Genomic DNA, 281022 nt, shown 5'->3' with positions numbered 1-281022 from the left:
GTCTGTGCCCTTTGGCAGCCCTGGCACAGTTCTCAGTAGGACTCGTACCCGCCCTACCAGGAAGTACCAGCTGGCCGGGTCCTGCCTGCCCACGCTCTCTGATAAGGGATGGTGTGACCACGCCCTTTTCTGGATTTCACTTTGTATCCAGATATTTTAGAGAAGCTATCTTTTACCCTTGAAAAACCCACAGATCTCTTTCATTTTCTCAATATGAGTGTGTCACACAGCAATTTATTGAAGTATTTATTGTATAATATTGTCAGGTGGAATATATATATATATATATATATACACACACATATATATATAAACTGACTTTTGAGAATTATTTTATGTGATTATACAAAATTACAGAAACAAAGGGCTGACCTTAAAATATAGAGTCTTAGTCATTTAGGCCAGGCTCACCAAGGACGGAGGAGTGAGCTCTGGGAGGGGAGGCGGAAGGATGTTTCCAGCCCATGGGGGCCCTCAGACCTATGGAGAAGGTGGCAGGGACAGCCCGTCCAGGGAAGACCAGCGCCAAGCCTCTCCCAGCTCTAGGACACTAGCGGTCTGGGGAAGAGGGATACATGGTCAAAGACTGGTGCCTTGTTTGCTGTAAGAAAATGTTTATTGAATAAATTGTCCCACTTCCCAATTCTGAGACGCTGAGGTTCTTTCCTTCCGCGACGCCACACCGCGTCATCCCAGTCCTCAGCAGGAGTGAAACCTGGCTCTTAACACTCTGGGGAAGGGTGTGCTGGAAACGCTCCTGAGGTACTTGTAGGGAGGCCGGTCCCACTGACAGAACTGACGAGGTGATAAGGCCATGTGTGCAAGCTGGGCAGGGCCAGCAAACATGACAAAACAGCTTCAAAAGCAAATTTTCAGAATCTTACATCATCCTGAGGCAGCATTTACACAGACCTAAAAGCTGCTTTACTAAGTAATTACAGCAATACCAATGGCCTGCTTTACATATAAATAAGGGCTTGAAAAGAATTTTAAAGTTTGTTTTTCTGAGTAGGCTCATCATGCATTTGTAACATCTCTGACAGAAGTGTGATCATGACCATCAGCCCCAGCCCAGCACAGAACCAACTGAATGCACGTTCCTAAGACTAAGACGGGAGGCTGGACCCGGCCACAGGGAACAGCAGCTTGACTGCTCAAACCTGGAAAAGTGCGCACTTTGCACCCAGGGGACCCAGACGGGAGACCCAGTAAACCCAGCCCTTCTTAGAGTCCCTCAGCCAGACTGCATCTGTCATCACAGAACTGGAAATAAGCAGAATCCCGTGGTGTTTCTGGAGGGCCCGTTGGGGGCACGCTGCTCCACAGAGTGACCACCTCACCTTGTTCCCCTGGCTGAGCCTGGGATCATGCCGCATAACGTTTTGTAACCTTATTTTTGTATAGAAAGCTGAAAGCAGCCAGAGTGCTCCAGCAGCCCTGGGCTCTAGTCGTGGCCTGTCCAATGCAGTCATTACCTCGATTTCCTCACTGTAAAATGCCACTTCCCCAGGCAGTTATCAGGAGGGTGAAACAGCACAGGAAAGGTGCGCGTAAACCACAGAGCACTGCACAACGAGCAGCTTACTAAGGACGGGCCGTTACCACTGGCCAACCCAAGATGCCTATAAGGGTTTTAACGAGGAGAGACCCAAAGCATGTTCGAAAGCAAACACAACCTCTGAAAGGTCAAGAGTTGCTCAAAATGTAATAAGATAACTCCAAAGTCTAGAAAAAAAAAAACAAAACCTTTATTTACAACCATGGGAATCCCACAGGAGTACACGAAACACATAATGTGCACAACACACAAAATGAACATTGGAAGTCAACACCACGCCGCGCCCCGGCCCGCAGCACCTCAGTGCCCTATCCGCACCACCATCACGGTGACGTTGTCCGCCGAGCCCCGCTGCACCGCCTTGTTGGCCAGCCTGTTGCAGGCGGCTTCGTAGCGGGCGTCCACGGCGGGCTTCCCTTCTCGGCTCTGGATCTTCTCATCCTACCGGGCAGGAAAGGGGCACTGGTGAGTGGGAACCCTGCACCCCATCACTCTCCTGAGACACCACTGCCACAAGGAAGAACTGCTCCCCAGTCCCCATCAGGGCGGGCAGGACAAACTGACCGGTGAATCCCCAGGCTGGAGTTCCCACTCCCAACTACAGGGAACATGGGGGAGGAAGGGGGCTTCGGGACTTCTCCTCTAAAGCCCAAGTGCAGCTAGGACGACTGGCACCCTCTCCCTTGTGAGACTTCTTACCTCAAGGCAGGACAAGATGAAGTTCACGGCTTCTTCTGGGTTAAAGACCTTGAAGAGGCCATCACAGGCCAGCAAAATAAACCTACAACACAGAGAAAAAATATAAATGGGTTTTAGCAGCAAACTTTATTAAATGGCCTGGCAGTGGAGGTAAAAATATTTGTCCAACTACTCAAAGGCTAAACATTTTTTAAAACCAATTTAACTTCTATGAGACAAAGGTTAAAACTACTTAAAAATATTTGTAGGTGAAATGTTATACATCAAAACTGGGACTACTCTCTGTTCACCAAAAATTATGGATTAACCTAAACCCACTTCTTAGACAAACTCTAGGAAAATCACCGAATAAACTCCATCAGGTGTTATGATAAATACATGCTAAATTTCTATCACCACACGCCTCGAGCCATTTCCCAAACATACTGCGTGGGCCAAAAGGTTCGTTCAGTTTTTTTCTGTAAGATGGCTCTAGTAGCTCTCAGTTGTCTTTAACTTCATTCGAAACAATTTTGTTAGATTGTATGTGACAGCTGTCATATCAGCGTACATTTAAAAAAAAGACTTATTGGGCTTCCCTGGTGGCGCAGTGGTTGAGAGTCCGCCTGCCGATGCAGGGGACACGGGTTCGTGCCCCGGTCCGGGAAGATCCCACGTGCCCCGGAGCGGCTGGGCCCGTGAGCCATGGCCACTAAGCCCGCGCGTCCGGAGCCTGTGCTCCGCAACGGGAGAGGCCACAACAGTGAGAGGCCCGCGTACCGCAAAAAAAAAAAAAAAAAAAAGACTTATCAAAATTGGTGAATTTTTGTGTAGCCGTTTTAATATTGAAGATGGGAGAAAAAAAGCAACATTTTCGGCATATTATGATTATTTCAAGAAAGGTAAAAACGCAACTGAAATGCAAAAAAAGATTTGTGCAGTGTATGTGCTGTGACTGATCGAATGTGTCAAGAGTGGTCTGTGAAGTTTTGTGCTGGAGATTTCTCACTGGACGCCACTCCATGGTCAGGTGGACCAGTTGAAGTAGACAGTGATCAAATCGAGACATTAATTGAGAACAGTCACCGTTATACCACGCTGGTGACAGCCGACACACTCGAAATATCCAAATCAAACGCTGAAAATCACCTGCACCAGCTTGGTTATGTTCATCGCTTTGATGTTTCGGTTCCACGTAAGTTAAGCGAAAAAAACTTTCTTGACCACATTTCCGCATGTGATTCTCTACTGAAATGTAATGAAAATGTTCCGTTTTTAAAACAAATCATGATGGGCAATGAAAAGTGACAATAATGTGGAACGGAAGAGATCGTGGGGCAAGCTAAATGAACCACCACCAACCACACCAAAGGCCGGTCTTCATCCAAAGAAGGTGATGTTGTGTATATGGTGGGATTGGAAGGGAGTCCTCTATTATGAGCTCCTTCTGGAAAACCAAACGATTAATTCCAACAAGTACTGCTCCCAATTACACCAACTGAAAGCAGCACTCGACGAAAAGTGTCCAGAATTAGTCAAGAGAAAACGCATCATCTTCTAGCAGGATAACGCAAAACTGCATGTTTCTTTGATGACCAGGCACAAACTGTTACAGCTTGGCTGGGAAGTTTGATTCATCCACCATATTCACCAGACATTGCACCTTCGGATTTCCATTTATTTCAGTCTTTACAAAATTCTCTCAATGGAAAACAATGTCGATTCCCTGGAGGACTGTAAAAGGCCCCTGGAACAATTCTTTGCTCAAAAAGATAAAAAGTTTGGGGAAGATGGGATTGTGAAGTTGGCTGAAAAATGGCAGAAGGTAGTGGAACAAAAGGGTGAATACGTTCTTCAATAAAGTTCTTGGTGAAAATGAAAAATGTGTCTTTTATTTTTACTTAAAAAACCAAAGGCACTTTTTGGCCAACCCAATAAAACTGACAGTTTGTGGACTTAAGGAATGTTCTCAAGCACTCACTCCCCACGTGAAGGGAGAACCACCTTCCACTTTCACCATCTGAGAACAGGACTACCTCCCTTTCAAAGCCCCCTCTAGACTTCCCAAGGAAAGTCTTTCTGAACAATGATGGATGAGACGAGACAGTTCTGGTTCTCCTAGGACAGTTTCCCCACAGATCTAACACCCTTTTCTCCTCATTTTAATACCCAGGTCCTGGTTTTACTCTTTTGACTGGGCATTCATTCAACACGTATCTACCAGGACACAGGTCCAAGCAGGTGCCGGCCCCTTCCACTGACGTGACAGACCCTAAGCAACTGGCCATACAAACACACAACCATGATCCAAAGCAGAGGGAGCTCGAGCAGTACATACGACAGGGGGCCTGGTCTAATGTGGGGACAGACGAGACTCCCCTGAGGCATCATCTAGAAAACCAGGGGAGCTGGTGGAACCGTGTCCCAAGACGCTCACTCAGCAGGCGGGGGGCCGGGGTAAGGCTCCTCCCTCGCAGCACTGGCCTCCCCGGTCTCCTTCCACTGCTGCCTTAGTTCACCTCCCCCATCCCCACCCGCAGCGAGGGCCAATGCATCAGTTCCTAACTGGCCGCTGGGCTCCGTCCTACTCCAGCCTCTAACACTGACTTGCTGAGAGCTTCTGGCACTAGGCATGGTGCCTCACCTTCAAGCAGCTCAGAATTAGGGGCTGGACAATTAAACAAGGGGTCTCTTTCTCAACCTAACTTGACTCTGCTTAAAAACCTCCCAGGATTCTCCACCAATTATGAGCTAAAATTCAAGCTCCTCAGCAAAGAATCCAGGGCCTTTACAATCTGTCCCCAGGTACCCTGCCATCACTTTCCTGACTCCCTATTATGGCATCTGCCTGGCCACATCTTCATCCTGTCCCTGTGTCCGCTCTGCCAAAAAGCCCTTCTCTTTTCTCCAGCAAGGATGCCTCTCTCCCCCCACAGCCAAAGTCTCCCAGAGCACCCCACACTCTTAAGACACACTAGACTGGAACCGCCCATTCACAAGTGCTCCCCCCGGCAGACTGTGGACCCCACGAGAGCAGAAACGGTATTTTATTTATCCCTGCACCTCTAGGGCCTAGCACAGTGCCCGAGACATGGCTGCCCACCCCAGGTTCACTACACAAACTGGAAGAAATCAGAAGAGAAACAAAACCATGTGCGTGCACACCTGTGCCTCTGGGAGGTTTTACCTGTCGTTGGGGGTCAGCTGGCAGCGTCTGATATCTGGCACAGAGGTGACCCCACAGCGCTTGTACTGCCCATCCCCAATGGAGCGGGACACCTCCAGCACACCCAGGACACGCCCGTCCCTAAAATGAGGGGAAAAGCAAATTCAGATTCCATCTGACAGTCACGGGTCACAGTACTCAGAATCCGATCTTAAAAGCAGAAAAATGGGATAGAGTAAAAGATGTAACCTGTGGAATCCGCATCTCTTAGCCTCTAATACATAGCAGCGTCTGAGCATTTCTGTGCTGAGTCTTCTTTGTTCTAGGTCGTTCACACTCCTGCTGCCCCTGGCTCCTCAGCCCAACAGCACACTGATGGGGACAGCGCCCCCTCTAGCTGGCATACGGCAGCCCTGGGCCTAATCCATTGATTTGCCCACAGTCCATGGTCAAACTTGATTGGATGGGGACCTGGCTTTGTTTTTATCGTAAAGCTTCTCACGTGATTCAACCATGTCACCAGAGTTAAGAATAGCTGGAACAGAGGGATATTTTGCATTTCACTCTAATCAGATTCGGAAAATACCTGAAAATGACTATTCCCAGATTTGGAAGCGAGTTTTCTTCACACTGGGTATGAATAAGATTTAATATGACTTAAATACAAATGGCAGTGTTCTGCACAGCATTATACTTCCACCCATTCTATTTTTAGATGAGGGATAGGGAGATGGGAAGGTGACCTATAAAAAGACTCCACATTGTAAGACAGAGTTCTGTCAGCAGGAGAAACAGTCCCTAGCCTGACACTCCCAAGGACAATCCGGGCGGTGTACTTGCTGTGTGACCTCGGGCAGCTGCAACCTCCCAAGCATCTAGACCCTCATGTGTAAAACCAGAACCCACGCTCGACAAGGCGCGTCAGAGCACTCAGCAAACAGCAGCTGTGCGTGCGTGGAGGTGTACTGTCACCACGGGGCTCCCAAACGACAGAACAAGCTCTGGAGATGCTGTGTGATGGACACACATGGCCAGAAGCTGCTCGCCTGGGTCTGGGCTGCCGTCTCATAGAGTCAGAGCTCAGCCTGGCCCCTGGCCCTTCACTGTGCCCACAAAGTCGCCCTCACCCTCGCCCTCACCCAGTGGTCACAGCTGAATCACCAGCAACGAAGACTTCTGCTGGTGTCTGTGAAGAGCTGAGCAGTCTTCTCAAGTGCAAACAGTAACCGCGCAGCAAGAGGGGCCGAAGTGCACAGGGGCCGAGCTGAAGAGTGAAGTGGGGCGGGGGGCGGGATCCCTCAGCCTCAAGAGCGCCTTTGAGGAAGCAGCTCAAAGCACGAGCACCGTGAGAAGCCAACAAAGCGCTCCTTCAGGATCGAGGAACTGGGTGCCTGGCGCGCACCCAACCCCACCCCCAAGTCACAGACCCAGCTTGTTTCGGTGAGATTGTGTGCAGTGGCAGGCCCCAAAGCCCCAGTTACTACCAGCACAACTCAGTACACAAAACGTGGAACAATTCTTGAGTCTAATGAAGAAAAATGTGTGTGCCACAGCACAGAAGCTGCCATTTCCATTCCTGTTTACTCAGCAAAGTTCTACACAGAGTGGAAACCTTACGCTCACTCACCTACTGGAGTGACAGGAGAAAGCAACAACGGACAGAATCGCAGACCCAGGAAAAGCCACTTACACTTCAGAAACGGACACCGCAAGCTGGCTGTCGCTCTGCCTGCACTCAGTGTCACGGGCTATCTAAGACGTGTGTGTGCAAACGCCAGTCAGCTCCAGAGGCCAGTGCCAACTCTAAGGCTGTGCATCACAAGAGCACGAAGCCACACCACCTGCCTTCATGGTCAGTGACAACTGGAACAGGACCACACCCGACGAGGCCTGTCCGGAACCAGCCACGTGGATGTGTGGGCTCGCACTTCCCGGCGCGCTCCAATCCCCCTCAGCACAGCTCCTCCACACGCACCCGATACGATACGCGGCCAGCTTCCTAAACGCACAATAGGAAGCTGCGTGCTCTGCAGCGGGTTCTCCCTCAACAAACGGCTGAAAACCCACTCTCCTCCCGCTACCCTCCAAGTTCTCCCCCAAGACCACCATGCTGAGGAGGGAGTGGGCTTTGAGGTCCACACTCACGACCCACGTGCCTTCCCTCGGTACCAATCGTCCACAGGCCTGGCCTCCCACCCTCAAGCGACTTTTGCTCCACATTGCTTTGTCCCTCATCTCCTTCCCATCTGCCCAGCCGTCAGAGAACTGCTGTTCTATTGGTGGGAAAGTCGTTCAACAGAGTCCCCTGATCGTAGCTCTTTTTGCTGCCATTTTCTGTTCCAGTTCTCCCTTCGCAATCGGAGAGGGAGGCACTGGGACAGCCAATCTGGCTGTGAGGACAAGCCAGACCCTGCTTGGACTTCAGCAACTCTGGCAGGTGAGCAAATGCAGGGACTTGGTGGTCTTGCCAGGCTCGGAAAGCTGAGGCTGGGAGGTGGACGCTCCATCCTCTTCTGACCATCCCAGGATTGCAGATGCCAAGATCCGGTGTATTAATACGATGCGTGCTACAGAGAAGACTGCAGGTATGATTCCAGAAGTGTTTCTTTTTGCCATCAGAGACCTGTACCAGCACAAGTACTGCAAATCTGACACTAAATGCTACATGTGCAAGCTTCCCTTCAGCTGTTCAGTTGCCTTCCTTGTAAAATAAACACAAAACTGTTTTCACCTTCTCCGAGGAAGTCACCTGAAGGAGTGTAACGCACTGCTGCATACAGTATACTACCTTCAGTGTAAGCAAGTAGGAAAATAAAAATACATACGTGGATTTGCTTATTTTTGTAAAAAGAAACACTGAAAAGAATCAGGAAATAAGGGTGAAGGGAAGAGAGACAAAAGCATGTCTAACTGTGCCTTTTATTTAACTTAATTAACCACGTAAATGTGGGGGGGGGTTTCATTTTTAAAATTGTGGTAAAAATACATGTAACATAAAATTTACCATCTTAACTACTTTTTTTTAAAAAAATAAATTTATTTATTTATTTTTGGCTGTGTTGGGTCTTCGTTTCTGTGCGAGGGCTTTCTCTAGTTGCGGTGAGCGTGGGCCTCTCACTATTGCAGCCTCTCTTGTTGTGGAGCACAGGCTCCAGACGCGCAGGCTCAGCGGCCATGGCTCACGGGCCCAGCCGCTCCGCGGCATGTGGGATCTCCCCAGACCGGGGCACGAACCCGCGTCCCCTGCATCGGCAGGCGGGCTCCCAACTGCTGCGCCCCCAGGGACGCCCTTAACTACTTTTACACGTACAGTTGAGTGGCGTTAAGTGCATTCACGTTGTTGTGCAACCATCACCACAATCCATCTCCAGAAACCTTCCCATCTTCCCAAACTGAACTCTGCGGCCATTAAGCACCAACTCCCCCTCCCCCTCCCCCGACAACTCCCACCCTACTTTCTGTCCCGGTGATGATTCTGACCACTCAGGGACCTCATGTAAGTGAAACCATACAGCAGTCACTCTTCTGTGACTAGCTTATTCTAACACTTAGCAAAATGTCCTCAAGGTTCATCCATGCGACAGGATTTCCTTCCTTGTTAAGGCTGAATAGTATTTCCATTGTATGGAGAAACCTTATTTTGTTCACGACTTCATCTATGGATGGACACTTGGGTTGCTTCCACCTTTTGGTTCTTGTGAAAAATGCTGCTATGAACATGGGTGCATGCCTATCTCTTCTAATCCACTGCTTTGAATTTTGGGGGGTATATACCCAGGAGTGGAATTGCTAGATCATATGGTAGATCTATTTATTTTTTATTTTTAAATTTATTTTTCATTGAAGTACACTTGATTTACAATGTTGTGTGATAGATCTATTTTTAATTTGTGAGGAACTGCCAAACTAGTTTCCACAGCAGATGCACCATTTTACATTCCCACCAGCAGGAAAAGCCCTGAAGTTGAAAGCAAAATGAAACTAATGATCATAATAACCAGAGTGTAACAAAACCGCAGTGAAAATAATTATCCCATGTTTACACACAGTACTCCGTACATCCTCAGTGAAGCACAGACTAAGGATAAGAGAACCACAGGAACTCAAATTCATTAATAGTGATACTGTTGATACTATGATTTCCAAGCTATTTTGGCAAATAAATATACTAATGTTGTCAGGAACCAAGATTTTCAGCATAAAAGAAGACACTACAAGTACTGAATCAAAGAATTTAAGAGAAAGCCCTATAAGTGTCCAATATGAATGAGAAATAGCAATCTAAGCTCACAGCTTAAAGAGAGAGAGAGAGAGAGAGAGAGAGAGAGAAAGAGAGAGAGAGAGAGAGTGTGTGTGTGTGTGTGTGTGTTTCCTGGCTCTGTCCTAGAACAGACGCAGAATTGATGACGCTGCAGTTGAAACAAGCATCCCCAGCATATGGAGCTCAGCTTTAAGACAAAGGCAGAAGTGTCTGAAGCAAGCCGAAGCTCCCGCCCACTGGCCACAGATGAGGTCATGTGAGCAGCAAGAGCACCCTGCCTCTACAGCTAGAATCAGCGCCTCCAATACATAAAGCCACCTGCAGTGACTCATGGAGCAAGGAAAAGGGGATGGAGAGAAGCAGAGAAGGGAAAGAAAACACTAGTTTCCACAACTGTGGGTGGCTCTCACTCTGCAAATGGTGATTAAAGAATTCAACATTTACCCTGCTTTCAGGGAGAAACTATGGTTCTTCCCCTATTGATGAAGGAAAGCCTTTCTTTATAGGATGCCTGTCAATACACGTAGAAGGAAGCACAGAAGTAGATGATCATCTTTGCCATCCCTGTGAATTAAATGATTCATGCAAGGCTCACTAAGGGATGCTAAAACCGTCAGCTGAAAAGCTGGTGGGCCACAATGTTCACAAGGTGCTCAAGTGTATCTCCCCGGATCATGGGCTGATAACACGGAAACACGTCCTTTCACTCTGGAGCCATCTGTTGTCACCACATGGTAGCCATGGTAGCCAGCATGGAATCAGTATCACACCAGTGACCTTACATGGCTACTGAAGTGAGGGACTATCAAAAGTACATAGCATCCCCCGTCAAATATTTTTGCTGAAAATGTCTTATCTGAATTTAAAGAAGCCTTTAGACCTAACTTCTAGTTCACAAGAAATACACACAAGCGACTTAAACAATACTATGAAAAAACAGCACTGGTGACCCTATACAAGTGCTGACTAGTGATGATCCAAGCCTAGTACAAGTGGAGATGATTCTACATGGAAAGATGTGAGTCCAAGGTAGATGCGAACACTGACCAGACCCTGGTTTCAAACAGAGACACTGTGGGGACAACTGGGGAAATACGAGTACAGACGGGATATTAGATAACCTAACACAACCTAAGGAATTATTATTTTCTTAGGTGTTATGTCTGCAACTAACTTTTAAATAGTTCAGCCAAACACACACACAAACAGACAAAGCAAAATGGCAAAATGTTAACTACTGAATCTAGGTGGTAGGTATTGAAATGTTTACTCTTTTAAAATGTTTTCTGCATGTTTGAAAATTTTAATAATAAAAGGAGGAGGGGGTGGTGGAAAAGAAAAAGCATGCCACCCCTGGCCTCAGGCAGGAGATGGGCCACAGCCTGGCCCTGCTGCTCAGGAACAGAAAGCCCCTGCTGTCTCTGAGCCTCCCACCCCGTTTCTCTAAATTGAGGGGCTCACCCTAAGCCCACACTGTTCTTAGCAAGTAGGGACTGGGAAACAGGAAGTAAATGCAATGCAGCTAATCTTACTTTCAGCCATAGGACTGCCAATGTCAAAATCTTTTCAAGGAGTTCAGGCAAAAGCAGCATTTTAAAGTTATAATAAAGGGCAGAAAAGGTGATGCTGACACTAACACTGGGGTCACATTCTCGGGCATTAACTTCCACAGCAGTCATGGGGGAGAAGTCAGGCACAGAGCACTGGCCAAGGTCTGAACCCAGCCTGCAGTTCTGTCGACACTCATGTAGCAGCCACAACCAAGACCCAAATCACCTTTGACTAACCCAGGAGTTTTTTTAACCAACCCTAAGAATTCTAACTGCTCTCCAGAGACCTCCCTGCACCCCTGGCTAGAAACAGCCTGAAGCAATAATAAAAACTGCCCCAAATAAACAACAAGAGAAACTACACATCCAAGGACAAATAACTGCACTCTTACACTGATATATTACTTCTCCCTTATCTCCAACAGGAGACAAAATCCTCATGGGGTCAAACTGTAAGATGAACCAGAAAACACCTCTGATCAAATTCATAGTGCAATGTCCTTGAAGTATAATTCTCCTAAAGTGCAGAAAAGACTTAAGCCCTCCTTTAACTACCTGAGAGATGGCAGATGATAAACTAGAGCCGGCACACACCCTTCAAAGGTGTAAAGGGAGATGAACTGGAATTGCCACGGACGCAGCCAGGTAAGAGCGGCCCTCTGGGCTAGATAAGTTGTTCTCCAGGAAGACCAGAGGTGATCAGCACACACTACTGTCTTACATTTACTGTCTTAACCACTTTAGATTTTCTCTCTGGAGAATTTGCCGAAAACTGTAGCTTACCGGGTTGTGACAAATGACAGCTTTTATGAGAGTTACCAGGACCAGAGACAATGCTGCAAACGGTGAACTTGAATTTGAGACAGGTCTCCTGTTGCAAGCGTAGGGAAGCATGTTTCTTGCATACATTTTTTGCTCCCACTTGGACACAGGTGAAATCCTACAACACTCGTTCACCTACTTCGACTTCACCAGGTTAGACCTCATACAGAGTCTCATTACGCTGAAGACTACATGACACAGAACGTTGCACCCTCAGAGGTCTCAAGGCTGCTTTTACGTAAGTGAACCCTCCTTCCCGAGTTCCCGTCACTCCCGGTTACCTGACATTCCCTCCAGCCTTCTGTATTCTCATTCGTTCCTCATACTGGGTTGGATTATGCTCCTTGCTGAGGCTTAAGGCTGCATGTTTTTGACTCTCCTCATTGTAACGACACAGGATTGCCTGGGAAGATGGAGAGTACACTGGCTGTGAAATTTAATGGGCCCAGCACCTAAAGTTGCAGCTGAAGAGAAAGGCTAACAATGGAGTTTCAGATTCAGCCTCCTGCTGACAAACTTGAAGTCAGTGGATCCAGCATCAAAAGTACAAGCAGCAAAGTGGTGTCACAAAAAAAATTCAGGGAGAGAAGCCCCGGGCTTGGGTCTCAACTCTGGTGCAAACTCTGCTGGATGACCACAGCTCACTGCTCACCCTCACTAGGCCATCATCTTCTCATCTGTGACGTGAAAGGGAGGACCTAACAGGTACCAAGGCCCCTTTAGGCGTTACCATTCCAAGAGTTTACAATGGCAAAGACGAGGGCAGTTTGGTGGACTGACCAAGTACCTCTCCGTGGGTTCCCGCCACCATGTTTACTGTGTGGTAACTTCCGGACAAACCTCTTATTCTACAGAGGAGGAAGCCTGAGGCCCAGGGGATAAGCATCGTGCCTAGAGTCAGAGAGCAAGGCCAGGACTCAAACTTGGGCCTGACTCCAAAGTCTCTCTTTTTTTGGCCAATTTTACTCATGTTGTTTTTTTAAGTCCTTTGATCTAAACACCTATGTACAAGAGACAGTCCACTAGACAGACCCACTAAAACATCACCAGAACATGAACTCCACTAGGGCAGGGCTGTCATCTGTGATGCTACAGCTCCTAGCGCTCCATATTTATAGATCACCCTAAAAGCAACAGGAGTGGGAGCAGCTATTTCCACGTCTGAAGGTGCTAGTAAGAGTGGGAAGGTCACTTTGTCCAGTGACTGCTGAACAAGCATGGAGAATGGCTGAAAAGCAAGCAGCAATGGAGGTGAACATCCGCTCCTGGCAGGGGAGGTGGGAGGGACTGCAGAGACCCTGCAGAGCACTGCCCTCCAGCTCTGTCATTCCCCACAACTGGGACTGGGAAACAGGATGTCACCAGTGGGAAATCATCGCGTTTCTCCCTCAGCCAGGTGTACTGGGCTCAACGGATATATGTCACATCATCTAGCACTTTCTAGCTACAGCTTTTGAGTTATTCATTCATTATGGCCTGAGGTCAGAGAAATGAAGATGAATATTTAAGGTACTTGCAGGCCAATTAAATTCCAACTCACAGCTCTGTATCTGACAGACAGGGTATAAGCCTTCTCAGAGAACAAACAGCCTCAAGCTTAGCTGCTGTTCCCTGACCCAGAACTTAAACCCTGCAGCAGAACCCCCTGCAGCAACCCCAATAGAAGATTCCAACCCAGCCATCATCACTGTAATCTTATTCAGCAAGTACTTCTACAGCTCTTCTCCCATGTGACATGCTGTTATCTAAATAGGTGCCTCCAGAGTCACATACCCGACTATCTCCGAGGTTGGCAATATAAAGAATGTTGTCTACAGCCAGAACACAGGTAGCAGTGGACCCATCTTTCCAGGCAGGCTTCCTGGGGGAAAACACATCAGAAATACAGTCACCACCAACATGCTAGCACTTTGAGGCTAATTTCCAGAGTTGAATGGGGAGTCTTATACTTTTTAAATGGATGGTTTGATACGTGCTTTTTTCTGTTCCAGATTTCGTTAAGTTGTGAGAGATTACTTGGTGCTAGGAACTTTGCAGACAGTGAGCATCAGCATTAAACTGCATTAGCAGGCCTGGAATGTGTTTAGGAAAACAACACGCGTGCTCCACTCATGTGTCTTCATGTGGTTATTACACTTACTGGCTTGAAGCTTGCTTCAGGAATTCTTCATCAGTATGCTTGAAAGTGTCCAAGAGGCATCTTTTCACGGTTTTCTCTACACTGATTACATCTCCTATTACAGAAGGAACAAAAGAAAACAAACTCTTAAGGAGGGAAGATTATCCTCCCGCCACGTCATTTTGTTTCTGTATTACGACCAAGAACAGCCTGTACTTCCTCACCTCTAAGTGCCACCTGCATTTGGTTTTAGTAGTCTCCCAAATACAAAGGCAAGACACTCACTTGTACCCAAAGACATTCCGCGAGAGGGGCCAATCACTCAGAGACACGAGAAGTTCCATACTAGGCACACCTGCACGGCCACTGCACCTGCTCAGCTCGGAGCCGCCTCCTCTCAGCCCTGCTCTTTTATTTTTTTTTATTTTTATTTTTTGCGGTACGCGGGCCTCTTACTGTTGTGGCCTCTCCCGTTGTGTAGCACAGGCTCCGGATGCGCAGGCTCAGCGGCCATGGCTCATGGGCCCAGCCGCTCCGCGGCATGTGGGATCTTCCCAGACCGGGGCATGAACCCATGTCCCCTGCATTGGCAGGCGGACTCTCAACCACTGCGCCACCAGGGAAGCCCATCCCTGCTCTTTTAGAGTCACCAAGGACTCTGCTAAAGCCAGTGACATGTCACTGATCAGCACAAACAGCCAACACCAAGATGAGCATGAACTGATTTAGCTCTCAGTCTCACCTTTAGGAAATTTCCTGATTAAGTTCTGATGCAAATTCTGTGCAGCAAATTTTGAGGCTCGAATTCCTCCATGTCCATCGAAAACAGCAAAATATGAAACCCGGGTACTGGAACAATGAACTGAGAGTCAGAGAGATTCTCACAGCAAAGACTACTCCTCTCCATAAAAGCTGTTAACTCTTAGACAGCGAACATTAACATTACCTGAGACAAACATTTAAGTAACTTCCGTGACATTTTTAAATTAAGAATTAAAAACTCACACTTGTTTTTAAAAATCAAGAACTATTAACCCTGATTTTTCACTAAACTAAAATTCAGAACTTTTTTCTATTTAAAGCAGATTTAGTTTCAAACACTAACACACAGATAAACAGTTACTGATCCAAGACGGTCAAAAATATCTGTAAGAGTTACAGCTGCTTCACTTTGCTGTATGGCAGAAACTAACACAATATTGTAAAGCAATTACACTCCAATAAAGACGTTAAAAAATTATTTTAAAAAATCTATGAGAGACAGAATAGGTAATTTCAGGATTCTTGCTCAAACTCCGGCCAATATAGAATTCTTAAAGCCTATCTTACTATAGTCTTATTCCTATTCCCCTTTCAAGTTTTGCCAAAAAACAGAATAAATGTCATTAAAAAACTGTTTCAAGAAGGACAGAACAAAAATGCCTATGAGAAATGACATTTATTCTGCAGAGCTGCTCTTTTTTCAAACATTTTTGAAATTCCTTTTCAATTTGGGACATCACAAGCCATGAAAAAATAAATTTCATGTGGTTGATAACTCAGAATCTTACGGCGTAGTATTTGCTAGTTATGGCTTAGTGTTCCTCAATTAAATCTATCCCGAAAATATCTACCCCCGTGGGGCTCTCCAGAAGCCCCTTTCCTGGGTTCAAAAGCAACTCCAAAGCATATTCCTGCTCTTGGTGAGCAATGGCTTTTCCTCCATGCCTTTTCCTTCATTTTAGTTTGTGCAACTGCAGGAAATCTTCTTGATGCCATTTCTGCTTTTTTGTTCTCTTCCTGGGCCCTCGCTATATGCACTAGCTCTCCCGGTCACCATTCACCTCTGTAACTAGCAGCTTCTACCTCTATCTTCTGGGTCAAAGAATAAGAATACTATCTGTCAGAATCTCTTCAGGTACTGGTGGAAAGCACACACCCCAAGACCCAAAATAGGGAGAGTCATTTCCCAATTAGCAGGGTTTCTCAAGTCCAGCAGGACAATTGTTGTAGGGCTAACCCGTGCACTACAGGATAACATCCTGGCCTCCACTCACCATATGCCAGTAGTACATCCCCCACTGTGACAACCAAAAATGTCCCTGGGGGGCAAAACCAACCCCAGCTGAGAACTACTGATGTTGAACCAAGCAGCTCAAGAAATATGTCTTTCTAATAAACACAAACTGGATACAGCCCAAAGTTCCCATCAGAACAGAGACTTTTATGCCATCAGGCTGCTAGAGCACAGACACTCACATGAGGGAGGAGGGGGGCCTACACTCCTCGGTGATGTCATTCAGGATGACATGGGCGTCCTGCATCTCCTCCCGCTCGCCCTTCCGCTCAGCTACATAGCCTTTCAAACCAAAGATCACCGAAGAGCCTAAGAAAAAGAGAACAAAAAGCCAATACAAAACTGTGCCCTTCTCTCCAGAAGCCCTAGTCCCAGAGCAAATGAGAGGGAACTATGGCTGTTCTACTCAGCAATGCCCTAGCGCTGCAAACAAATAAGCTATACCCCTCAAGGCATCTCCCGGACTGCAAGTCTGTTACAAGATTCAGACCACTGTTGGACAGGGCCGGTCTCTGCAAGGCTGAGCAGTGGAAAGGAGACAGCAGACGACAGCAAGTTAGTACAGAATGGCTTCTCTTGCGAGGGCATTAAGTCAAAGCACCAGAGCAAGGAATGTGCTGTCATCCCACAGAAGTGGGACTTGAACTGGGGCAAGGAATTCTGTGCAAATCTAGTCTGTCAATAATTTAATAAGGACAAAAAAATTTCTAGTTTAGAGGAATGCAAGCAAGTAGAGTTTATCCCTAATACCCTGTTGGATACACTGGAAATATATATTTCCATGCTTGAGGCTGGAAGAATTTGAACAAATGGTAAGATCAGCTGCTTTTACTTTAACTGAGGAAGGAAAGGAAAAAGGAGTTCACTGGAGGCGCAGAAATTTCTCTTTAATGGCTGGTTTAAGCTTTTTCTGACACCTAGATCCATAGAAGTGATAGAATGAGCGCTTTCTGAAGAGTGGCTGGTGGCAGGCACAGTGCTCTCCAGGCTCAAGGCAGTGACAAGCCAAGCTGAGCGCACGTCTTCACAGCAGAGGCGGAGCAGGTCCTCTCACACCTGCACTGCAGCCTACAGCCTCTGCCTTGAGACCACTTATGGCACAAGACAAAGTGGCCAGTGCGATAAGTGAAAATCCACAGTTTTTCTCTTTAGCTGATACTTTTCATTTCTTCCCCACTCACTGTGACATGTTACAAAGCTGACTACAAATTTCAATTGCTTTTTCCAGCCTCAGGCTGTCTCTTGGGACCTGTCTACTGAGCTATTCACAGAATTCCAAGTGCTAACCAACAGGCTGGGGACAAGGAACTGGGGGGCCAATAAGCTAAACACTCACTGCCGAAGGCTAAGTAAGAACTACCTGTGGTTTTTAACCCTTGAAGGACAAATGCAGGTTTCCTATCTGACCAAAGGTAACAGATGTACATGGAGAGCAAGGAGAGAGGAAGCAAAAGTAAACTTGGAAATCCGTTTGCAAATAAGAAACCCTATCCACTTCTTAAATACAGACATTAAAAGGAAGTATTGGGTTGGCCAAAAAGGTCATTCAGTTAATGAATACATTATTCAATGAACTTCTTGGTGAAAATGAAAAATGTCTTTTATTTTTACTTAAAACCGAACGAACTTTTTGGCCAATCCAATATTGTCGGAAAGCTGAGCTTGCTTTTTGCTCTGGGTTGTTTTACAATATGAAGTCTAATACATTTGTTTTCAAACTGTCTGAAAACCTTTACAAACTTTCTTTTCCACAAGCTCTTCACTGCCATTCTTCTCTTCTTCAGAGGTTTTTCTCTTTGCTCCTTTCCCTTCATTCTTTACCACCTGGGATATCGAAGTGTCAAGAGAACCTGGAAATATAAAGTCAAAGCCAGACAGAAACACAGCTGTAGACGATAAGAGTCCCTAGCAGACCAGGCTCCCTCCCAGCCCTCAGAGACAAAAGACATTTGAGAGAGGCCTGGCAGAGAGAGAGGCACAGCAGTCACGGCTATGACTTTGAGGGGTGGGGCAGTGCCTGGGCACCCACAGTGGGAGACCACAAATTAAGATCCAGGCCCTGCTCAGACTGGCATAAGACGACATGCAAGAGAGGCTTCTCAGTGGTAAAAATACACATTCATATCTTGGGGCTATGGCACATATATGATGTTTTACATCCACAAGCCCTTACTTATAAATAAGTTTCCAAAATCTGCAAAGTGAAATGTCCTGAACCAGTTCAAAAGAGTAACAAGTGTAGGGCTTCCCTGGTGGCGCAGTGGTTGAGAGTCCGCCTGCCGATGCAGGGGACACGGGTTCATGCCCCAGTCCGGGAAGATCCCACATGCCGCGGAGCGGCTGGGCCCGTGAGCCATGGCCGCTGAGCCTGCGCATCCGGAGCCTGTGCTCCGCAACAGGAGAGGCCACAACAGTGAGAGGCCCGCGTACCGCAAAAAAAAAAAAAGAGTAACAAGTGCCAAAAAAGGCTTAAAATAAACATCAGGCTTTAAGAACTGTATGTATCCTGAGAGGCAAAATAGGACTGCTGAAGCCATTCCCACTTGCAAAGGGACGAATTTGTATTCAAAGCCAGAGCTAAGAGCACCTGCAGTGTGTATGCATTTTGGAACAACAGAAGTCTAGTTTCAAATCTCAGTTCTGCCACTTCCAAGGGGTGTGCCCTTAAGGCAAGTTACTTAACCTTCCAGCCTCAGTTTCTTCACCCGTAATAGGGCGAATACTGTCCTCTCAGGGGCTTGTTTGAAAACTGCTGGGGAGAAGGTATGTAAAGCATTCATCACAGTGCCTGGTCCATCAAGTATCCAATAAATGGCCCTAAGTGTTCTCTGCATTTAGGTATAAAAGCATGCAACCATTTATTATTTATTCAACTATTCTTTGCCAGACATTTCTGAGTACTGAGAAAAAAAAGGAAAGAAATGTCCCTGCCTGCAACAAGGGTCAATTACTTGCAAAGGACAGATTTCTGCAACAGTATAACACACACATCCCACCCCACATAGTAAGGCAAATTAACTGGGACAATGTCACGGATTTCCCAAAGGTCTCTTCATTAGCCTCCTGTCACTTACTGTTTGTGTTCCAGTTTTCCCAATGTGTATGTAAAAGAATCTTCCTTTCTTTTAAATTGAAAAACAGAGAAATGTTTTAAACTGTTATTGACTTCTAAGTGAATCACATTGTCATCAGAGAATGCGGTCTACGTATGAAGCTGATTCTTTACTGGGACTTACTTTATGGGCTAGAATGCAGTCAATTTTTGTAAATGGCTCTTGCCTGCTTGAGAAGAAAGATATGTCTTCTCAAGAAAGCCTGAATACTGCATACAAGATTGGATTCTATATCCAAAAAAAAAAAAAAAATCAAGCTTGTTAACAATGGGTTGATGTCTTCTAAGTCTCTACTAGTTTATTGCCTTTTGCCCTGTGGATAACTAAGATGTAACTATGCTGAATCTTCCGTTTTTAAATTAAATCTGTTAAGAGCCCTAGTTGCACACATTAACTTTCATTTTAACTAAGTGCACTGTCTTTATTGGGAAGGTTTTAGGGTAAATTGTATGAGAATGCTGTAATTTTTTGGTATGGATACATAGCCTGAAAACCTGAGACTTCTTATGTAAGACGATTGTGATACTTTTTCTAAATATAGGAATGATACCTAATTTAATCCGTACTTTCTAGACTAATTCCAATGAATTTATGGTAAAGAATTAATAATACAAAAAATATACCTGAAAAGCAGCAAGTGTTCTATTTGACAACATAAGGAAGGTTTTTTACACTAGAGGATAAAACTGCACGTGAAAAAGGACAGCCTGCATCCCCACTGTCCCCCACCATTGCCCTACCTTCCCCCTCCCTTTGGGGGAATTCCATGTGAGAAGTTCTCAGTTAGTGGAATAATACATTCGTCATATATGACAACCTAGAAGAATCGGCTCTATTTTCCCCTTCTGTGTAATTGGGACATAAAAGGAAAAGTTAAACATTTACAGGCTCAGGTAGAGCCAATGTTAATAGGCTTGACAAAAATGAAATCAAATCAATAAAAAGAATCTTGAGAACATAAAAGGACTGACTGGAAAATAATTAACTAAGGTCTTGAATTTTAAGAATTCAAATTCCTGCACATGGTCTGTACCAGTCAGTAAAGCAGTGTCATTCTGACTTCATTTTCTTAAAATCAAAATTCTTTTTAATGTAAGTGGCATAAAACAAATGACTTATTTATCAGGAAACTGAAAATATTTTAACTGTACTTCATATATTCAGACACTTCTGCTGGATACATTTGGGCCTGTCAGGAATATAACAAGGCAAAACCAGAATGAAAGACTGAGATTTTCTTTTAAACGTTAATAACAGGGACTTCCCTGGTGGTGCAGTGGTTGAGAATCTGCCTGCTAATACAGGGGACATGGGTTCGAGCTCTGGTCTGGGAAGATCCCACATGCCGCGGAGCAACTAGGCCTGTGAGCCACAACTACTGAGCCTGTGCGTCTGGAGCCTGTGCTCCGCAACAGAGAGGCTGCAATAGTGAGAGGCCTGCGCACCGCGATGAAGAGTGGCCCCCGCTTGCCACAACTAAAGAAAGCCCTTGCACAGAAACGAAGACCCAACACAGCAAAAATAATTAATTAATTAATTAATTAAGAAAAACACGTTAATAACAAAGATCAAAGTAAATTACTGGACTCTTCACTTCTTAAAAGTCAGTTGCAAGAAGTAAAAAATAATCACCAAAAAGTGATGTAGCATTTAAGCGTCTTTTTGCTCCCACCTAATGGTATCTATTTAGGGTTTTTTTTGCGGGAACTTAGTTCCCCAACCAGGGATCAAACCTTGGCCCCAGCAGTGAAAGCACTGAGTCCTAACCACTGGACTGCCAAGAAATTCCAGGTATCTATTCAGTTTTAATAAACCTTATGTTGTATTATGATTTAATATCATCCTAAGGCTTGTTACAAGCTATAAATAAATAAATTTTACGTAAGGGTAAAATAGTGCATATTATTTCCACCAGCACGTTGGACATTTTTCCCTACCACTTACCTGAATCACCACTGCTGGCTGGTGGGAGATCATCAAAAAGCAAAGGTCCCCCCGATCCTGAAACACAGCAGAACACTGAGTGAGCCCACAAAACCAGGAGGAGGCTTAAGTTTCAGAATCCATCCCACCAGGACACCTACACAGGTCATTGAAATAAACTCAAAACTCTTGTGTCAATCCAGTGGCAACTCATACAGTGCTAAATAATGTCTTGAACCTATTTTATTTTAAAGTCCTATCATTTCAAAGGAAACAAAAAAATCTGCCTTAAAGAGTTAAATCTTATTCCAGCTAGTAATATTAAACACTCAAATGAACCAGAGAAAACTGCTCAACACTTTTATGCAGTTTCTCAGGGCTAGCGACTAGCGGATTTTTCTGCCTTACCTGATGCCATGGATTCAAAACTTAAGACAGTCCAACACCTAAAACATCTGTGTGTTGAAAATGGGGGAAAGGGAAAAAGATTGAGACAACTACAATCCCAGGATGACATGTTGACACACACCTGGGAGAGCCTGAAGACTGTACCTGAGTCAGTACTGCTGGCCGGAGGGAGATCATCAAAGAGCAGAGATCCTTTCTGAGCTTCTTTCCCTAGAACACGGAACACCTGCTTAGAGAGCATTTGGTCATTGGCCAGATGGGATTCAAAGGGGGACATCTTTAAGTTTGCCATTAAATTCAAATCTTCTCCCCGCTGCTGGACAAAGCTTATTTTTAAAAAATATTTTCTTGACAGCCATTTAATAGGGACATTTGTTTCCAAAAAGTTACAGTCAACACATAATACAAGCAATGAAAGATGACCCAACAGGCGTTTTAAGGGCTATTGCGTGTTTTGAGGGAAACAAGTATTTTTTTTGATAATTTCACTATTGAACAAATATTTTAAAATCTTTCTTCTATCTTGGTACCTCAATACAGAACTTCAGAAATAAAGGGACTCTTCAAAGATCTACAGGTCTTAAAAATCCTATTTCAGTACCATTCTGAATTAACCACCAGGGAGAATCTTAAACACACGGAGCACAGAGATGGTGAGAGGCCTGAGGGAAGCCAATCTGCCTTAAGAGCACAGTGCCCAATTCAATAAATATCTATGAAGAAAATGAGGGATTTCAGATACTCCAAGGTAAACTCAGGAGAAAGCCAGGAAACTTTCTAAAAACCTAAAGATTGGGCTTCGCTGGTGGCGCAATGGTTGAGAGTCCGCCTGCCGATGTAGGGGACACGGGTTCGTGCCCCAGTCCGGGAAGATCCCACATGCCGAGGAGCGGCTGGGCCCGTGAGCCATGGCCGCTGGGCCTGCGCATCCAGAGCCTGTGCTCCGCAACGGGAGAGGCCACAACAGTGAGAGGCCCGCGTACCGCAAAAAAAAAAAAAAAAAAAAACAAAAAAAACCTAAAGATTTACCTACCAAAAGTACTTATCTGAAATGTTTTATACTCAATTATCCCTTTCCACATAAAATGTAACCATTATTCCTTCTCCAGCTTTCCCCAAAATTTCTATTGAAGCTATGAAATACATGAACTGGCCCACAGGGACGTGGGGGAAACAGAGGGCTAAAGATGAAGGTGTGGACATCCACGTCCTATGAAGTTCAACACATTGATCTTTCTCCTCTGAGTTCAAGTACAGAAATGTACTCATTTAAAAACCAATTCAGAGATACGTTCGGTAGATTACTCCTTTCTGCTCATGGACACCACAGAGTAAGTATCGTTGACATCTCCCCTCCGCCCCTCCACTGCCATCATGTCTATGTCAGAGTCACCCGAAGAGCCCGAACAGCTGCAGAAGCTCTTCATCAGAGGTTTGAGCTTTGAAACAACCGATGACAGTCTGAGGAGCCATCTTGAGCAGTGGGGAGCGCTCACAGACTGTGTGGTAATGAGGGATCCAAACACCAAGCGCTCCAGAGGCTTCGGGTTTGTCACATACGCCACTGTGGAGGAGGTGGGTGCAGCCACGAATGCAAGGCCACACGAGGTAGATGGAAGAGTTGGGGAACCAAAGAGGGCCGTCTCAAGAGAAGATTCTCAAAGACCTGGTGCCCACTTAACTGTGAAAAGGATTTTTGTTGGTGGCATTAAAGAAGACACTGAAGAACATCATCTAAGAGATTATTTTGAACAGTACGGGAAAACTGAAGTGTTTGAAATCATGACTGATCGAGGCAGTGTAAAAAGAGAGGCTCTGCTTTCGTAACCTTTGATGACCATGACTCTGTAGACAAGATTGTCATTAAGAAATACCACACTGTGAATGGCCACAACTGTGAAGTCAGGAAAGCCCTATCTAAGCGAGAGATGGCTAGTGCCTCATCCAGCCAAAGAGGTCGAAGTGGTTCTGGAAACTTTGGTGGTGGTCGTGGAGGTGGTTTTGGTGGGAATGACAGCTTTGGTCGCGGAGGAGACTTCAGTGGTCGAGGTGGCTTTGGTGGCAGCCGCGGTGGTGGTGGATATGGTGGCAGTGGGGATGGCTATAATGGATTTGGTAATGATGGAAGCAATTTTGGAGGTGGTGGAAGCTACAATGATTTTGGCAGTTACAACAATCAATCTTCAAATTTTGGACCCATGAAAGGAGGAAACTTTGGAGGCAGAAGTTCTGGCCCCTAGGGCGGTGGAGGCCAATACTTTGCCAAACCCCGAAACCAAGGTGGCTGTGGTGGTTCCGGCAGCAGCAGTAGCTGTGGCAGTGGCAGAAGGTTTCGATTACTGCCAGGAAACAAAGCTTAGGAGGAGAGGAGAGCCAGAGAAGTGACGGGGAAGCTCCAGGCTACAACAGATTTGTGAGCTCAGCCAAGCACAGTGGTGGCAGGGCCTAGCTGCTACACAGAAGACATGTGTATGGGCAAAAAAACTCGAGGACTGTACTTGTGACTAACTGTATAACAGGTTATTTTAGTTTCTGTTCTGTGGAAAGTGTAAAGCATTCCAACAAAGGGTTTTAATGTAGTTTTTTTTTTTTTTTTTTGCACCCATGCTGTTGATTGCTAAACGTAATAGTCTGATCATGACGCTGAATAAATGTGTCCTTTTTTTAAATGTACTGTGTAAAGTTAGTCTACTCTGAAGCCATTTTGGTAAACTACGCCAACAGTGTGAAGTTAGCATTCCTTCAAGGTGATGCCAGGTTCCATTCAAAATTTACTTACAACCTGCTTTGGTGGAGAAGCTACTGTCTTCCGAAACCTTGGTGTAGTTGAACTGACAGTTACTGCATTGTGACCTGGAGTTCACCGTGAAAAGGGTCACCCAAGCCAAGTCATGGAGTTTTTTGATTATTAATATAAGATTGTTGGCACATCCTATGCAATATATCTAAATTGGATTATGGTACCAGATATAGATGGGAATGAAGCTTGTGAATCATCCATTATCATGTGTAATAAATAAACAATTTAATATCCTCTTAAAAAAAATAAAAGTAAAAACCAATTCAATGTGTACGCTCTAAAAGTTTCATCCATATTGTCTTTTTGCCTAGAAATGAGCTGGGTATCAATTTTACTTTTTTAAAAAAGTAAAAATTTTAATTAAAATTTATAAACTCCAAGAAAGGAAATTTCTTCAGGAGTCTTTAGGTCAGAAGTACATTAAATACCTGGTAATTCCTAATTTAACAAAAAGTAACTCTTCTACTTTATACCCCTAATGCAAATGGGAAATGTCGACTCCATAAATTACATTTTTATCCCTTAGGATTACCCTAAAGACATTAAGTAATTACAAATACTTTCATTTTTCTCACAAGTGACATAAAGACTCTGTGGGGAGTATCCAAAAAAACAGCATTAGGAGGACACTAAGAGGCATTTAGGATAACCATTTACTCACTGTATTAATCCTCCTACAAGAATTGCTAATATTCTAGCAAGCCACTTCCAAGGGAAACTCAAACTGTATTGGTCTAAGCATCAACATGCCCATTCCAACAGACTCAAAACTGAATGCGATGACCCAGAACAATCACACTGGATTCAGCGGGGCCAGAGCACCAGGCATCTTGGGAGAGGGGGACATTATAGGGAGGAGGCCAACCTGAAGACAATCAACCCTTCTACTTACGCAGGGTCCGATTTTAATTTCTGAATTAAACCACCCATCTAAGTCAGGTCTTTCCAAATCCAATGTCCAATGGGGCAAAGTCCTCTTTTACCCAGGTATTAATACATTTTCGGTCCCGGCAAGCATTCCTCATAATAGAGTTTCCAGCTTAGCACTAGCCTGGCCTCTCTCCTTTGGCGACAACTCAGTTTAAGTCAGTTCCTCAAACCTACCACCAGCCCCAGAGAAGGGCTTATCTTCCCATGCTGAACAGAATGAGCCTCTCCTCTCCTCTGTCACTCTGGAATACTGTGAGTGGTATTTCAATTAAACACAATGAGATCATCTCATATTTTTGTTGGCCACAACTGAAAATGGCTTATATAAATGATAATTAACATTCGCTGCCTGCCAGGAACTATTCTAGTGCTCTACAAATTTTAATGGATTTAATCCTTACAATAATCTTATGAGGTGGGTACTATTATTATTGTAACTTACTGATAAGAAAACTGAGGTGCTTAGGTTAAATAACTGTCCAAGAGAGAGCCAGTGAGGAGTGGTGATCCAAACCCAGGCAGCCTGCTTTCCCAGCCCATGCTTCTGGCGACGTGCTACGCTGCCCCCACCCCACACTGTTCTAGGAACTTCACAAGGATCATCTCATTTAACCCTTACACAACCCCACAAGGAGAATCCCGAGGCTCTGTAAGATCTCTGGGACACCTTTTTGCACCATCAAAAGGGTCAGAGTTAGAATAGCTTGCATCTGGATTCTGTAACAACAATCTGTAGGTCACAGATGCTATAAAGGGAACTTCTGGTTAGCCAGAACCTTACATTCTGTTTTGGATAAATAGTAATTCAAAGTATTTGGAGCTGCAATCATTGGACCAAGTGTGACCTTGACCCTAAACTTTGGAAGAGGCCCCTGATCTAAATATAAGAACTCTCATAAAGAAAGAAACAAGACAGAAAACAAGTTTTTCACTATAGATAATCTTATCTAGATTGTTGGTTTTTTTTTTTAAGTTACCTACATTCTGAAGCTAAGTCTACTGAAAGTTACATACTATGCTGAGAAAAATACTCTTGGGCTGATTATATTCAGATTAGCTATAAGTTGCTACACACAGTAAAGCAACAACAAGCTTTTAAATATTTTGCCTAAATTGCTTCTTATACCTAGATTTTCTCTTCAACTACAAATGTGACACAGCTGACCTCCTCATCCGAGGATGTGGAACCTGTGGATGCGGAGGGCCATTGTACTAGGCCATTTCATTGATATATAAGGGACTTGAGCATCCTCGGATTTTGGTATCCGAAGGGGATCCTGGAACCAATCCCCCACAGATACTGAGGGACTACGGTACATGTTTTCCAAATACCACAGACGTATTAGAAAAAGGCCCCGCCTCCCCGCCACCGTAACAGTTTATTGTATACTTTCCACTTTCCTTTATGCTCGTGAACTTGTGTATGTGCATTTTAATTTTTAAAAGGTAGAAGTATACTATATACACAACACTCTACATATATCATTATTCATGTAAGCCATCACACTGGGTCTAACGATTCGCTTCAACAGCCGCACACTATTCTCTATGGAAAGCACTGCCACTCACTTGGTCTGGTTCCCTTACTGATGGGCACGCAGCATGATTCTGGTTTTTTACATGACAAATAATGCCACAATAAACAACCCTAGGCTTATATCCTTATTTTATCTGCTAACTGCTGGTCAAAGGGTAAATTAATAAATCTGACAAATGCCAAAATTTGTTCCAAAAAAAGTTGTGGTAACTTTCACCCCCAACACGCTTTATGAGAATATCCATTTCTCTACACCCTCATTACCATCTTGCCAATTTTTAAATCTGATGGGTGAAAAATATGGCACATCAGTGATCTGCTATTCCTTTCCAGTGACGGAGGAAGCTCTGGTTGATGGGTCATTTGCATTTCTTCCTCTATAAACTGTCAGGACACATCCTTTGACCATTTTTCTAACGGGTCATCTCTTTTTCTTATTAATTTATCTGCGCCTTTCCCTTACTAGGGATAGTAACCTTTAGTATTGTGTACCACAACCACTTTCTCTCAGTCTGTCTTTTGCCTTTGTGCTATTTTGCCTGCAGAAACTTTTTATTTTTACATAGCTAGATCCATTCTAATTTTTATGACTTGAGTTTTTTCTTATTAACCCTGAAGTTTTACAATTAGTCCAAGTTTTTTCTAATATCTTAGCCTTTATTTTATGTTTAGATCTCCAATTTTCTAAAAGGAAATATTTTGAAGATGGCCTGCCAAGCAAATATTTATTTAGTCCCTGACAGCTGACCATCAGCTTTAAAGTGTACTGGTGCAGTGAAAGAACCGCCCTATAAAACTGAAACCAGGTTACTGCCCAAACAACTTTAAACCAGGACACCTTTAACTTGTTTGGACTGCCAAATATAAGCTGTCAATCTTTAAAGACATCAAGTCAGCACTTTTATGAGTATGATGTACCAGAGAAATTCCATTTCTATCTGATAATAACAAACATACTCCCTTTTTTAGGTAAGCTATGTATACTGTATATAAAAAACCTGATTTCACTCAGCAGTCAAAACATGTTAGGGGCTGGTATGAAAACTCCTAATTTAGCACAAAATCTGAAAACATTTAATGCGTTCTTTCCACATTTTTCTTCAGACCATAAAAATTAAGAGGCTTGGGGTAGGAACATTAGATGTAATGTTTAAAACAAAAAATCAAAGAACTAAATAAAATACACTTGATGTGATCTGAGGAGTGTGATACTTCCTCCCTTTGGACACTTAGTGTTTTCACAAAATCCATTTAAGAGTGCATTTTTTTCCCCTTCTGAATGGCTGTGAAAGTTAACTCATAGAATAGCCTCTACCAGGCACTAGCATCTAGTAAGCGCAGACCTCGTGCTCCACCTGTGCTACATGCTGTAGACACAGCGCCCTGTCTAACCTGTGGGCTAACAGGAGGAGGCGACATTCATGTTTCCCAGAAGCAGGAACTGCCACAGAGGACAGCAAGAGCAGAGTTGGGATCAGAAACCACACAGTCTGATAACATGTCTGGAACAACTCTTTTTGGGGACTGTGAAAGTGTCTAGGTCTTTTATTGTTCCCTGAATTAGCTCAGAAATTGGTGTCACCTGCACATCCTTTGTGAGGGTCATGATGGTGCGATTTAGCCTCATCTCTCCATCCACTTCATGAAACCAACTTTATTTTCCTTTCATTCTCTCTACGTTCAATTTTGTCAATCAATATGATCAATTTTTCGGAAACAAAAAGTATGACGTTTTGAATTAAGTTTTCAAAAATCAAAGCATTTCCACAAAATTGTGAAATCAGATTCTGTTCTTGTTCAAATGATTTTGTTTAACCTGTTAAGACTCACCTTGTTGGTCTGAACTAAATGCCTGTCAAGATAACTTTGGGTCCCGATTCTGTCACTCACTTTAGTACTTATCCCTCTCAGCTTTCTGTCAGCTACAAATTCAGAAAGCAGGCCTTCTTTGTTTTCAAGGCTGTTTAAAAACATACACCCAGCCAAGCAGGACCGTGTCAGTGCCCTCCCCACAGGCAGGGAGCAGCTCACGAATCCACGCTTCAGGGAAGGGGGCGTTTAAACTTCACGCAGCACCCCTGCCACCCTGTCGTCTCAGCCAAGGCTGGATACGCCCTCCCAAGCACCAACCTGTAAGAGTTGTCAAGTTTTGTATCGTTTCAAGGGTCCCTTTGCGATTCAAGAAAATGACAGGCCCACAGGCACATCTGCGAGTCCAAACGCTGCCCCAAACATATTCAGATAGAGGTTATACTCCATCAACAGAGTAAGGAACAGTGCATACACAAGCCAGAGTTTTCACCCGTACCTAGAACAATCTAGAAAACAAATCTCAGAAACAATCCACAAGATGAATGTTTGGTAGGGAAAAGTCACGGCACCGTTACTGGGAATAATGGTCCGACAAAGACTGGCCAGCCTGGTGGTCCACGTGTGACAAGCCAGAATCCAGGCCCCATGGAGGGCACAACAACCCCTTCTCTGGGGGCCTTTCTTTTAGGGCCCCATGTCACAGTAGCCCTCCACGCTGGTACGCCCAGGCCAACTAGAGAACGAAACGTTCCCCAAAGAGCACACCGTTCCCTTGCCTAGAGTCTCTGCAAGTCCCAAGTCTACCCATCTTCCGAGAGGCCAGATTCCAGCACCACCTCCTTCCCCGCTCTCTGTCCACGGACTACAAACGTCGCTCCTCTGGACACTCAGCGTTTCCCACAGGCATTAACCTTAGCCATGTTCAATCTTCATCACTTGCGTGCAGAATTAGGCTCCTGGAGAGCAAAGGCTGGCCATCAGTCACCCTCCCCTTCCCCTTCCCCTACGACAACGAGAGCTCCCGAACCAGGCTCTGCAGACCCGCGCCGCGCGGTCCCAAATCGCCCGCGGATCCCCTACCGCAGACGCGGGCCCCCGCCCCCCGCAGGCTTTCAGACTGAGACCCGGCGCTGAGCTGAGCCTGCAGTCTGAATGCGTTTTTAGAGTTTTCCATGTTTTCTGCCACCAAGCTGGGCTCGTAAAGAAAGCCCTAAACCACAGCACCCAGCTGCGTACCTAGCCGTGAACACATTCGCCAGGCCAACCTCAACCTGGCGTGGCCGTCACCCGCTGGACACACAGGACCAACCGTGCGGCCCCCGCGCTGCTGCCGTGGGCGGCTCCAACCCCAGCCTCCAGGAAGGACCTGGCACAGCGGCCGAGGTCGGGGGCCGGCAGGGGAGCGGGCCCTTCCCGGGGCCCCGGAAAGCACAAAAACTACCATGAATCGTTAGATCCAACGAGAGGAGCAGAGAGAATGAATTCTCTCCTCTGGGCCTCACAACCCCAAGGACTGAGTCGGCGATGACTTCCATCTCCGGGGTAGAGACGAAAAACAAAGCCGAAGAAAACGCAGAACTGGGAGCGCGCCCGGAACGACGCGGCCCACACGGCGAGCTGTTCGGACGCAGGCCGGCGACCCGGCGCGCGGCTCCCGTGAGCGGACGGCGGCGGCTGTGCGCGGGCCGCGGCGGCCACACGTGTGGGCCGCACACAAAGGTCCCCGAGCCGCGGTCCCCTCCTCCTGCGCAGCGAACATGGCGGAGACCGCGAACTCCCCGCGCCGGTGTAGGCCGCGCTCACCCTCCCGCGTCCCCGCCGCCGCCTCAGGCGCCGCGGCCTCAAGGCCGCCGCCCGCCCTCCTCCTCACCGTCCGGGCGGCCACCCGCTTACCCGCAGCCGGGCGCGGCGAGCGCTCGGGCTCCGGCAGGTCCCCGAACAGGTCCATGGCGGAGGCTGGGAGGCGGAGGCTGGGAGGCGGAGGCGTCGGCGGCGGCGGCAGCGGCGGCGGCGGCGGCGGCGGCAGACGCGCAGCCCGCGAGCGGCGGCGGGCTCCACACCCTGCGGCTGAGGCGGAGGCGGAGGCAGCGGCGGCGGCGGCTGTTGCGGCGGCTGGGCGGTGGCGGCCCGGGAGCCGTCAATCACCCGAAGGCGGGCCCGGAACGCCACCAATCGGCGCGCGGCGTGGCCCGGCCGCCCCAGCGGCCTGCGCGCCGGCGGGGGGGCGGGGCGGTGAGGGGGGCGGGGCGGAGGCGCGCACGCGCACAGATCTACTCCTCGCCGGCTGCGCGAGCGGATACCTGGGCGCCGCGCCGCGGACTGTGCGATGTTTCTCTCGGACGCCCGTCCCGGGCCCCTCCTGCTCTTCCTGGGCACGGCCGTCCGATACCAAGAAGGCCCTTCCAGATAGACATGTCTGAGCTCGAGGGCAGCTGTAGTGAGCCCTGGTGGCCCGGAAGGCTTTATGGGGTTTTCACATCGGTTCCGTCCCTTCATCCTCACACCGCCACGGTAGGCCTACATCCTTGGCCAATTTGAGATTGAGAAGCCGAAGCCTCATAGAGCGGTCCCTTAAGATGCAGTGTGGAGAGGAGGCATGTCTCGACTGCCGCCATCCGGGCACGTGGCGGGGAGGGGAAAGGGAGCGTCCATGGCAGGTTCCAGAGAGCAGTGACGTTAGGGAGCTGGCCTGGCACACAGCTGGGCCTCGGTGTTATGTTGAATATACACAGGTTCATAAAACGTCGACATCAGGCTCTGATGACTGATCAAGCCAAAACCGAGGCCCCTCTCTTCATGTCTGAACACAGACGAAAAGACGAGCGTTGGCCAAGCCACAAAAGTGACCAAACATCCTTCTGTCTTGGCCAATAAGAGTGACTGCTGCTTCTTTACCAATGACAAGTTTAGGATTTCTCTAGTCTTCCTACCTTTGAGATACGATTTATTAAGACATCCAGTCAAGGAATTGCCTCCTTTTCCTGGCATAATCCAATCCAGAGCAAAGCCCTGCTTCCTTAAATGTTTCCCCAAATCAACTAACACAGACCCAAATGTAAGTCCTCTGCACGTCCCTTTACTGAGGTTGCCCGTGGTAATAGTCTCCCTGGCTGGGATGAGTAATAACCCAATTCCGACGACTGCAGGTGTGTTTCTGGTGATCTCTGGCTGAGGACACTGTGGGGCCCAGTGGGCCTTCATGCCTCTCATCTACTTGCCCGCTCACTCACCACTATTTGAAACCCTCACTGCTCTCTGCTCTCCCTTTAACAGATGAACTGCCTCATCCCTGCAGAAATGCTCTAAAGTAGCAATACCGTCCCATTTCCTCACCTCTCATCCATTTCTCAGCCCACCCCAACCTAGCTTCACCTCATCACTTCCCCAAAACAGTTCCTGCTAAGCTCACCAGTCATTTCCCATTCTGTGGCTAAATGGAGGTGATGTTTTTAGTCATCCCCATACATGAATCCCAGCAGTATGACACGGTCAGTGTCTCTTTCCCTTTGGTTTGTGGAACACATCGCTCTCCTGGTTTGACGCCTGTTCTCTGTCTGCTTTGCAGGCCCACGTCTTCTGCCCGGCGATTAACTGATGGCATTCTTTAAGACTTGATCCTGGGTCCTCCTCATGCCACACTCCCTCCTTCGGCAAATCTCATCCACACTTGGCTTGAATTACCACTCATCTAAACGTGGTTCATTAATTTATGTTTCCTACCAGCTCCAGATCCACATGTTCAAATATCACTCATGTGACATCTATTGGATGTCTCAAAGGTACCTCAAGGGTTTCCCTGGTGGCACAGTGGTTGAGAGTCCGCCTGCCGATGCAGGGGACACGGGTTCGTGCCCCAGTCCGGGAAGATCCCACATGCCGCGGAGCGGCTGGGCCCGTGAGCCATGGCCACTGAGCCTGGGCGTCCCGAGCCTGTGCTCCGCAACGGGAGAGGCCACAACAGTGAGAGGCCCGCGTACAGCAAAAAAAAAAGTACCTCAAACTCAACATGTCCCAACCAAAATCATTTTCTCGACTCCTCACCGTATCCCCTTCGATATCTCCTTCCAGGATTGACACCTCCCTGTGTCCCTACCCCAGAATCCCTCTTGGGAAGATAGCCTCCAAGGTGGCTTCCACAATCCCCGTCTCCTCATATTCAGCTCTTGTGTGGTCACCTTCTTTTGAACGTGGCTGGTGTGACTTGCTCTGGTCAATAGAGTCCAGCAAAAATGTCAGGAGGTATGTGGTTACGTGGATGTAATTCCTTCACACAGGTTAGTGACACCCATCCTGCTAGTGTGACCCAGCAGGATCCTATGAGGCCTTCTCAGAACAGACTCCCACCCATGTCCTCCACCTGCCTTTTGTCTGTAGAAAAACTTTAGTCAAAGAAGTAATTTAATCAGAGAAGTGAGAAAATGCAGAAAGAAAGGAAAACAGTCAAACAGGACAAAATAATAATACTTTAGTCATTAAACAAAGTCAAGGACATTTAGTTCTTCCTCAAGGACTCTAGATAATATTCTGAACCACATCCTTTGAGCTGTTTTGCAGATACTGAAACCCACACCAAGTGGAAGAAGTTAACTGTATGCTGCCCACAAGCACGTAGACCCCAAACCAGTTGGAACCAGAAGGTTGATGATGCTGATTCCCAATTACCTCACCACCAACCAATCAGAAGAATGTCCATGAGCTGACCACGCCCTGTTCCTTGAACTCCATAAGACTCCTCACTCCCCCCTCCAGGGAGGGACACACAGTCTTGAGGGAAGTAGCCCGCTGTGGCCCCCTTCGCCTGGCAAAGCAATAAAGCTATTTCTTTCTATTTCACCCAAAACTGTCTCCGAGATTTAATCCGGCCCCGGTGTACAGAGGCCAAGTTTCAGCAACACTAAGAGGCTCTCTCTTGCTGACTTTGAAGAAGCAAGACACCATGCTGTGAGCTGCAGAATGGAGAGGGCCACAGCGAGGACCCGAGGGTGGCTTCCGGCTGACGGAAGCGGAGGGCTTCAATCCAGGAGCACACAAGGAAATGAGTGCTGCAACAGCCTGTGAGCTTGGAAGCTGGTCCTTCCTAGTCGAGCCTCAGATAGACTCCTGTCCAGGCCCACACCTTGACTGCAGCCTTGCAGAGGACTCTATCGTACCTGGACTCCTGAACCGTGGAAACTGTGCCATAACAGTGGATGTGGTTTTAAGCTGCTCGATCGTGGTAATTCGTTATGCAACATAGATAACAAATACACCCTCCATCACCAAGTCCTATCAGTTTTATCCCGACTGCCTTTTGAATCCACCCCCTGACCCCTGCGCCCACCAAGTCTGTGTCACCGACTCATGGCCTCCTTTCGAGCTTCTCCCTGAGGCCTTTTCTCAACCCCTGTACTAGTTTTTCTCTCTCTGGTCCCGGCATATTTTCTCATGTGGGTCCTTTGGCTTGGGATGTTCTTCTAGGTCCTCCACTCCAGGAAAATTTCATTTGTTCCTCGGATTTCAGTCATCGATTCCTCAGGAAAACCATTCTTGAGTGACCTAAGTACGATCCCCCTTTATGGCTTTTGTCATAGTTGCCGTTTTACAGTTATTTATGTGATTATGTCATTAACGACTGGATCTCCTAACAAAATGTAAGCTGTAGGAGGTCAGGAACTATGTTTGGTTTTGCACATTACTGCATCTGGCACACAGTAGGTGCTCACGTACACTGACTAGATGAATGATGAATGAATGAATGAACGAATGGATGAATGAGTGAATGGATGAATATGTCCATTTTTGATGCTCAAAGTTCATGACACAAGCCTTCCTACCTCAGGAATGTCAGGAAGTTTGGAGCCAATTTCGTGCTTGCTCAGGGCTGCCCAGACTAAGTTCACTGTTGTGCTCTTAGAAAAAGATCATAGATTTCTGATTTTGAGAGCTTAAACTGTCTAGAGATAAGGAAGGTACCGGATGTCCTAGGACATTATCAGCTGCCTGAGTGGCAGACGGTATTTTCCAAAGTTTGCTGCAACAATGTTTCCCATCCCCTGTGCTCTTCTAAATGGGTCCTTGCCACTCCCCCCATCAACAGGTAGGTTCTGAGTCTCCTCCCCTTCAACCTGGGTGAGCTGCGACTACTTGGACGGATAGAGAGTGGAAGATGCGCCATTATGTGACTTCCAAGGCTAGGTCGTAAAAGGCCCCTCAGCTTCTGCCTGGTTCTCTGGAGGTGCTTGCTCTCGAGGAAGTCAGTCACCAAGTAAGAAGTCCAACTACTCTGAGGCTGCCGTGATGGAAAAGCCTCACGTAGGCACTGTATCCAACAACCCTGCCGAGGTGCCAGCCAGCAGCCGGCAGTGAGCGCCAGCCGAGTCGAATGAGTCATCTTGGACATCCATTCCAGGGAAGGAAACACTCAGACTAGGGTTCTGAGCCCCAGCCAGCAGCTGACTGCAACCTCATGAGAGACCCCGAGCAAGGACTGCCCAGCTAAGCCCTTTATGAAATCCTGACCCACAAAACCACAAGCAAAATAAAATAAGGTTTCTTTTTTTAAATGGAAGTATAGTTGATTGACTATATTGTGTTAGTTTCATGTCTACAACAAAGTGATTCAGTTATATATATATATATATATATATATATATATATATATATATTTTTTTTTTTTTTTTTTTTTTTTTTTTGCGGTATGTGGGCCTCTCACTGTTGTGGTCTCTCCCGTTGTGGAGCACAGGCTCCGGATGTGCAGGCTCAGCGGCCATGGCTCACGGGCTTAGCCGCTCCGCGGCATGTGGGATCTTCCTGGACCGGGGCACGAACCCGTGTCCCCTGCATCGGCAGGCGGACTCTCAACCACTGCACCACCAGGGAAGCCCTATATTTTTTTAAAATACATCTTTATTGGAGTATAATTGCTCCACAATACTGTTAGTTTCTGTTGTACACCGAAGTGAATCAGCTATATGCACACATATGTCCCCTTATCCCCTCCCTCTTGAGCCTCCCTCCCACCCTCCCTATCCTACCCCTCTAGGTCATCGCAAAGCACCGAGCTGATCTCCCTGTGCTATGCGGCTGCTTCCCACTAGCTATCTATTTTACATTCTGTAGTGCATATATGTCGATGCTACTCTCACTTCTCCCCAGCTTCCCCCTCCCACCCCGTGTCCTCAAGTCCATTCTCTATGTCTACATCTTTATTCCTGCCCTGCCACTAGGTTCAACAGTACCACTTTTTTTTAGATTCCGTATATATGTGTTAGCATACGGTGTTTGTTTTTCTCTTTCTGACTTACTTCACTCTGTATGACAGACTCTAGGTCCATCCACCTCACTACAAATAACTCGATTTCGTTTCTCTTTATGGCTGAGTAATATTCCATTGTGTGTATGCACCACATCTTCTTTATCCATTTAACTGTCAGTGGACATTTAGGTTGGTTCCATGTCCCGGCTATTGTAAATAGTGCTGCAATGAACATTGTGGTACATGTCTCTTTTTGAATTATGGTTTTCTCAGGGTATATGCCCAGTAGTGGGATTGCTGGGTTATATGGTAGTTCTATTTTTAGTCTTTTAAGGAACCTCCATACTGTTCTCTATAGTGGCTGTATCAATTTACATTCCCACTAATAGTGCACCACACCCTTTCCAGCATTTATTGTTTCTAGATTTTTTGATAATGGCCAATCTCACTGGTGTGAGGTGATACCTCACTGTGGTTTTGATTTGTATTGCTCTAATAATTAGTGATGTTGAGCATCTTTTCCTGTGCCTCTTGGCCATCTGTACGTCTTCCTCGGTGAAATGTCTATTTAGGTATTCCACCCAGTTTTTAACTGGATTGTTTGTTTTTTTGATATTGAGCTCCATGGGCTGTTTGTATATTTTGGAGATTAATCCTTTGTCTGTTGTTTCATTTGCAAATATTTTCTCCCATTCTGAGGGTTGTGTTTTTGTCTTGCTTATGGTTTCCTTTGCTGTGCAAAAGCTTTTAAGTTTAATTATGTCCCATTTTGTTTATTTTTGTTTTTATTTCCGTTACTCTAGGAGGTGGGTCAAAAAAGATCTTGCTGTGGTTTATGTCAAAGGGTGTTTTTTCCTATGTTTTCCTCTAAGAGTTTTGTAGTGTCTGGTCTTACATTTAAGTCTTTAATCCATTTGGAGTTTATTTTTGTGTATGGTGTAGGGTAGTGTTCTAATTTCATTCTTTTACATGTAGCTGTCCAGTTTTCCCAGCACCACTTATTGAAGAGGCTGTCTTTTCTCCATTTTATGTTCTTGCCTCCTTTGTTGTAAATTAGGTGCCCATATGTGCATGGGTTTATCTCTGGGCTTTCTATCCTGTACCGCCGATCTATATTTCTGTTTTTGGGCCAATACCATACTGTCTTGATTAGCTTTGTGGTATAGTTTGAAGTCAGGGAGCCTGATTCCTCCAACTCCGTTTTTCTTTCTCAAGATTGCTTTGGCTATTCGGAGTCTTTTGTGATTCCATACGAATTGTAAAATTTTTTGTTCTAATTCTGTGAAGAATGCTACTGGTAGTTTGATAGGGATTGCATTGAATCTGTAGATTGCTTTGGGTAGTATAGTCATTTTCACAGTGTTGATTCTTCCAATCCAAGAACATGGTATATTTCTCCATCTGTTTATGTCATCTTTGATTTCTTTCATTAGTGTTTTATAGTTTTCTGAGTGCAAGTCTTTCGCCTCCTTAGGCAGGTTTATTCCTAGGCATTTAATTCTTTTTGTTGCAGTGGTAAATGGGAGTGTTTCCTTAATTTCTGATTTTTCATTGTTGGTGTATAAGAATGCCAGAGATTTCTGTGCATTAATGTTGTATCCTGCAACCTTGCCAAATTTATTGATTGGTTCTAGTAGTTTTCTGGTGGCATCTTTAGGATTTTCTATGTATAGTATCATGTCATCTGCAAAGAGCAACAGGTTTACTTCTTCTTTTCCAATTTGTATTCCTTTTATTTCTTTTTCTTCTCTGATTGCCGTGGCTAGAACTTCCAAAACTATGTTGAATAAGAGTTGCGAGAGTGAACATCCTTGTCTTTTTCCTGATCTTAGTGGAAATGCTTTTAGGTTTTCACCATTGAGTATGATGCTTGCTGTGGGTTTGTCACATATGACTTTTATGATGTTGAGGTAGGTTCCCTCTATGCCCATTTTCTGGAGAGTTTTTATCATAAATCGGTGTTGAATTTTGTCAAAAGCTTTTTCTGCATCTATTGAGATGAATCATATGGTTTTTATTCCTTAATTTGTTAATATTCTGTATCACATTGATTGATTTGCTTATATTGAAGAATCCTTGCATCCCTGGGATAAATCCCACTTGATCATGGTGTATGATCCTTTTAATGTGCTGTTGGATTCTGTTTGCTAGTATTTTGTTCAGGGTTTTTGCATCTATGTTCATCAGTGATATTGGTCTATAATTTTCTTTTTTGTGTGTGATATCTTATTCTGGTTTTGGTATCAGGGTGATGGTGGCTTCGTAGAATGAATTTGGGAGTGTTTCTCCCTCTGCAGTTTTTTGGAAGAGTTTCAGAAGCATCAGTATTAGTTCTTCTCTAAATGTTTGATAGAATTCGCCTGTGAAGGCCTCTGGTCCTGGACTTTTGTTTGTTGGAAGATTTTTAATCACAGTTTCAATTTCATTGCTTGTGATAGGTCTGTTTATATTTTCTAATTCTTCCCGGTTCAGCCATGGAAAATTGTACCTTTCCAAGAATTTGTCCATTTCATCATGGTTGTCCATTTTATTGGCATATAGCTGTTTGTAGTAGTCTCTTATAATCCTTTGTATTTCTGCCGTGTCAGTTGTGATTTCTCTTTTTTCCTTTCTAATTTTATTGATTTGCGTCCTCTCCCTTTTTTTCTTGATGCGTCTGGCTAAGGGTTTATCAATTTTGTTTATCTTCTCAAAGAACCAGTTTTTAGTTTTATTGATCGTTGCTACTGTTTTCTTCATTTCTATTTCATTCATTTCTGCTCTGATCTTTATGATTTCTTTCCTTCTGCTGACTTTGGATTTTCTTTGTTCTTCTTTCTCTAGTTGTTTTAAGTGTAGGGTTAGATCGTTTATTTGAGATTTTTCTTGTTGCTTGAGGTGAGATTGAATTGCTATAAACTTCCCTCTTAGAACTGCTTTTGCTGCATCCCATAGGTTTTGGGTCGTCATGTTTTTGCTGTCATTTGTTTCTGTGCATTTTTTTATTTCTTCTCTGATTTCTTCAGCGATCTCTTGGTTATTTAGTAGTGCACTGTTTAGCCTCCATGTATATGTGTTTCTTACAATTTTTTTTGCTGTAATTGATTTCCAATCTCACAATGTTGTGGTCAGAAAACATGCTTGATACGATTTCAATTTTCTTAAATTTTCCATGGCTTGATTTGTGACCCAAGATGTGATCTACCCTGGAGAATGTTCTGTGTGCACTTGAGAAGAAAGTGTACCCTGCCACTTTTTGGTGGAATGGTCTATAAATATCAATTAAATCCATCTGGTCTATTGTGTCACTTAAAGCTTGTGTTTCCTTATTTATTTTCTGGTTGGATGATCTGTCCATTGGTGTAAGTGGGGTGTTAAACTCCCCTACTATTTTTGCGTTACTGTCAATTTCTCCTTTCATGGTTGTTAGCATTTGCCTTATGTATTGAGGTGCTCCTATGTTGGGTGCATAAACATTTATAATTGTTATATCTTCTTCTTGGATTGATCCTTTGATCATTATGTAGTGTCCCTCCTTATCTCTTGTAACAGTCTTTATTTTAAAGTCTATTTTGTCTGATATGAGTATTGCAACTCCAGCTTTCTTTTGATTTCCATTTGCATGGAATATCTTTTTCCATCCCTTCACTTTCAGTCTGTATGTGTCCCTAGGTCTGAAGTGGGTCTCTTGTAGACAGCATATATATGGGTCTTGTTTTTGTATCCATTCAGCCAGTCTGTGTCTTTTGGTTGGGGCATTTAATCCATTTACATTCAAGGTTATTGTCGATATGTATGTTCCTATTACCATTTTCTTAATTGTTTTGGGTTTGTTTTTGTGGGTCTTTTTCTTCTCCTGTGTTTCCCACCTAGAGAAGTTTCTTTAGCATTTGTTGTAAAGCTGGTTTGGTGGTGCTTATTTGTCTTAGGTTTTGCTTGTCTGAAAAGCTTTTGATTTCTCCATTGAATCTGAATGAGATCCTTGCTGGGTAGAGTAATCTTCATTGTAGGTTTTTCTTTTTCATCACTTTAAGCATATCCAGCCACTCCCTTCTGGCCTGCAGTGTTTCTGCTGAAAAATCAGCTGATAATCTTATGAGGATTCCTTTGTATGTTATTTTTTGTTTTTCCCTTGCTGGTTTTTACATTTTTTCTTTGAATTTAATTTTTGTTAGTTTGATTTATATGTGTCTTTGTGTGTTTTTACTAGGGTTTATCCTGTATGGGACTCTCTGTGCTTCCTGGACTTGAGGGACTATTTCTTTTCCCATGTTAGGGAAGTTTTCAACTATAATCTCTTCAAATATCTCCTCAGTCCCTTTCTTTTCCCCTTCTTCTTCTGGGATCCCTATAATTTGAATGTTGGTGCATTTAGTGTTGTCCCAGAGGTCTCTGAGATTGTCTTCTTTTCATTCTTTTTCCTTTATTCTGCTCCTCAGCAGTTATTTCCACCATTTTGTCTTCCAGCTCACTTATTCGTTCTTCTGCCTCAGTTATTCTGTTATTGATTCCTTTTAGTGTATTTTTCATTTCAGTTATTGTGTTACTCACCTCTGTTTGTTTGTTCTTTAGTTCTATAAATTTATTTATTTATTTATTTTTGGCTGCATTGTGTCTTCGTTACTGCACGCGGGGTTTCTCTAGTTGCGGCGAGTGGGGGCTACTCTTCACTGTGGTGTGCAGGCTTCTCATTGCGGTGGCTTCTCTTGTCACGGAGCATGGGCTGTAGGTGCACAGGCTTCAGTAGTTGTGGCTCACAGACTCTAGAGCACAGGCTCAGTAGTTGTGGTACACAGGATTTGTTGCTCCGTGGCATGTGGGATCTTCCTGGACCAGGGCTCAAACCCATGTCTCCTGCATTGGCAGGTGGATTCTTAACCACTGTGCCACTGGGGAAGCCCCGAATTCTTCTAGATCTTTGTTATACATTTCTTGTATTTTCTCAATCCGTGCCTCCATTCTATTTCCGAGATTCCGGATCATCTTTACTGTCATTACTTTTTCAGGTAGATTGACAATTTCCTCTCCATTTATTTGTTCTTGTAGGTTTTTACCTTGCTCCTTCAACTGTGACATATTTTTTTGTTGTCTCATTTAAAAATTCTTTTTATGAGTGGGATTGTGTTCCTGTCTTACTGGTTGTTTGGTCTGAGGCTTCCAACACTGCAGTTTGTAGGCTGTTTGGTAGAGCTGGGTCTTGGTGCTGAGATGAGGACCTCCGTGAGATCTCACTCCAATGGATATTCCCTGGCGTCTGAGGTTCTCTGTTAGTCCAGTGGTTTGGACTTGGAGCTCCCACTGCAGGAGTTTCGCCTGACCCCCGGCTCGTGAAACAAGATCCCCCAAGCCGCGTGGGGTAGCAAAAACAAACAAAGAACAATAACAAAGTAAAGAATAAAATTAGACTAGGAAACTAACAGATATGTGAGAAAGAATATAAAAATAAAAATATAGATGAATCAACAACTGGGATGTACAACAGTACCACAACAGTAAAAAAGAGATTTCCAGGAAAAATGTCGGAAGTGTCAACTGCAACCAAGCAAAGGGTCTGAAGCAAGGAGTGCCAGGCCAAGCACAAATGAAGGCGTTGCTATAAACTGCCAAGTTTTGGGGTCTGTAAAATGCAGCAATAATGATTGAACAACCTGTCATTCAGGCATGTTTTGTGCACTGTGAGAAAGGACTGAAAAAGGAAGAAAATGACAACTGTTCTATTTTCTGTGGCAATGGGGAAAGGAACTTTACAGCAATACTGGTTTGGGGAAATTGGAGTAAATGTCAGAAAATCTCTCACACTGTGCAAAATTAATTGGCGGTGCTATTTTTATTGTGAAACGTGTCCTTTAAGGAAGGGGCAGAGGGGCTTCCCTGGTGGCGCAGTGGTTGAGAGTCCGCCTGCCGATGCAGGGGACACGGGGTCGTGCCCCGGTCCGGGAAGATCCCACGTGCCGCGGAGCAGCTGGGCCCGTGAGCCACGGCCGCTGAGCCTGCGCGTCCGGAGCCTCTGCTCCGCAACGGGAGAGGCCACAACAGTGAGAGGCCCGCGTACCGCAAAAAAAAAAAAAAAAAAAAAAAAAAGTCCTGCACAACATTCCGGAAAAGGCAAAAGTACGGAGACTGGAAAAGATGAGTGATTGTCGGGGGTTGGGAAGGAGGGATGATGGGGGAGCACAGAGGGTTTTGAAGGCAGTGAAACTACTCTGCATGAATGACAATGGTGGCTACATGTTATACATTTGTCCAAATCCATAGTAAGTACCACAGACACCGAGAGTGAACCCTAGTGTAAACTGTAAACTTTGGGTGACGATGACGTGTCACAGCATCTGGCAAGGGATGTTGATGATGGGGGAGGTCATGCACGTGTGGGGCCAGGGACTGTATGGAAACATCTGTATCTTCTGCTCCATGTTTCTGTGAACCTAAAACTGTTCTAACAAATAAAATCTAGGCTAAAACATCCTACACAAAATTATATATAAACCGAGTTCCGCAGGACCTTGATCCCACCATTACCATTGGGGCTCATAAGAAAAACACAAACATTGCTCATTCTCCGTGAATCCCAATCACAAAATACCTCATGTCCATAGGCCAGAGGACGCACACAAGAAAACACGTGATTACCTCAAACGATGCCGAGAGGCAACCCCCCAATTTCATCGCCTTCCCTCAAAAGAAGTTTTAACAGTAGTAAATCAGGGAACTAGGAATGCCCGCTCTGAACAAGACTGTGGAAAACCGCCACCCTCATCTGCCGAAGGTGGGAGTGTAAATCGAGACAGTTTTCAGGGCCGCCATCTGACAAGATTTACACTTTTCAATGACTTACCATTTGCCCAGCCATTTTAATTCCAGAAATTTATACGGTATGTTACAAAGTACCCAGGTTGTTCGCTGAGTATTGATCTTAGCAAAACCTTGGCGGGGGAGGACACCTGCAGGGTTAAGATGCGCGAGGAGGGTCTGCGTGTACAGGTGCGGTGGGCCAGGAGGTCCCGTGAAGGAGGGGCTTCTCCCTCCTCACCCGTGTCCCCAGCACCTAGGACAGTGCTCGGCACACAGCAGATGCACAGTCTACACTGTTGAATAAACGATTCTATTGTTGGGTTAAAAAAACCTGCAGAATGGTATGTACAAATGGGCCCATCTGCATAAGAAGAGAAAGACATTTCTCCTATCCCATTATATGATTCTGGATTTATGGAAAGCCTCGTAAAAGACACCCAGGAAATTGTTAAACCTGGAGACTCCTGGAGAGAGGGATGAAGGTGCAGAATAAGAGGGAAGACCTTGGACCTTCCACTGCAGGCCTTCGTGATGCCCGACTTTTCCTGGGAGTGTGTATTCCTCTTACAACAAAAATCTAGTTGAAGAAAAGGTTACTTGACCTATCTGAGCCTCAGTTTCCTCATTTGTGAAATTAAGAATAGTAATGCCTGCCTTAGAGGGTTACTGTGACATGTAAGGAACTGATAAGGTCACATGAATAGAGCGCTTGACATACTGTCCCTTGGTACCTGGTGCGTGTCAACAAGTACAGAAAACATGAGTATTTTTTAAGAGACTCCGGGACCCAGCAGCACAGTCCCTTGAACAGGCCCTGCGACGTCTTGCCTCCAGGCCTTTGCACTTATTTCCTCTGCCTGGACCACCCCTTCCCAGGACAGCGGCTTGCTTGTTTCCCCATATCATCTGTTTTCCGCTCAGACAAAACCTACAGTCACCTCTATCATCAACCTGCACCCTGCTTCCACACCATCACTCCCTGTCCCCTTGACCTGACTGATTTTTCTTCTTGGCACGTAAACACCGTCTGCCACAGCATGTATTTCTTGTCCCTTTCCCTCATTACAGTATAAGCTTGAGAAGAAACTTTATCTCCAGCAACTAGAATAACGCCTGACAAAGAGGAGGCATGCAAGAAACATTGTGGAATGAATAAATACCCATTGTTTGAAATGTACCATCACGGAAACGCAAGGGAGAAACCTTGGAAGCTACATAAAACCAAGGGGACCAGGAAATGCTTCCCACAGGTGATATCTGAGCCAACCTTGAGGGCAAGCAGTGAGCCAGCAGCGCAGCAAGACGAACACCTGGCAGGGGAATGGGACAGGAGCGGGGCACAGGGGCGGAGCTATGAAGTTCCGAGCCGACCCACGGGAGCTGTGGGCCTACTACACCTGCTAATCTGCGGAGTGCTGGGCTTTTGAAGGACTTAAGTTCAGGAGGTAATACTAGATGTAGAGACTTAATGGCCACTGTCATTCTCCAGGTGAGTGATAAGGACGTGAATCGAGAAGGCAGCAGCAGGAACAGAGGAAAAGGGATAAAAGGTATAAGATGCAAACTCATTCATTCATTCCTTCACTCTGCCCGTTAAAGATGTAGAACTGACATTTCCTGGACGCCGCTCGCAGGGTGGGACTGAAGGAAAACTGGGTGTCTCCCCGAATGTCCGGTTTCTGCCCTGAGTGGCTGATGATGGCCGTGCTGCTCTCAGGGTTCCAGAACATGAAAGAAAGGGCAGGCTTTGCAGGAAAGCCGAGCTCAGGTTTCAGCTGAGTTTGAAGAACCTGTGGGATGTCTGAGAGGTGACAACCCGGGCATTTGGACCAACCCGACTACAGCTCCAGAGAGGACTGGGCTGGAGGTCCTTTTTGGAGTCAGTGACGCAGTAGGTGAAGCCACGGAGATCATACAGGTCATAGTTTAGAGATAACAGGTCCGAGGAAGATGTGGGACATGGTGATATTTACAGGGTGGGCTGAGGAGAAGAGCCCTGTCTCGAACTTGAGAAGGAATGGTTGAAGACGAAGCAAGAAAGCTAGATGGAGAAGCAAGAAGTTACTGACAGTGTCAGATGCTGTAACACTTAGGGAAGATGGAAATGAAGGGTCTACCTGGCAACTAGGTCTTTGCCAGAGACTGCCAGAAGTTTTCAGTAGAATGGTGGGAAATGGAAAATGGTGAAATTTTGTGACGAGCAAGCAGGCAAGGGAATGAAGAAAATAAGAATAGAGACTATTCTCAAGAAACCTGACTGTGAAGGAAACGGCAGGACAGTAACTAGGAGACCCCGATGACGTCTAAACAAGTTTCCTGGGACGGAGGGGATGGAAGGCAGGAGCTTAGGGTTTTGCAGCTAGTTCAGCTGTAAGGGGTGACAAAGCCCGTGGCGTGGTTATTGACTGAGAAGTCTACTGCAGTACATACATTGACTGAGAAGCACCTACACGACTTTCCCAGATTAAGGTGGGGCGGGATCTGGAGGGGAGAGGAAGATGGTGCCCCAAGTGCCACCTGTTGACAGTGGATGGACAGCATGACAACTAGGGGCAGAACAGACACGGACGGCAGGAGTGCGCGATCTTCAGGGCAGGGCAGTTTCTTCTCGTATGCGGGTGGAAGAGCAAAAAGCCTGCGTGCCCCCATGAGGAGCTAGAAGGCCTCTGGGTCACAGGTTTAAAACCTTATCCCTCCTCCTTTCAGATCCATTTAAACCCAAGGACTGTCTTCAATAACCTGATGAGCTCTGGGCTTCTCTGGCTACTCTCCACCAAGCAACGCCTTTGTCTACCTCTGGGCAGTATGTGGGTGGCTTGCGGCTCTCTGTGGGCTCTTGCCCATCTCAAGAGAATGCAAGTTCCTCGACAGCAAAGGTCTGGACACTCTCGTCTCTGTGTTCCCTGCACGTAACAGGTGCTCAAAGCACCTGTAGAATGAATGCTGGACAAAGCCGAGGCTTGGTCTCCCGAAGGGTCAGTAAGGCTTGTGTTCCCTCCTCGAGAAACCTGCTTCCATTGCCACAGCCTGAAACGACTCCCTCTTTCCTCGACACCAGTCGCTGTGAGCTTTGGCTGCACTTTTGAACCATCTGGGGCGCTTTTAATATTCCCGACGTCCAGGCCTCCTGGCGACCGGAGGCGATCAGCGGTCCTGGGCTGGAGCCGCAGGAGGAGGGCCCGAGCTGCGGGGCGCCGGCGCCTCCATCGCTTCCTCTCCTGGTCCCAGGGACGTTGGAGGGACCGCAGCCTAGCCTCTGCCGGCCGCAGAGCCGCTTAGCCGACTGAGCGAGGGCCCCGACCGCCGTTGGCTTCCGCTGGGCTCCCTTGAGCCCCAGGCTCGGAGCTCGAGGCGGCGAAAGGCGGGGCCTCTGAGCCGGAAGGCCTCTGGGAGTCGTAGTTCCGGCTCGGCCTGCAGGGACCTCGGGGAAAGGAAGACGAAAGGGCTGGAACTACACTTCCCAGAAGTCATCGCGGCACCCCCTTGGGCGTGGGGGCGGGAGGGCGCGGCCAAGGCCTCGGCACCTCCAAACACCCCGAGAGCCTCCGAGCGCCTCCCGAATGCCTCCGAGCACCTCCGAGCGCGCTCGAGTGCTGGGCGCCTCCAAACGCCTTTCGGGTGAGAATCAGTTGTGTTTTGGCTGTGGTTTGTGATGCCCGTCTCACATGTCAGTGGAAACACTGAGTAGACAGGAGGATATAGGGAAGCCAACAGAATGGAGATGGACTTTAGCTCGAGGGCACGTGGATGTAACAAACCAAATGGACCAGATGGGCTTCCTGGGCAGGGGTGATAGGGAAGAGCCGGGCACAGAGCCTTGGACGTGCATGCCCACATTCAGAAGTTGGCAGGAGGCCGAGGACGGCCAGTAAGATAGGACAGCCCGGAAAGCGAGTGTTCCTGAGGTTGAGCGGGGAGAGCCTTTGAGGAGGGAGAGAGTGATAACACCTAAGGAGTGCTTCACTGGAAGGTTGAGTAAATTGAAACAGAGATACAGCCACTGGATTTGGAAACATGGACGTCACTGAAGCTCTTGACAAGGGCAGGGTGGGAGCAACAGCCTGACTGGAGAGGAAGAAGACAATGCTTCCAAGGGATTTCGCTTTAAAGCAGAGAAATGAAGCAGAGGTTAATAGGGTACGTCGGGCCCGGGAGGTTTTAGCTCTTCTTTTTCTATTTATTTTTTATTTTATTTTTTTACTTTTTGGCCCTGCCGCGTGGCCTGTGGGATCTTAGTTCCCCGACCAGGGATGGAACCCGCGCCCCCTGCATTGGAAGAGCGAAGTCTTAACCACTGGACCACAAGGAAAGTCCCTCTTCTTTTTCTAGGTGGAGATGTTACAGCTTGTTTGTAGGTCAACGAGAATGACCCAGAAGGAAGGAGAGATTAATGATGCAGTGCAGAGAGCAGGGTCACTGAGCACGTCCGAGGGTGTGGGACCCAAAGCCCGTGCGGAAGGCTGGTACCACACTGCATCACGATGGAAGGCAGAAAGCCTCGGCAGAGGCGCAGGTGGGTGTGGTTGGCAGAACAGGGATCCCCGAAGATGTCCACATCCTCATTTCCACACCCTGCGACTATGTTACCTTACATGGCGAAAGAGGCTTTGCAAGTCTGATTACGGGTTAAGGACCCTGAGGAAGGGAGATTATCCTGGATTATCCAGGTGGCCTCAAAGTAATCACAAGTAGAAAGAAGAGGGAAGAAGTAGGGGAGGGTCAGAAGGAAATGTGACTATGGAACAAAGGTCAGAAAGATGCAACGTTGCTTGCTTTGAAGATGGAGGAAGGGGGCCACCAGCCAAGGCATGTGGACAGCTTCTGCAGTGGGAAAAGGAAGGGAAGTGGATTCACCCTCAAGCCTCCAGAAGGGCATGAAGCCCTGCGTTGGCTTTAGCCTAGTGAATCCCCTGAGACTCCTAGCTTACAGGAGTGCAAGCAAATAAACTTGTGTTGTTTTGAGACACCGAGTTGGTGGCAATGTATGGCATTCAAAGGGGACGAAGACAGGGGGCCAGGGATTGAAGTGGGAAGGAGGGGGTTCACGGGGAATGACGAATCAAGGCTAGCAAATGCCTAGAGCAAGGCTTGCAAGGGTTTGTTGGGTACTTCAGAGAGAGGAGGTGGTGTGAAAGCTGTCTGGAAGAATGGGAAGGAACGCAGGCAGGAAACTGGTGGTCCCAGGCCGCACCATAGGCAAAAGCTGCTCTCACCCCACGGAGGCTGACAGTGGTCTCTGCTCTGGGAGCCACTTATATTTGTGAGAAAGAAAAGACACTGCTCTTGAGGGGGTCCCGAGAAGCTGACTCATAGGTGGGAGGGGGCCCAGGGCCAGAGTTCTGGGTTAGTGGCGTCTGACCTTAGGGGGGTCCTGGTCCCAGCAACATCTTTCCCCCAGGTCAGCCTCCTGCACCTCGAATCCTGTGTCTTGGGCTCCCCTGGGCCCCCTTCTAGGACCCCTTGGGAGGATGTGACAAGTGTGGGTATGAGAGGAAAGAGTGGTTCCTCCTAAACAGTCCTGGCTGATGCTCCCCAGATGGCATCAGAGCTTATCACAGTAGCCTTTGGGTACTGCTGGGAGCTACACGGGACAGACGTCTTACAGGTGGACCTGCTCTCGTGTCCCTGCGGACACATCCTACATCAATCTGACTGGGGCGATGTAGATAATCCCAGGAAAAAGTCTCCGTCTCTCTTGAGCTCTCTTTTATGGACCTGCCTCCCTACCCCAACCCCTCAATAACTCATCCCCAGTGGCTAAAATTAGGCTGCATCTGTTTATAGCCTGGTGGCCGAGGTCTAAGACTAAATCACCGGGGAGCCACAGTGAAAAACCCCTGGTGGCCAGGATCTGCTAGGGGGCTTTTGTAAAAGGGTTCTCGGGAGAGATGTTTTTCAAGCAAAGGCACACACTGGAGAGGAGACCCAGGTGTCAATCCTAAATTGTCACACCTTGACCCGGCCTGGGCACTGCCAACCCAAAGTAAGAACAAGAACAAGCTGCTTTGGGGTCCTGGAGCTGGAGATGCAGGGGCCGGGATACCTGTGGCAGTGACTGCTATCAGCTGACCTCATGCTGTCTGCAGACCCAGGCCAAGAGGGCCATCTCCCTACACCCCAGCTGCCCATCCCATCACCCTCCTTCCAAGGGTTCTGACCTCCTGGGCTCAATTTGGCCTTAAGTCCAAACTGCCTGGGCCGTGAACTGGGTGGGTCTCCATGCCCCCGAGGTCACTGGCAATGGGGAAGCTCTCTCTTCAGTCAAGAAAACTGACCACCTAAGTAGACCGACGTCTGCATCAAACTCATGGACCTTAAAACAGACTTTTGAAAGAAACTTCCAAATCACATGGCTAGTAATCAGGCCTTCGTTTTATTCCTGGAAGCTCACAAACAAGAGAATGGTCCAGGGACAGGCCGTTTCCCTGTTGCTTAGTTACTCTGGAGACAAACTCCATGCAGTGGTTTCCATCGCCAGGATGCACACAATTCCCAGGGAGTGCAGGCCGGGCCCAGGGACCTGAAGGGGAAACCGATCTGGAATGGCCTGGCAGTAGGGAGGTAGAAACACCGTCCAACGTGAGACCACGCCGCGGGGTGTCCCATCTCCACTGCCATTACACTACTTACTTTGCTGACAAAGGGTCAGAAGTTTTAAAACCACTCACAGCATTAGATATGGGAAAAAATGTGCTTGGTTTAGTCTTTGTGCGTTTGACACCTTAATGACACCACAGCATTCAGCAATACTTCAGAAGGGTAACTAACTCTCCAAAACCCTTTACTTAACAGAATTGGAACAACTGAAGGCAACGTAATACGCAAGCTCAGGTGTGCTAAGCACAAGACATACAGAGAGCCATGCGTCCCTCCGGCAGCTCTGGGCAGCGCTGCGGAACGCCCCCCCCGCGTCCTGGCTGCACGGCCAGGGCTGCCAGGACACTCGTGCCCAGCGCTCAGGAGAGGCTCAGCTCCACTCTGTCACCTCTGCCCCCAGGCCCACACAGTGCCTGAGAAGTCTGGGACAGGTGAGAGACCTGGTAGCCCTGCAAGATACTTCCTCCTGCCTGTAGCTCCTTCCCTCCACCCACCAGAGGGCTAGGGGGGCAGGGGGTGGGGGTGGGGATGGTCCATAAACGTTGCTCCCTTAAGAAACAGGGGCCTGGCTGGCCTGGTTATCGGGGACTGCCCTGCAGCACCCACTGGAGGAGGGCAGCAGAACTGGGAGATATCCAGGGCCCTACCCCTGTCCAGATACCTGGACCCCAGGGAGGAGGGACTAGAGCATGGGAAGGCAGGGCCCACCCCTTAGGCCCCAGGCTGCCGTTGGTCACCAAGGTCTCCAGACACTCTGGGCTATGCGGGCAGCGGTCAGGCTGCCCAGGGCTGCGGGCACCAAGTCCGGCCCCTCAGCAGGCGCCCGGCTCAGTTCAGCCTCGGGGACCTCCTCCAGGTCGGAGGACTGGTCGTCCCCGGAGCCCCGGGGGCTGGGCAGTGGGGACCCCAGGGCGCCTCCTACTGGCCAGTTGCTCCGCCCATGGGCTCCCGGTGGGCCGGACAGGGCGTCCCCCAGCAGATCCCGGAAGCTACTGCCCTCGCGCAGCGGCATGGACTCTAGCAGGTGGTTCAGGAGCTCGGCGGCGACGGTGGCGTCGATTGCCTGACACGTCGACACGAACGTGTGCACCTCGTGCATGCACTGGATGTAGCCGGCGGCGAAGCGCTCGCTTGCTTCCGCCTGCAGCTGCTCGCGTTCTGTGTTCAGGGGTGGGAGGGAAGAGGGCCGCGCCCGGTTCGGTGAGCGGCAACTGATTGCTGTGGCCCGGCCCGCCCGGCCCCCGGGGACAAGGCTCACCCAGGAGACGCGCGGGGCGCGCCCTGCTCCAGGAGGGGAAGTCCTCGGTCCCGGGCAGGGGCAGGCCAGGCGAACGCGCCCCCGCCCGCGCGCCCCGCCGCCACTCACCGCGCGCCCGGCCCCGCAGCGCGCCCTGCACGCGCCGCACCGTGAGCTCCAGCACCTCGGCGTTCTCCAGCTTGGCCTGCACCTGCGCCGGCGGGAGCGCCCGGTGGGGAGGGTCGGTGAGGCGAGGCCGGACGGCGACCCCCGCCCGCCCGCTCGCCCGCAGCCCCTGGGCGCCCGCCCGCCGGCCTCACCTCGGCGCCCGCCAGCAGCAGCCGCAGCTCCTGCAAGCTCTCGTTGATCCGCGCGCGCCTCTTCTTCTCCACTAGGGGTTTCCGGGCCTGCGGGAAGCGAGCAACTGAGCCCCGGCGCTGTGCGGCCCCCCGCCCCCCCATCCACGGCTACAGCCAGCACCTTGCGGTCCCCCCGCGCCTCGCAGCCGTCCTCATCCTCCCGGGCCGCACGGTCCCGGCCGAGCGCCAAAAGCGGAGCCATGACCTCCACCTCCCGGAGCGCCGTGCGCCCGCGCCCCTGGCAGCGCAGCGGCCCGCAGCCACAGCCGCCCTCGCCCCCTGGCGTCTTACGCCGCGTCCTCACGCCTGCAGCGGCGCCCGCCCCTTTTATAGCGCCTTATTTGCATCTCAAGGCGCCGATTGCTCGTGAGAGCCAATGGCAGAGGCGTGCTTTGTCTGGCCCCGCCGCCGGGGTCGGCCGGCAGCTGGCGGGGCGTGGCCTGCGGCCGGGGGCTGGGGGGTCCAGCCGGGCCCTCCGCGCCGCCCCGGCATTGTGGGGCACCGGAGGGGGGGCGATGACCCGGAGAGCTGTGGCTCTGGGTGCGCTTGTTTCCCTTCCTACCCCAAGCAAGGCGCCCAGGTCTGCGGCGCGTGCTAGCAGGGGCGCATCCATCTGCCCATTCATTCATTCACGCTTGACTTTGTTCACCCAAGGTGCAACAGGAGAGGAACGCTCCTGCGCAAGTGCCGGGGTCCTGGCGGCCAGAGCCACAGCGAAGGCCGCGGTCTCCGGGCCTGGAGGGAGCTACAGGTCCGGGCTGGGGTGGCTGCAGAGCCCCGGGGAGGTGAGGGCCCCTAGGGCAGCGGGGGTGGGAACGGGCCCTTGGCCCCAGTGCGTTTCTTGCGGACCTGTGGGTCCTGACATCCGAACGTCGACACCGCCTTCAGCCCGCTCAGGGATCCTAGTGGGGCGGGGTCCCCAGGCCCGCCCGCACCGCTCCATCTGTAGGCTCTCCTTCTCGGGTCATCCTCTGTCCCCACAGGCCGTCTGTTCTCTCCTGGTCATCATCGCCCTCACCACCGGAGTTCCCCGCATCTCCTTCTAGTCCCCTTTGCTCCCCGACCCCTCTTTCACTTCCCTTTCCCCCCTCAGCACCCACCGCCGCCCTCCCTTCCCTGCCCGCCCTCCCCCGAACCCACGTTCTCTGATTCCCAACCCGAGCTCGCCCTTCCCTGGTCCCCGCCCTCCCTGCCCAACCACCCTTCCCCGCACCCTTGTTTGTTCGCCCCGGCCCCCCTCCCCGCCTCCTGTCCCCCTCGGCTCCCTTTCCCCCCCAGCCCTCCCGCGCTTCCCGCCCGGCTGGTGGAGGCCGCCGTCTGGTCCCCGTAACTTGATGCCCGTGACAGTTGGCAGCTGCAGCCGCTTCGGGCGGAGAAAAGCGGCAGCCTGGCCAAGAGCGACAGGTGTTGGCCGCGCCTTTGTCTTTGCCGCTTTGTCACTCGGGCGGGAGCGGGCGGTGGATGCGCCTGTGTCCGCCAGACGACCGCCACCCCCACGGCTGGCCGCCCATCTGTTGGCCCAGCCTCCGTGAGGGTGGGGTGCGCGGGCGGTGGGGCAGCTCCCTGGGGACCCCAGCCTGGCCGCAGCCCCACCGGCCTAGGTCCACGGCGTCTCCTGGCACAGCCAGAATAGCAATTTGCCTTCAGACCGTGAAGCCTTTGCACACACACAGCCTTACACCTGGAACACGCTGGGATCTCCCTTCAATGGCCGTTTCCTCACTGTTCAGGTCTCAGCTTCCCTTTACCCAATCCTCTGCTTCCCTCCCGGGACTGGGATTGTCAGGGTCTGGTCTGTGCCCCTCCAGGTTACAAGCATCCCTGGGGGTACAGTCTGACCTAGGACCCCTTATCTACCCCCAGCACAGAGCCTGGCCTAGCAGAAGCACTGGGTAGGTAGGGAAATCGAGAGAGTGTCCCAAACCTAGCTGGAAGGCAGCAGGGGAAAGGAAAATCCAGGGACTGCAGTGTGGTGGGGTGGTAGGACTAGGCCCCAGACACCCACCTGTGCCCCCAGCCATCTGAAGATGGATCTGGAAGCCCTTCAGGTGACTGTTTCACCTCAGCTCCCCACCGAGGGACCTCCGTAGGTAAGACAAGTTTGGTGAGTGGCTTGATGGTTCCCAAAGTCACCTCACTGACCTCTGTAAGTACCTGGGAACCCCTTCTGCTGATTCTTACCTGGCCGTCTCTTTGCTTTTCTGTGAGCAGGGCCCGGGAACTTCCCCAGCCCTGCGCTGTTCACCCAGGTATGAACCCACTCCTTTCCTTCAATCACCCTGTGTCGTCCTCAGTCTCCCCCACAAGCCAGAAAGCTTAGTTCTCTTCCTCCCTTCCTCCCCTGCCTGGTCAGAGACCTGATACCCTTCCCCCTCTACTCCTAGTGGAGGGACTGACAGAGTGGGGGAGGGGCTTGAGTAGTGAACCCCAAGAGAGCCGATAGCTGGCCTGTAACTTTACTTTTCTTCACCATTTAGACATCACCCCAGGGAAGGAGATCCCACCCCCACCCCAAGAAACTACAATTAAGCTTCTACTACTCTGAGGAGCTCAGATATGGAAAAATAAACTCAGTGATATTTCTTGTACTCTGATTCATACCCCTCCCGTTATTGATTATATTGTTTGAATAAGATCAAACAAGTAGTTTAGAACTCTCTCCCTGAAAGGCAGTTTGTATTGGAACAGGATCATCAGGGCTCTGGGGAAGGCCTCTGGGAAAAGACTATTAATCTTTTCCTGATTGGATGGGGAACTGAATGTGGGAGGTGGAGGAAGAATTATAAAGGCAAATGGTGCAAGCGAAAAATGAAAGGCAACTAGGAACTCCGGGAAAAACAAAAAGCTGCTGAAGAAGAGAAGTGTAATCTTAGCACTCACTTGGCCCAGTAGCCAATTCTTTCACAGTCAGAACAATGTAACACTGTTCATAGGGTTTCAACATTTTAGAGTCAATCTATAGAAAAGGCAAGGAAGGCTTAATTATGGTTACAGGATATAAAGTTGCTTTGTAAAAACAAAAGGACAGATGACAGTTGTCAGGAGAAGGGAGGAGGCTGGAGCATGGGCTAGGGACCTCATAACCCTTGTCTTACATGGGGTGGGGGGATTGAGGAATGCTGTCTAGAGTTAAGGAAGGAGAAATTAAGTACTGGGATATGCCTCAGTCTGACCAAGTACCCTTGGGGAAGAAAGTATAGGGATAGAGCAGGGAGTGTGAGGCAGCAAAATCCTTCCTGGTTAGACTGGAAGTTGCCCAAGGCCTCATCTTCGAAGTCAGCCTCCATTTCCTTTAGTGCGCCCATTGGCTGGCTGGCTTGGCCTTTTCCTCCCAGAAGCCTGGCTACTCCGTCTCAGGACCACCACACCCTTTCTTTCTCCTTTGCATGGCCTCGTCTAGCAGGCACACTTCCTGCCATTTGTCCCTTGGACTAATCCCCCTTTCAAAGGTTGCCTGAGTACAGACTTCCTGAGCATTTGGGCTCTTTGATCCCCTCATATCCAAAAACAGAGGCCAACAGAGGCTGGGCAGGGCTGCAGTGGCCACAGGGGAACCAGTTAGCGGCAGGGGTGGTGAGCCATAAATCCCCAGGGAACAAAGACAGTGGCCAGCCTATGGATGTCCAGGCCCCTTGAGGGCAATCAGCCCAGAGGCTTGGAGAAGCTCCTTTTGGTTTAGAAATAGGGGAGCACATGCCCTTGGGGTTATATGGTAGTTAAAAATGTAGTTAAGAGCCCCCGAAGGCACTCAGACGTTCAGTGAAACAGCCACATCTGGCCACTTAGCGCGTTTGCAGAGGCCTCCATGCTCACTGGGAGGACTTTGCCTCCCCAGCCCCCAAGCACCACTTGGATTTAGGCAGCCAGGACAGGAAGCGGCGTCGAGCCCTCCCTTCTGCTCAGGGAGCTTCTGGAAGGCTGGGCACCAGGGCCGGATCCATTCATCTCCCTGCTCCGACACCACAATACGGTCCTGGTGTGAAAAGTGGGGTGGGGGGGGAGCAGGCCTCCACTGTTTGACCAGGCCCTGCATGACTTCATCGCTGTGGAAGGAAGGACTGGGGGGTGGGGTGGGAGGAGGCTGCCATGCTGCCTGTATCACCTCTGATGGAGACGCGAGGTCCTTTAGACCACTCTGCTTTCAGCCCCGTGGCCAGCACACAGGCAGCCAGCCAAGGTGAGACAGACTATCCTGGAGGGGGCAGGAAGAGAATGGAGCAGGTGCCTGGGGTCACCTCAGAGTGGACAGGGGCACCAGGGGCTGAGCTGAGTGGCCCTACTCCCCATCTGTGAGTGAAAAACCATGGGGGAACGGGACTCCAGGATTAGATCTAAATCGTTGGGAGTTCACTGGGGTGGGGCTGCATGTCAGAGAGACACATAGAGACAGGAAGGGACCAGCGAGAGGCACCCTGTGCAGGGGAAGAGGTGAGGGGGGGCCTTTGTGACAGAGGAGTTCCTAATTCAGAATTTCTAGGGTTTTGTTTTTTTTTTTTGCGATACGCGGGCCTCTCACTGCTGTGGCCTCTCCCGTTGCGGAGCACAGGCTCCGGATGTGCAGGCTCAGCGGCCATGGCTCACGGGCCCAGCCGCTCCGCGGCATGTGGGATCTTCCCAGACCGGGGCACGAACCTGTGTCCCCTGCATCGGCAGGCGGACTCTCAACCACCGCGCCACCAGGGAAGCCTGGGTTCTTTTTTTTTAAAAAAGATTTTGATAATCTTTGATCTCTATTCAGCTTCCTGTTCCTCTGTGCTACATTAAAAATACACACAAATAAAAATAAAAATATACTTGCTTTATTTACCAATTTTCTAAAAGGCAAAAAATCATAAAAAGACACAAGCAGTCCAACAAACATATTGCACTGGGTGAAGAAAGTCTGGTTTGCACATAAACAAACCACTTGTCCGGCAAGGCTTAACACGTCGTTACACAGACTCTGAGAGCTTATTTACATATCTTTTTAGGAATATATTAAAAAGAAGGCTCAGTTTAAAATCGAGAAGAAGTTTTTTATAACACCCGTGTAAGCACACACACTAACGAAAATGTAAGACCCGATGCGTGGCACCGTGTAAACAATTTCACAAAATGCTCCTGCTGTCAACTTCTCAGCGCACGTCAAAGCTACGCAGCAGTTAACAATCAATGAATATATATAAATGCTAAGATAATGCTGCCAGTAAACATTGCTAACAGGAGGGAACGTGTTGGCAGTCTTGCGTTTAGGGAAAGTCAATGCAACTTTCGCTCCCATCTAATCCCTTAATGATCTGCCTTTAGTGGCAGGAAGCAGTTTGTAGCATCTAGTCTCCACACAAATGCATAGACTACACCTTGTCTTGGGTATCTGCAGGTGATGTTGCTTTGTAAATTAAAAAAAATAAAAAATTAAACTTTCTGTGTCCGAGTTTATGAAAAATAGGATTGATATTCAGGCATAAAGTGGTCTGACTATGAAAACCAACTGGATTACAAGGAGACGTCACCTGTCCTAGTAGCTGCTTCTCCAGCAAAGAACAGGGGAAGCTGCCCCCTTTTAACTTCCTACAGACGCGATGCAATTGTAAGTCAGTTGTTTCATCACTGGCAGCTTCTCATTCACCCTAGGGACCAATGTAACATTTTTGCAGACAATCTTTGGGATAGACGATGCAGTATGAGGTTTTGCAAAAAGTTGGGCCGTCTGGTCTCACTTTTCCCCGAGTGTCCCATTCACCTGAAAGTGCTAGTGGACATCACCACAGAGACCGGAAATGGCACCAATGAGGTCAGGTTCATGAAAAGAATTAGGGGCCGGTGTCCCAGCCCAGGTGTGGTGAGAGCGGTTAGATCACGGCGCCCTGGAAAACACAGATGCAGCCACCAGCTAAGTCAGGAGAAAGCACTGGCTCAGCTGGGCCAGAGCTGATGTCTCGGAAGTGCCGATCAAAGAATAAGTACGGGTGGGTCCCAAGTGTGGCGATCAAAGCCTGGTTTGCAGAGGGAAGTCACAATAAGGGGATGACCGACAATGTGTTTTTATCTACATATTGGCTATCCCGGTCTGAAAAGGATACGAGAATGATGTCAAAATATACACAAGGGTCTGTGTATTTCTGAGGATGTATATTTCTACGATGGAGTTGGTCACACAAACCACTAGGCATCTTTAGTCCAGAGCGAGCATTTCAACTTCGTTCACCCCAAACTTAAGCTACGTCAGGTGAAATGTTTGCTCTACCACACTTGAAGCTGAAGCTGCTGGTCTGCCATTTAATGCAAAACATGTTGAAAGAAGATTAGCGGAGGCTGTGATCTCCACTTGGTATGTTTTAAAAACATCTAGTCTGACTAAATAATTTAGATAAAAAGCAGCCCCCCAGAGAGGACATAATTTGATCTGATCCAAACACACTCTGGGGAAGCTCCGAAAGGCCGGCCCCTCAGCACGGAGTCACCTGTGGCATCCTAGCTGTGGGTCACAGCCCGGTGCGATGCCCCGGGACCGCCCACGGGGAGCCAGCAGACACTGGTGCTCTGGCTGAGAACACTCAGCCGCTTCCGCGACACAAGGAGGGAAGCAGTCCTTCTCAAGTTAAACAATGATGAAAATCTCCTCCCCTGTCCCCGAAAACTCCATATTTATATTTTAAATACAAAAAGCTACTTCTTCCCAAACTTCTCCTACCCGCCACGGTTTTAAATCACCCCTTCGGAAAACGATGGGTTTTTTCTAGAACAAAAAAAGTCATGTAAGTATATCCGTCCATTTCATTAGAAACACAGGTGAAGACCCTCCCCCTCCTCAGAGCACCACCTAATGTATGCCACCGGCTGTCCCGCTGCGGGGGGTTACGTCTGCCCTTCGTTTCTGTGACTCAGGGAAGGTCCGTTTTCCTCTTCTGTGGTGTCGGTTGTTCCGCTGAGTCCCAGAGTAGGGGTAGCTTCCTCATACCGCATGCAAACGTTGTCTTTTCCCTTGTTTTCACAGCAAACGCATTCCTTAAAAGAAAAAATGCAAATCAGTAATAAAAATGAGATCTTTGGTACGAAAAAGTAGTTCAAGCTGAGAGAGGTGCAGGTGATCAGGTGTCAGCAGTGAGGCTGCTGGAGGGTGAGCAGGTGCCACTGGGCGTGGGACCCCTGCCTGCTCTCCAAGGAGCCAGAGCTCTTCCCAAGAGGTCCCTGCTCCCAGCTCCCCAGGCCCCTCCCTTGTCTTCGAGGTGGCTGTGCATAGCGAGGGGACAGCATCAACCAGAGGCTCTAGTGCCAGCTCCTCCTCTTTCTGCCTGTGGGACCTGGAGTTGCTACCGACCTTCTCTAACCTCAGTTTTCTAATCTGTAGAATGGGACAGCAACAACGCACTGTCTCATTTGTTCATTTCCCATCTGTTAAGCACCTGTCGTGTTCCAGGCACGTTCTAAGCACTGGGAGTCAGCAGTGAACAAAGAGGAAAATCTGTGTCCCAGCGGAGGTGATCTCCTAGTAGCCGAATGAGAAATGCTCCACAGTGTATTAAAAGATGGGAAATGCGGGGCTGACACGGAATGAGGCATGTGAGGACGTCTGTAATTTTACTGACGTTCCACTGAGAGAGTGACTGTAGTGGTTTTAAAATACGCCCACGAATTCTTTGACACCCCTTCCTCAGAAGCGGGAGGCCTGGACTCGGTGACCTGCCACTAACGAAGAGGAGGTGATGCCGGTGACACGTGGGTCGTAACAGGCACTGCAGCCCCTCGGTTCTCTCTGGGGAGGCCGGGATCGTGTCATGAGGACACACAAGCAGCCCGATGGACAGATCCACACGGCAAGGAACTGAGGCCTCCTGCCAACAGCCAGCACCAAGGTGCAGGCACGTGAGGGAGCCTCCTTGGAAGGGGATCTTCCTGTCACCATCCTGTCTTCAGATGGCACGAGCCCCGGCCAACATCTCACCTTCGCCCTCAGGAGAGACCCTGAGCCAGAACCACCCAGCTAAGTTGCTCTTAAATTCCCAACCCAAAGAAACAGTGGGAGATGATAAATGATTATTATTTTAAGCTCCTAAGCTTTGGGGTTATTTGCTAGGTAGTATTAGAGAAATAACACAGCAGCATGTGAAAAAAAAGACTTGAAGGAAGCTGGAGTGAGCCATGTGTCTGTCTGAGGAAAGAGGAGTCCAAGCAGAGGGAAGGGCAGGTGCAAAGGCCCTGAGGCAGAAGCCTGCTCAATGATTTCAGGGAACAACTGGAGAGGAGGGAGTGAGGGGAGATGGGAGCTGTGGGGAGGGGGTGTCATATTTTAACAGCTTTGCAGCAATTTATTCTGATTGAGAAGGGGCACCGCTGGAAGGGCTCAGAGCTGAGGGGTGACGTGATCTCACTGTAGGGGACAAGGGGGAACAGAGTGCAGCGGGGGGGGGGATACTGTGACAATCAGGTGAAGCAGCACTGTGGCGTGGACCAGGGTGGTGATGCTGGAGGTGATGGGAAGGGGCTGGTTTCCAGCCACCTTGAAGGTCAAGCCAGTAGGACCTGCTAGTGGACTGGATGGGGCACGACAGAAAGAGAGTCCAGAGGGCTGTGGACCGAGCAAGAGGGGTGATGGAGTCACCCTTGAGTGGGTGGGAAGACAGTGGGTGGGCTGGCTCTCTCTGAGCATAACCAGGACAGCAGATGAAGTTCGACAGAGGTGGACGCTAGGGAGTCTCGGCACGGAGACACTGCTTTCGGTCAGGAGGAGAGAGCTGACAGCGCCAGAGGGAGTGTAGACAGAAGAGGAAGGTGCAAACCCTGAGCCTGGGCGCATCCACACTGATGGGTACAAGAGCGAGGGGCCAAGGGGCCGGGGCCAAGGGAGGGGTGCTCTCAGAGGAGGGGCCGGCCGTCGCTGAATGCCGCGAGTGGGTCGGTTAGGGTGAGGACGGAGACGTCAGTGGATTCAGCTGCTGGACCTGGAGGCCTTGACGAGAGCAGCCTCCCGGGCAGTGCTGGTATGGGGGTGCTCTGAGGGGAGCGGGGGAGAGGAGCTGGGGTACAGTGACACCTCTGGGACCCTCGGGAAGGAACAGAGACAGGAGGGGCAGGCTGGTGAGAGTGGGAGGGAGGGTGGAGACCTGCTGTCTCCCTGTTACTTAATGGTCTACGTGGATGTTGAGGGTTTATGACAGAGGAAGTGTGTGTGTGGGTGTTTTCACTGGAAACAGAATTGAAAGAAAAAAAATTCAAATTTCAGCATGTGATTGAGACTAGATATTTAGGAGACCTTTTTGGAAACAGTGTTGAAAAGCCATTGGAAGAAAGTTCTTTGAAGGAAACCTAACAGTGTGGTGGTATTTTTTTTTTTTAATGAACTTTTTTTTTTTTTTTTGCGGCACACGGGCCTCTCACCGCTGTGGCCTCTCCCGTTGCGGAGCACAGGCTCCGGACGCGCAGGCTCAGTGGCCGTGGATCACGGGCCCAGCCGCTCCGCGGCATGTGGGATCTTCCCGGACCGGGGCACGAACCCACGTCCCCTGCATCGGCAGGTGGACTCTCAACCACCGGGCCACCAGGGAAGCCCTTTAATGAACTTTTAATCTTAGAAGTTTTAAATGAACAGAACAGTTGCAAAGACAGCACAGAGCTTTCTCATCACAGTGCCTTTTAACGCAAAGTCAGAAAACCCGCTCCAGAGCTCACCGCCACGTCGAAGGCCGCGGGCAGCCCGCCCGACCGCATCCACGGGTGGACGTCCTGCAGCTCCTGCCTCTGCCTGTCTGTGAACCTGGGCTGGAGCCTCTGCAGCACCTTCAGCTTCTCCCTGTCCTCCTGCAGGACCGTTTCTAAATTTCTTCATGAAATATTTAGAAATAGGAAAGCTTTAGAACGTCTCAAGGGCTTTGTTTTTTAAAGAATATACTCGTTTTCTACCAACACTTCCAGTGTTAATCATGTAATTTTAGATGATTTTGTTTAAATTTCCTTTCCATTTAAAATAAATTACCCTACTTAAGGTAACGTCATCTCCCTAGTAGATAGTCTGTAGTTTTTCTATGAAGATGATACACCGAGTTCTGATTTTCATTTCACTTTAGCGCAGCCATGGGAGCCGGGTATCTGCAGACACTTGGTTCTGTGCCCGGGAGGTTCTCACCAGCGAGGTGGTAGGTAGACAAGCCCTCCCCTGCCACCTGCCGACACTGGCCTGCCCGGCAGCAGTCCTGGAGACAGAGCCCTGGGCTCCCCTGGCCCAGAGGCCTGGCTGTTCTGAGCCTCAGGGTTAATCTGTCCTTCCTCCCCCCCATGTCCCTCCACCGAGGGGGCACTGCACAGGGGCATGGACCCTGATAGGTTCCAGGTTCCTTGGAGTGGTCAGAGCTGAGGCACAGACCCAGGTCCCTACAGAGCAGCCAGCAGCCTTGGGCTGGTCATCCACCTTGACTCTTGGTTTCTGCATCTCTAAGACACACACACACACACACACACACACACACACACACACACACACATCACCGGCCACATAGGGTTGCTGGCAACAGAGCAAAAGAGACGACGTTGGCACGAATGCTTTGTAAACGTCTTGTGACACCGTGGCGGGTCCCCAGAGCCCGTCATCCTGGAGGCCTGTAGCAGGTCACTCTGCGGGCTCTGTGTGGCCAGCGGCACCATCTAGAGGAGCCCTGCTTCTATCTGTGCACTCAGCTCAATCTGAGATACGGCTCCCGAGGGAAGGCCTCTGGCCTTGTGGTTCTGGGGAAACCTGCACCCAGCCCTTCACTGTCCCGAGCCGCCGGCGAACGGTTACCGCGAAGGCATCTGGTATGCCATCATGACGCTGTCGTCCGTGTCGGCCCCGAGCAGCCAGACGGGGTCCTGGAGGGCGTCCCTGAGGCGCTCACTCTCCGCCACGTCCACCTTCGCTTTTGCTCTGTGGTTATTCTCTGAGGAGTCGACGCTTCTAAAATACTTGCTGGTGTGACTTGTGTTGCTGCTGCCTTTAAAACACAAAGCATGGCAGGTCAAAACCTGGACTCCTGCGCTGACCTTGACTCCTGCGCTGACCTGGACTCCTGCGCTGACCTTGACTCCTGCGCTGACCTGGACTCCTGCGCTGACCTTGACTCCTGCGCTGACCTGGACTCCTGCGCTGACCTTGACTCCTGCGCTGACCTTGACTCCTGCGCTGACCTGGACTCCTGCTCTGACCTTGACTCCTGCGCTGACCTTGCACGCTGTGCTCGTGTAAAGGAACAGCAGCATTACAGAGCTGAAGGGTTTTGTTTGGTAACTGGTGCCTGGGTTGGTGGACCTTCCCTTCTCTTTCCAATTCTCGAGTTGTCTGGGTAATTTAAAAACAGGATATCAGCTGGTACCATGGAGGTGATTCTCTCCTGGGGAGGCCCCGAGGAGTCCAGGTGGGGCTATATCTTAGAAGCCGTGCTCTTCTCTCCCAGGCTCACTACCTCCGGACTAAGCCAGGCCACAGAGAAGCCGCCCCTGTGAGCGGCAGGCGGCTGTCCCGGAGCGCCTCCCGGCAGGCCTCCCGCAGGGAGAGGGGCCCGCTCACTTCAGGGAAGCGGGGGTCTTACAGTCTGGGGAGAGTGTGTGCTCTTCCCGTGGGGCGGTTCCAGATCACACCTAAACGATCCCGGTCGGTCCACACGCTAGCTTCTCACCAGGGGATCTAACTCAGGAAGGCGAGCCGCTGCCAGCCCTCCCGGCACACCCGGGGAGCCCCAGGGACAGTCCAAGCAGGGCCAGCTAGGGTGGGGGGCCTGCAGTGCCGCTGAGGTCGAGAGCGACGGACAACAGAGGGAAGTGGGGCGGGCCGGGGCTGCCGACCGCGCGGGTGGAGCGGGGTAGGAGGAGCCCAGCTGCCTGTCTGAACGGCTGAGGGCCCCGAGGAGCTGCTCGGGGTGCAGCCGGATGCCTGCATGTCGGGGCCCTGCCCAAGTCAGCCTGCGGCTTTGGGGTGACTGGCTCCCTGGGGGCCGGAGAGTCAAGGACACCCAGGTGTATCACGTGAGAATCTTCCAAACACACCTGCCACCTCCCACCCCGCCCCGACTCCCAGGTGCTCCCAGCACCACCTACATACCGGCCCCACTTGCAGATGCATCGCAGCCCAGCGAGCCGGAGCCCAGGGAGTAGGAGGTGACGGAGGCCCCGCTCCCGGACGGGGCTGAGCCCGTGGCGGAGCAGAGGTCCTCGCGCAGCAGGAGGCGCAGCAGGCCGCTGGGCGTGCACAGGGCGTCGCTGCTCTGGACGTCCTTGGGCTTGTCGCACTTTGGGAACAGGGAGGAGACACCGAGTCAGGTGTCTGGTCTGCACCAGACTCCCAGGGACACAGCGGGTGCGCCCTCCTTGGACCGCTGGCCCTTCCTCCACGTGCCATATGCGCAGACCCCATGGTTACTGGGACCACAGCGGGACTCTTGGTAGTGGGATGGATGCCATCTAATTAAATTTAGTTTGGGGAGAGTCCCACTAAAGACGGCAGCTCTTGGATCCCTGCGGGGGAAGCCTCAGGCTTGCTCCTCCGCCAAGGCGGGCAAGTGTCTCCTGCAGCACCCCAAAGATGCTCCTCGCAGAGGCAGGGCTCTGGCTTCCCGGCTCCTGCGCCCCCAGAGTGGGGACGGGCTTGGACATGAGGGGGGCTTGGCCTGGGAGCGCCCCAACCCTCCAATCCTTGGAACCCAGACTGTAGGCCCGGGAGTCAGCAGCCGTGCTGGGACAACCACCCTGCTCCCACTTGCTCTCCCAGGAGCATGGGCAGGGGAGCCCCGCCCAGCTCCTTCCTCGGAAGGCCCACGGATCACACTGCCTCAGCGGATGCGACCACACACCGAAGCTCTCAGGACACAGAAGCATTAACTGGAAATCAAACTACAATTTCATTAACCGAGTACGAGTACACGCCAACGTCCCTCAAGACGTGGGAGGATGCACACCCACGGCACTGGCTTCCAGCTCCCTCCTGGCCCTGCTCCTTCACCGTGAGCCCCTCTGCTGCCAGCTGCCCTCCAAGGCGCCTCCGTTCTGACCTTTCACCTGACTGTGCTTTATCCCCGAAGCATTCACTGAAAACCTGGAGGCCCGTGACGATGGGTCACGAAATCACCTGTGGCTGTTTGGCGCCTGCGTCCGCCAGCAGACAACCCATCTCCCTTTTCCCCTTCAGGTCCCAAGACAATAAACACCGGCTGCTCTGACAGGGTCTTTTACCCGGAACGTGTTATCTCCTAGCACACGTGTTTATGTCGGAATTGAAATCGTCTGGTAGTAACCTCAGTGCAGGGACCACCTGAGGTGAGGATGTCCGTGACCCGCCCGAGGCGGCCGCGTTCGCCACCTGCCTGCGTTAGACAAAGGGCATCAGGAGATCCTTACGGTTGGCGGTGCCTCGGGCCGCCGGTCCCAGGATGAGCCAGGCTGGCAGTCGGGCCCCGCTCGCACGGTCTCTGTGGGCCCCGTGGGCCCTGCGGCCGCACAGCCGCCCTCGGGGGCCTCCTCCAGCTGCAGCAGGCTGAGCTGCAGGGGCGAGCTCCCACGGGACTGGAAGAGTGGCGGTGAGGTCCTGCCTGCAGACCCCGCGGCCGAGGGCAGGGCGGCCTGGGCGGCCACGCGCGACACGGGCAGCCCGCACTCTGCCAGGGCACACGTGTGCAGGTGTTTGGGGGATGAGGTCCGACCAGGGAACTCAGGCTGCGAGGCAGGAATCACCTCGGACGGCAAGTTCGGCTGGCTGGGGAAGAAAGCTGGGGGCAGGCTCGGGGTCACCGGGGAGAAGGAGCAGCTGGGTAAGACCAAGGCCATGACCGGGGGCAAGGGGCCGGCAGACGGTGGGGGCTGGACCGCCAACTCGCGCTGGGTGTCCACGGGCAGCGCGAGGCCGGCGTGGGGAGTTCCGGGTGCCGCTGCCACGGTCCCTGGAGCTGGCACTATCCCTGGGGCTGGAAACATGGGCAGGGAGTAAGCGGGCACCGGGGTGGGGAAGGGCATCGCGGGGCAGCTGGACTGGGATGTGTCCGACGGTGACCAGGCGGTGGCATTCAGGCCCACCAGCGGCAGCCGCTGGGGCGGGGGCCCCCCGGACCCAGGGCTCCCCGAGGAGTCTCGAGGCTTGACCCGTTTGGACTTAAGTTTTCTGTTCTTCCCCGTTTTTTTCCAAGATGAATCTATTCCAGAGGTATTTCTTAGTCCGGGAGCAGCTAAAATAATGGGAAAACAAGAGTTAAAACGTAAAAATTATGTTATGTTTCCTGTTACGTCAATTTTCAGAGATTTGTAGGACCTCAGAAACCTGAAGGTGACTCCCAGTTCAACAGTGAGTCCCACCCTCCCCATCGCCAGCCTGGGGATCTCGGGGCCACCACCCGGTCTTCCCGGATCCTCAGGAAAGTGAGAAAAATCAGGGCAAAACGTTAGGTTTTCATAAAACTAGATTCAATCCATTTAAAGGACCACCCTTTGTTGCGAGATCACATTCCTTGCTTTCTTCTCATATTAAAATGCCGTTTCTTTCATGAAGCAATAGTGACAAGTGGCATCAAGAAGGTTTTATTTGCCCAGAACAGTAAGAAAGCTGGAAGTCGACGCTAGTCCCCAAGGGCGGTTTGTGACACCTTAGAGGTAGAACCGCTGGTCTCATCTAACCTTATCTGTCAGTGTTATGAGCTTCATCGCTGCTGTTCCTAAAAAGAGATGTTTCCTGCTTAGAAAGCTCGTGGTTCCAGCCCAGGGAAGTCAAAGGGCCGAAGGAACGCTCGCCCTTGGAACCAAGGTCTTCCTCTCTGACGGTGAGCGCTGCTGAGAGGGCCTTTCTCAGGAGACCGGAGGGGCTCCACCCAGTCACATACGGGACCCTGGGCATGTCCCCCCCCACCTCCCCTGGGCACCGGCCGGCGCTGGGAGTACTGTGGGCTCGGGGGTCATGCCGAGCTGGGGGGGGGAGGGTGGGGTGGGCAATGGAACGGGTCCCAGGAACCTCAGCTTCTCCTCTCCTGTCACAGAGGGTAACTCTGGGCTCCTGCAGCAGGTGTGCGAGGACATCCCCTGGCGGCCGTGTCACACGATAAAGGCAAATGGGCCAGCCCAAAGCAGACTGCTAAGCGGGTGGAGGCTTTGCCATTCAGCCTCTCTGCCTGGTGTTCTTCCTACAGGAAATCTGCCCCCTACTGGGACCCGGAGCTACGGCACTGGGCTCCTGGGATGCCACACCAGGGTCTGGGAGGGGCTGCTGTGGACAGCTGTGCAGTCTGTGCACTGCACAAAATGTGTGGCCAAGGGGGCAAGAGGGGGCTGGAACTCTACGGTGGTGTGGACACCGTTTCCTGATTTCCACAGAGGTTCCCGATGTGCTGGCAGTAACCCTGGGTCTGGGGATAAACTCCTTAAGGAGTGTGTCAGCCTCTCACTTCTGGGACATCTGTTTCGGTGTGTCTGCCCAGAGACCAGGGGGAGTTGGGTCCTCATGGTGTGTGTCCCCTGGGCTCACTAGCTCTCAGCTCTGATCCCTGTGTCACGGCCTGGGAGCCCAGGGAAGAGGCGGCATCTCTCATCAGCTTGGCCTTGTCAGGGGGGCCTGGGAAGGTGGCTGGGGGTTGGGAGCCAGGCTCCTGGACCAGAAAAGGGGCAGGGAAGCTCGTCTGTTCCACTTCATCCCTGGCCCGTTGACCACCTGATGGCTCTCAGCCTAAAGGGCAGCTTCACGCACCCCTGGGCTCTGTCGGGCTTGGAGTCCGCAGCCTGGCCCTGAGGCCGATCCGCCAGGAGCGTACGTGCTCTGGGGAGGAGGGCGCCATTCCCTCCTACGGTGTCGTCCGGGGCTAACCTCCTCCCTCAGGGGCTTGACACCGAAGGCCCCGTCAGTGCCATCTCCTTCTCTGGGCAGTGCATTAGCCCAGCTGGTCCGCTGAGGGTCCTGTCTGGGTGGGAAGGTGGGGTAGGGTCTCTTGCCCCTCAAAGTCACCCAGGCAAGAAATGTCTGGCACGGCCGCACTGCAACTGCCCGCCCTGCATTCCACAGGGGGCTGGGCTGGGACTGTCACCACTATTTACAGCACTGCTCCCTTGGGAACACAAAGTGACATCCTTGAGAACATCACTGGTCAAGTTCCAACAGCTTCTTACAAACCCACGTGTCCCAGACTGGGGACGTTTCGCCTTCTGAAAGCAGCGCTAGATTCAGTAATGTTAAGAATAAAGTTAAAAAATAAATCCACTTTTAGCTCAGGTATTACCACTTACCTCTTTCACTCGACTGCCCCTTGCATCTGTCTTGTGAGTAGTAATGGCAGCGAGACTGGAAGACACTGAGCTTTCTTATTTCTCTGAACTTTAGCAGGAAACTCTGCTCCTCCCTCTGGGTGTGGGCGGCCAGCACTTCCTTGGTGAGGCCCAGCTTCCGGAAGGGCCCCTGCTCGTGGCCGAGGCCGCAGGGCAGCACGGAGCCCACCAGGCAGTCCAGAGACCCGGGCCCACTGGCAGCATCTCCCACCGTCTCTGTAACAGAAGACGCACAGCTCTCATCTGCAAGGGCCCTTCCATTTTAAAACGGCTGAAAAAATGCACACTGCACCTATGAAGAACAGAAATCATTCGCACAGAAGATTCCTTCACGATGCCCACAGCATGGGGATAAGATTCCTTCACGATGCCCACAGCATGCCCACAACATGATGTATTTGTTTAGCTTTCTGAGAAAGTTAATGACAAAAGGGGTAGGAAGCCCCATTACCCAGGGGCTCCGGGATCAGTCCTCTAAATTGGGGCACCTCGGGGGGTTTTCAGCCTCTGACGCTGCAGACACTCCAGGCTGTCTTGTGCTTTCAGAGCAAGAGGCTAGGCTGGCGCACAGCCTCATCCTGGCTCAGGATCACGGGCTTGACAGTGTGGCCAGTGGAACTGCGGGTGCAGACAGGATGGGGCGGGTGGGACCACAGACCGTCCTGGAAGGGGTTGGACATTGACTCTCTGATGTGTACTTCTGCCCTCATCACGCCCCCCTTCCAAGCAAAGAACGAATTCAGGATTCGTTTTACTCATGGTATCTGAAGAACAGCTCAGTGTGGCACCCTTGGTTGTCCTGCTATTATGACCCGCACTGGCTCCTGTCCTCACATGGGGAGGGCACGGCTTGTAATCCCATCCAAGGAAGCGGGATGCTGGGCGGGGGCTCGTCCCCAGGCTTCTCTCGGCACCAACGAAGGGGGAGTCCTGGGACCCCTGCTTGGTCCTGGGAGGCCCCTCCGTATCGACACCTGAGCAGACACCTGTCACAGGTGGAGCCAGAGCGCAGCGGGGGCAGGACAGGTGTGGCCACCCCCGCCCGGCATTGCACGGATTTCCTGCACCCCTGTTACTGGGCTGTGTAGCTACCTCCACACTTGGGTAAACCTAAAGAGAATCTGAGGACGGCAGTCGAAGCTTCTCATCTCTATTGTTCAAGTCCGATTCCTCCTGACATCGCCCAAGGAGCAGTAAGCGTTCCTGACATCGCCCAAGGAGCAGTGCGCGTACCGAGCTCAGGCTGCGGCTTCTTGTCGCCCACGTGGACGATGGTGCTGCTGTAGCTGCACTGGCTGGTGAGGGACGCCACGCTCTGTGCCTTGCTGGGCAGCGTCAGCGAGGTCAAGTGCGTGCTCACGTCCGTGTGGCTGTTCACCTTGAAGGGTGACGCGGTCTCTTTATAAGGGAAAATGGAAGCAAGACACAAAAATGTGATAAAAACGAACTGTGGGGATATGCCGCGTGGAGGCCTAGGTGGTGCCCAGTACCGGGGGCAGGGGCGGGGGCAGCTGCGAGTCTGCACACGTCCTGGCAGGTGACACTGTGTCCTCAGGTGTTTATTCACGGGGGATGGCGGAGAGGAGGAGATTCTGAAATGGGAACGCCGCCGCCCTGACCTCCTGAGTCCTTTGGGAGGAGGGAGGCGGCAGGCGGCAGGTGACCGCGGTGCCCTGGGTCAGGGCCTCTGCCGTGGGCCTGCGGGGAGGGCCGCCCGGCAGTCAGGAGCCCGTCTGCTGAGTGCAGGCAGGCAGGTGGCGCTCCCTCCCTGCGGGCTGGGCCAGACTCCACCAGGGCACGGCTGTCCGGTCGCCTCCGTCTACAATGGGAGACCCTACTTCTGATCCTGGTGGCGGCCGCCAGCAACGCCCTCATGTTTGAAGGGCCTGAGGTCTCATCTGACTCGTGGGGTCACTGACCCTCAGAGGCCAGGCCTCCTCTGAGACGCCCAAGAATGACAGCCCGAGAAGCCCTGGCCTCCAGCAGCCCCACAGGATCCTGCCCTCAAAGTCCAGGACCACCTTTATCTCCAGCTCATAAGAAGTTCTGAGCTACTCTGGTCATGTAAAAAATAGCCTATACCCTAATACCGTGTCCCTGAAGCCGCTCAGAATCCACCTGGAAAAAGGGGCTCCAGGACCTCAAATGACGCCTGATCCCACCACAGAGGGTCTAAGTTATCCCGCAGTTAACAGCTCAAACGAACCAGGTACCTGCGGCATGTGGCCCGGGGCCGGCGGTGGCCTCGCGCTTGTCACTGGTCTTCCGCGTGGGGAGGTGTGCCGGGAACTCACACTTCCTCTTCAGGGTGGTGGCCTTGCTGCAGCTCTCCAGGTACCTGTGGGCGGGTGATATAGGGCTTCATGTAACAGAGAGCCCCACAGCGTGAGCAGCTGGGCGGGGAGGGAGGCCAGAGGGCCGCACCTGACGACACTGTCCAGGCAGCTGATCTGCTGGTAGGAGCCCGCGAGCGGGCTCTTGAAGGCCAGCTCCTCAGGAAGGCCGGCCTCGGGCAGGCTGGCCCTGGAGCGGTCCTCTTCCGTGGCTGCAAGAGCTTTCATCTGAGCCGGGGAACTGCTCTGCATTTCTGGAGGAACGACAACATTGTTTTTTCAGTTAATCCTAGTTTTCCCCGGAGTACACTCTATACTTACAAAGCACTTTAATTCTACCTAAAGATAAGGCTGGGGCCTCAGAATACGCTTCATGGACGCAGAGACCCGGAGACAGCCTGCTATGCATGCAGCACTGCTATGCCATCCGCAGGGGGGCCTGGGGGGCGCTCTCTCTGCGGCACTCGGTCCGGCCTGTCCCCGGGGTCAGGGACTCAGCAGTGGGAAAGGTCAGTTCTTCACTTGAACTCCTGAAACTTTCAGGGCCAATAAGATCACAGGCGCCCTATGGTCAGTCGACGCTCCCTGCCTTGGGGAGGGTCGGTCTTTTCAAACATGACTTGGCGGGAATAACAATTGTAACCGTAATTGCCGGCCGTACAGCTTTCCGTCTCCTCGCCTCACCACGCTGAAGTCTCACTAAGGAAATGCTGGATCATTTGTTACCTGCAGCAGACGCGTTCTTTTGTTCTCCAGATTCATCCGGACAAGGGCTTTTGCTTTTGACCTTCTTACCATTTTTACAAATCTCCTGGAAGAAAAACACATCATTCACCCTGGGAGACCCCGCAGCCTTTGCCCCACCCTGGAAAGAGCAAAGCAGGATTAATCCCAGCAACAGCAGCAAGTTCTGAATGAGACCCGAGAGGCAGAACTAGAGACAGCAGAGTTTACGATTCGGAAGAATAGGAAGTAAAGGGAACGGCAGGTTACACTTTCTTCTTTCTAACCCTAACCCTACAGTTAACTCCTCGCTTTTGCTTGATTGGCCTGTTAAATAATTTTCACCTGAACCTCTAGCCAGTCTGTGGCTGCCTCCACCCTTTCGAAGTTACACAACAAGTCCCAGGTGAGCCAAGTTCAGAGCAGCCAGGAGCAGGTGAGGTCGGAAAGGCTCGGCCCCGGCGAGGGCTGTTTCTAAAGTGCTCAGACATGTGAGTCACAGATGACAGACAGAGGGGGACAGAGGGGGACAGAGGGGCACGTACGGCTCTCCCCCGGCAGGGGTCCTCCTGGCCGGTGCATTCGCTGGAGGAGGTCTGGCTCAGGAGGTGTTCGTGGGACCCGCTGCTGCCCAGGCTCCCGTAGCCGCTGGAGCTGCTGTGTGGGACAGGCTGGGGAGACAGCAACAGAAGGACTCTGGACGGGCCGGGGCGCGCCCGCCTTCTCTCAGAGGCGCCGCAACCTGCCCGGGGGCCCTCGGCGGGGGCCAGGTGGGGCCGGGCTTGGACCCAGGGTCAGGCTGCAGTGGGCTCCCAGGCTCCACCCGCGGGGCTGGTCCTGGATCCCAATCCCCAGGAGACTCCACCAACAGGGAGTCCATGGCCACGGGGCTTGGAAACAAAACAAGGTGCCTGACGGTTCCCACAGCCCCCGGAACCGAGAGGCAGGAGGCCACTCCTCGTGGGGCCAACGTGCTTGCAGAAATCTGTCTTGAGTGCTGTGTCCCCAGGGACAGGGAGGGGCGTCCTCAGTTCCCCCTGGGGCCAGCGCGACATCCCGTGTTGCAGGGATGCCCCCCCCTTCCACCCACGGGGGTCACGTGTGGGCTGGCGCCTGGGACGTGGGGACTGGGCTGGGGTGCGCCCTTCAGCCACTTGCCCAGAGCTGTGGTTCAGACACAGATGCCCTGAATGTGCGAGGCGGGGGCAGCCCCCACGCGGGCAAGGCCCACGCGGGTGGGACAGAGACCACCACCATGCGCAGCAGGGCGCAGGGCAGAGCTGGAAGGAGAAGAAGGGCCTGAGAACGGGGGGTGGGGGGCCCCCAGGCCGCAGGGCAGCTCTGGGCTGCCTGCGGGGGCAGGAGGGAGGGCGTGCAGGCAGCACACCCACCTGCAGCAGCAGCCGGTGGATCTGCTCCGTGAGCTCCTGGGTGCCGGGCTGCAGGGCCTTCTCCTCCACGTGCGTCTGAGCCGAGAACACGTCCTCATTCAAAGGCCCCCTGCGTGGTTTTCATTTGTCTCTGTGAGTCGGGGCCCCGCCCTCCTCTCTGCAGACCCCCGGCCCGCCACCTGCCTCCCCCCCCTCACTGCTCTGCCTGAACGAGGCTGGGGCCCCCCAGGGGGCAGGGGGCAGGTCAGCACAAGCACGTGGTGGGAGGTGACCGGGGTCCTGGTCTCCCAGCCCCCCGGGCACTGGGGGCACTCACACCCTGACTCTGTGTCTCCCGATGACGAAGGAGATCTGCCTGCTCCACGGGTTGATGAAGCTGGACCAGCTGGTGTCCAGCGTGACGTACTCCCCGTTCCGGGCACGGAACCGGATGGGGGAATAGTCGAAAGGCTGCCCGCCGGACTGCACGACTAGGAGAGCGAAAACAGAGTTCAGGGAGCGAAGAGATTCAACCGGTGTTCGCGGTACAACAAAAGACACGTGGAGATGCACTTGATTCTGGAATCATCTGAAAACTTAGGAGGTGCCAATACCTCTTCAAAGCCACCACTTTCAATCTCCCATCTTGCTTTAAATTGCGACCGGGGACTGTTTGCGGCAGTGTCCTTACATGTTTTAGGACACACTTCCCTTCGAGCCTCACAGGTCTGCTGCCAGTGGGACGCTCAGTGTCACCTGTGTCGGTGAGGCCTGGGCTTGCTAGGGACATGTGTCGTCCAGCCCCTGGCCTGGGCAGACCACCCCCCAACCCCCCACCGCAGCTGACCCTGTCTCTCCTCCTCCCGCCTGCTGGCGAAGCCAATGGTAAAAGATGAGAGGCCGAGGACTCAGGCCGAGGGCGACTCTCAACCAACCGACAGCGCCGGGACTCAGGCCGGGGGCGGGGCACCCCTTGCCCGCAGCCCACTGGACCCCTCCCGGTGGGTGCTGACCTCGGGAAGACACCCCCAGAGTGCACTAGCTTTGTCCATGCCCCCGGGAAGGACCGTGAGAAGGGGACCTACTCTTTTTGTGGATGGCAAGCATCAGGGGCCTGTCGCTGGGGTGCAGCTGCACGAGCACAGGGGTCTCGATCAGGTCCTGGGGCAGGTGGCCCAGGAGGGGGACCGCCCTGCAAAGCAAGTGCACACAGGGTCACGGCTGCGCTTCAGGACACGAGCCAGAACGCAGCCTCCCAACGGGGCAGCCGACCACCTCCAGGAACGAGTCCGACTCCAAATTCCCCAAAGACCAAAATGTGGGTCTCATGCTAGCAAAGAAACAGTCAGTCTTCTAACTAATTAGCACACAGACAACGGCAGCATCGCCGAGGGTCTGCGATAGGAAATGAGGCCCTACAAGTCCCTGCCCGTTACAGGCTCAGCGCTCTAGCTCTGCGTCTATTTCCTGAATCGATCATGACAATGTTGTTTTCTTCTCCTAAGACCTTTTTCTTGTTTTGTGTCGTTTGTGAGTTTGGCTAGATGTGGCCTGACATGGACTTTTTTTTTTAACAAGTTTGCTGGGACCAGGAAAACCCCGCCCGTGTGCGTCTTTTCCAGCTCAAGGTGTTCTGCTCCAGCTCTAACTGTGGTCGCTGGGTCCGGTCCAATTGACCACGGCTCCCCAGGAGTGGCCACCACTGGCTGGGGACCTTCGCTCTGTGCCCGTCAGGGCTTCCCTGGGAGCTGTTTTGCTTTCTGGGCAATGTCTTGCACTGAACTTCTGTAGTCCCCCTTCCCTCTGTCGTGTCCCGTCCCCTCTGTGTGTCCAGCACCCTCTGCCGTCCCCGCTCAGTTGCTGTCCCCGCTTCTGAGCTGCAGCTCGGCCTTCCTCTTCTCAGGCCCGTCTTCTTTCATCCCAACAGCTGTTTTCCCAAACCCTTCTGTTCTGGTGGAGGATGTCCTCCTGCATCGTTAGAGTGAAGGCTGCCTGTTCTGTGTGGGGTGGAACTTCCTCACGGGCCCGGCGCCATTCTCGGATTCCCTCCTCCTTGTCTGAGGCATGCTCTCTGGGCCTCGTGTCTTCCTTTGCACAGGATGTACAGAATGTCCCTGGCCAAGGCCTGGCCGGAGGAGAGGGGGGAGGCCCGGCCAGCCTGGGCTCGTGGGCTGGGCTGCCCACTGGGCTTTGCTGAGGAAGGCTCTGCAGCCTGCTGGCCTGTAACGACCTGCTCACCAGCCCTCCTGCACACAAATGAGTGGGCACCTGGGGCAGCTGCAGACAGGAGTTCTTAGTCTTTTGGAGGAATAAAAATTATCCTGGGATTGCTACACAAATGCAGCTCCCAGTCCCCCACCTCCAAGATCTTGTTGGGCAGGGCTGGGCGGGGCCTGGGAACCTGCACCCGACGCTGTCCCTCCGGAGATTCTGCCGCAGGTGGCCGGCAGGGCACACCTGAGCAGTCAGGGGCTGGTGGAGGCTGATGGGCCCTGGCTGCCCAAGAGCAGAACTTGTCCAGCAGGCCCCGTGGCCTGCATCCGAGGGGGCACCTCGTGTCCCAGGCCAGGTGCCGGCTGCGAGGAGGTCCTGACCCTCCACGGATGCCACTGCATGAAGCCCAGCGTGTTTCCCGTGTGTCTTCCCAGGAGACTCCTCCCTGATCACGCCGGCAGCCGCGGCATTCTCTGCGTCTTCGTGCGTCTGCCAGGAGCCAGGGGAGTCACACAGGGCCCCTGACCCGATGCCAGAGAACCCAGAGCTCTCTCAGAATGGTCAGTGCTCCCGACTCCAGCGGGGCCATGGGCACCAGCTACAGCACCCTGGGTGCGAGACGCAGGAGGGGAGTCCGAGTGGGCTCCGGGCAGAGGTACGAGGTGGCCCCCTCTCTGTAGCAACCTGTGGCACGCAGGCTGGAGGATGCACTTGTGCTGGGATCCTGCCAAGGGTGTCCTAACACTGCCCCAGGCACACGGTCCCTGGTTGTACCAGCCTTTACTCATGTGCCCAATTTTTGAAACGGGTTTATTAAACAAGGTAATAAAGACAGGCTCAGTTAGAATGATGACCAGCTCCCTAGAATGCCCCATCTACACAGCGTCCATACCTTAGGAGGTTTTCAGTGTAATTCCATAATTATCTCATTGTCTATGTATAATTAAATGTTTTAATTGATTATTACACATAACATGCAGCCTTAGCTTTAGCTAAACAGCTTCAGTGTCAAAAACATGAAAATCGATTGAGCTTTATTTAATTATTAAGTAACTACCACGACAATGCTGAAACACAAAATATCTGGGGAGGGGGGCGGCCGGCTGCAGACGCGATACTGACTCCAAGGCCAGGACCGCGGCAGAGGCGAGCGCTGGCAGGGGGACGGCGCCGCATCGCTTACCTTTCGTCCACGTCCTGGAACAAACAATTTGGCGAATGTGTGGTCGTAAAAATTCTCTTTTCAGGAGGGATTCTAGGGGCTGAAAGAAAAGAATTTTGCACGGATTTCTGATTCTAAGACATACGTACTTTATGTAGTCATACTACAACTACTGGAAAACACCATGTGTTGATAGATTCAGAATGACGGGTAGCTAGAGAAAAACTTAACAGTGGACTCTGAACGACAGAGCACGTACTGAAGGGTGAAGAACAGACCCTACGCTTGGTGACCACCAGCCAGGCTTCTCAACTTCTTATGGACCAGTTTTAGTCTAGAAAGCTAGGGATTGCCATGTTAGCAGAACCACGTGGTGAGGTTTTGGCTTCTTTCAGCAAAATCCTGCTGGAAGGCCGTCTTCATGATGTTTAAGATCCAACGATAGGGAACTGAACAGATTATATTTTTTAAAGGAGTGAAGTATTTGGATTCAAAATTCCCAGCAAACGTCCTTGTATTGGGACTTCACAGTTTCTAAGATGGGCAGAGGTGATAAGAGTAATTTTCATAAAGGAAGTCACATATGCAGAATTTTCCTCAACTACCAAATTCATGGGCAAAACATTCAAAATTCCAAAACTTTTCATTCTTGAAGGAGACGCTGATCATTTTGGGGAATAACGTGCTGAGATCTGAGTAACCCCTCTAAACCTTTACTGAATATTTAGAAGAGAATGTTCTATATGTGGGAATCCAGCAAACATCTGAAAGAAACTCATATACCTAAAACATTTCTATCACTTTTAAGAAATGCCTTTTTAAAAAAGACATCATTAACCACTGAGAGACAATTATAAATACAATTAAACCTGGACTAAACTGGACCCCTGTGGTTCAGGACTTACAGATGGCCCTGCTTCCAGAGAATTTTGAAATCTCGTGACTTGCTGAGTCGCCATGGCGAGGACCTAGGTTCCTGGCCAGGTCTCGTGGCCAGCGCGAGGCCGTGCCACGAGAAAGCCTATGAGAAGGGGCTGCTGGGAGGATACCAGCAGCGTGGCAAAGCGCCTTGGGTCCTTTGGGAGGGGTGGCCTGAGGAGCCAGCAGGTCCAGAAAAGGACACCAGGTGAGGTAAGACTGCTGTGATGACTGGGTTTCTACAGGCAGAGGTGGAGGGGAGGAGCCCTAGGGGAGGAAACAGCAGGACAGAGACTGGGGGTCAGGGGAACGCTGGGCTCTGGAGGCTCCACAGCTGGTCCGCAGAAGCCAGGCCGTACCGGAGGGCGGGACGTCCAGCAGGAGGTGGGATGGACCAAGGTGAGCAGGGAGGAATACCCAGCACTTACTTCTTAGGCGGTGGCTGCTTTGGGGTTCCGCACCTCAGAGGCCGGGGAGTGCGAGGACAGAAGGGACGTGGGCCCTGGACCCATCGAGGCTACGTGGACGGAAGGCCGTGGCCAGGGAAAGGTGAAGGCATCCACGGTCCAGTGATGGGCTGGACCCAGGTGAGAGATGCCAGGGCCCGGAGGCTTTAGCCAACAAGGGGAGGTGGTGTGGATGGGACTACAGGGGGGGCCAGGTGACAAAGGTGGGTGCCAAGCCTTGAGGGAGATGGAGGCCCTGCCCGAGGCTGGGGAGAGGCAGGGGCCGGGAGCCCACCTCACACACAAGTATGTGAACCACGGGAGGAAGTGAGGGAGTGGCCTGGGCCAGCCGTTACCTTCGTAGCCCGAGTGCACCCTCTCTGCCAGCAGCACGCAGCACAGCTGGCTCTCGGTGCCCTGCTGGTCGCGCACCTGGGCCAGGTAGGGCGTCATGCGGAACGGGTGGTAGCGGATTTCGCTCTCGTGGTTTTTGCCGACACTGCAGAGGAGGGCACGACGAGAGGTTTGGGATTACGACCGAAGGAGTCCTCCTTTATTGCTGGTTACCTCGCCCCCAGCGACAGCTGTTACGTCTCAGCAATCCTTTTATTTATTGCATGGACGCCTGCAGAGCAGAGCCAGGCCCCTCACCTGGGGACCCAGGCCGAGCCGCACGTGCTCCCTCGGTCTGTGGTCTGTGCCTCCGTCCCGCCCGAGGGTCTGGAACCCCCAACCCTGCTCCTCTGTCCTCACCCTCAGACGTCCGGTGACAGTGAGGGGTCAATTGGAGAGTCACCGGCCTGAGTCATGGGAGCTTCAGGGGCCCTTCTCTGGAGTAGTTTGCATTTTAATTGGGGAGAGGATGCTGCTCCAACAGGGGGGTCCCAGCCCCAGCTTCCGAGGGTGCCAGTGTCTGGCCAGGGTCACTCCTGATACCGCAGCTGCATGCTCAACTGGTCACGCGACTTGGGGCCAAAAACCTGTTGGGAAAGCTACGGGGCTCTCCCTGAAAAAAGGTACACTCGAACCAAAGGCCACACATGCTTCTGGGGTCCTCGCGGACCACAGGGGTCATGCCTTCCCAGGTGGGGGCTGCCGGCCGGTTTCCTGGGTCACGGACAGCAAGCGGGCTCCCCAGGCCGACACTCCCCCGAGGAGCAGGCAAAGCGCTCCAGCGTTGGCCAGGCTGTCTTAATATCTTGTGCACATTTAAAACTCGGCTTGGGAATTCCCTGGCGGTCCAGTGGCTGGGTCTCGGCGCTTTCACTGCCGGAGACTGGGTTCGATCCCGAGTCAGGGAACTAAGATCCCACAAGCCAAGTGGCACCCCCCCTCCCCAAACAAAACAAATAACTCCGCTTGTGGAAACATGTCTCCACGCGGACTTTCCAGGAACACTCATGCTACGCGGCAGGGATGCTCCTGCAGCACCTCAGCCCCACAGAACGGGGCCTGGGCAGGCTTGTGGCCTCGGCTGGCGGCATGCGGAGGGCACCCCTGCACCTCCTCCGCCTTTGCGAGAGGCCCTCATGATGAAACGTCTGTGCAATGAAATTCAGGAAAACCTGGGCTTACCTGACGCGGCAAAAGAAAGATTTCTCCTCCACGCATTCTTGAGTAAAAGAGTCTAAAAGAAAAGGCCCCAGTCACTCACCCAGTTACACCCTGACCAGGGACAGGGCTCTTACTTCCCACAGACCAGGCAGAGGCAGGAGGATCGAGAGTCAAGGTGGGATGCACGTTTACCTGGCGCTGAGCAGAGCCCTTAGGTCAGAGACCTTGTACCACAGTTCTGACTAAGGAGAAATCTATTGCACGAGCGTGCACTCACCAAATTATGCCCTGCGAAAAGCGCTGCTACAAACACACTAATTAACGACCAACTTAACTGTGGAAGACGTACTGACTGACGTGCAGAATTTTTGCATATAAAGCCCTGGACATTTCAACCTACATATTTTGGGGGATATTTAATTCTAATAGAAGCAATTCAGGGCATTTCACAGCTTACATCAATCCTTTTCCTAAATATTAACTTACTTTAAAATTTAAAATGTCTAGTAAAAACATGAGTTCGACTGGGTGACCTCATCAGAGATGACGGAATGGTGTTTCCACAATAAACGCATTTTAGAAAAAGAAATCTTAGACTCTGGTCTTTCAGGTAAAGCTTCCTCTACTCAAAAGAAATGAGGACAAGTAGATGATTGCTGGTTGGGGAAAATGATATAAAATTTCCGGCCTGAAAAGGCCTTCAAGAAGTCACCTGGTCCTTCTTTTCTATTCAGACAAAAATTCAGTGGCAAGCATCCTGGGGAGATGGTGCTGGCCTGTTCGTGCTGTGAATCCACACGCAGAGCTGCCTCCCTCCACGCAGTGACCCAGCATTGACAGGTCCTAGTAACGTGCACCACAAACTTTAGCGATCTGACCGCACAGCCCTTGGGCTGGGACTTTGGGAGAAAGCAGACAGCTCTACCTCTGAAACGCCAGGCGAGTGTCTCCTTTAATGAGTCAACCCTAAAGCAAACTGCGCTTCTGGCCCCGGGCTGTCTGTTGTCAGGGAGGAACAGCTGCTGAAAGGTGGCTGTGACAGTGACGGCTCCGCTGCCGGCTGCCTGGGAGCACCATGGCGTGGAGGGACCCAAGATCCAGGAGGTGGTGACAGTGGGCTGAGGAGCGTTTCGACGTGAGCAGAGATGCCGACCCAGGAGCCAAGGACGAGATGGGAGTCAGCTTTGGGTGGCGCGGCCAGGGCTGGCTCTTGGTGAAGATCACGACTGAGGCCCAGCTGTTCTGGGGGGACTCCCGGCCCCGTCCGCTTCCTGCTCGTCTCTCGTGGCTTCTCCTCTTTGGGTCCATCTCAGCTCTGAGCAATCGGAGCCCACCGAGGAGCTGATGACAGTCAAGGTGTAGGTGGACGGACGCTGCAGGACCTACGCTGTCGGCCACCTGGTCACTGAAAGGCCTGAGCTGGTGGGGACCCTCTTCTCTCCAGTACCTTCTGCCAGGACCCCGTGCCATGTTTCTGCTGAGACTTGTCTGGTCAACCGGTCCCCGCCTGCACCCACTCATGTGAAGGCCCGTGCTGGTCACGAGAGAGCTTCCATGCCTTCCAGACGCAATGTCTCCCCAACCATGTTGCAGGAGGACAAGGACACACGACACTTGACCGTGAGAGCCCTGTGGCCAGGAACATGGGGGTGGGTGGGGGACCCGAGGTCCAAGGAAGCAGCCACCTGGGCGCAGACTGGAGCCTGAAGCACCTGGAAGGCCGGGGTCTGAGCCCGGGAGGATGGCGCGGCCTCTGGTGGAGGTGAAGAGCCCCCCGCTATGCTGACATCGTTGCACCACCTGCAGAGAGCCTTCCAGATGTACCTCCGTCCTTCCCCCAACCCTGCAGCCTCATGTCCAGACTCCAGCTCCGATCAACTTCCTTTCTAAAATGCCTGACATGTCTTAAAATCTTCTGAAGCAGTTTTCCCTTTCTGAAATTTATGAAAAGACTTTTTTCTCTCTCTTAATGTATTCTGAGCAAACCACCTTTAATCTTGCACCTGGACAGACAGGGCAGCCTCAGGCCCCTCCACGGGGCCTACAGCAGGCCTCCAGCAGAGGGGAGGTGGGCAGCAGCCTCACGTGGGGGGCGGCCCCGCCCGGCCCCTCCCCATGCTGCCTGTGGAGAAGGACTAGGCAGCCCGGCCACAGGGCCCTCACCTGCTCGGTGGCGGACACTCCAGGGCGGCAGCTTGCATGGCGTGGTGCGGCTGTGGAACACGCCCACGTCGTGGGGCGCCAGGAACTCCACAAACTTGGTGTCGTGGAAGGTGCCCCGCTTACAGTGGAAGATGGAGACCACTTGGTCAGAGATGTACAGGATTTTCCCGGTCACCAGGGACACGGCCGCAGCAAACATGTCCTGGAATGGAGAACACGACTCTGGTGAGGCCGGGCTGGAGGGGACTGGACAGGTCACCCTCCCCCGAGGGCAGAGAATCGGGGCTGACAAAGGGGAAGGGAGCAGGACGCGTGAAGGGTCAGAGGAAGCCTCTGGGCCCCTCTCCTCAGCCCTGACGAGGATAACTCTGCCTCCCCTCTTACATATACTGGGGTCCCAGGGGGATATTATCTGAAAAAACACATCAGGGCTCCACCGCCAAAAGGAACCCCAGCTGTGCTGATTCCCTGCAGCTGTCACCTGCTCCGTCTTCTGGGCACGGAGCTCCCTGGCGTCCAGCCTGGGTGATTTGGGAGGGGGAAGGGGGCCCCTTCCTCTCTCTCCCGGGGCTCAGGGCTGCCTGGCAGGCTGGAGGCCTCAGGCCCCCTGGCCCACCACGGGCTCTCCCCACGCCGGCTGGCCCTCTGAGCTCGGGGTGGGGCTCCCTGGGGGTTAAGCTGCAGGGAGGGCATGGGAGGAAAGAGACGGGAAGGGCCGTGCAGTCCCATTCTGCAGGTCATCACTGCTGCGATTCCGCACCTCTGGGTCCCCACTTGCCCTCTGGTTTCCTCTCATTAATTGAGAACTGGGGGTAACTCCCTCCCCTTCCCCAGACTTCCAGGGAGGCCTCACCTTTACGGGTTGCTTAAAAATGCATAAGCACCCGCCCTGCAAGTGAACTGACAGTCACCTAGTGTGTCCCTTCCCCCCACCCCCCCCAGTCAAGGGGGGCTCACTCACACACACTCGGGGTGTGGGGTGCAGTCAGCGCAAGAGGACAGCCTCAGAGAACAGCGCAAGTCGGCAACATGGCTGCCACTTCGGAATCCCTGACTGACTTTCTTTTCTTTTAAGGAAGGAACTCATTTCCTGAAACTCCGCACCCTGCTGCTATGGAACCGAGGTTCAGCCGGCTCCCCTGGGTGAAGACCTCGGCCACCTGAGCTGAGCCTCCCGGGGGAAGACTTCGCTCGTCAGGACACTTACCACGTTTTTCACAATGAACTCGGAGGTGACGCTCTCGATTTCTTCCACCGTGCAGGAGGGCACGTGGGCACTGCAGGGGTGGTCCTCACTGGACATCAGCAGCTGGTAGTACTCCTCACTGGCTGTAGGAGAGACCAAGGGGAGGGCTGAGGGCGGCCCTAAATCATGGCTGGGGCTCTACCTTTCTCATGAGAAAGTGGGCACAGAACACAGAGAAATGTGAAGGCTAGACAAACAGACATCTGGGATTCTCTTCCCTGAAAAATCAGAAGGCCTTTGATTACAGAAATTTTTAAAACGATAAAGACACATTCTTTTCAGTAACACGACCACACGGTTCTGCCTAAGCCTCACTCTCCCCAAAGGCCTGTAACCGCGACACAGCATCAATGTTTCCGCGCAGGGCAGCCGTGGCAGCCCCTGCATCTGCTCCCTCGGGGGTCAGACGCTCCCATCCGGACAGAATCGACTCTTAGAAACACCGGGCATGAGAAACAACCCTGTTTTCAGAATGAACTGCTCAGAACAGAACTGAAGACAAGGACCACTCATCCCGGGACACCCCGTACAGAGTGACAAAGCTATCTCCACCCAGAGGGGAGCCCTCAGGCGAGGGGAAGCCAGGATGCCCGACTTCAACAGCTAAACCGTGCTGAGGTGACCCCCGGCGTGGGTGTCCTGGGCCTGGTCTCCGGGGATGGGCTGTTGGCAGAACAGTGCACTGGAGATGCCGGTGCTCCCTCCACAGCGGTGCGTTCCTTACCTGCCCCGGAGACAGAGGCACCTGCGTTTACCTGAGACCCAGGGAAGGGGCCCCAGCTCAATGGAAGGGCCAGCCACAGGAGCAACTGAAGGAAGACCGCACGCTATTGGAAGTTACGGCAGGGACCTGGAATTTATGCAACGTAAAGCGGCTTGATGACGCAAGTCCTTTGGAATCTGCAGTGTGTGTTGGTGGATTCCTGCACTGCATCTGTGAAGAGTTCTGCACACACATCTCAGGTAAAAGCCTCAGTCGATTCCACTGACCGGCTCTGAAAGCTCTTACGAGTTCTTCCACACAACAGTAAAACCCGAACATACCCCAGAGGTAAGCAGGACTCGGATCACGTGGGTCCTGTCACTGTGTGCCTGTGACGGAAAGGGGGCGCCTGGTCCCGCCTGCCCGCCCTCCTGGTGCAAAGACCACCACGATGGAAATTCACGTATTTTTAGAAAAACGAGAGATGAACTGCCCAAGGTCTTGAATCTGAAGCAGCTCGAAAATACTGTCCTTTAAGGATAAGATCAGGCAATACCCTCCTTGTATCTTCTCCTTTTTTTTTGTTGCTGTTTGTTTCCTTTTCTTCCCCCTCACATTATTTTGTTTTGTTTTGTTTTTCTTCGGTACGCGGGCCTCTCACTGCTGTGGCCTCTCCTGTTGCGGAGCACAGGCTCCGGACACGCAGGCTCAGCGGCCATGGCTCACGGGCCGAGCCGCTCCACGGCATGTGGGATCTTCCCGGACTGGGGCACGAACCCGCGTCCCCTGCATCAGCAGGCGGACTCTCAGCCACTGCGACACCAGGAGAGCCCCCCCCCAACATTATTTTTTAAAGGAGGGGCAAGCCCTCAGCTAAATGCTGGGGGCTATTCACGTCGCCAGCGTACACACACGTCACAACTCTCCAGCCAGAGCCTGGAAGGTGCTGGACATTCCTGAACGTGACCTGACCCCAGCCCCGGGCACGAAAGCTTCATGTTGTAAATAGGTTTCTTTTATCAGCTGGTTTTCTACCTGCTTTTTTTTCCTCTAAAAGTACAACAGAAAACTTCCAATGAACTGAGATTTCCAACCAGCTGAGATTTCATCAGACTTCCCCAACTTCCTTCTGCTACTTCAGGACTGAAATTTAGAAAATCAACACAACTGAAGCTCTAATTTGGGGAGATGTGAAACCGACTTCTACAGGTTGGAACAAACATGTGAGGCGGACGTACCTTTCACCTGCTTCACGCTCCTCAGGGCGTACTTGAGGGTCAACAAGGTGCTGGCCTTCCCCTTGGCCCTCTTGTCCGCAGGGAGGTGGACCTTCAGCTCCTTCAGCGTTTTGATCAGCTCTTTGTGGGCATCTACTTTGGTGGACTGCTCGCTGCTACGGAGTTAAAGAAAAACGTCAGTACCCTAAGTGCCCTTTTCGGAAGAAACGTGCCTCTGGTCCAGTTTCTCCACCAGGGCGCGAGGACACTGTGGTCCACGTGGTCCTGGGTGGGCATGCAGGATGCAGCAGCCCCCAGCAGCTGTGACAACCACGAATGTCTGCAGACATCGCCTCGTGTCTCTCACGGGGAGAGGAACTGCCCGGGAGAACCAGTGTTCTGACCCAGGTGAATGCTGGAGGGTGCCCTCCCCCCTGCTGGTCTACCCACAGCCCGGCCAGCAGGCCCCACTGCTGAACTCTGCCTACCCCCATCTCAGACAGAGAGGGAGACAGCGACGGAGACCCCAGAGGGCAGCACAGTGGCGTCCTGGGGCGAGGACATAAATGACGTGTGAGGCCTTGGAGAGGAAAGGGGGTTTATACGGAGGATCTTCAAACTCAAGGACGTGGGAGGGGCAGGAGGAGGGGCGGGCGGCACTTGCTGGGGGAGACGCGCCTGTTTAGACAGAGGGACGGGGTCAGGCCTCTCGGGTGGTGGAGATGCGCCTGTTTAGACAGAGGGCACCGAGGGAGCGACGGGGTCAGGCCTCTCGGGCGGTGATGGCAAAGGCCCCATATGCCCAGGACAGAGATCAGGATTTTGCTCCAGTGGGGATGTGAATATGAAATTAAGGACACGTTTGTTACAAACACGTAAAAAAAAGTGCGTGTTCCAGATACACGTCCAAGACGCAGACAAGGTCTGCTTAGCGAGAGCTGAGCAGCTACAGGTCTGGGGCAACATCAGGGGCTGTGAGCGGCCCGTGGGGATGGTCGTCTGAAAGGGCGCGGCTGGGCTCACAAGGCAGACAGCTGCTCAGACTAACAGGTTCTAGCAGAAGCCTGAAAAAAGTTGCATCACCCCCAAAACCTTATCTCATGACAAATCTTTCCATCTCTCTAAAGGCTCTAAACTGGGGGGGTTCTAATTGGTCTTACCTGCAGCCACTTGTGGACGGGTGGTGCTCAGACTTCACCATCATCACGTTAAATGTACCTGGACTAAAAGAACAAAAAATAAAGGCCAAACTCAGAAGAGTGTGTCCATCCACTTCTCCCCCCATCCACCCAGCGATGACGGGCTGGATTACACCACAGTAAGTCAATTAGGAAAAAATACGAGCTTAAGAGAAAAAGAACAAGAAACCTCTGGACACTGGAGAAACTAAGTACTGGGGGATATAAACCCAAGACTAGAGGAGAAGTTCGCTTTCTATAAACCACGGGGCGTCGGTTCAGTAGCTGCTCGAGGGGTTCCCTGACTCTTCCGCCTCCCAAGATCTGGTCACCGTGCTATGTGTCTAGCTACTGGCGGTCTGACACCCAAAATCACTGTCATAAGGAAGGACAGACCCTAGCAAATTTTAGTTATTCTGAGTCAATAAGATTTTCAGAAGTCTTAAAAAACTTGGTCATCAAGATTTAAAGACTGCAAAAGTAATCGCAATAGCACGGAATGAGACACTGAGAAAACAAATGCCCAGCCTCGCCTTGGGGGCCTCAGACACACCCACCCCTGGCAGGTGCCGGGCGGCCCCACCAGCATCCCCAGCTCCCGGCCGCTGTCGTCACAGTTGCTGCCCCATGAGTCCCGCCCCGTCGAGCCGTTCTCGTTGGTTTCATTCCTGCTTGTGCCATCGCTCATGTCCACGTCCTCCTGGAGGGGGGCTTGGCTGGGCCAGGGCTCCACAGGCTCCTTGGAAGGGTCACTGGGGCTGGGGGCGTAGTCAGCGCATCCGTTCATGCTGGCTCCTGAGTGATGCTGGCAAACGAGAGAAGGTCATCAGGTTCAGGGGGCAGGGGGTCGTGCGGCCGTCAGGTGAAGCGTCCCGTGGGAATCTCTCTCCACGTTTCGCTGGAGGAGCCGGCAGGAGGTGTGGCCAATCGTGGGTCTTCTGCGCTCGTATCCACAGGGCTCCCACCTGCCATGAACTGCAAAGGCGCATGAATCAGGTGGCCGCTGCCTCAGACACCAAGTTGCTGACGGCCTCCCCAGGCAGTGTGCGGGGGCAGCGGGGTTCAGAAATCTTGGCCATCACAAGTTACAGGAGGCCCTGGAACCAGGCTGTGGGCAGGGGCAGAGCCTGGAACCAGGCTGCGGGCCAGGGAGAAATGTGGCTTCGGGGAGCAGGCGTCACTGCGTGAGGAGGGCAGAGCGGCGGGGGCCCTTACAGCAGCAGGGGGTCTGGGCACAGGGGGGTCCAGCCGAGCGAGAGGGGTGGGGAGGTGGAGGGACCAGTACGAGGCCGGCGTGGAGTTATCTGGGATTGACGAGGAGCCGCTGGAGCACTGGAAGCAGAAATTCCTATAACTTCGCTTGCGTTTGGACAGCAAGTTTAGCTTTGGTGCTTTGGGGGTAGGTGGATGGAGCGGGGCTGAAATGAGAGACCGACCGGCCACAGGCGGGGATGAGTAAAGACAGGGAGTAGCCAGGGCAGGAGGGGTTGACCAGAAGCCTAAGGACGGGAGACTTAGACGTCACAGGGTAAAAGCAGGACCTGGGATGGTGCCCCCCTGCGAGGTCCCGGGAGGAAGCAGGCACTCATGCACACCAGCGGGGAGGTCGAGGAAGGCCCGGCATGAAAGGGCGTGGTCAGGGTTAAGGAAACTACAAATGATGTGCAGCTTGGGGGCAACCGGTTAGGGGGAGGGAGCTGTTACCTTCTCTGGGCCTGGAGGGGCAGGAAGAGGAGGGCTACTGAAACCAGAGGCGCCCAGACAACCTGCAGCCCGTGGGGGGCATCAACCTCCTGAGCTCGGAGGTCAGGAAGCCGGAAGGCAAAGGGACCCACTGACACAGTCTCCAAAGGCCAGCCTCGGTCACCGAGCAGTGGGGGAAGATCTGGAGGCCCAGGCAGCGGCGCCTTCACCGAGGGGGGTCCCCAGAAAGCAGAATGTGCCCCTGCAGCTTCCCTGCGCTCAGGCACCTGGACCAGAGGCCGCAGGGAGGCCTCTGTGGACACTGTGCTGAGGATGTGTAACCCTCATGACCGCCATCCACGGCGCACCAGCATTCCCTTCCAGGGATGGGCAAACAGGCCGGTGAGCTGCCCAAGGCCACATACAGCAGGAGACAGTGCCGGATTCAGGCTCCCTCACCCGCCAAAGATGGGGACCCGCGCAGAACCCAACCACATTACGCTTTGGAAAACAGCAGGTCCGATCAGACCCTGTCTTGTTCACGAACCAGATAAACAGAAAAGAGCCAACATGCAGCTTCTGAAAAGAAGTACAATGAAGACAAGATGCACACAACCTCCACGGCACGAGGAAACAAGCAAATTTAGGACAGCACCAACTCTGTGCCATAAGCGAAAGTCAAAAAATGACGGATTCGATGAAACACGTAATGAAGGATGAGCTAAAGCCGCAGACTGAAGTGGAAATGTCACGTTACAACAGACAATTAGAAAGCTAAAGTTCAGACTCAGCGACGGGAGGATGAGAGTGAGAAACCTTTTAAACACGCCCCGGGAAAGGGCTGATGTTAGAAGCACATTGTTACCTGCAGATAACATCTCTTTCTGAAAAAGACACCATAGCAATGAAACAGAAACTACAGTGAAAGATACACGTGAAGGAAACCATCCTGGAGGCAGAGCTGCAGCTGCGGGACTCCCTGAGGACCAGGCAGAATTATGTGAGGAGTGGCAAAGGCCATCCATGTCCTGATGAAAATGATGCTTTTCAAGAAAAAAGCAAATTCTACCCCCATCCCAACAGGAAAAACAGGTTACCTGCAAGGATGCTAAGTCACACTAGTCTTGGACATCTCTGCTGTAATGTTAAATTTTCAGAAGATAAAGTCTCTACACTCTGAGAGGAGACGGTCACGGCCACAGGCAGGAAGTCTCAGAGGATCTTGCTATGGCTTTAGACGGAAGCTGTTTATTGGTCCCGAATCACAGAGAACCTCAAACGCCAGCTCTTTGCAGTGAAAGTCAGGAACAAAATAAGCAAGTCTACTGCTCGGTCTTCAACATTTCAGGGAAGTTCTAGCTAATTCGATGAAAGAATGAAAGGTGCTAACATCTGGGAACTAACATCTGGGAAGAGAGAGACCAAAGACTAAGGACAGACTGTTCCCACAAAGAGAAACACCAGGTAAGAGCTATAAACCTGGAAGGATGCCCAACCTTTAGACACGAGGAAAACGCAAAGCACGAGGTTTCCAAAATCTAACAGGACCGACAGCATCCTGGGTTGGCCAGGAGCAGGACTCCTGTGCACTGTGTTGGACTAACGAAGTCTTCCTGGGGGGTCTCTGGGCGTGTCTAGCAATGCTTACACCCCAGCCCCTCCCCCTCCCCCCTCCTAGGAAGCTGCTCCGTGGGAATGCTCGTCCATGCACAGAGACATGTGAGCACGGGGTTTGGAGGAAGAAAAACCTGGAAAGAACCACCAGCAAGAAGTCTACCCGCATCCTGTCCAGGGCAACTTCCAAACTGGGCCCCCTGCCTCACCTGACCCCACTGCGGTCCACACGGGGCAAGTGAGCTCCTCTCTCCCCTGGGCACAGAGCTCAGCCCTGCTCTGCACAGGGGTCAACAGCTCAGCGAGGCCTCCAGCTGCCTCCTGGGATCTCCCGTGCAGCCACCCCCTTGGCCCAGGCACTGTGCTCCGACCTCGGGGACCTTGCATTTGCTGCTCCCTGGTGCCCGCAGCACTTGTCCGGCAGATGGCCTGACCGTCCTGCACAAACAGCCCTGCCTTCTGCCTGGCCCTGCCAGCCCTGCATCCCCTTCTCGGCTTTCTCTCCCGTGGCACCGACACTGCCCAACTGCACACTGACGCGGGGGCGCTTTTGCTGACGGCTGTACCCCAGGGCCTGGCACGTGGTGTGAAGGCATAAACTCTGGGACATCTGCACTGTGGAATACTATGTACTCCATCAGAAAGACGGAGACCAGACACACTGATGTGGGAAGACTCTGGGGCATAAACGGACAAGTCACAGAACAGCGGGAGCGACAGTAAGAATGACAGGCAGCACTCGGCAGGGCTCGGCGTGCGCCTGCGCTGCTCCAGGGCTGTTTCTGCTGATCAACTTGCTCTCTGTGCACAGCACCGAGGGCCACCGTGCCGGCAGAGAACGGGACAGCCATCTTTCCTGCCCTCACGGAGCTTACATTCTAGTGGGGAAAACAGACCATCAAGAGGGGAGCGATGCATAGAGCAGATTAGGGTAAGTGCTAAGAGAAAGACGCAGAGCCGGAGTCCAGGAGGCGTGTGGGAGCAGCGGCGTGAATTGGGAAGGGTGGCCAGGGAAGGCCCATGGGTAAGTGATGTCTGGCCTCGCACCCCCATGTGGTGGTGATTCAGAGCCTCTTGGCCTCCCTCTCCCCACGGCCTGCAGCCCCTCACTACCCCCCGGCCACTGCTAGGCACACACCCACGCGGCCCTCCTGGCTCCACACCTGAGGTCATCAGGAGACTCTGGCTCTGCCGGGTTCCTGTGACCTTGGATGAAGCGCCACACCACGGGGTGCGTCCTGCTTCCCCCACTGCTGCCGAAGGGCCGGTGAGGCAGCCGGAACCCAGGGAGACTGTACTCCCTGGGTGAGCTCGGACCACAGCACCCATCCCTTTCCACCCCTCCCTCGAACAGACTGTCCTGGAGCTTTTCCTTGTGTCCTTCCTTCCTTTTTTTTTGATAGTTTTTTGGATGAGGCCCCAAGGGGCTGAGCGGCCAGCTGAGTGTCTGTGAAGCAGGGTGTCAACGCATGTGTGCCTGTGTGTGTGTGTGCGTGTGCGTGTGTCACAGCCTTCTCTTCTGCACTCCCCTCTCCCTCACTCCAGCTGTGCTGGGATTGCACCTCCCAGGGGAGCACTAGCGTTTTGGGGTTTTTTTTGAATTTTCTTTTATTTATTTTTTTATACAGCAGGTTCTTACTAGTCATCCATTTTATACCCATCAGTATACATGTCAATCCCAATCTCCCAATTCATCACACCAGCACCCCCACCTGCCACTGCTTTCCCCCCTTGGTGTCCATACGTTTGTTCTCTACATCTGTGTCTCAATTTCTGCCCTGCAAACCGGTTCATCTGTACCATTTTTCTAGGTTCCACATATATGAGTTAATATGCGATATTTGTTTTTCTCTTTCTTACTTCACTCTGTATGACAGTCTCTAGATTCATCCACTTCTCTACAAATGACCCAATTTCGTTCCTTTTTATGGCTGAGTAATAATATTCCATTGTATATATGTACCACATCTTTTTTATCCATTCATCTGTCCATGGGCATTTAGGTTGCTTCCATGACCTGGCTATTGTAAATAGTGCTGCAATGAACACTGGGGTGCATGTGTCTTTTTGAATTATGGTTTTCTCTGGGTATATACCCAGTAGTGGGATTGCTGGGTCATATGGTAATTCTATTTTTAGTTTTTTAAGGAACCTCCATACTGTTCTCCATAGTGGCTGTATCAATTTACATTCCCACCAAAAGTGCAAGAGGGTTCCCTTTTCTCCACACCCTCTCCAGCATTTGTTGTTTGTAGATTTTCTGATGATGCCCATTCTAACTGGTGTGAGGTGATACCTCATTGCAGTTTTGATTTGCATTTCTCTAATAATTAGTGATGTTGAGCAGCTTTTCATGTGCTTCTTGGCCATCTGTAGGTCTTCTTTGGAGAAATGTCTATTTAGGTCTTCTGCCCATTTTTGGATTGGGTTGTTTTTTTAATATTTAGTTGCATGAGCTGTTTATATATTTTGGACATTAATCCTTTGTCCGTTGATTCGTTTGCAAATATTTTTTACCATTCTGAGGGTTGTCTTTTCATCTTGTTTGTAGTTTCCTTTGCTTTGTAAAAGCTTTTAAGTTTCAATAGGTCCCATTTGTTTATTTTTGTTTTTATTTCCATTACTCTAGGAGGTGGATGAAAAAGATCTTGCTGTGATTTACGTCAGAGTGTTCTGCCTATGTTTTCCTCTAAGAGTTTTACAGTGTCCGGTCTTACATTTAGGTCTCTAATCCATTTTGAGTTTATTTTTGTGTATGGTGTTAGGGAGTGTTCTAATTTCATTCTTTTACATGTAGCTGTCCAGTTTTCCCAGCATCACTTATTGAAGAGACTGTCTTTTCTCCATTGTATATCCTTGCCTCCTCTGTCATAGATTAGTTGACCATAGGTGCATGGGTTTATCTCTGGGCTTTCTATCCTGTTCCATTGACCTATATTTCTGTTTTTGTGCCAGTACCATATTGTCTTGATTACTGTAGCTTTGTAGTATAGTCTGAAGTCAGGGAGTCTAATTCCTCCAGCTCCGTTTTTTTCCCTCAAGACTGCTTTGGCTATTCGGGGTCTTTTGTGTCTCCATACAAATTTGAAGATTTTTTTGTTCTAGTTCTGTAAAAAAATGCCATTGGTAATTTGATAGGGATTGCATTGAGTCTGTAGATTGCTTTGGGTAGTATGGTCATTTTCACAATATTGATTCTTCCAATCCAAGAACATGGTACATCTCTCCATCTGTTAGTATCATCCTTAATTTCTTTCCACAGTCTTATAGTTTTCTGCATACAGGTCTTTTGTCTCCCTAGGTAGGTTTATTCCTAGGTATTTTATCCTTTTTGTTGCAATAGTAAATGGGAGTGTTTCCCTAATTTCTCTTTCAGATTTTTCCTCATTAGTGTGCAGGAACGCAAGAGGTTTCTGTGCATTCATTTTGTATACTGCAACGTTACCAAATTCATTGATTAGCTCTAGTAGTTTTCTGGTGACATCTTTAGGATTTTCCATGTATAGTATCATGTCATCTGCAAACAGTGACAGTTTTACTTCTTCTTTTCCAATTTGTACTCCTTTTATTTCTTTTTCTTCTCTGATTGCCGGAAGCACTAGCCTTTAAGCCTCGGCCCGCACTCTGCTTTTAAGAGAACCCAAACTAAGACAGACTGAAGAGAGTGACAGAATGGGCCAGGAGGGTGCTGGAAGAAGAGTATTCTAGGCAGGAGGACAGCACATGAAAAGGTCCTGAGGCAGATGGGTCTGAGGACAATGGACGAGTCTGGAGCAGAAAGGGCAAGGCAGAAGGTAGGAGCTGATGTGAGGTCAGAGCCAGGTCATGTGGCACCTCGCAGGGCAGAGCCAGGGCCCTGGCTTTTTCTGAGTGAGGTGGGAACTGCTGTAGAGTCCTGTGCAACAAGGTATGACTCATGTGTTAGCAGGGCCACAGGGTAGAGGCAAGGTGGAAGCCAGGACACCTCTAAGGGGGCTCTGGGCCACCCAGGGTGCAGAGGACATTCACTCTGTCCCCTCCACTCCCTGGACACCACCTGTCCCATCCCACAGCCCTCCCCAGACAAGCAGCAGCGCCGGTCTTCTGCTGGGTAAGTTATGAAGGTGACAGGGCAGCTGCAGAGGACTAATGAGCAAACTCTGGACAGCAGGGCCTTTGGCGGGTTCCTCCACTTCCTGGCCGTTACCTTGGGCAAGTTCCTACACGTCCTGGTGCCTCGCTTCCTGATCTGTGAGATGGGGCTGCAGCAGCACCTGCCTCCTACTGGTTGCTCGGAGGGTTAAAGGACAGCAGTGCAGTATCTGGAATGCAGTAAGTGTCCAGCAAAGGCTGGCTTTTACTATCACTGCCAATCACTAGAGGAAAAGAGACAGCGTAACAAAAAGCAAATTAAAAAAAAAAAAAGTTGCTATTTCATTGTCACGAGCGCTGTTTCTGGCCGCCCCAGGCGATGCGGACAACCCTTGGTGGGTGCATCGCGCGCTTTGCTTCCACGCTCGCCCAGGCTTGCCGCTCAGCTCCCCAGAGGGCCTCCTGGTTTTCACCAGTCCCACCCCTGGGAGCCTGTCTGAGTAGGATTCATCGAGCAGGGGTCACAAGATGACCTGCGGTGGAAGGTAAATCTTTTTGCTAAGAGGGTAGGGCAAGCATGGCAGAAACGGGAAACAACAAACCAAACCGTCTGAGCTTCATTATTCCAGAAAAACACGTCACTCGGCACTGACAGCTCTAGCTGACCAACCGCATTTTGCCAAGTCGGCAAAACCAACGTGCCCGTCAAAGCAGACTTTGCCTCCTGCCTTCCACCAACGTCCACTGAGCATCTGCTCGCGCCAGCACTGCCAGGGCCCCAAGGAAGCCCTGGGAAACCTGTGTTTCCACCAGGGCAGTGGGGTGTCCTCGTGAGCCCAGGGGCCCCGCGAAGGAAAGGACAGCCCTGCTGCAAAGGGGCTGTGGGGAAGCTGGGTGTGCCACTGGGCGTGAGCTCGAGCGCCTAATGCTAGAGGCCCATCGCGGCTGCTTCTCAGTCATCCACACATGGGTTCTGCCCCGGAAAATGGTCAGACCGGAGGAAAGGAGCTGAGCTCGCACCCCTGACTCCGGGCCCCCGACCACACCTGCAGCAGTGATGGCTGCCCTGACTGGACAGAGGAACACTTAGAAAGTGCCGTCCACGATGAGATCTTCATCTGGGATGGCTTCACAGTATTTGGGATGGGAAGGAAATGGCAGGGATACAGAAGGAGAAGGGCCAAGACCCGAGCTGGCTTATGGGTCCATTACCCTGTCCTCTCTACTTGCACGTGTACTCATAGTTTCCATAATAAATAGTAAAAAAAAAAAAAAAAGGAGAACAAAAACACAGCCTGGGCCCCAGGGCCACCTTCCACTGCCACCGCCAGGACTGGTAAAGGCTCCCTGCACTCAGTACCCCTGAGTCTAAGGGGGAACGTGCATTTCTCTGTGGAAAGCGGAAAGCGGTGTAGGTTCAATCACTTAAGACGATCAATGATTTGAAATGGAAGATAAGATACTTGAGATGGTAAGGTCTTGCTCCCTGTCCACAAACTGAGCCCCCAGCCCCGGAGGCAGAATGCTGCCAGCCCCCAGGGGCCCCGGGTGGTCCCCCCACCCCTCCCCCTCCCACCCCAGGGCCCCGTGAGCCTGAATTCTCACAGCCTGGTTCATTCTGCCTGTTTCCGAACTTTATGTAACAGGGATGTCACAGCCTGTACTTTGTTTCTGCAAACCTCGGTATTTTACAACCCCCAATATTATAACACGGTTGCTACTTCCTGGTAGGAGCCAATTCCCGGAGGCCAGCCTGCTGTAATCTGGAGAAAATGTTTGTCCTGCTGAATAAACACCCGCAACTCTCCATGGAAACGGCTGGTAACCGAGGAAAATGACTGCAGCTGTCCAAATATGGAAGGGAAGGTGGCTGGGGAGAGGCTTGTCTCCGCCGCACTAAGACCCTTTCAAACACTCTCAGCTCTGCCTTTAAAACCTCACATACGGAGAAGCACAGAATTTAAAACAACAATAATGCAAAGGCGTCAGCTTCCTGGCTTCAGCGTGGGGAGGCCTGGGAATAGCCCAGCTGTTCTGATTGTTCTGTCACCCCAGGGAGAGTGCTAGGATTCTCAAAGCCTTCGGGGCCTGGGGAGGGTCCGGCACTCAGCTGAGAGCCCCACCACCTTCAGAACTGCCCGCCTCTGATAACACAGCGGCCTTGGCCTCGCCCTGACCTGCACTGCTGGGACGCTCACTGCTTCTGATTTGCTCTAGACTTGGAAATACAGTAACAAACTTGTTACCGAGGTGCCTGCAAAGAGCACAGAGCTGAAAAGAAAGGAGGGCTTCACAGAAGAGCTTCCGGGCAGGCCCATCAGAGGCCCTGTCCAGACTTTCTGGTGCTCTGTGAGCTGGCAGGTGGGCCAACTTGTCACTGGGCAGGGGTGCAGAGCATCTGCTGAGACGCCAGGTTATGTCTTTCTAGTTAGTTTTGCCGAATATGGTAGTTTTCAGCGTCACTCTCTCTTTGGACTGCATGCTGAGAGGTCCCGCCAGAGACTGAGTGACCTGCCAGAGCCTGTGATTTGCTGAAGCCCCGTCAGGTTACATCATCATTTAAAAACAGAGGCCTGCCCACCAGCATTTTTCTGAAAGTTAAGTGTGATTGAGAAATAGTACAAATGAGAGGAATTTTTCCTGTTTCCTTCTAAGCCTCACAGGGTAACATTATGTGCCCCAGAGTCAGAAACTTGTGTCTCCTGTGTAGGTGCCTAAGGAAATCACCTGTGGAGTAACAGGAATCCAAAAAGCTAGGGATGGAAACAGACCTCAAAGATCGCCTACCCTGAGCCCCGCTGTACAGACCAGCCCCAGGGTGGAGCTGAGTCAGCCAGCAGCAGCCCTTTGGCTGGTGACAGGCCACCCCGCCTCCTCACCAGCGCCCCAGCCTCCACAGAAAGCCAGGGCTGTGTTGGTTCTGTACCAGTGAATCACACCAAGATGACAGCGACAAGATAACTGCGAACACCCACGGTTCCATCCCTGTTGGCATATCACGTAGCTTCCACTTGAGAAAAAGGAGTCCCTTTCCTCATTTTACTCAGACGCCTTATAAAAAGTGATTAGCCTTGTATTTAGAAGCTCAATTTCCAGTGAAAGCCTTCAGGTAGAGTCCTGTTCCCTCTTCAGCCAAACCAGCCCAGGACCAGAAACCCCGGCTGGGGACAGGGGATGGGCATCTCCCCTTTGCAGGTAGAGAGAAGGCCAGTGGCCTTGCTGCACTGGACGTGGGAGGGGAGAGGTATTCATGGAGGGGCTTCTGCCATGGTGCTAGGGTTCTTAATGTTTGGGGGGCCTGAGGCCCCTCTCCCTAAACTCCAGCTCATTCAAGATTCAGCAGCACCCAACAGAACTTCTGAAGCTCATCCTGACCCAGATCAAGACCTTCAGGACAATGGAAAGACACTGCAGGCACCCTGAGCCTGGGCCTGGCCCTGCCGTGATGTGTGCCCAGCAGGCATCTGGGCCTCAGTTTCCTCATCTGTCAAGCTAAGGGGTTACCCTGGGTGATTTCCAGGGTACCTTCTGGCTCTTTTTTTCTGTGAGAATGAATCAGTTTTCCAAACTGGTTTCTTCTGTATATCAGAAACCCTGGTAACCGAGTTGTCATCCCTTATCCTGGCCTTCCTGGAGGGATAAGCAGGCCACTACCCACCCCCTGGCTCCTGTCCAGGACTTGGCAGCCAAAGTACCCCCCAGAAGGTTAATGGGATTGCTACATCACAAAGTACAACCCTCCCCCTTCTTCCACCCAACCTGGGGAGAGAGAATAAATACAGAGCGGTCCAGGGTGGGCAAAGGGGATGAACAAAGGTGCTCAGGCCTGGCTCGGCCCAGGAATTGTCTTGTCTCTCTACTCACCCACTCCAGGGGACCCATGGGCTGTCCAGGTAGGGCTCCTAGACTAGTGCCCAGCAGTAGCCTTTCCCCAGCCAGAGACTTGACTCTGTGGCCTCAGAGCAGGAAGCTGGCTCCCCAAGGGTCCCTCCATGTTCCCAGGGACTGTCGCACTGACCCTCAGTTGCCTTGGCCTTTCTCAGCCTTCTCCCACGGGGGTGCGGGGGGAGGGAGGGGGTCAGGGAGGGAGAAGAGGAGGGTTCATAAAAGAAAATCGTCTAGAGAAGGACAGTCCGACATATAGCCACTCAGTAGCTCTGTGACCTCAGACATGGGCTTAACCACTCTGGACCTCAGTTTCTTGATCTGCAAAATGGGAATAACAGTCCCCACCCCAGGCCGGTTTCAAGAGATGAGGAGGCTGGTTTCAAGACGAGGAGTAAAAGCGCCCAGGAAACCCTCGGATCGTGCATCCGTGGGCTAGAGGATCCTCTGCCGCCTCCCGCAGCCCGCCCGCCGAGACCCCAGACCGCCAGCCCGAGGCCGGGGCCGGGGCCGGCCTGGAGGCGGTTACGTAACCAGCGGCCGGACGGCAGTCGGCGCCCAGGCTGGCTCGCCCTTCCCGCCGCGCCGCGCACTCACCGGAGCCGCGCCCTCGCCTGTCCGCCAGCCCGTCTGCTAGTCGCCCTCCGACCCCGCCGCCGCAGCCGCCAAAAGCTGAACTGATTCCGCAGGGCCGCCCGCCTCCGTCGCCGCCGGGGACTAGCCGCTGTCACATAGTGGAAAACGTGACCGCTCGCCGCGCCCGCCCCCGGCGCCCGCCATTGGCCGGGGTGCCGCCTCATCTGCATACCAGGGGGGCCGGGCCTGCAAACGCCGCGCGTCCATTGGATGCTGCACCCGTCGCTCTCTTTACATAAGACGCACATGGAATTCCATGTTCACAGATTCGGTTCCTCAATGAAGACGCGGCGCGCTCGTGCCCCCCTCCTTGTCCTCCCGAGTGGGCCCTTCCACTTCCGGCCTTGGTGCCTTCCATTCAAGACAGCTCAGGTCCGCCGGCTCACGGAGTGCGGAGTGGCGCGTACCACCGCGGGGCGGGGGGAGTTGGGCGCGGGACTGGGGCTCCTGTGCACCCGCGCCGGCCCGCCGGGCAGCCGAACCCCCGCTGAAGCCCAGGCCCCCAGAGACTGTCACCTTGAGCAACCGGCCAGAGGCGCGCCCCCCGAAGATATCTTTCATTCACTCATTCACATTCATTCATTTACTCACTCTCATTCATCGCTAGGCGCTGTAGCTGCCCCGGAGACGGGGCGGCCCTGCAGGAGCTCCCGGTGCACGCCCACCCAGGCCACTGAGATTGACACTTGTCCCAGATCTGCCAGGACAGTTAGCCTCCAGGTGGCCTTTCTTATTTTTCAGATCATGTGTCGCAAGGTTTGGTTCAGCAAATAGGGTCCTTGTTACTGGAAGGATGTACAAAAGAAATAAATGATGTTGTCTCTGCCCCCAACCACGTCATTAGGGAGAAAGGACGTCTCATGAAAAGGGAACTTAATCAAATACTAAATTGGGCGGTATGGATCATAAATTAACCGGGGCTAGAGTCATGCCCGAGGCTCCATGGAGGAGGCAGCGCTTGAAGAGTGGGAAAGGCCTTTGGAAAAGGAGGGTTTTCTTTTTTTTTTAATTAATTTATTTATTTTTGGCTGCGTTGGGTCTTCGTTGCTGCGCGTGGGCTTTCTCTAGTTGCAGCGAGCGGGGGGCCCCTCTTGGTTGCTCTGCGCAGGCTTCTCACTGCGGTGGCTTCTCGTTGCAGAGTACAGGCTCTAGGCGCACGGGCTCAGTAGTTGTGGCATGTGGGCTCTAGAGCTCAGGCTCAGTAGTTGTGGCGCAAGGGCTTAGTTGCTCGCGGCATGTGGGATCTTCCTGGACCAGGGCTCGAACCCGTGTCCCCTGCATTGGCAGGCGGATTCTTAACCACTGAAACTGCAGGGTCTGATGGGCGAGGCTGGTTGGGCTCTGAAGGGCTGAAGGGACCTGTAGAATCTCCCTCCATTTGTCCAGTCTTCTTCCTGGGCTTTCCTGGGGACGAGGGATGGGAGGGAGGGAAGAGTTATGATCTGGTGGCCTGCAACAAACCAAGTTGCTTGTTCCCAAAGCCAAATGCACGTTCGGTATTTCCTATGTGCACGTCACTTCCTTCCCTCTCCTGGGCCAGGTGTGTGTGCAGCTTCATCACACACAGATGCAAGGCGGAGCAATGCCAAGTTCATCAGGACAATCCTTCCCACGTAAGTCCTAGCAGGCCTGCTGCGTGCCGCACACTCCTTGGTGAGAGTGGCCCCTCCTGTTTCTCTGACATTGACGTCCTCCCCGTGCCCCTCCCTAAATACACATACACAAACCCAACCAAATCCAGGCTCAGCTGCACCCTGACCACACCCAAAGCCTTTTTTTTTTTTTTTTTTTTTTGCGGTACGCGGGCCTCTCACTGCCGTGGCCTCTCCCGTCGTGGAGCACAGGCTCTGGACAGGCAGGCTCAGCGGCCATGGCTCACGGGTCCAGCCGCTCCGTGGCATGTGGGATCTTCTCGAACCGGGGCATGAACCCACGTCCCCTGCATCGGCAGGCGGACTCTCAACCACTGCGCCACCAGGGAAGCCCCCAAAGACCTTTTGTTTCTTCACATACATTGACATCAATGGTGAGCTCCATTGTTCTGGAAGCGAGAGGAAACAGACAGCTCATTCACATCACACAGAGATTCTCCCCCTGCTCCACTTTTCTTTGGTCTTTTGCTCCATATTCAGCCTTCAGCTATATGTCACATTTCCTCCTTAAATTTAGCCATTTGTATTTCCACCCAAAAATCTGGTAAAAAGTGAAATCCATTATTTTAGAAATTATCAAACATTATGGACCTCGAGAACTCTTTGGAATTGAATCTATTTTCAATGTCTCACAGCTGGTTTCTTTATTCTTGTTTCTGGAAATTTTCATTCACTCCACAAATATTCGTTGACACCTGAGTATTGGGGGGTGTGGAAAAATGCATCTCATTGGATCCTTTGCTTGTAAGGAGTTTGCAACATAGAAGGGGTGATGAGGCAGGTCTGGAGGCAATTTCATCTAAGATGGGTTGTAAGTCCTGGGAGAACTGCATAGACCTGGGTGGAAGTGTCCACTGCAGCTCCAATAGGGCGCAAACTCCTAGTACCAGACCAAGTCCATGATGACATTCTCACTGAACCAAGATGGTGTGTGAGCATGTGTGTGTGTGTGTGTGTGTGTATGAGAGATTGTGTGTGTGTGCACTCAGGGACACACATTAGTGCTTTCAGCTTGGAGGGGCCGGGGGGGATATATCTTTTCCTGGTCAGTTTACGCTGACCTGGAAATGTGTTCAGATTAGCCGTCACCTCTAGTGCAGAGCTCTGGGCAGTGGGGGAGGCATGCTGGCGAGAAGGAAGCCTGGGTGCAGGGGTGTTGAGCCAGGGTCCCCAGGTGCCTGGGGAGTGCTGTCTGTGGAAGGAGCTGGCCTCTGGTCTCAGCCTTCACCCCACCTCCCAGCCAAGCTGCTCTCCCCGGACGCCCAGTCTATTCCCAGCAGCCCGCTTCTTCCAGAGGGCCTGGCCCAGGTCAGCCCTGCCCACTCCTGTGGGGCCCTGCCTGGAGGGCCCCTCTGCACCTGGGCCCCTGTGCCCTTGCCAGGGCACTGGCTCTCTCGTTTGCTCCTGCACTCAGTCGGCCAGCTGTTTACTGGGCAACTACTATGTGACAGGCACGGTGCTGGCCACTGCTTCCTCTCCTCCTGGATCACGTGGGTTGTGAGTTGGCAAGCTGGGGCGTGAGCTGGGGAGGCAAAGGACAGGGGCCGGGAAGAGAATTAGGTCTGTGAACGGGGAGGGGGCTCTCATGTCCTCTCTAAGGAGATGGAGGGGACACTGTGCATCTTTCTGGCTCTAGGGACGTTGGAGATGAGAACACCGGACCCTGACCCTCCCTCTCCAGCCTCCCTCATGCTGGGCACTGGGCACAGAGGCAGCTCCTGTCGGGGACACACCCTCAGCCATCTCCCAGAGGTGGGTCCAAAGGCATGGGCAGCTGTGTCCAGGGTCTGAAGACATGGGTGAGACAAGGCCTACCTGCGCCTCATGGTTGGGAAGTCTCCTGAATCAGGCAGTGACCAGAGGGTTGGTCCTCCTCTATGGCTGTGAGGTGCTCTGGGGACCAGTGTAAAGAAGGTGTCTTTATTGTTCTAGCCACCTACTGAGAAAGTTGTTGTTTTGTTTTTTTAAAACTAAATATAGATGCAGGGAAGTCTGTTCTTTGTTTTGGGGAGCCGTGTGTCTGTGTTGCGTGTGCACGACACACGTGTGTGCGCATGTGTGTGTTCATAGTACTCCCCCGGGAAGTTGTAGACTGAGCCATCGGCAGTGAGTGTGCAGCCAACATCTTTCTTCACCTCACCCCGGATAAGAGACTTTGAAAATGACTGAGCGAGTCTGCACAGCACTACCTGGCCAGGAGTGTTGGCCCCGCGTCCCCATGGCCCCTTTGCAAGCGACATCCCCAGCATCACAGTCCTGATGGCACAGGCTAGGACCTCCAGTACAACGTAGAATAGAAGCGGTGACGGTGGACATCGTGCCCAGTCCCCAACTGGAGAAAAAGTGCTCAGTGTTTCTCCACGAAGTATGATGTGAGCCTTAGGTGTTTAGTTTTTTACACATGTCCTCTGTCACATAGAGAAAGTGTCCTTCTATTATATTATTATTAATATAATCATATTACCTACTATAGTACTAATGTAAATATTATTCTCTATTAGTACAGTTTGCTGAGAGTATTTTTCTTTTCTCTTTTTTTTTTTGGCCACTCTGCGCAGCGGGTGGGATCTTTGTTCCCAGACCAGGGATCGAACCCGGGCCGCTGGCAGCGGCAGTGGGGAGTCCTAACCACTGGACTGCTAGGGAAGTCCCTTTGAGAGTTTTTTTTAAACTCATACATTGGTTCAATGACTTTTAATCCATGGCAATTATTATTATTTTAAAAATCTCCCCCAAATAAATCCAATCTATTGTTTTAGATCTGCAAATAATTTAAGTCACCATAACTTTTTTTTAAAATCACCATACCTTTGTCTTTACTATGCAACACTGTGTATAGACTTGCTTACTTCATGATTGTGTCTTAAAACAAAAAATATTAATGAATAAAAAAATTAGTGCCTAAGACTCTGCCTTTTTCATGTTGTCAGTTTCTTCTTTTTGCTCTCAGAACCCAATGATTAAATGTGTACCCAACAGAATTCTCTTATTATCAATTTTGCAAATAAAAGGCATGGTTTTAGCAGAAGCCAAAAAACTGTTTGTTATTGTGTCACTTGAGAGGGGATTAAAACTTCAAACTTCCTAATCACGAGGCCATTAAAAGGTAACCTGAGGGTTTCGCTGAGGTGAGACCTGTGCCCTTTGGTAAGGGAGAGGGATGTGGCAGTGGGGAGGTTGAGTTTGCTGGTCAGATTTTTGCCTCGCCATGGACATATATACACTACCAAACGTAAGGTAGATAGCTGGTGGGAAGCAGCCGCATAGCACAGGGAGATCAGCTTGGTGCTTTGTGACCGCCTGGAGGGGTGGGATAGGGAGGGTGGGAGGGAGGGAGACGCAAGAGGGAGGGGATATGGGAACATATGTATATGTATAACTGATTCACTTTGTTATAAAGCAGAAACCAACACACCATTGTAAAGCAATTATACTCCAGTAAAGATGTTAAAAAAAAAAAGCTTTTTGCCTCGTGACTTTGATGGCTGATTTCTGGGTCAGATTTTCTGGTCTCTGGAAGCTTGAGCCCCCTTCCTAGAGTTTCTGGGCCACTAATATCCCTCACTCTCCTGGAACAGCCCAAAGAAAGACAGTTTACCAACAAGGCCCGCCATGTCCAAGGTGACCCCCATGTCCGAGGTGCCCCTTTCTTCAGAGGGCAGAAGGTCTCTCACTGGTTGGCATGCCATCCAGCTGGTCTTTGGGGCCATGGACTGGACGAGGCAGTGGAAGGCTGGTAGATCAGGAAGGAGGACTAAGGGGCCCATGGTGAGAGTAGGGAAGGGACCGTTTGTAAGGAAGTGTGTGGACAGGGGTGGGGAGATGGTGAAGGGAGGGTAATGTGAAAACTAGGAAGGGAGGGCAAGAGGAAGCCTGGGGCCGGGGGTTCCCTAGGAGAGAAGAGCCCACCACCCTCACCTCTGGGGTCCACCCTGCAAAGCTCCTACCCCTCTGAAGGACTCGGGAGTGCAGCCGAAGAGCTGGCATGCCGCTTCTGACAACATTGAAACGCATTCCTGAAGGGAAGGCTTGTGGCTGGAGGGTCCACGCAGCCAGACCTGTCCTGCTCGGGCCTCCCTACACCCGGAGTCCTTCAAACCAGAAGATGAGGACCGAGGTCCTGGCCCTCTGCTCCCTTGGGCCTGGGTGGGGATTGAAGACTCTGTGTCATATACACTGGAAAGGGGAAGGATCCTAGGCCTGGGGTCCCAGGTGGAGCCCAGGAAAGGTCACCGTGGTAACTGCTGTCCTGGTGGGACTGTGGAGCCGGCCTTGCACTTCTCCAGTAAGAGGCGGGAGAGGGCCAGCTCACCAGAGCCTCACCCTTCGCCCTCCAGGGGGCAAAAATCCCAGCTGTTCCAGAGAAACTCCTGGGCTGAGCACGTGAACCTGCTGACTGTCTGGTGTGTCTCACGTGGTTCATTGGGGAGCAGAGGTGGCCACGGAAATGCTGCATCTCGCATTTTCCTCCATATTCCTTTGCGCTCACTGCCCTGGGACGGCGCCTCCTGGTAAAGTGTGGGTTCTTAAGCTTTTCCTCGGGCTCTGTTTTCCAGGGAATCTAAACGAAGACACTGGAGACTGAAAATGGTTTTAGAAAGCAGACCCTCAGGGTTTCATTCTGGGAGTGAACTGCCCACTTGTCTTAAAGCCACCGCTTTATCCATTCCTAGGGGGAAGCGGGATTGTAACAACCAGGGTTCGGCCGTGGCTTGTTTTGTATGGTCCTTGAGCTAAGAATGGTTTTTATTTTCTTTCTAATTTTTATTTTATTTTATTTTTTAGTATTTATTTATTTGACTGCGCCGGGTCTTAGTTGTGGCATGCAGGATCTAGTTCTCTGACCAGCGATCGAACCTGGGGCCCCTGCATTGGGAGCGCGGAGTCTTAACCCCTGGACTACCAGGGAAGTCCCAAGAATGGTTTTTATTTTTTAAAGGGAAAGAGGAGGAATAAAAAAGTCAAAGAGGGCTTCCCTGGTGGCGCAGTGGTTGAGAGTCCGCCTGCCGTTGCAGGGGACGTGGGTTCGTGCCCCGGTCCGGGAAGATCCCACATGCCGCGGAGCGGCTGGGCCCGTGAGCCATGGCCGCTGAGCCTGCACGTCCAGAGCCTGTGCTCTGCAACGGGAGAGGCCACAACAGTGAGAGGCCCGTGTACCGCAAAAAAAATAAGAAATAAAAATAATAATAAAAAAAAAGTCAAAGAATATGCTACAGAGATCACACTAGGCCCACAAAGCCTGGATTATTTATTGTCTGGCCATTTACAGAAGAAGTTTGCTGACCGCTGGTAATAACTTACCACGCAGTAGCATTGCAATTCCTTAGGTTTTCACAGGTGGTCGGTTATGATGGGGCACAGGTAGAGAGCAAGGTACTGGGAAGTCAAGCAGAGGCGATACTTCATCAGAGGGGACAATGGTAATGATATTGATCATGGAGAAGGGTGGCTCCTAACGTTGGGGCTGGAGACCTTGGCAAAAGAAAATGGTAGGCTTAGGACAGCTCACTGCCAACTTGACCAAGTCTGTAAGCCTGAGGGCCCCTTTGCAGCCCAGCAGATTCACATCTCCCACGGCCACTGGGTAGACTGGTGGAAATCAGGCCTAGACTCTGATTGTGAGGTTCCCAGAGCTACAAAGGAGACCAAGTCACAGGCTTGACAGGTCCCTTATGTCAAGGTCAGGAGTCAGATAGGGAATGATCCTGGGCCATGGATGAACTGAAATTTTCAAAGCCCCAAGTTCCCAGGAGTCTCCTCGTCGGCAGAAACGATCACTTCCCCCTTCCAGAGAACTGAGTGTCCTTGCTGGTTGCCTCACCTGGAGCAGGTGCCCTGCAAAATGATGCCTGTTCTCCTCAAGACCTACTCTCAGCACGCCTCTTTGATTCCAGGCCTATGAGGGGGATCGGGTTTCAGCATAGCTAGAGCAGGGAAGATAAGCCCTGCCCTGGTAAGAAACAGCCCACACGCCAAAGGAATTGCAAGCCTGGCTGACCTGTACCCACAGGACCTGAAGTACACGTGTGATGGTGTGTCTTCAGAATGCTGCAGTGGGGGCGGGGGGACTACAAGGCTAGGTCGGTGGCTAGAGAAGGATTCACTGGCGTGGGGCACTCTTCTGTGATTTAGAACTTAACGTTTTGGCAAGAACACCGGGAACTTGTTCTAATCATTTCTTGGGGGTGAGTCCAGTGGTGTGCTGGTAGAAGTTTAACAGCTGGGTCTCTGGAGGGAAAAAATGTTTGTCATGGTGTAAATGTCCCCACTGTGGCCAATTTCCAGCTACCAATGTGACTCTCTTAGGAAAGCGGCAATGCCCACCAAGGCCACACCGTGAAGAGAGAAGATCCGCACCGGACTCAGTCCAGTACGGCTGACAGAAGCGTTTCTTTAGAAAATAGAGTGAATTCACTCAGTTGCAAGGAGAAATGGGTCTTCCGAAGTTCAACACCTAGAAGACTCTTTTTCACGACTCTTTGTTTAGGAGATTTAAAAAGAGGCAAGTGTTACCGAATAATCCGAATAAAGTGTTCATTGTACAAACATTTCTCAGGGTTCTTGAGGCCTCTGGCCTCTTGTAGAAGGATTCTGCTGAAGTCAGTTCGCGCTGGGCTTGGAATCATGGCTCCTGAGAAGCTGTTCGGGACAAGGACAGGCCAGTCCACAGCCACAGCGCTCCTGCTCATCACGGCTGTACGATCTCCTGTCGGCACAGAGGAGGCGGCTCAAGGTTCTGTCCTGAATGAGGGCCCAGGTGTCGGTGTAAGTCATTAGGGCTCCAGTGAAGGAGAAGTGGCTGCCAGGCACCCCGTCTCATCCCCTGGGAATGAGCCCTGCCCTCTGGGATGCTTCCTCCCGCCCCTGCCTCTCACATCTGAGCCAGCCCTCAGGGTCAAAGGTCAGGAGGAGGTCACCAGAAAGTCTCAGTGTCCCTGACAGATTGTTCCTCAGTGGCGGGGGGGGGAGCATGGCCAGCAGGGGATGAGCTTTGCCCAAACCCCCCGCCCTTGATGTCGAATGTTGGCCTGAGAGAGCCCGACTTGCACTTTATTGAAAGAGCATGGACTTCCCTTCCAGATGAGGTGCACAGTTAACAGCCTATGTTTTTAGGGGAGTGTGTTTGTGTGAATGTGTACATAGAAGCAAACCAAAAAGGAACGTCAAAACTCTTACAGAGGGCTTCCCTAGTGGCGCAGTGGTTGAGAGTCCGCCTGCCGATGCAGGGGACGCGGGTTCGTGCCCCGGTCCGGGAAGATCCCACATGCCGCGGAGCGGCTGGGCCCGTGAGCCATGGCCGCTGAGCCTGTGCGTCCGGAGCCTGTGCTCCGCAGCGGGAGAGGCCACAGCAGTGAGAGGCCTGCGTACCGCAAAAAAACAAAAACTCTTACAGTGATTTTTCCCTGAGTTGTGGAATATGGGTGGCATTAGTTTTCTTTTTTATACCATACTTTTCAGTGTCTGTCATATATTCTATAATAAGCATTCGTTACATGTTCTATATATTTGTATAAATTCTAGATAATCTACATTTATATAAGAATTTTTATAATTAGAAAAATATAGTTTTAAATGTTATAAACTACTAAATATAAATCAAAAATTAATTTTGAGTTTTTACCATGAATGGATGGTGAATTTTATCTGCTTTTTCTCCATCTATTGAGATGATCATGTGGTGTTTATCTTTTCTTTTGTTGATGTGGTGTATCACATTGATTTGCATATGTTGAGCTAAAAAATTAATTTTGAATAGGGTGCTTAGTATGAGTTTAAAATGGCTGGCTTTGTAACCCCAATAGAGATGAAGAATTGGGACCAGAGCAGTGAAAAGCAAAGACACTGAATTCTTCATATTGTGAAGTTACTACTTTTGTTTGACTTCTCTTCATTTCCCAGTTTTTGTCTTCAATAATTACATAAATATGAGTTTCATGCTGTTTTGAACAACCACTGCTAGAGATTTACCAAGCATATATTTATTGTCCACACCTTTGCAGAAATGATAAACAAATAAAATATTCTACAGAGCCAAAGTCAGATGATAGAACAATAAACAAACCACAGAAAATAATGTGACAGACATAGATCAGGCACAGCCATGAGTGCAGCAAACAAACAATGGAAGTAAGAGCAGTGGGCTTTCAGGTGGGACAGAAAACACCCAATATTGGGGGGCTTTTAAGATGCCAAGACACAAATGCTACAGAAAGGTAAAATAATAAAATAAATAAAATGATGAGCTTGGCTGTATCTGTGAAACCAAAGAATGTAGATGTGGCAACATTGTGGAAAGACAAAGCAAAATTTGTGCTTTTGGGTGTACGTATCTTACATGTACAACCATATGAAGCGTACGTGCCAATGGGGAGTGTGGGGAGGGGAAACGTGAAAGGAATACACTTCTGTCGGGTGGGTGGAGTGGAAGTGGCTTCCTCACTTGTTTTCCAAGCTCGGTTTTGCTTGTACAAACAAACAGGGGATGCTAATTCCTGTGCTTTCTCAGCTAGCTTTTAAACAAAACAAAACAAAACCAAACCTTCTAAGCATGTTTGCTTAAAGACCACGCATCCAGCACAATTTATAATAGCCAAGACATGGACGCAACCTAAGTGTCCATCAACAGACGAATGGATACAGAAGATGTGGTACATATGTACAATGGAATATTACTCAGCCACAAAAAGAATGAAATAATGCCATTTGTAACAACATGGATGGACCTAGAGATTATCATACTAAGTGAAGTATGTCAGACAGAGAAAGACAAATATCCTATGATGTCACTCACATATGGAATCTAAAAAAATGATACAAATGAACTTATTAATAAAACAGAGATAGACAGAGAAAACAAACTTATGGTTACCAAAGGGGAAAGGGGGAAGGGATAAATTAGGAGTTTGGGATTAACAGATACATACTACTATATATAAAATAGATAACCAACAAGGACCTACTGTGTAGCACAGCGAACTACATTCAATATCTTGTAATAACCTTTAATGGAAAAGAAAACTGAAAAAGAATATATATATATATTCAGTTATGCACATATATATAAATATATATATTATATATATATATATATCACTTTGCTGTATGCCTGAAACTAACACGACATTGTAAATCAACTCTACTTCAAAAAAAAAAAAAGACCAGGCATCTCTCAAGAGTGGGATTTTGGGGAGCTAAGGCAGAGATGTGGTAAGAGGCTCTTCCTGGAGCGGTTCAGGGCAGTGCGGGGGAGCCCTGGGGGCGGGCGGGGGGCTCACCCTGCCCCTGCCCGCCACCTGCTTACAGCTGGACCCACGAGGCTTTAGCGCACCTCCAGGTCACTTTTCAGCCCCTTCCTCCTCTGACTCCCTCAGGCTCCGGGTTGGAACACGGGTTGCCTGCTCGTGCTCCTCCGTCCATGAAGACTGGACGAGGCCCTGGGTGTCATCTGGGTGAAGACGTCAGGCCCCAAAACGACAGCGTCGGTCAGCGCTGGGTACGGGCGGATTTGCATCCTGGAAGCCGCCTTGTGCAGAATCTGTCCCTGGCTCTCCCCTTCCGCCGGCCCTGACGCAAGGACACTGCGCATCCATGCCTGCCACCCGTCCCCGACTTCCTCTCCTGTCCTCCTCTCTGTCCTCACCCTCGGGACTCCAGCGTTCTTCTAACACTCGGAACTCCTCATCCAACTGCCGCTTTCGGGAAACATCTGATGGCGTCCCTGCCCGGGATCGTGGAGGCTTTTTTATTCTGAGGGAGTAAGTTCTCGCCACCCTGGGCTCTAGGTTTAAGAGTGCTCTTCTCCAAATCTGTTTGGAACTCACTCTTTTTTCCAAGGACAAGCTTCACCTCATCCTATCCAAATGTTTTTGCCTTTTTAAAAATAATTAATTAATTAATTTTATTTTTGGCTGAGCTGGGTCTTAGCTGCCGAGCCGGGGCTTTCTTTAGTTGCAGCGGGGCGGGGCTACTTTTCGTTGCGGATTTGCGGGCTTCTCATTGCGGTGGCTTCTCTTGTTGCGGAGCACGGGATCTAGGCGCACGGGCTTCAGTAGTTGTGGCACGAGGGCTCAGTAGTTGAGGCACATGGGCTTGGTTGCTCTGCGGCATGTGGGATCTGCCCGGACCAGGGCTCGAACCCATGTCCCCTGCCTTGGCAGGTGGATTCTTAGCCACTGCGCCACCAGGGAAGTCCTTTGCCTTGTTTTTGTTTAACTCTTTTGTCCCCTACCTTTCCCTCAATATTCTCTTCTCTCCCCCTCGTTGTTCAGGTCCCCAAGATTTCAGGCCACATCTGTGTCACTCCAGAGATGAACTCTCCTCTGAGACACCCTTTGCCGGCCAGCAAAGGAGCTCCTGGCATGCTTGTACGTGGAGCTTCTGACTGGGAATTGTCCCTCCAGGTCTTTGGAGGGTGCTCAGGCCAAGGCTGCGTGTGATATCTGGGAGAGCCATGTCTGTCCCTGGGGGCTCTGGGGCTCCGGCTGCATGGCCCAGTTAGGGGTGTTTGTGTGTGTGTGTGTGTGTGTGTGTGCGCGTGTGTGTGTGCGTGTGCGTGCGTGCACGTGTGTGTGCGTGAATGCCTATCACCAGGGACTAGCATCTTTCACCGGCATCAAAAGACCCACTTTCTGCAGCCACCTTCTTGCAGCCGACGAAGCCTTTGTTCAGTTTGTATGGGAGAGCGGAAATGTGTCTCCAGCTGGGCCGGGTTGTTTTTAAGAGAAGTGGTAGCGGCTTAGCAGGTGGGAAGGAAGCCTGGCCGTGGCTCTCCTGTGAAATCTCACCTCCTTTCTTTCTGGAAAATTTGCAAGACTCTGGTTTCCTTTTGCTCAGTCATAATGGAAGCCTCTCTTTAGGCATAAAGTCAACAGGGCGCAATGGAAATACCCTGAAAACATCACCCCCTGTTGGTACCTGGGATTCAGGCCCGTGAAAGCCCCCGTTCCCCGTGGTGATGAACGCCTCACAGGCGCCAGGCTCAGCTCTGGCACACGGCTGAGCCCTGAGTTTGCAGAGAGCTTCAGTGAAGGGCAAGCCGAGTGCACTAAGCATTTGCTGAGAGCCCACTAAGTCCCAGCAAGTGGAATTGGTTTTGGTTTGTTTGTAAAATTTCATTGCACTTACAATAAAACCAATTGCTTTAACTCTTTTTTAAAAAAATGTATTTATCTATTTTTGGCTGTGTTGGGTCTTCGTTTCTGTGCGAGGGCTTTCTCCAGTTGCGGCAAGCGGGGACCACTCTTCATTGCGGTGCGCGGGCCTCTCACTGTTGCAGAGCACAGGCTCCAGACGCGCAGACTCAATAGTTGTGGCTCACGGGCCCAGCTGCTCCGCGGCATGTGGGATCTTCCCAGACCAGGGCTTGAACCTGTGCCCCCTGCATTGGCAGGCAGATTCCCAACCACTGCGCCACCAGGGAAGCCCTGTTTTAACTCTTAAACTATTCCTTGCTCCTCCTGCGTGTGGACCCCCAGGAGTCTCGGGGGGGGCCTGGCCTCACTTAATGGCTCCGTACAATGATGCAGCCCTGCTTTCTTCTAGAAGCTGGCATCATGCCTAGTGTTAGCTGTCCTAAATTTGTAACAATTGCTGGGCACATATAAAGTTCATCTGTTTGGACCACACAGAGTGAATGGGCAAGACTAACATTTAAATTGTTAGCCAAATACTGCCTTTTGAAGAAACACATCACGCCTGGACCTCCGCCTCAGCTTTTTGTTTGCGTACAGTGAACATTGTGGGAATTGATATAAACGTTATTTTCCTGTTTCTCTGGCTTGTGTTATTTTTGTTTTTACAATGTTGATTTGATTTGAAGGCGAGTGCATCAGAGGGAAATGAATGTCAAATCTTGTTCAGAAGGTGGTAAACAGGCTTGTTTGGGGGATCAGAGACCAACTTGATGGACAAAGTAAAGGAAAAGGAGTGGGGTTGGTGGGGAGGAGACAGTGCAGGCCTTGCGGGACGTGGTAGGGGAGGGTCGAAGGACATGTGGGGTCTGACCATCAAAATGATCCCCAGGACATGGCCTGAGAAAGGCGTTGGGTGGATGGGCCCTGGGGACCAGCTGAGGTGGGAGCCGAAGGTCTCACAGGAGATGCAACCTTGGGCATCCTTTGGTTAGTTTTTATTTTTTAATCTTATCCAAAAAAACGTATGTTGTGTATAGTGTGCAGAACAGCGGCTTGGGTTTCATAATTCATGTAGCCGGATTTACAGTTATTTAAAAGATTATTTAAAAATTCAACCACATTCCCATTTGTTTGTGCTTGAGGAGGTCCGACCTTACATTTGTACCCCACCTTCCGGTGGTGACTCCTTTTCCTGCCTGCCGGTCTCTGGGCACAAAGAGCCCGAGTGACTGCTGACAGCCATGACACAGCTCAGTGGCACTCTTACTGGGTACCCTGGTGGAAGTGGTGTCCCTCTGGAGGAGAAGCACAAATTCTCCCAGTGAATGCCTGGAAGCGAAGGAAAGGGCACTGCTTCTAGTTTTACTCCTTGGTTCCCGGACCTATGCATTATATCAATTGCAGACAGCAATTTATAATGATTTAGGGTACATTCCGTGTCCTAAAGGATGGAGTCGCATCCTTATAGGGTATTTTCTCCCACCTGGGACCTCAGCTGAGCCTCCGAGAGGAGCGCTCCGTCACTCACCTGGGCGCGCCGCTTCTGGGTGGAGAGGTAAATGAGAGGCCCTGTGGACCCCGCGCTCATGGGCCTAACGCCACACCCCCTTTGCTGTCAAGTGGGCCCTTTGGTCTGGAGCAGTATTATGTGCTGTTCTATACCTGACGATCGAACATTCGTATAAGCCCCAGAGAGGGACCATAAAGGCAGAAAGAACAAATCCACACTCGGACTATGCGTTGATTCAGCCAGCATGAATCATTGCCCCCTTTAGGGGGGAAAAGTCCAAAGTGATCAACTTTCCACAAAGTAGCCTGTGGGATTCCTCAAGGGGCGGTGCTAGGATGGGGGTAGCTCTGCCTCCTGGTGCTGTCGGGTTGAACTTCAGCAGAGGCCATAACTGGCTCAGCCTCGGTGGGTAGGATCTCATGCTGGGCCCATGCCGCCCTGTTATCCCACCACCACGGCTCATCGCTGAGTGGCCCATGGCTGAGGCATGTTGATTTCAACCAGTTAAACCATTTGCCTGCTTGGTTGGTTATTGCCTGTTCCCTGGTGGGTGTTTTCTGGTGGGTGTCACCATGGAAGACAAAGGTCTTCGCACCACACCCACCCCCAGATCGATCCACACACGTGCCCCTCCACAAAATTCCTGGGGTCCTCAATCTTTGGATCCTTCCAGGCCCAGCCTAGCGGCAGCCAAGCCTTTAGTCACCGTCCATGGGTTTGAATACGTTCAGGTCACATCCCTTTCTACGTAAAACGAATAGCCAAGTGTGCTGCCCAAGGGCGGTGGGCAGAATGATGGCCCCCAAAGATGTTCACGTCCAGATCCCTGGAACCTAGGAATAGGTAACAGTACATGGCTAAAGGGAGTTTGTGGATGTCATCAAGTTGAGGAGTTTTAGATGAGAAGGTGATCTTGGATTATCTGGGCAGGCTCAATTTAACTATAAAAAGGAGGCAGGAGGGTCAGAGTCAGAGGGGGAGATGTGGTGATAGAAGCAGATGTTGAAGTGATGTCATTGCTGGAAAGAAGCCACGAGCCAACGGACTCAGGTGACTTCTAGAAGCTGGAAAAATCAAGGAAGTGGATTCTCCCCAAGAATCTCCAGAAAGAACACAGCCCTGCCATCACCGTGATTTTAGCCCAGGGAGACCCATTTTGGATTTCTGACCTCCAGGATTGTATGATATTAAATGTATATTGTTTTAAACTCCTAAGTTTGTGGAAATTTGTTGTAGCAGCAACAGTGAAACTAACACACCAAGTTTCTCCTCCCTGGGAGCTTGGGAAGATTTTGTTTCACCTCTGCCTTTCAGGGACGCCGAGTGAGGCTGTAGGGTAGCGCTGCTGTTCGTAGGCACACTTTGCGCCCCACCCTGAGCCAACCCATCCACATAGGAAGCTCAGCTCCCTTCTTCCTCTGCCAGCTGGTCATAAGTGCCACCCTAACCCAACACAGCAATAGGTGGAGGTGAGGGACAGGCAACTGGGGCAACAGCAGTCGGTGGTACGAGGGTCTGGGCTTACGAGGTTTGCTTGCGTCCTCTGGCCCTGCGCGTGCCCGATCCTGACGTACGACTTTCTTCTTCCAGTGGGTCGCAGTTGGCTGTGCCTGACCTCGCAACTTGGAGGGTCTGGTGGAACCCAGCTCTAGTGGCGTGGTGACCACTTGGCGTCTCGCGGTCAGGCACTCCTTCTCTAGGACACAGAGGCGTGCCAGCAGCTACGGGTCTTTGCTGCAGGTAGTGTGTGGCCTTGCTCCAGAAACCTAGGGGTCTCCGTTGTGATTCTCCTCCTGGGGCTTGCCATAAAATTACCCCAGGCTTAGTGGTGTAAAGGAATATGGCATCGTTTCCCAGCATAGGCACCTCTAGAACCACAGAATCTTCCAGATCACCTGGTCTAAGTGGCAGGGATGCTTGTACCACAGCCTCTGCACCTGCGAGAGTTCTTTGCTGTTCTGGGACTTTTCCCAGAGCCACTTGGTAAGTGCATCGGGGCATTATTCCCAAGTGTGGCCCACTCTGCCACCAGCATCCGAAGAAGCTACGAGGCGCCGTGGGTCTTTCTTAGTGGTGGGAAGTGCAAAATGCAGTATTTGTCCTCTCCTTTTTTTTTTTTTTTTTTTTTTGTCCTTTCCTTTGGAGCAGGTGTCTGTTATGCTCCAAACCACTGGACTCCTGCAGACCCTGGAGTCTTCATAGGATTTCTCTCCAGCCTCTGCAGCATGTATCTTACTAAAGCCTCTGACGTGTTTTCCTCTTGTTCATCCAGTTTAATTAATATGATACCGTTAATATGCTGGACCAATATGGTGTCACGCAGAGCACCCTCTGTTAGGACAGAGGGAAAAGAGTTAACATGACCCTGGGGCAAGACCGTCAATGTGCCCTCTGTCCATCCTAAATGAGTGTAAACTGCCTCTCGTCCTCCTTTTTAGTAGGGATGGAAGAGAATGTATTGGCTGCCTCCCACGGACTTGAGGCTGTGTTGACCTGCTCTGGAAAACATGCAATAATTGGGGCTACTACTTGTTTGGGTTTGCAGTACTCCACTGTCATTTTCCAGGACCCAGATGAATTTTATAGGAGTTAGACTGATGAATTAAATGGCTATATGATGGGACAAACTATCCATGTTAAGGGCGGGGCAGATCCCGTTCTTATAACTACTGTCATTCTCAGCAGTATTCAGTACCGTTTTGGTTTACGCTCCCGGCGGAGGTGAGCAGGGGCTCCCACACAGGCTCCCCCACTTCTATAGCTCTTATTCCACAGTCCAAGGACCTGGGCAACACGGGGCTAATCCCACCTGCTAAGTATGTCCATTTCAACTGTGCGTTTAAGGGCTTGGGAAATGACCACCAGGTGGGTCCGTACACTCAGGGAACCTAACAAAATCTAAACAAACCTACAGCTAACTGAAGCAAATCTTGGCCAGGACTTTATTTATCACTCGACCCCGAATGCCCTCCCTCTAACAGGGGCCATGATGACGCTTCATGTCCCCAGGACCCTGCGTCCAATATTCCTTGAAATGGTTGTGTATACCCCGCCCCTGTCCTCCCAGTGTAGGGTTACCCGGATGAGTGACCTTAGGTCTCTTTGGAGAAAGACTGGGGGAGATTATGACTGTATACAATGGCAGTGATGTCGGGAATCTGGGCTTTCCTTCAGTCAGTGGGGTCCAGGTCTGAACAGTGAGTAAGGGGTAGAGGCCTTTTATTGGGGGCAGAAACCCTCAGCCTCTGGATTATCTTTGATTTCTTTGGTTAAACCTCACTCACTGCCTGTGCATCTGGCCCCTAGGAACACTGTGTTCTATCCACCACCTTCATGGCTGTCTGCATGCCACCTCCTGCTGGCTACCACGCCAACCTTGCCACTCTTTACTGTAACTGTATCTACCCTGTTTCTGATCATTAGGCACCGCTGCTTGGCCTCTATTATTCTGAGATCCTGTTGTCCCCGTTGTTACCAGGGAGCTCAGACTCACAACAGCATCTCCCTACCATGAGCCCCCGCCGGGCGCACTTCTCACCAGTCACCGCTTTGGTAAAAGAAGTGATCCACCAGGACCCCCCATGGAAGCAAGTCGGCTGGTGGGTTCGCTGGCGTTACATACTGCATCTACTCTAGCAGGACTACTTCTCTGAGCCTTTGACCCTTTTCTCCACCATATCCCGTGGCAGGGACGGCAGTTTTCCTTCATTTAGTGAAGGCCACAGCGTTTTGCAGGCTTTCAAGAACCATACTAACAACTAAGATGATTAGTCCCGTGTCCCTGGGTCCTTGCCAGGGTCGTAAATCCTATACTGTATGGCAGAAGTCCTGCCACACTGACTAACTCTCTCTCATCCAACTTTTCATTCTATCCCCTGCTGATCCAGCACGTGGGGATGCCGTCCCAAATACGGCCTCCAGGCTCTGCTGGGCCCTACAGCTCCTGTGGGTCTACTGCCTTCTTCCCAGCAGGTCATGCCGTGACTTGACCCTGGTGACAACTCTGGGGACAGGAGGGGGCTGATGGGGAGGATCCCGAGAAAGACACGTGCTGTCTTGCATGCAATGACCTCTATATTGTCGTCGAGAAGCCCTTTACGGGGAGGAGTGGACCACTTCTGTAAGCCCAGAAGATTCAGGGGAATGTGGGGATTCTAGATTTTTGAGTACATCAATCCAGATCTCCTGTTCAAATCTCAGTCCCAGGGCTTCCCAGTCACACGTCTCATCTTGGCAGAACAGACTTCCTGGAGTTGAGAAATAAACCTTCTCTGGAGCTCCACTGCCCTTAAAATTAATGTTGAGGCTTCCCTGGTGGCGCAGTGGTTGAGAGTCCGCCCGCCGATGCGGCGGACACGGGTTCGTGCCCCGGTCCGGGAAGATCCCACAGGCCACGGAGCGGCTGGGCCCGTGAGCCATGGCCGCTGAGCCGGCGCATCCGGAGCCTGTGCTCCGCAACGGGAGAGGCCACAACAGTGAGAGACCCGCGTACCGCCAAAAAAAAAAAAAAAAAAAAAAAAAAAAAAATTAATGTTGGACCTGATCCTCAGCTATTTCTGATCTTTGGCTGCAAGAGACAAGGGTTTCTTTACGACCTGCCAAGGAGGTCCTCTGACTCTCAGCCTCGGCCTTCATTGTCTTTATCCACTGCCCTGGCAACCCCACAGCCACCAACTGACCCCATGGTTCTTTCAGATGCTGAAGACAGTGCCCTCTTGCTGGACTCCCATCCCTCCAGCGCTGGGGAGGTTTTTCACAGTTGCATCCCTACTGCACCAGGTGCTCAGTTCTCCCACTCTTATATTAATCATGGGGATTTCAGTTCAGCTGGCCAGTGGGTGATTCCGCTTCAAAGTCTCAGGTTAGAGGCTGCTTCCCCAGACCACTCCTGATAGCAACTATATTAGGTGGAGGTCCCTGAGAAAGTGGGTTCGTAGCCCCAACTCGAATGGGGACTCCCCGGGGGGAAGAGGGGGAGGTAAGCCGCTTTGGTTGAAGTTCCCCAGAGAGGAGCTTAGCTGGGAGCCAACAAGGACCAGTACTCCTTGTGGAGTGGGCTTTGGTCCGAGAAGCATCGGGGTGGCTGTCCACAGCATCCGTGACAGTGGTTTCAGACTTTGGCTCATTTAGCCAAGGTGCACCGTGTGTACCGAGGAGACAGCAGAGCAGGCTCCTGTCTTCCTGGAGCTTGCGTTCTAGCGGGGAGGAGACACTGTACATCCCTTTACACGATTTCTCGTTTAGGTGCAGCCCGGAGGAAGCTGATGGGCGGCCGTGGGCCACCTGGCGAGGCCCCCGGAGGTGCAGGTCAGGGGAAGCTCCCCGAGGAATGACCCACAAGCCTACTGGGCTTGCAGGGGTGGCAGGCTGGCATAGTTTGGGTGGAAAACTGTTTTTACATGATTCAGACAGAAGCTGTGCTCTGAAACTCCGCTCTGAGGCGTGGACGGCGTGTGGCTCACGGTGTGTGGCTCACATGGACGGTGTGTGGTAGGCACTCAGAAGGGAGGGGCTGGGCCCAGCGAGGCGGAGGGGCAGCGCCAGGCAGCGCTGAGGCCTCGGAACCCGCCCGCCTGCCCTCCTGTGACACCTACTCTGGCAGAAAGCGCCAAGTCCACGTGTGTACCTTGTCCTCGTGCTTTCGGGCAAACCCTGACTGACTTTGGACACTCGTTAACCAGGCTTTCCTGGAAAGGGCTTGCTTGGGTCTCTGACGGCAGATGATTCTTGCCCTTTGTTTGAGAAACAGCCCCTCTGTTCAAATAAGAGGAAAGCCGTGGACGCCCCCTCCTCCACTCCAGGAAGGTGCCCTGAACAATTATTCTGTCTGTGTTTTCATGGATGTAAGGGCCCTCCATCAGATCTCTAGGTCCCGGGAGATCCCGGTTTAAGAAAATCCTGGTGGCATCTGGCTCGGCCCAGATTCTTCTGCGGGGCGTTGCTCCAAGGGCTTGTCTTTAGGGATAATTATTGGAGGAGGCGTCTAGCTTATCTAATTCAAATCCCTCGCTTTCCTGGTGAAATAGATGAGGACTAAAAAGGCCAGAATTGACCAAAAAGTCACACAGCTGGTTACAGGTAAAGTGACAGCTGGTCACTGCTAATTTGGGGAACTCACAACAGTACCAGGTAAACTTCAGTCTCCTAAATGATCCTGTTAGATGCAGTTTTATATATATATATTTGTTTTTGTTTTTGTTTTTGGCTGTACGCAGGCCTCTCACTGTTGTGGCCTCTCCTGTTGCAGGGCACAGGCTCCGCACGCGCAGGCTCAGCGGCCATGGCTCACGGGCCCAGCCACTCTGCGGCATGTGGGATCTTCCCGGACCGAGGCACGAACCCGAGTCCCCCGCATCGGCAGGTGGACTCTCAACCACTGCGCCACCAGGGAAGCCCAGATGCAGTTATATTTGAATGGGGTATAAATGGGCACCCAGAACATTCACCAACAAGGCATCAATACTGTGGTTTTTCCAAGTGGGGGCTTCCTCTGACAAACTTTAACTTTTGTTTTTGATTGAAAAGTTATTATTTATTGAGAAATAAATCTAAATTACAATGAGGTATAACGAAGCAGAGAAATATCCCATTATCCCAACTCCAAGATCATCTCTGAAACCTTGGGACTGCTGGACTTATTCACACACTCAAACACACTCACACAAGTACACATTTAACATGACTGAGATCATATTGTCCACATAACATCATAGTTTTTTTCATTTAAAATTGCGGTATAAGTGAACCATGTTACTAAGAGCCCTTAGGAAAGAGCAATTCTACTAACTGCATAAGCTATTCAGCGTTTGGCATATAGGTATTGAGTATCGTATGCATCTGACAATGTTGAAGGTATAGGGGATTCAGAGGTGAGCAAATCAACCTGTACTCATGGAACTCACTTTCTGGGGGGCAACTGGGGTGGGAGAGGAGACAGAAAATGAAAAGGCAGATATGAATTTTAAAAATTACTTCCAGAGAGTGATAAGTACTTTGAAGAAAGTAAAGATAACAGGCTGGAGAGTTCAGATGTGGTTTACTTTTGACATCTCTGAAGATGTCACATGTGATTTGAGACCCAAATAATGGGAAGGATGCAGCCATATGAAGATCTGGGGGACCAGTGTTATTCAGCTGAAAGGACCAGCAAGTTCAAAGGTCCTGGGGCAGAAATGATCTTAGCAAGTTTAGGAACAGATAGAAGGTTTTGTCTTCTAGGCTCACTTGGAGAGGAGGGGACAAAGCCTTCTAGGCAGACCCCTCAGATTTCACAAAATGATGTCAGTTACCTCGTGGCTTAGATGATGGAGTGTACAGCAAGGCACTTTACTGGCCATACAGACTGATACCTGCTCTTCTGAGGCTGTCCCCAGGCTCTGGCCACTTCTCCCTCTCCTGGTGCCTGCTTCCCAGCCTGTCCCTCTGGCTGACCTACATTCTGGGCTCTTCTCAGATGTGGAGCTCAGGATTGGGCCTCCCCAGCCTCTGTGGGCCTTTGTCTCTAGGAATGTTCGCCTCTCAGGCAAGGGAAGGTAGGGCCTGGAAGCCACCTTGCTTTGTGGACTTTCCCTCCTGGGGTGAGTCCTGGCCACGGTTACTTGGTTCATTCATTCATTCAGAAACTGCCGATTTCAAAAGCATCTCCTGCCAGGCTTTTATGTTTCAAACACTTTCTTTGCTGTGATTTTCTCTAGTTATTCAATCAATTATCTTTTTTTATGAATGACACTTTTTTATGTGCTCTGCCTTTTTCTCTAATCCTTTCATGACTCTGAGGAACTTAGGGGCATTCAGGGTACAGAGCCCCCACTCCCTGCAGCCAGCCCCCAGAACTGGAGGCCCCAGGCTGGCGCCCTCCTCCCGTCCCGACTCCTGGTGCCAGGTCTCTTTCCTGGAGGCAGGAATCCTTAGCTGCATGCACTAGCCCTGCTTTCCGAGGCCCCAGAATGCCTGCCCACCTGCCTTCCGGGTGGGAGGCGAGGACTCACCTAGGGACAGTGTTAAGGACGTTACCTACAGGGACTCATGTCCACTCGACAGTCACCTCCGCCCAGACAGGCCCTCAGTGCGGGGTGGTGACCCTGCTCCCTTGTCCCAGATCTGAGATCTCACACCCTCTCTCACGGTCCTGCAGAGAGGGGCCAGGCCTGTGCCCTCCGGCCTCCACAGGGCCTCCTCAGCCTAGACGTCCCCCTACTCTCCACAGCTGTGGGAGAAACACGATTCCTCCTCGTGCGGCACTGGCTGGGGTCCTCGGTGGACCCTCGGGGCCAGAGGACTCTCCACAGCCATACGCCCTCCCCCACTGCTCACAGACAAGCTGGTTACTGGCCACAGCTGCCCTGGCTGCTCCGGGCCCAGAGGAGGATTCTGCCTGGCGTGAACTTTCTGGGCAGGAGGCTGGGGAGCCTCTGTTGAGAAGGCCGGGTACTTGGGGGTCAGAGGCCAAGGTCACTGACCTCCCTGAGTTCCCCCTCTGCCCCTGCTCAGGCCAAGCCCAGCCAGTGTTCAAAGCTCACAGGTGGGTGCCCCTGACGGGAGACTCTGGGCTCCCAGCTTGGCCACGGTGGGCAGGTGGAGGAAGAGGTCTGGGTGGGACGCTCCAGCTCTCAGACTCCACAGCATCTTCTGCATCTGCTGCAGGCCCTGAGGGCCTGGCCGCCCTGGGCCAGTGAGTTCCCCTTCCTTCTCTCCCTAACGCCTGCAGGGCAGGAAGCTGGTGCATCCTCGTCTAAGGGCTTAATCACCGCAGACCTTTGGGCCAAGCTGCATGAACTAAGGGCCCAGCCATGAAGAAGTACACAGTTCCATTATGGCCCCCCTTTTAATAGACTTCCAGGGCGCCTGAGGTGGGGTCGGGTGGTGGACGGGGAGGGGGAAGGGAGTGAATACCATTCTCCATCGTGATTGAAGTACCAGCGTCAGCGTGGGTGAGGACGCTCAGAAATGGCGAGGCAGTTGGGAAACTGTTTTACACTTCTTTATGGCGTTTGATGGACGGTTTAAGAACGAGTGTTTGCTCTTGGGCAACAGGATACATGTGTGATAAAGATAAGTGTGTGGACGACAAGGAGGATAACAGGAATCTGAGAGCCCTGGAAGGAGCCTGGTTCACAGTGTCCACCATCACCCAAGGGACCAAGGTGCCAAATGCCACAGGGGACTGTCCTGCCAAGACCTTGGGTTGTGAGTCTGGACGGGAGAACCCAGACTCTGGGAAGCGTACTGCTGGGCGAAAGGGAATGGATGGGAAGACAAAAGTTCCCATGGGTAGAGTGGGGTTCCCAGAAAGTCAGGAAGGTTTTATAAGGCAGGGCCAGAGGATGGAGGTGCTCTGGCCAAGGGGTGGACTTGGAAGTTGGGAAGCAGGGTTAATAGCCGAGGGCCACCCGGGAGGGAATCTTAGAGCACGATTCTCCAGGGGCTTTCTTCCTCATGGACTGTGGAAGAGCTCTACACAGTGAGTGTTATCAAATGCCTTCCCTCACAGGTTGTCACCTCTTGGGCTTCTCTCAACCTCTCAGTAAAGTCTCTTACAGCCAGCCCACCTGCATGGTGAAGTGTGGAAAGGAATGAGGTTGGCACTGCTGGAGGGAGATGAGCTCTGGCCGTTCACCTGGCCTCTGGCTAGATAACCAATGCTCACATGGTCCTGGATGCAGTTAGCAGCAGAGAGAGCTATGGTCCTAGGAGCAGTGAACAACTGCTGTTGTGGAAGTTGCTTACTAGAAGGTATGTAGTTCCACAGAAATCCCCAGCACCTAAACAGTACTCAGCATACAGCAGTGATTCAATAAATGCCTGAATGATACTTTGTAGGCTATCCTCACCAAATATATATGAATGCCTGTGAAAATGAAAAGTGTACATGTACATAAAAAGTGCTTGAGGGCTTCCGTGGTGGCTCAGTGGTTAAGAATCTGCCTGCCAAGGCAGGGGACGTGGGTTCAAGCCCTGGTCCAGGAAGATCCCACATGCTGCGGAGCAACTAAGCCCGTGTGCCACAACTGCTGAGCCTGTGCTCTAGAACCTGCGAGCCACAACTGTTGAGCCCGTGTGCCACAACTACTGAAGCCCGTGTGGCTAGAGCCCACGCTCCATAAGAGAAGCCACTGCAAGGAGAAGCCTGTGCACTGCAACGAAGAGTAGCCCCCATTCGCTGCAGCTAGAGAAAACCTGCATGCAGCAATGAAGACCCAACACAGCCATAAATAAATAAATAAATAAATACAATTATTTTTTTAAAAAAGTGCTTGAAATCAGTAATTACCAGAGAAATGCAAATTAAAACCATAATAAGATACTATTACATACCTATGAGAATGGCTAAAATTAAAAAGACTGACACATCAGGTGTTGCCAGGGGACATGGAACAACTGGGAATCCCATACGTTGCTAGTGGGAATGAAAACCGATGCAGCCACTTTAAAAACAGTATGGTTGTATCTTGTAAAGTTAAGCATATTCTTACCATACAATCCAGCAATCCTATTTCTAGGTATTTATCCAAGAGAAATGAAAACTTATGTTCATACAAAGACTTGTATGTGAATGGTCTTAGTAGTGTTATTCATAAATAATAAGAAATAAAAGCAACTCAAATATTCATCAACTGTTGAACAGATAACCAAATTGTACTACGGAATACTACTCAGCTGCAAAAAGGAATGACATATGGATGAATCTCAAAACATTATAAAGGAAAGAATTAAACACAAAAGACTATGTACTGTGTGATTCCATTTATATGGAACTCTAGGAAAGGCATGGTTGTAATGACAGTTGCAGTTGCCTGGGGCTGGGGTGGGGGAGGAGATGAACTGCAAATGAGCAGGAGAAAATGTTTTAGGGTACAGGAACTGTTCTGTATCTTGATTGTGGCGATGGTAGCATAATCGTGTAAAATTACCAAAACGCATCAGGCTGTGCACTTAAAATGGGTGCATTTTATTGAATGTCAATAATAATCGGGGGCTTTCCTGGTGGTCCAGTGGTAAAGAATCCGCCTTCCAATGCAGGGGACATGGGTGCAATCCCTGGTCGGGGAACTAACATCCCACATGCCGCGGGTCAACTAAGCCTGAGTGCCACTACCGACCTCTCACGCCTCAATTAGAGAGCCTGCGTGCCGCAAAGTACAGAGCCCCTGCGCTCTGGAGCCCAGGCCACAACTAGAGAAGAGAAAACTCGCACGCACGACACAACTAGAGAGAAGCCCGCGCGCCACAAGGAGCGCCACAACGATAGATCCCACATACCGCCAACGAAGATTCCGCGTGCTGCAACGAAGATTCCGCGTGCTGCAACGAAGGCCTGACGTAGCCAAATAAATAAATATTTTAAAAAGTCAAATATAAATTTTAAGTTAAAAAACTCCACATCCAGATACATCTCGAGCAAAGAACACATAAAGAATGGAGCGCATTGAAAATGGTAAAAATGAATGTGAATGAAAATTACAAAGGTATCCAATAGAAGAACTAAAAACAGACCACAAAGCTTCAATATTGATAGAAGTATCTGCAGTGAGCCTGTGCGTGGCGGATGGAAGACAGATGGGACAGAACCACAGACACCTGGCAGAACAACAAGGGAGCGGCTTCATCCTGGTTACAAAGCCCTGAAGCATCGTTTGGTCCTCATCTCCCTGGGAGTTAGGGAGGCTGGCACATATTATCCCTGCTTTATAGGAACAGAAACATAGCCTCAGAGAAAACGAGTTACTCTTCCAAGAAGCCATGTTAAGTAACAACAGGATAAGGTATGTGTCTTTCGAGATAACTTAGTCCAGTCCCCCTGAAATGAATCTTGGAAGCTGTGTTGCTGCTATCCAGTCCTCGGGAGGGCTCCTCTAACGCGGGGCGAACAGCTTTTTCCCGAGGCTGCTGAGCGGTGGAGGGGTTCGGCGCTGTCACCGGGCAGGGACGCTGAGGTAGCCCCACCGCAGACACCGCCCGCGTGCGCGCGCAGTCGGACAGGGCCCGGGGCGCCGCCGCCGGTCCGTTGCTAAGGCCGCGCCGCCCTGGCGACCGAGGGCCGCGGCCCCGCGCACGCGCCTTGGCCGACTCCGGTGCACTGTGGGATGGAAACCCGAGCGGCGCGTCTAGGCCGGACCTGGCGGCGGCGGCGGGGCCGGCGGCGGCCGCGTAGCGGAGTTTAGGCTCGGCGGCCGGCGAGACGCGGGCGGCGCCGCCATGAACGCGGCGGTGGTGAAGCGGACGCAGGAGGCTCTGGGGAAGGTGATTCGGAGGCCGCCGCTGACGGAGAAGCTGCTGAACAAGCCCCCGTTCCGCTACCTGCACGACATCATCACGGAGGTGAGCGCCGGGCCGGGGCGGGGGTCGGGGTGCAGTCCGGGGTTCGTCGGGGTCGGGGCCGGGGTCCCGGTGCGCTGTCTGGGTGCAGGCCGGGGGTCAGGGCCCTTGTGGGGCTCGGGGTGCGGGCCGGGGGTCAGGGCCCTTGTGGGGGTCGGGGTGAGGGCCGGGATGCGGGTCGGGGGTCACTGCCGGGTTGTGGGTCGGGACCAGGGCTGGCGTCAGGGTCGGACCTCGCGTCGCTGAGCACGTCCCCTGCCCGAGGAGCCGGGCTTTGGCCGGATTCCGCGGCGCCTCTGCTCTCACCCCTGTGCTCCCCTTCGCGCCAACCCCCTGAGCCCCCTCTTCCGGGGAGACTCCCGGCCCCTTGGGGAGCATTCTTATTTCTTCCCATCCTACCCATGTATCTCTCAGAGCACATCTTCCACTCTACCTGGCAAAGCTGTTTCTGTGATTTTTTTTTGCTGTGGTGTCTAGCATGTGGAGAGTGCTTACAAATCCCGGGAGAAAGAAATCATTCTTTTTTTTTTTGTATAAACTCCCTCTCCCCAAGTTTTCCTCCACCTGCTCCACTGTGGTCATCACATACTGGATGCTTAATCAGTACCTGTGGGTGAATTGATTGAAGGTGGTTTAGGGGACCTGAAAAGAAGACGCTATAAAAGAGCAGGTCAGTATTTGCTGATAAACGACAGAGCATGTCTTGAGATTGGTTGTCTGTAAACTTTTCCCCACTGGCTGGCGAATTCCTGAGTGACGTGGACGGTAGCTCGTTTGTTGGCATATCCTGGGTACGGTACACAGAAGGTGCACGACAGACATTCATTGTTGAATGGAATCAGTCAAGGCTCCTGTAACTCAGGGTGGCAGCGCCCATTTCCGTGGCGCACCTGAGTGCAGTGTTGACCTTGGAAACTCGGGCATGCTCTTGGGGAGTTAAGAGCTCGAATTTGCAGCTGTCCAGGGGCTCAGGCTCCCACTCTTGCCCCATGTTTGTCCTTAAACTTCACGTCTCACTCTTTCCAGCAGGTGCTGGAAATTACACAAATTTTGCTTTGCTTGTTTTTGCTATCTTAGGTTAGCTTACAATGTGTGCCTCTCTCTGTTAAAAACCCTAATCGTGCTTACAGCTCTCTTGAAACCCACCCACATCCCAAGGGCTGCCTTGACGGGCCTCCCCCTCCTCCTAAGCTAGTGCAGCACTTAGACCTGCCCTGGACAGTGTTTGGGGAAGGGACGTGGCTGCGTGGAGAGCCTGGTGGGAGCCGGGCCTTGAGCTGCATCACCCCGCCCTGTGAAGTAGGCAGGTAGCGTCCTCTAACCCAGGAGGGGTCAAGTCACTTAGCCAGGAGGTGAGTGGCCAACTACAGCGGTTGCCGCCCAGCCTCACACTTTCATTTTCTGTGTTAGTCCCATCTCTTCACTGAAACAGAGCCAGGAAGGAGGCTGGGGGCCATACCTCGTCCTGTGGGTCTTGGTGTGGCCCTGGGCTCATGGTGGCTGCTGTCCCCACCTCCTGGAAGGGCGGAGGAGGAGGAAGGTTCGGGCAGGAATCGACTTGGTTGGCCAGGTAGCCAGGGTGTGGGGAAGGAGTTCCGTGTTCCCAATCGGGATCCACTGGTCTGCTTTTCTTCCTCAGTTTTTTCCTAATCTAAGGTCAAAATTAATTTCTCTACCTGTGTAAAGATAAATACGTTAATTGTCACCTACTCAATAAAGATGTTAGGACAGTTGACATCTGGAAAGCATTTTCAGATAATATGTGCAGATCCTTGTACGAAAATTCTTCACTGCCCCTGAGTATTGTATTCAAATCTCCCTGTTAGTATTTTAGCTACTGCTAAACCAACTCTGCCTCTTTCATCAATTGAAGCACTGATCCTGCGAAATTCATGTCTCTTGTTGGTTAAAATGACTGCTCACAAGTTTAACTGTCAGCACACTGGAAAAAGCTCCAAAGGTTTTTCCTTTTGAGGATGCAGAAGTTCCAGGAATATTAAATGCAGGATACTCCTAATATTCCGCCTGTCTTGTCAGGAAGAAAACCAGCACAGCTGTTAAGTAGTTTGAGGAATGAAAGCTAGCTTAATTAATAGCTAGCTAGTTGTAGCTTGGTCTCAGAGAAGGAGCCCAATATTAGTGTGGGACTGTCTTTTTTTTTTTTTTTTAAGGTAATAAATACTCTTTATGTCTGACCCAGGACACACACATATAGGCAATATTCATCCTAACTACATACAGTGCAGTCTGATATTTTCTTATATGTTTTATTTAAAAAATGCTTATTGCTACCCATTACATTGACTTTATAGTGACCTGCCGCATTTTGAAAACCTCTGGTCTGAGAGAAGCCAGGGCCCTGGTGTGTCTGGAGGTGGGGAGGAACGGAACACATCACCACCCCCAAAGCCTGACTGAGGGGTAGCTGGGAGGTCCAGGTTGACTGAGGAGAGGAAGGGGTGGGGGGAGGACAAAAGTGATGTGGCACAGAGCACCCCTGTGTCCCAGGAAGTGAGGAGAAACCCAGGCTGGGAAGTCCCTCTTCTTTCCAAAGTCCACGCTCTCCACTGCCCCGAGCCGTCCTCACAGGAGGCCGTTTCCTGTCTGTGCACCTCTCAGGGCCTCCTCGTGGTCGTGAGGCTAAGTCCATATTCCTGATGGCTTCAAAGGCCATCCAGTCAGGCCCGTGCTGACTCCCTGGCCTCAGGCTCCTCTTGTCGAACTTCCTCTGGCCCCTTCAACAGGACCTAGTTGGACCTTGTGGGACTGTTTCTTTTCCCTGTCACGTGCTTCCTCAATACCCGCTCCCCCAATTCTTCTCCCGTAAGCTTCTGGTCTTAGTTTAGATATGATTTGCTCTGGGAAGTGTTCCCCGACTCCCCGGGGCCTCCTGCACCTGGATTAGGAGGGATCCTGTCCCCCGTTATAGCCCCGCGGGTCCATCATGTTCACCTGTCGTCACAGCCAGGCTGAGTTCTGTGAGGACCAGGCTGGCTCCTGCCGGGACGAGGCCTGGCACGTGGCAGACGCTCAGTGCTCATTGCGTCAGTGGATGAATGACGTCCTGGGCGTAGACAGATCCAGGCGGCCCTTAGCGTGGGCAGTGGGCGAGGCCAGGGCACGGGCTGTCCCGTGGGGCGCTGACCATGGCCTCGCTTTATCTTTTGAAGGTGATCAGGATGACCGGTTTCATGAAGGGCCTCTACACAGACGCCGAGATGAAGCCCGATAACGTTAAGGTAGGTTTGAGGCACTGTCCCTGCTCGCCTTCGTGAACAGGGTTTTTGTGAGCGGTGCGCTGTGGTGGCCCCTCGCTCACGGCTGACCTGTGGCTGGCATGCGAGGCTGGTGGCTCTGGGCGTTGCCAGGTGCCCTTCCTCACTTCGTGGTCTTTGCGGCAGCTGCCTAGCACGCTAACGTTATCCTGGAGAAATGGAATGAGTGTTCCAAAGGTTAATGATGCTAGCCCACCACCTACAACTAAAAGCTTTATGGAAGATTTTTTTGGTGGTGGTTGTTATAAAGAGTCAGGATTTCTAAATTTAACACACATCTAAAAATAGCTTTTTATCTAAACGGGAACTGTGCCTGTTGGACATACTGAAGATAATGCAAGCTCTTTTTGAAGTATTTTAATATTTGTGTTTTAAATGGAAATCTTTCAGGATAAAGACGCCAAAATTAGCTTCCTTCAGAAGGCCATAGACGTGGTGGCCATGGTCTCCGGAGAGCCACTGCTGGCAAAGCCGGCCCGGATCGTGGCCGGGCACGAGCCTGAAAGGACCAACGAGCTGCTCCAGAGAATCGGAAAGTGCTGTCTCAACAAGGTAGCGCCGCCCCCGAGCTGGAAGCTGCCAGCGCGGGAGGGATGACCAGACGGGGAGGGCAGGCCACGCAGCGGAGCCGAGGTGTTTAAGGAGGGGGTTTTAACCCTGTGCTTGCAGTCTGACCCCACCTCTCCTGGAGCCTCAGAGTTGCAGAAGTAGTTTAAAGCTGTACACTGAAACAGATAAGGCAGTGCTACGCACAGGGTCTACGAGCTGTCAGCATCAAATAGGGACTCCACAGGCACTTTGCTCGTGGGCACGTGGCTGGAGGCTGTGTGCCCGGCCTGCTGAGCCCTGCATCCTTTCTCCTTTTGGGCCTCCTTTCAGGGCAGGTGACTGTTTCCAACCGGGTGGCCGGAGGAGCTGCTTTTCTTCATCTTTGGGGCTTGTGGGATGTCCCTGTTCTCTGCCCGCCTTTCCAGCCTCTTGGGTCTGCTTCCCTCCCTCTTTCCCTCCTCCCCTCCATCCCTCCCTCTCCCCTGGTGGGTGTTTGCAGAGCTGTGCTGCCTTCAAAGAGATCCCGTTTCACTTGTGCAGGGACTGGATTTCCTGAGATCCTCACCAAGGGCTGGAATCTTGGCTTCTCCCTCACAGTCCAGCTGGGCCGTAGGAGCAGGTCATCCCCAGGGCCTGCCTTCTTTGTGGGATCTGAGTAGCCCCCAGGGGAGCGGAGTTGGACCTTTATCAAGGGCATGGCTAACAGAGCCCTTCATGGACCTGATGGGCTGAGGGCTCACCTTCCATGTTACCAAGATGGGAAAGGTGGGCTTCAGCTCACACAGCAGCAGTGGGAGATGGAGAGTGGGATCAGACTGGCCCCCGGGGCCTCAGGGTAGCCTCGCCCTGGTGTGCTGGGTCCAAGGCATGGAGACGCAGAGGCTGATCTTCCAGTGCGCTGACCTCTGTCCCCCGCCCCCACACCCAGATCCTTCTCGTTGCTCATCTTTCCAAAAAGCAAATCTGACTAGCCTTCCTGCTGAATCCCTCGCCCCCAGCTCCGTGCACTGCTCACGAAGCCCGTCTCCTCTGGTCCTTTTCTCTCATCTCTCACCTTGTGCCTGCACCCCTGAGGGCTCCTGCCCTGGTCTCACTCCCTCAGTTGTGCTGCTGCTTTCTCTGTGCGGAGCTGCTTCCCGGGAGCCGTGTGGGATTGGCTGCTCTTGCTGGAACCCCCGTCGTGTTCCCCCAGCGCACTGACTTTTGGTTGTTGTGTTTGGCGGCCTCGCTGGTGTGCAGCGTGTCCTCAGCCCGCGGTCTAGTGCCGGGCGTGTAGCAGTCACTCAGCGCAGGCTTGCGGAAAGCGGGAGTGTGTGGCCAGTGGGATTCCTGACCCGAGGTGTTCAGAGACTCTCGGGGGCGGTCAGGGATGCTGCAGAAGGGATTTTGGCATTTGATGGGGCTCCGGTTAGATCATTCCTTAGGCCCTTTCGGTGCTGGGCCTCTGTGGCCCCGTGAGAAGCGAAGGGTGTCGTAGAGTCATGTGGCCAGCTTTGGTGTCCTTGAACAGCACACACGTCCACGCTTGGCACCTTGGGTAGAAGGGACCCAGGGTTCATTTAGCTTGAGTGGACTGTGCGGTTACCGCAGGAGTGCTGGAGGGCTCGGTTAGAGGAGATGCTGTACGTTGTCTGTGGTAACGTTCATTTCCTTTTAATATTTTATCCTTTGAAATCCATTAGGAGACAAAGATTCCGTTTAATGAGCAATCTTTGAATGTTGACATTCACGTTTATTAAATGTACTAATTTCATCGCAACCTTGCATTTTATTTCCTCACGTTGGGACAAGCTCTCCAGCGACGATGCGGTGAAGAGAGTGTTAGCCGGAGAGAAGGTGGAAACAAAAGGAAGGTCCTCACTGACGTCGAAACCTCAAGAATTGGATAATAAGAACGTGAGGGAGGAAGCATCCAGGGTTCATAAGGATAAAGAGGTGAATGCAAGTTACGTGCATCTGAAAATGAAATAATGAGGCTTTTTGTGGTTCAGGTAGACATTTATAAGTGATATTGTCATCCAGCTTTTTTTTTTCCTAGGATAGAAGAAACTCTGAAATAAATGAGAGGAATACAAGCGGAGGTCGAAAACAGAAAGAGGAAGAAAGCAAACCAAGAGAAAAGGAAAGGGACAGGGAGAAGGCCAAGGAGAATGACCGAGACAGACACAAAGATCCCGAGAGAGACAAGTGCCACGAAGGGGAGAGCGAGCGGGCCAAGAACAGGGCCCGGCCGGAGAGGGCCAGGGACAAGGGCGCAGAGCGGGAGAGCGAGCGGAAGAACGAGGGCGGAAAGGAGGAGAAGTGGAAAGACCGGGAGAGCGAGCGCGAGCGACACAAGGGCCAGGAGCGGGCCCGGCAGAGGGTGCGGGACGGGCAGCGCTCCAGGGACCCCGACAAGGAGAGGAGCCACGAGCGCGAGAAGCCGGGGAGAAAGGTAAGTCCTGTCGGAAAACCTCTGCCTTTAACTTAGAAAGGGTTCGTGGTGTTCTCCACAACGACTCTGGTCTTGGTTGTAGTGTGATTAGGAAACTGGATTTCTTTATCACCAATTTAAAATTCTGACAGTCGTGGATGCCTAGGAGAACCTTAAAGCGATACTGGTTTTTGCTTTTCCTGTCTGCTGTGTGTGTGTGCCTTTGGGCGTTCTCCTGGAGACTGGGGATCAGTGGGTCCCATGGCTTTGTGAGCAGCGTTTCCAGGCAGCCTCAGTGTGTGGGGTCCCCGGGGTGTGGGCATGGCTGCGTTGATTAAGGATTGGGGATACTTTCTAAGTCTCTGAAGCATTAGCAGATGAGTAAAATGAGATCTCAGTTTACTGAATTCTTGTTTAATTAAATTTTCAGGTAAATTTAGGGTTTTCCAGAAAATTCTTTTGGTTTCAGACACTGTTTTCTAGAGGTGCAGGTTATTTCGGACCCGCTGTAAATAGGGTAAGTCTCCTGGCAGGGCTGGCATTGCAAATGCTGGTTCTTGCAGGGACATCAGATAACTGTAAAGTGTCCTGGGCAGGTCCTGGAAATCCTCTGGTCTCCAGCTGCTAGAAAGGAGGAAGCTGAGGTCTGGGAAAGTACAGGGTCTGCTGAGTGAGGCGGCCAGGCGGTGAGGGGCTAGCTTGCTCTTCCCTGCTGAGCCGGCCTCTGGTTTTGTGGCCTCGCATCCCTGGCACCGGGAGGTGAGCGGGCTCCGTGGGACGGACTGCACGCCAGGCCTGGCAGCTGGTCTGCTCAGTGGTTCTGTTGGCTGTCGGTATGCTACCTGGGACCCTGGGGTCTCCCAGGGACACCCTGGAGTCATGTAACCCACCACGGCGTATGTATCATAAGAGCCCGGTTTCCCGTAGGAGTTTTAGAAATAACAGAGACCTTCCCCGTCTTTTGCTTCTTTCTAGAGGTCTAAGAAAAGTCTTTTTCGCTGAGCCGGTTTTAGTGTGGTGCTCGAACATTCTAGTGCACTTTACTGTGCACGAGGCAGCCCCTGCCTGGGGCACCTTCTCAGCCCTCCAGGCCTTCAGACCCAGTGTCCCACCCGTGATGTTCACTGAGGTTGCTGGTGGTATGACTGGTTTTTTAAGTAGAGAGACAGTTCCAAAGAGAACTTTTATACGTGGATACATGGGACGTATTGGAGCCACGAGCGAGGCGTGCTTTTGTTTAAATGTGTGAGACCAGGGTGAACGGACTGCGTTCCTGCTCCCAGCTGGCCCTTGTTGGCCGAAGGCAGGTGTTCATAGACCTGTCGTGGTGATTTTGCTGGACTGGCCCTTCTGTGTCCATCTGGGGCTCCTTTGTGGAACAGGGCTCTGGGGGCAGGCTGCTGTCTCCCCCCAGGAGTGGTGGGACCCCCAGAGAGCCGAGCCTCGAGGCTTCCGGGAGGGCAGCTCCAGGGAAGAGGAGACTCAGCTCTCACCTGGGCCCTGCCGGGCAGTCTGCAGCCTCCAGTCGAATCCCATGACTTAGAAGAGACGATGGTGAGACATTCTCAGCCTGTGAAACAGCAGGTATGAAGGCACTCTGAGAAGTCACGGGTGTGTCCCCGTGTGGCGGTGGAGGATGAGTCTGAGGTCAGAGTGGCCACGTGTGGGTGCTGCCCTCCTCCCATGTCTGCAGGGAACTGAGCACTCTGGGCTGCGGGGACCCCAGGCACAGAGCCTGGCCCGCACAGGAAACTACTTCGGATATAGTCTGCTACCTTCATAGTTAAGTCGTGAGGACAGTTAATTGTTGAAGTACTCAACAGGCATCCACTGCTTTTCATGGAGGAAAATCTCAGTGATCGTGTCTCTTCTACTCCTTATGTCGAGATATGTCTTTCTGAGAGTTGATTTAAGTGTGCGGTTTTTTAAGGTGTTGATTTAACATGCTTACAGTTTTCACGTCATTTTTGTTTTGAGAGTGCTTTCCTGATGTAGCGTCTGGAGACTTTGCTCAAAAAGAACCGCTCCATTGGGAGGTGAGAGTGGTTCCCTCACAGAAGATAGGAGTGGGCGACTCCCTCGTTTCCAGATTCCCTGTGTGTTCCTGGAACATCTCCGAGAAGTCTGGCCTGGCGTAGGGACCGCGTGGGCCTGGGAGACGCTGCTCCCTGCGGTTCCCTGCGAGGCCCTGCCCCTGCTGCCCTTGGCCTCCTGGTCAGCCCCCTGTGGGCGGAGATCTCGGATAGGCCTTTGGAGGTCCAGGCCACACGGCGACCACAGTGGGGCGGGGCTGGGATGTGACGTGGTGCTCCCGTGTGAAGGGTTATCTTGTTGGTCAGTGTTAGAGAAAACATCTCGGCGCGTTTTTAGATGTTACAGACTTGAGTAATTCTAGAGTTTGAAAAAAAAAATTTTTTTTTATAGTCCTCAAGCTCAGGAGAGATGTCTAAAAAGGCGTCAGATGGATCTTTCAAAGACTCCAAAGCTGAAACAGAGGTAAACTTGAAAAAATAATTTTGAGAGACATAAACCCATAAACCCATAGCTGTGTTGAAATAGTAAGTGCTGTGTGTGGTCCACCCCCAGTGCACGGAGGCACGGGGTGGGGCGTGGCGGAGGCTCACACACAATAGGTCCATATTTATTTTGTCGTAAAAGTACCGCTTTAAAGGGTTTACTGCCTGCAAGGTAGGTGGGGTGTGCTTATTCTCTGCTTCTCTGTGGTGACTCTTGGGTCTCCTCGTACCTTTATGTGACAAGTATGATGTGCGGAGTACAGAGGGGTAAGGCAGTCATTTGGGAGAGGATGGAGGTGGCACTTTGGAGGAGTCTGGGAGAGGATTAAGTCATGAGGCAGGCAGGGACCGGAGGGCCGGCTGGAAGGACCCGTCCAAGCTCTGCCTGGCCCGGTGGGACCCTGCAGTGCAGTTCCTGTGGGTGAGGTCCAGGCCAGGCCGGGCTGTCTTGGGGAGGTTAGACTCACCCCAACTTCATCGTCCAGTTTGGATTTCAGAAAGTATATCCGGGCAGCCACAGGCAAGATGGACAGGCGTGGAGTGGAGGCTGGGAGGCTAGTTAAGAGGCCCTCGTGGCAGGTTGAGGGAGGGGTCGGGCCAGGGAACTGAGCCAGCGGTGGGAGGGACGGGATGTGCTGTTTTCTCTGATTTACGCTCTGTTTAAACACACTGTGTACGTTTTCACTCTCAGAGTTGTTCACAAATGCATTGAGGTAATTAAGCATATAGCGACAGAAGTCAAGTCCTCATAAACTCATCTGATGAGAGTGATTCTCAAGGTATGGTCAGTGGACAGCTGACCTTTTTAGGGCTGTACCAAAAAGTGGAATTCTGCATTTAGAGTGAAAGAGCTTTCGGCTTCCTTCTAATCCACACTCTTAGGTCTTAAGTGCTTAGCTGCGCTGACTTGGAGTCAGTTCCCCTTTGAATGCGTACGGATGTTGTTGTGTTTCCTGTTTGTTCTTCCTTGAGCTTGAATAATAAATCTGCTCATGGTGTCGCTCTGTGGTGCATCAATTAATTTATTTTTTTCATTCTCTTTTCTTTAAGACTGAGATTTCCACTAGAGCATCCAGGTCAGTGACAACAAAGACATCAAAACGGCGATCCAAAAATTCAGTGGAAGGTACTGCAAAATTTATCATACAATGTAGCTGAAAATACTAGATTCTTTTTTCTTAATTTATTTTATTTTTGGCTGCGTTGGGTCTTCGTTGCTGCGCACAGGCTTTTCTCTGGTTGTGGCGAGTGGGGGCTACTCTTCGTTGCGGTGCGCAGGCTTCTTATTGCGGTGGCTTCTCTTGTTGTGGAGCATGGGCTCTAGGCGCGCCGGCTTCAGTAGTTGTGGCACGCAGGCTTAGCTGCTCCGCAGTATGTGGGATCCTCCTGGACCAGGGCTGGAACCCATGTGCCCTGCATTGGCAGGCGGATTCTTAACCACTGTGCCGCCAGGGAAACCCAATACTAGATTCTTTGCTTTAGTCACAACATCTAGTAGGAAAAAGCTTCTGTGACTAGAAAGCGGATTTGCCTTTGGAAGGAACAAAGACTGTGTGAAAATGATGAAGATACATGGTTTTCACACCCACATGCATGTGCATGCCCTCGCACACATGTGTGAGCTCACGACACCAGGGGCAGAGTACACCTGCGTGATCTGTGTTCCAATCTAAAAGACGTGACTGAATGTTAATTTTCCAGAAATATTTATCAGTCATCCGTGTCTCACTGACTCTTCTGAATGGGTAAGCAAGTTTAGTCCTGATGCAGGACGGACATCAAGAGCGTCCTGCCCTTAGACAGGTGATGTTTATGCATTTAAAACATAGCAGAAAATGTCACTGGCAGTCATGCTAAAAGCTGAAGCTGAAGCAAACGGGCCTGGCCTGGGTTTGCCCGAAGATGTGTCTCCTTGTGACAGACCAATAAGTAGGGAAAGAATGTCAGTCCAGTGCAGGGAAGTACAGTTGGAGGCTGGCAGTGTCGGAGGCTTTCAGTGGAAGCATGAAGTTACTTTGAATGAGCAGTAGTAGTTCCTGAAAAGTCATCCTTTTCCTAAATTGTAAAACTTAAAGAAGTATGGCAAGAATGTAGTAGTTGGAATTTTTCACTGAGAAATTGAGCTTAGGTGGTAAGTTCCACTCTTTGACGTTGATAAATGCTTTAGTGAACTTCTTTGTGACAGAAACTTTCTCTTCCTTTTGGGCGATCTCTGTGGGATAGGTTCCCAGGGTATAATTACTGGCACAGAGGGCCATTATGGACATTGTAAGGTTTTAGCTACAGTGGACACTGTCCGTACCCTCTACCCCACACCTTCTCTGGGGATTTGTTTGAAAGGCTCGCTGATTTTGATAGATGGAAAACACTCAGAGTCTGAGTGTTCTTAATTTGTGTGAGCTCCCTGTATGTTAAGGACATCTGCCAATTTTTTTAAAAGTATTTATTGTTTTATTTTTTTTAATTGGGGTATAGTTGTTTTACAATGTTGGGTTGGTTTCTACTGTACAGGGAAGTGGAGTTCCCTGTGCTAACAGCAGGTTCTTATCAGGTATCTATTTTAGGTATGTATGTCAATCCCAATCTCCCAATTCATCCCACCACCACCCCCCTGCCGATTTTTAAATAAGTATTTGTTTCTTATATTTTTTTTCCACTTTTTAAATTCTAATTTTGTTTGGTTACTGACTTGCCTAGGTGTTTAATTTTTTTTTTTTTTTTTTTTTTTTTTTTTGCGTTATGCGGGCCTCTCACTGTTGTGGCCTCTCCCATTGCGGAGCACAGGCTCCTGATGCGCAGGCTCAGCGGCCATGGCTCACGGGCCTAGCCTCTCCATGGCATGTGGGATCCTCCTGGACCGGGGCACGAACCCGTGTCCCCTGCATCGGCAGGCGGACTCTCAACCACTGCGCCACCAGGGAAGCCTAGGTGTTTAATTTTTATGCACTGGAAGCTACCAGTCTTTTTTCTGTAGTTTTTCCAGAGATTTGAGAGATGAAGGTTTGTGTTTTGTCATACGTTTTAATATTTAATCTTTTTGGTTATCTCTTATTTTAATTCATGGTATAAAATGAGACTCTGAATTTATTTTTTCATAATAACTCATCAGGTGTTCCAGGGTCACTTACTAAATAATTGTTCCCTTCCCTCCTGCTCTGTGATCTCCCCACATGCCTTTTGGAGTCTGGAGTCTGGTGTTTCTGTTTTTGTTTTTTCTCTACGGTTTTCTGTTTCACTACTAGTTCCCTATCATTTTTCTTTTCAAAGACGTTTTAAGCCCTTTTATTTGCTATTCTTCCAGATGTATTTTGTAATCACTTCATGAGTCAAAGAATCCCACATCCCACAAAACAAATGGATGAGGATGTAATTGGACTTGGGTGAAACTTAGGCTTTCGTTATTCTGGGAAGATTGGATACCTCTACTTTCAAGTTAGACAGGGGTCTCATCCTCTCCCGAGATGTGTGTTGGGTGCTTGGGTGTGTCTGTCAGTCAGGGATTGCTCGATTGTTTGTTTTGTTTTCAGTTTTTTTGGAAATGGTATCTTTCTTCCCCTCATTAATTTTTAGTGATCGTTGTTGGAGTATAGAAACTTCATTGATTTTTGTAAATGTATCTTAAATCTAGCTTGTATTGAATCTTAACCCATAATTGTTCCATTGATGTTTTGATTTTCTAAGCTGATGGTCGTATCATCTGCTTTTCTTTTTTACTAACTCAGGATGTTAGCATCTGAGTTAACCGGTAAGCTTGAACTGTAGGGTTCCTTGTATTTGATCTTTGAGAGATTTGGTTATCAGAGAGTTGCCAGCTTTAAGACACTAAGGTTTACTGAGCTGTTGACAAATTGGTGAACTCTTTCTTCCCTGCCTCTGCTAGTTGGGCACTGACCTCACCCCGGGTCCTTGCCCAGCAAAGCTGGCGCTGCGCCCTGTCGTGCTGCCTCGCTTTAGCGGGTAGCATTAGGGGAAGGGTCCAGCACCCAGGAGGTGTGCGAGACACAGGTCCTCTGTGTGCCCGCCGAGGAGCGAAGCCTTGCCTTTACTAGAGAGGGAGGGCATCACGTTTGTTAGACATACTTAGAATCTTAAGGCCACACTAGAATCCCTATAGGATCCAAAAACCATTCTGTGTAAGAATATGATAATTTTTGCTTATTCTTAACCAGTGGAGACTAGCAGAGCAAATAACTTTGAGTTAGTGGGTGCATTTTAATTTCATTTGTTTGATAATATGCAGCATCGCAAATTAAGTTTAATACGTATTTTCATTGTGCAATTTCATGTTAGGAAGAAGGGATTCTAGAACCAGTGAAAATAGTCTCTCCCCTGAAAAAGAACGTAACTCTTCCTGCAGTAAAGCTAAGAAGGAACACGCCGGGAAACAGCTCGGTAAGACTGAGCGAACCCCAGGGAGGCTGCGAGCGAGGGTTTGTGACTCGAAACCTTTAGCCGCCTGATCCCTTGCTTCTGTCTGATCGTTGAACAGATGGAGCCCCGTGGGTGGTGCAGGGGAGATGCGCCCTGTGCTAGAGACGCGGCCCGGGTGCTAGAGCACTGTTCTCGGGGCCCCAAGGGGAGCAGGGGCAGGGGACCAGCGAGCCCCCTTGTCTGAGCCACGGGGCTGCCCCCGCCGTGCATGGATTCCCGTCCGTGACCCCCTCACTGGCCGAAATCGTCCATGTGAGCCTTCCTTTCTTAATTCTGCAAATATCTGTGGAGTACCTGCCCTCGTGGAGAGTATGATCTAGAAGGAGAAGACAGATAGTAAAGAGAACTCAGGATGTATACATTCGTGTTAGTTAACCATGAGTCTTTTGAAGGGAGGTGAAGCCGAGAGAGGTGGAGGGGGTGCGTAGGCAGGGAGGGCCACTGAGGAGGGGGTGTCTGGACAGAGTCCACTAGCGTCACAGAGCACATGACCTGTGGGTGTCCAGGAATGGCCAGAGGCCCCGAGCTGGGGACAGGCCTGCCTGTTTGAGTGACTGGAAGCCAGGTGGTGAGGCTGGAGCAGAGAGAGGGCAGGTGCCAGGAGAAGGGGCTCGTGAGTGGGCAGGCTGGGGGCATGGTGGAGTAGGTGGGAGCGAAGTCCGGGGGTGCCCAGCAGGACAGAGACAGGCTCTGGCTTAGGTTTGAGAGGCGCCCCCCTTAAAACTGCAGGGGCGGGAATGAAGGCCGGAGAGCAGTTAGGTGGTGCTGTGGCGTCCAGGTGAGAGGCCGCGACGTCTGGGACCCAAGGTCACTGCTGCGGAGATGGGGGGTGGGGATGGGGCGGGGTAGGCTGCTCTCACGGAAGGGATGACAGTGGTGCCGATGGACTGCACGGCGCCTGTTAGAGAGGAATCACAGGTGGGATCGGTTGGGGGTGTCCGGCACCTCCGTGGTGTCATTTATTGAAGCGGGGAAGGCTTTGGGAGAAGCTGGTTGGCGGATCCGTTCTAGAGGCGTTAAGTTCAAGATGCCTGTGAAACAAGCAGGTGGAGGCGTTGGGACAGCGGGCGGGCGTGTGGGCCTGAGGTTCAGGGGCAGAGCTGGAGAAGCTGACGTTAAAATGAAGAACTTGGGGGTTCCCAGATTAGCGCGCGGGCCTTCATGCAGTAATGGCCTCCGGGGAGCGTGGAGCCCAGGATTCGAGGGTCGGAGAGGAGGAGAGGGCTCTGGCAGAGGAGACAGAGGCCAGCAAGTTGGGGGGGCTGGAGAGCCAGCGCCCTGAAAGCCAGGGGCTTCCGGAGGCGGAGGGGCTTATCCAGCGCTTCCGAGACAGGTCCCGTGGAGGCTGAGGGTTGACCGTTGAGTTGATGGGACAGTTAGTTGGTGACCTTGGCATAAAGCCTTGTAAATCCCAACCAAAGCAACCAAACGCGAAAACCTTTGCAATAGTTTAATCTGTTGTTCACTGTTTTATGTCAGGAAGAAAGGAGGATGATATTTCAGCTAAAATTTTAGACCCCATAGTGTCTGGATTAAATAATGAACCAGATCAGGAAACTACAACTTCAGAAATAGGTAAGAAAAATATATTCCTTAGTTTAAATTCCTCACCACTTTGGTATGAAATATTTACATCTCAGTGGGGTTATCATTATTCTTTATTTTTCTAACCACTTTAATGTTCATCAGATTTCTTTTTTCCCACAGTGTACTGAAGAACAGAAATGACTTGATAGTCTGTTTGCTTTAATTTGCTAAGTTTTATGATAAAGAAGATGAACTTAGCTCTAAGTTAACCTTTACATGCTTTATTATGTGTAAAATCTTTGCATCTAAGTCAAAATGCTTTCTTCATCTTACTCCTGGAATTTTAAAAAGTGTTGTGGATAGTTAGAGAAATTATCTTTCAGTTCTGCGGCGTGCTCTGCTGTGTTCTGTTAAGAAAATGCTCCACAAGAACTATTTTCAAGTGCTTGCTCGGAGCGCCCGGGGAAGGTGTCCCCGTGGCACACCTTTTACATTCGAGGCTGGCAGTGTGATGTGTGTGCACATCCTCACCCTGCTGATACCGGCTGATTAGACGTACGGATATGGAATTTCGGTGGGATGATCCAAGGTTGTAACTGTATGGAGTCTTCTGTGATGTTTAACTAAATTCTTCAGAAATACGGCAATTCTTGAGTGACATTTGAGGGGGAAAATAGTGTAAATCTTGCCCCCGGGGAAAGATAAAGATTTTTCTAGGCTGAACTTGCCTCGGATCTACCTGGTTTTTTAACATTCTGTAACTGTAGCTAGAATAACAATGAGCCCATCTTTCTGCACTTGCGTTCTCCCTTTACTAGCTTTTGCTTTTCTAAGAGGGGTGTGTTTGCAAGCCGTCTGCTCCTTCGCTGGTTCAGCAGTGATGGTCTGTGGTTATTCTGTTCCAAGTAGGTCAGCTCTGTGTGGTTTATCTGCGTCTCTAGCAGTGTGGGAGGACCGAACGACCTAAATTGGGACAGAATGAGTTCTTACGGATGAAAATGCTTTTCTCAGTGGCCACGCCCATTGCAATTCAGCTGCATCTTGTGATGTTTTATTTCATTTCTGCAGGAGCTTTTCTCAGCCACAGGCGGGTCCTGTGGGGGGCAGCACAGGGCAGTCCTGGTACTGCAGGAGAGGGGAGTGGGCGGGGCGAAGCTTGAGTGAGGGCTTGCCCTGCGCAGGCCCTGGGCGGCCCACGTGGGCACACCTCGCATCCAAACCCAAACCTGTGTACCTGCTGCCCTGGAACGAGCTGCACAGGTGTGCTCTCTGAGCCAGTGCCTCCTCGTGGGTACACGGGTGTGAGAAGACCTGCCTTGAGGGTAAATGCGGTGGTGATCGTGAAGTGACTGGCTTGTCACAGACATGTCGTGCACCATTGCTTTAGTACCCATCACTTTATATATAAAGTTTACTCGAGAGCCCCAAGTCAGGGTGAGTCAGCGCTGTTCTGAGACGGTATGCTGGATTTAAAATAAATTGGGGTAGTTCTTTAGACGTATGTTAGACTTTATGGATCTGTATAGATCTTTATCTGCATGTGTGAAAATAATGAAAGCTCAGTGTTTAAGAAGCACAGAACATTGCAGCAGGCGATTCTCAGTTGAGCGCTTTGTGGAGATTAGAAGGAAGCCTGGCGCCACCTGGTGGCCGCCAGCAGAGTCCTGTGCGCTCCCTGTCCCTGGGTGGCCCTAGTGAGCCTCCCTCCCCGCAAACCCTTCCTCCCTTGAGTCCTGTCACTGCACACACCCCGGGTCCCTGGCATCACAAGTGTCGTCCTGCACTGGCAGTCATTTTGCTTCCGGAATTCAGGGTTTGCCAGCAGTCGTTAGGGTTCCTTAAGTTCCCAGATTGATTATGGCTTCCAGATCCGGGCCACTGGGTGTGTCCTCCCAGCCCCCTTCCTCTCCTGGCCAGCGCTTCAGACCAGCGCCTGGCCGGGTCGTGCCGACTGCTCCAGGGCCTGGCCGGCCCGCGTTACTGTTGGGGTGTCCCGGGACAATGGTTGGGCTTGGTGGTTCTCATTTGCCTTTGCCGGTGGATTGAAGAATTCAACAAGGAATTTATCCATTTCTTTCTCAAAACATGAACGTCTTCCTCCCCTGCTCACATTGTCACACAGGCTGTCTGAGGAGACTCGCTCCTTCTACAGCTGTTTGGTCGTCTTATGTTTTCCCGGAACCTTACGGCATCCATGTCTTCATTTTGCTCGGGTTCGCTCATTTCATTTTGTTTTATTGTTTAGACATTTTCATTATGAAAAATACATAGAAAGAGTAGAATGACTCGCACCCATGTACCTCTCATGTAGTTTCAGTAGTCCTAACATTCTGACACATTTGCTTCATCTATAGTGACGTAGTTTTATGAAATATTTCAGAGTATTTAAAAAATATTTTAATACTTTAAATAATTCCATTTAAATACTTCAGCATGCACCTCAAAAAAAAAAAAAATGTTCCTACATAGCCGTAAAATTATTGTTGCACCCAACAGACTTGTCATTCCCCAAGAGCCTCTAAAACCCAGGCTGCATTCTTATTGTCTCAACAATGTTATTTTTAAAAAAATCAGGATCCAGAACACACTGTATGTTTTTTATTATTCTTTTTGTGTCTTTAACCTCTTGAATGTGGAACAGCCCCCCTTCCCCCACCTTCGTTCCAGAGCACTGACTGTGGAGAGGTGAGGCTGCTTGCCCTGTGCAGCGCTCCCTCTGCCCCCCTTCCCCCACCTTCGTTCCAGAGCATTGACTTTGTGGAGAGGTGAGGCTGCGTGCCCTGTGCAGCGCTCCCTCCCCTGTGTTTGTCTCATCGCTCCCGTGCTGTCATTTAACTTATGGCGCCACCCCCCGCCCCCCGGTATTTCTGTTAGATCTAAAGGCCTGATCAGATTTGGGTTAAAGAGATTGCTTCTCCCTCACCCCTACGTAGGTGATGCTGTGCCCTTTACCTTGTGTCCTGTCAGGATGCACTTAGTGTCTCTGCATCCCATGATATGATGCTAAGGCTGGTCACTGGGCCCGGCAGATCCGCCCATTTTAAACCCTGGTTATTTGCATTTACCCTCAGATGTAGTCAGCACCTCCGTGCAGCTGAACTTTGCACAGAGGCCTGGCAGAACGGCAAGCTGCTTGTGCAGTGCTGTGGGCTCTGCGCTGCTTGGTGAGTTTCAGGGAGAGTGACTGGTGCAGGCTCCGTGGCCCCAGCCGGTGCCCCCAGCTTTGCGCGGGTGATCTTATTGGGATGAGAACCCCCTCAAGGCGCGGTGCTCCGCCCACGTCCTTACCTGCAGGGCTCAGTAATGGCCGCTAACTCAGCAGATTGTGCTAATGCACTGACTGTTTTTTTTTTCCAATTCGTAGTAATTTTAATTTCTTATGGGTGCGTTATTGTTTTAAAAGCTGTTGCTTGGCAAGTTGGTTAACCTGCCCTCTGATTAAGAATCGATTGTAGTATTATTAGTGAATGATAGTCTGTTTTTATGTTCTTTCTGTTTGTGTGAATTTGGGGTTTAGTAAACCTTACTTAAGAATACCACTAGAAACGTTAAAACAACCATCATAGGCCTCTCAAAAAAGTAAAGAAAGAAAGAGCTTCGAGGAGATAAAATTGTGCAGAGTGTCATTGGTCTCCTCAAGCTATGGACAGAAGTAATGCATTTGTAATTTACTTACTGTGCTGGTGGTTTTGTACAATATAGAAAATATTTGATACTTTCAAACAACATATGACAACTTAAAGTTATTGGGGTGTTTTCTTCTAAAATTGACAATCTACAGCTGCCTAACTTATACTTATTTTTAGATTTGTTTGTTTTAAAACTTAATGGTATTTCTTGTTGGTCCTATGAGATATCATAAATAATTAACTGTAGACATGAATCAGACTGTTTAAGTCAGCATCGTTTTTGCAGATCAAAAAAAAAAATTTCCTCAGAAAATTATATGTTGTCTATTTTATGTAGTTGCACTACATAAAATCAAGCAGTTCTCTGATAGTTAGTGACAGTTTAATTCTGACATAAACTATTTCTTTGAGTACTTTTAAGAAATTATAAGATCGTGTTTCAGGAAAGGGAACATTTTCCTAATTTTATTTTTGCCTCCGGATCCATTTCAGAGAGTGTGTGGGAGGGTCCTTTAGTAAACGGGTCAGGTTTCCTCCCTGGGTCCTGCCACAGTTCAAAATCTGTTCCCCCAGCACCCATCCTTTTGTTTTTACTAGGAAAAAATGTTTTATTTCTCAGGTATTTGGTGTTTTTTTCTATTTTTATAAACATTCGCATATGAGTCCGTAATCAGGAGGCAAGCGTTTGGGAGCTTTTGACACGTCTAGGGCTGTGCATGAGGCCAGAAATATTTTTCCTTCTCCTCTTGCTTTCCTGAAGTTGCAACCTATTTGCAGCTTGTGACTCCCAGGCCTGGCTGTCGTGGGGAGATGAGGGGAGACTGGTAGTGTCGGGTGGTCCTGGAAATGGGGGGCCAGGGTGCTTTGGCTGTGGGAGCCCAGGCCTCTGCCTGGGCCACGTGGGCGGGGTCTGCTCACGTCTGGGAGTCCCTTCGTGCTCTCCTGATCCCAGAGCCAGGCCTGGGAGGAGTGTTCTAGGTGCCGTTTTCTAGAAGCTGCCCTGGGTCATCCTTGGGAAGCTTGTGGTGGGGAAGCACAGATAAGTAAGGTGCCTGATGACCAGTTCCGTCTTAATAACCCATTTAACTGTCTTACATCAGGAACAAAGGAAGCTCATACTAACTCAGCTAGTGTTTCAGATGCTAATTCATCTAGTCTGCCGCGAGGAAGTGCTGAGCCAGAACCAGCAGTAAAGCAGAAAGGTGAGAAAGGGGCCCCGTGCCAACCACTCCTGTCCCGTGAGGGAGACCCGGCGCCCCAGGTGTGGCGCTTGTGTGGAGGCCTCTCAGCCCGAGGCCACGGCTGCAGCCACAGGTTCCCTGAGTCTCTGACACCCCCAGAGAGTCCAGTCCCTCGTTCTCGCACCATCAGGACCGAACGTGGCAAATGGCTCACTTTTGCCTTTTTACAGAAACTAGAAAGCGTCTTCTAGTCACTGCCTGATGGCAGCAGACTGTCCTGTGTCCCCCGTGTTCCTCCTGAGATACTGTGGGAAAGCCCGGGGTGTCGGGACGACAGGAACAAGCCTCAGTCGCTGCTGGGGGTCCCAGAGGCCGAGCTGCATCCCCCAGGTTTCAGGTCCAAAGAGGACCTTAAGCAGCTCAGAGCGCTGTCACGACTGTGACTTTTCTGTCTGTGACGTTCTCTGAGTGTCTTAAGTCCCACCTCAGTGGGGTTCTGCTTTTGGCATAATTTTTCTCAGCAGTTAAAAAAAAAAGTCGTGGTAAAGTCCACGTTCAGCATTTGCTTTTTAAGGCCCTGGAGCTCCTTCGAGCACGGAGGGGTGCACATGCCCCAGTGCCGGGCCTGGTGCAGGGTGTTGGGACCGGGGCGGCAGGGGCACGGCCAGGTGAGGGCCGACATTTGTCAGTTTGTTCCAGTAGAAAATGTTGGTTGAAGGCCTACTGTGTGCTAGGCCCTGAGGCAGTGAGTGCACGAGTGGGCAGAGCCAGTAGGTGCCCTGAGGGTGCTGGGGGCAGTGGGGGGGGGGGGGACTCTGCACTCTCTCGGGGAGGGTCAGGGAGAGCCTTTGGGCAGGGCCAGGGGTGAGAGCTGGGGCCAGTGGCCACGTTAGGGAGCTTCGCAGCAGGAAGCCGATGGCATTTTTACGATGAGTGGCTAAGCCCTACTCAGATGGCCTCCACGTGGGCAGAGCAGCGCGTGGTCCAGAGGCGAGAGCGGCCTGGGCTGTGGAGTGGCGGGGGAGGGGGGGGCGGCAGAGTCTCGAGGCGCGCAGACACCTGAGGGCAGGCTCCCAAGCTCATAGGGGGGCGCGGCCGGCTGTGAGGGTGCGCTCTCCTGGGACGAGGGATCCGAGGGGGACAGAGCGCCTGCACGTCCGGGCCGCCTTGGCCCCAGGATCTGGGGAGGAGGTGGAGCCGCAGAGGACCTGGGCATCCGCGAGGACGGGGCGCCCAGGGGCCAGGCCGATCTGTGGGCGGGGCTGCCGTGTGCCCTCACCACCTGGGCATCAGCTCGTGACTCAGCCACCTTTCCGGGACCCACGGCCTGTCCCCAGCGACACCGAGGGCATGGGCTTTGGAGAGAGTCTGGAGGTGTGGCGTCGGGGCCCCGGAGGCCCAGCGGCTCTCACGCTGGCCTCTTTCCCGCGCAGCAGGCGACAGGGCAGCAAGGAGGGCGGCTGCGGCCGCTGTGTGTCCTCCCGGGCAGCCCCCATCACCCCGTCTTCCAGAGGCTCTGCCTGGAGCCACGCTCCCCAGGCCTGTCCTCACCTTGTCCCTCTGTGGGGCGGGACCTCCGGGAGGCTCTGTGTTCCACACAAGTGGAGTCCTGGAGGGCTCCCGGGTCCCCCCGATGCCCTAAGCGGGCCCCCGCACCCCTAGAGCCGCCCTCTTTGGGGCAGCATTTCTGTGGCTCTGACCACGGCGTCCACAGGCCACCCAAAGCGCTCGAGGTCCCCTCTGCCAGTGCACAGCTCCGGGGTCCGAGGGGCGCTTGTCTGTCACGTCTGTGTGTCCTGAGGGTAAGCTGGGCCCATCCCCGGGGGGTGTCTGTCCAGGCCCTCACCTGAATCCAGGGAGTTTTGGGTCTTCTGCACACGTGTTCATGCATTTTAGGAGTGTAACACAGAGACCTTCCTGGGTCCACCCACCCCTGCAAGGCTTCACTCGTTGACTGTGGCCGCGTCGGTCACATTTGTCCCCATAAAGTGGCACTTGAAGGGTCCTGGGGGAAGAGTGCCAAGGCAGGCCTGTGTGGAGCAGAGACACTTTCTTCTAATTTAGGAGCCGATGGAGAAACACTCGCTGCTGAGTTATGTAAGACGGGCTCTTGTTTGCTTCCATCCAGAGCCTGGAAAATGCCCCAAGGTGTGTTCGCCAGTTCACCCCTGGCTCGTCCCGCACACATGGAGTCGGTCCATCCGTGGCTTCGAGGCTCTGTCACCTTCTCCCTCTTCTGTTTCTTTCATTCATCTCTTCGATGGATACACTTTCTTCTCATCGCTGCTTCCTGTTTCCATGTAATAACATGTTCTGATTCATAGTTTTGTTTGTTCTTTGTCTTTCTCTCTTTGAAGATAAAGCAGTGGCAATAGGAAACTAGAAAAAAGGCTATGAGGAAATGACCTCTTTTTTCCCCAATAGACATCCAAAATTATTAATTATGTATTTCTCTCTAATCCTGTTCTGCTCATTTAATATACTGAGGTTTCCTAACACAGAAGTTGATTTTCTGATGTACCTTTTTTTTTTTTTTCCCCAGGTGATTCTCCTAGTGATGCAGGTAAGGAATAGCCGTAAGTAAATCTGTTTGGTGTAAATTGTGTACGTGTGTATAGTTATTAACATGTACTCTCAGGTTTATGTTTTACAAATTGTATTAGTGAAAGTAACTTAAGGAAACATAACTACACCAAGTTAAGATTTAATTTTCATATTTTATGAAAATATGTTTCAAAAGAATACATTTCAGAATTTCTTCCTGAGTGTAAACTGTATTTCCAATAATCAAGTTCTGATTTTACTATTTTCTAATGTATAAAGTCCTTTTACTTTAAATAGTAAGAGTAAATTTAATTGTCTTACTATTATAGCTTGGGCTTATTATTTACTGATTAAATATTTATCAAAATGAACAAAACTTTATTCAGATTATAAAAACAATATGGTACAGAGCCAAAGTGAAAAACCGTAAAAATGCAGAAAACTATGGAGAAGAAAATGAAAAGCAAGTGCCCCTGCTCGTAACTCGAACGGGTGTCCTTCTAGAGCCCACCTGTGTGTGCAATGATCAGATACGTTACCCTACTCTACTGATGATACGTACATTAACATGACGACTGTTTTATACGAGGGTCTCGCAGACCGCAGTTCCCTGAAGCTTCCTCGTGTCTGTCGCTGTTGTAACTGCTGATGGATGAGCGTCTTGACACGAGGTTACACGTGTCCGCTTCTTTCCTTAGCTTGTATTTCCTTTAAGTTAAATTGCTGACTTGATTGACCTACCTTTTGAATTCTGTTTCTGGAGAAGTTAAACCAGTTTGTATTCCCAGGGTTTGAGTGTGCCCGTTTCCCCAAATCTCCCCCCAAATTTAGATATCAAGTGTCTGTTTGAACTCCATCAAAATGATAGATGAAAAAAAGCTCATTTACATTTGCAGTTGTTTGATTGCTGTCTCCTCACATATTTACTAGTTGTTTGTTTCTTTCTTTGTGAACTGCTGGTTGGCTTGCTGCCTGTCCAGAAGGAGACGTTGGACCTTCTGGCCAGGAGAAGTGTGAGGTGCCGGAGAATTCCGAGCTGCCAGGCGAGCTCCCAGCCGCCGTCAGGTTCGTGTGCTCTGGTTCCCACCCGGGCAGCTGCCCTGCTCCTCTCCGTACCTTCCACAGCTCATGTAATGCTTGGGCTTAATTGTGAGGAAGTGTGTGTACAAAGAAAGCAAAAACTGTTTAATTTTCTTGTACCTGAGGTGTAACTAGCTCACGTAGAATGTTTTAGAGATTTAGGGAAATTCGTACTTTAGGCTAAATTATGTCATGGTTTGATTCCTGATAGTTAGGTTACTACTTTTTGTACCTTAAAATTAACGAGAATGTAAGATTAGAAGATGGATACTTTTAGACTTGTCAGGCTAATGGAACGTTCTTAATATGCTGCAGGCTGTGTCCTAACTGGCATATTGATGGTGGCCTGGAAGTTAGCATTAACATTAATGTGGGTTTTCATCTGTCCACTTTGAAACGTGCAAGCGTTTTGTATCCCTTTTCAGGAGGATACCTCGGCCCGGGAGCGCACGGCCCGCGCCTCCCCGGGTCAGGCGGCCGGAGAGTGCGGAGGTGCCGACGACGGACAGGTGAGGCCCTGGAATCCGCGTTGGCACCGAGGGGCAGGGCTTCCCTGGCGCTGGTGGGACAGGGATGGGTGAGGATGGTGCGTGTGCTGAGAGATGGGGGCGGAGCGGGCAGCAGACGGCGCAGGGAGCACCTGCTATTGAGTAGAAGAGAACCCGGGGTAGAGCGTCACCTCAAACCTCGTGCGTGCCACACACTTCAGATAGAAGCGAGGGAAAACACAGGTGTTCGTGCTCGTACAGTTATGTCTTTACAGTTACAGGGAAAGTGGATTGCCCCCATCTCTACATAGAGGATTTTCTAAGCATAAAAACAATTAGGGGAAAAATAGGATAAAAAAATTTAAAGGCTTAATTGCACAAAAATTAAAAAACAAAAGGTGGTCAGAAAGTCATCAGCAGTATAAAGACAAGCCTCAGGCAGGGCTGTTATAAATTTTACAAATCTACCTGTGGATCCAGTACAGAAAATCAAAACAAAAAACTAGGAAGATGAAAACAGGCTGGTCGGAGTGGGCTTCAGATGGAACGGGAGGCGGGGCCTGGAGGCGGCGTAGACGTATTTTACGTATGGTTGCCGGGGGAAGCGGAGGGATGCACAATGTCAAGGGAAGTTAGGGGTCTCTGTTTTTAAGATGAGCCGGCTAGCACATTTTTCTGGTGCGGGGGATGGTCCAGTGGAGAGGGGGAGACTGGAGATGCCGGCGTTGCGGGGTGGGGAGAGGGGACTGTGGGAACAGAGCCCCTGGGTGGGCCAGGACGTGTGGAGGGAATGGCCTCAGCGAAGGCCGGGGGGCTGGCGGGCAGGTGAGATCCCAGGAGGTGAGACCCTGGCTCTTCATCTTTCTCCTGAGCCAACAGCGAGTCTGGGCGAGGAGGGGCAGGGCGCAGAGGAGAGAGGAGGTGGTGGATAGTGTCCTCCACGAGAGGGGCTGGTGAACGGGCGAGGGCAGAGGTCCTACCCGGGGGCCGCCCCCGCCCGGGGCCACGTCTGGGGGCGTTTTGTAGCACCGTGGTTGGGGAGGAGGTGCAGGGGAGGCCCTTGGCCTCTAGGTGGGGCTTGGAGCCAAGGATGCTGCTGAACATCCTGTGGAGGACAGGCAGCCGCACCCCAGAGGTCTGTGGCGTGCCTCCTGGGGCACGTGGGGCGGAGCGATGGCTCAGCACCGCGTGGACTTTGTTCTCCAGCCGGAGCTGGGAAGATGGGTGGGGGAGGCCACAGAGTGGGTGCTTGGATCCGCGGTTAAGCATTTGCTGTCAGTGGCAGTGACAAGGCATCACTCTGGGAGTGATTTCTCAGCCCTTGAAATCCTCAAGAGTGAAGCCAGGAGCCTGGAATGCGGGGTGAGGCCTGGGATTGGCAGGTGGCGGCACTCATAATGGGGTTCAGGGCGAGACTCTGATTCTCGGGGAATCTCTGACAACGTGAGATTCAGAGTTGGGAGATTTTAGGGAGAAAGATCTGGAAGCCTCCATAAGCCCAAGGAAAACCTCGACCCTCCTCAGGACCTGGCGGTCGGAGGCCAGAAGGAGGAAGGCCTCGTGGGGCAGGCACGTGGCGGCAGCATTCGGGGACGAGGGTGAGGATGGGGAGGGTTTGCTGAGGGGAAGGATGTGGGGGAGGGTTTCGGGAGCTGGAGGTGGTGGGATGCAGGCCGGACGGGGTGTACAGAGGGCGTGGAAGACCAAGGACGAGACAGGGTCGGTCCTGGTGGGGCAAGGACGGGCGGCTGGAGCCGAAGGTGTTAGTGGGAAGCAGGTGTTGTGTTGAGAGCTCACACCCAAGTGCAGGGACTGCTTCTGGACCTCCCATCCCACTGAAGGGTGTGTGTGCACGCGTGTGTACATGCGCTGGAGAGAGAGTGGCAGGGGCTGAAGGGTATTTGTTGAAGCGTAACTGTGTCAGGTTGGTAGGGAAGAAATGAGGGCAGGAGGGGCTGGTGGGGAGCCATGGAGTGTTGGGGTCTGGGGGCTGTGGTCCAAGTGCAGGCGCAGCAGAAGTCAGTGCCTAAGCAGCAGGCAGCTGGTGGTGGTCTGCCGCCGGGTGACAGTAGGCGGGGCAGTTCCGGCGGTGGCCACTGGAGGCAGGAGAGAGCCCTTGGATGGAGGCGGTTACCAGGGAGACCAGGTCAGGAGCCCGTGGACATTGGACTGGTCCAGAATGATGGCAGGCCCTCGGGGAGAGGCAGTGTGTAAGTGAGGGTGCTGGGCGGGGCCGTAGGTCAGGGACAGCACCCAGCAGCCAAATGAGGGGCCTCGAGGAGGCTGCTGTGTTCCTGCGAGAGACCAAGGAGCGGGGTCTGGGGTGGCACTGGCCAGCAGGGCCACCAGTGAGTGCCACCCCTGCCCTGAGATTTGCGACTTGGGAGATCGGGCCTCTCCTGGAGAGGGGCTGCAGGCCCAGGGCTGGTCCCGCAGCGAGCCCGGCTGGGAGGAGGGCACGGCGCGGGGCGGGGTGGCACAGTGGGGCGGGGCCTGGTGGCTTTCCCCAGACTGCATGTTCGCAGACTGCGTCTCAGCTCCGGCCTCCTCTCAGGGAACCTCAGACACAGTTCCAGGCGCTGGGATTGATGAGGACGTGTGACCTAGAGAATGTTTCTAATTTAATCTGATTTCTTTGCATTTAGGACAGGAAGTGGTAAAACCGTCTCAAATGTGATCATAGAGTCACAGAATTCTGACAGTGAGGACGCCGACCAGTTTGTGGTGGAGGCCGCCCCCCAGCTCTCTGAGACGTCAGAGCTTGAAATGGTTGGTCAGCCACAGTGTATGTTTAATAATCACACTCAGACAGCACTGGAATTAATTCTCCAACTTAGACATTTGTGTAGACGGAATTTTCCGCCCGCGTTTCAGTTGGTTCTCTGCCATCTTTGATTCTGTCACCTCTGCTGAGAGGCATGCAAGCATGAGTTTGAGATTCCAACAAATCTGAATCTCTTCTTCTTCTCCTTCCTTTCCTGCTCAGGTACAGGCGGTGGAATTAGAAGATGAGAAGCACGGTGAGTCGTGGGGTTGTGTGTGCACACGTGTGTCTGCTCCGTGTGTTGTGAAAGGATCTGGTGAAATGAGCTTTGTCTGCCAGGGTTTGGTCAGGCGTCTGAGTAGCAGTAGATGGGATGCCGTGGGCACGGATGCCTCCTCCGTGTGTGTGTTATTCTGGGAGGCGATGGAAGCTGCTGGGGGGCGGGGGGTGGCCAGGACCCCAGGGGGCAGCCGTAGGCAGTTGTGGGGATGACATCACTTCTTTTCTGCACGGTTAGACTGTGGGATTGGATGACCCCTGAAGTCCTTCCCAGGTCGACAGTTCTGTCATATTGTTTTCTTCCCAAGCACAATGTCTTCTTTGATTTCAAACATTTATAGAAGCAGAGAGAATAGTCTCGTGAGCCCCTGACGGTCGTGCAGCTTGTGTGGTGAGCGGTCATCTGGTCTGACCTCAGTCTCCACCAACTGCTTTCGAGTCCTGGAGAGCATCATTTTTGCCATAAACATGTTCTTTTTTAAAAGGCATAACCGTCACTCCATTACTATATATAAAAAAAGCAGTCCTTCCTTAATATCATCAAATGCCTGTTTTTTTCCCCAGTGGTTTTGTGTGTTTTTTTTCTAGTTTGTATGAGTCAGAATCCAGATAGGGTCCCTGTGTTTGCAGCTGGTGGATCTAACTCTGAAGCCGCTCTTAGCCTGTAGGTCCCCTGCCACCCCATCCCCCTTGTAGTTTATTTGTTGAAGAGGCTGGTCGGTTGTCCAGCAGAGTTCCTCACCGTTGGGTGTTGCTTGTCACACCCCAGTGTTGTGGGTTTCTTCCATGTTCTTCGGTTCCTGTAAATTGGTTCTAGAGACTTGGTCAAGAACACTTGACAAGTGGTGTTGGTTCTTCATCACACCTGCCCGTCTCTGTGCCTGTTGGTTGGTCTCAGTCTGTTGTTTCATGAGGGTTGTGGGGACGGTGACCATTCTCGTCCCGCCCCCTCGCCCCTCCAGCACGTTTTGGTGGGCAGTCTCCACACTGTGAGGCTTCCCCTCGGCAGGAATTCGCCGCTCCGAGGCCCAGCTTCGTGCTTCCCCTTCATTGATCAGTTTTCTTAATAGTGCGTTTGTCTCCTGGCACCTTCAGGGGTGACTAACGAGGGCTTTGGTGGTGGTGGTGGGTTTTTTTTTAGTTTTTATTGGAGTAGCTGATTTACAAAAATATGGAGCGAATTTGCATGTCATCCCTGCACAAGTGTCATGCTTACCTTCTCTGTATCGTTCCAACTTTAGTATATGTGCTGCCGAAGCAAGCGCTTGTTGTCTGTATGATGTCGTGGTTTTTAACACACTCGACGTGTTCCGTTTCAGTCCATCTCAGCTTTCTCCTTGATGTTCTGTTGTCCAGTGTTTGACCGTGGGGGCCTTTTGACACGTCCCAGTGGACTTTGTAGCTTCCTTGTTTGTGGTAGGACAGATGTTTCAGGCTCGTTTTGTGTATTTCCTGCCCGGTGTCTCTAAGGAGCCTGGCTGCAACTTGCTTCTGGGTTGGTCATTGTTTCTGGGGGTTTTCTAATTTTTTTTGTAGGAAAGTATATCCTGAGTTTGTACTGGTATTTCCAACTTAGATTTATGATCGCAGGGTTCTTCCTAAGTTCTTTATTTTTGCAGGTACGTTCCTTCCTGTCTCGTGCCCCAATCCTGGCTCCCAGCAGCAGTGGCTGTTTGTGTCTTTACCCTACATTGTGCACTCACAGCAATTTAGAGCAACACCACTGGTGGTTAACAACAGCGTGATTACTGGAAACACCCTAGGATCGTTTTTGGCAGATCTGCTTGCCTTTTTGTTCTCAGTGCACATCCCATTAGGGACGTGCAACCAATTCTTCTCTGTCCGGTTATGCTTGCCAGCATGATACTATTATGTTTATTTTTTATTTATTTATAAAAAATTAAGAAACAAAAGCAAAAAACCAAAATGAAAAAGTCACCATCGCTTCTGTCCTCAAGGAGCAATTAGAAGGGACTCTTTCATGATATTTGCTTCATGGTCCCTCAGAACCAGAAAAAGGGAGGCATTTGCTCCTGTGGGTTTTCTCTGATGTACCTCCAGGGTCTTAGGGCTCTGGTTGCAAGGCATGATGGGAGAAGGTGGATGTGATGATAAGTGTGTTTGGCCTGCATAGCTGTAACGGGGGATGGGGCGGGAACAGGGTCAAGGGGAAGGAGGCAGGTCTGATTTCAGGGTTTCAGATGAACCTCTTATTCCTCGGGCCTCAGTCCTGCAGAGCACGGATTGTGACACTGCTCCAGCTTCTGATTCAGTGGATACACGATTTCAAATATGAGCTAACAGTTCATGATGCTTCAAGGTTTCGATACTGTTACGTTTATAGTTGCATTTTGCTTTCAAGTTTTAGGCTTTGAAATTTTTGATTTAATTTTGTTTTACCTATGTAAAATATTCCCTTATGTGAAATATTCACATAGTTCCAAGGTCAAACGTACCAAACAAGATATATTCAAATGGTTTTTCATATGATATTTATGCCACGAGTAATCCTTTTAAAAAAAAAAAAAAGTTGATGACTTGTCCCAATATAAAAAAAGTATTCATACTTAGTGTACAATAGGCTGAGAGAATTGCTTTGACCTTTTATCATACAATGATTATCTGAAGCCGTTTCAGTATAGAGAGAGAAAGGATAAGAACTAAGTATCCCTCCTCACCCCCAGCCCCCCACCCCTTTAGAACAGGATAGCTTCTTAGGGCAGAGAATCACTTTAACATAAAACCACTGGTTTTCAACAGGAGGACTTGTCAAAAAAATTTTGGAGACTAAGAAAGATTATGAGAAGTTGCAGCAGTCACCCAAACCTGGAGAGAAGGTAACCAAATGATTTTTGTCAACAGTGGCATTTTAGCAGTCTGTTTCACACATTCACATTTGAAAACTAGAAGCATCTTTCAAGTGTTGGATGTCTGTTTACACGTTTACAAGCCCCTTCCCATCTCCCCCACCCTCCAGTTGGGAGGATAGAAGATTTGGGGCTTTTGGGGTGCGACGTTGCTTCCCTGGACCCACATCCAGTCCCGTCCTGGGTGGGGCAGTGGCCTTGCTTGGGAGCTCAGGAGTCAGGGTCCAAGGCCTGTTCTGCTCTGACCCCCTGTTGACCCCTTCCTGCCGGGTGCATCCCTTCTCCCTGCACAGAGTGGGCAGGCTGTCTGCATGGCCCTGGCTGATGACAAAGTAAGGGTCGGGGGAAGTTTTCAGGGCTGGCTTTTAAATGCACGTGCTATTTGTATGTGGCCTCCAGCCGTCTCCCTTACAGGTGTGTGATGTGGCTTTGTTGGAACCCACGGCCTCCTACCAGCCACTGCCCTTGGGCACGTGACCTGGGGTGAATACCTGCAGGCTGGGTAGTGTGCCTCAAATGCCCCGGTGAGGTTTCCGTTATCACGCCTTAAAATAATAAGAATAAATCTTCTTTTTTTAGTTTTTTGCGGTACGCGGGCCTCTCACTGCTGTGGCCTCTCCCGTAGCGGAGCACAGGCTCCGGACGCGCAGGCTCAGCGGCCATGGCTCACGGGCCTAGCCGCTCCGCGGCATGTGGGATCCTCCCGGACCAGGGCACGAACCCACATCCCCTGCATCGGCAGGCGGACTCCCAACCACTGCGCCGCCAGGGAGGCCCTGTTTTGGGTTTTTTATCAGAAGTTTCTCGGTTAGTTAGCTTTATCAGCAGCCAGCAGTTCCAGTAAGTTTTACACACACTCCCACAGACACTTTTCTTTCCTTCCAGTTGAATGAACGGTTATTTGTTTTAGATAATTTTGCTTAAAATGTCCTGGTTTGGCATGCAGATACGGCCTGCAGGATTAATAGCTATGAGGAGAGCTGCATGGTAGAGCCCGCCGTTAGAGGGAGCCCTTACAGCTGTAACGGGAGAGTAGCGTAGCCTGAGTGCTGCCGGCAGCACCACCGCCAGCTCTTCTGAAAAGAGAAAAACTCTTTCTGCAGTTTATTGTCTGTTGCTGTGGAATTTTAATATGTCATAGTCCTTTTCATAGGCCTGAGGACTTGTCCCGGTGTCCCTGGCAGTGATTCTGCAACCCTGTCAGGAACCTCCAGTGTGGGCCTCGGGCTGTTACTGTAGGTAACCTTTGAAGCTTCAGTTGCTTTAAATTTTATAGCTGTGTGTTTCTGCAAAGCACACTAGGCCTGTGTTTCAGTTTCCTCTGAAGAGTAGATTTCAGATTAGTAGATCTTCTGACTTCAGAAGATAAAAGGGAAAAAATTCCCTCGTTTGGTGAACATTTGGGGCTTTAAAGGAGTACAGTTTGTGAGTGTTCTGAAGTCAGGGGCGATGTGTATTACAGTTGGGCGGGAAAAGTCAGCAAGTTTCTCTGCTTTTTTTTCTTTGGTATGTTATAGACATCAGATTTAAATTTAACTTGTGGGTCTTCTAAAAACGTTTTAATTAGATTTTCAAAAATAAGTTAAAATGTATTGGGAAAGTTGAAGTCCTTTCTGTGCTGGCTCTGATCCTGTTCTCACAAGGGCAAAACCACTAAGATGCGTTTGGTGTGCTCCTTACTTTTACGTGTATCTGCATTGCTTTGTGAGTTTGTAACTTTATCCTGTTGTTGATTTGTTGTGCAAGTTGCTTTCTTCAGACAGCGTGATGTTTCTAGTTTATTCGTTTTAATTGATGAATGGTATTCCAGTGTTTGTCAGTAATTAATTCCTTTACTGATGGACATTTAGGATTCTTCAACCTTTCGCTGTTTGTGAACAGTGCTTCCACGGGCTCCTTTGCGTGTGCCGTGGCACACAAGAGCCAGTGTCTCTCTCCAGCAGTGGTCAGGAAACGTCCTCTGTAAAAGGCCAGACAGTAAATATTTAAGGCTTCAGAGCCATACAGTGTCCATTGTAACGTCTCATCTCTGCTGACGAGCTTGCAAACGGCTATAGCATAGATACCAGTAAACAGATGTGTGGCCGCGTTCCAGTGAGACTGTATTCACAACAGCAGAACCAGGCCTGGGCCTGTGATTTGCGACCCCCGTCCTTTAGAGGCCGTGCCAGACCTGGAATTGCTCGCCAGAGCGCGGGCAGAGCTGCAGTTTCACCAGGTGCTGTCAAAGGCTGTACCGATTTGTTCTCCAAATGGAATGAAAGCCTCTGTTGCCACAAAACGTGCAGCCACAGCCAAGATAACGGACGTGCCCACCACCCTCAGAAGTGGCCCTTGGGCATCCCTCCCACCCACTTCTCTCCATGCCCCCCCACCCCAGTCCCCAGCAGCTGCTTATCTGCCTTCTGGCACTTTAGTTTGCATTCCTAGACCTGTATATGAATGGACTCAGTTGGTATATACTTTTTATTGGGTCTGGCTCCTTTTATCCATCCTGACTGTTTTGAGATATCTCCACGTTGCATCGTGTATCAACAGTTCACTTTTTCTTTTACCACCGAGTAGTAAGTAGTCGGTGTGCGTGTACCGCCGTGCGCTCACCCACGTATCAGCCAAGGAGCATCTGGCTTGTTTCCGGTTTGGGACTGTTGCAGACAGAGCTGCTGTGAACAAGTCTTTGTGTGGACAAATACTTTCATCCCACTGGGTAAGTACTTAGGAGTGGGACTGCTGGGTCATGTGGTAAACGTGTGTTCACCTTTTTAAAACACTGCCAGACTGTCTTCCAGGGTGGCTGCACCACCTCCCATTCCAGCCAGCAGTTGAGTTCCAGTTCCTCCACACCTTCATCAGCACTTGGTGTGGCCAGTCTTTTTAATTTCCTGTGGTTTTGATTTGCATTTTCTTAGTTGCTAATGATGTTGAACGTCTTTTCTGTGCTTATTTTTCCATTCTAATATCTTCTTTGGTTAAGTGTCCAAATTTTTTTGCCCCTTTTAAAATTAGGCTGGTTGTTTTCTTCCTGTTGAGTTCTGAGAATTCTTCTTATATTCTGGATACGAGACCCTTATCAGACATGATGTGCAAATATTTTCATCCAATCTGTGGCTTGTCTTTTCCTTCTCTTAACAGCGTCTTTCAAAGAGCAGAAGTTTAGAATTTTAAAGTAGTCAAATGTAGGGGTTTGCTCTTTTGGTTGGTTGTGCTTTTGGTGTTGTGTCTAAGAAGTCTTGCCTAACCCTCAGTCATAGAGGTTTCTTCATATATTTTCTAGAGGTTTCATAGTTTTAGGTTTTATATTTTGAGTTAATTTTTGTATAGAATGCGAGGTATATTGAAGTTTATTTATTTGTTTCTGCATATGGTATCCAAATGTTCCAGCATCATTTGTTAAATTGTCACCCTTAACAAATTTTTTGCCCAATCTGAAGGATGTACGATTGTATCTTCTTGTTTCTTTAATTTAATACTAATAGCAACACACACCTGTTGCCTCCCTCTGTGCTAGGGGCTTTGTATTGATTGCTCTGGCCTCATATCAACCGTCTGGTGTCAGTTCAGTCACAGTCCTGTATGCAGAACTCCTGATGCCAGAGGTATTTGGTTTTAGAAATGTGCTGTGGTGCATATGCTGTATATCCTCTAATCCCTACTGAGGTCAGAGGTAATCAAATGCATGAACAGTTCCACAACAGCATGGATTAAGAGTCCCACTAAGGGGGTGGGCAGAATGCTAAAAATAACCTCACATGAGTTTTGGTGCCAAGTTTATGAAAAATCTTTCCATTTTCAGCACTTGTGGCTTTTGGAATTGACACTGTGGTTTCTTCTCGTGTGTTGCCTGTTCACATCTTTGCCCATTTTCTTTAGTGGTGTTTTTCCTTTTGTTATTGGGGTGTGTGTGTGTGTGTGTGTGTGTGTAAAATGGTTGCATATGTCATATATCCTGTAATAATAAATATCGTATATGGTGTATGCTATGGTTGCATATATTACATGTGTCATGGAATAATCCCTTGTGTCTCTTGCTGTAAACATCTTCCCAGTCTGTTACTTGTCTAACTTAATGTCTTTTTATATACAGAACTTTTCTATTTTGATATAAAATTTAATCAGCCTTTTTCTTTATAAGTTGTTCTGCTCTTGCCTTAAAAAAAACTGTCCTATCTTGGTAGTAGAGATGGTCTCAATAGTTTTCTTAAAATAGTTTGTTTTCTTTTTTACATCTAGGTCTCTAATCTGGAGTTTTTGTTTATGTCGTGGGTAGGGATCTGCTTGTTTTCTCCTTGTGAGTGGTGCTGCCCTCTAGTGAACCCAGACCCCTCGTGTGTGGGTGTATTTCTGGGCTCTGCTGTTTTAAGTCCTGTGTTTTTATGTCTGGGAAAGACGTTCTAGTTGTTCCTCTCCACTCCTCCCACACCCCAGGTTGTCTTGGCTATTACTCCTAAATCTTTCTGGCTTTGCATGAGCTTTAGAATCAGTTTGTGTGGTTCCATTGGAAGGTCCTGTTGTGATGTTGGTTGGAACTGTTTTCATCCTTCTTGGTTTTGCTGTGGCTGCTCCCCCTTGCTCCATTGCCTTGCCCCCCACATAGCGGAGCTCCTCAGTGGGACTGGATGTGCTCACCAGCTACAGTTCACCCCTTCCCATCCTCTTGTGAATGACTCTTCTGAGTTGCTCTTGTCACGGTCACCTGCCTTCCTGGTTGGTAAATCCTCCTCGTGTGATGCTCAGTCCTCATCTTACTGGAATTAGCGGCAGCACCTGGTTCACCTGGGCGCTCTTCCTGGATGTGCCCTCTCCCTTTGGCTCCCAGGACAGCAGCGTGCCTCTCTGGCGCCCCTGCTCGGTGCCGGTCACCCCTGCTCCGTGCCGGTCACCTCTCTCTGTCTCCACCGCGGGTCTTCCTCCTCTCTCACTCTTCTTAGTATTGGCGTCTCTGTTGCTGGCTCTTCTGTTCTCTCAAACTGGTCCTTTCTGTTTGTTTTACCAAGTCACTTTCCTAAGCGAGTCTATTCCATTTCCTGTTTCCTTTTGAGTTTATTATGGTAATTAATATTTGAATCAGTTAGGATTAGGGTTACCTGTGGGTGCAGGAAAGATCTGAAGCAACAGTGGCTAAAGTGAGCTGGAAGGTCCCGAGTCAGTCTGGAGGTTGGTGGTGATCCAGACCCTTCTGCCTCCTTCCTCCATGCGTGACTTCCATTCCTCAGGGCACCTCGTGGGCCACAACGGCTGTCGGCTCTAGCCTTCACGACTGCGTTCCAGCCAGCAAGAAGGAAAAGGGAAGTAGGAGAAGGGCCCACCTCTTCTCTTTTAGGCTATTAATGGAAGTGATGCACACTACTTCCATTTACATTATATTGGCCAGATCTTTGTCACGAAGGGGTCTGTGAAGTGACACCTTTATTCCAGGCATCCGTTTGCTTAGCTAGCAGTCAGAGGTTCCATCACTACAGACCACAACTTGCCAGATTTTCTCATTGCCTGGCATGGTCAGAAAATGATGATTTTGCAAGGCACTTGGGTAAGTGGCGGAGGCTGCCTGCCTGGCTAGGGGCCGAGGGTTCTGGAACCAGCACGGCTACCACATGTGGGCTGCACACAGGGCAGGAAGCTTTGCTATAAGTAGGGAGGTCAGACACGGGGGTCAACCAGCAGTCCCTTCCACGGAGCTTCTCTAGGAAGTTGCTTATTTCATGCACATTTTACGGAGTCATGGCAAAAAGATGTTTCGAGATACTTTTATGATTTAAAAAATATATCTATAGTTATAGTTTTCCTTTTCTTCCAAAATTTTTGTGTCTTTTTTCCTTTGATAAGACTTTGAAAAAACTATTGAAGGAGACACCCTCTAGCAAAGAATCAACTTTTGGTTTTGTAGATATTCACTTTTATTTTCATTTCATTGATATCTACTCTTTATTCTTCCTCTTAATTTCTTTGGGTGTTTAGTTTTTCTAGCCTCTTGAGTAAAAGACACAACTCATTTACTTTTAGTCTTTATAATTTTAAACAAATATATTTAAGACTGTACATCTCCCTTTAAGCATGCTTTATATCCTTAAGTTAAAAATTTTTTGAATACTAAAAACTCCTTGAATTTTAATATGAAGTAGTTGGTTGTTATTTCTTCTTTAACATGTGGGCTATTTAGGAGTCTGGTCTTTAGTTTTTAGTTGTTTTTTTTTCTTTTTGCGGTACGTGGGCCTCTCACTGTTGTGGCCTCTCCCATTGAGGAGCAGAGGCTCCGGACGCGCAGGCTCAGCAGCCATGGCTCACGGGCCCAGCTGCCCCGCGGCATGTGGGATCTCCCCGGACCGGGGCACGAACCCGTGTCCCCTGCCTCGGCAGGCGGACTCTCAACCACTGCGCCACCAGGGAAGCCCTGGTCTTTAGTTTTTAAACATAACGGTTTTTAAAAAGTTGTGGTTTTTTTTAGCAGTATCTAACATAGTTGCATGTTCAAAGAATTTGGTCTGTATGATGTTGATTATTTGGAATTGAGACTTTCTTTGTGGCCTAGTTTGTGGTCAGTTTTTACAAATGTTTCAGAGTGCTTGCAGAGTATGTTTACTTTCTCTCTTTGGTGTCCACACTTCAGTGCACACTGCTGATTTCACGGAGAGGTGATTGGACGACTATGTGCAGACTGTATCGATCTATGATTTTTATGTATTAATCATAATATTAATTGCTTATCTTCTCTACCTTATTCAAAAATTCAAATAGTAGGTGTTTGCTCTCACATAACTTGTAGTGTGCCCTTAGTTTCGGTACTTTTAATTTTTTTGGAAGGAGCACTTTTTTCAATGCTAAGGAAGTACATATTTGTAATCTGGGCATCTCTCCAGCCTGTCTTTGAAGTTGTGTTGGAAGAAAAGCCGTTCCTTATTGTGCTAATGGACTTGAGGAATACATTATAGAATAAATATGTGAGTCAGATTGCTTTGAGCATTTTCTTCATCATCCTGACTTACTTGCTCTCTTTTCAAGAGGAAATATAAACTTTGTTAATAGTACAATATTAGCCCATGCCAAGTATTTTTTTCCTTCAGATTTATGAAGTTTTTGAAAAACAACCAGAAAAGCAGTTTTATGACAGTGTTCCTTATGCTTTAAAAATGCTTGCCTTTTCAGCTTTGTAAATGAAGATGCTTTGAAGAATAACCAGCAGTGTCAAGGATGGTTCACTCAGTTTAAAGGACCATTTAAAGATTTCTCACTCCTAATTTTTCAATCTCCTTTTATACAGTCTTCTCTCGGGTGTTTTCTCATTTTATATCTGTTCTGTGAATGTTAAAGTTCAGATGCTTTTTCTTTGCATTTAAATTCTTTATTTTGAAATGGACTCAGAGAGTCTGTTTCTCTGCGTAGATTTCTTTCTCTTCGTTTATTTAACGTTTTGGTGATTTTACTCCCTTCGTCTTCTCAGTCACGTAAACCATGTGTTGTACTGGGACTGCTAGAGGTCATACGTCTCTTCAGATGAGAACCGGAGCGTGTGTTGAATTGGACCTGCCTGCATGTATTTCACTGCCCTTCTGAAGGAAGCTGTCATAGGACCTGAGGTAGCACCCACACATCATAGAGATTATGGATGACTGTCTTAGAGAAGCGCTTATTTGGGCATATGAGAACCTCTTGTATCTTGAAATGCCTCTTGATGGATAAAATGGTCTTATCACAAACATGCTATATTTTAATCGTAATAAGCAGAATATAGCTAATAGTCATTACCTAAATTCTTATATGAAAGTCAGGGGTTTCGGTCGTATTCTCTTTACTTTGGTGATCTGGATAGATCGTCAAGTTATTTCTTATTTTGGTAGCTAGATGGTGCAATTTCATTACAAATTTCGTAACCCTGTTAGAAAACTGCTATTCCAAATCCCTGCTTACTGAAATCCTGCGCCTGATAAATGTATTCTTAGTTTGGAAGTTCATGGTCCTAGTATTATTGGATGTTCTTTTGCTAAGAATATTGTTCCTGTTTAAATTGCTATGAAAGAAATAAAAGGGAACGTATGCTACGATATTTCTTCACTGGTGAGACTTTAATAGCTAAACTGGGAAACCACTGAAATTGATTGTAATCATGAAGAGTTACAGGGTTTTTGTATTTCTTTCTTTCTTTATTTGGAAATAAGGGGATAGTTTTACATTCCCAAGTAGTGCAGTGTTTTCCAATACACAGGCTGGGGATTTGGAGATATAAAATTAAAACAGGGGCTTCCCTGGTGGCGCAGTGGTTGAGAGTCCGCCTGCCAATGCAGGGGACACGGGTTCATGCCCCGGTTCGGGAAGGTCCCACATGCCGCGCAGCGGCTGGGCCCGTGAGCCATGGCCGCTGAGCCTGCGCGTCCGGAGCCTGTGCTCCGCGACGGGAGAGGCCACAGCAGTGAGAGGCCCGCGTACCGCAAAAAAAAAAAAAAAACTTAAAACAGAATTATCAACAGTATCACTTCAAAATACTTACAGATAATATACCATGGATATATTATAGACGACAAAAGTGGTTTAGGAACCATCAAAACATTATATGTATCTGAACTTTGTGAAGATAATTGTGAGGACATAGGCCTTCTCTGTATATCCTGTGATGTGGTTTGTTATGTGGATGAGGAAACTTTACCTGAAAAAATATATATGTGACTTAACAATTTGGATTATAAGAATTAGCTATAGTCCTATAAACATTTCTAAGTTGAATGGTCATCATCTTCTCTTTAATATGTTTACTCAGTGAATGATGTGACAAATATTTTTACTCAAAATGTCAACTTAAAATTCATATCATATTGTATCTATACTTTCCTAGATTTTAGTTCTGTCATGCTAAGTAATTTTGGCCTCAATTCCAAAGTTCTGTGCTTTGCATAAAAAATACCTTTAGTTTGACTGATCTTGACAGCCTGAGCCTGTAGGTGGACGTCCAGTTACGGGGTAGTGTGGGGCCTGGGGTTAACTGTACTCACTGTGACGCGTTCATGAAGGCAGGAGGGGATTGTGCTGTGGAAGCCACAGGGTGGACGTCAGTTGGTTGGGGTTAGGATTCAGAGTGAGTTTACACAAACTGACTGTAGAAAAGTGCAGGGGGTAGTCTTGGGAGCAGAAGGTAGACAAATAAGAGAGATTTCGTCACACGTCACAGAAGCTCCAGCTGCCAGACTCGGGCTCGGTCGACAGGAAGAGACTGCAGGTGTGCTGCCCTGACTGAAGGGTAATTCTCGCTAGTTTGTGCAGGTAGGAAGACTAGAAAATATCCATGAGATGTCATGAAACGGTTTTTTAAGAAAAAAAAAAACCACATTAGAAGTCAAGGCTTACAAGGAGTGGCGTAAAAATGATCTAGCTGAGCCGTTGCCGGCTCAGCCTGCCTTGGCTGGCCTGCTGGTGCAGGTCTGGCCTGGTCCCCTGAAGCCCAGCACAGAGCAGCCTTGCAGGGCGGGTCTCCAGTTGTCTCTGCTGGTCCAGGTGGACTGCCGGTCCGTGGGTGACAGAGGTAGGAGAGTCACGTTCCCCATGCAGCATCTCCTGTAATCTCACCACCTTGTTCAGAGCCCTGCCCGGTACCATTGATGATTTACAGTGGGACCTCTGCACCCATGGGGTCTGAATCCACAGATTCAACCAACCTCAGACAGAAGATATTTCAAGAAAAAAAAATTCCAGAAAGTTCCAAAAAGCAAAACTTAAATTTGCAGTGCTGGCAACTGTTTACATGGCATTTACATTAAATTTACAGCTATTTACGTAGCATTTATACTGTATTAGGTGTTATGAATAATCTAGCGGTGATTTAAAGTATACTGGAGGATGTGACTTGGCTATATGCAGACACTTCGCCATTTTACATAAGGGACTTAAGCATCCGAAGATTTTGGTGTCTGGGGTTCGGGGGTGGTCCTGAACCAATCCCCGGATACTGGGGGAGGACTGCACTGCTGAGGAAGTTGGGGTCCAGGCGTCTCCGTACCTTGCCGAGGTCTCACGCCCAAGGCCTGGGGCCCAGCTCTTATTCTGCTCCTGGGCAGAGGGTCTTAACGCAGTAGGGCCCGCGGGCTGCTTGGGGACACATCTCAGATTCACCAGAAGCCGCCCCCTCCCCCACCCCCCAGTTTGCAGGGGCAGAACCTGTGCTGTGTGGATTGGGTGGAGCAGCTCGTTCCTAGAACTGGTTTAATCCTGAAATCCATGTCTTTGTCTTCACTTTAAACAAAGACATTTATTTCCTGGTAACTGTTCTTATTCTTAGTTATTTTGGTCCATCCTGAAACATACCCATTTGTGCTTACTGTTTTAAGTGAGAAATATGTTTATTTTATTTTGCTAGTTCCCCTCTCTTTATTGTTCCTGTGTGTTTACTTATGACTTGAAAAGCAGCTTCCAGGGAAGCTCTGTTGCTGGAAGGACCAGACCTGGATGAATAAATTAGGTTTCCTTGAGCTTCTAATGTAATCTGGGCCACATGGCCATGCCAGCGAGACCGAGCTGGAGGAACCAAGGGCACCCAAGGGCACGGCCCTGCCGCTCTCCTGGGGTCCGGGTCACAGCGGTGCTGTAGTCGAGGAAAACTGAAATGCTTGGCATTGAAATACTTGATTTCCTACTTATAGCAGTGATGCATGTATAATTTTTCATATTGGAGCATTATCAAGGTTTTCTGATCAAATCTCTAAAACATTCTCTCCCCAGCAGGCGGAACCCTTTAATGACGAATAAAGCCTTTCCATAATCCTTGTCACAGAGGCCAGGACTGATGGCCACTTAGTGAAGGGCTTGCTTTATGTCAGGGTTTTGCTCTACATAAGCTATACATTTTAGAGAATATTCTTAAATCCCTTAAAGAAAAACAGATCTTAACATAAAGTAGAAATGTGTATTTTTTAGACATTGCTATTTATAAATTATTTACAAATAAATACACTGTATCCTAATACTCTTCCGTGTGTACTGCATATTACAAACAAGATGTGCTACAAAAGTTTTATTTGTTAGGTTTTGAAACTCAGGAGTAATTTCCGCATATTAATATCTTTGAGACTGATTAGGTTTCCAGGTAGCTTTTAGAAGCTTTACCGTACTACAGATAGAGTCACTTGCAGTGAAAAATGATAGACAATTATGTTGTAATAGTAACAGCTAAACAAGGCAAAGAAAATACTTTTAAACAATTTTAAAAGCTACTTTTGAAGAAAAGCAGATTTAGAAGACATTTAAAGTTGTGAGGACCACTTTTGAGCACTTTCAGATACTTCAGAGATGACTGATCGGGATGTTTAATGTGAAAAAGGAGTGTGTGTCATGGCCCTCCTTCCAGGGCCGCTCCCGCTCTGCTCCTCGGGTTAGTCTTGGCTCCACATTCAGCCCTCGACTGGGTAAAGCTGGCTTAGCTTCTAGGGAAGGAAGGCCTTCTCCGAAGCCCATCCTGGGGTGGCAGCAACAGTCATCGTGCCCCGGGGTTGGTGAGCTTCTGCTACAGGCCAGGCCCTGAGCCACGTGCCTGGATATGTTGCCACAGTTAATTCTCACAGTAATCTTACACTTAGAGAAAAGTTGCACGTACAATACAAAGAAGTGTCCCCTCTGAACTCTCTGAGAACAAATTGCTGTTATCACTCCCACATACTTTCCTGAGTAAGTTCTCTGAACAGGGGCATTCTCTGCACTACAACAGGGCCACCTTCCCCAGGAAATGAGCGCTGCTACATTGTTACCATTGTTACCGTCTTGGGCGGGAATAGCCCAGAAGCAAGGCCCTGCTCTTCTCACTGGGTCCCGTCACGGGGCATGTGTTTTAATCTGTCCCGTTACTGCTAGTTCTGCCTCAGATCTCACGGTGTCTGCCAGGCTTCTCCACTGGCAGGTTACTTTTTGTAGTAAATAATACTTTGTGGGGAAGCGCTTTGGAACCACGTAAGTATCCTGTTCTTCACTAACTTTCATTTTAATTATTTATATCACTATGGGCTCATGGTTTCCAATTTAGTTTTATCGTTATTTTAACGCTCAGATGGCCTCTGATTTGGCCAGTGGGGGCTCCTTCAGACTGGCTTCTGTGTCCTCTCATTCTGCCCCTGTCATTCTTTGAGTTCTTCCTTTCTAGGCCTTGCCTGTACTTTCCCTGCCTCAGCCCTGGTTCCGTGCAGTGGAGAAGGGTCTTTAGAAACCACGATCTGCTCACTAGGTGTGCTCACTGCTTTTGAAGTGTTTCTGCTCTCAGGCCCTCTCGCTGGTCAGAGCTAAAGAGAAAAAGTGTGTGAGTGAGTGTGTGTGTGTGTGCCAGTTTTCTGCTTCTGTATTTGTATTGCTCTTTTCCAACAGTGTGAAACCTGGCTCTCGTTATCCTTTGTAGATGAGCTTATACATGACTCCCCCTTGCATGTAGCCGGTCCCCATTGCTGCTGTCACCCCTGGGCTGTGTGGCTGCCCTCTTCACCCACCTTGGGTTCCAACAGCCCTCGCCAGAACAACAGTGTGACCGCTGCCCTGTGGACGAGCTCCCCGTCGCTCCTGGACTAGCCAGCCTCCCCGCACGGCTGCCCTCTCTGCAGCCTGCGTTCACTGCTGCCTGCTTCCTCCCTTTCCCCTCCCTACCCTGGGCCCCCGAGGCTTCCCACCCCGTGCAGATGCTTTCCTTGCTCTGCCCACCTCATGGCTTCAGGGCTGAATGGTTCAGGAGGGAAAGGAGCCAGGAAAGGCCACTTACTGGCGTTCCCTCGGAAGGGAATCTCATAAGGTGAGGACCCGTGCATCTCATTTCCCCCTCCCGTGGCTCGCATAGTATTGGACATAAGTGAGTGATCATTGCCTGTTGACTAGGTGAATTTCAGAGCTACTGAACAAAAGTTAGGAGAGAAAGAGGGACATGGAGGAGAAGGAATGCTAACATGTGAGGAAGCCCTTGGCAGAGATGAAATGAACAGGAGGGGCTGCGGCCTCGGGAGCCGCACACTAACTGCTGGCTGGTGCTTCCAGCCCCTCCAGTGGCGCTCTCCTGGCGCAGAGCCCTGGATGGCCTGACCGCCGGCCGCCGGGTGGTGGAGAGCAGGCACGCAGCCCCCTTGCTCTGCGGTTTTCTGCCACAACTTGGAATTTTGCAGTTTGAACAGTAATTCAGATTTCCAAGTAAAGTGTGATAGGCATGACGCTTAAATGGTTTTCTGACCTAGATTAATGTGATGTTAAACATAAAAGTATGCTTTTTAAGAGGTGCTTTGGTACTTTCACAAAAGTAAGAAGCTTAACCTGCGGTGGGCCTGCACTTAAAAGGGCTGTTATGTTCTGGGTAAAAAGAGAACTCACAATATTGGCAGTATTGTTGGGATTGAGCAGGCTCCGGATGCGCAGGCTCAGCGGCCATGGCTCACGGGCCCAGCCGCTCTGCGGCATGTGGGATCTTCCCGGACCGGGGCACGAACCCACGTCCCCTGCATCAGCAGACGGACTCTCAACCACGGCGCCACCAGGGAAGCCCCAATAGGTTCTTTTCAAAGGAACCAAAGTCAGATTTGCTTTTACACTTCTCAGCAGCCCTAAATGCCCGAAGAAAATGGAATAATAATAGTGGTTATAGCATTTGGAGAGAAACAGACTGACCCAAGATTCTTATTATTTAGTCAGGTTGGCATCTCATATGCAGAAATAATGAAAGACATACCCAGGTAATGCGAGGGCTCAAAAAATATTGCTCTTGGATTCTTCTTGGAAAAAATGATTGCCTAAAATATAGTCTGTCTAGATAACTAAGAGATCAAAAAAGCAGCCCAAGCCCACCCCTCTGGAAAGGGGAAGGTAGGCCTGACCAGTGCAGGAGCCACTGGTCAGATGCATTTGGGCACCCGGAAGTGGCTGGTCTGAACTGAAAAGTGCGCTGTAAGCTTAACAGACGCAGCGGGTTTATAGAAGACATAGAAGGAAAGAAGACAGAAACCATCTCGTTAGTAATTTTTATATTGACTGCATGTTGAAACAAGATTTTGGACAATGTTAATTAAAAATTCATTGAAGTTAATTTCACCTATTTCTTTTCCCTTTTTTAACGAAACTAGAAGAAAATGTTAAGTTACATATGTGGCTCACATGTTTGTAGTGGGCGTCGTTGGTGTGAACAAAATGAATTAAAATTGAGCATTAAAACCAGTTAAGCAAAGAGAATTTGAATGGGCTACAGAATTAAATGTGAAATCCTTAAGACAGCTTTCAAAACATCAGCTTTATAGAAAAATAACACAGTAGCAGGTAGTGGGGTAGAGAGTCAAGGGAGGTCAAGTCGCATGAACGGCGTCATTTACTCACTTTTCCTTGTCCTTCTTCAGTGTCTCTTGATTACTCAGTTCTTAATTTTAATCTAGTCAAATTCTTCAGTCTTGTCCCTTGTCATTAGTGCTTTCTGTGTCTTCGTTAAGAAATCCTTGTCTCTTCTAAGGCCAGAAAGGTATTTCTTCTCTTTAAAAAACTAATGCTTTCTTATGACATTTAAGTCCTTGATCCATGTGGAGTTGATTTTCCTGTATTCCTTGAGGTAGAGCTACAATTTTTCCCCCCAGTTCTTCCTCCTTGCCACACTGATCTGTGATGCTGCCTCTGCTGTATATGAAGGCTCTTCCTGGATTCTCTACACGAGAGGCTAGCAAACTTCTTCTGTAGAGGGCCAGGTAGTAAATATTTTCGGCTCTGAGAGCCGTGCAGTCTGTGCCCAGTACTCAATGTGGCCATTGTAGTGAAAGCAGCCGTAGACAACACGCACATGAACGTATCCGTAAATCAACTTTTATTTATGGACACTGAAATGTGAATTTTATAGGACTTTCGTGTGTGTCACAGAGTATTCTTCTTTAAATATTTTTTCAAGTGTTTAAGAAAGTGAAAGGTCACCATTCTCAGCTCATGGGCTGTATGAAAAGCAGGCGGTGGGCCAGGCTGTGGGCTGTGGGCTGCACTGTCTCGCTGGCCCTGCCCTGTCCACCCTGCCTCAGTCCCTGTAGCTTTACAATAAGGCCCCACGTCTGGGAGTTTGGCTCTTACTGGCCCTTTCCACTGCCATGTAAACGTTATAACCAGCTTCTTGAGCTCAGTGGGCGTGTTCACGCACAAGATTCTGCATTTACTTAGCCTTCTTTTGGGTCCAACATCCTAAATGTTGAGGATCTTCTCTGTAGAGGTTGTGCACATCTCTTGTTAGATTCTGTCTGGGTTCTCCAGAGTTCGTTCAGTTATTGTAAGTGCTGTATGTTTAAAAACTGTTTCCTGTTTGTTGCTGGTAGGTAGGAGTGCTGTTGATTCATAACCAGCTTCCTCGATAAACTGATTACGTTCAAAATGCATCTGTTGATGCTTTTGTGGTCTATGCTGTAATAGCCACTGGATACTAAGGTAGATGATATTGAGATGCAGACGGGGGTGGGGGGTGGTGCTCCAGGAGGCCAAGGGACTGGTCAGCGCGCAGCGGGGACTCCCACCCAGGCCTTCTGACCCCAGCCCATGTGCCACCTCGAGTCAAGGCGGCTTCACCTCCTCCTTTCCTGTCCTCTCGGTTTTCTTTTTAGGGTCTAATTGCTCTGGCTGGGGTAGTAATGAACTAGTAGTCGTGAGAGTGAGCAATCTTGTTTCCTTCCTGATTTTTAATGGACATGCTTGTAGAAGCTACCCCTTCCTGATATTGTTGTAGCAAAAACAAGTTGAGAAAGTACGATTTTTCCCAGTGTGGGGCTTTTATCTTGAATGGGTGTTGATTTTATTAAATGTTCTTTCCGCATTGAGATGATTCTGTTGTCTTCTTTTAATTTGATAAATGTCACTTATAGCTTTTCTCATATTAAACTATTCTTACATTCCTGGTATACAACCAGCATTGCTGTGATATGCTATCTTTTTTATCCACTGCTAGATTCTAGTTGCTGATTAGTATTTTTCCACTTATATTCGTGGGTGAAATGGGCCCCTGATTTTCTTCCTCATGTGGTCTTCGTCTTGTTTTTGTCCCCAGGTTAAGAATGAATTGGGGAGCGTCCTTTTCTTCTCTCTGGAAGAGATTGTAGATGATGGAATGATATATTTCTTGACAATTTGGTGGGACTCACCTGTGAAACCATCCGAGTGTGGTGTTTCTTTTGTGGGAAAAATTTAAACTACTGCTTTTATTTTTGTATTAAGTATGGGCGTATTCAGGCTTCTATTTCTTCCTGAGTCAGTTCTGGTTATTAATTTCTTTTAAACTATCAAGCTTGGGGCTTCCCTGGTGGCGCAGTGGTTGAGGGTCCGCCTGCCGATGCAGGGGACGTGGGTTCGTGCCCCGGTCCGGGAGGATCCCACATGCCGCGGAGCAGCTGGGCCCGTGAGCCATGGCCGCTGAGCCTGCATGTCCAGAGCCTGTGCTCCGCAGCGGGAGAGGCCACAACGGTGAGAGGCCCGTGTACCGCAATAAATAAATAAATAAACAAACTATCAAGCTTATTGCAAAAAAGCATTTTTTTAAAAATTTATTTTATTGTTTTATTTATTTATTTTTCAGCTGCGTTGGGTCTTCGTTGCTGCGCACGGGCTTTTCTCTGGTTGTGGCGAGCGGGGGCTGCTCTTTGTTGCGGTGCGCGGGCTCATTGCGGTGGCTTCTCTTGTTGTGGAGCACGGGCTCTACGCACACGGGCTGCTGTAGTTGTGGCACACGGGCTCAGTAGTTGTGGCGCTCAGGCTCAGTAGTTGTGGTGCACGGTCCCAGCTGTTCTGCGGCATGCGGGATCTTCCCGGACCAGGGCTCAAACCTGTGCCCCCGGCATTGGCAGGCAGACTCCCAACCACTGCGCCACCAGAGAAGCCTGCAAAAAAGCTTTTGATAGAACTCTTAAACATCTGCTCTATTTGTAATTTAGGTTTTTTTTTAATTAATAATATTACTTATTTGTGATTTTTCCTTTTTTTAAAATCACTTTTTACAGAAATTTGTCACTCTCTTAAAACCACCGAATTGTGGCTTTGCTGATCTTCACTTTGTATCTTTGATTTTACTTTTTGCTGATATTTCAAGTTTTCTTTATTTCCTTCCTTCTACTCTTTGAGTTTTTTCTGATTTGTTTTGTTTTTTAATTTCTTAAGTTGGACACTTGTTACTAGTTTTTATTTACCCTTTAAAAAAACCTTAATATAAACTTGTTTTATGATTATAAATTATTTTGTTTCAGAAGTCAGTATTCGGGACTTCCCTGGTGGTCCCATGGTTAAGACATTGCGATTCCACTGCAAGGGGCATGGGTTCATCCCCGCTCAGGGAACTAAGATCCCGCACAGCGCGTAGCGCAGCCAAAGAAACACCAAGTCAGTGTTCATTCACTCACCAGCCGTTTATTGATCACCTGCCATATCCTGGGCACTGTTCCAGGCATCAAATCAGAAATGGATGTTAACTGCTATCAAATATCTTTTTGGCAACTATTGAGATTGTCATATATTAATAGAATTCCTAATGTTGAGCAATTCTTTCATTCCTAAAATAATCTTTGCTTGGTCATAGACTATTATTTGTCCACTGCAGAACTATATTCAGTTTACTACTATTTTAAAATAGAAGTTTGTATCTTTATTCAAGTGAAATTAACTTGGGGTGTTTGTTCGAATGTGTCTGTGTATTGTCATTAGGTGTTTCGATCAAGATTATGTTGGTTTTATAAAATTTGTTTTTTTCCCTGTGCCCTAGACAGTTTAAGTCAGAGGAGTGATCTGGTTCACAGAGGTTTCATGGAGCCTTGAGGCTGGGTGCCCTTCCTTCCTCTCAGACAGAGGTTGGTCCCCTCCGGGGCTCCTCTCCCCAGGGCTGCTATCAGAAGCAGGAGCTCACTTCTTATCTGACGACAGCTTGAGAACAAGTAGCTCGGAGCTCACAGGGTTTCCTGGTCCCCAGCTGCTGACAGTCACAGGTTCCCATGCTCTTGCCTGCGGGGCACATAGGTCGCGGGTAGTGAGGCCTGGGTAGGGGTCCTTCTCCTACACACGTGGGTCAGCTTGCCCCCCCCCGCCCCCCACCGGGAAGCCCTGGGAGGGACACTGGGTGCAGCTGCCCTGCGGGAGCTCGGCGGGATCCCAGAGCTGAGGTTTGTCCCCTCTGTGCTCCCTCTGTCCGTAGGTGGTGGGGCGGGGCTGTTGTCAGGGTGTAATCAGCGGCTTGCTTTCCTGATTGCTTTCCTGCGGGGCAAGCCGCCTCCTCCCCTGGGTTGTGCTGTGGGCCGGCGGCTTCCGGCCTCTCGCTGGGTGGCCAGTATCAGGACCTGTCACAGAAACCCCCCAACCCCCCCCCCCCCTCAAGTCCCCGCTCACGTGTCGCCTCTTCAGAGGCCTTCCCTGCCTGCCGGCTACACCAGTCCTCCCTCCAGCCCCTCACCCACGAGAGTCCGACCCGACTATTCTCTTCATGGCATCGGTGGCCACCTGGAATTGTAGAATGTGTTTTTGGACTGACTTGGGTGCTGGAGGAGCGAAGAATAATGAGTCCCGGTTTAAGAAGAGCTAGTTGCACCATCTGTGTCTGCAGGGCACCTGCAGCACCCTTGCCACTGTCCTCAGCGCCCTCAGGGTGTCTGGGACCCAGCGTCCTTTATTTGCATTTCCTTTGCTCCTCCTAGCCTTGGGCACACTGCTTATGCTGATCACGAATTCTGCCGAATGTATTTTCTGCTGAAGACCTCTGATATCCGGGTACTTCCAGTTACAGGTTTGAGTGTTGATTTCTTCTCCATTTCCCGTGCCAGCAGCCGTGAAATTCACTGGGGTCATACATAGCCCAGTAACTGCCTTCGGGGGTTAATGCTTAATTTGGGTGTGATTATTTTATCTGGTATTTTTAGAGACATTAAATATGGTAAGAATTTAGAAGTCTAAATATGAAAAAATAAAACCGGAGCCAGGGCTTCCCTGGTGGCGCAGTGGTTGAAAGTCCGCCTGCCGATGCAGGGGACGTGGGTTCATGCCCCAGTCTGGGAAGATCCCACATGCCACGGAGCGGCTGGGCCCGTGAGCCATGGCCGCTGAGCCTGCGCATCCGGAGCCTGTGCTCCGCAACGGGAGAGGCCACAACAGTGAGAGGCCCGCGTACCGCAAAAACAAAACAAAACAAAACAACACAAACAAACAAACAAAAAACTGGAGCCAGAATTATAAGCACAGATTGGAGCAGTAGGCTCAATAGAAAATGATAAATATTTTAGCAAGACATTTAAAGTAGCAAATTCAGTTAGTTAGTAAAGGGCTGGAAAGGAAAAGCAAAATAATTTAAGGATCCTAATGGGCATTTCCAGAGATGATAGTGAAAAGAGAAAAGCACTTCTAAAGTGTATTTTTAAACCTAGATTCATTTGCTTCCACTGCCTACATCATGGGAGGTGATTATAAAGTATAGAGCAAGTGAACTTTAGAACCCTGTATCCTTTGAAATTTCCTTAAGGTACATCTGCTCAAACAGTCTGTGCCTTAGCCCTGTCCAAAGGGTCTTGTTAAATGTTGGTGCTGGGTCTGCCCCACACCCATAGGTCAGTCTTCCGGCAGGATCCTGGTGTGCGTATGTTTAAAAACTTCCCCAGGTGATTCTGATGCACAGCCAGGAATGAGACGGTGCCTGCAAGCTTCTGCGCCAGGTGGTCGCTGACCCCTGGAGGGATGAGGTAGGAGTTGCTTAGCCTCCACTTCTGGTTCCTGTGCACAAGGGCTGATCCCATTAAACCCTTAGAAGACCTGGGGTCAGTGCTCGGGGAGGAAAGAGCCTGTCCACTCCCTCCATCCCTGGGTGGTAGCAGTGGCCTTCTTGGACCTGACTCATTTGGGTGGGGGGGCCATGGAGCTATGGACTTGAGGCAGATCTAAAAGCATCGTCCTAACCAATAGGGAACATGCACTACCTCCTGCCTGGTGGCCTGTGTGCTCCAGTTATAGCTTCTTCCTCTTGCTGACATGCAGGGAGTGGGGCCTGTTCCTCGCCGGTGCGTCTGCCCAGGTTGCTGTTTCAGGAGCAGGGACTGTTTCTTGCTGGCCCTGGCTTGCATGAGCCTAGCCACTCCAAGCTTACTCACTTACCCCATGGCTCTCCCCCCTTCCCCAAGGTGAGATCATCCTAACAATATTTTACAAAAAATGCCTGCACACACCTTTTTAATCTTGAGCTCCTGAGAAATCTAAATAACAAATATAGACTTGTAAAAAGATGAGAGGAATGTGAGATGTAATAAAAATGACATAAAAGGATATTAATAACTTTGATGTCCCTGAAGATGTATTAGTTGATGCTTAAATGTGAATGCTATAGCCATGGAGATGCCATGGAGTTGCCTTGGATGGAAAGCAAGGGTCCTTCCTGGGAATGTCTTCTTAGATTTAAGTTCCTCTGAGTGCTTGATACCAGTTTTCTCCATCTGTTGAGGCTGGCGCCTCCGGTCTGGTCGTCTAAGGGTACTCCCAGAGCCATCCGTCCTCTTTACAGAATGGCCACTGGTTTTCTTGCCTTGATGACGGGACTCAGTAGGAGGCTTGATACTTTTTCAGAATTCTGTTTCCATGGAACTTCTAGGTCAGATGGGGCAGCTTGAGCCCAAGAGTTTATCTTCCTCTCTCCTATTAGTATTTGCTTAGTATACCTAGGTGTGCTGATGTTGGGTGCATATATATTTATAATGCATATATATGCATATATATTTATGGTTGTTTTAAACTCTTGATGAATTGACCCCTTTATCAGTATATATAATGACCTTTTTTGTCTCTTCTTAAGAGTTTTTGGCTTGAACTCTATTTTGTCTGATACAAGGATAGATACCCCTGCTCTCTTTTGGTTTCTAATTTTGTGAAATATCTTTTTCTATCCCTTCACTTTTAGCCTATGTGTATCTTTAAAGATGAAGTGAGTCTCTTGCAGGCAACAGGTACTTGAGTCTTGTTTTTTTTTTTTTATCCTTCCAGCCACTCTATGCCTTCTTGCTCCCAGTTTTATTGAAATATAATCGACATATAGCACTGTGTACTTTTAAGGTGTACAGCGTAATGATTTGACTTAAATATATCGTGGAATGGTTGCCATAACAAGTTAGCTAACATCCATCATCTCTTATAGATAAAAAAAAAAGGAATTTTTTCATTGTGATGAGAACTCTTAGGATCTATTCTCCTAACAACTTTCATATATACTGTACAGCAGTGTTAGCTATAACCATCGTGTTGTACATCACATTCCCAGTACTTATTTGTCTTATAACTGGAAGTTCGTACCTTTTGACCACCTTCCTCCAGTTCCTTCTCTCCTTACCCCTATCATACTGTATTTGTCTTTCTCTGCCTGATGTATTTCCCTTAGCATAATGCCCCAGGGTCTACCTGTGTTGTTGCAAATGGTAGGATTTCTTCCCTTTGTGTGGGTGAATAATATTCCACTGTGTATAACTATCTATCCATCCATCCCACAACTTATTTATCCATTCATCTGTTGATGGACACTTAGGTTGTTTCCACGTCTTTGCTATTGTGAATAGAGCTACAATAAACGTGGGGCTGCAGATGGCTCTTTGACATGGTGCTTTCATTTTCTTCAGATATGTTCCCAGAAGTGGAATTGCTGGGTCCGCTCTGTGCTTTTTGCTTGGAGAATTTAATCCATTTACATGTAGAGTAATTACAATAAGTAAGGACTTACTAATGCCATCCTGTTGTTTTCTGGCTGTTTTCTGATTCCCATGTTCCTTTCTTCTTCTCTTTCTGCCTGCCTTTGTGAATTCATGATTTTCCATAGTGGTGTGCCTTGAGTCTCTTCTCTTTATCTTTTGTGTATCTACTGTAGGTTTTTGCTCTGCTTTTTTTTCGTTTTTTTTTTTTTTTTTGCTTTGTTTTTTCTGAGGCTTACATAAAACATCTTACAGATATAACAGTCTGTTTTACACTGATAACAGCTTAACTTCAATTGCATACAAAAACTTTACCCTTTTACTCCCCCTTATGTTTTTGATATTGTGATCTACCTCTTTTTATATTGTGTATTTATTAACAAATTATTGTAGCTTTAGTTATTTTTAATACTTTTTTCCTCGAACCTTTATACTAGAGTTAAGTGGTTAATACCTCCATCACATTACAGTACTAGAGTTTTTTTGTTGTTGTTGTTTCGTTTGGCTTTAGCAGAAACGCTAGACATGGATAAGGCTTTGTGACATTTCTTCTCTGTCTGTGACACTTTAGAAGGCACGATTTACACGGGATTGTCTACAGTTAACAAATATGCTATTTTTGAGACTTTATGGCTTCTTATTTAACAGCCATAAATCTAAGAGTAACTATATGTCATGACATAAGAACTATGAGGTCCCATCTTGAGATTGCTTCCTTCAAGATCAGCATTTTGTTTCAGATGAAATGTTTTAAATTTGGTTAATACTACATTTCAAGAAAACTAATTGCATTTATACATGCACCTATTTATCTATTTATTTTTAAAGCAAAAGCAGGTTTATTCAGGGAGATACACACTCCGTAGGCAGAGTGTGGGCCATCTTCGAAGGCAAGAGGCCAGTATTAGAGTATTTTGAATTTGACATATACTTATCTTCACCAGTGTATTGTATATTTTCATGTTTTCATGTTACTTATTAGTGTCCTTTAGTTTCAGCCTGAAGAACTCCTTTCAGCATTTCTTATAAGGCAGATCTAGTGGTGATGAACTCCCTCAGCTTTTGTTTATCTAAGAAAGTCTTATCTCTCCTTCATTTCTGAAGGACAGCTTTGCTGGATAGAGTATTCTTGGTTGGCAGTTTTTTCCTTCATCTCTCTGAATATTTTGTCCCCCTCTTTCCTGGCCTATAGGGTTTCTGCTGGCAGATCTGCAGATTGCTTTATGGGGATAGCTGGAAGTTGCAAGCTGCTCTTCTCTTGCTGCTTTAAGAGTCTCTTCTTGTCTTTGATTTTTGACAGTTTCATTATTGTGTGTCTTGGAGAGGATCTCCTTAGGTGAAGTTTGTTTGATGAACTGTGAGCTTCGTGAACTTGGATGTCCAACTCTTCTTCCAGATTTGGGAAGTTCTCAGCCGTTATTTCTTTCAATAAGCTTTCTGCCCCTTTCTCCCTCTTTTCTTCTGGGACTCCAGTAGTTTGTAGATTGCTTCTCGTGATGGTGCCCATTGATCACGTAGGCTTTCTTCACCCTTTTTCATTCATGCTTTTCCCCCCAGACAGGGTCATTTTGAAGGTCTTGTCTTCTACGTCACAGATTCTTCTTCCGCTTGAACCGTTCTGTTGTTGATGCTCTCGTCACATTTTTCATTTCATTGGTTGTGTTATTCAGCTCCAGAACTTCTGTTTCTATCTCTCTGTTAAACATCATTTTTTTCCTATGTTATTTTCCTGATTTGTTGAACTGTCTGTGTTTCCTTGCAGCTCATCGAACTCCCTTAAAATAGCTATTTTGGGTTCTTTATCAGGTAAATTGGAGCTCTCCATGTCTTTGGTATTGGTTACTGGAAGAGTATTGGTGGTGTCATGTTTTCTTGATTTTTCATGTTCCTTGAGTCTTTTTTTTTAAATTTATTTATCTTATTTACTTATTTTTGGCTGTGTTGGGTCTTTGTTGCTGCACGCAGGCTTTCTCTAGTTGCAGTGAGCAGGGGCTACTCTTTTGTTGTGGTGTGCCGGCTTCTCATTGCGGTGGCTTCTCTTGTTGTGGAGCACGGGCTCTAGGCGTGTGGGCTTCAGTAGTTGTGGCATGTGAGCTCAGTAGTTGTGGCTCGCAGGCTCCAGATCGCAGGCTCAGTAGTTGCGGCGCATGGGCTTAGCTGCTCTGCAGCATGTGGGATCTTTCCAGACCAGAGCTCGAACCCACGTCCCCTGCATTGGCAGGTGGATTCTCAACCACTGCGCCACCAGGAAGGCCCTTGTTGCTTGAGTCTTATGTTGCTGTCTTCACGTTTGAAGTGGCAGCCCTCTCCTCCAGTCTTTACTGACTGCCTTTGGGTGATAAATATTTCCACCAGCCCTGCTAGGGATTCTGAGGCTTTCTCATCTCCTATGCGTACGCTCGCTCCATGTTTCTTGCCGTTTCTTGCTCCCTCCTCCAGCAGAATTCCTCAGCTTCTGTGCCGTCTCTCTGCCCCGTAGCTCCCGGCTGGGTGATGACAGCCTCTGTTTCTTTTCCCAGGAGTGGAGCTCAAGCTGAAGGTTGTGGTCTCTCCCTCCACAGACTCAGGCTGGCTCTCTGCACGTGCTCAGTAGCCGTCTGTCAGAGCTTGCTCTCACCATGTGGGGATCACACACAGGAGTGGCCGCAGGGTGGGAGTGCGTGTGGGTGAGGCACGCTGAGCGCTGGGGGGCACCCATGGGCCAGCTGGGGCTCCGTAGGTGAGGTGTCCCCAGCGGCTCGTATAGGCGGATTTGTTGGTGGAGTGTGCGGTGGGCGCAGTAGGGTCTGCATCAGTTTAGCTACCTGCCACTCTCCCAGCCACTCCGAGCCCCCAGGCATGCAGCCCACAGCTCTGGATGGGGCGAGAGAGAAAGGAGCCTCCTTGGCAGCTTCCCGCACAGCTGGGGAAGCGGAGTGCCCACTCCGGCGCTCTCACTGTCCCCGAGGGGGAAGTCACAGGCCATGGTGGTCTCTCTTGGCCCTAAGCTGCTCCTCCTCGGGGAGGAGTGACACCATGGGTGAGGTCAGGCTGTTTCTCTTTCCCTCTCCAGTGCATCCACACTGGCTTGTTTTGCTCTGGTGGTGTGCTGGACCTCTCCAAGGGCTCCCTGCCTGCAGAGTCAGCACAGCCGCTGCCTTGTGGTGGAGTCTCCAAAGCTTGGTGGCCCCCTGCTCTGTGCCGCGGTTGGGAGATTGTCCCCACGTGGAGAGCGGAGCGAGAGTGGGCTGGCTGCCCACGTGTCCTCCTGTCCAGCTCTGAGCCGTCCACTGCCTTTCTTCATCTCCTGAGCATGGTTGCCTCTGACAGTTTGTTCTGTTTTATAGTTGTTCCCTAGTTCGGTTTCAGTTCTGTTATTTGGGCAGAATCTACTTGCTGTAGCTTAAAAGAATTGCAGAATCCTAAAAATCTCTAGCTAGAATGAATTTTAGAGATTTAAACAAAGATAAAGAAATACAAAAATAAAGGTTCATGGTTACGAATTCCTAATCTTGTTTTTTTTCTAAAGCATATATTTTATTATATGATTAATAGTGAAATAGAATACACTGTAGGAATGGAAACCCTATTCCCTAGTGGATAAATATATTTTTGTCCATTCTCTTTAATAGTCAGTGTTTCTTCTTCTTTTGGGCTGCTACATCCAGGAAAGAGTCAGTTGTTTCAGTTAAAAAAAATTCAAGTCAGCCGTTGTAGCATCCTTTGAACTTAGCTTACTTACGGTACATTTAACCAAGAAATTATTCTTGAACCAAATAAAATCACTAGTGAGTGGGTTGTCTCTCAAGAATAAATGGCACATATAAAATTCAACATCCATTATTGCTAAGAGCTTGCAGTGAACGAGGGGTAGGAAGGTTCCTCTGGCCACAGGAGGGAGAGTTCCTGCAACGAGCAGTCAGCAACCTACACAGCAGGGAGGGGCTGCAGGTGTTTCCGTGGAATTCAGGAACAAGGATGTGAAGTGAAACCTGGCTGAGATATTCTGGAGGGTCTAACTGGTACAAAAAGAAATGAGGTTGAATTCTGGAAAGGAGACAGGGTCACCATCATTTGAAGATGACAGCAGTCTACCGAGTCAATCAACCCCCTAAAAGTTAAAACTATTTAAAAAATTTATAAGGTGGCCAGTGACAAAATAAATACACAGAAGTCAGTACTTTTCCTATATGTCAGCAATAACCAGTTGGAAACAATGTATATCAAGTCCCCCATCCAGAACTGGAAACAAAAATGTAAGTTTCCAAGGCATGTGTGCATTTAATAAGAATTTATAGTAACTGTATTGAGAAGCCACAGAATTTTACCAAGAAATATAAAAGGTCTGGAAAAAGTCGAGAGAGACATTGTGTTTCTGGGTGGAAACTCAATATTATAGAGATGTCACTTCTCTCAAGTTAACTTGTAAGTTTAATGCAATTCCAGTAAACATTCAATGGATGTTTGGGAATTTGGCAGGGAATATTCTGAAGTTTTTCTGAAAGCATAAATATATGAGAATAGCCTTCCATAAAAATGTTTGAAAGGACCAGGTTCAGGCCAGTAATGTCACATTCCTAACTTGCTTTCATTACTTTAAGCAGAGAAGGGATCACTGTGGCTGGGGACCTGAGCTCTACATTGCCCTGTTGCCTGCTTTGTTAGTGTCATTATGGTCAGTCCTCCATGTGACAAGATGATTTTTTAAATTCTTTCCATTTTCATGTCAGTCTGAAAGGCCAGGCTGAAGGTACGTCTTCTCTGTTCCGTGCAGTAACCTTTGGCTTCAGCCGCAGTGACCCCACGCCAAGCCTCTGTACTCCTATCTTACACACCGGCCTTCCGAGGGGGTTCCTCGTTCCTTTCCAAGGACGTTAATGTTTGTAGAAGTAGCTAACATTTAATGATCTTTTGATTTTTCTCTGCACCAGGTTCTAGGTAGTTCCTTATATGCATTTCTTCTCCTGTAGAAGCTTACCCATCGGATAGTCTCAGTCGTAGACAATATAATTATAACAACAGCTGACGTTGATAGAGCACTTACTATCCCTAAGGAGTTGCATACATCACTTCATTTAATCCTCCCAGTAATTTATGAGATAGGTGTCATCCCCATTTTCTAGGTTAGGAAACTGAGGCACAAGAGTTATCTTGCCCAAGATTATGTGGACAGTCGCACAGGTGGGACGTCAGTGAACCTCACATTATATAGCTTCTCATACATACGTTCTAAAAGCTTCCTGCTCGTGTTTATTTCTTATCCGTAGTGGCTGCAGCGAGCAGATTTTACCAGCTGGGAGGTTTTTTTTAACAGCGTGTCCCTGACTTGGACCGGCGGTTTTCTCTCTGCTGCCAGTGTTCAGTAGTTACACCTGCAGCTGTCAGATTGTGGAAATGCCATCGGAGTCGATGTTCTTGTATATGCACAGAAGTAAAATACTGGCTTGTGAAAAATATTTGATGTAAATTGGTACAAGCACTTTGGAAAACTGTGTGACATACGTACCCGTTGACCCAGCAGTGCCACTTCTTGTTGCATGCCGTGGAGAATCCTGTGCCTGTGTGCCTGTGTGTATTAGGACAAATGTATAAGGTTGTTCCGAGTGGCCTTGTTTGTCATGGCCCCAGACCAAGAATCACCCAAGTGTCCACCAGCAGTGGGGTGGTTGGATAAATCATGGTGTATTCATATGGTGACATAACCATTCAGCAATGCAGATGAACAGAACGCGTGTGCTCGTAATTACATGGTTGATTCTCAAGTACAGCGTTGAGCAACAGAGTCCAACACATGCAGATACATGTGTGACTCCATTTGTCCCGTGCACATAGGACCGGCACACGGGTCAGCAAACAGCAGAGCCCGTCATGCAGACCTGGGACTTGAACACCAGGGACAGCAGACTGACAGTGACCTTGGGCTTTGGGGACCCTGGCAGGGTTTGCTTTCCTTACCCAGATGATGGCTGCAGGTGTCACTTTATCATTTTGTTAAACCGTTCATTTGTGTCTTAGATGCTTTTCTGTGTGTGTGTGTGTAAAGGTTAAAGTGTTTGATTCCAGACCGTTTTACTGTGTGTTCAAGATACCAGTTTGACCCACACTAGAAATGAATGTGTGGTTTACAGAGAAGTTTGGTGATGGAATATTTCTGGATGAACAGGACGCTTGGAATCATTATTCTGTGGGTCTCTGCTTCTCTCATGTAACTTGGATGCAGGCATTCCTCGGTTTACGAAGAAAATGAACTTTTGACAGGTTGTATATAAAATCGCTTCCTGAAGTCATGGGCGAGTATGTTACTTAAAGCAAATACTCACACTCTTTGATTTATTACACCCCCCTCAATTAATCAGGCCTTTGTTTATCGGGTTGGCTTCATGTAGGGTAGAGCTCTGCTCGGGAGTGTCCGTGACCCCTCAGATCAGCGGCAGAGTGGAGGGCAGTGTCGTACCCCAGATCCGGCTTCTGAGAGACTTCTAGCAGAATCTAAGGGTCAGGCTTTCAAGCATTATTTTAACAATAGTACTTTTTTGCCCTGAAGCACTGTAATTGAAATTTAAAGAAACAAATCTCGGAGGTCAGCAGTTTTTATGTGTATGACTTATAATAATAAATCATTATAAATTTAAAAAGCACTATACACACAAATGCCCACAGTTCTGGGGACAAGTGTGTGTGTGGTAAACGCAAATAATATTAAGTCCCAGGAGTAACTCTTCACCTGAAAACTCTTGGAAAGTCACTTTTTCTGAAGCGCCCGTGCGAAGTGGCCGGCCAGACGCTACCAGCTGAGCAAACAGTCTGCATGCAGCCTGCGGCAGGCGGAGGGCCGGCCAGGCGGGAGGGCGGGCGGGTGTGTGTGCCCGCGACACACAGCTGCCGCCCCTCTGTGTCACCTGTAGCAGCTGATCCCGTGGCAAGCCACACGCAGGAGCTGCAGATCTCCGAGCTCAGCACTGCAGTCTTTCGGTAAAGATTTTTTAGGGCTAATTTCATGGTTTGGGTTATTTATGAAGTGGCGATGGGGAAGGGGATGTGTCAGGAAGGAAGGCAAATGATTTTTTGGTGAAAGAACTTGTCCGCCTGCAGCTGGGCACACAGCTTGTCGGTTGGTGTTGACAGTACAGCAGCGTACCTGTCAGCCTGTCGCCTTGCCTGGAGCGGCGGCGCCCGCACTGAAGCAGGGACTCGCCTGCTCCCCCTGCAGGCCTTGCGGCTTCGTCCCTCATGGTGGATCAATTTATAATGGTTACCGTTTACTGAGGGCTTACTCTGTGCGAGGCACTGAGCTGCTTATTTTATATTACCCCACTTAATCTGACCTGCAGGGTAAATATTATTACTTCTGTTTTATGGTGAGGAAACCGAGGTACAGAGAGGTCACGTCAAGCTCCCAGGGCCGTAAAGATGGGAGGCGGTGAGGCGGGCTGGGACCGGCTGGGGCCCTGCAGAGCACACGCTCCCGACCGCTCGCGCCTCGCCCACAGGCCCTCTTGTGTTCTAGGCGGTTTTAGGTGCTATTTTGGATCATGATACAGTTTTGTTACTTTTTGCTCTTCTGTTTTCAAAAATTAAGTATATTTCATGTGGCTAATTCCTGTATGGTAAGTATGGTGGTGGATTCTCCAGTTCTACCGTACGTATTAAAAGTCTATAAAACAAGGGTTTATAATGGTTGTATTTGTCTGGAAAGTTGCTGATACAGCAGTAGAAGCTCTGCGTAAATCAGAGGCTGTCGTCAGTGGAGTGTGCTTTCAAAGCACATGATCAGTGCTTGACTTATCCACCCCACCCGCCACTTTAAGTGAAAGTTTGAAAAATGCCAGAATTTTGATATTTTGCAGCAATAATCAAAGCCTCTCCCGACCATCATAATCCAAGCCCACATGTGTCTTGTTTAACATTCTGAGGCTCTTAGAATTATGACCTTTAAGATTAGCATTCCCAGGCGTCCCTGGTGGCGCAGTGGTTGGGAGTCTGCCTGCCGATGCAGGGGACACGGGTTCGTGCCCCGGTCCGGGAAGATCCCACATGCCGCAGAACAGCTAAACCCGTGAGCCATGGTCGCTGAGCCTGCACGTCCGGAGCCTGTGCTCCGCAACGGGAGAGGCCACAACAGTGAGAAGCCCGCGTACCCCAAAAAAAAAAAAAAAAGATTACTGTTCCCAATCCTGCTTGGTTCTGTGCCACAGAAACATGAAGGATTTTGACAGATGACCCCTATTGTCTTCATCCACGTTGGGACTTGCCAGTTTGGCAAGACATTGTGCCTGTTAGTCTCCATCCTAAGTTCTGTGCCCTAAACAGTTTTGTGTTAGAGACAACGTGATGCCAAATGCATAGGAATTACTTAATAATCATTATGAGTCGGTTTAAATAGAATTTTAAATGTCTCAACTAAGTAAGTAGTCAATATAATAAAGACAACACAGTTTTTCCTGGGAAGTCGTTTGTCATTGTATTGATTCATTTTAGTCATTTAGCATTGTAATTTAAAAGCATTTTTATAGCTACTACCTTTTTTCCTTAATTAAACTTATTTTGCGATAACTGTAGATTCAAATGCAGTTGTAAGAAATAATAGAGAGATCCCAGGGACACCTTGCTCAGTTTTTCCCACTGATAACATCTTACAGAACTGAGTGCAGTATGACACCCAGGATGCTGACCTTGATACAGTCAAGATACAACATCTCCAGCATCACAAGGATCCCTCTTGTTGCCCTTGTATCACCACAATCCATTCTCTACCTTCCACCCCACCCCGTCCTGAACCCCTGGCAACCACTCATCTGTTCTCCGTTTTTATAGTTTTATCATTTTAAGAATGTTATATAAATGGAATCATGCAGCATGTAAGTTTTTTTTTAATTTTAAAATTTGTTTTTATTTTTGGCTGTGTTGGGTCTTCGTTGCTGCGCGCGGGCTTTCTCTGGTTGTGGCGAGCGGGGGCTACTCTTCGTTGCGGTGTGCAGGCTACTCATTGTGGTGGCTTCTCTTGTTGCAGAGCAGGGGCTCTAGGCGTGCGGGCTTCAGTAGTTGCAGCACATGGGCTCAGTAATTGTGGCTCACAGGCTCTAGAGCACAGGCTCAGTAATTATGACGCATGGGCTTAGTTGCTCTGCAGCATATTGGATCTTCCCGGACCAGGGCTCGAACCCGTGTCCCCTGCATTGGCAGGCAGATTCTTAACCAATGCGCCACTAGGGAAGCCCGCAGCATGTAAGTTTTGAGACTGGCTTTTTTCACTCAGCATAACTCTCTCAAGGTCCGTCCAGGTTGTTGTGCGAATCAACAGTTCATTCCTTTTTTATTGCCAAGTAGTATTCCACGATACAGATGTAGCATAGTTTATTTAACTACTCACTCCTTGAAGGGCATCTGGGTTGTGTCCAGTTTTTGGCTCCTTGAATACAGCTTCTGTAAACATACCTATACAGGTTTTTGTGTGAACATGTCTTCTCTTCTCTGGGATCAGTGCCCAGGAGTACAATTGCTGGGTCGTATGGTAGCTGCACGTTTAGCTTTTAAAGAAACTGCCAACTGGTTTTCCAGAGCAGCTGCACCACTTTACATTCCCACCAGCCGTGAATGGGGGATCCAGTTTCTCTGCACCCTTCCCAGCATTTGGCGTGGTCGCTGTTTTTTGTTTTAAACATTCTGATAGGTGTGGAGTGTTATCTCATGGTGGTTCTAATTTCCATTTCCTTAATAGGTAATGATTTTGAACATCTTTTCACGTGCTCGTTGGCCTTCTGTATATCATCTTTGGTGAAATGTCTGTTCTTTTGTCCGTTTTCTAATTTGATTGTTTGCTTTTTTTGCTGTTGACTTTTGAGAGTTTTTACATTCTAGGTACTAGTCCTTCACCAGGTCTGTGGTTTGAACATATGTCCTCTCACTCTCTAGGCTTTCTTGCATGCTCTCAACAGGGTTTCTTGCCCAGCGACAGTTTTTAATTCTGATGAAGTCCAGTTTATCAGTTTTTCCTTTAATTGATCGTGCTTTCGGTGTCAAGTCAGAACTCTTTGCCTGGCCCTAAATCCCAAGGATTTTCTTCTAGCTTTTTTTCTAGAAGTTTTATAGTTTTCTGTTTTACATTTAAGTCTGTGATCCATTTTGAGTTAATTTTTGTACACGATGTGAGACTTAGGTCAAGGTTCCCTTGCCCCTGTGGCTGTCCGGTTGCTCCGGTGCCTCCTGTTGGCTGGCTGTCTCCTCCACTGGATTGCTGTGCGCCTTCGTCAGAGATCAGCTGGGCGTATTGGTGAGGATCTGCTTCTGGGTTCTCTGTTCTGTTCCATTGACCTGTGTGTCCATCCTGCCAGTACCACCCTGTCTTGATTACTGTAGCTATCTGGGAAGTCCTGAAATTGGGTAGCCTGGTTCTTCCCTCTTATTTCTTCTTTTTCAAAGTGCTTTAGCTATGCTAGTTCCTTTGCCTTTCTATATAAGTTTTAGGATAATCCTGTCCATGTCTACAGAGAATTTGGGATTTTGGTAAGAATTGTATTAAACCTGTATATCAGCTTGGGGAGAATTGACATCTCTACTATGTTGAATCCTGCAGTTGATGAACAGGGTATGGCTCTCTCTCTTTAGATCTCCTTTGATTTATTTCATCCACATTGTGTAGTTTTCAGTATACAAGTTCTGTACATATTTGGTTAGATTTACACCTAGTATTTCTTTTTTTTGAGCAATTATAAATGGCATCGTATTTTTAATTTTGGTATCCGTGTGTTCACTGCCAGTAAATAGAAACACAGTTGATTTTCGTATGTTTATCTTGTATCCCGCAGCCTTGCAGAGCTCACTTATTAGTTGTATGAGCTTGGCCTTTTATCTGTAGTCCTGTGTACTTAACACTGTCTGTGTGCCAGGCATTATGTTAAGGCTTTGCGTGTGTTTGCCAAAGGCCAGGACGTAGTGAGGCTAGGATCTTGACTCAGAAATTACTTACTCACTTCATCTATTCATTTGGCAAATATTTAAGGAGCACTTATATGGACCAGATGCAGGGTTCCTGCCCTCCTGGGGCCTACGGTCTGAAACCGGAATTAGAAGTGACACAAGTGGTTATCTAACTTAATACAAGAAGTTTAAAAATAAAACAAGACGTTGATTAATTATAACCTAATGCATCTGACTCGGTGTCAGTGGGTAAAGCAGGGACCTTTAGTCAGCCTGTGTGGAGTGGGGGCACCCAGGGGGGACTTGCTAAACATTGTTCATTTCCCCAGGAAAGGTTTCCCGACCCAAACTGCTTGTTGATTCTTACATCAGTTTTTGCAGTTCAGAGACGTCTGTGGTAAAACCTCATATGAAGGGAATTAAATATTCTTGTCCAAGAGCCCAAGAACTCCTGGCCAAAACTACGTGAAGCTCCCTGGTCGCCTCCATCGTCACCTCCTTCACCTGCTGTGCATTAGCCCCTCCCCCGCCAGCCCTGCACCCTCGATGCCCGCCCCAGGCCCCGTGGCCTCCGCACCGGCCAGCCCAGGCCAGCCCTCCTCGACCTCGCCTGCTGCCCCCGTGCTGCCGAGGGCCGCGCCCTCCGTCCGCACACCGCACCTCCCTCTCTCCACCTCGCGGCCCTCCTCTCCTCGGCTGGCGGCTGCCCTCCGCTGGCCTGGCAGGCCAGGTCGCAGAGTCGTTTGAGCTGGGAGGGTGGTGCATCAAGGAGTGAGAGGCAGGGCCAGGTCCCCTTCCCGCCACATGGTTTGGGAAGATCATCGGTGGCCCTGCCTGAGCTTTTGTAACAACAGCGGCAGTGAGTTTCTGGCCAGTTGGGAAATGAAAGTCTTACCCTACAGAAATGTGCCTCTCGGGCAGCCTTCCAGGGACAGGGCCTTACGGGGCGCTGCTGACGTGCTCACACAGGGCCTGGCAGCCCGGGCCACTGCTGACCTAGTCTCGCTGTCACAGGCGTGAAGCAGTGTCCCATAGCCCGGTGGGTCCCGAACCCGCACCGTCCCCACGCCCACGCCCCTTCCGCCCTTATTAGTCCCTGTCCTGCCTTAGGAGTGAGGCTGTTGCTCTCTCTTCATTGTCTTCCCACTGACTGTAGGAGAAACTGCTCGTCTTCGAGTCGGCGTGGAAGAAGGAGAAGGACATAGTCTCCAAGGAGATAGAGAAGCTCCGTGTGTCCATCCAGACCCTGTGCAGGAGCGCACTTCCCCTGGGCAAGATCATGGACTACATCCAGGAGGATGTCGACGCCATGCAGAACGAGTTGCAGCTGTGGCACAGCGAGAACCGGCAGCATGCTGAGGCCCTGCGGAAGGAGCAGAGGTGGGGGCCGGGGGGGGGGGGTGGGGAGCCGGGGGGGGGGGGAGAGCGGGGGCGGGGCCCGGGGCCCACGTGTGCTCGCAGCCCAGGGGGAGGGCTCCCGAGAGCCCACGGCCCCTCGACCCTCTTTCTTACCTCCTCCCCCGAAGGAAACACGTTTCTTTTTCTTTTTCGTTCCTAGCATAACGTGCATTTCTTTGTAGCAGTTAGAGAAGATCTGCAGTCAGTGTTCAAAAACGAAATTTAGACATTAAAACAGACAGCAAACTTCGCAGTTTGGATACCATATTTTTCATGTATCTTATCGAAATCCCCAAAGCTTTGTGACTGTAATTTGAAAGTATTTTAATTTTTCACTCTAAAAGAGTACGTTTATGTTTGTACCCTTTTTCTTTGGATGCAATGACTAATTCCCCTTTTGTTGTCTTCCACTGTTTGAATTAAGAAGCAAATGTAAAATGTGAGAGATATTTATGAGCCCCTGGCTTTGCTTTCCGTCAGCATCACAGATTGTGCCCTGGAGCCCTTGGAGGCGGAGCTGGCGGAGCTGGAGCAGCTGGTCAGAGACCAGCAGGACAGGATCTGCGCCGTGAAGGCCAGTATTCTGAGGAATGAAGAGAAAATTCAGAAAATGGTACACAGTATCCATCTGAGTTCCAGGAGGTGAAAGCGCAGACGTTTCGGAGACTGCAGGTCGCCCTCAGTTTGCACGTCGTTACTCCTTAAGTTTCCGTTTGAAGACAATGAACAGTTTACAGTGTTATCCAACTGATTTTCAGAGCTTTACAAGCGTGAGGCATATTCAGTGTGTGAAGACGATGTGTTCCTACCTTCCTCCGCTAGAATACCTGCTAGTTATAAATAGCTCTTGCAAATGCCTGTGTGAAAAGTTTCTTTACAAGCCTGTCCTTTGTATTTCCCCCGTAGGCTGTTCAGTTCTGTGCCAGATTCGCCAGCAGGTGAGTGGTGCTGGCGCAGCCAGGGATGCAGGCGTCCGTGATTTCAGACTCTGAGTCTAGTGACAGGACTTCCTGAGTCAAGCACTGAGTGAGATGGCTGTACATTTTGGTAGGAGCTTCATAAATACAATGAAGCCTGAAAATGAATGAATTATAGTTTTAGCTCATTTCCACTTGGAAAGGGTTAATTTCGGCCCATATCTTTATAAGGTACGCGTGAACTTTAATTTTTAACCTCTTTGTAATCGCATACACGTTATGTAATTTTCTTACTGGTCCCTTTTATCTTTTGCTTATATTTCCAGCCCTTAAAGTTCATACATTTAAAAAGGAGGTTTGAGTATGGCCTTCATGGACATCATCTGGACATGAGATTGTCACAGGCCCTTTCCTCACTTTCTTTAACATTTTGCCCCTGGGTTTTCGCCACGTGCACACTTGTGTCACTTGCCTCGTTCTCTCCAGAAGAGGGGCTTGCTCTCCAAGGCATCGGCATCATGCCTTTTCCTTCGCACAGGTGTAAGCACCTGTGCACCTGAGAGACAGGTAGCTTAGGGAAAACTGCAAAAGGAAGACTTAAAAGGATACATGGATTTGCAAAATTTTTTAATGTTAGCGTTTTTTTGGAAATTGTTTTTTTAAAGCAGAAGTTTTTTTTTTTTTAAACATGGTTTTTATTTAGTTTTTCACTGCATATAATATTGTAAATACTTACTAAAGTCTTCAATTTGTGTATAAAGGATTTCACTGTTTGGAGACATACTTACGGGTCTTAAGGTCTGGGTCCTGATACTTTTATTTCTAGATACTGTATTTATTATGTAACCCAAGGAGGGCCATTTTAAGTGTTAGAATTTGCCTGAGAAAGTTTTGTTTCTTTAAAAGACTAGCACAAATGGCACGGTTAAGTTTTTCTTAGTGTAATTTCCAAAATAAATCTGTTACAAAGGTAGTTCTATGACTTTGGAAGCTGAGTAAGTTCAAGGTCAGATTATTAAGATCTGCCGTCATGAAACATTGGTCGTCTTCTCCTTTCCGTAGTTTACCGTAAAATTCAGTTTGGCGAGGCTCCACTAATGCAGCACTGCCGGCGGGCAGGTGTGTCAGTCCCCAGCCCTCACGTGCTCATAGTCTCTTTTCCACTGACTTGGATGGCAGCCACCATCCTAAAGGGACCCTGTTTTGCTTCAAGTGAAGGTGTCTGCCTTTAATGAATTTGTACATAAGACTAGAGATTTTGTGTTGCAAAAAATTACATACATTGTGAGTAAAATTTTGTATGAAGTAGTCTCTCAAATTGTATCATAAAATTTATTTTTCTTTTATACATAAATCATTAAAAATAATCAGATTTTTTTTTCTATCAGTGTATGGGTTGTGCAGTTCAGTTCACACCTGGAGAAAAGCATTTATAAGCATTTGGATTTTTTTTAGTTTTCAAATGTGTGCAGTTTGTTTTTCTTTGAAGAAAGTTCAGGGAAATTTATATTTTCACTCATTGTGACACCCCTTTTCTGTATAAATTGAAGTCTTATATATGGCAGGTAAGCATTTATCAGAAATTTTAAGACCATTCAGGAAGTTTTAGAAAGTCTCTGCATGTAGTTATTAGTGTATCTTATCACAAACGAATTAAATCCTGTGATTTATTATTTTGATAGAATACACAAATGGGGTTATTAAATGTTTTTCTCTGCTTTGGCTTGTAAGTTTTCAAGACGTACTAGAGTCATACTTCAGAAATTTTAATTTAAGCGACTTCCCTGGCGGTCCAGTGGTTAAGACTCTGCACTTCCACCGCAGGGGGCACGGGTTCAATCCCTGGTGGGGGGAACTAAGATCCCGCATGCCGTGTGGTGCGGCCACAGAAAAAAAAAAAAAAGAAATTAGAAGTTGAGCCGACATATTTATATTTAAAGGAAATACATAAACCTTAGAAAAAAATAACAAGACTAAAATTCAGGCTTTCTACTTTGACATTCATGCTTATTTTTCTTAATAAGCAAGTTAAAAAATGATAACTGGAATCTGTAAAGACAGATGATGTTATTTAGTGACAATATAGGTGCAGTTTAGGATTGGGGGGTGGGGGTCTGGAATTCTCAGTCTGTTGACAAGTGCCCCTGAAATATTCCCAGACTTCTTTTCCAAGCTGCCCTGAACTGACCGGGATGTGTCTTCTGCTGACTTGCGCAGCCCTGGGGCACGCGAGCGAGAAGAGAGGTGGCTGGACCTTTACCAGCTTGGCGTCACCAGTCACAGGCTTAGGACGACCAGTCTGCTTGAGTTCCCACAAGAATCGGGTTCAGGATGAGGCCGCACGCAGGACCCTGCGCTCAGGCGGCTGCCCTGAAGGACCGGTTTCCGCACAGACCCAGACCCCCTCCCAGCTCCGGGGTCTTCTGCCTGCTCCCAGGGGGGCAGAGGCAGAGCGCCTCGCTCCCCATGCCCTCCCTGCCCCCAGGAGCCCACCGCCCGAGCTGGGAGGAAGCCCCAGGCCCGTCCACTCCCGGGGTGTGCTCTTGCCTGGCGGGGCTGTGTTCACCTCTATCCTGTGATGCACTTCACTAATCGAAAGGCCTCATGTTTTCCTAAAAAGTGTTTGGGTGAGTACGGTTCACACAAGCTCTGCAAGAGGGCAGGAGGCCCCTGGAAGAGTCCCCTTCTGCCGCTTATGTGTGTTTTCATAAAAGGAGTTTGGGAAGGACTTTTATTTTTTTAATTCAGTGAGAGAAAAGACATTTAAATGGCTTTTTAAGCTGTAAAACTAGTGTTTACGTCCATGTTTAGAGCTGAGTTCCAGATTGATGATCGGCCTCTTAAACCAAGCAAGTTGGTCTTTCTGGTGAGAAAATGGGGTTCAGGGACTTCCCTGGCCGTCCAGTGATTAGGGCCCCGCACTTGCACTGCCGAGGGCGCGGGTTCAGTCCCCGGTCGGGGAACTAAGATCCCACAAGCTTCGTGGTGCAGACCCCCCGCCCCCCCCAAAAAACCCCGAAAACGGGGTTCCGAAGGAAGTCAAGGCCTGAGTCACGGAGGCTGTGCCGGCCAGCCGAGGCGCAACCAGGGCTTTGTAAGCCAGTGTGGTGGGTGCGCTCGGTGTGCGAGGTTCCCCGGCAGCCCCGCCCCCTGCCCCCGCCCCGCCGGCTCAGCACACCCCGCAGGCACGCGGCCGGTGAGTCAGGGCAGCTCAGAGGATGCTAAGCCCGCACCAGTTTTCAGCCACAGTCTGTCGGCTAATTCGCAGCATCTGTCCTGTTCTTCACTGCACTCTCGGACTTCCCGTTCAATTCTCGGAAAAGGCTCTTAGCGTTGCTGTCGCCGTGACGTAACAAACCAAAAAACACTTAGGTCTGCCGTTTACGGTCCCCGTCAAAGCCAGCACTTTGCCGGGTGACGGCGGCCAGCGATCGCGGGCCTCGCTTGCTGGACCCCGGCCTGAACGCCGGGTGCGCGGTGCCTCTTGTGCCCTCCTGTACTTGGGGCGCGACGCGCACCCCCGGGAGCGGAGCCATAGCCCTGACCTGCTCAGGACGGTGGCAGCCATGCCTTTTCTTGAGGCATAATTATTAATACATCCCTTCCCCGCCTGCAGGAGGGTTCTGGTTTGGATGACAAATGACCTTCTCCCTCTCCCTATTTGATATCTAGGAGTGGTGACACATGGCCGTGAAGGGGTGATGGGGCCCCTCTGAGCGACAGGAGAGCCGTGTGGGTCCCACTGTCGCCACAGCTCTGCCGCAGGTCAGGGGGCGTTCGTGACGCGTCCACACTGCAGACAGGTGACAGGGCCTCTGCTTGCCCGGGGTGAGACGCGGACGTGTGTCTTGGCTTCATGACTGTTGCAGGACCTTCCCCAAACGCTCCTGTCTGAGCTGATGTTGCCTGAAGGGAATCGCAGGGGGCCTGTTGGATGCCCTTCCAGCTATCTGGATGGAGCTGCAGGAGGTGGGTCTGTGCTGTGTGCAGCTGGCATGACCTTGACCGGGCAGGACAGAGGCCCCGGAGAACCTCCCCGGGCCGCGGCAAGATGGGACCAGGCAGACCCTGCCTGGAGGAGAGCGGCAGGAGGAACCCCGGGGCTCCTGGCACCGCAGTCAGGATGCGCTGGGCGCGCGGAGACGCCCCCCGCCCCAGGGCGTTCCGTGGTGAAGCCGGCACGGCGCGACCTCAGGGGATGGCCGTGGAGGCGAGGCCCGGCTGGTCCGCGTGGACGGCAGGGCTGGGCCATGTTCCCACGGAGCCCGGCGTGACATCCGATGACAGTGTTATGTGTAAATGTCTTTTTAAAAAAGAAAATGACCGTTAACTGCTCTCAAGTATCCGTATTCTTAGTCATTCCACATTTTTGTATGTGGCATAACTATAATTTTAAAAATATGGCTTCCATATTTTTATTTAAAGTGCTTTTTAAAGAAATAGATTATATATTAACATGGATCGATAAGTGGTGCAAAAGGTCTGCACCGAGCGGTCTCCCCCTTCTCATCCCCGTCTGCCCTGTTTCTTCTTGCCCCTGTAGGCAGCCTCTTTTATTAGATTCTCCTTTATCTCTCTGTTTCTTTAGGGAAATATGAGTACATATTTTTGTACTCCCACAACACACAGTATCGCGAAAGGTAGAACGCTATATATATATGCCATTCTGCATCTTGGTTTTTAAAATGTTCCCAAATCCTGGGGACTGCGCCCTGCCAGTCCCTAGAGGCCGTCGTCGTTCCCTGCAGAGCCGTGCGGAGTGTCCCAAGGACGTGCCCGGTGCGTGTGGCCCAGTGCCCTGTCGCTGGCCTCGGGTGGTTTCCAGCCTTGCGCAGTGACCGACCTTGTTTTGCTTCGTTTTTTACGTGTGCAGGTGTGTCCGTGGATGGACACCCAGAAACGAGGTTGCCGGGTTGCTGGGTAGACGCACCGTAATGTCGGCACCTCAGCTTCAAGGCGATGGTTGTGGGCTGTGCTGTTTGGTCTCCCGTCAGTACAGGTGCAGGCGTGTCTGCTTCGCCACAGCCTTTCCAGCGGCGTATTGTCACACGTTTGGCCTTCTGTTACTCTGACAGGTGAGAAAGCGGATCTCAGTGAGGTTTAATTTGCACTTCTCTTTTTCCGAATGGGTTCGAGCATCTGGCCGTGTGTTTAAGGACTGTTTGCTTTCTGTGAACCGAGTCTTCTGATCAGCTGCCCTTGATTCTGGTGGACTCTTGGCCTTTTTCTTCTGATTTGTTTCTAGAAGCCCTTTGTGTCTTGCGTTGTAAATATTATTTTCCACTTTCCCTTTAACCCAAAATGTTGCTAAACAAATAACGATGCTAATCATCCTCTTTTTTTTTTTTTTTTGGGAGTGCAGGTCCCTCTCCCTGCCGGACCCCACCTCTCCAGGTGAATTCTGCCCTTGCCAAGGTGGTCTCCTCTGGTGACAGATTCTTTTCTTTCCCTTAAACGCCACAGGCAAAGGCAGACCTGGTGGGAAGGAGGCCAGTGGCCTGGGGAGAGCTCGGGACTTGGCGGCTGTGTGGCCTGGGTGTCCCCGCACACCATCTCTGAGCTGTAGATGCCTGTGGACGGGGTCGCCACAACCCCTCAGCATCAGGGGGCTTCTCAAGAGCGTTCCGGCTCACACAGGGGCTCCTGAGGGCTCCTCAGCTCCTTCATCCTTCAGGGCAGGTGGGCCGTGTCCCCATCTTGCTGGAGGGTCGCACATCTCCTTCCTGGCTCGAGGAGAGAATGTGCTGCAGACGCACAGTTAAGTCCAGGACTGTCCCCTCGTCCGTGTTTGGATCGCTGGCTACGAGTGTTTTCCTGTGAGAGACCGGACTGTGGTCTGAGCTGAGGTCTTAGGAGAGGCCTTGGCCTGAGGACACCCGGAGCTGGACACAAAAGGGGCAGCTTTGCCTCGGCCTGTGGCCACTGAGGGGACTCGGGCCTCCTGGCTGGGGGCACCGAGGAGCGATATGGTCCCAGAGCCGGGCATGGGGCCCCTTGGGGCTGAGGGCCCTGACGGTTCTGGGAGGCGCTGTCTTCGTAAAGCACATGAAGCCCTCTGACCTGGGCAGTGAGGGGCCAGCCCCGCCCTCCCAGACTCCCAGCTTCCTGAGTGCAGACGTGCCCACCCTGCCCAGGGGACAGACAGACGGGGCTGGGTGGGCACAGGTCTCCCCGGGGCTCCGGCTGTCGTCCTGGTCGCGAGGCACAGGGCGCGTGGAGGGGCGGGACCAGGCAGGGCTGGCTGCCGGCTCCCCCCAGGACAGGAGGCCCGAGGGTGGGCGAGTGGAGGACAGCCCGACACGGGACTGCACTCCAGCCAGCACGGCGGGCTGCCCGGGTCCAGCTCTGCTGTGTGGACCCTTAGCTTCCTCTGCCCGGGGGGTGGAGGAGGGGTGCCCAGGAGTGTGGGCAAGGGCGCGGCACAGGGAAGGGCCAGGGAAACGGCGAGTCTGGGTTCCCGGGGGGTGCAGAGCATGGGCAGGGTGCAGGCCTCAGGGACGCAAACAGACCTTTCTCCCCGAAACCTGGAAATTGAACAGTAAAAATTCAAATCCCAGTGACGTTATTGAAGAAATGTAAGCTGATCACATACGATGAAGCTCTAGTAATTGTAACAGAGTGGAACCGGTGTAGGAAGACATGAACCACTGAAATAGCACAGGACCCCCCTCCAGACACATAAGTCTAGGAATTCTGATTTCCGATAAATGTACTTCAAAGCAGAAGTATTTCAGATCGGTGTCCACATAAGTGGCACTGGAACGTGTGCTTTTCCATACGGCAAAACTGTTACATACAAAAATAAATTCCAAGAAATTAAACAGTTCAAAACATATGAGAATACCGGAAGAAAATAATTGGAGAATATTCTATATTGATAATATGTCTAAATGTTTATATAATTTATTGATATATTTATTATACTATTAATACATTTGTTATTTATGATAGTTCTGTTTTGTGAGAGGCAGCGTAACGTATCGGAATAAAGCACTTAGAAGAGAGGGTACTAAGCGCTAAACATATTTCAAGGTGAAGAAGAACTTCCTAAAAAAGACATTTTCAGAAGCCTTAAGTGAAAAAAATTGTATATACTTGGCTGTATAAGAAATAAAAATTTCTGTATAGCATGGTGTGGGGCTTCCCTGGTGGCGCAGTGGTTGAGAGTCCGCCTGCCGATGCAGGGGACGCGGGTTCGTGCCCCGGTCCGGGAAGATCCCACATGCCGCGGAGCAGCTGGGCCCGTGAGCCATGGCCGCCGAGCCTGTGCGTCTGGAGCCTGTGCTCCGCGACGGGAGAGGCCACAACAGTGAGAGGCCCGCGTACCGCAAAAAAAAAAAAAAAAAAAAAAAAAAATGCATGGTGTGGTTGAGGATGTGGTATGTAAGTCGGTCAGTATTTTTAGAGGGCGTTCTGGAAGTACTTCTCAAAATTAAAAACAGGAATATTTGGCTGACTGAAGAAAAAGCTGGAGCAGGGAGATGACCACTGTCTTCAGATAAAAGGTCCGGTGGGTGGAGGAACCTTCAAATAAAAGGTTCTCTGCGGCCCTAGCACTGACCTGTGGATGTGAAATACAGGGAGATGGGCTTGGCCCTGTGTAAGGAATAAGTCTCCATTCAGACAGAGCGGTCCGTAGGTGGTGTGGATAGCGAGCTCCCCGTCTCAGGAGGTGTGCAAGCAGAGGCTGGTTGGCCACTTCCCAGGGATGCCTTGGGGGGTTCGCTGGAGGCTCCCTCTGCTTCTTCAGGCCTTGCCCACCACAAGGAATGACCCATCCCTCTAGCCCAGATCTCCACCCACCCTTCTCCCTGCTCTACCTGCCGACTCTGCCAGGTCAGCAGATGTGGTCTTCAGGAGCCCCTGCAGGCTGAGCCCGGCTGTGCTTCCTGCCCCCCGATGGACCTGCAGCCTCCATTCCCCTCCGCTGCTCAGTTTGCCGGGAGAGGCCTCGCCTTGCCCTCCTCCAGCCAGGGGTGGATGTCATCGTTCTCTCCTGAATACAAACCGCCTTTCAGGAGGTTTCATCGTGGCCCCAGGAAACTGGGGGCGACGGGCAGGCAGCTTCAGGGGGATGTGCCTCTCAGGACAGAGACCGATCGGGACAAGAACATTTGCTAATTTTTCTGTTTCACTTTCAAGCAGCCTGAGACCCTTCCAGGGTGTTCCAGAGTTTTTCATTTAAACCCCGGGGAAAGCTGTCCTCTGCGATCGCGTGCCTGGCACTGGCTCTCTGGGTTGGCTGTAGCTGCCCTGCGGGTTTCCAGGGCTTGGCACCTTGGTCAGGGCCTGGAATTCCCTCTGTCAGGGAAGCCCCTTCCGCTCTTTTGTTAGAGATACAGGGAAAAAGAAAGAGCCCTCCTGGCATGGAATTGTTTACAGAGATCTTTCCCTCCCACCTTCTCATGTGAGCCTCTCTGGGGCTGGGAGTCAGGCCTTAGCTACCCATTTTACAGATGAGAAAACTGAGGCTGTGTTAGCAAGTCTTAGGCCTCTGCCAGGTCTAAGCCCCAGGCATGTTGTCCGGCTGCCTTTGAGGTGAGCAAACCTGGGCTGAGTTGAAGAGCGTGGAGGCCGGGTCCAGGGCTGCTGGCCTTTGGGCTGAGAACACATCGCTTGCCGGTCCCCGGGGTGGGTTCCTTGTTCTGTCATCTGGGTGAGCACACAGCTAAGAAAGGGCGAGTCCGTGATTTCTAAAAGCCCGTTTGTTGTTTTGGCTGGTGCCCCAGCAAGGACGCCTCCCCGCCCGAGTCTGTAGGATGACGGTCACCCCCTGCCCGTCTCAAACCGTACACCTGAGCCAAGACCTTGCTACCTGGCCCATCAGCCCAAGGGCCACAGCCACTGGGCGCATTGGCAGGACCCACCAACCCACCGGGCACAGCAGGTGCAGCACTTTGAGGGGCCCGGGAAAGCGTTGTAACTTTTTATAATAAAAAAAAATTAACTTTTAGGTCAGAGTAAATGTTTGAATATATAATATTAATACATCTGCCTTTATAACAATGTGGTTGTAAAATAGAATTTTTAATATTTTTTGTGAAAGAAGGGCCCACAAAGGCACAAGTGCCACGGACCATCGTGCAGCCTGAGTGCCGCCCGGCCGCTGGGGCTCACGCCCGTCCTGTCCCCAGTGTGGCTGGACCCACCTCGAAGGTGACCTCATTCCTCGCTTTACCCGGACGCACCCAGGGAGTGGAGCAGAGCTGCATCCTTCCGATGGGTTTTCCATTTCCAGGGATTATGGTTCTGAAGGAAAGCATCTTTGGGGCAGTTTCAGTACAAACACCGGGATGTATTTAAAAATAGAACTTGCAAATGGAAGCTCTTAAACCGTGGCTTTTAGGCAGGCATTAAGCTCGTTCGGATGGATGCAAAATCAGAACCTCATGTCAGCACGTGGACGTGCCTCTTGCAGCCCACAGTGCTGTGGAAGGAAGCTGTCCCCTTAGCAGTGGCTTCTGTGTCCCACTGCCAGCACAGCCCCGTGGGCAGGGCTTGTGGACCAGCCTCCAGCCCTCCGCAAGCCTCTCTTCTATCGCCTGTAAAACTGCACACCCATCTCAGTATTTCCCCTATTTATACAGCTGCCAGAACGACCATTTGTGGTTTTAAAATAAAACTCTTATTAGACTCCTTAGCAACGGAATGGAAAGGTCCCAGTTTATAAAGAGAAGAATTGTCTCTGGGGTGAGCATTCCCCTCGTTGTCCCCCCAGAAGGAGCCTTGCAGGGCCCTGCCTGAGGGGCACCTCCAGACCTCCAGGGCCACATGCCCCAGGCACTGGCACCCCGAGGGCCAGAGCACAGGTCGAGGGGTGCACGGTGAGCTGGAGCTGCTCGTACAAGCGATTGTTAAACTTTCCGGAATTCTGCGAGCTGTTGTGTTAAAAAACAAAAGTAGTGGATACTGAAAACTCATCGCTTCTTAATTATTTTATCACTTTCTACTCTTAGCTCTGCCTTTGGGCCTATCTGTATGGTGGAATACTACTGTGTGTTGCATCTCTCCCTGAATCCAAATTCAGTTAAGTCCCTTTTGGCCACGGTTGAAGTATTTACACCATGGAAACTGGCAACTTTGATAGAGTGAGAGTGATAATAAAGTGTGCATATCTGTAGCCATTACATGGTGAATAGCACAAAAAATGGAGGCAATTCATTCCAGTGTTCAAAAATGATTATTCAGTTCAGCAAAGTCATCACTCGTGTCATTGCCAAACAACCGAAGTTCCTCTGCAGGAATTGTATCTCTTTTCTCTTGTTAAAATAAATGAAAACGTTAACTGACATTCAGGTCAGAGCTACACTTGTTTGTCAGTTACAGCCATAGGTTGACTATGAACACAAGAGTTCAGCAAAAATCCACAAAAGCATTTTGTGAGAATCGATTATGGACCTCTGTGGAATTTATAATATTGTATATCTTGTTGTTTGTAAGTTGTGTGCTACACATATTTATACCACTAGTATTTTGAGAATATATTATTATGTATTGTCTCATTGTTGATATTTATAATTCCCTTCCCTCCAATCAGGGGAGGAGACGTCTTCCGTTTGGACCTCTGGTTCTGACTGGGGGCTGGAGGGCCTCCTGAAAGTTCTGAGTCCCCTTGATTTAGCAGGCTCTGGGGTACTGAGGTGCTTCCCGGGGTCTGGCACGGTCGGCTGGGGCTCCAGGATGAGAGGAGAGCCAGAGGACTTAGGGGGGCATTGAAGACAGAGCAGAACTGGCCTCATTGACTCCAGGGGTCCCGCCAGTGGCATCCCTCACCTGGGAAGGCAGAGGATGGAAGCGGGGGTCTCGTGTCCTTCTCTGACCACCCAATGCCCTTCCATCGATCCTGCTTGAGTGGCTGGATCAACACCCAGGGGACCAAAAGTTGGGTGCTGGGGGTTCCTTGTGCTCCGCCCACACAGCTACTCTTACTTTTGTCCCAGTGACATTCATTGTTTCGGTTTCCTGCTCACTTAATTTTTGTTCAGTTAGAAAACAGCATCAGGAAGGAAATAAACATGACTCATAATCCCATCTTCCAAAGCTAACGATTTATATGCTGGTTGCCGGTATCTGTTTTCCCATCTTTAAATTTCCTTTTTCTTTACAATCACATCTATTTCTTATGCATATGCAGCACGCACACATCAGCCACATGTTCACACTGTTGAGACAATGTGGCTTGTGTTGTTACGCAACGTGGACTTCTTATCTTCAGGAAGAATTCAGTGTATTTCCCCCTTGTCTTTTTGTTCTCTTAACCATCATTTTGGTAGCTGAATGCTATTTCATTGAATGGAGGACTTATTTTGGTTCAGCTGCAAATATTTTCTCATTCCATAGTCATTTCTTCTTTGGCCTGTTGTCAGACACGTACTTCCCCCTCCCCCGTTTTATCTTTTTGTTCTTGGTTTCTGGTTTGATTGCATCACAGGAGAGAATGGGACCAGCCACACCTTGGAGCTGAGTGGAGGCCGCATATGGCCTAGCATGTAGTCAATTTCGTAGAATGCCATGTAACTTTTTTTCACAATTTATCACTTTATTGGGCTTAACAAACAGCATTGTGACATGTCATCATCCCCCCTTTTATTCTTATTGTGGTAAAATACACCTTACATAGAATTCACTGTCTTAAGCATTTTTCAGTGTATATTCAGTGACGTTCAGCACATTCACATCGTTGTGCAACCGTCACCACCATCCAGCGCCAGAACTCTTGCATCTTCCCGAACGGAACTCTGTCCGCATTAAACACTAACTCCCCATCCCTCCTCCTCCAGCGCTGGCGACACTCATTTTACTTTCTGTGTCGATGAATCTGAATCTTCCAGGGACCTCATATAAGTGGAGTCAGGCACTATGTGTCGTTTTGTGACTGGCCCCTTTCACTCAGCACGGTGTCTTCAAGGTTCATCCGTGTCGTAGCCTGTGTCAGAATTCCGTTTCTTTTCAAGGCTGATACCATTCCGTGCTGTGGATGGACCCCACTTTGTTCACCCACTCACTTGTCAGTGGATACCTGGGTTGCCTTCACCTTTCGGCTATCGTGAATAATGCCGCTGGAGTGTGGGTGTGCAAATATCTATTTGCATACTTGCTTTCCATTTTTTTTGGATACATACCCAGAATTGGAATTGCTGGATCATATGGTATTTCTCTGTTTAATGTGTTGAGGAACCGCCATACTTGCCTACACTTGTTCTTCTCACGTTATTTTGAAAAGAATCTGTACTTTCAAATTGTTGCATACGATGTTGTATCTATATTTGCCCATTCTGTCAAGCTTATTTTGAGTGTGGAAATAACCCTGCAAACTCACTAAATAACCCTGCAAACTCACTAAAGGTTGCCCAGAGAGTGAGTCAGCGGGAACCACTCTGCTCTCACCCACTCTGCCTTCTTTTCATGGGGGGGCAGGCCACACGCCCAGTATCCCTGGTGTCCCAGGCCATGACATCACCATCTCTGGGGCTGTTGGCAGCCTCCTCGGGCCCCTGTCTTTGTAAAAAGTTGTACTCAGAGTGGGACTTAAACTAAACAGACTTCCTCTAGGAAACACACACAATCACACTGCTGTGAAAGTTGCTTTTGTGGACATTTCCCTGAGAAATATTCCTCTCTGGAAGAATAAATTCACAGGATGTAATTAAAACCATCATATGTGTATGTTGGCCTGGGCGTTTCTTAAGTGCTTCACCAAATGGGCCACCAAATAAAGAAATGAAGGCCGGCTTTGTTCACATCCAGTAACAATGACCTTTATTAACTGTAACCTAGGACGTTCTTCCGTTACCTTATGGACTCAGAAGTAGCCTTTCGTCGGGCCCTTGTGCAGGGCATGCACCCTTGGTCCTGACCCCGGTGTGACCGACCACTGCAGAGCAGGTGGTGCGGTGTCACCTGGATGAAGGGGACCATCTCCGTGTCCACTGACAGTTGAATGGCATGTGTTTTCTGGCTTTCGACCTGTGAGAAAGTAAGATAAATTCATGTTGTCTTCAAACATCGTAAGTTCTGAGAAGGAAAGTGACCAAAGCGAGGCGCTTTGAGCAGCGCGGCTTAGAGGAGCTACTGTGCTGTGTTGGCTCCTTCGGTCACCTTCTGGCTCTCCTTTTCCCAGTTCTCTGCAGAACTCCTCCTTCACCCCAGCGCCCTGGCGGAGGACCCAGCCACGGGCTTGCACCGGCCTTTGTGTCGGCACGTGGCCCAGCAGGACAGTCAGAATACTCTTTGGGATGGACATGTGATGTGGGCTGAGAGGTTTCTCCTGCAGTTACTGAGCGAGGAGCTTGAAGGCCTGTGGTGATGCAACACAGAAGAAACTGTCACGGTGGAGACTGCACACGGAGGAAAGCAAGTCTGGAGGTGGGTGAGACCTAGGGCCAGACTTTGAGCTCCTGGATCCAGCTGTGCCTGAAGACCATCCCACCTTTGACATCCCATTCTGTAGATGACTTGGTAGGTGTGATGGTTCAATTTTATGGGTCATCTTGGCTAGGTTATTGGTCAAACACCTGTCTGGGTGCTTCCGTGAAGGTATTTTATAAATGGAATTAGCATCTACAATTCACTGACTTTAAAGAGATTACCCTGGATAATCTGGGTGGGCCTCAGCCAGTTGAAAGCCTTAAGAACAAAACCAGGTTTCCCTGAGAAAAAGGAATTCTGACTCAAGACTGCAGCATAGAAACCCTGTCTTGAGTTTCCAGCGTGCTCGGCTGCTCTACAAATTTTGGGCTCAAGGTGACAACACCAGCTCTTGTCTGAGTTTCCAGGCTGCCAGCCTGGATTTCACACTTGCCAGCTTTCTCAGTTACATGCGCCAACTCCTTGTTCCCTGGGCAGACCCTAAGGCAAGGATTTGTGTGCAAGTGATTTCTTAAGGCAGTGGCTGCCTGGGGAGGGGGGCAGGGAGTGGCAACGGGGGACGTGGAAGAGTGGAAACAGGTGGAATCTGATTTCAGGCCTCAGCTGGATCCCGTGGGGGGCTCTGAGGTAGGAATTACAGTCAGCGTTTGCCCTGCCTCAGGTAAGGGCTGTCACTCCCAGGTCCTTCTCTCTCTCACCTCTTGGCAGTGGTTCCAGGGCACCAAGAGCTTCTGCTACAACAGGCCAATAGATTCCTTCCTCCTTTACTGGTTTGAGAAGAGCCTCTCCTGACAAGTCGTCAACTCACTGTTCAGAGGGAAACTCGGAAACCGAGCAGGACCCTGTGGGGCTCCTGGGCACGGATGCCTTTCCATATCCCCTGCTTCTTGTTTGTAGGGACAAGACTCCAGCGTCCATGACCTTCCCTGAGTTCTAAAGCGCAGATTCAAACAGTTGCTAATCAGGGAAGGGAGGGGATGCAGAGACAAGGGAGGAGCGGCCAGGAAGCAGTAGAGCAGCCTTGGGCCAGGGTCCTGGTCCCTCCTCAAGGGACAAATATAACAGTGTGTTTGAGCTCTTTACAGAACTGTAACCCCCAACAAATGGAAGATGTTGGCATTCTTCATTCCCGAGAACATCACAGCTTCATAACCTCATCAAGGGACCACCTGAGGCCAGATTAAAGGAACCAGAGCAGCTCATTAGGAGGAGAGCACCTGAGGCCAGAAAGGAGGGCAGGCCTGCAAGCACCCTGATCTTTATCAGCAACCCCGCCCTTGAACTATTGCTATAAACTCCTCACCAAATCCTCCCGGGTTGGGTCACACGCAGTTTCTGAGGGGCATGTGGCCCTCTTTGCCTGGCAAAGCAATAAAGCTGCTCTTTTCTACTTCACCCAAAACTCCAAGATCTGATTCAGCACCGGTGCACAGAGGCCGAGCTTTTGCCAACAACCCCTCAGCTACAGACCACAGCAAAGGCTTTTAATTATCCAGGTGGCCAGACTCTGCCGGTCGACACAGCCTGTGGAGTCCTTGGACTCCAGGCTTGGAGCAGGGGCTCCTGGGCCAGAGGCTGATCATGGCCGACTGGCTGGCCAGGGTTCTGTCCCCAGAACATGAATCCAGAGACCCAGGGGGAGGTGGATGCCTGAACTGTTGGTCACCGAGAGTCAGGCTGGAGTTTCTGACTCAGTGAGACTGAGGGCTGCCAGGGACAGAAGCTGAGAGACGGCCGGGCCGAGGAAGTTCATCTGCAGAGAGGGGCTGGGCACACGCACAGGACAGGCAGGGAGAGAGACAGGGAGGGTGCTAAAGAGACAGAGGGAGAGAGAGGGACAGAGAAACACCAAGGTTCAGGGCAACAGTGAGAGACAAAGGCGCAGACAGAGAGAGATTGAGAGAAAGAGATTGTATTACTCAGAATAGCTGCAGCAAAATATATCCCATCTCACATCCTTTCTTTGGACGTGACATTGATGTTCCTCCACAGAGAGATAGGTGGGGTCCATGCTGGCATCTTGAACACGGGCGGACCTTTGTAACTTCTTGGACCAATAGAACGCAGCGGGAATGATGCTCACGGCTTCCGAGGTGTCGTACGACATGCATCCCCCTCCCTCGCTCCCTCTCTCCTCTTTGTCTCCCCTTCTCTCCGGATGCTCCCGGTGGAATCCGGCCACCACGTTGTGAGGAGCCCTAACCACGTGGGGAGGCCACATGCGGTGTTCCTTCCGCAGCCCCAGCTAAGCCGCAGCCAACAGCCAGCACCGGCCTGTGTCCCTTCAGATGGCCCAGCCCAGCCTCGGGGTCTCCCGGCTGAGACCTCAGTCATGAATCAGAACCAAGCCGTTCCCGCCGTGCCCGGGCCAGGTTCCTGCCGCACAGCAACCACGCGGGATGACGTACGACGACACCTGGATTATTGAAGCCACTGCTTTGTCACCTGGTGACACAAAGAGACACACGTGGCAGGTCAAGGAGGGAAACAGAGCAGAGAGGCTGCTGGGTCCCGTGCAGCCAGCCTTCTGAGCTCAGCTTGGCCTGACGCCCCGGCCACCCCGTGTCCCCAGACCAAACCAAAGGCTCCTGGTACTTGAACCAGCTTCCGGGGACGCCTGGTCTGTGTTCGTTTTGCCTCCTGACTGTCTCTCACAGGACACACTCTTAGCTCACAGGGGTGCACAGGACTGTTCAGCGCCGGACGCGGGGACACCGGACCCATGAAGGCCAGCGTCTTCTGTCCCCTCAGCCGGTGCGGGGACGGGGTTGCCTGGGTCTCTCTGGAGTCCTGCGCCCTTTTCCCCTCGATTTCCCACACACGGGAGCCAGCGTGGCTCTGTCCAAACCTGGGTCTGATCACCACACTGCTTGGTAAAACCCTGTGGACCTCCTGTGACACAGCACAGGACCCGACATCACCAGGTCCACAGGGTCTCCCCTCCCAGGCCCCAGAAGGGCCTTTGCCCAACTGTGCGGTGCGTCGGTTGCGATGCGTCCTCTCTCGTTGTGGCTAACTTCTCACCCTCCCTGACTCCTGCAGACGTCCTCTTGCTCCCCGGCCCCGCTCCATCCTTCGTGGCCCTCACTCCACGGGTGATCTGCGATTCTGGTCCACGGCTGGGTGTGAGTTTCCTGTGGCTGCCGTGACAAGTGCACACACCGGGAGGCTTCACCCAACGGACACGTACTCGTGCTCGGTTTAGAGGGCAGAGGTCTGAAATCAGGGTGTCGGCAGGGCCACATTCCCTCTGGAGGCTCTCGGGCAGGACCCTTCCTGTCTTTTCCAGCTTCTGGTGGCTCTTAGCTTGTGGCCGCATCCCTCCAGGCTCTGTCTGCTCACGTGGCCTTCTTGCTCTGTGTCTGAGTCTCAGATCTCCCTCTTCCTTTCAAACCCAAAGATCTGTCATTAAATGCAGGATGATGGAGATCGTTTACTTAATTACATCGGCAAAACCCCGTTTCCCAAATGACGTCCCGTTCGTAGGTTTCAGGGGTTAGGAGGTGGACTTTTCTTTTTGGGGAACCACTATTCACCCCACCTACTGGACCACAGGCTCCATGGTAAGTGTCCACTTTGGCTCACCCTGCACCAGGCTCAGTGCCCAGCCGAGGTGGCTGTCACTTCTGGCCATCTGTTCAATGTCAAGTCCCGAGCGAGCTCTTGTGAGGGAATCTAAATATCTTTGTGAGCAGAAGCAGCTTTTGAAGAAGCTGCACCTCTGCCAGGAGAGATAAGACACCTCCTCCCGCAGCTGCAAGTCAAGGTGAGACGAACCACGGGTGGAGGCTGGCAAGGAGCCCAGGCGCCCAGCTGGGTGGGTGGGGATGGGGGAGGCACCTGCTGAGCTGGGAGGCAGGTCCCCTGGCTGAGGGCGTGGACGGGCCTCCGGGTGTGTGCAGACGGTTGGGTTCTAGGTGGGAGGTTGGAGTCTGCATTGTAAAGGGCCCCAGATGCCCAGAGAAGGAACATTCCGGAGTTCTGCGGACCATTTAGGAGTTTGTGGGTCAGAGCGACAGAGCCTGAGTCGCAGGGCACAGAATCAACCTGGTGGGGCCGGAGGGAGGGAGGGTGAGGCAGGGTGGTTGGGAGCAATCCTGCGGGGTGGGGAGGGTCCCAGCTCACTCCGGTTTGAAAACTGGGGTCCTGCGTTCTGGGAGCCCCTCAGCCTGGGGCAGACTGGGCTGGCCTGGGATGGGGGAGTCATTCTCCGAGAATCTGCCCCTTTTGCTCCCTGGGGACGCAGGTTCAGGCTTCTCCCACGTCTGGACCCCGCCCCCCACCCCCAGGGGCCAGCAGCGCAATAGGTGCCCCGGGCGGGTGTTGGGTGGAGAACGGAGCAGGCCGTGGCACTGATGCCCGTTTTGTTCTGAGGCTCTCTCTGGACCGGGAAGCAAGTGCACTTCCTGAGGAATTTCGTGTTTTTACAGTAATCCTGCAGACAGGGGTCATCAGCCCCGTTTCACAGGAGCCGCAGGCCCGGAGGAGCTGCGCCCTGAACTGGTTGCTGGGCAGAAGGACTTGGCCCCCGGCTCCTGGCGGACTCCAGGCTCCGCCCCCTTTCGGAGGGTCGGCACCTCGGCTCCGCGGCGGCGGGGCCTCTGAAGGGCAGAGGCAGGGTCTGCAGAGCAGGGCCGGTCAGGTGTTTCCAGGGCAAAGCCGAGGGTGAGGGCTGCCCTCGCTCATGGTCTCCTGGGTGAACGTGAGGAGTGAGTGGCCCTGCTTCCTCCTTGGAGGCCAAGGGCAGGGGGGGAGGGGAGCAGCAAAGGAGATCTCCGAAAGGGGGTTGAGGCCCGAGGCCCTGAGAGCAGACGCCCCAAACACAGGCCCAGGGGCCCAGGATCAGGAGAGCTGCCCGTTTCCCACCCTGCGGGGTGGCCGTCTGCTGCCCCGTCCTGGGCTGGGCTCCGGGGGTCGAGCTGCCGACGGCACCAGCACCCCAAGCCCGGGGCAGGAGCCCTCCCCTCGCGCAGCTGGGGGCTCTGGCTTCTAGCTGCCCCAGCACCTGCAGCGTTTCCAGAGGAGGTCCTGGCTCCCTGCAGGGGGGAGGGGACGAGGGGCTGGTTAAGAGAGGAGTCCTTGCCCCTTCCCGGACCTCCTGAGCCAGAAAGCTATTGTTGGACATTTTTTTCTGTAAACATTATGCTTAATGAGCAACCCTGTAGCAACATCTCTCACGCATCTGATTATTTCCCGAGAATAAACGCTTAGAAGAGCAATTTCTGGTCAAGGATTATGAACATTTTATGCCAAGTTGCCCTCCAGAAAGACTGGTCCAGACTCCAAGGAGGGATCATTTGCGGACATTGGGTGTTTTGTTTGGGGACACAGATAAGTGAGCTGCTGTGGGGCAGGCCTGAGCTGTCAGATGGCAGCAGGAGGCGACAGGGGATTTTGGGGTAGGAGGAAGTGACGGGATGGGAAAACGCCAGGGTGCCCCTGGGACTTGGAGGGGTGCGGGGACAGCCCCCTACTCTGCCTGAAGGTGGCACTGGCCCTGTGTCTGTCCAGGGCTGGTGCTCCCAGAGCTGTGGCAGCACCAGGGAGTTCCTGTTGGGAGGGGGTCGGTCACGTGATCTGATGAATTCCATCTGTTCCATTCACTCACAGCCCTTTGTCCGTGGGTGTTTTGGGCTTAAAGGACCTGGAGGGAAGGTGAGACCTGAGGAGAGCGGCTGCCCGGCTGGACGGTCCTGGGTTTGAGTCCTGACTGGGCCACTGTATGTTGTGGGCACGGTACCAAGGCTGCCTGACCTCAGGGTCCTGAAAACAACAGGGCGAGCGTTAGTGCTCCCTCCAGTACCTGCTGGTGTTGAGAGCATTGACCCATGCCCAGTGGGCAGTTAGGAGGAGGGGTGGGATGCCTCTGACCCAGTGGGGCCTCAGGTCTTTCTAGAGAACAGATGGGATCCCCAGGGCAATATCAGAGCCAGGCGCCGGCAGGGAGTGACACTCTGCTCAGGCCACTTAACCCCTGGTTGCAAAGGCCCTGATATTGGGACGGGGGGCAGTGCAGCTGAAGCTGGCTGGGGCAGGTGTCTCAGCCTGGCTGCATTCGAATCACCTGGGAGCCTCAAAAATCCTGATGCCCAGGACACATCCTAGATCGCCTGCATCAGGATCTCCGGGGTGGGGTGGCATCAGGCTTGCTTTTTTTTTTTTTTAAATAACTGTGGTTAAGATATACATAATAAACTTTACCATTTTAACCTTAAGTGCACAGTTTTGTAGTGAGTACATTCACTCTGTTGTGCAACCAACGGATCTCCAGAACTTTATCATCCTCTCAAACTGAAACTCCAGGCCCATCAAGCAACTTCCCGCTCCCCCTCCCCCAGCCCCTGGCACCACCATCTACTTTCTGTCTCTATGACTTTCACTTCTTTAGGGAACTCATGAGTGGAATCAAACAGTATTGGCCTTTTGGTGACCGGCTTCTTCCACTCAGCTTGATGTCCTTAAAGGTTCACGCGTGCTGTAATATGTGTTAGAATTTCCTTCGCTTTTAAGGCTGAATGATATCCCACCGTATGGCGGGATATATATATCTACCCGTAGATATACCCGTAGGTCCAGGCTTCTGAGTTTTTCAAGCTCCCAGGTGTTCCCGAGGTGCAGGTCTGGTGGAGGGCCAGTGGGCATGGCAAGCCCCTGGCTCCCTGGAGGGCACGTCACTCCTGGCTTTCCTGCCGGTGGTAGTCTCTGCTGTTATCAAGCCCAAACAGAGCTGCAGGAAGCTCCCTTCCCCCAACAGACACCCCTGCAGGGCCTGCTGCCCAGGTGGTGCCCCCCACTGAACTTGAACACTCCTCCTGGGGACGCGAAGCCCCTCCGTGTGGCTCCGCCTAAGCCAGGCCGGTCCTGTGATTACAACACAGGCCAGGCCAGCGGGTCACACGCACGCTTGTTGGGGGGGGTCTCCAGCCTCACACGCATCGGTCCCCTGCTGGAGCTCCTTTTCTCCACCTGTAAAACTCGGAACCCGCTCTTCACCTGGCCTCAGTCCCCCCTCCCTGCCCGTCTGCTGGAGACCTCCTCCTTCTCCTGCAGAACCCCACTCCCCACCCGTGGGGAGCGTGGAAGGAGCCTAAGGAATCCACGCTTACAAACCAAAACTCAGTACACATGGTCCGACGTCATTTTAATAAGCGAGTGGGCAAGAAAAGTTATTCCTTCGTTCACTAATTTATTCAGTAAACGCTTTGTGTCAGGCACTGGGCTACAGTAATTTGATAGACATGATCCCTGACTTCATGGAAGGAATTTCGGGGGGCCTTCACCTAATACCACAGTAATATATGCCCAGCCGTGCCGTGCCTCTCCAACAGAATCTGCTGCAAGGACAGAGCTGAAAGTCCCCCACCTTCACGTCCACGCTCTCCCGGGGCTGCTCCCAGCCCCCGGCTGAGCGCGCGGGGACACACTGGCGCTGAGCCATCGCTGCCCGGCGCAGGCCTCCTTCAGCCGGCACTCCCCGGGGACGCCCCATCAGCCCGGCTCGGGTGCGATTCAAACACCGGCGCGAACCTCCCGCGGCCCCGCCCACACCCTCCCGGCAGAAGGCCTCGCCCTTTCCGTGGGGGCGGGGACGGGCCCGACCAACCAGAGTTCCCAGAACATGCAAATTAGCTCCGTCCCCCAGGTGAGCGTGTTTTCCCAGACTCCTCTACTTCTTCTGTGGCGAAACAGCCCCGGTGGGGCCCGACGGCGCGCGCCCCCGACAGCCCGCACCCCCGAGCACGCGTCTCCGACAGCGCGCGCCCAGCGCCGGCGCTCGTTCGTCCTCACATCGGGAGCGAAGCGGGAGGTGGACGCCCTGGCGCCCTGCTAGAGGCGCCAGAAGCCCCTGAGGGAGGCGCGCGCGCCCGCCGGAAGCCGCGCCTCCGACGCGGCCCACAGCCCGAGGCGCCGGAAGTGGTCGCGGTCGCGCTGCTTCCGGTCTGCGGGAGGCGCTGCGGGCGGGGGCCGCGGGGGAGGCGAGTTGCCGACTGGCCGAAGGCCGGCACCTATGGCGGAGGGCGGCGGGCGGGCCGGACCTGGGCTCGCAGGTAACGTGCGCGCGGCCGCCGGGCCCCGGGGCGGCGGGGGGCCGGGGCGGCTGCCCGGGCCGGGGCCCTGCGTGTTTCCCTGCGGCCGGCCGGGGCCCACGGAGCCGCGCCCCGCAGCCGGGGGTCGGTCAGCGCGGCTCACGGGGTGCCCGGCTGCCCGGCTTCGCGAGACCAGCCCTCGCGCCGATTTCCCCTCCTGTGGAACTTGCACCGTAACTGCCAGCCGGCTGGCCTCTAGGGCTGGGTGGGACCCCAACTGTAAAGAGAGGACGTGGGTCATCCTCCAGCTGTGAGCGCAGCGGTCGGGAGAGCCCCCAGAGGTCAGCTCCCGGGAGGGCGGGTGCCTTCTCTCCATCCTGGCATCGGTTCCCCTCAACAACCGCCCCCCTCCCCGCACAGGCCAGGGACAGCGATAACGCCACCCCCAGCGAGCTGTCAGTGACACAGCAGGTCCAGGGGCCCTTGCCCACCGGCAGAGGAGGCAGCCGTGCCATAGTTCGGTTTAGGCGGCTCGAAAGGCTCGCGCCCAAAACAGCCATCTGACTGAGGGTCTCCACCTTGAAATATTCCTGCCAAACAAATGTGAATTTGCGGGGAAGTGCGTTTGCGCGCCTTCCGGAGAGGCTTCCTCTTAACCTGCGGGGTCGGGGGGTGGGCGGAGGTTCCCTCCTTGTCTGTTGTCTCAGTTTTCCCCGGGTACCAAATGCTTCTGTGTGCTCTGGACTTTACACGCTCATCTGTGTCTCTGGAGAGATACCCCTCCAAAGAGTTTATTAGTTAGTAATAAACTAAGGAGCTTATTACTCTTAAATGTGCCAGAATTTAAGGTATAATGTTGATTTGGAGACGGGTGCAAGTAGCGCCTTTCATCCCTCCCTCCATCCATTCATTCATCCAACAAACGGTTTATTGAGGACCTGCTATTGGCTGGACCTGGCTGGGGGTGGGGATACTGCAGTGAATAAAAATACAAACAAAGCCTTTTCTGTCCTGGGCTTTGGTTGGTATTGACTTTGACCCCAGGGGCAGCCAGGACCTTAGGGTCTGGGACATCACTTCATGTGAGAGTGCGGGAGGGACTGAGAGGTGTCCACCTGGGGGAAGAGGACTGGCAGCTGCTTCCCAGTGTGGAGAAGAGCCTTGTGGCAGGAAGACCGGCTCTGCCTTACACAGAGGCACTCTTGTCAATATCCAGGTGGTGCTGTTTTACTGCTGAGTGTGTTGCAGGCCTGGGAGTGGAGGGGCCACAGTTAAAGCTTAAGTGCTGTGTCGAGTAATTGTGTTGTCATTGGAGAAGCTGATCAGAAAAATGCAAACTGAAAGATATCTTGGAGCTGGAGCTGGGAGAGAGGAGGCTGTGTTGAGCTGGGCAGGTAGTGGGTCAAAAAGAGGCCAGCAAAGGGAGGCCTAGAGGAGAACTTAGCAAAAGTTTGTCAGAGTCTCCTTACACCTTCTGAATCTTACCCCTACTTTGAACTTTCTCAGCCTGTGCAGTGAAACTGTGGGATAACTACAGTGGAGGATAGCTACCGAAGGAGCATTGGCATGGGGGCCCAAGGGGTCCTTGATGCCTGCCTGTTGGCTGTGGCATGAGCTCGAGTGACCCATGCGTTTGTGAACCCCCACTGCTCTGCCCACCTGCCTGTGGCCTTTGTGTCTTACCTCTGCCATTGAACTATCAAATCTTGGAGTGTAAGGAAACGTACGCATCACCCCTGTTGTCCTATGGCCCAGCCTTGTATACAGTAGGTACTCAAAAGAGATTTGATTTGAATATAAAAAGCAACTTCAGCATTGGAGAGAGTCCACCACTAGGACAGCTGGCACGGTGGGGACTTGAATGAAGGCCGTCTGAGTTCATGCTCTTTTCTTATGCCCCTCTCTGTGCAATTATGTTTATAAAGAGATATTTTGGGCTCCAGTGTGAGGTGAAGAACTCAATTACAGTTGACCCTTGACAACACAGGGCATGGGGGTTGCCAAACCCCTGCACAGTCAAAAATCCCCATAAAACTTTACAGTTGGTCTTCCATGTTCAAGGTTCTGCATCTAAGAATTCAGCCAGGGACTTCCCTGGTGGCTCAGTGGTTAAGAATCCGCCTGCCAATGCAGAGGACGCATGTTCGAGCCTGGTCCGGGAAGATCCCACATGCTGCGGAACAACTAAGCCCGTGTGCCACAACTACTGAGCCTGCGCTCTAGAGCCCGTGAGCCACAACTACCGAGCCCACGTGCCACAACTACGGAAGCCCGCGTGCCTAGAGCCTGTGCTCTGCAACAAGAGAAGCCACCGCAGTGAGAGGCCTGCGCACAGCAACGAAGAGTAGCCCCCGCTAGCCGCAACTACAGAAAGCCCGTGCAGCAACAAAGACCCAGTGCAGCCAAAAATAAATAAAATAAAAAATTAAAAAAAAAAAGAATTCAGCCAACTGCGGATTGTGTAGTGTAGTATGTATTTAGTGAGAAAAATCCATGTGTGAGTGGACCCACATAGCTCAGACCATGCGCTTCAAGGGTCAGCTGTAGGTATCTAATTGTACAAATTTGTTGACTACTGAACAACTTGGGGGTTGATCTGCATGTAACTTCTAGTCGGTCCTCTGCATCTGAGGTTCCTAGGCATCTGTGGATTCAACCAACCACAGACTGTGCAGTATTGTGCTGTTTACTGTTGAAAATATCTACGTGTGAGTGGACCCCTGCAGATGAAACCTGCGTTGTTCAGTGATCAATGGTACTTGTTCTAGTCCATTCAGGATGTAACAACAGAATAGACTGGATGGCTTATAAACAACAGAAATTTATTTCTCACAGCTCTGGTGGTTGGAAGGTCCCAGACTAAGGCACTGGCAGGTTGGATGTCTGGTGAGGGCCTGCTTCCTGGTTCCTAGGCGGCTGTCTTCTCACTGTGTCCTCATGTGGTGGAGGGGGTGAGGGAGCTCTCCAGGGTCTCTTTTATAAGGGCACTCATCCCATTCATGAGGGCTCCACTCTCATGACGTAAAGGTCCTACCTACCAAAGGTCCTGCCTCTTAATAATCACCTTGGGGGTTAGGACTCCCAGCATATTATTTGGCAGGACATTTTGGGGGACACAGACATTCAGTTTATAGCAGCTACTCCTCCCATTCCTCACTGATTTTGTTGCCCATTTCTCACATACCAAGTTTTTTATACTAAGCTCTTTTCTGGGCAGTTGATTGTTTGATTTATTTATCTTTTTATTCTGATGAGAGAGAATTTCTATTATCTAGTAGGATAGATCTCCTCTCATACATACAAAAAAAACCAAAAAGTGATTCTTATTTTTATTTCCAAATAAACTTCTAGAAGATTTTTGTCACATCTCATATAAAAACCCCAAAGAGATTTGTTAAACCTCTTAATTTATTTGGTATCACTTAAAATTTTCCTAGCATTGACTCTCACTCAAGTACATGGTATGGTTTTCACCATTTATTCTAGTCTTTATTGTTTTTTTGTTTTCTATCTTCATTATATAGGGCTGGCTTTCTAGTTGTATGCATGTATTTAAAAATTTTCCTTTTTACTGCGGTGCAGCTTATATTCAGAAAAGTACACCCATCTTAGGTTACGTCAGATTTGTCCCTCGCGGGGACTCCCGCGTGGCGAGGCCATTGCCCAGATCACATGGCGGAGTCATTCAGGTTTACAAGCAGCAGTGTTTTTCTGGCTGTTGAGTTATGCCAAAGTCAGGTGTCCTTTTGTAACATAGCAGCTGCTTATATGGTTTTTCCCAACTAAGACATTCTTGGAATACATTAGAGTAATTTTACGGTGACTTTTTGGATACATATTTTAAATTTCACTTTATTAATATTTAATTTAGGATCTTTATCCTTAACTAGTTTGGGCTTACTATCACCCACCCCATCAAAGTTTTAAAACCTCGCCAGGTTTGGTGTCAGGAGTGTGCTAGCTTCATTAAGGGAAACTTTTTACATTTTCCTGGCTCTGGAAGCTTCTGGAGCAGGGGAATGATGTGTTCTTGAGAGTTGGAGAGCACCCGTGTTGGGGAGAGGCAGGGCTGGCGGCCGAGGGCGGCCCCTCACAGTTGGTGCTGGCAAGGCTTCCCTGAGCTGACAGGCGCCCCTCTCTTCAGTGCAGGTCCGAATCTGAAGGAGTGGCTGAGGGAGCAGTTTTGTGACCATCCGCTGGAGCACTGTGAGGACACGAGGCTCCACGATGCAGCCTACGTGGGGGACCTCCAGACCCTCCGGAGCCTGCTGCAGGAGGAGAGCTACCGGAGGTGAGAGCCGCTGCCCGCCCCGGGGCTGCCCAGGGTTTGGCCTGTGGGTCTGCACGCAGCTAATGCTCGGGAGCTGTGAGGGAGGCCCAGCGGTCTCCGATTTGCAGGTGGAGACCCTGAGTGTTTCCACTTTCCGAGGATGGGATAAAAGGGGACTGCCGGAAGCGTGGTCAGACTTGTAGGCGACAGCCTGATGGCGAGGGCAGAGAGACCCGAGTTCAAGTCCAGTTCTGTCACCTTTATATGTTCCAGCAACTTCTGGTGCTCTCTGGGCGTCAGCTTCCCTGACGTTACCCTCGACGACAGCGTCATTACTGTCTTCAACAGCGGCCCTGCTCCCTTGCGAGTCTCTTCTGGCTCTTTATCCTAAGGCGCATGCATAAATTCTCCTCCCTTAATTATTGCATCGTTATCCCCCTTTGGGTCCGGACTTCCCGATGGAGCAAACCTGTACAGAGTTCCTGACGCGCTCTCCTCTGGCTTCTCAGGGCCTCAGTCATCTGCCTCCAGGGCCTGGGGCTCAGCCTCTGGCCAGCGGTCTCATTACCCAGGGACACGCTCCTTTTGTTGGTAGCGCCCTGCCTGTTGCCTTGCCACATCCTGCTAGCTCCTCCAGACCGGCTCAAGCCCCTCATGGCAGCGGAGTCTTGCTGTTACTTTTCCCCACTCGAGACACCCGGGGAGCACAGAGCCTGCCTGTTCTCCGTGTGTCTAAGGTTGGAGTCTCAAGTAGACTTGAAACTCACCTGCAACCAGAAAATCCTTCAGGCTCTTTCTGTGTTTCTGTTTCCCCTCCAGGGCTAGGATGCCAGTGAGTTGATAGAAGAAATGCCTGTGTATTGATACTGAAACTTATACCACTTTTCGTGGACAGTTCCCAAGAGAAGGATTTCTAACAATACAAGAATAGGTGTCTCTTCTTTCCCTTCTAATGTCTTAGCGTTATTTCGTTAGAATAGATATTCATGTTAAAAATAAAGAAGCTCCAAAGAGCCAGAAAGGATCGTCATAGAGAGAAATGATGCGGATTGCACACGAATATTTAACATGAATGACTCAAGTCCAAAGAAAACCTTAAGTTTGCAGGTATAACAGTAGAATAGAGTTAAGCTCCTAAAATAGACCAAGTATGTTCACATTGCTTTTTCAAGTACCGTTTTTCTTTCTTTCACTCAGGTTCAGTGAATCTGGTTTCTTGACGATATTTTGCTCTTGCTATGTAGTTCTTCGGTGATGAGTCCTTGGAGCGTTCCTTGGCCTCCTTGGCTAGTGGAAGCTAGTAACCAGCTGAAGGAGGAACCCTGACCTGTTGCATGTTTCTGGGTCACTGCTTTAGTGATCTGTATTCCTCAGCTTTGTTCAGAGCTGCGCTGGGAGCTTGAGGTGAAGAGCCTCAGCTGGTGACATGATGGATCCATGCATTGCATGACCCTGGCATCCCTTGATGGGGAGTTGTGGTCTGAGTGTCACTTGCAATGAGGGCTGAGCCTGGACGGTTTCCCTCTGCTGCTGCTGGCCAGGAGTGTGGTGATTCCTGCAGGCTGTCCTTTGTGCTGTGTCAGAGGTAGAAGGACCACAGTGGTCACCTAGCCCCAGTGAGGATACCGAGGCCCAGAGAGCAGTCCAGCCTCAGGCCTTCACAGGTAGTAGCTGGTGAAGAGGGGCCTCGGGGCCCTGACCCAGGTCCCGAGCAGGTATGCTGTCCTCCATCCTGCGCTGCCTCCCGGGCAGGCCCTTCTCCCCTTCGTGGAGCAAAGAGCTTTGGACGCGAGTCAGGAAATTGGAGATCTTAACTCTAGTGCTCAGCAGTCTTACCTGCGCCTCGAATCTCCTCATCTGTAGAACTGGGCTCTTAATTTATTGCCTGTCTTGCCTCAGGCGTGGACCCAGCAGGGTGGCTATGTGAAAGCATTTCATGAAAGGAGCACCTGGAAGCACTATTAAAGTGAAGGCTGCCCTCCTGCTCCCTGTCTCAGGATCCCACCTGAGAGGAGCTGGAGCGGCTGGCCGGTCTCCCAGCACCCCTCCCAGCCTGGCTCCCTGTGCTCTCTCTCAGCCGCATCAACGAGAAGTCTGTGTGGTGCTGCGGCTGGCTGCCCTGCACACCACTGCGCATCGCGGCCACTGCAGGCCACGGGAACTGCGTGGACTTCCTGATCCGGAAGGGGGCTGAGGTGGACCTGGTGGACGTGAAGGGACAGACGGCCCTGTACGTGGCCGTGGTGAACGGGCACCTGGAGAGCGCCCAGATCCTTCTGGAAGCCGGCGCCGACCCCAATGGAAGCCGGCACCACCGCAGCACCCCTGTCTACCACGCCTCCCGGGTGGGCAGGGCAGACATCCTGAAGGCCCTCATCAGGTCAGTACCACAGGGGCTGGGCCACCATTGCCCTTGCGATGGCCACCACGGGGAGCGTGGCCGCATCAGCACGTTCTCGCAGCCACATTCTCATTTCTTGTTTTCTGCATTTGCCTTTTTTTCCTCTCTCCAATTAGACTTGTTAGAGCATTTGTCTATTTTGTTAGTCTTTCTAAAGAGCTGCTTCTTAGCTTTATCAGTTCTCTTATTTTTTTACTTACTGATTAATTTCTGTTTTTATCTTTATTTTTTCCCATTTTCCTTAATTTTACTTAATATTTTCCCTAATTTTCTGAGTTGCATGCTTATTCATTTTTTTCTTGATTAATAAGGTAAACTTTCAAGGTTATGAATTTACCTTTGCCTATAGCTTTGGCTGTGTCTGCTAAGCATTTTTCTTTTTCTTTTTCTTTTTTTTTTTTTTTTTTTTTTTTTTGCAGTACGCCGGCCGCTCCGTGGCATGTGGGATCTTCCCGGACTGGGGCAGAAACCTGTGTCCCCTGCATCAGCAGGCGGACTCTCAACCACTGCGCCACCAGGGAAGCCCTTCTTTGGGCTTTTTTAAAGTTATTTTTTAATGTCCAACTACGTTGTTGTGGATACTTGTAACAAAGTATATAACCACAGGGTTTTATTTGTATAGTACAAGATGACAGCCTCAGTTATGTTATTCAGACTTCCTCTCTCTTTTGTTTTTACATCTTTAACCATTGGATCTTCCCCAAATTCAGAGAAGTCTGTTAGTCTGTAAGTACTGTTGTGATTTGCCAGTTTCCCTTGTATTTCTAATAATTTTGCTCACCGTATTTTGATGCTCGTTGGGCTCATGGAAGTTCTTGCTTATGGATTGTGCCCTTTATCAAACCAAAAGGAAACCATTGGTTTCATTGAGGCTCATTTATGTAGCATTCTGTAACTTTTAGTTTTCATCTTAGTGGGTTTAAGTTATTCTTTGTGAGCTCACTTTTACTGTTTGACTGTCTGGGATTCTTTTGTTTTTTTAGGTGATACAAATGAACTTTTATTTCACACTTCAGGAAGTGGATAGTCTCCGAGAACTGCAAAATGGGGTGAAAAGCAAGAAGCTTTTGTAGGATAAAGGGATTCTTTGTTTTTTAATACAGTTAACATTGTTGCCATAGCTGATGTTAGGTCTATTACTGTTGTCTTTCTGTGTCTTAACTGTACCTTTATTTTATATCTTTTTTCCATGATCTGTGTTTTCTTTGCTTTCCCTTTCTGTGGTTTTAGACGGTTTCTGGTCTTCTTTTAATTGTACTAACGGTTACCTTTTTAAAAATTTGGGCCAGATTGCATTTTCAGTCTCAGTCTCATGTCTCCAGTGACTTCTTTCTACTAAAGATGCTTCCCTGCCCAGCAGCCCCCGCCACCCCCACCACCGCCCCCCAGCTCTGGAGGCTGTTTGTTCTGTGGCTGGACTGAGTGCAGTTCAGGTAGCCCGTTGTCGGTGTGGGAAAGTATTACAGGAGAGGGTTACAGCATCATTACGGGCTGCACTGGGGGTGTTCTGAGGAGCAGGGACCTGGCGTCCCCCGCGCCCAGTGCAGGACATCGTTTTTTAAATTAGGTACTGAGAATATATTTATTATATCAAAAGGACTTATATATTAAATGGCTATGGAATTGAGTTTTGGAAAGATAATTGAGGATGGTATGGTGGTTATACTGGAGGGTGATGAAGACGTGATGATGCTTTTTTCCCCTTCTTTTGAAGGATTTCTAGCCTGATAATCTAAATCACCTCAGTCCCATATCTTTGCATCTTGGAGAATGTAAGTCATTAATTTGGAAATGTTTTTCAGTAGGATCAATCCATGAAATTTCATCTTGGTTCCAGAAATCCCATAGGGCATTTCAGTCAATTCATGATGCGCAACTGCTTTGAATTAACTGCAGGCTTGACTTTCAGAGATATTTACAGGTGCCCTTCTTGAGGAAACGTTACTAAGACATTTTGCTGCCCCGCTGGAGTACAGGACATTACTTTTACAGTGAGGTACCAAGAGCATATATTATTCTGTTGAAAAGTTTTCTGGATTCTAAATTACCAGATAATTGACTTTTGGAAAATGGGGTTAAGTTACTGAACAGCTAATACAATCTAAACACAATCTAAACGCAACTCCTGCCTCTTTCCTGTGTCATTGTCCCTCATAGGCAGGGCTCTCTTCTGTCACTGTTGTGATTTGGTGTCCCTCTGCAAGTAACCTCCATTTTGTTACTTCTCATTTCCCTTGATATATATTACTGATGTTTTTTTAAAAAGGTAAGGAGTGGTATTTCTGTATGTGCAAAAGTTATACTGATTTATTGAGTCATCCCGGTGGTTCCTTGCCAGTGATACTAAAAGCAGTAGGGGAATTTTGGAAAATATTCAGGATTAAAATTAACTGGATCCCATCCATTATATTTTTATGAGTGGATGAAGGACTGTCTTTCCCACAGCTCAGCTAATACCAGATTGTCATATTGCCCCAAATTACAAACATTCTAGAAGACATATCCGTAAGAATAAGGAGGCAAAACAATGTCACTGCTTGAAATCTAGTTCTCTTAATTGATTGAGTGTGTGAAATGAAATATCGGCTTCTGCTTGGTGTGGTATGTGTTTTAGAATGTTTCTCTTGTCACCCCTAGGATATCTTGGAGAACACTGGGTGACACTTGCATTTGTAGTGGCTGACGATGCTGCATGGCGTCAGTGGGGAAGCAGGTTGTCATGTGAGCTCATTGGTCTGTATGCTGTCCTTTGTCTTCTTCAGCTCTGTGCTGCTGACAGGCAGCAGGGTCGCTTCTAGGGGCAGGTTCCTTCGGATGCTTGCAATAGTGCTGAAGAGACGGGTGATAAGACATGATTGCTGGCTGTGAGTGTTGGCCAGCTATTTCTATTAAGGCATGGAAAACGATGCTCTCCCCTCCGCCCGGGCCCCTGCGTGTCAGGCCCCATCATCATTACTGCCTACATTTTGTCATTTCCTAATTCAGATGAAATATGTGATGACAAAATTTGTGAGGCATTGCAGCACTGTCTAGGGCAGTGGAAGCTCAAGTACACGGGTGCTGGCTAATGTTTCCTCACGGAAGAGGTGGGTAACGCCTTTTGGGTAGCAGTCTCACGGAAGTGGGGCTGTGCTCTTCTCATTACATCCTCTCAGGCTGCACATGTTTCAGTTGGTCCCAGTACTGCTGCTGTTCACTTTCGTCTTCTGGTTAAGGTGGCGTCTGCCAGCTTTTTCCATTGTAAAGCTCCTCTTTTTCCCTCAGCGATTAAAAAATATTTTTGTGGCTCGGTACTTTGGAACCATGTATATATCCTGTTCCTCATCAGATTTTTAATTTATTCATTTATTTATGTTAGACTCGTGGTTTCCTGTGGAGTTACAATTATTCTAGGCTCTTGTGTACTTTGCCTGGTTCACCCCTGGAATTAGTTATTTCTCCAAGGAATCCTGGGTTCTTTTTGTGGTGAATGCTATTTAAAAGCCAAGGTGTGGACACTAGGAGTGCTTATTGCTTATGGGGTGTCACTGTTTTCAGTTTCTCCTACTGGACAGAGCTCAGGTTACTTAAACATGCTTCTGTCTACATTTCTGTATCTATTATACATTGACAGTTGAAGAGTTCACCCTGATGCCTCTAATCCAATCCAGCACCACAGGGTTCATCCTACTTTTCTCCCTTTCCAAATTTATTATTCTTTTGCAACATTGAGAGACCTGGTTCCCTTACCTTTAACATGTTAACTTACTTTGCCAATCCCCCATATTGAACCAGTCTCCTATGCTGCTGCCCCTCCCACACATGCCTCCTCCCCCGCCGCGGGCTGTAGCACCCTTGCAAGGCAGCATCCTTAGAAGCACCCTCTTCACTCGGCCAGGACTCCAACAGCTTGAGCAGGCCGCCCTCCCTGCTGTAGTCAGCGGCCCCCGCTTAGTGTAAAATGACCCAGTTGGTAGTTTGTGCTTGGCCTGGGAGAACCCTAAATGTCCCATAGAAAGCCATGTATTTGGGCGTCCTTGGGTGCAAGGACAAGGGCAGGTCCCTTGAGGGGATCCTGAAGGCTCTGCCTGTAGAGTCGTTTAGAGATTGGCTCTGCTGGAAAAGGAGGCTTCCGGGTCAGGCGGCCCCTGCGTCGGCCTGTGTGAGATTCATCCTCACATCTGGGCTGTCTCTGGGAGTCAGAAGAGGAGAGCTCCCGGGCAGCCATACAGATCAGCTCAGGGACTGTCATCAACGCTCCCACCTCTGGCGGCTGCACGAGGCTGCCTTGCTGTGCATCCTGTCCTGGGTCCTTCTAGGTGACTCTGCTGGGAATGGGCTGGCTCCTCTGGAGGCTCAGTGCCTGAAGGGAAGAGCCGCCCTGGCGGGCAGCACACAATGGCACCAACTGGGTACATGGTTGCGGTAAAGTATTTCTTTCTGCTTTGCAGTTTCTAAGGATTGCTGTTTAATTTTTTTTTTTTTTTTTTTTTCCCCCGTATGCAGGCCTCTCACTGTTGTGGTCTCTCCCGTTGCGGAGCACAGGCTCCGGACGCGCAGGCTCAGTGGCCATGGCTCACGGGCCCAGCCGCTCTGCGGCATGCGGGATCTTCCCGGACCGGGGCCCGAACCCGTGTCCCCTGCATCGGCAGGCGGACTCTCAACCACTGCGCTACCAGGGAAACCCCTAATTTTTTATAGTATGTATTTACATGGTTCCAAAGTCAAATCTATAAAACAAAGTATATTAAAAGCAGTCTAGCTTCTATCCTCATCTGCTTCGTCCCTGCCCTATAGATAACCATTTAAAAAGTTGTGTGGTTTATCCTTCCATCATTAAAAATTAGGCAGGTATGTGTCTAGGTGTGTATCATGTGCACATTGGTATTGCAGCCTCCTCCCCAGGATAAACAGTGGCATACTTCACGTTCATCGTCCTGCTTTTCTCACTTATCAGGGTGTCCTGGAGGTCACTGCAGAGCAGTCCTTAGCCCTGGTCCTCATTCCTTTTCAGATGGTACAGTGCTCCTTTATGTGGATGGGCCAGGCCCTCTTGACGAACCTGTGGCTCGCTTCCTGCCTTTGGCTATTACGGGTACTGTTTTAATGAATTGCCTTGTGTGTGCATCTTTTCAGAGTTTTGCAAATGTGTGTTGGGACTAGATTCCAGGAGTTGTGATTGGTGCGTCAGAGGGTACATGCATAGGTAAGTTTGCCAGCTATCACCAGATTTCCCTCTGCAGGGATTGCTGCATCATGCCTGGCCCCCAGCGATGTATAAGACTTCCTTTTCTTTAAAGCTCGGTCAATAAGTTTTTGGATTTTTCCCAATCTGATAGGTGAGAAGTGGTGTCTCCGAGTAGTTTGAATTTGCATTTCTGTTATGAGTGAGGCTGAGCATCTTTTCATCTGCTAGAGAGCTGTTTGCACGTGTCTGTATCCATCTCTGGCTCATTTATCTATAGAGCTGTTGATCTTTTCCTCTTAGAAGGTCTTTATATATTAAGGATGTAACATTTCCCCCAATTTGTAACTTATTGTTTTACTTTACTTATGTTAAAAATCTTTATTTTTATATCTTTTCCTGATCTTCCAAATCAACTTCATAATCAACTTATGTAGCTCCAGGGATGTTATTTTTATGTAGTTACATTTATAGTCAACTTATTTAGTTCTGGGGAGGGTATTTTCATTTATATAATAAACTTAGGGAAAATGACATCTTAATGATATTGAGTCTTCTTGTCTAAGACTACGGTATGTCTTTCTGTTTCCTTAGGTCTACTTATGTGACTTTCAGTAGTATTTTATAATTTTACTCATGCAAATTTTGGACATATACTGTTAAGTTTATGTTTAGATATCTCACTTTAAAATTTATTTTGCTATCAGAAATGAGGTCTTTTTCATTTTATCTTTCAACTTGTTTTTGTTTGTATATAGAAGGCTGTTGGTTTAAAACTTGCTACTTTAATAAATTCTCTCATTGCTTGTTAACTGCATTTTCATTAATTATTTAAGGCTTTCCAGACAGTTATATTCTCTGTAAATAGGGAAAGTTTTACCTCTTCCTTTCCAATTTTAGTCAGCTAATTGCTTTCTCTTGTCTAATTGCACTAGTACTTAAAAAAAAAGTCTTTAAAACGAGTGGGCTGGAAAGTGGGGCTGTGTACCTTGCTCCCGACAGAGCTGCTGCTTGTGTTTCCCTGCTAGGCGAGAGGCTGACTTCTGGGTTGAGGAAATATTTTTTATCATGTTAAGGAAATATCCCTTACTTTCTTTTTTATTAAGTATTTGCAGACATGCTTAAGTGTTGAGTTTTGTTATATGCCCTTTTTTTTGCATCTATGGACATAATCATGGATTTTCCCCTTAGTTCTATGAATATGATGGATTATGTTAATAGAGTTTCTAATTTAAGAACTACCCCCTGGAATAACCCCCATGAGGTCATTGTATGTTGCTTTCTTAATGTTTTTAGATTCTCTTTGCTAACATTTTATTGGAGGTTGTTAAGTTGATATTCGTAAGTGCAGTTAGTTGGTAGGTTTTCTTTATGGTGAGGCCTTTGTCAGGTTTGGAGATTATTGTTTTGTTAATTTCATAAGCTGAATTTGGAAGTTTTCCTTCTTTTTCTTTGCTTTGAAATAGTTAAAATAGCCATGGGATTGTTGGATCTTCAAAGGTTTGAAAGAACTCCCTTACGAGTTCTTTTGCGTGAGTGGATTCCAAGGTTCCTAACTACCGTGGTACCTGCTGGTGGTCACGGGACCACTGTGACTGGGGGGCTCTCTGGTGCTCCCAGTGCTCCTGGAGTTCGGGCCCATCTCCACCGGGTGCCGTGGGGATGCGTTGACTGCGGTTGGCCTGCTGTGAGGTCTCACTGTCCGTGTGTCTACCCTGCAGGTACGGGGCCGATGTCGATGTCAACCACCACCTGACTCCTGACGTCCAGCCGCCTTTCTCCCGGCGGCTCACCTCCTTGGTGGTCTGCCCCCTGTACATCAGCGCAGCCTACCACAACCTCCAGTGCTTCAAGCTGCTCCTGCAGGCTGGGGCAAACCCAGACTTCAACTGCAATGGTCCCGTCAATACGCAGGGCTTCTACAGGGGCTCCCCCGGGTGCGTCATGGATGCCGTCCTGCGTCACGGCTGTGAGGCGGCCTTCGTTAGCCTGCTTGTGGAGTTCGGAGCCAACCTGAACCTGGTGAAGTGGGAATCCTTGGGCCCAGAGTCGAGAGGCAGAAGGAAGGTAGACCCTGAGGCTCTGCAGGTCTTTAAAGAGGCCAGAAGTAAGTGGTCTTAGTTGAACTCTGACTGGCAGTCTCTTCAGGTCAATTGAATGAACCAAGTTGTAGCAATTTAAAAAAAAACAACCTCCAGCTAAGCACTCGGTCACCGCCTTCAGCGAGGACTAGGAATTTTCTAGAACGGTCTTCCAGATTGGTCTTCTCTAAGTTCCCAGACACTAAGATTTAATACCAAGAAACCTATCAAAGTGCATGTTCTCAGAGCTCCTAGAATTATGTTCTCTTTACCCCTTTGCGCTGCTTTGTGATCCCAAATTCTTTCACTGCTGTTTATGGCTTTTAAGTGTTTTTGCTTTACAACAAATCGCAAGCCCTTCCTTCTCTAGGGCGCCTCATGTCCCCTTCTTCGGTTCCACTCAAATACCATTGTTCTGCATGTGTGCTAAGTATGATTTTTGTTAGAATGAGGCGTACAGTTTGCTTATTCATGAAGAAGGATTTTGCCAGTGAACTAAGTTGATGGCCAGGGAGTTTGCAGTTGATCCGTGGCTTGGTACTTGTTGTCGTTCTCTCTCCAGGACTCAGAAGTTGACCCTGTGCACCCTCTGACCTGCCCACACCCTGCCCCTTTCCCGTCTGGGTCTTGAGGGCATCTGGGTGACCACCTTTTCCCCAGTCCCTTGGCTCTCGCAGAACTTATGTTTGTTGTGTTCTTGTTACTGGCTTTCCTTAAACCAGTCATTAAAGCATGGTCCTGTTGAGGCTTCCCCAAAAGAGTTGCTGGCTGGTCAGTTGGAGCCACGCTGACAGAGTTAGGCTCCCTGTGTTCAGGCCTGTTGCACAGGCAGAGACACGGCGAGGCTGTTCTGACCCAGAGCAAAATTGTCAGCCTGCCCTCCTCCTGTGTTGCTCGGCCCGTCCCCTTCAGACCCCCTTGGAGCTTCTGGGAGGGACCAAGAGCAGAGACTGACAGAGGGCAGAGGGCAGTTTGTCACACCTGCTGGGGCGTGCAGTGGCCAGCTCTGTTTCTCTGTCTAGGGAGTTCCACAGAGTTGAGCAGATAACAAGACCTTTTTCACCAGGGCCTGCTCTTCTCTGGAGGTGGGAAGTGGCAGCGAGCGTTGGCGCAGCCCCGCTTGTCCTCACAGCCAGCCTTTGGTGTGTAGGGTTAGGAGAGGCGTTTAACCTCTCCCTCTGTCTCTCCCTTTCTTCCCATGCGTTCCAGGTGTCCCCAGGACCTTGCTCAATCTGTGCCGTGTGGCCGTGAGAAGAGCGCTTGGCAAATACCGACTCCATCTGATTCCCTCGCTGCCTCTGCCAGACCCCATAAAAAAGTTCCTGCTGTATGAGCAGAACTCACGGGCAGCGGCTGACTGCAGCGAGGAGGAAGCAGTCTCCAGAGCCAGTCGACACCGGTTCCTGCCCCTGTGACCACGTCCTGTGCTGCTGACTAGATCCCACCTGGCTGCTGGTGAAGCGGAATCAGCCTCGTCCTCATGGATTGTATCCCATCTCAGGTGCTTGGGGCGTCGGACAGTCCTTAGGTCGGTATCAGCCGAAAGGCTCGTACAAAATTAATTTTGTTCTTCCTCAGTGTCTGTGTTTTGGAAATTAATGAAATGGGCCTCGAAATGTGAGCAAGTTCGGGCTGAGCTTGGAGGCCTGCTGACTTCCCCAGGAGGGGGAACTAGCACCGTGCAGGGCTGTGCTGCTGCGTTTGCCTCTCAGCTTGATTGACGCGAAATGAAAAGGAGTCTTGCTATAAAAGTACGGAGATGCACTTCCTGAACTTACTAGTTTGTTTCCCCTGCTGCTGGGGTAGACGTGTGACATTTATCACGCGCACCCCGTTTCCTTGCCGCTTCACTGTTCTCTCCTTGTGGCGTAGGCGCCATATTAATTGTCTTCATTCAAGGATGGTTTCCTGGCCACATGGGTGGGCGTTACTGCCTCAAAGTCAATACTTGCATTTGTTCACAGCCTCTTTAGGTAACGCTCAGAGTTCTGCAGCGCTGCGCCTGTCTGATACCCACCTGTGCCTAGCATCATGCCAACAGGTCTCATGAGTTCTCTGCCATTTCACTTTGGGGAGCTTCCAGACAGTTGATTGATTTTAGGAGGCCAACGCTGAAATAGCCAGTAATTGACTGCCTACATTCGGACCAAGGACTGTCCAACAGCATTCACTGCCAGTTCTAAAAGAGGAAGATGCCTGCGGCGCTGTCTTCTCGTCGCTGCACATACCAGAAAGTGCAAACTTTAGTCATCTTCTGGATGGTTCTAAGCTTTCAGTTGCTTTGTGTTCAGTGGACAAAACATCTGCTGTTTGGTTGATTGATCTTCACTTTTTTGGACCTAATGTCTTGGTAGTTGCTCCTAGAACCGAAGAAAGGGGATAGCAGTGAGGTCAGAGGGCTTCCCCTGGCCTGCTGGGGGTGGTGAGAAGTGAGAGGAATGAGCTGGCTTGTCACCTGACGGACGGCTCGGCTGTGGGCAGGGCTCACTCACACCTGGGCTGCGTGGCCAGGTGTGTGGCCATGTCGGCACAGGTGGGCCAGAGGCTGCCTCTTTGGAGCATCCAGGTGCTGCTGTTTCCAGGGAAATCACATCTGGTAATTTGAGGCCTCAGGGCCATTGTGTGGATCTGTGGTGATTCTGACCTTTAGAAGTGTTTAGAAACGGGCAGATTTCAAATCTGAGTTTGGATTTTCTGCAATAAGAGAAATCTAATTTGTAACAATTGAACTAATGATAGGGGTTTATTTAATTATTAGCGTCATTATGTGTCTTCACCGACCAGACAGGCAGTGTCTGGCCATTGTCTTCTGTGGCTCGAGGATGGAATTCTGAACGCCACCTCCTGTGTCATGGATGGACGTGTGTTGGAAAGCCAGGCTGGCCCGTATATGAACGTATGAGGTCTGAGGGGGGGCCGTCGATGATTTGGGGGGGCCGGCGTAGCCGCTGGAGGCTTCACCTCATTACAGGCGGTGGCCAAGGCGTAAGTGTTGGATGGCGTCTGAGGCCCGAGCCTGGGCTGTGTGCTGCTTCTCAGGACGGGGAGCCTGCTTGGCTGGTCGCATTCAGAGCTTGGAGTCAGGAGAGGCTTCCTGAGAGGAGAGGCGCTGCGGGTGGGCGGCCGATGGGGCCCTTTGCAGCCGGAGCTGAGTGCTGCAGGGCTTCAGCCCGGGCCGGGCATCAGCTGCGTTCCTGTGGCACGTGTGGTGGGACCACACCCGAGCTGGGCTGCGGCTGGGCCAGGAGCTGCGGGGAGCTGGGGCTCTGCCTGCACTTAGGGAAGGGTTGTGTGGAAGCTCGAGCCACCCAGAGGTGGGCTGGGCCGCTGGAGGGGACTTCGTGTCACTGGGGGTGTGTCAGCGCTGGCTTGTCACCTCCGTGGTCGGGCTGAGAGAGGTGTATCAGGAGTGGTTAGCTCCCCTTACTTTTTTTTTTTAAGAAGATGTTGGGGGTAGGAGTTTATTAATTAATTAATTTATTTTTGCTGTGTTGGGTCTTCGTTTCTGTGCGAGGGCTTTCTCTAGTTGTGGCAAGCGGGGGCCACTCTTCATCGTGGTGCGCAGGCCTCTCACTATCGCGGCCTCTCTTGTTGCGGAGCACAGGCTCCAGATGGGCAGGCTCAGTAGTTGTGGCTCACGGGCCTAGCCTCTCCGTGGCATGTGGGATCCTCCCAGACCAGGGCTCGAACCCCTGTCCCCTGCATTAGCAGGCAGATTCTCAACCACTGCGCCACCAGGGAAGCCCCTTCCCTTACTTTTAAGCTCTTGCAGCTGCCCTTTGGCTCGGGATCCCTGCGGGTGAGCCTTGCTGCAGGCTTGCAGGACATTCTGAGTTTTCCCTGCTTGGTGTTTTCTTCAGGGGTCTGTTAGGGACAGAGCCTCCCCAGCCCGGCCCTGGGTAGGAGGGTGTCTCTGTTCTCAGACCTTCTGGAAAGCCGCATCTGGGAATGCTGCCAGTGCGGGGGTCCCAGCCATGCCGATGCGACCTTGGGGCTGCACCAGCAGAGTGGGCGTCAGCCTCCTTTGCAGGTGAAGTGAGTGCAGGGCTTGCTTCTGGGGGTTGGAACCATTTTTCTGGGATCTCTCTGGAAGGAGTGGACTGAGTCGACGCTCATTGTTGGGCCTGGCCCAGAGCTGACCGGGGAGGCAGTGGGACTGGGGAGAGGTTGAGCCGGGGAGTGGGGCCCCCGAGCATGGTGTGCTCAGGGCCGGCCCGCAGGGGCCAGGGCCTCAGCTCTTCCTTTGCAGAGAAAGGTTGGCTTTCTCTTTGTGCAGCCAACTTTTAGAGATTTTTTCACAATCCCAGCAACTTCGAGGTTCAGGCTCTAGTTTGACATTTCACAGCTGCCAAACCTGAATCTGAGCATAACGTAGATAGCTGCTTAAGGCCGTTCCTGCTCGTTTTGAGTGGCGCTTTGCTAAAGCTCCCTTTCTCTTTTGTTGGCAGCGATAGGATCCAGAATAGGCAAGAGTCACCCTCTCCATCAGAGCACTTTATAAAATCATGTTTCTGAGCCCTGGGGCCCCAGCCCCACACAGCCAGGAAGTGTGGTGGTACTTGATGAGGCGGCGGCCCCAGAGCCCTCCGCAGGGAGGGGCATGATGCACCAATGGGAAGGAGCCCGAGGTCCCCCCAGCCTAGTCCCGGCAGTGTCCTGCTGTTGTCCCTGCTGGGGTGCCTGCCGGCCACTGAACGGAGTCCTGTGCCTGGGCCTTGGCTGCTGCGGATGGGCGGGGGGCGGGGGGGGGGCGGGCGGGGTGTGGTGGAGGCAGCGCTGACACCTCTGAGAATTCAGCTGTGGCATCCTGGGTGGCGTTTCTGCATGTATTTCCAGAACCATCAGTGTCATACATATCTGTGCCTTTTCATATTACTTATGCTGTTTATGTATTTATTTACTTATGTATGCCCTACCTTGTTCCAGAAAAGGGTTTAAGGCAGTGATGCTTATTTTTTGATGTTCTCTTTTGACATTTGATAAGTTGTAGTCAACATGCGCTTGTTGTTAAACAGGTAGTTTTAAAAAAGGAAAGGACAATTAGCAGTTTCCTGATGTTGAATATGTTTCTGTTATCAGGCCTGAGTGCCATCATTTTAATTTTTTCCTCTTGCTTCCATGAATTGATTCTTCAAATAAAAGGTTCACGCGTAAATAGAAAGAGAGGAACTTGCAGCCAAGGTCAGGCTGAGCAAAGGAAAATCGGCCCTAGAGAGAAGCGCTCTCCTGTGCTTGCTGCCTCCTGCCTGGCCTTGAGCAGGTCCTGTTCCCAGGGAGGCTGCTCTCTTACACGGGCCGGGTCTGGCCGTGCCTTTCCCATGGAGCTTTTGGGAGGGCACGTGAGAGAATGTATGTGAAAGCACTTTGCACTTAAGCCATGCCTGCGACGTGTACACTGCTGTCCTTGTGAGTGTGGTCCCTCTTCTCCGTGGATGGGTCTTCGAGGCCATGATGGTGCTGGGACAGCCTGTGATCTTGGTGGTCAGCTGGGCTTGTGCCCCAGGGGGCAGCAAGAGTCACGGCGCCCACGGCATAGGCCTCCTGTGCAGGTCGAAGTACAAGGACACATGTTAAATAATATAGGAAGTCAAGTTCATTCAATTTAAAGGGTTGTCTTTTATTCTAAGATTACGTCCTTCCTAATTTGGGTGATAAAATGTCCTCTTATATAATGAAGGTGATACTAGAGGGCAATATTTTCATTTTAAAATGCTCTTGGTTGCAGAATAAAACGTCAGCTGCCCTTTTGTCAAAGCACAGAATTTCTTATTGAGTTTGCCTGTCTCTGAAAGCCAGCGTCGGGGACCCGCAGTCTCGCTACCGTGTATGTTTACGTGCCGAGGAATTTCTCTCGGAGTCTTGAAACAGCCTGTACGTGGTTGAAGGAGAGCCCAGCGTCTGCTCTGCCTGGTAGTCCAAGAACAAGCCCTGAGATCACTGTGTGAGCTGTTAGGAAGTGCGTGCTTGTGTCCTGCCCACCGCAGAGCAACGACCCTGGGGTGATGGGCCTCTGGCCTCCCCGAATCCCCTAAGAGACACTCCTGGGAGGTTCGTGTGGTCTCCTCAGCGAGGCTGCCCCTGACCTCAGGCCTGGGCACCTGAGGCATCCCCGAGCGCTGGCGCTGGCGCTGGTGGTGAGCCTTCTGGCGCCGGGGCTGCCGGCTTCTGCTTGTGCCCCTCTCAGCCGCCTGCCACTCAGCGGCCAGTCCCGAGTGGTCTGGATTCCCCGCCAGCTTGGAAGTGCCTCATCTGGCCCCATGACCTCTCTCTCCCTCGCTCGCTGATGCCTCACTTCCCTCCTCATCCCCCGCCCCCAGCCTGACTCTCTTGATGTGGAATAAAATAACTGATGTGCACACATGAGTGGTTAGTGGGATCATGTCCTAGGAGAATTCCACGGGGGGGACGTGCAGAGTTTGAAGTGCAGTGACGTGCGGAATATATGCTATAAATTCTAGGAAGACAGTCGGATGGAAAAGAGAGGCGGGGGGAAGGGTGACTTCTGTTGCCTTAACTTGTAATCGCTCAGTGTCTGGAATGCTTGGGGAGCTTTTCTTTTTTAAGTTGCTTGGATTTCAGATCTCTCCCAAGTGACGTATGCGTGTGCCATCCATGCAGTTTAGTGTGGTATTTGTGGGCACGGTTCTCCTGTGTATAACATCAGTTTGCTGCTGTGATTTAGCCAGCAGTGCCCCTGCTCCGCCCCGCGTGTTTGCACAGCTCCCGCTGCTTCTGTCTGGTGTCGGGCACGTGAGGTGTGACACGCGCTGGGGCCCGTGTGCCTGCACGCGTGCTGAAGGGGAATGCTGACCGTCAGCCCTCAGCTTCTCCTTCTCCTCTGGTCATGACTGCGTGCTTGCCCGCAGCAGCTGGGACCTGACTGTTCTTTGCACTTGTGCCTGGTTAAGAGCTTTCAGAAATACAATGGACATCTTTGATGTGTTATTGTAACTTTAGTAAATGCTTTATTCCCCTTTAATTCCCCCCAATGCCTTAATTTAGTGCACTGTTTATCTCATTGGATAGAAGAATTGACCATGTGAAATCTTTGTACATGAACTTCAGGTAGAAGAAGCTGGCTCTCTGGAGAGTTCCTAATTCGCAGAGAAGGGCTTATCTAACACAGGAGTTTTAAACTGCTCTGGGGGACCCTGGCGCTCTAGGGAGGCACCCAAAATGTTGCACAGGTTTAAACTGATGGATGAGCCTGTTTTACTTGGTGGGGTTTCTAGTGTGAAGAGAGTGTGCTCCTAAAAGTGTGTGAAACACATGACTTCCAATCAGGGTGACACTGTCCCTGCAGTGCTCTGTCGGGTGGGGAGGTGGTGGAGACTGCGGGCCCCTGTTCTTTGTGACTTAGTTTGAAAGTGGGATGGTGTGGTGTGAAGCTTTGGGAATGAATGAACTAAATAAAGCATTTATTCATCTCTCAGTGACTCCCTGGCATGTCTCTCTGTTTGCTGTTTCAGATGTTTTCTTTGTTCCTCACACCGATGCCCAACCCCCTACCCCCATATGTACACTTCTCCTGCTCTACTGAAAGATGGCCTCACTTTCAGTCTACCTCAAAACCAGCTGCATCTGTGTGGCAGAGATTGCTGGTTTTCCTTCATTGTCTCCATCTGTGATAACAGACCCACAGTTCTAGCTGGAGACTTGAATTCTCTGAATAGGTCTTCATTTCCCAGACTTCTTACAGCTCGATGTGGCCATTTACCATAGCTCCTTCCTGAAATCCCATTAAAGTTACAGGGAATTTTAATTTTTTTAAAAGGCATAAATCCACTAGGATGACTATAAATAGCAACAAAATTTTGGAACCTCTCAAGAAAACAGATGAATGGTAACTGACTTAGAAATACCCGAGGAGACAACGTTGTAAAAAAGAAATGAGAGCATCTGAGAATCTGATTTTATTGCAAAGCTCCCAGAGGCTCTGGGATTGGCAGTTCCAGGTGCCTCTAGAAGTGGTTGTGAAAGAGTGAAAGCAGGAGGGCTGGCTGAAGGCCCTTTTCAGAAGCAGTTACAACTCTCCACTCCACACAGTTGAGCAGTTGTTCCTGCCCCAGCCCGGCGGGAGACTGAGGGAGGCGAGACATCGGCCTTCAGTATGTAAAATCCTCAGCTCAGAAACAGGCTGTATCCTCCAGGCAGGAAATAAAGGAGAAAGAGACTTCTTGAGAGATCTCACCAGCCTAAAAGGAAACACTTAAAGATACCAATACTGAATGTGGCTAAAGAAAATCACACACTTCTAACAGTGGATTCCAGTAAATAATTCAAGAAAATTCTGAGAATGAAGGCTATGTTTCCAAATTACAAGGACTGGCCAAGTACTAACCACGGCTGGTGACCAGCCAGGGCACATCACTGTGGAATTTCAGAGTGCTGGGGAGAAAAGATTCTATAACTTCTGGAGCGGATAAACAGGACACATACAAAGTATCGGGAATCAAAATAGCTTTGGAATCCTCAAATGTCACATTGGATAACAGAGGAATTGGGACCTTTCAGAATTCTGAAGGAAATGCATATAAAAGTCATGCTAAAAAGACCTGTAGTTTCTTTAAAAATGTTTGTTCCACACACCCTTTCTTAAGAAACTATTAGAGGATGTACTCTTCCAGAACAAAAGGGTAAACGAAGAAAGGAGAAAACCTGGTATTCAGGAAATGTGGATCCAACGCAAAGAGGCAAGGTGACTCCCAGGAACACAGTGAAAGCCTTGAGGACGACAGCTGTGCATCAGGCACAGAAGGCACCCGATCGAGACTAGATGTGAGGGGCTGAGGCCCCAGAGAAGATGCCTTAATTATTAGAATAACTGTTGTCTCTGAACATGTTTAGATAGGAGTTGGGATTGATTTATTGACAAGTACCTAGGAAACCAAGGGACATAACTCCAAGGAAAACAAAAGGTTGGGCAAGAAAGAAAAAGTTACCACGGTAATACTAGATGCCTCAGCTGTGACTAGTATTTACACGGTCCTAATAACATGCACCTACTACCATAAGCGCTATTGGGGGGATGAAGGGTGGGGAAGTGTGTGTGGGTGAAAGCTAAATAATAAAGAGCAGAATTCATTACAACCAACAGAGGGCAGCAGCAAAGCCCAAAGCTGCTGCTTTCTAAGGAAGAGATGGACACACCTCCAGAGAGACTAATCAAGACAAAAAGGACATACAAATCACTTAAAAATTTAAAAGGGCAATTTTATAGGTCACATAAAAAGATAAGGGTATATTATAAACAACTTTACGATAGTAAATGTGAAAATTTAGAGGAAATGGACACATTCCTAGAAAATAGAATTTACCTAATTTATGGAAGTACTCGGACAGCCGCGGGGGCAGCTACCGCCCGAAAAGAAGTGGCATTTGAGTACTTGCCGCGGAAATCTTGGCGCGTCTCCTTTAAGAGGAGGTGAAGCCCCGCCCCACGTGGGAACGCCGTTTCTCAGCGCCCGTTGTGATGTACGTCACGACGTGGAGGGCCAATGAGGACCCGGGAGGTGGGGCGTTCCTGTGCGTGTGGACGAGGTGGGGGCCGGACTTCCGGATCCGTCCTCCTGGGATCCCGTCGGCTCTGGGGTAGGCCGTCGCCCGAAGGACCCGGGAGCTGGGTGGGGTGGTCCTGGAGGATTCTCGGCTGGGGCTCCCCTGGCGGCAGGGCCGCATGGTCTCCGAGGATGTGGCCTGTGCTTCTCCCAGGAGGAGTGGCCCGGCGCCTGCTGCGTGGAGGTTGGACGTGGGGGAACTTGGCACCTGCGGCCCCGGGTGGTCGGTGTGGCGTAGAGCGGGAGGCACCGGCCGAGCGGGGCGCTTTTGTAAGCGCATCTCAGGTCGGGACGCCCCTCGCAGGTCCGTCTGCTTGGGCGCGTTCCCTGAGATGTGTGGCCCAGGCTGGAAAGACGAGTTGCTCCTGGCTGAGCACCGGGGAGCCGCCGCGGGCAGAAGCTGCAGTGAGGAGGCGTGGGGGAGAGGCTTCGGCCTCAGCGCTCCCGGCCCCAAAGCAGCCCAGCCGAGAGAAACCCAGCAGAGGCGGGCAGGGTAGGGCCTCGTGGCGAGGCACTGTGGATCCACGTGTCAGAGAAGCCCTTAGTGTGCGGGGAGGACGGGTCCAGCGCCGGCCTCCTCCAGCACCAGGACGGGGAAGGCCGGCAGGAGCGCCGCAGGCTGGGAGACCGCTCACCCCGGACTGTACGGCAAGTGGGAGGGAGCCTACGGCCGCCACACCGGGGCAGGTCTGAGTGCAGGTAACCCCCGCCTCTTTCAACGGTGGAGAATCCACGCTGGAGAAGAGCCTTATGAGTGCAGCCGCCGTGGGAAGGATGCATTCAGCGAAGGATACAGTCTTGTTTGGCACCAGAAGGTTCACAGCAGAAAGGCCTGGGACTTCCCTGGCGGTCCGGTGGTTAGGACTCCGCGCTTCCACTGCAGGGGGCACGGGTTCGATCCCTGGTCGGGGAACTAAGATCCCCGCAAGCCAAAGGGTGCAGCACCGCCCCCGCCCTCCCCCCCCCCCAAAAAAAAAGCCTGATGAGTGCAGTAACATCAGAGAACCTTTAGCGACATCTCTAAGCTCAGTCGGCCTCAGAAAGTTTATACTAGAGAAAGTCCCTTTGAATGCATGGAATGAAAGCGTTGTGCCAAAGGTGTGCTCTGATTTACACTGGAAGTTCACCGCCCAGAAAAGTGTTAGGAGTGCAGCAAACGTGGGAAAATTTCCTGCCAAAACGTCAATCTTGTGCTGCATGGAAGTCTGTTGAGTATGTCCAGTGTGAGAAAGCGTTAAGCTGCAGGTCCAACCCCATTCACCCCTGGCAGGTTCACCCTCGAGGAAGACCTCATGGATGCAGAGATGGGGGAAGGCCTTCCACCCAAGAGGCTTCTTCATTTAGCAGCAGAACGTTTGCGGTAGAGAGGCCTATGAGTGCAGCCGATGTGAGAAAACCTTCAGTCAAGGGCCTCACCTCGTAAGCATCACGAAGTTCATGCTGGGGAAACGCCTTAAGTGTGCAGGGAACGTGCTCTCTCCTCGTTCAGCGGAACAGGACGCGTGCCAGAGACGAGGTGAGGGAGCCTCTGTGAGGATGCCCTTGGCTGGAAGCAGAGCTTCGTAGGGTCAAACGGGATATTCCTGATGAGTGCTAGGTGTGTGGGGAGCTTTCGGGTGCTCTCACCTGCCCCGGGGCCCTTGCCAGAGTTCTCTCGCTGGCAGGGCCCATGACAGAAGCCATCTCACCACTCTGCCAGCTGGGAGGGACTCGTCACCTGTGCTCGTTCCAGTCCCTGGAGGGACCCATGAGCAGCCTGGGCCTGTTGATGGGCCTCCTCTCCTTCCTGACTAGTTAGGGCGTGGGTGTGACCCAGCATTGGCTAGGAGGGCCTCAGCTGCGTCCTTTCTGTGGCTCTCAGGGATGGTTTACCTTTTTTCAGGGACCTTGTGGGCCTCATGTGACTCTCGATGGATTTGTCCAGCTTCCACGTCAAACTTCCAGGGGAACTGCCTGCCTCCCATTAGTCTGCTGGGTGTGGAAATAAAGGCCTTGTAACTGAAGCCACCTTGAATCTGGGGGTTTCGGCTTACTGTGTAGGGTGAGTTGAGAACAGGATCGGGGTCTGCCAGCATTAAGAGGGCGGGTGGGGAAGGGGAGAGAAGATGATAGGGAAAAACTCTGTCTCCTTCTGGCTTAGTTTGTGTTGCTGCCCAAGACCTTCGGGGAATGACTGACGCTTAGTGGGCTGAATCCCATGGGCTGGAAAGCAGGATTATTTTGGACACAGAGATTACCCTGAGGACGGGTGGTTGGTGTGACAGCCCCAGTGCATCTCAGAGCTGTATGAGTTTGGTCCCTTGTATCCAGGGGGTGTCTCACATTCCCCAGCACTGCTGAGGGGAAGCTTTTTCCCAGCACCTCTCTAGGAGCCTCGTCTCCTGAAGTTAAGAACCTGGTAGGCATGTGTCATCGACCGTAAGACCCACAGGGGCCGTGTAGGAGCCATAATTAGTGCAGAAACACTAGGCGTAATAGTAGGGAACAGGGGAGTCTGTGGCAAAGTTAGGGGGCAGTGTGCCCCTTTTAAACACACATTCATAAGTGTGCTTGTAACTCTGGCTCTGAAAAATGAGAGTACAGAAATTCTCCAGGCCTCCAGACGCGTGTCTCTCCAAGCTTACCATCAGCAAATAACCTAAAGTTTCTGTAGTGGTTGCACCTGCTCCAGGGTTGAGAGGTTCACTGGGTTACCCTGGGCTGCTGGACCGAGGCTGGTGGGCAGGAAACCACCTGTTGGCGTGCCAGAGATTCGCTGGGAAGCTGCTTGCACGGGGTTCCGTTGAACCTGGTGGGACACTGGCGGGAGCAGGCTGGACTCCCGGGGAAAGCTGGAAGGCTGCCTGTGGGGAAGTTGAAGTTTCTGGGAAGCCTGTTAGGATACCTGAGGAGCTCACCCGGGAAGCTGCCTGCTGGGTGCCGCTGACACTGCAGCCGGTATGCTCCACCGGTGTCGTATGCCAGCCAGGTGCCTAGGGGGTTAGAAAGAAGGGAAGCACTATGGAACTACGAAGAGAAACCCCCCTCCTTCCAGCATCCCTCCAGCGCCCTCTCCTGACCAGCTTAACATCGTTCCAGTTCCAGTATCACAGCTGAGCAGTGGAGCTGGGATTTGGGAAGGCTTCGGGGAGGAGTCTCAGACCCAGCCTCCCCTGCAGTCAAGGGGTCTGGCCTGTGAATTGACTTGGGTCTGAGAACCAGGTGAGAGGCCGTTCCTAGCCACAGTTGGGACTCAAGTCAGGGTTTTGGCTCTTAGGCCTAAAGGTTTTTTTGTTTTTGTTTCCCCCCCCCCCCCCGCCCCTGTTTTATAGATCAGTCAGTACTCTTAGGAGCACTGTGTTCAGTGAACCACTGTTAGAGACCCCTGGGGACCAAGGTGTTCTGATTGGGGGTACACGTCTGCTGTCTCTCTCGGTGGATGCACCCCCCTTGCCTTTTGTGGTCGATTCCTGCCGTTTGGCCTCTGCTCCTCTGGAATCCCATCATCTCCACTGAAATTGGGGAGCCCACCTCAGCGGCAGCATCCCCACCACCATGCGTGCCGTCAAGGAGAACAGTCCCAAAGCCTTCCAAGCACGTGAGTGCCCCTCTTACTAAGGGGTTTCTCGGTGCTCTAGTGAAAGGAACGTCTTCCGGGTCTTCCGGAAATCCGTAGTTGGGAGGTAGGTGTGCAGGTCACACGGGATGAATCCAGTCCGACATTCCTATCTCCCTAGGCCTTTGGATTCCCTCCTCCATGCCAGGGAAGCTCTGGCATCTCACCCTAGCTAAATGTAGGCCATTTCTGAGGATAAGTCTCAGTCAGACAGTCAGATATGTTGTTTAGAAACACCTCCAGCTGCTCAAATGAGTGCATTAAATCTGAACTCTAGTCCCTTTACCATCATCCATAAATTTGGCCTGATCTAGTGTTATGTCCCACCCTCTGTGGTCTAACATCCTTAGAATCCACTTCACATGTGTTTCCCATGTTTCTGGTATATGTTAGAAAAGGCTTGCTCATTTTCTAGGTGGGTTAGCTAGTCTTCCCGGAGCACTGTGTGTTCCTGTCCCACTGGAGCATGCTGTGCTTTGACCTTAGTCACGTGACTGGTGGCAACAGTGGGTAGTTGTGCTGGGTCTTGAGAATAGCTGTCCCTTTTCAAGGCGTCTCCCCTTGGCAAGGGTGTCACCGGAGTTTCAAGCAAAGGAAGACGCCACGGACAGACGACCTCTACTGGTGAGGGAGGCTTAGAACAACTTGGGGTTTTAGGCTGGTCAGTTTCCCTGGATCTAACCAAATGTCCCCACCCCAGTTTCATGTTCCCACCCTTTCTCAGTCAGTGCCTGACGTTCCCTTGAGATACTGGTGAGACTGAATCTAGCTGTTCACAAGCAATACAATGAACAAAATGACTGCAAAAAAAGAAAGAGGTTCTTTACTGAAGTATTCTGGTTCTCACTATTACTTGTCCTGAGAGTTAAGTCACCATGACTTGTCATTTTCTCTCTGTGTGCACTCCAGTGCACTCGAAGCTCTATCCCATACCGTACCGCCTGTAGCCATCTTTAATACCATTAAAAAAAAAAAGAAAAGAAAAAAGTTCAGTAGCCACAGGTACTCCAAGTCACTTGCTTCAGTCAGCACTTCGTCACAAGCAACCAAAGGCGATGGCTCGATTAATTCTGATACTGGTGCATGCGGGCGTGCCACGGATTACTAGCTTCCCGTTTCCCAGTGGCAATGAGCTCAACACTGCTTAAGCTCGAAATCACAACAGATCAATTCCCAGATCCCACTTTGCAAGTCCATCTCCTGTGATCACTCCCGGTACCAGTTCTGAATCAGTCAGGGTCCAGTCCAGCATACAGTAACCACACAATAACATGAGCAAGGAAGGTTTGAGATAAGAATTATTAACTATTTCCAGGGAGAAAAAAGAGCATTCGAAGGAATACCCCAAGGGAGAGTACCCACGGAAGGAACAAATGTGGAAGGCAGGGAGCCCTCCCCAAGGCTGGATTGACACCTTGTTGGAGATGGTGGTGTTTTAACTCAACAGACAGACGGCAGAAAAGTTCGCAGGGTTGATCTGGGCCAGAGTTGGTCCGTGTGACTGATGGGCAAGAGCTCTGAGCTAGTGGAAGGCGGGACCCCCCCCATCCCCAGCGCCCCCCTCCCCCGCACTGGGGTGCCTACGTGATTCACCTGGAAGCTGCCCTGGGGGAGGGAGGTGCTGTCAACTTGGCTTAGAAGCCTGCTGGGTCGTGGCTGGGCTTGCCGGTGAGCTGCTGAGAAGCCCTCCAGGGAGTGCCCTTGAACCCTCTGGAAACTGCTTACAGGGCTGCCCCTGAGCTCCCCACCAGGAAGCCACCTCAGGTGCCCTGAAGCTTACTGGGAGGCGAGCTCCTGGGTGCACAGCGCTCCAGCCAAGCACCCGGGGAGCCAGGAGGAAGGAAGGCGCCCAGAGCCAGGAGGAGAAACTTGCTCCTCCAGTGCCCCTCCAGCTCCCTCTAGCGACAGAGCCTGACGTTGCGCCAGCTGCAAGGAAGACGTGGTCTGGGCCAGAAGCAGGACAGTGGGAAGTGGGGTCAGGGCTGAGAGGCCACGCGTTTACCACCGGCACAACCAAAGTCATGTTATGACGCTAGCACACCCTCGATGGCAAAACCCAGCAAAGGCAGCAGGAAGAAAAGAATACTGCTTTGTGTCACGTGTGCATGGATGCAAAACGCTAAAGAAAACTCAGAAAACTGGATTTAGCAATATATAAACTGTAATGCATTAAGACCACCTTGGGTTTATATTGGTGTCCGCTGGCTCTCTAACTGCGAAGCACCCAGCTGTGACCAGGTGACCTCATCAGTGGAATGCTGCCTCCAGGCTAAGGCTTTTAGGAAGAGAGCACGTGGGCCTCCTCCCCATCTCTTTCCCCTTCTGCTTTCCCGGTGCAGATGATGACCGGCCCCTTGGGGATGGAGGAGTTACAAGGTGGTGGCCTGTGAAGAGCTTCCTGCCAATCCAGCTACCATCCTGGCTAAACAGGTGATAAACTTCTCATATTTTGAGCTAGTGCCCACTTCGGCATAGGTATGTATGTGTATGTGTGTGTTTTAGCCTTACCTAGCCATATTTATAAGTTACATAGTTCACTATATTTACAGCTTATTAAGGGATAAAAATGATATGATCATGTTAACAGATGAAGAAAAAGTGTTTAATAAAAAACCCCTGGCAACTAGGAGTGGAAGGGAATGTCTTTGTTCTGACACAGGTTATTTATAAAAAAAACCCCACAGCAAGCATTATAACTAATGGTGAAAAATTTAAAGCTTTACTTTTGAGTTGGGTCCACTAAGGCAATTAGCAACCAAACAAAATAAGTGATATAAGAATTAGAAAGGTGAAAACAGAACTTATTTGACAATGTAAGTGTAGAAAATCCAAAATTACTTACAGGTACATTTTTAGATTAATAAGGAAGTTTTTAAAGTTGTTGAATACATAATCAACTATAAAACCAGTTGCATTCTGTGCACCAAAACCACAAAATTAGAAATTAAGACTTAAAAAGGTGCAATTTACAATGGCATAAAAATCAAGTACACAGGAATATGTATAACAAAAGACATGTAAGAAAACTTTGGGAAACATGAGAGAAGAACCAAATAAGGAGGCTATATAAAAGATGTCAAATTTCTGCACATTGACCTGTAGGTTTAATGCAATCCAGATAAAGATCCTTACATGTTTCTTTTTGAATTTGAAAAGACAGTTCTAATAATTATATGCCAACCTAAAAGGATGAAGCTAGTCAACAGGTTCTGGAAGAAAATGGAGATGCTGAGAGATCTTGCTCTACCAGATTTCAAGACTTAGTATAAAGCTAAAGAGAGAGAATGGGGTTATGTACAAGGGGAGACAAATGGCCGGAACAAAGAACCAGAAATAGATCAATGTGTTTGTGCTTGATTTATGGTGAAACAGACACTGCAGAACAACGGGAAAAATGGTCTGTTGAATAATAATGTTGGGACAGTGGGGATCCACAGTCTCACACACACACACACACACACACACACACACGAAAATGGATCTCCACATTTCACCATAATAAAAAGTCAATTCCAGGTGCATTTATTGATAGACACGAGAAAGGCAAAAAAAAAAAAAAACTGCAGATAAAATAGGGAAATCTTCATGATCTCAGAGTCTTAAAAAGACACAAAATTCGTAAGCCACAAAGAAAAGATTGATAAATTAATCTGCATTAAAATGAAGACGTCTGTTCATCAAAAGACACTATAAAGTGAATGAAAGACATCACTAAGTGGGAGAAGATATTTGGGATGAGACAAAGATCTTACATCTAGAATTAAGTAAATAATTTTCTACAAATCAATAAGAAAAGAAGACTGATAACCAAATAGAAAAGACCTGAACAGGAACTTCATAAAAGAGGAAATCCAAATGGCCAACAGACACATGAAAAGTGTTCCACTTCAGTAGTAATCATGGAAATGCAAGTGAAAACCGCAGTGGGACTCCAGTACATACCTAACAGATGGGCAGAAAGTCAGGAGTTGTCACTGTTGGTGGAAATGTAAAATGGCACTGGCCCTTTGGAGAACAGTGTGGTAGTTTCTTAAAAAGTGAAACATACACCTACCGTAGGACCCAGCTGTTCCACTCCTAGGGATTTACCCCAAAGAAATGAAAACATTTGTCCATACAAAGACTTATATACAAATATTCGTATTTATTCATAATAGTCCCAAATTGGAAAGATCTCCGTATCTATCAAGGAGAGGAGATAAACCGTGGTACATCCATATAATGGAGTACTACTCAGCATAGAAAGGAACGGACTAGTGATACTGCAACAACATGAACCGTGAAAGCACGCTCAGCGAGAGAAGCCAGACACAAAAGGCCGCATGTTGTATGAATCCCTTTATGTAAAATTTTAGAAGATGCAAACTCTAGTGACAGAAAGCCGCCCAGGCTTGCCTGGCGTGGGGCGGTGGAGCGGCGCAGGACAGGGGGGGTCACCAAGGAGCTTGTGGCTGTGCTCACCGCCTGGAGTGTGGCGACGGGGGCCCGGGTGTCAGCTGAATCCATCTGTGCACTCCCAATGTGTGCAGTTTACTGTTAAGTCGGTTTATCCCTCGGTAGAGCTGTTAAAACCAAACCCCTCGTATTCAGTCAACAAGAAGAAAAGCCACACAATCCTGGGCCTTCGGCATGATTGGAAAACAGAGTAGTTCAAACTGCCAGTTGCTTTTAAGTAAAACCCCACAAGTGTCCAGTGAACCTATTCCTCAAGTTCTGACTGCTGCCCCTGGGGGGTGTTCTGGCTTGCGGGGGGTCCAGGAGGGGTTCCAAGTCCTCCACTTCTAGCTCCATCTGCTGTGGCCGAGGAGAGAGGCCGTCTCCACTGGGCGCGGTTCTCCTGGGTGTGCAGACGTTTCACTCCCTGTATCTCCACCTGTGGCCTCCCCGCCTCCCCCTCGCTGTTTGTGCCCCTGCCCCTCTCGGGCCTCTGCGTACCACAGTCCCTTGATGCTGGCCACACCCTGACACCTTCAGATGGTCCATGCAGGACCCTGAAACGCCCTTGGCCTCCTAGGATGAGGGGTCTGTCGCGCGTGGGGCGGAGGTGTGTTCGGGGCACTGGGACGGGACTGGTGTCCCAGGAGGAGGGAAGTGGCTTTTTGAGAGTGTGCAGTCATGAGATTCTGCGGGTTCAGAATGGCTGGGCTGCTGGGGCAGAGGAGCAGGGGCTGAAGCGGGACGGAGCGTGAGAGAGCGTGCCGAGGATCTGAGTTTAGATTTTAGCCTGCAGACCCATGTTTCTCAGCGTGTGCCTTTGGGGGCCCCTCCAAGAAACACCAAAGAGGGCTGGCAAATTCATAAAGAAAACCAGTGAGCCGGCATTGATTGCATTCCTTTCACACGTTTGAATTGTGTGATAGATCATGGTCTTCACAGGCGTCCTGGTCTTAACGGATCGTATCCTGAAGGTTTCACAGGGCTGCATAGCAAGGCTTGTGTTACTTCCGGGGGCTACCGTCTGGGCAACAGAGTGCAGTTTTTCTGGGCTTCGTATTTTCATGAAACTTACCAATTATTGTTTATGCCTAAGTTTTCATGTTAAAAATTCTTTGTTGTGTTGTGATAGCCAGAATAATGGCTCTCCCAAAATGTCCGTGCTCTAATCCCTGAACCCTGTGAATGTGTTACCCAGTACGGCAGAAAGAACTTTGCACATGGCCTTAAGTTAAGGATCTTGCCATGGGGAGATTATCCTGGATTTTCCTCTTATAAGAGGGAGGCAGGAGGGTCAAGGTGGAGCTGAGATGACAGCAGAGGCTGGGGTGATGCACCCATGAGCCAAAGAAAGCGAGCCGCCTTGAGAAGCTGGAAAAGGAAGGCAGGGTTCCTGGCCCTTCTTGCCTGGGAGAACTCAAAGGGTTAACTCAGAGCTTCTGTATCAAATATTTTTAGTTGATACATGATGGGATGTGGAAGAATCTCTGTCCCAAGGCCACGTCATCGAATAGTTTGCTTTCGGCTTGGATTTAGCCTTGATGTGCAGACTGTGAGTCAGCCAGAGACGTGTACTCAGAACATGTCTGAGGAGGGACAGTTGGAACTTCTGGTCCTGTTATTATTATTTATGCTCCAGGAGGATGGGAGATGTGCTGAAAAAGGTATGTGGGGACCCGTGCTGACAGCAAGTGGCGAGGAGGGCGCTGCTGCGTGGATGGGGGGGCCACACTGCCTCCACGCCGGCTTTGTTTGGAGCGGGCAGCCGGCCCTGATGTTGGCCAGGAACTGCGGTGAGCACGTCTCCTGTGTGCTGCAGGCGGGCTTGCAAGGCTGTGTCCTGCACATCGATGTACACAAAGGTCCAGGGCAAGGTGCTTGTGGGTATAAACACAGGTACTGATGACACGAGTAAAGCCTATTCCGTGGTTTCAAGTGGCTTATCCTTGGGCCAAGGACAGAGGGCAAATGATTTAACGGGCTTTTTTACATGCATCAGGGACGTGACCCCACCGTGAGCGTTGGGGAATGGCGGCCCCAGCACGAGGACACTGGCTTTGACCCTCCTGGTCGGAGAAGGCCCTGGCTCAGCCTGGCTTTCTCCACAAGTGCTGAGGCTCAGGGAGGAGGGGGTGAGGCCTGCTGTGGTCACACCCCCCACCCCCCATGTGGCGCCAGGGACTGAGCCAGGGCCTCAGCTCTGCACATCTGTTTGTGCCTGGATGTCGGTCGCAGTGCCTTTCCGGCCAAAGAAGAGGCCGTTCTTTGGGGAAGTAAGTTGCGGTAGCAACTGGTGTTTTCTGGGGAAACCAGTGCCCTTTGTTCTGAAGGGGCCGCCCATTCATTTGCTGTGTATCCTTGGCCCCTCGTACAGGGCCTGGCTTCTGGTAGGTGCCTCATAAATGCCGGTGAATGATGTATTTCAGCAAAAGTGAAATCATTTTGTGGATTGAAATAGCTTCCGGAGAGCCCCTTGCTGAGACCCTGACGTGCAGGCCGTCTGGCCCCAGGTGACCGTGCACCAGTGGGTCCCCCGAGGCTCCCTCTCCCCCGGATCTCCTATCTGGGGTGTCTGGCTTCACGGCCAGCAGCCCTGGGGAGGGGCGTTGGAAACTGCATTTATGGTTTTGAAATCCAAAAGTGATATCCATACTGTTTTAGAAGGAGCGTAAGCCATGCTGTGGTGGGCTGTGGGTTCGAGGGCGGCTCTAGAGCACCGAAGGGCCCAGGACATGGGAGAGCTTGAGTTTCACGGCCTATAAAACCCAGATGGGGTGCTAACTTGGTGACGCAGTGGTTGAGAATCCGCCTGCCAATGCAGGGGACACAGGTTCGAGCCCTGGTCCGGGAAGTTCCCACATGCCGCGGAGCAACTAAGCCTGTGCGCCACAACTACTGAGCCTGCGCTCTACAGCCCACGCACCACAACTACTGAGCCCGCGTGCCACAACTACTGAAGCCTGTGAGCCCTAGAGCCCATGATCCGCAACAAGAGAAGCCACCGCAATGAGAAGCCCGCACACCATGACGAAGAGTAGCCCCCGCTTGCCGCAACTAGAGAAAGCCTGCACATAGTAAGGAAGACCCAACGCAGCCAAAAATAAATAAATAAATACATAAATTTATTTCAAAAAAAAAAAAAAACCCAGATGGAATTCCAGGTGTGCGAGATAAAACCACACTTAGTGTGCAAGTAATGGCCAGGGTGGGCAACTTGAGGACAGACCTCAAAAAGCCTGGTGGACCAGCGTTGCCAATTTCAGCTCGCTCCCACCTCCCCCAGCCGTTGCTATGGCAATGCAGGGAAGACCCCCAGGCCCATGCCCGGCACATGGCAGGGTTCAGAGAACGTTGTGGAAGGGAAGAATCTGCTGAACAGGACTTGGGTGGGTGCACCTTTACCCCTTGCATCACCTCCTGCCCCCCTTCTCCCCTTCCATCTTGTTCCCCGTGGCTGACCCTGGCGGCTCCTGCACCAGCTGGGAGAGCATCCCACCTCCTGTCTGCTCTGCTTCATCCTCCCCCACAGCTGGAAGGAGCTTCCCCGAATGTGGCTCCGCCTCCCACCTGCCCATGTAAATTTTGTCATCTCCAGCTCTGATGTGGCCCCGCTGCCCCCACCCCCACCTCCTGGTCACATGGAGCCGCTTCGTTCCCCCCCACCACCCCCAACATGCCATGCTCCTTCTCATAAGCTGTGCTGGAAGCCCTCTTGGGGCTGCCCCCGCCCCAAGATGCCACGTCTGCTGGGAAGCCTTCCCGTCTTTCCCCGCTAAAACAGTGCCCCCTGTGCTCCCCAAGGCCTGTGACCTCACCCCTAAACATTTGTCGTAAGGGTCTGAGTACAGGCTTTGGTCTTCACGTCTGCTCCGTGAATGTGTGTAGATCAGGGCTGGGGGCAGGTGCTCAGGGAGTCTGCGTTATACAACCCCCCACCGCAGCTGGCCTCTGCGGGGTAGTAGCTCTAAAGCTTTTCGTCTCTTCTGTAGGGTCCCTGGGAGCAGATGAGTTTTACCCTTACGAATTAAACCTAACCCCCAAACTTCCTCATCTGTGGAAATGGGACATTTCTGAGAAGGACTTTATTTATTGTTTAATATGTGCCGACACGAGATGGTGGGTCCCTGGGCAGGTCCTTGCTGAGAGAGGATGAGTTTCCAGGAGAGTTGTTTTTCTGTTCTGTAGACGCTGATGATTTAAGCCCTGTAGGGTTGCCAGGCGATACGGATGCCCTGTTAAATCTGAATTTCAGATAAACAGCAACTAATTTTTAGTGTAACTGTGTCCCATGTAATATTTATATTTAACTGGGCACCCCATATTTTTATTTGCTAGATCTGGCAATTCTATTTGGAGTAAACTTGGGGGTAAAGTTAAAGTCTTTATGAGTATGTAATTCTGTCAGTGGGAAATCTGACCTATAAATAGGGATGGTGAGTATTTTGAGAAGCAAACAAAGTAATCAGAGAGACACTGTTTTTAATTTATGAAACCTGAATAAAACTCTTCTAAATTAGCTTCAAAAAAATTAAAAAAGTATCAGCTAATTTCCCAGGCGGTCACCATCCATGCCTCTGATAATGATAACCATTGAAAAGGCCTGAAAAAGCATGAATGTTTAACAGAATATTTTCCTAAAGCCTGATGTATTGTATTTACCTATATTTTTACCTTTTGTTGTTGTTCAGTTTTCCCTCCTGATGTTCCAAGATCCTTCTTTTACCATTTCCTTTCCATTTCAAGATCTTCTTTAGTCATTCTTTAGGGCAGGTCTGCTGGTGACAAATTCTCTTAGTTTTCCTTCATCTGAGAATGGCTTGGTTCCTCCTTCATTTCTGAAAGGTATTTTCACTGACACTTTTGTTCAGCACCTGACAAATATCATCCTACCTCCTTGTGGCCTCTGTGGTTGCTGATGAGAAATTGTGTCATTGAAGTTATTTTTCTCATTTAGGTAACATGTTTTTCTCCTGCTGCCTTCAAGATTTTTCTTTGTCCTTAGTTTTCAGAAATTTCATTATGATGTGTTTTGGTGCAGAGTTCTTTGGGTTTATCCTTTTTGGTCCTTGTTTAGCTTCTTGAATCTGTAGGCTTGTTGTTTTTTGCCAAATTTGGGAAAATTTCAGCCATTGTCTCCTTGAGGATTTGTCAGTCCCCCCTTCTTTCCAGGTCTCTGATGACATGAATGTTGCATCTTTCATTATAGTCCCACAGGCCCCTCAGGCTCTGTTATTATTGTTTTTTTTTAGTATTTTTTTCCTCTTGTTAAGATTGGTAATTTCTGTTGTTCCCCCAGTTATTTCCTCTGCCTTCTCTATTCTGCTGTGGAGCCATCCAGTGAGTTAAAGAAAAAAAAAACCCTCAAAACTTTGGTTATTATACTATTCAGTTCTAAAATTTCCATTTGTTTCTCTTTCATATCTTCTGTTTATTTGCTGAGGCGTCCATTTTTTCATTTATTTCCAGTGTATTTATAGTTCCTTGTTTAAGCATGGTTACGATGGCTGCTTTAAAATCCTTGTCAGATAATAATTCCAGCACATGTGTCATCTTGGTGTTGGCATCTGTTGACTATCTTTTCTCATTCAAGTTGAGATTTCCTTGGTATGACTCGTGATTTTCAGTTGTATCCCAGACATTTTAGGTATTCAGGATTTTATTTAAATCTGTTTTAGCAGGCAACCTCTGCCACCTTGTCCCTGGGAGAAGGGAGTGCGGCCTTGTTACTGTCAGGTGGGGTGGAAATCCGGGTTCCCCTCTTGGCCTCTGCTGACACTGTGGGGGATGGAGAGAATGACCCCCTGGAACCACAGGGGTGTGGGGTGGCAGGGTGGTTACCTTGTTACCACTCGGCAGTAGTGAAAGTCTTGGCTCTGCACTAGACCTCTGCTGACACCGGAGGAGCAGGGGGAAGAGGTGTAGTGCAGAGGATGTGTGTGGAGAATGTGTGTGTGCTAATTTCCTTTAGACTAAGTCTATATCATAGCTCATCAGCCATCTCAGGGGAAGCCCTAAACCCAGGGTCGCCTTGTCACTGATACTTAAAAGCACCTTAGATTTCAAGCATTATCTTAATCTTCATAGAAAATGAAATGGAAAACAAAAGCAGTAGCTTTACAGAGCCAGGATGTCAAGCAGAGACTGCTGGGGGCTGGTCACAGTGTCTGAGCCCTGTATGGTCTTCATGTTGAAGGAGATGAACACACCTGCCCTAAGGCGAGTCTTCCTGTGGACAGAGAACCTGCAGGAAGGGCTTTGGGGCTGTGCGTTTGGGGCCAAGTGGGACTCCAGTCTTGGGAAGGTCATCTACGCTCTGGGTCCTGCTTTTCTCATTTGTAAATCAGGAAGAGGGGCTGTCTCTGGTGAATGACTCTAAGCATCTTTGGCGTTCCCCATTCTCGTCTGTGATGGCAAAAGTCAAAGTTATGGAAGGCTCACAGAAGTGGGGAGATTGAATTTACTCTGGCAGTTAGAACATGGGGAGTTTAGGAGACTGAATCCAGTTTTCGTGAGTAACGAACCAGCATGAAATCGTGGGGATCACAGCACTTCACAGGGTCACTTCACATGTCTGGTTTGACTCTAGAAACAATTAGCATTTTTCCCCAAAGGCCCTTAAAGTCTAAGTCGGCGTGTCGTCCAGCTGTGACACTGGCCTGTCATGGGGCATGTTGGGGATGGGAGGTGGCCTGGGTAGGGCTTGTACCTGGCCCTCCGGGCTGGGCCCTGACTCTGTCCTGCACAGGTGCAGAGAGGATGCAGTGTTTCCGAGGGGTTTCACAGACCCAGAGCTGGTGCCCAGCAGTCAGATGCTCTCGGGCAACTCTCTCCTCTGTCGAACATGACAAAAGCCCAGGAAAGAAAGTGCCTCATCGATGGGAGGAGAAAGTGCAAATTGGTGTTGGATGGAAGGAGGGTTTTCAGGTTCTCTGGGCAGAGGAGCCTTTGTGTCCTTTCTCCTGAATGAGAAAGTTAAGAAACAAAGAGCCGTCCGTGGGAAGCAGGAGTGAGTGCTGCCCTGATGAAAGAGATGGGGCGCTGAGCAGGGCCCGTCACCCACCTGTCCCGGGGGGGGGGGGAGATGTGCGGGGACGGGCCCAGTGCCGCCCGGGTTCCCAGGGTGGCTGTGCGGTCACAGCCAGAGCTGGTCTCTTTGGGGTTTGGGATCAATCCTTCACTGAATTCAGCAGGTACATTGTACCTAGTGCAGAGCTACGGCTTCTAGAGCCCCAGGGACAGTCGGCCCCCGGGTGCCTGTCCTCTGCTGGGGGAGCTCTGAGCAGGCACTCTGCAGGCTTCTCCTTCTGGCAAGAAAAAAGAGTTTCTCAGTCATCAATCGCCCCTCCCCCCGCCCCAGTTCATCAGAGCCTCTCCAGGCTTGAATCACTCTGGCAGGGGAGCGAGGTGTGGGGAGGGGAGGGGCTTGGCGGACGGGCCAAGCAGAGTTGGGCCCGTATACAAAGAAAGACCCTGAAGAATGGCAGCCTTAGGGCCATCGCCCACTCCGTTTAACCCAGACCTCAGCTTGGGTTCCAGCAAGTTGAAGGGGGCTTTTCTCCTGACTTTTATTGTTCAGATGTTGGTCCTTTAATATGTAATTTGGCCTGATGTAGGGCTGAGAAAATGCATTGTCTTATTTCACCCTTGACATTTTTATTGCAGGGAATTTTCAAATCTGTGGGAAAGACTGTTCAGGCTGCTTCCTTGGGAAGTATTTAAAGGGAGACAGGTCAGCTACTGAATGCAGGGAAGGAGGAGAACAGTGGGGAAAAAGAGAGAAAGAAAAAGAAAGAAAGGAATTGAAGAGTGAGGAACCCCTATCACAGCATTCTACTTCTCTGCGTGTTCTTAGTAGCATCATTTTCCAGGTAAGGTGTACTTTCCTGATAGGCTTTTTCCCTCCATTAATCAGACGTGAACTGACGCTGGTTTCTTCAGCGGGAGGGAACTGTCCCCGGCTCTGTGACCTCGGCCATTTCTCTTCAGTTCTCTGGGCCTGTGTCTCTTCTTGAGCGCGTGTGTTGTCCACAGCTTAGGCTCACTGTAGAGGTTAAATGAGCCCGAACAAGGGGTGCTGAGGAAGGGAGCACTGTTTACTCAGGCATGCATCAGAGCCGCGTGTCTGTGTGTGTGCGTGTGGTGCACGTGTGTGTGAGAGGGCTCCCCGCACGAAGCTGCGCTTTGCAGGAATCTGATGTCAGGGAGGAGTTTGCTAGGAGAGGAGTGTGAAATAAAATTCATATTTCCTGGCAAAAGGCAAGAAACATTTAAACACAAAGCATCTTCTCTGCCTTCTGGTCTCGCTTCTCAGCCCCACTGTGCTCTGTGTGTCTGCATCATGCATGGACCGGACCTCCTCCCTTGGCAGGAATACCCACTCAGCCACAGGGAGCAGCATTCTCCCAGCATCAACACGACAGCTTCTTAAAAGATAACACTCCTTCTTGATCTTACGGGGTCAGACGACCCACCAGGATGACACTTAGATCTGGATTATGTAAACTGTCACCGATACGTCATTCGAAGTACAGCCCTGTGTCTCAGAAAACTTACGTAACTGTGCCTGGACTAACAGCGGGTGGAACGGTTCTCAGAGCTTTTTGAGATGCTCTTCCCAGGTTATAATTCTCAAATTTGGCTCAAATAAAAATGTCCAGTTCTTTCTTAGATCGGCTGATTAATTCTTCGTCGACAGGAGGCCGGTCTGAGCAAGGAGGGAGCGGGGAGCTTGTGCAGAGGCCCGGGCTGGAGGGTCGCCCAGCGACCTTGTTCCTCCCTCCTTCCAGCCTTGCTGCCTGCCTCCCCTCAGCCCCTCCAGTTGCAGGTGGAGACCACGGAGCACCTGCTGGGCCAGGGTAGCACTCTGCTCCTCGTCCCAAGAGCCTTGAGAAGCCCCTTCATGGCTGAAGCAGGGAAAGTCGCAGGGGCCTTGCGTTTTGAAAAGAGCACAGTGGCTGTGGGAGCCAGCCTGGACGTCCAGGGCGGGACGAGTTGGCGCTTTCCCGAGGCCAGCTTCGACGCTGGTGGCCTGGACTGCCATGGTGGTTGGCGGGATGGTGGTGGAGGATGGAGAGAAGTGACCAGGTCTTAGGGTTGCTAAGGAGGTAGGAGCTTCTGATCTTGGTGGCTGATTGGATAACGGTGAGGAAGAGGAAGGTACCTCCTAGATTTCTGCTGTATGCAGCCAGGTAGAGTCTTCTTATTCACTGAGATGGAAGCAACCAGACAAGGCTGGGTCTTGGAAATATCGAATTTGAGGTACCTTTGAGATGTTCCAGTGAAAAATGTGGACTAGGTTACTTGGAAGTACTGATACGGAGTTCAGCTGAAGCCTGGCCCTGCTTTTTCACCCTTTCTTGTATCCACACCAGTTACCATGCGGCATTCCAGTTCCTCCCTTGAGAGGCAGAGTAGACTTTCCCAACCCTTGATGGGAGGCTCAGGTCTCTTTGATTTAACACCCCCTCCAATCTTTCTCAACCCCTCATCCTCCCCCAGCTATACCCACCTTACCCTTCTCGTCCCATGCATGGTTCAACTCCTCCAAGTTTGCTGCCCCTCTTTGAGGCTCTTCAAATACATTTCCTGAAGAACAGCTCCTTGGGCGTATAGTTCCTTTCCACCTTTGGACCCATGAAAATTAAGAGAAAGTTATCTGCTTCCTATACCTAACATGCAATGGTCAGATAGGCATAAGATCATCTACCACTGTAGATATTCCTCTTTTTTAAAAAAAAATAAATTTATTTGTTCTACTTATTTTTATTTTTGGCTGTGTGTGTCTTCGTTGCTGTGCGTGGGCTTGCTTTAGTTGCAGCGAGTGGGGGCTGCTCTTCATTGTGGTGCGCAGGCTTCTCGTAGAGGTGGCTTCTCTTGTCACGGAGCGGAGGCTCTAGGCACACGGGCTTCAGTAGTTGTGGAGTGCAGGCTCAGTAGTTGTGGTGCACGGGCTTAGTTGCTCCGCAGGATGTGGGATCTTCCTAGCCCAGGGCTCGAACCCGTGTCCCCTGCATTGGCAGGCAGATTCTTGATCACTGAGCCACCAGGGAAGCCCCGGTATTTCTCTTTAAAAATGGGGAAATGGGAGGCACAAAGGAGTCCCTGGTCCATAGCAATTCTAAGGTCCAGTTGGACACAAGTTGCAGTTCCTTGATTAGGTTTCAGGCCTGGAAATGATTCTTCATAGTGTTTGGCCTCTTGATTCCACCCTCTGAGTCATCCTTCCTTTTTTGTGAAGGATAATGCATGTTTGCAGTGGAGTGGTTTTCACGGCTTTATACCTGCCAGTAGAACTTTTGGGGTCAAACTGGCTCCTTTAATTTAGGGCTACCTCTGTCCCTTTCAGTGTAGGCTGGCAGTGTTTTTTCTAATTTAATTGTGTTCAGTTTAGGCTGGCAGTGATTTTTCTAATTTAATTGTGGGTTACATGTGAATCTCATTGGGGTTTACCCCATTAGACAGAAGCCACATTCACAAATCTCTTCTAGATAAGCCTCTAAGCTTTGCTTCTCTTCCTTCTTTGGGTTTAGTTTGCTGTTCTTTGTAAATTTCTTGAGATGGAGACTTGATAGTTGATTTTAGCCTTTCTTTTCTTCTATGTGCACTTAAAGTGTTAAAACTTCCCTCTGAGTATGGCTTTAGCTTTAGTCTCATAAATGTTGTTGTTATATTTTCATTTGCATTAATTTCAAAATTAATTTCTAATTTCCATTATTAATTCTTTTTGACTCATAGGTTATTTAAAAGAGTATTTGGAATTTAAAAATTTTCCCCAATGGTAGCTTAATTCCACTGTAGTCAGAAACCAGAGAATATGATCTGTATGTTTTTAATTCTTTGAAATTGGTGCGATTTCTACATGTTGATCAGATCTTCTGTATATTTATTGATATTTCTGGCTTCTTATTCTACCCATTCTATCCATAGATGTTTGTTAAAATGATCCATTTTGATTGCAGTTGCATCTGTTTTCACTTCTATTTGTATAGATAGTTGCTTTATATATTTTAAGCCTATATTATTAGGTGCATGACAGCTGGAATTGCCATGTCTCCTTGGTGGATTGACCTTTTCATTATTATAAAATATCTCTTTATTAATGCTTGTTGCTTTTGAATTTAATTTGATAGAAGTATAGCATCACTGGCGCTCCTTTGGCTGGTGTTTGCTGGTATGTCTTTGTAAAAAGTGCTTTTACTTTCACATCCTCTGTGTCCTTATATTTTAGGTGTGTCTCTTACAAGTGTCCTAGAGTTGAGTTTTTTTTATCAACTCTGTGAGTTTTTTATCAACTCATAGAGTCCTATTTTTATCCAATTTGATAATTTGTCTTTTAATTGGTATATCTAAATTTACATTGTAATTACTGATATATTTGGGCTTAAATCTACCTACCACCTTGTTATTTTTCCTTTGTTCACATGTCAAATGTTCCTTGTTGCAAATTTCTCTCAACTGATTTTCTGTATTTTTCATCTACATATTTCTTTCTGTATTTAACTTCTACTGACTTGTCTTTTAATTCTTTAATTCTCTCTTCAGCTGTGTATGATCTGCTTTTAAAGTCATATACAGTTGAAGAGTACAGGTTTGAACTGCACAGGTCCACTTACACACTAATGTTTTTTTCACTAAATATTTATAATAGTGCTGCATGATCTGTGGTTGGTTGGCTCTGTGGATGTGGAACCATGGATATGGAGGACTGACTGTAAAGTTACCTAAGTGTTTATTTAGCCTGATGAATTGTCACACACACACACCTATATCTGTGTCTATCTCCATATCCAAACAGTTATCACCCATATCAGGACATTTAAAGTGCTTAATACCACAGACTCTCCCTTATGTCCCTTGCATTTGATATTTCCCTCAAAGACAGCCAATTTTTTGACCGCTGTCATCATGGCATAGTTTCATCTATTTATGCGTTTCCTATAAATGGATCCCATGGTATGTACTGTTTTCTATCTGACATGTTTACTCAACATTGTGTCTGAGATACATCATGCTTTTTTGTGTAGTAATAATTTGTTTTTTAAAAATTGCTGTGTAGCAATTCATTATATGAATATACTACATTTTTTTTGTATGTGTGGTACGTGGGCCTCTCACTGTTGTGGCCTCTCCCGTTGAGGAGCACAAGCTCTGAACGTGCAGGCTCAGTGGCCATGGCTCACGGGCCTAGCCGCTCCGCGGCATGTGGGATCTTCCCGGACCAGGGCACGAACCCGTGTCCACTGCATCGGCAGGTGGACTCTCAACCACTGCGCCACCGGGGAAGCCTGAATATACTACATTTTATTTATTCTACTGTTGACGGACACTTGAATTTTTTCACAGTATTATTCTCTTGTGACTTTTTTCTCTTGGTCCCATGTCCAGTGTGTCTAGTAATTTTTGAATGAATGTTGGACATTTTGATCATAAATTGTTGTGGCTCTGAATGATGTTATCTTCCTCCAGAGAGAGTTTACTTTTGCTTATGCCAGGCAATTAAATTTGGCGCAGACTAATTTAATGCAATCGGGTAGTAAGCTGATTTGAGGCAATTTTAGTTCTTGTAAAGTGAAGTACGTTGCTGGATCATCCATATTCATGGGTGGCGCTCCTCAGTGCCTCCTGAGCTCTAGTTACTCCACAGTATAGTGAGAGTGCCCAGAGCTCGGATGGCTTTTCAGACTCTCAACTTCTGTCTTCTCCAGGGCTGGTCAGCCTCTGGGGTACTGTTTGCAAATCAGCAATCACTTTGGGGAGGTAAGTGGTGCGGTGTTGGGCTCACTGCTGAGCATTTCCGTGGTCTCCTGAGCCCTCAGGTTTTGGCTCACTTGGTAGCCTTGAACCTCAGGGTTTTTTCCCCCTTATCCCTGTAAGACTGATGAGACTCTGCTTAACTTCTCTCACTCGTAGTACCCACTTTCTGCTTGACTTTTTCTTTTTTTCATGAGGCAGAAAATATTTCATGTTAGGCAACAGTTCCTTCAGATGCAAGAAGCACATTGTGAAACGATACTTATAAATGAAATGCAACCATTTAATCTTACTACTCTATAATGAATTCCTCACCCTAGAGTAATTTGCTGTAAAAATAAATATACGTTTTCCAAATGCTTTCTCTGCTCTAGGCAGGTCTAAAATCGATTTATAATCAGAGAGCCTCTGTCTTGCCTGTTCTGATCGACAAAGCCATCTAATTTTTTGTTCAAATGACCTGTGGAACTTCTGGATGCCAATCCTTTGAAGATTCAAAGTAGGCTCTCGGTTTTTCATCAGGGAGCTGCACTTTAAAGAAGGGAAAAAACCACTCTCAGAAACCACTGTGGAAATCAGAAAGTGCACAGAACACTTGGCACTGGGCAGGATCTGGTACTGGGATGCGGTGTCTTCCCTAAGTGCTGCTCTGTGTTCAGGTGATGTGTCTGTGCCTGCTCTCCCCTCAGGGTCACTGAGTCCTCATACGTGTCACAGGGCAGGGGAGAGACAGACAGACTCTAGCTGTAGGAGTCAAGGGTACCTGTCAGGAGGCCAGTAAACAGAACCTAGGAAAAACTCATCTAAAAGCAACATGGAGTTTTTGGTCTCAGGGGTCTTCAGTACTGTTTGGGGGTGGACTGTTGCTTTCTTCTGGAGGATTCATCTGAATGGGGCCTGGTAGTGTTCCTCTTCAGGGAAGTGCTCTGGCATTCTGCAGGGGATAAATCTTTGTCATGTGGCTCCGTTCTGGACATTACACAGTGTCAGGTGTCTCTGGTTCTGGCCACTAATGCCAATATAAATGTCCCAGACACTGTGACAACCAAAAGCACCCCCCCACCATTTCCAAACACGTGGTTCTTTGACAGGTGGTCCCCATCTGTCAGAGAACCATGCCGGGTCCTTGCACACCCATTGGCCCTGGGGGAGCTAACTGTACCATTAACCCGGGAAACTAAGTGCTGGGTTAATAGTTCAGCTGATTTACTCCACGGTATTACTGCATCAGCGTCCATTTTGTTTGGCCAAGCAGCCCGTGTGGGCCTTAAACTGACAATGGCTCCTTCATGCAAGCAGTGCTGTGTGGAGTGGCCCGCAGAGTCAGGTGCAGATGTAAAGCTCCTGAAAGGACCCCTCGACGGCCCTTGTGGACAAGTGTCCATCTGCCTCCCAGGGCCTTCCCCGTGGTGCCCCTTAGGTAAGACCCCCGTGGAGCTCACCAAAACCCCATTTTGGTTTGAAGTGAAAAATCCGGCCTTAGTCTGAGAACCTCAAAGCATTCCACCCACAGACCCCAATAAAGACAGGCTTGTGCCAGGTCCCGCCTTGACCTCCCCACGTGGCCCCTCCAGGTGTGCAGGTACTTGCTCCGGGGCCTGTGAGTCATCAACTTCTCTCTCGCAATTTCTCTTGCGGCGTTTTGCTTAACACCTGGCACCCTAGGGGCTCCCTTAGCAAATGTGAGTGTAGCAAAAGCATAGCATGTCTGGCGCCTGTGGGACGGGAGGGGTCGGAACTATGGCCCTAGAGACTATGTTTTCAAAGTTCTCTGCTCTGTATGAAGCAAGGCAGGACTGTGCCTGAAGAGCAGCTTGTTCTCTCAGAGAGGTTTGTGCCTTCTTGTTTTGAACGTTGTGCCTGGGAGATGCTAAATGAAGATGGAGAAGGCTGTGGGGACATCTGTGGGTATTAACGTCACCTCTTTATGGTAACGGAGACAGTGAAAAAGAGTCAGGCCAAGCTTGGCTGGGCAGCTTGACAGGAACCTGATGTTCTACCAGCAGCATTATTGAGTCTGAAAGACGCGGAGGGCAGGAAGGTCATTGTCAGGGAGTCGTCTTGTTGAGAGTCGCAGAAAAAGATGCGTCTCTCGATCCTGCTTCCTGGGCCAGCGTCATGCGCACGTTTTTGGAGGGAGTTTTGTCTGAGAGCAGCTGGGTGGAGCCAAGGTGATGGGCAACAAAAATGATTCCATGGATCAAGTCCTCAGGGTCACAAGGTCCGGGAGCTTTGACGTAGGTTGGGAATGAAGCCAAGCTTTTTCTTGACTCTTTATTTGTGGAGGCTTCCGTGGGGTCACTGAGATGAAGGGATGTGCTCGAAGACTGCGCCCATGGGTGAGGAACTGCTGGGAGACGGAGAATCTCCATCCACCGGCCTCTGGTCGTCACAATCCCTGGTGGGACTAATGTCCTGGCGCATGACCCAGATGGGCTCTCTGGGCTCGTCGGGGGTATAAGGCGAACATATGGCCCCGGTTTTCACCTCCTCGATGGCCTCCTTGATGGCCAGCGAGCTGGCATCCTTCTTCTCCTTGCCGTACCGCTGCACTGCCTCGCCGCCAGCAGCCCCCTGCTGCCCCCTTGGTGCCCGCGGCCTGGGGCTGTCTGGGCGGCCCCCGCCTACAGCCTTGGGCATGTCGTCGGCCGCCTTGTCGAGGCTCTGCGAGCTCGTGCTCTGCTTGACCTCCGCCACGATCTGGTCGATGTCCTCCTCCTGTTTGTAGCTGTCCATGCGCGGGTAGGGCGTGAACTCGGCCTCCTTCTCGGGGCTGTCGGACTCGCCGTTGGAGCGCTTACTCCTGCTTGACTTTCCACCCTCTGAAATCCATGCTGCTTAGGAATTTCCAGATACCTGGAGGGTGGAAGCAGCACTTAATTTCGGGCTCATCTCAGTCAGTTCCCTCCTTCTTGGGAGCGTTGTGTCTTATCCAGCTTTCCTTGTTATTTTGGCAGCGAGTCTGGTCTGATACAACCTATTCTGTCATGCCAGAAGCAGATTGATGAAATAATTCCAGACCGCTTGTTTTATTAGCAGCTTGCATTTTATCAGATGGTTTTCAAATCAGATTTCCATTGCCGTCCTGTGAAGTAGTAGAGTTATTGGCCCTACTTTACGGATGGGGGCACGGAGGCTTAGAGGGGTAAAGTGGTTGATGGAGTTTCCATAGCTAACTCGTGGTGCACCATCTTCTTTAGGCCTTACTCAACACTGAAAGCCACTTGCACTCTACCTGACACCATCGAAGGGAATCCAAACTGTGCTCAGGGACCAGGAAACAGCAGTAACTGAAGAAGAGGACCTGGTGGACGGTGGTTCAGTCGCTGAGTTAAAAAGAAGGCACTCAATGAAACATGAGTGAAACGCTCTGTGAGCAAACACCGCGTGGCTTCAGTTATCTCACTCTCAGTGACTGGGAAGTCCTGGCAGCAAATTAACCTGCTCCGCGTGCAGTGAGCGGGTTCCTCACCACCTCCTCCGAGCGGAGGCGCTGAGAAGCAGGGCTACGGACGCCAGCCCTCGTTGAACAGAGGCTCAGGGACCGTGGGGTGCCCTCCGGGGTGGGCTGCTTTGGGAATGCCTCTTCAGATGCCATGGGCAGCACTGTGGGGAGAGATGGTGGGCAGACTGACTTCACGGGTTGAATACCACGTGGTGCACCTTTCCTGAGAGAAGCACCAACACCTCCCTGCAGGCGACGGAGCTGAGGCCCTGGGAGGTTGTGGCACCTGAGGCACAGAGCCTGGGCCCTTCTCCTGTGCCCGGCTCCCTCTTGGGAAGGGCAGCAAAGGGGAAGGATCCCCTTCATTGTCACTGTGCCTCCGAGGGGAAGTGGCCCTCCTTAGGTGGCTGTTCCCGTGTGGCGTGAGGAACAGTCTAGAGGACCTGGAAGCTGACACGGACTGGCCCCTGGGGAGCGTCTGGGGCAAGCACGGGAGAATGGCGGATGGCTCGTGTCCGGTGTGACTGCTCGATGGAACCCAGGCTCCTCTGACATCTCCTGAGTTTGCTGAGTGTGGGATAGTCATCTCAGGACAGGTGGCATCAGGCCCTCTGGTCGCCACACCTCACCTGGAGATCCCTCAACTCCGGGCTTCCTGAATCTGTGTGCGATCCCCCAGGAACCCCTCCCTCAGCCCCCTGGGTGCGTGGTCCCGAGGCCACCAGGGGTCCTCTGAGGGAGGCTGGGCTGGCCTGTCCCTCTCGGACACTCACTCTTCACACCCCTCTGGCGAGCACTCGCTCCCTGCCCGGGCGCCAGGAGGCTCCGAGTGTTTCCCGTGTTGGTTTAGGGGCCACACTTCCCAGCTTCACTGGAGGTTCCCGGAGCCCCTCAGGAGCCGGCCACACCTCCTTCCTCAGACCCCGGCCTCCTGGGAAGGGTGTGCCGCGCTCCGGGTTCTTTCAACACTGCCAGGTACCCTTCCTCCCCGGTGCTGTGCCCTTTTAGATAGAGACGTGGCATCGACATCCATTTCCTCAAGTTACTTCTTGTCATGGACTGAATTGTCTGCCCCCAGATTCGTATGTTGGGGCTCTAACCACCAGTGTGACTGTATTTGGGAGGTGGCGGCTCTAGGAAGGTGATGGAGGCCAAAGGAGGCCGTCAGGACGTGGCCCGAATCCGCTAGGACTGCTGTTCCCCTCAGAAGGGGAGGAGATGCCAGGGACCTCTCTCTGCACACAGAAGAAAGGCCGTCGGAACCCAGGCAGCAGGTGTTCTCTGTGCCAGGAGGAGAGGCCTCACCAGAAACCAGCCCTGACGGCACCTTGAGCTTGGGTTTCTGGCCTCAGAACAGTGGAAATCAATTTCTGTGGTTGAAGCCACCCCTCTGTGGCACTTGGTTATAGCAGCCCGAGCTGACCAGCGCGCCTCTCATCTGTCACTGATGGAGCCCGAAACTAGAACAACTCCTCCCAACCTGTATGGGGGAGGCTTCCGTGGTTTCTTACAAACGTTCTTTATCTCATGAAGCACATCAAGTCCACTGACTACAACATCTCCCAGGGTGGGTGGAGTGAAGCAGAGCTTCAGCTCTCACGCCCGCACGCGCACACCACACACACACACCTCATCCCCCATACGCCACATCCCACACTCGCACGCGTGTCCTACCCCACGTATGTATTCCCTCAGCTGTGGCTTGGTGTGTGTGTTTGGGACGCAGTTACGATTCCTGACTGGGAATCAGGTTCTATGCTTGGAATCCCAGGTGCGGGGACTGGATGGCGGGGAAGGCTTCGTCGCGGGCACCGCTGGTACCACCTGGACTTGGTCACTCCCCTTTCTCAGTGCGGGAAGTGCTCGCCACTGCAGGCCTTGGCAGAGCTGAGAGAGAGGATTCCTCCCCGGGCTGGGGCTGTTTGTCCTTCCTTTGTTCAGTCAGTACGGTGCTGGCTTGAGTTGCACCCGCCAAAGGGTGTGCTGAGGTCTTACCCTCGGGACCTGTGAACGCGGCCTCTGTCAGAAGTAGGGTCTTTGTAGATGCAAATCAGGATGAGGGCACACCGGAGTGGGGAGGCCCTGAAGCCAACGACGGGTGCCCTTCAAGGAAGGAGCGGGAGGTTTGGGTGAAGACACTCGGAGGAGACTCAGAGGGGAGGAGAGCAGCGAGGATGCAGGCAGAGGCTGGCTCGGTGCTGCTGCAGGAGACGCTGAGGCTGCTGGAAGCCAGGGAGTCCGGGGAGAGGCCTGGAACGGACTCCCCACAGGGCCTCCTGAAGGAGCCAGCTCTGCGATGCTGTGATCTGGACTTCTGGCCTCCTGACCAGTGAGAGAATACATTTCTGTTGTTTTAAGCTGACAGTTTTTGGTCGTTGTCATGGCAGCTCCGGGAAATACAGTTCCATAAACGTCTCCTGAGCCCCCGCTAAGAAGCAGCCACTGTTGCAGGTGCTGGGCAAGTAGGACGGACCGGGTCCTGCCCTCCTGGGACTTTCCGCTGGTGACTCGAAAAGAGGTACCGAGGTGACACATGGAAGTGGTTGTCCCGTGGGCCCCAGAGGAGGGGCTCTACCAGGTGACGCGGGGACTCTGGCTAGTGGCTGGTGTGTCCTGGAGCCTGTGGACCTCAAGAGGAGAGGGTTTGTCCAGAATGATCTGGACCCGTGGGGGTGGGGAGGGCAGGCAGATGGTGGTGAAAGGGCATGGTTCAAGGTTCAAGTTTCACGGTAGCATCCTGGACAAGGTCTGAACCAGCCTTCCAGTGGCACGGGCTCCCAGGTGCCCCTGAGAGGCCCCCAGCCTTGCCTTCCCGACCTGCACCCTGCGTTGTGCCTCGACCCACACGTACCGGCATCTTTCCAAAAGTTGCTTCTAATTAGCCTCCTTTCTGGCCTCTGAGGCCACAGGCCTGAGGTGGCATCCACATTCCCTTAACGTGTTTAGAGTTTATTCCAAAGCAGGGAGGCCGCCCTTGCCCTTTGATCAGACTTTGAGCGTGCGATGGGATCTCGTTCTGGCAGTCTTCAGTTTCACAGACCCCTCCTCCTTCCCGTCTGCCCCCTCCTCGCAGGCCCGTGGTGCCCCTCCCTCCCCCCCCCCCCCCGGGGTCCCACACCCTCACAAAGGCCAGGACGGAGGGAGGGAGAGAGGGAGGGAGGGAGGGCCGAGACTGGGCCCACGTGGCTCATGTCACAGGCCTCACTGGGCCCTGGTGACTGTGTGAAGTTACTCATCATTTTCAAGAGAACATTAATTTCCCCTCTCACTGACTCCCCCTTGGCAAGGCCTGTACCCCAGAGGCAGCTTTTAGAACTGTTCTGCTTCCCCTCGAAGGAAAAATGCACCAATGGCCAGCAGCATTTTATAGACCGACTTTGGAAGCGGAATTCCTCTGCCCCGGGGTTGCCGCCCATTTGAGCGTCCAGACCTCCTCCCTGGCTGCTCGGGATGGATGGATGGATGGGTGGGAATCGTGTAGGTGCCGAGCACAGGGCCTCTGCTCCTCCGTGGTACCAGGAGGCCTGGGGATCAGGCAGGAACAAAGGAAGGAATGACGGGTGGATGGGGAAGAATGAAGCTTCCCTTCGAAGCGTTGACCCTGGCTTTGGGGCTGAGCGGCTGGGCGGTGGCCGACTGGAAGCCCCTCCACCACGTTCTCACACCTGATGCCGTGCTTTGAAGTTCCCCAGTGTCTCAAACCCTTGAGCTGCCCCTGCAGGTTTACAGAAACGTACTGTCCTGTGGGTGCGAATCGGAAGAGATGTGTGGGCGGCTCGCGGAGCTGTGCTCTCTGGACAGTGGCAGGCGGGCCGGCTGAACCCTCCAGAAAAAGAATGACCCTCGGGAGGGTGCCTGCCTGGCGTCTGTCTTGGGTCGTGGCCTCAAACAAGCGGCCAGGAGGTGGAAGGTCCTCCTGACTCCGTGGTGGCCGGTCCCCCGCCCTGCTCCCAGGCCCCGTGTCTGAGCCCCGGCCTACCTCACCTACAGTACACTTGAGCTCTCTTTCTTTGGGGTGGATTTTCCCCGAATTTTCTTTTTTTAACTTTTTATTTTATACTGAAGTATAGTTGATTAACAGTGTAGTGATAGCTTCAGGTGCACCACAGAGTGAGTCAGTTACACGTGTACACGCGTCTATTCTTCTTTCCCGAATTTTCTGCTTCCTCCTCCCTCCGCAGCCACTGGCCCAACTATTCATGGCTGGACAGGCATCAGTGGGTCCCAGGCTCTGCTCTGGGCTCCGGGCATGTGGCGGGGCCCTCAGGCTGGTAGGGACCCTGAGGTGGGAAGTGTGCCCCCATGTCTGGTGTCCGTGCGGTTCATTCTTCCTCAGGGCTGGCAGCTGGCAGACGAGAGCCCCTTGGGTCTGTCAGCCTGTCCTGCGCTTACACCTCGCCTGGATGAGTCCTCATCTTGTGTCTGTCTGGGGAAGAGAGGCCGCCTTCACCCCCAGGACCCACCCCCACCACCAGCCGCCTCAGGCCTCGCTGTGGCATCTGCGGGGCCAGGGCACAAGTCAAGGGCACTTTGGGCCACTAGCCACGAGCCCACCAGAGTGGAGGAGGTCCCACCGCCCTGAGCTCTTAGAGCTCTGGGGCCCTTCCCAGCATCCCTCCCCCATCGCTGGTCTGCCCACTTGAAGATCCTTGACTCATCCTGGCATAGTTATTCATCTGTACCTCTTGGAAGTTGGCTTTCTGTGGGGGAGTGAGAGTCACTCTATTTGATAAGACAAAAGTGGTTTTGAAGAAACGCAAGTAGCTGAATATAAAAAATTGAACGTGACTTAAGTGCTCCTGGAGCTGTGTGGTTCTCAACTGCAGGGGACAATGCCATGGCAGGAGGCGGTTTTGGTGATCACACCTAGGGGGTCGCATCCAGTGGGCAGGGGCCAGGGCTCTGCTCAGCCTCCTGCAGTGTACAAGACAGCCTCCCAGCATAGCCTGACATGGCCCCAAATGTCAGTAGCATCACTGTTGGGAAGCCTGGTCTGGAGCGAGGTGCTTTGGCTCTTGTGGGATGTGTTTGCTTTTCTTCTCGGTTTCTCTCTCCAGGGCAGGCTGAAGCTGCCAGGATCTCACTGGTTGGGACTGCATGCCCATGCTAGGGAGGGCACAAGCCTTTTCGGGCCCCACCACTACCCCCATGCTGACCCTCCACAGAGACGCTTGGACAGGGTTCAGAGCCCTCCTCCAGGGAGTAGCACTTTTGGAGGTACAGGGGGTGGAATCCTTGAGTTCTCTTTTCTCTTTGGAATTGTTCCTCTCTCGAGGAGCCCCGAGCTGCCAGCATGGATCACGGGTGGACAGGCCTGGCCTTCCACTCCACTCCCCTGGCTCCCAGCAGGGCCTGGGACAGACCACCTGGGGGAGATCCACTCTCGGCTTCTGTGTTAACCACATTTACTAGCTTCTGTATCTGATGTTTTGATATCTGGGGCCTTGTTGACCCGGGAGAGGTCCCCCACCGCCAGGTCAGCTAGTTTCTAGAGACAGCGAGCTACTCGCTGGTGAGCACAGCTTGACCTGCAGACCCCCAGCCCACCTGCCTTATCTGGGCTGCTACACTGCTGAGACACTAGCCCCTTCCCCTTCCTGACTGGCCCAGGGTCAGGCATCAGACAACTAGGGGCAGTCCCTACAGACCCGCTAAAATTATCCAAACCACCCAATCCTGGCCTGGTCAGTCCCCTTACCCTGTCCTGCCCCTTCCTTCCCTCGGGAACCCCCATAAAGACGTTCCCACAGTTCCCTCACTCATGCTCTCTGCCTGTGACCGGCCTTGGTGTTTCCTCCTGTGGCCCCATATGGCATGGCGCCCCCTGCCCCCATTCTCTTGGGAACGGTGAGTAATAAACTATCTTTTCAGTGGCACTTGTCTCCTGACCTGTTGGCCTCACCTTACCTGAGTAAAGCCAAAATCCCGGATACATTTTTTTTTTTTTTTTTTTTGCGGTACACGGGCCTCTCACTGCTGTGGCCTCTCCCGTTGCAGAGCACAGGCTCCGGACGCGCAGGCTCAGCGGCCATGGCCCACGGGCCCAGCCGCTCCGCGGCATGTGGGATCTTCCCGGACCGGGGCACGAACCCGTGTCCCCTGCATCGGCAGGCGGACTCCCAACCACTGCGCCACCAGGGAAGCCCCAGGGTACATTTTAGCGCAGCTTTAGGGAGGGACGTCCTGTGCCATCTTGCTCTTCTCCGGAGGTTACTTGAGCCTCTGTCTTCTCTCCCCCCACCCTCCTTCCCTCACTCCCCCCTTTCTTCCCTCCATCATCATGGAATCCACACATCAGCAACTTACACTGAGTACCTCTGAGCACTGTGCCAGGTCCTGGACGCAGTAGAAAATGAGATTGGCCAGGTCCTCCCCTCATGGAGCTTCCATTCTAGGCCCCCCAGTGTCCCTGTGGACTCCGGCCACCTCGCAGCAGACCTCAGAGGGCTAGTGGGCACTGCATGCCTACGTGACTGGCCTCAGCTACTCAACCACCAGAGCAAGACTGGCATTCGCCGTGGGACACAATGTTGGCATAAACTATCTGATCACCTGGTGCAAGCTCGAGTCATCCTGCCCCGTACTCACCTGCTGCTTCTGAAACCTTTTCTTCAGTCCCTGTCATCCTTGCAGCATGGGGTGTTTCAAGATTTAGCATCCTCTCTCAGCCTACCTCTAAAAGTTCAGATTCATTTTGTACCCCCTGGACCCTATTTGCTGTCTTAATTCAGTTTTGGAAACTGATCACCTTTCTGATGGTAAGACTGTCCTCTTGTTTGGTACACAAGCCCGCGGGTGGTTGGAGGAACCACTTACTGGGCTCACCCAAGACCCTGGACCCTTTCTCTTTCCCACAGAAGAGACCTCATGCCCTCCAGCTACCCATGGGCCAAGACCCCCCTCTCCTCATTATTACTCTTGAATCCCTTTAGGACACCTGTGCCTTACATGTCTGGGTTGTTCTCCCATTCTTTTTTTTCGTTTTTAAATATTTATTTACTTATTTATTTTTGGCTGAGCTGGGTCTTTGTTGCTACGCGGGCTTTCTCTAGTTGCAGCAAGCGGGGGCTACTCTTTGTTGCGGTGAGAGGGCTTCTCATTGCAGTGGCTTCTCGTTGCGGAGCTCGGGCTCTAGGCGCACGGGCTTCAGTAGTTGTGGCACGCAGGCTCAGTAGTTGTGGCTCGCGGGCTCTAGAGCACAGGCTCAGTAGTTGTGGCGCCTGGGCTTGGTTGCTCCGTGGCATGTGGGATCTTCCTGGACCAGGGCTCAAACCCATGTCCCCTGCATTGGCAGGCGGATTCTTAACCACTGCACCACCAGGGAAGCCCCTAAATATATTTAGAATTGCATCACACGATGTTATAATTTTGTTTCACACATCAAATATAATTTACAAAACTCAAGAGGAGAAGGAAAGCCTATTGTAATTCTCCATATCTTTTTCTTATATGTGTTTTCCTTCCTTTCTGACATTCCAGATTTCCTTCTTTTACTGTTTCCTTTCTGTTTAGAGACTTATCTTAGTCATTCCTTAGGACAGGTCTGCTGGTGACAAATTCTCTTAATTTTCATTCATCTGAGAATGTCTTGATTTCACCTTCATTTCTGGGCGATATTTCCGCTGGGTATAGCATTCTGGACACAGGGTTTTTTTTTTTTTTTTTTTTTTTTTTGACACTTGAGAAATATTGTGCTACTTTTTTCTGGGCTCTTTGGTTTCTTATGAGAAATCTGCTATCACTCCAGTTGTTTTTTCTGTACAGTAAGATGCTTTTCTCTGGCTGCTTGCAAGATCTCTTTTTTTTGTCCTGAGTTTTGAGTTTTGAGACATTTAATGATGATGTGTCTTGGCACAGATTTCTTTGGTTTTTCCTGTTTGGTGTTTGCTCTGCTTCTTGAATCTAGATGTTTATGTCTTTTGCCGAATTGATGAAGTTTCCAACCATTATATACTTAACTATTTTTCAGCCTCTTCCTCTCTCTCCTGTCTTCCTGGACTCTGATGATGTGAACGTATGATCTTTTGTTATATTCCCACAGGTCCCTGAGACTTTTTATTATTTTTTTCAGAACACTTTCTCTCAGTATTCAGTTTGGTTGATGTCTGTCGTTCTGTCTCCTGGTTCACTGAGTCTTTCCTCTGTCTTCTCCATTCTGCTGTTGAGCTTCTCAGCTAAGCTTTATATTTCAGTTATTAAATGTTTCAGTTCTTAAATTTCCATTAAAAATATATTCTGTTTCTTAGTTGAGACTTTCTTTACTGAGACTTCCAATTTTTTCATTTGTTTCAATCATGTTTGTAATTGCTTGTTGAAACATGTTTATCATGGTGGCTTTAACGTCTTTATCAGCCAGTTCTAATGTCTGCCAGCTCACTGATGACATCTATTGATTGTCTTTTTTGTCACTCAGTTTGAGATCTTCCTGGTTCTTGGTGTGATGGGTGATTTTTATTGGAAGCCTGTGACCTGCTCTTGTGGAGGAGGGGGTCCTGCCTTGTTACTGTCTGGTGGAAGTACAGGTCTGAGTTCCCCAGCAAAGAAGTCTTTGCTGTTGTAGGTGAAGGGGGGGCACAGTTTTCTCTGTGGTGTTTGGCTGGAGCAGAGCGGTCATTCTCTAAAAGTTTTCTGCCCTGCCAGGCTGCCTCTTTTCTGATACTTTGGCTAGAGAGAGCAGACTTTTCTTGTTTTTACTGGGGGTGGGGTGGCGTGGTGTCTTTGCCCATTGACAGTTCTGGGTTGCAGCCTTGTGCATATCCAAGTCTGGAATATATGAGGCAAAGGAAAAGCTGGGCATCTCCTATTGTGTTGTCACTTGGGTCCTGGTCTGCCATCTTCTCTCCACCTTTCAGTGTGTTTTATGTTTGTTTTATATATAATGTTCAGGGCTTTTAGCTGTACTTAGGGAAAAGTAGGTCTGCTTCCCATTCCAGAAGCAAAAGAAACATGAATTCCTTTTATAATAAGAAGAACTAGGATGCAGTCATGTTTCATCAAATGTTTCAGGTTAATTGGGTTGCAGAGATTAGAGAATGAACAGAAGACTGCCTTCCAGCTGAAATAAACTTGAGGGAAAACTCAAGGGGCTGGTTGTAACAGACCAAATAATAAAAGCAGCTCTTTTGCTCATAAACTTTTCTGTTTAAATATTTTGACCAGAGTCTCCAATGAAGTTTTGTCTGTTTACATTCATCCATGGCAAAGGAAGGCTGATGCAAGGAACGATTGCAACCCCGTGTAGTTCATAAAGTTAATAACTGAGAAATTGGGCTTTCGCTTCCCCATTCTTATTGTGCTCTGGCTTTTAGCTGAACCAGTGATTATTTTTCGTACCAGAAGCCCTTCCCCAAAGGTCTGCTTAAGTGTTCCAGCAGATCGGGAAAGCATCAGGGGGGTGGCACACGGGCAACTGCAGCCCATAGCCGACCTGCAGGCTCCTCTTTCCGGCTGCAGGCGCCCTCGTTCCCGCTCCTCGAACCCAAACCATTTCCTCCCTCAGAAGGGAGAGCAGGGATGAGGTTTCCAGATTCAAAAGGAGGCTGAAAACAACCTCAGCCCTTTTTATGGTGCTTCTTTTCCTGGGAAGCACGTGAGGGGGGATGCAGTGTGTTCTGAGGACAGGACAGGCCAGCAGCAGGCCCTGCAGTGTCCCCAAGTCCCCGGCCCTCTCTTCGTGCTCTGGTTCTGCCGTTCTCACCTGCGACACATGCTGCACCAACGCGACGCCACGTAGGGGCGGGGGTGGGGGGAGAAGGACTCTTGCTGACTCTCTCCTCGTTGTCAGGGTCACAAGGACAGTCGGTGCCCTTTGGTTCTGGGGACAGTGACATCCTGTGGTTCATTCGTCCCTCAAACACACAGAGTGCTGACTCTCCGACTCTGTGTACCCAGCTTCACAAGATGCTTGTCGTACCGTCTGGCGATGTCTCTGTGGGGCAACACGTGATTGCCCACTTGACAGCCACACGGTGAGGCTTTTCATAGCCTGGTGCCCAAAGGGAGGCAGAGGGTAGGTCAAGGGTGGAGAAGGCCCGATGGACACCTGCTCAGTCAGGAGAGAGTGCCAGGGAGAGCTGCTTCCCATCCCTGCACTGCACGGACTCGCCGTGTCCCTACTTGTCACACACAGCTTCTAAAAGATGGGGGAAAGCATGGGCCTGGCCACAGCCCCCCATGCAGGTCGAGTCGAATCCAAGAACTGGGTTGTGTTTTGCATCGAAAGCTGTGCTCCCCCACTTCCTCCTCCTTCCCTTGTGTCCCTGCTCCCAGCTGGACCAAGCAGATTAGTATTAATTCCAGTTTCTTCCATCTTTCTCGGCCCCTCTGTAACTTAAAAATCCAATAAACTAGGGGAAAAAAGTGAATCACTCCGAACCCTTGTTGTAGTTCCTACTCGGCCACAAACAGGCTAGGCCACCTGGAGCAACCACCCCACCTCCCTGCACTTTGGTTTCCTGATTGTCGCAGTCGAAGGGCTGGGCCCTGTGGCAGCCCATCGGAGGGGCACTGGCTTTGGGCATCAGCCCAGATGCTGTTCTGCCTCCAGGATTCAGACCGAAAAGTTAGAAGCACTCTTTCTTGTGCACAGAATATCTTCTGATGACTTAGATCCACCTCAAACACATTTTAAGAACGTTACTCTCTACTTCTGCAAGGGAGGCGGGGGATGAGCACGGCCGTGCTGTCTGTCCTCTCGGGAGGTGGAAGGTGTCTGGACGGGAGGTGCCAGTGCTGCGCCGAGGGCGTGTTCTTACTGGCTCTTTACTTGCGGGAGAGTTCTTTTCTTCTCCACTTAGGTTTCTCGTGCCTGGGGGCAATCTGATCTTAGCAAGGATGACCGTCAGACAAGACAAAATTTTATTGATATAATCAATTCCTGACCTTGAGACATCGAGAGACTTGTTTCTTATTCAAAAACAAACTACAGGGACTTCCCTGGAGGTCCAGTGGTTAAGACTCGGCGCTTCCACTGTAGGGGGCACGGGTTCAATCCCTGGTCGGGGAACTAAGATCCTGCATGTGGCGCTGCACAGCCCACCCACCAAAATAATAATAATAATAAAATAAAAACAAACTGCACATTTGGACTCTTACCCTGTGGGTGAATGGGGGCCTCAGAGGGTGGTGTGATCCCCAGAGTGCCAGGTCCTTTACTATTTACACAGGTCCCTCTGGTGGCAGCACGGAACGAGGTCTGGAAGGGACGGGAGATGGGCAGAGCCTTGTGGTCCCAGGGAAGGCTGACCAGGGTTTAGGTTGGGGCAATGCGCCGGGGGGACAGGGGATTCCAGAAATATGTAGAAGTGAAGTGAGCAGGCCTCGGAGAAGGGTAGGGTGAGGGGTTGAGGGGAGCTGAAGGAAGAGGCTTCCAGTCTGACGACGGAGCAGGGAAGACCAGGGCGGAGGATGTTGGTGAAGAGCAGATTTGGGGCGGGCGGGAGGAATGCGCTCAGCCCTGTTGGGGTGCTTGTGGGGGTCCGGGTGCCTCTGCTCCACAGGGGGCCGGGCTGACCCTGAATGAGGCGGGAAGCAGCTGGGCCAGCGGGTAGACCTGGGGGCTTCAGCACAGGAACGGGGAGCAGTTATCAACCTGTGAGTACCCACTGGCATCTTGGGACCAGGGGATTGGGTTTCTCCATCCCGGACAGAAGGAGGACGGCCTCCAGGAGGTCATAACCCACCCTAGTAACCCATATCCCATGGGAAGGAAGGGGCATATGTGGAGAGAAGGGACTGTCCCCGTGCCCTTCCTCTGCCCCACATGCTGTTGTCCTGGGCTCTCATGTGGTCATCGTGTCTTCCTGGGTGAGCTCCTGACATCTTGCAAGGGTGGTACTGGTCCAGGGACCCCGCGGAGTGGCTGGACCCGCCCATCAGCGAGCACTGTCCGTCGGGAGGAGCTGCAGGGAAGGGAGTGCGGGGCAGGGTTTGAAATATCTGCTGACCTCAGACCTCTGTCCTTTAAGCTCACTCTACTGTGCTCACCCTAATTCCAGGGTGCTCTTCCCTTTGGGAAACACTCTGCAGTATACCAGTGATCTAAACCGTGATGTGGATGAATTCATCTGTGCAGAGCACATGAGATGATGGTAACACGGTGGCTGGAGGGAGACGCAGGGAGAAACCGGACACTGTTAGCAGGTGTGCTCAGAGAAGACCCCCGAGCCCTGCACCAAGCAGGATGAGCCTGCAAGGCCTGGGCACGGGCCAGGCAAGGGCGGGGACGCTCCGGGGCATCTTGGGGGCGGGTCTGCTGGCAGCTCATGTTTTCCTGTAGAGTGGGAGACAAGAGATGAGGGAGGTGGAGCTGGGGCCGAGGCCCGAGGAGCAGTGGGAGGGGCTGAGCCGAAGTGGGGGCTGGCACTGTCCCGACGAGGGCGCCAGCTGTCACCTTGCTGGACCAGGGTCTTGGGCGCCAGGCCCACCCAGGACAAGGTTCAGTTAAGGAGGGGAATTCCTGGCTTTCTGGACCAAGTCACTGGCCGAGGCGGGTGTTCTGCCTTGAGCTGCTGGGGAGGATGGGGCCTCACCTTGCGGGACGGGCTAAGGCAGTGATGGACACACACCTGTAATGCGGGCCCCACGGATGTTAGCTAATTCCACCTGCTTCTTTTTGCTTTTTTAAAAAGTGGCTATGAGAAAATTTAACATTACATCTATGCCACTGTTAAAAGAGGCGGCATTCATTTTTTTTTTCTTTTTGTGGTACGCAGGCCTCTCACTGTTGTGGCCTCTCCTGTTGCAGAGCACAGGCTCCGCACGCGCAGGCTCAGCGGCCATGGCTCATGGGCCCAGCCCCTCTGCAGCATTTGGGATCTTCCCGGACCGGGGCACGAACCCGCGTCCCCTGCATCGGCAGGCAGATTCTTAACCACTGTGCCGCCAGGGAAGCCCGAGATGGCGTTCATTTTGATAATATAGTTTATTTAACTCACTGTCTTCTAAAATATTATTTCAATCTGTAATCCATACACAAATTATCAATGAGACATTGCACATGCTTTTTCACGCTGAATCTTCGACACCCAGTGTGTGTGTGGGCGGCCGTTTCTGCAGCTCCAGTGGCCTCTTGTGGCCCGTGGCTGCCGTACTGGACGCTGCAGCTCCAAGAGGGGCTGAGACAGGGAGCCTGCTGCGTGGCTGGCTTGTGCGAGGCTCAGGGCCCCATGAAGGGAGGGGGTGTCTTCTCGGGTGGGTGAACCCCGCCCTCTGGGAGGAGTGGGTGGAGGTGAGTGGAGGTGAGTAGGAGGGACTCCTGCTGGACTGGACGCTGCAGGGACACATTTCCCCAAACATGCCCTGATTCTCTGAGGCGGCCGGCGGAAGATGAGGAGCCGCCGCAGTGACCCCGGCGCCGGGACTACACGGGGAGACCCCCCCCACCAGGCCTGGAATCTTGGATGGGGGCTCTGGCGCCTTCTCCTGGGCGCCGCTCAGCACGTCCTGCAGGAGCACGGAGCTCCCTTCACCCGCAGGGAGCTGAGAAGGGGCTGGTGGGGATGCTTGAGTCAGGCTGGGGGCCCCTTGTCAGGGACAGAAGCTCCCCTCACTGTGTGACTCCCACACCACCAGCCCCTGCACGGCCGTGGGTGTTGAGACATCCGTTCTGACCTTCCAGATACGATAATGAGGTCAAAAATTGGTCTTTTCTACCCAAACCCAAGAACAGACCCGTGATAAACGAGGCAGCCTTGGTAATCTCATGTTTTGTCTTTAAATATCATTTGTGTTTTTACCGAGGAGGCACATCTCGGAAGCCTGGTTCTCCTGCAAACCTTTCTTACAAGTAGTTTCTTTCCTCAGTGCTTTGTCTTCCTGTGGCACAATCGGGTCCACGCGAGATGTCATAGCCTGACGGGGCGGCCGGCACGGCCAGGACCCCGGGAGGGGACCTGACCACCGGAGTACGCCCGCGCCCCCTTGGGCCTCGGCGGGTTCTGGGAACCAGGAAGGGGGTGGGCTTGCTGTCCTTCCCGGGATGTGAACCGATTCCAAGCCCAGGCCCACCTCAGGGGCCCTGGGGTTAGCGCACCTGGGGCGGCAGGGCAGGGGCTGTGGCTGGAGGGCCCAGTGCTGGGAGGTGGGAGGCGGCCTGCAGAGGCCCCCGGGGCGCGGTGAATGGGCCGTCTGTGCGCTAGGAACAGCCCAGTATCCCAGGAATGCAGCCCTGGCCCAGAACTGGGAAAGAACCAAGCTGAGAGCTGAGAAATCATAATAAAACACCACTCCCGGGAAACCACTTAAATGAATCACTGCTAAGGTAGTAATAACCCTTTTGGCAAATGCATTTTCTCTGCCCCAAGCCAAGACACATTCAGTCCTACAAGGGCCCTGTGACTGGAGGTGGTGGTGGGCAGCCCCCGCCAGGCGGACGTTCTCCCGGCCCTTAAATTCGGTTCTTTTCACAGGGCTGGGCCTGATGAGGAATTTAGAGGACTCTGATGCTTAATGAAACGTTCCGGGGCTGCACTTATTTAACAGACACATACATTTTTTGGGGTCCTAGACAGAGCAAAATAAGCTTTTAAAAATATCTTTATATCGATCTCATAGTCTTTTTCACATTGAGCAATTTTTTGGGCCAAGAGAATTGAAAATACCCTGAAGAATGCTATGTTGGCAGCCTGAGGATATTGAAAGCGCTAGTGATCATTTTCTCCCTGTTAAACTCAACCCCATGCAGCATGGTGACAAGTGGCCAGTGGAAAGGCCAAGGGCGAACGAAATCAATTCACCTCTTCTGCATGTGGTGATCTCAGATTGGAGGTGCCTGTGGCAGCGGGGGCGGGGGGGATGGGGGCGCTTCCCCAACAGGTGCCAACTCCGGCCAAGCGACTGACCCTCACTCCCTCTGCTGCAGGGGGACCTCCCTGGAGGTGGTTCTGGTGACTGGCTGGGTGCCACATGCTTTCCCCTCTCTCCTGACTCAAATCGACCTGGGGTCACCCTGAGGACTTCACTCTCTCTCAGGCTTCAGTTTCCTTATCTTAGAATTAGGGGAAAGGGCTATTTCAGCCAGCAAGCGTGAAGCCCCCAACTGCCACCGGCACCTCCCACGCCACGCCTGACAGACACCAACTGTCCACGGGTGACACCACCTTCACTGAGGACAGACGCGGTCTCAGGGTCACCCTCTGCAGACAGCCCACAGGCTGACACTCTTCTGGTCAGGAGACCGATCCTGTGGGCCATCCTGTTGGCCCTCAGGACACCAGGTCATCCATTGGTTCACTCACACGGTCACTCCTGTGGTCCCTTTACTGTCCGCTCAGTGCTGTGGGTGGTAAACGTCACACAGGGCTTCCAGCCCCAGGTTGTCTATTAAGCCGGAGTGCACTGGAAGTCAGACAAAGATACGTGATGAAGATTCAGGTTAGTACAGCATGTGATTATAGGGCAGGGCAGGAATCTCCTGCAGATTTATCAGAAGGAATAAAATATTGATGCTCCTTTACTTAACAAATACCTGTTGCTGGCCTGTGACAGGCAAGGCCCCAGTCTGGGCTTTGTAAGAAACAGGAGTGTGGATTAAGTGTGCTTACCATGAGGGTGCATGTGCGCCTCTGTGTGTGTGTGCTCGCACACCCATGCCCTTGGCTGGGGCTGCAGACAGAGGAGCAGGTCATGTACGGAGCCCCATTAGGACACTGGATGCCTTCCCAGAAATACACGTGGATTCTTACTAAATTTTCCACCACTTCTTGTGCTGAGTGGTGAAATTTATCAATTGCCGCTTAAAAAGAACAGGTGGCCAAACTCCTCAACTATGACATAAAATACACGCACGTATCTGAGTACACACTCGTGTCCGTGTAGACTGATAGGATAGCATGACGTTAGCCTTAAAAATATGTGTGTGTGTATGTATGTGTGTGTGTGTCTATATAGTATTAACGATCTACCTACATATACATACATACACCCATGATTTAATTTTTCTGACAGTAATTGCAGTGACTGTTCATTGTAGAAAATTTGGTAAACATAGAAAATGTAAAGAAGAAAGCGTAAACCCGGTTACCCACCATTCTGAGAAACACCATGAATATTTTACACGTTTTCTTCCAGCCTTTTGTGTCATGCACACTCATGTAATTGTGTCCTGCAGGGGCCCTGCAGTCCAGGTGATGGCTGGCACTTGCCCCCAAGCTCTGAGGGCCCACGGGTCCCTGGGATGCCGGGCGCTCTCCCAGGGAGGTCTGAGAACTGCCGGTTGTGTGGGAGCACATTACTTGTTCTCACACAGCCCATGGGCTGTCGAGGCCACTTCAGACCTTTGTCCCGGGCCTGGTACCCTTTGTTACTGAACCAAACTTGCCTGCCGCGCAGCAAAGCTAATCTACTGACACTGGGTTGTGGTGAAGGAAAGTACAGCATTTATTTGCAGGGCGCCAAGCAAGGAGAATGGGCAGCTAATGCTCAAAAGACCCAAACTCCCTGATGGTTTTCAGGGAATGGTTTTTAAAGGCAACATTTGGGGTGAGGGTTGCAGCTCATGGACTTTCTTCTGATTGGTTGGTGGTGAGGTAACAGGGTGTTGTTTTGGCAATCTTACCATCTGCTTTCAGCTAGTCTAGGGTCTACGTGCTTGTGGTCAGCATGTAGTCACCATCCTCCACCTGGGCGGGGTCTTAGTTTCTGCAGAATAACTCAGAGATACACATCAGATTGTTATATACATTCCTTGTGGAGGAACTAGGATTCTGTTTATTGTTTAAGCTATCATTACTTTTCTTGCTTAACTGCTTTTCCTTTGTTTCTGCATTCTTTCACTTCCCTAATTAGTAACTGCTTGAGTCTGCTCTTTGGAACTCAGGGAAGGCCTAGGGGATTACAGCCTTATTCTACAAACAAGAAACAGAGGACACGGAGGAGCTTTTGTACGTGGGAAGGCCCCACCGTGTCCTGCTCGATTTCAATCCCCCCTTTTCTTTGATTCTCCTCAATCCTGAGGGGAATGGGGGTGGGATAAGAAGGGGAATAAAATTTTGGGTAGAGAGGTTTATCATAAACGTGGCAGGGGAACTTGGTTTTAAGGGGAACTTGGTTTCGCCTTTGCCCTGGTGTCCTTGGCTGGCTCCCTGCCCCCTCCTCCCTCTGTGGCCTCTTTTTTCAACGTGCTGGTTGACAGCAAGGCCTTTTCTGGACCCGATGCTTCTGCCCCAAACAGAGGTGCATTTCCTCTGCATCCAGGTGGACCCCAGGTCACTGAGCTTGGCCAGCTATGTAACTGGCAGGCCTCAGCGCCAAATGAAAACACAGAGCCCCTTGTTCAAAAAGCAGGAAAAAAACCCTTTTTCTGTGGTTTCTCTCTTGACCTGTTAGTGTTTTTTTTATTACATGTGCAGACCCTCACAGGAGCCTGGGCCCACCCTGCGACTTACCTGCCCCCAGCCCTCCTGGTCAGGTCATTGGGCTGGGGAGCAGTGAACTCCTTTGTCCCACTAGACTTTGTTCACCAAACACAAGTTCAAAGGAAATTGTGAAGAATCTCAGGACAGTGATGGCAGAGCACTGACCACCATGTGCAGGGCCCCCTTCCGAGCGTGGGGTGCTGTGTGACTTCATGGTCACACGCCCAGGGAGCCAGCCCAGTGGCTGACGAGGGACAAAACTCAGAAGGGCTGAGGCCATAGGAGTGACACCCTGTTGCACCGGGACATTGGCCTGGGCTCAGGCCTGGACCCAGGGGGAGGACTGCACAGGCCCCTCCAAGGCAAACGGCCGTCACGGTCCAGAGGCCAGGCCTTGTTCTCATCTGCCACCAGAGCAAAAGCAATTTCTCTAAAACATGTGGGTTTACCTGCTAATCATGTTATTCTGCTCTTCTGTCCTTTTATTACCTCTTTTGAAAAACTCACTTTTGCACAAGTGTAGAGTGGGATTCTGGAAGGAAGGCAGGGTGAATTTTGGTGGGAATCTCTCACCTTGTCTGCAGACGGTCGTTCCCTTGCTCGTCCCTGCAGTGGGAGCTGGAGCATTTCATGGTCGCAAATCGCTAACCCTGGGTTCAGACAATTTATGTGACAAGAGTTAGCCCTCCGGCTAACTCTGCTGTATTTAAAAGACCCAAGAGAGGGCTGCCCCAAGGGATGCCCAGCTGGGCCCTGACTGCACGTCCATCACAAAGCTGTTTAAAAGAAACTGCCTCAGGGCACACCGAGCTCCCAAGGCGGGAGGGCTGCCGATGGATCAGATGCAGAGGGATATCCAGATAGGAAACACCTGTCCCCCACCTTGAGCCCGGCCAGGCACTGTTTCATATCTGTGTTTTCCTTTCAGTTCATTCAAACTCAATATCGAATGAAATTCAGTACATCATCAACCTAAAGCTACCAAACCAAATACATAAGTGGTGGGATTTAAAACATGTGCTGCAGCAGGGCCGAGTCTGGCCGCTGGCCAGCCCAGGCTCATGTACAATGGGGGCAGTGTGTGCTCCGGGCCCTGCCAGAGCTTTGAGACCGCAGGCACCCCGGGTGGCCCAGCCGGGATCGAGTCCGAGGACGGCTCCGGTAGGGCCGAGGGAGCTGGGGGCTCCGGGGGGCTCTAGCCTGCAGACGGGAACCCCCCACCCCAGGCCAGCCGTGCGGTGTGGGGAGTGAGGACGCCGGACCTGCTGGGTGAAGGTGTGGAAATCTGACACAATTGCCAATGTTTTGCCTTCTAAATCACCTTGGTCTTCGCAGTTGAAATGCGTCCTGAACTTCCCACCCCAAACGTCTTTGGCTGGTGGCAGGGCTGCAGAGGGGGGAGCCTGGGGCTGCGTCTCGCTCTCCAGACTCGCAAGTCATAATTCTTTCTGCCCGGGCGGCTGGTCACGGGCTGAATTCCGGACGTGCCGCTGAGACGGTGTGAGAATCCCGGGAATATCCTGGGACCCTCCACCTCCCCCGCTCTCTGCAGGGTGGGACCAACCAGAGCAGTTCTGTTTGGGGTTTGCTTTTCCAGGGTCACTTCTGGCTGTGAGATCCCGGCTCCTGTCACTAAGGTGTGATCCACTGACCACTTTCAACCCAGCCGGTTGGCCTGTCACCTCTGCCCTCCTGTGCGGTGATGCCCTGTCCAAGCTGGGGGGACCGTGGCTCCCAGGAGCCAGTCTCAGGCATGTTGTCAGACGTCCAAGACGCCTGGACACCCCGCTGGGCTCAAGACTGGACGCGTGACCCTGCTCGCAGTGCCCACAGGCTGAGTGGCTTCTGGTCTCGGGGGACCCAGGACTCAGGGACCCCACGGGCATTGGTCCCATCCTGCCTCTCTCGTTTCTTCTTTGTTCTCAGTCTCTCCTCAGTGTCCATGTCAACTGCAGGAAGGGTGCTTCCAGGAGGGGTGCATTTGTGTCCTGGGCCCCTGGGCAGATTGTATTAATTATGTATTAATCATGGCCAATTCTGTATTGGCTCTCGGACGTCTATTACTCCCACCCTCTCCATTCGTCTGCTGAATCACAGGCCGAGACTAATGACCCACGTGGTTTGTCTTCACTGCAGACTAGCTTTCTTGGGCCCCTGACCACTGACCCAGAGGGGACGTTTCCCGTAGGCTCTTCCCGCCACCACGGTCATGATGGCGCATCCCAGCTGCTTTGTCGGTCCGCTTCCCCACCCCCTCGTGTGGCAGGCGCTGTGCCTCTGTCTCCAGGGGAACTGGGACAATTAAAACTCTTGTTTCAACGGCATAAGCCTCTCTGGGTGATCACTTGGTCTCTGTGATAAATTTAAGACCTGGACACAATACACAAATTACCACAAATATAGCGGCTTAAAATAACACAAATTTATTCTCCTTACAGTTCTGGAGGTCAGAAGTCCAAAGTGAATCCTTCTTGGGGCTCTGAGGGGAAGACACGTTTTCTTGCTTTTTCCAGCTTCTAGAGGCCGCCTGCATTCCTCCGCTCACGGCCCCCTCCTCCTGCGCCTCTTAGGGTGTCAAATCTGCAACCACCAGACTGTGGTGCACTGAATCGTGGCCCCCAAAAGACGTCCGTGGCCTAATTCCTGGAGCCCATGAATGTGACCTTACGCGGCAAAAGGGTCTTCGCATGTGTGATTAAGTTAAGGATCTTGGGACGGGGCGGGGGGTGTCCTGCATTATCCTGAATGCAGGTGGCCTCTGGAAGTGGGAAAAGGCAAGGAGATGGACGCTCCCTGGAGGAATGCAGCCCTGCTGACACCTTGACTTTAGCCCCCTGAGTCTGATTTTGCATTTCTGAGCTCCAGACTGTAAAATAATCAATTTGTGTTAAGACACTAAATTTGTGGTAATTTGGTACAGCAGCAGTAGGGAACAAATACAGGTGGTCCCATAATTTAGGGGAGGAGAGTTAGTTAAAAGGGGTGAGGGAGGAGGGGCCTTGGCTTGAAGCTGCCCATACTGAGGGCATGAACAGTTTTTACCTAGAATTGATGTTAATTCAGGATTCACACGGTCCTGGTGCGTGCGTGTGAGATGAAGATTCAGGCTGATGCCGTCCCTGTACCACCCACCCCGCTTCCTGGACTTTTGCTGAAATTTCTCAGTCTCTACTCTGGCTTTAGCTTGATATTTTCCTAGGTTAAAAAAAACCTTATTTCTTTAAAAAGTTAATTGTTCTTTCTATCAGTTACACATGCAGAGAATTTTAAGAGTCAAAGCAGCCCTTTCACAGTCCCCACCTACAATTCCTCACTTTCACTCTTGAAGCCAGTTCTGCTGGTATTGACCTCATATCATTGAATAACATGTTTACATGGTTACTTCCTGATTTTTCAAATCTGTCGACTTTCTACCAAGTAGGGGTCCAGCTCTCTTTGAGCCCCTCACTTACATCCTGCCCCCACCACACAGACACACACACACACACACGGACACACAGACACACGCATGTGTGCACACCTCCCTCCATCTTTCTAAGCTCCACCCTCACCCGAATGCCCTGAGGCACCCTGACTATGTCAGCTGGCCCCCCTGGAAAGTGAGCAGGACCCCCCAATCCAGGGACAAGTGTGAGGGTGGGCCCAGTGTGGCTACTGTTTCAGGAGCAGGAGACCCCGGGCAGGGGGGACGCCGTCGGGCAGGTTTCAGGTTCTCTTCACCTGAAGAGAGACCCCTGGGGGACAGGGCAGGCACTCTCCATCCGGAGCTGGGAAGGCTGGGGTGCACAGAGGGCACCCTCCTCTGGGCCCCCGTTGGGGCGGCACTGATGACCCCGCTGGAGCAGGGTGGGCCCTGGTCCTTGGGCACTTCTGGGCTTGGAGGACACCTTGGCTGGCTCTGGGGTTGGCTTCTGTGCTCTTCTGGCAACGCCGGCACAGGGAAGCGAGGAAGGGGCAGCCTGACTCCAGAGCTCAGCAGGGATGTCCCCGTGACCATCTTGGAGAAGGTCTCCTTGTCCAGGTGGGTGGCCACCTATCCGGTGTGAGAACAGCTGCCTCGGGCAGCTGTGAGTTAGCGGTGGGCTGTGGGACTGTGCCCTGTCCCTCACTCTGGCCCCACCACTGTGCAGACGCTGCTGTGCTCTGTGAAGGTGGACCCAGCGAGTGCCCGCTAATGCCCCGAACAGGAGACCATGGCCCTGGAAAAGGGTCTCTTCCAAGTGTAATTCAGTTGAGGATCTTCAGATGAGATCATCCTGGATTTTCTGGGTGGCCTTAATCCAACGACAAGTGTTCTTAAAAGAGACAGAGAGGAGAAACATAGACACATAGAGGAGAAGGTGACGTGAGACTGGTGACATGTAGCCACAACCCAGGAATGCCAGTAATCACCAGAAGACAAGGAAGGACCCTCCCCTCGAGCTTCTGGAGGCAGCATGTCCCGGCCTCCAGAACGTGAGAGAATGAGTTTCTGTTGTTTGAAGCTGCCCTGTTTTGGTGCTTTGTTATGGTAGCCCTGGGACATTAACACAACAGTCAAGAGCCGAATTCAGGGTGATGCCATTTAAGGCCACATGGCAGCTGTGGTGGTGGAGATGAGTGTGTGTGTGAGTGTGTGTGAGTGTGTGTGTGTGTGTGCGCGCACATGTGAGTGTGTATACGTATGAGTGAGCATGTGTGTGCATGTGAGTGTGTCCATGCCCACGTGTGTGTGTGTCTGTGCTCATGCATGCCTGTGCAGGGAGTGGGGATTCAGGTTCCTGTGTGTCCGGAAGGTTTGCAGGAAGGGTGGTACCTCTGCGGTGGTCCTGGTTTCAGAAGCCGTGGCTGTGGCTGCAGCTGGGATGTTCAGGGGCAGGAGATGGACCACAGCACCACGACCCACCAGAGCTTGCTACAGCTACGGTGCTCCAGTCCAGGAGGCTTCCTCCTGCCCCATTCTTTGAACCTCTGGGATCCTCAGCCACAACTTGGGATCCCAAATAAGTCACATAGAATCCCGTTCAGCCTCATTCCATCTGAGGCTGGCCGAGCGGCTCAGGATTCTCACAGCCTGTGTGATTCCTGTGCAGGTTGGGGTTGAGGTTACGTTAGGGTTAGAGATGCAGGGATCTCAATCATGGGTGAATCTGGAGACAAGGTGGTCCCTTTCATCATCCCATAGTCAGTCTTCGATGAGGGGCCCCTAAAGTGGGAGTTGGGACCAGTGGAGAGACAGCTAAGCTTGAGGTGGCTCAGGTCACCAATCGGACACTAAAGCAACAAAGGGAAGGCATTTCTGCCCGGCTGGGCCCTGACCCACACCCGGGAGTCTGAGCAAGGGCAGTGGGCGCCATCTGTGGCCATGAAGCCCACGGTCGCTTCCCCGAACACTCAGCTGCCAGTGACGTCTGGGCCATGGTCTTTCCCCATCTGGTCCTCTGTCCGTTCATCTTGGCTAAAGCCAAGGATGGCCTGACATTGAGGGAGACTGCTAGCATGGACAAAGATGACAAACAGAACTATTGGCTCTGCAGAAAGTAGACACAGCTCAGGGAACACTAAACAATGTTTAAATTAAATTATAATTGGAAAAAATTTTTTATAGCTACTTATGGGGACAGATGTTAACTAGACGTGATCATTTCACAATATATACAAATATGGAATCATTATACTGTACACCTGAAACTAATATAGTGTTATATGTCAATTTTACCTCAATGAAAAACAAACATGTGAAAGAACAAAAAAAATTTTAATTAAAAATTAGAATTTAGAAGGACCTTCAAGGAGGTGGAGGAGTAAGACGTGGAGGTCACCTTCCTCCCCACAAATACATCAAAAACCATCTACATGTGGAACAACTCCTATAGAACATCTACTGAATGCTGGCAGAAGACCTCAGACTTCCCAAAAGGCAAGAAACCCCCCACGTACCTGGTTAGGGCAAAAGAAAAAAATAAACAGAGACAAAAGGATAGGGACGGCTCCTGCACCAGCGGGAGGGAGCTGTGAAGGAGGAAAAGTGTCCACACACTAGGAAGCCCCTTCGCGGGCGGAGACTGCGGGTGGGGGAGTGGGGGAGCTTCGGAGCCGCGGAGGAGAGCACAGCAACAGGGGTGCGGAGGGCAAAGCGGAGAGATTCCAGCGCAGAGGATCAGGGCCGACTGGCACTCACCAGCCGAGAGGCTTGTCTGCTCCCCCGCCGGGGCGGGCGGGGCTGGGAGCTGAGGCTCCGGCTTCTGTCGGAGCGCTGGGAGAGGACTGGGGTTGGCGGCGTGAACACAGCCTGCAGGGCGTTAGTGCGCCGCGGCTAGCCGGGAGGGAGTCCGGGGAAAAGTCTGGACCTGCCGAAGAGGCAAGAGACTTTTTCTTCCCTCTTTATTTCCTGGTGCGCGAGGAGAGGGGATTAAGAACGCTGCTTAAAGGAGCTCCAGAGATGGGCGCGAGCCGCGGCTAAAAGTGCGGACCCCAGAGACAGACATGAGACGCTAAGGCCGCTGCTGCCGCCACCAAGAAGCCTGTGTGCGAGCACAGGTCACTATCCACACCCCCCTTCCGGGGAGCCTGTGCAGCCCGCCACTGCCAGGGTCCCGGGATCCAGGGACAACTCCCCCGGGAGAACGCACGGCGCGCCTCAGGCTGGAAACGTCATGCCGGCCTCTGCCACCGCAGGCCCACCCTGCACTCTGTGATCCTCCCTACCCCCGGCCTGAGTGAGCCAGAGCCTCCGAATCAGCGGCTCCTTTAACCCCGTCCTGTCTGAGCAAAGAACAGACGCCCTCCTGCGACCTACACGCACAGGCGGGGCCAAATCCAAAGCTGAGCCCCGGGAGCTGTGAGAACAAAGAAGAGAAAGGGAAATCTCTCCCAGCCGCCTCAGGAGCAGCGGATTAAAGCTCCACAATCAACTTGATGTACCCTGCATCTGTGGAATACATGAATAGACAACGAATCATCCCAAATTAAGGAGCCGTGTGGATGAAAGGCTCTTGGTGCTGCAGCCAGGAGTTAGTGCTGTGCCTCTGAGGTGGGAGAGCCAACTTCAGGACACTGGTCCACAAGAGGCCTCCCAGCTGCATATAATATCAAACGGCGAAAATCTTCCAGAGATCTCCATCTCAACGCCAACACCCAGCAAGCTACAGTGCTGGACATCCTATGCCAAACAACTAGCAAGACAGAAACACAACCCCACCCATTAGCAGAGAGGCTGCCCAAAATCATAATAAGTCTACAGACACCCCAAAACACACCACCAGACGTGGACCTGCCCACCAGAAAGACAAGATCCAGCCTCATCCACCAGAACACAG

The 281022-nt window shown here is 50.6% G+C and overlaps 5 protein-coding genes, 1 long non-coding RNA gene and 2 pseudogenes across 17 annotated transcripts; 4 read left to right on the top strand and 4 right to left on the bottom strand.

Annotated features, from left to right (window-relative positions):
- Window positions 1-1724: 1724 nt before the first annotated feature.
- ILKAP (ILK associated serine/threonine phosphatase) lies at window positions 1725-30798 on the bottom strand. Of its 2 annotated transcripts, XM_060015833.1 has the most exons (12): window positions 30627-30798; window positions 21799-21864; window positions 21268-21324; window positions 17941-18060; window positions 16393-16519; window positions 14897-15003; window positions 14176-14269; window positions 13809-13896; window positions 12317-12438; window positions 5424-5543; window positions 2258-2339; window positions 1725-1999 (listed from the first exon to the last, which is right to left on the bottom strand). In XM_060015833.1, exons 1-12 carry the CDS (start codon window positions 30679-30681, stop codon window positions 1859-1861), a joined length of 1179 nt encoding a protein of 392 aa, XP_059871816.1. In that variant the 5' UTR covers window positions 30682-30798; the 3' UTR covers window positions 1725-1858. The 2 variants fall into 2 exon arrangements, with proteins under 2 accessions (XP_059871816.1, XP_059871817.1); XM_060015834.1 differs by lacking the exons at window positions 14897-15003; window positions 16393-16519; window positions 17941-18060.
- Window positions 23029-24045, top strand: LOC132428266 (heterogeneous nuclear ribonucleoprotein A1-like; annotated as a pseudogene).
- Window positions 30799-49115: 18317 nt separating the features above from the next.
- HES6 (hes family bHLH transcription factor 6) lies at window positions 49116-51216 on the bottom strand. 2 transcript variants are annotated; one of them, XM_060015451.1, is made up of 4 exons: window positions 51053-51216; window positions 50893-50979; window positions 50594-50783; window positions 49116-50493 (listed from the first exon to the last, which is right to left on the bottom strand). In XM_060015451.1, the coding sequence occupies exons 1-4, from the start codon at window positions 51131-51133 to the stop codon at window positions 50069-50071; spliced, it is 783 nt and encodes a 260-aa protein (XP_059871434.1). In that variant the 5' UTR covers window positions 51134-51216; the 3' UTR covers window positions 49116-50068. The 2 variants fall into 2 exon arrangements, with proteins under 2 accessions (XP_059871434.1, XP_059871435.1); XM_060015452.1 differs by having other exon boundaries at window positions 50702-50783.
- Window positions 51217-55729: 4513 nt separating this feature from the next.
- On the bottom strand, window positions 55730-96348 carry PER2 (period circadian regulator 2). Of its 2 annotated transcripts, XM_060015830.1 has the most exons (23): window positions 96245-96348; window positions 84952-85199; window positions 84377-84439; window positions 83238-83392; window positions 81258-81379; window positions 80051-80252; window positions 77909-77960; window positions 76690-76832; window positions 74991-75069; window positions 72679-72785; window positions 71931-72084; window positions 71615-71723; window positions 70769-70894; window positions 70227-70311; window positions 69592-69754; window positions 69381-69505; window positions 68401-68565; window positions 67129-67383; window positions 64270-65090; window positions 62978-63164; window positions 61685-61874; window positions 60580-60730; window positions 55730-57918 (listed from the first exon to the last, which is right to left on the bottom strand). In XM_060015830.1, the coding sequence occupies exons 2-23, from the start codon at window positions 85179-85181 to the stop codon at window positions 57769-57771; spliced, it is 3834 nt and encodes a 1277-aa protein (XP_059871813.1). In that variant the 5' UTR covers window positions 85182-85199; window positions 96245-96348; the 3' UTR covers window positions 55730-57768. The 2 variants fall into 2 exon arrangements, with proteins under 2 accessions (XP_059871813.1, XP_059871815.1); XM_060015832.1 differs by lacking the exon at window positions 96245-96348 and having other exon boundaries at window positions 84948-85027.
- A 26318-nt stretch (window positions 96349-122666) lies between these two features.
- Window positions 122667-189033, top strand: TRAF3IP1 (TRAF3 interacting protein 1). Of its 6 annotated transcripts, none has more exons than XM_060015825.1 (18): window positions 122667-122895; window positions 126063-126131; window positions 126558-126719; window positions 128508-128651; window positions 128755-129150; window positions 131554-131625; window positions 132696-132771; window positions 135936-136037; window positions 137556-137651; window positions 142372-142434; window positions 144956-144976; window positions 145938-146022; window positions 146463-146546; window positions 149171-149294; window positions 149512-149545; window positions 152329-152405; window positions 186120-186343; window positions 186842-189033. In XM_060015825.1, exons 1-18 carry the CDS (start codon window positions 122773-122775, stop codon window positions 187005-187007), a joined length of 2118 nt encoding a protein of 705 aa, XP_059871808.1. In that variant the 5' UTR covers window positions 122667-122772; the 3' UTR covers window positions 187008-189033. The 6 variants fall into 6 exon arrangements, with proteins under 6 accessions (XP_059871808.1, XP_059871807.1, XP_059871811.1 ...); XM_060015824.1 differs by having other exon boundaries at window positions 142333-142434; XM_060015828.1 differs by lacking the exon at window positions 152329-152405 and having other exon boundaries at window positions 142333-142434; window positions 186842-186976.
- On the bottom strand, window positions 150734-150833 carry LOC132428866 (U6 spliceosomal RNA; annotated as a pseudogene).
- A 19496-nt stretch (window positions 189034-208529) lies between the features above and the next one.
- On the top strand, window positions 208530-230042 carry ASB1 (ankyrin repeat and SOCS box containing 1). 2 transcript variants are annotated; one of them, XR_009520093.1, is made up of 6 exons: window positions 208530-208694; window positions 212823-212964; window positions 215021-215323; window positions 222230-222615; window positions 223799-224117; window positions 228315-230042. XR_009520093.1 is itself a non-coding variant. In XM_060015823.1 (5 exons), the coding sequence occupies exons 1-5, from the start codon at window positions 208655-208657 to the stop codon at window positions 224002-224004; spliced, it is 1077 nt and encodes a 358-aa protein (XP_059871806.1). In that variant the 5' UTR covers window positions 208530-208654; the 3' UTR covers window positions 224005-227312. The 2 variants fall into 2 exon arrangements, 1 of the variants encoding a protein (XP_059871806.1); XM_060015823.1 differs by lacking the exon at window positions 228315-230042 and having other exon boundaries at window positions 223799-227312.
- A 2095-nt stretch (window positions 230043-232137) lies between these two features.
- On the top strand, window positions 232138-234217 carry LOC132427920 (uncharacterized). Of its 3 annotated transcripts, none has more exons than XR_009520032.1 (3): window positions 232138-232180; window positions 233417-233662; window positions 234029-234213. It is a non-coding gene; the product is annotated as an uncharacterized lncRNA (long non-coding RNA). The 3 variants fall into 3 exon arrangements; XR_009520031.1 differs by lacking the exon at window positions 232138-232180 and adding an exon at window positions 232188-232330 and having other exon boundaries at window positions 234029-234212; XR_009520033.1 differs by lacking the exon at window positions 232138-232180 and adding an exon at window positions 232343-232845 and having other exon boundaries at window positions 234029-234217.
- The last annotated feature ends 46805 nt before the right edge of the window (window positions 234218-281022 follow it).

The sequence above is a fragment of the Delphinus delphis genome, chromosome 7 (genome assembly GCF_949987515.2).
Source record: "Delphinus delphis chromosome 7, mDelDel1.2, whole genome shotgun sequence".
NCBI classification, from domain to species: domain Eukaryota; kingdom Metazoa; phylum Chordata; class Mammalia; order Artiodactyla; family Delphinidae; genus Delphinus; species Delphinus delphis.
This window is presented reverse-complemented; position numbering and strand designations above follow the sequence as displayed.

Bases quoted from the DNA above. Each gene is read 5' to 3' on its own strand.
- ILKAP (XM_060015833.1), bottom strand. From the start codon at position 30,681: ATGGACCTGTTCGGGGACCTGCCGGAGCCCGAGCGCTCGCCGCGCCCG. The intron at 21,865-30,626 runs GTAAGCGGGTGG...TCCGTGTTCTAG, and splicing joins CTCGCCGCGCCCGGCTGCGG to GGAAAGAAGCTCAGAAAGGA. The intron at 16,520-17,940 runs GTTTTCAGACAG...TCTTTTTCTTAG, and splicing joins GGAAAAGAAAGTTTGTAAAG to GCTCTTCGGTGATCTTTGGT.
- TRAF3IP1 (XM_060015824.1), top strand. From the start codon at position 122,773: ATGAACGCGGCGGTGGTGAAGCGGACGCAGGAGGCTCTGGGGAAGGTG. The intron at 129,151-131,553 runs GTAAGTCCTGTC...TTTTTTTTATAG, and splicing joins GCGAGAAGCCGGGGAGAAAG to TCCTCAAGCTCAGGAGAGAT. The intron at 144,977-145,937 runs GTAAGGAATAGC...CTGCCTGTCCAG, and splicing joins TGATTCTCCTAGTGATGCAG to AAGGAGACGTTGGACCTTCT.
- PER2 (XM_060015830.1), bottom strand. From the start codon at position 85,181: ATGAACGGATGCGCTGACTACGCCCCCAGCCCCAGTGACCCTTCCAAG. The intron at 80,253-81,257 runs GTAAGTGTCCTG...TCTCCATTCCAG, and splicing joins AGTTCATTGTGAAAAACGTG to GACATGTTTGCTGCGGCCGT. The intron at 72,786-74,990 runs GTAAGCGATGCG...CTTGCTTTGCAG, and splicing joins TTCCAGGACGTGGACGAAAG to GGCGGTCCCCCTCCTGGGCC.
- ASB1 (XM_060015823.1), top strand. From the start codon at position 208,655: ATGGCGGAGGGCGGCGGGCGGGCCGGACCTGGGCTCGCAG. The intron at 212,965-215,020 runs GTGAGAGCCGCT...GCTCTCTCTCAG, and splicing joins CAGGAGGAGAGCTACCGGAG to CCGCATCAACGAGAAGTCTG. The intron at 215,324-222,229 runs GTCAGTACCACA...TCTACCCTGCAG, and splicing joins ATCCTGAAGGCCCTCATCAG to GTACGGGGCCGATGTCGATG.
- HES6 (XM_060015451.1), bottom strand. From the start codon at position 51,133: ATGGCTCCGCTTTTGGCGCTCGGCCGGGACCGTGCGGCCCGGGAGGAT. The intron at 50,980-51,052 runs GTGCTGGCTGTA...CGCTTCCCGCAG, and splicing joins AGGCGCGGGGGGACCGCAAG to GCCCGGAAACCCCTAGTGGA. The intron at 50,494-50,593 runs GTGAGCCTTGTC...CCCTGAACACAG, and splicing joins GCGCCCCGCGCGTCTCCTGG to AACGCGAGCAGCTGCAGGCG.